The sequence below is a fragment of the Phyllopteryx taeniolatus genome, chromosome 16 (assembly GCF_024500385.1).
Source record: "Phyllopteryx taeniolatus isolate TA_2022b chromosome 16, UOR_Ptae_1.2, whole genome shotgun sequence".
NCBI lineage: Eukaryota > Metazoa > Chordata > Actinopteri > Syngnathiformes > Syngnathidae > Phyllopteryx > Phyllopteryx taeniolatus.
In genome coordinates this window covers 1,231,689-1,520,046 of record NC_084517.1, presented here as the reverse complement: position 1 = coordinate 1,520,046, position 288,358 = coordinate 1,231,689, and the positions used below count along the sequence as shown (strand labels likewise).

At 42.2% G+C, this 288,358-nt stretch overlaps 6 protein-coding genes and 2 long non-coding RNA genes across 29 annotated transcripts in view; 3 read left to right on the top strand and 5 right to left on the bottom strand.

Annotated features, from left to right (window-relative positions):
- The window catches only part of LOC133466159 (potassium voltage-gated channel subfamily C member 1-like), a 102,277-nt gene extending 7,806 nt beyond the window's left edge, over window positions 1-94,471 (top strand). The window contains exons 2-6 of one of the 5 annotated variants that reach the window (XR_009784863.1): window positions 43,090-43,221; window positions 48,462-49,323; window positions 53,782-53,994; window positions 71,394-77,992; window positions 78,127-81,116. Coding sequence is in view for 4 of the 5 variants with exons in the window: in XM_061749580.1 (XP_061605564.1) it covers window positions 43,090-43,221; window positions 48,462-49,323; window positions 53,782-53,994; window positions 94,078-94,238 (1,368 nt within the window). In the remaining variant the exon portion in view is untranslated. Of the gene's footprint in view, window positions 1-43,089; window positions 43,222-48,461; window positions 49,324-53,781; window positions 53,995-61,818; window positions 68,146-71,393; window positions 81,117-94,077 lie in introns of those variants that run through there. The other 4 variants (XM_061749580.1, XM_061749582.1, XM_061749583.1 and 1 more) reach the window with 4 other exon arrangements.
- Window positions 94,472-103,164: 8,693 nt separating this feature from the next.
- LOC133465912 (uncharacterized) lies at window positions 103,165-113,302 on the top strand. The gene is made up of 3 exons (XR_009784778.1): window positions 103,165-105,149; window positions 106,940-107,133; window positions 113,188-113,302. It is a non-coding gene; the product is annotated as an uncharacterized LOC133465912 (long non-coding RNA).
- A 2,033-nt stretch (window positions 113,303-115,335) lies between these two features.
- On the bottom strand, window positions 115,336-131,827 carry LOC133466258 (pyruvate dehydrogenase (acetyl-transferring) kinase isozyme 2, mitochondrial-like). 2 transcript variants are annotated; one of them, XM_061749784.1, is made up of 11 exons: window positions 131,598-131,825; window positions 130,329-130,470; window positions 127,106-127,177; window positions 126,834-127,021; window positions 124,824-124,913; window positions 124,289-124,366; window positions 124,130-124,206; window positions 123,461-123,559; window positions 119,979-120,089; window positions 119,767-119,880; window positions 115,336-116,089 (listed from the first exon to the last, which is right to left on the bottom strand). In XM_061749784.1, exons 1-11 carry the CDS (start codon window positions 131,725-131,727, stop codon window positions 115,946-115,948), a joined length of 1,245 nt encoding a protein of 414 aa, XP_061605768.1. In that variant the 5' UTR covers window positions 131,728-131,825; the 3' UTR covers window positions 115,336-115,945. The 2 variants fall into 2 exon arrangements, with proteins under 2 accessions (XP_061605768.1, XP_061605769.1); XM_061749785.1 differs by lacking the exon at window positions 119,979-120,089 and having other exon boundaries at window positions 131,598-131,827.
- A 3,056-nt stretch (window positions 131,828-134,883) lies between these two features.
- On the top strand, window positions 134,884-177,614 carry LOC133466256 (TANK-binding kinase 1-binding protein 1-like). 5 transcript variants are annotated; one of them, XM_061749779.1, is made up of 13 exons: window positions 134,884-134,989; window positions 150,754-150,994; window positions 151,142-151,264; window positions 169,574-169,678; window positions 169,765-169,915; window positions 170,167-170,366; window positions 171,987-172,048; window positions 172,121-172,227; window positions 174,272-174,456; window positions 174,539-174,814; window positions 174,912-174,989; window positions 175,071-175,283; window positions 175,667-177,614. In XM_061749779.1, the coding sequence occupies exons 2-13, from the start codon at window positions 150,761-150,763 to the stop codon at window positions 175,793-175,795; spliced, it is 1,863 nt and encodes a 620-aa protein (XP_061605763.1). In that variant the 5' UTR covers window positions 134,884-134,989; window positions 150,754-150,760; the 3' UTR covers window positions 175,796-177,614. The 5 variants fall into 5 exon arrangements, with proteins under 5 accessions (XP_061605763.1, XP_061605764.1, XP_061605761.1 ...); XM_061749780.1 differs by having other exon boundaries at window positions 172,103-172,227; window positions 174,539-174,784; XM_061749777.1 differs by having other exon boundaries at window positions 172,103-172,227.
- Window positions 135,570-167,168, bottom strand: LOC133466259 (uncharacterized). The gene is made up of 4 exons (XR_009784904.1): window positions 166,882-167,168; window positions 154,574-154,644; window positions 144,031-144,159; window positions 135,570-143,689 (listed from the first exon to the last, which is right to left on the bottom strand). It is a non-coding gene; the product is annotated as an uncharacterized LOC133466259 (long non-coding RNA).
- Window positions 177,615-178,282: 668 nt separating the features above from the next.
- Window positions 178,283-213,820, bottom strand: LOC133466255 (oxysterol-binding protein-related protein 6-like). 10 transcript variants are annotated; one of them, XM_061749770.1, is made up of 24 exons: window positions 213,671-213,749; window positions 210,516-210,687; window positions 201,588-201,790; window positions 200,937-201,080; window positions 200,771-200,824; window positions 199,345-199,458; window positions 199,077-199,244; window positions 197,237-197,378; window positions 195,583-195,701; window positions 195,256-195,345; window positions 194,845-194,986; window positions 193,225-193,358; window positions 189,193-189,285; window positions 185,406-185,583; window positions 184,808-184,879; window positions 184,252-184,466; window positions 184,041-184,178; window positions 183,891-183,954; window positions 183,733-183,811; window positions 182,991-183,135; window positions 182,768-182,918; window positions 182,554-182,680; window positions 179,405-179,527; window positions 178,283-179,272 (listed from the first exon to the last, which is right to left on the bottom strand). In XM_061749770.1, exons 3-24 carry the CDS (start codon window positions 201,741-201,743, stop codon window positions 179,164-179,166), a joined length of 2,757 nt encoding a protein of 918 aa, XP_061605754.1. In that variant the 5' UTR covers window positions 201,744-201,790; window positions 210,516-210,687; window positions 213,671-213,749; the 3' UTR covers window positions 178,283-179,163. The 10 variants fall into 10 exon arrangements, 9 of the variants coding, with proteins under 9 accessions (XP_061605754.1, XP_061605753.1, XP_061605755.1 ...); XM_061749769.1 differs by lacking the exon at window positions 210,516-210,687 and having other exon boundaries at window positions 213,671-213,820; XM_061749771.1 differs by lacking the exons at window positions 210,516-210,687; window positions 213,671-213,749 and adding an exon at window positions 205,078-205,266 and having other exon boundaries at window positions 195,583-195,680.
- A 5,654-nt stretch (window positions 213,821-219,474) lies between these two features.
- ube2z (ubiquitin-conjugating enzyme E2Z) lies at window positions 219,475-247,895 on the bottom strand. 2 transcript variants are annotated; one of them, XM_061749009.1, is made up of 7 exons: window positions 247,027-247,895; window positions 246,722-246,794; window positions 242,899-243,086; window positions 229,047-229,158; window positions 223,434-223,546; window positions 223,255-223,345; window positions 219,475-220,096 (listed from the first exon to the last, which is right to left on the bottom strand). In XM_061749009.1, exons 1-7 carry the CDS (start codon window positions 247,446-247,448, stop codon window positions 219,920-219,922), a joined length of 1,176 nt encoding a protein of 391 aa, XP_061604993.1. In that variant the 5' UTR covers window positions 247,449-247,895; the 3' UTR covers window positions 219,475-219,919. The 2 variants fall into 2 exon arrangements, with proteins under 2 accessions (XP_061604993.1, XP_061604994.1); XM_061749010.1 differs by lacking the exons at window positions 223,255-223,345; window positions 223,434-223,546.
- Window positions 247,896-256,406: 8,511 nt separating this feature from the next.
- LOC133465639 (ATP synthase F(0) complex subunit C2, mitochondrial-like) lies at window positions 256,407-283,499 on the bottom strand. Of its 3 annotated transcripts, none has more exons than XM_061748648.1 (5): window positions 283,364-283,499; window positions 279,637-279,685; window positions 276,403-276,486; window positions 271,619-271,797; window positions 256,407-256,779 (listed from the first exon to the last, which is right to left on the bottom strand). In XM_061748648.1, exons 2-5 carry the CDS (start codon window positions 279,673-279,675, stop codon window positions 256,665-256,667), a joined length of 417 nt encoding a protein of 138 aa, XP_061604632.1. In that variant the 5' UTR covers window positions 279,676-279,685; window positions 283,364-283,499; the 3' UTR covers window positions 256,407-256,664. The 3 variants fall into 3 exon arrangements, with proteins under 3 accessions (XP_061604632.1, XP_061604631.1, XP_061604633.1); XM_061748647.1 differs by having other exon boundaries at window positions 283,453-283,475; XM_061748649.1 differs by lacking the exon at window positions 256,407-256,779 and adding an exon at window positions 269,704-270,066 and having other exon boundaries at window positions 283,453-283,475.
- Between the last annotated feature and the right edge of the window lie 4,859 nt (window positions 283,500-288,358).

The following is a 288,358-nucleotide window of genomic DNA, read 5'->3' as shown; positions in this document are numbered from 1 at the left end:
CAGGCCAATATTAAATATTCGGCCAACTTTCTCTCGCTCAATATCAGCACAATCGGCCCGATATTTTTGATATTTTATTGATGTATTGAGATTTTTCTGTCCAGTATAGTGAGCATGTGGCGAGGAAAATGTCCCAAAAATTCTAAATATTGGGGCATCATTGTAATAATTTCAAAGGTTGAAGGTGTCATTAGTAGAGATATCCATGTAAATTTTGGTGTTGACTGGTGACAGTTTTGGGACATTAAGCTAGGTACAGTATGTGATTGCTTGGGTTCATGAGACTTACAAAGATGTGGCACTCGCCCGTGATGTTTGTATTATTTTACTTGTTGACCCCCTAATAAATTTGCGATTTTTAAGCATATCAAATTATTGATTCAATATACTTTTGGGATGCTAGCTGTAGTTCATGTGAGATTGCTGGTGTTCATATGAGAGTGCAATGATATACAGTATGAGAGCAATATAAGGTATAATACCAACTTGAGCAAAGCTGTGTTTGGAAGCTAAGCAAGCTGTCTTTTTTTATTTTCTAAAAAGTTGTTATTTTGGAGATGAGGGGATTCCAACCGACATCTACGATATATAAAATGAGTTAATACTGCCACTTTTTAGTACTGTACATTCCTTTGTCCACACCGGCTATGCACCGTCTCTCGTCGTTTTTTTTCTTTTTTTCCTAAAGTTGTCACTTTGGATGTGTGTGTGTGTCATACAATATGACTAAATACAACCACTTTATTGTATAGGACATTCCGTTTTCCACTCCGGCTATGCAGTTAATTTGGTATCCACTTCTGCCACTGATGTCACACCAAGACAGGAGGCATTTCGATTTTGGCGATAACAAAAGAGGCATTCCAAAGGTAATTAATTATTTACAAATTGCTCCAAAATGGATTGATATTATTGGAAATGACATCCAGTTTAATTTTGTTGAAAAAAAAAATATAAAATCAACTTGTTAGTGAAATATGGACCATTAAGACCCTATCCCTCCTTTGATCAGCTAAATCCTGCCTTTACACTTTTGATATAAAAAAAATCACCAAGTTAAAAACTCAAATTACAGCTTAATTAGTGATGGAAAACCAAAGGGATGACAGTAAAAAAAAGTAATTGCATGGCAGGTGAAGGGTAGCGTCAACATAAAAGCAGAGGTGACTTTGAAAGTAGTGCAGTCTGTATTTTGATTGCCAATACAGTAGCAAAAAGATAGCTTGGGAAGATGGAAGGGGGGAGGGGGTGCCAGTGCAGCATCTGCAGTAACAGCCGCAGCACTTCAGGTCTGGTAGCACCTCAGATTTACCCGCTTAGCTCAATTCATGGCCAAGGAAATGTTGAATGAGGATATGAGAAAACCAAGGATCATGGCATCGCTTGTTCAGTGCATTCATCAGTCTAACAGAGGGATTTTAATAACCTAATTTTAGATATATTTATATGCTTTTTTATTTTGCTTGCCACTCAGTCAATTTTGAGTCATCACCACTGACGGCACTGGTTGTTTTAGAAACAAGATTTGTTAGTCGTGTACAGCATGATTGCAGAACTCACCCCCATCTAGACTTACCCCATCCATTCTCTTCTACCCCCCACTTCATTAGTGGATGTTATCCAGCTGACTGGTTGTGCTATAGTAGAACACTGCAGTGCCAGTAGTAGCTGACTGCGCTTTACTCTGCAGCACAGGACAGAGCCACACACTGAAAAAAGGCGTGTTTTTGGTCTGCCGGGGCGGGGGGGGTATGCAACGGCACAAAGAGTAAGGAGCAGGAGTAGAAGATGAGGGACAGGCTGGGGGTCATTTTCCCTCCCCCCAGTCCCCATTTTTTGCTGAGCTTCACATGCTGGATTGCTTGTACCCTTTTATCGATCCAGTTGTACCTCTCAGCTCGTCTTATTCAGGCAGATGTCTCAGCTGAATGGTGTTCCTTTGTCGGCAAAACCTTCAAACACACATTCCCCCTCTTTCTCTGCCTCCAACCTCACCTTCAAATAATGTGGATGGGAAGGGAATAACCAGTACTGAAAAGGAAAATTAGGTTAGTATGCGCAAGTTACCAAAGTGTCCGATATTAGTGAAGTGGTATTCATATAGAGAGCAGTGAAAATGTATTTGCCCCCTTCTCAGATTTTTGTTTTTTGTACAGTTTCCTCACTTTATTTTTTTAAGATAATAAAAGAAATGTAAATATCAGATAAAGATTACTCAGTAAACATATAATGGTGTTATTTAATTGGTGATTTTATTTATTAAGGAAAAAAATAATATTCAAAGCTACCTGGCCCTGTGTGCAAAGGTAATTGCTGCCCTTGTTAAATCATGAAAATGATCTGTGGCTAATCAAATTTTTGGGAAAGCTGATTTCATCTTCACTGACCGCACCCGACTGAGGAGACGAAAATTGAACTTTTTGGAAGGTGTGTGTCTTGCCTTAAATGTAACACAGCACTTCAGAAAAAGAACATCATACCAACAGTCAAACATGGTTGTATGGTGGTCTGGGGTTGCTTTGGTCCTTCAAGGCCTGGGTGACATGCTGTGATTGATGGAACCATTAATTCTCTTCTTTACCAGAAAATCCTGAAGGAGAACATTTGACCAGCAGTTTGTGACCTCAAGCTTGAAGCGCACTTGAGTTCTGTTGCAGGACAACGATCCAAAACACAGCAGCAAGTCAACTTCTGAATGGCTTAAAAATACAAATCAAGAGGAATGTTTTGAAGTGGCCTAGTCAAAGTCCAGACTTGAATCAGAATCATCAGATCAGAATCAGAATCATCTTTATTTGCCAAGTATGTCCAAAACACACAAGGAATTTGTCTCCGGTAGTTGGAGCCGCTCTAGTAAAACAGACAGTCAATTTACAGAACACTTTGGAGACATAAAGACATTGACAAAAAACAATTGTGCAAAAAGGATGCAGAGTCCTCTAGCACTTAGAGCAGTTCGAATGACTAATATTGCAATAGTCCGGTGCAATGACCATTGTGCATTGTGAATCTGATTGAAATGCTGTGGAATGACGTGAAAAAGGCCATTCATGCTCAAAAACATTCCGGTATTGCTGAATCCAAACAATTCTGCAAGGAAGAGTTGGCCAAATAGCTCCACAGAGATGTGAAAGGCTCATTGCCAGTTATAGAAAATGCTTGATTTCAATTGTTATAAGGTTTAGGGGGCAATTACTTTTTCATACTAGGCCAGGTAGCTTTGAATAACATTATTTTAAAAACTTTAGGTTTACTTGGCTTGTCTTTGTCCAATTTTTACATTTGTTTGATCATCTTTACCATACAAACACATGACCAATACCCTTGTTTGCACTCAGGGTCACTTAAATCCAAATGAATCACATCCTGAAGTTGGTAGTTCAAATTTTCACCAACCCAGAAGTTTTCTGAATTTCCCTGGGTGCCGTAGCACCTAAACACTATTGTCCACTGTACATTATAAAATTTAGTTAATATTCAGTGACAAATTTTGCCAAAATAAGGGATACACTGCCATCTTCAATGACTGCTTGTTTGTGGGTTATGCTGCTTCAATTTTGTCTTCAGTAAAAGTCCCTTAACACTTCACTGTACAGTTTGCAGCAGCTGGATTTGGCTCGACCCACCTAATTTGGCGGTGACCGAGTTGAGGTACTGCCTCAGTTGCAGGAAACTGCTTTAATGTCAGTTGTTTGAAGCCTCATTAAATGTACCAATTGGTAAAATAACAATGGAGGACAATTATGGTTTTTCATAATATGTAGTACCTGTAGGTACAATATACTGCAATTTGCAAAAGTTCCTTAATATCACAATACACCACGCTGCACTTCTACAATTCATTCACAAGCACAGCAACAGTACAAACCTACTTACACAACTATTCAGGGTTTCAATTAATCTGCACCCCGACAGGAAACGTGGCATACTGCATTTGCCTGTGAGGGGAAATAACAAAAACAAGAAAGCAGCCAGGACCTTTACACTGTGAAGTCGGTTTTTACATCAATCTGTTTTTTTCTACCAAATTTTTGGGAAAACCCAGTTATGTCATCATGACATCATTTAAACTGCACATTACAAACAATTTGGGGAAATTGCCCTACTGTAGTCTCTCCAACGTGACCTGGGTCGTCCCCGGGGCCTCTTCCCGGTGGGATGTGCCTGGAACACCTCACCAGGGAGCTGTCCAGGGGGCATCCTGATCAGATGCCCGAGCCACCTCATCTGGTTCCTCTCAATGCAGAGGAGCAGCAGCTCGAGTCCGAGTCCCTCAAGGATGTGCGAGCTTCTCACCCTATCTCTAAGGGAGAGCCCTGACACCCAGTGGAGGAAGCTCTTTTCGGCCACTTGTATCCGCGATGTTGTTCTTTCGGTCACGACCCACAACTCGTGACGATAGGTGAGGGTAGGAACGTAGATCTACCGGTAAATTGATTGCTTTGCCTTTCGGCTCAGCTCCTTCTTCAACACAACAGACCGTTACAGAGTCCTCATCATTGCAAATGCTACACCGATCCGCCTGTCAGTCTCCTGCTCCATTCTTCCCTTCCTCATGATGAAGACCCCAAGATATTTGAACTCCTCCACTTGGGCCAGGATCTCTTCCTCGACCCGGAGAGGGCACTTCAACCTTTTACGACTAAGGACCATGGCCTCAGATTTGGAGGCGCTGATTTTAATCCCAACCACTTCACACTCAGCTGCGAACTGCTCCAGCGACAGTTGAAGATCACAGTTTTAATGAAGCCATCAGAACCACATCATCTGCAAAAAGCAGAGATGCAATGCTGAGGCAGTGTTGCCGCAGATACCTTGAAAAAGTAACTTAGTTACTTTACTGATGACTTGAGCTTAAAAGTAACTTAGTTACTTTCCTGATTACTTGATTTCAAAAGTAAAAGGAACTTTTTAGTTACTTTCAGCAGCTGTCAAGTGGCAGGAATATCACTTATCCACATTACAAAAAAAGCATTATCTTAACCGTACCCATTACTTGGTAATCAACATGAAAAAATTAATTAAATGAGTGTAGTTGAAGCCACATTAAATGAGCAACTTAGAGCAGACTTGACATGCCAAATAGCCACCTAAATATAAACAAGCACACCATTCTCAGTACACTTCTTTCAAGACTCTTAACGGATAGATAGATAGATAGATAGATAGATAAATAGATAGATAGATAGATAGATAGATAGATAGATGGATAGATAGATAGATAGATAGATAGATAGATAGATAGATAGATAGATAGATAGATAGATAGATAGATAGATAGATAGATAGATAGATAGATAGATAGATAGATAGATAGATAGATAGATAGATAGATAGATAGATAGATAGATAGATAGGCAGACAGACAGACAGACAGGCAGAGACAGACTGTAGCAACACTGCCGATTGTGTGGGGGTCCATGAAGGCAACTGTGTGTGTGTGTGTGCGCATAGTGTACAACGAACCTTAGTATTGTCCTCTTTCGAGAAACTCGAAGTAGTGACTGTATTTCCAGTTTAAGTATGCCAATCCCTCATCAGCGTCCATTATGTTTGCGCCGGTGGGTGCTTGGGTACACGTGAGTTGACTATGTGCGGAAAACTTACAACACATCACATGACGTCATTGCCCCAGACGGCTCCATTTCTAAATATTTTGCCTTTTTTCGATATTGCAGTGAGTTGTTGTGTGCATTTTAGTTGTGGATAGTTAAGAATATAGTGTGTTTCGTCTGTTTTATTAGTCATTAGTAAAAGAAAGGCTGAAAATTGGTCTACACTTAGACATGCACCGTGACTGAATCAAGTGTCTTGGTTATTAACTTGCCTCATGTTCCCAAGCACTGTAGTCTGTTAAGAACAAATATCTGTTGCTTAAGCAAAGGTAGCGTATTTTAATATCAAAAGTGTATTAAACTCTGGTTCTCTTGAACACAAAAGTAACTATTGGCAGATAAATCAAAGTAACTGTAATCTGACTACTGTAATATAAAAAGTAACGTGTTAGATTACTTATGACGTCACCAGACCGCATTTTTTGAGTAACGTGTTATGTGTGCAATGCGCTACCGGCATCACTGTGCTGAGGTCACCAAACCAGACCCCTTCAACATGTTGGCTACAGCAAGAAATTATGTCCATAAAGGTAATGAACAGAATTGGTGACAAATGGAAACTGGAAATGAATCTGAGTTACTGCCGGCAATGCAAACCTGACTGACTCCGGTTGTACAGGGACTGAACAAGGGTTCCGGTACTCCATACTCCCGGCGCACCCCCCACAGGACCCCTTGAGTGACATGGTCAAACGCATTCTCCAAGTCCACAAAGCACATGTAGACTGGTTGGGCGAAATCCCATGAACCCTCGAGGATCCTGCTGAGGGTGTAGAGCTGGCCCGCTGTTCCATGGCCAGTATGAAAACCACACTGGTCCTCTTGAATCTGATGTTGTCTGACTTCCAGACGGAACGTCCTCTCCAGAACCCCTGAATAGACCTTATCAGGGAGGCTGAGGTCCGTCAATTCAGAGGCACTGTCCCCGATGTCCGTGCAATGTTGCAGAGGGGGGTCAGCCAAGACAGCCCCAAAACATCCAGAGCCTTTCGGAACTCTGGACGTATTTGCCACCGGCCACCGAGGAGCTTTTTAACCACCTCAGTGACTTCAAGCCCAGAGAGGGGAGATTCTGCCTCAGATTCCCCAGACTTTCTTATAGGAAGGCATGTCAATGGAATTGAGGAGGTCTTCCAAGTATTCGTCCCACCGACTCACAACGTCGCGAGTTTAGGTCAGGCACCCCGTCCTCACTATACAGTGTTGACGGTGCCCTGCTTCCCCCTCCTGAGACACGGATGGTGGACCAAAGTTTTCTTAAAGCCATCCGGAAGTTATTCTCCATGGCCTCACTGAACTCCTCCTATACCCGAGTTATTGCCTCTGTGACCACCAAAGCTGCATTCCGCTTGGCCCGACGGTACCCAGCAGCTGCCGGTGAATTGCATGGGGAATGAACCTGTTATAAAAGTTCATCATGCCAAAAAACAGGGCCTTCACAGTGCAGGTGTGTGGGAACGGGAATGGCTCCCTGTGGCTTGACACGGTGCCCAAGGAAGGTAATGGACGACACACCGAACTGGCACTTCAAGATGAGTCCATGCTCGCTGAGCCGCTCGAACAGCAGCCTTAGGTGTGTCAGATGATGCTCCGCACCTGCACTGGCCACCAGGATGTCGTCCAAGTCGACAAACAAGAACGGCATGTCACGCAGCACGAAGTCCATCAGGCGCTGAAATGTCTGTGCCACGCCCTTAATAGAAGGGTGTGATAACGCTGTCTTGGGCACATCCTGTGGTTGTACCGGTAGTTGATGGTAAAAGCGCCACAGGTCAACCTTGGAAAAAAAGGTGGTGGCCACCAGGTGGGCGGAGAGGTCCTGTATGTGTGGGAAGGGATACCGGTCGGGGTATGTTCAGGTGGCGGAAATCGCTACAGGAGCGCCAACCACGGTTAGCCTTGGTCACCATGTGCAGTGGGGAAGCCCACAGGCTGTTCGAGCGGTGTACGATGCCGAGGCATTCCATGGTGGCAAAGTCCCCCTTGGAGATTGCAAGTTTTGCTGCGTCAAGGTGCCGAGCACGTGCATAGACTGGGGGGCCTGCAGTCGTGATATGGTGCACACGTCATGCTTAGCCACAGCTGCAGAGAACGTGGGTGTGGTTAGGCTGGGGAACTCGGTGACAGGCATTGATACGGATCCCCGGTGGCGAGCGTTTTTGACAGGCATAGTGCTCCAACCCATCCAAGCGTGCAGGGGTACGTAGAAAAAGTGATTGTATCAATAAGTAACATCCACGACGGCACAGAGAAAGTCCGCCCCCAGCAGTGGCGTAGATACAGTGGCCATGACAAAGTCCCAGCTGAAACGCGGTCCACCAAAACACATTTCCACATACCTGGTGCTGTCGGTACGTATGGGTGTGCCATTAGCGCCATCTATCCAGGAGGCAGTTTGCCAGCTGTCCACTGCCTGTGCTGCCAGGATGCTGCGCTGAGCACCAGAGTCTATCAGCAGACGTTGCCTGGATATATATATATATATATAATATATATATATATAGTCTTGCATCGCCAGCCAGCACCCATAGCTGTGAATGTGCGCCGGCCCTAGCGTTTCCCTGGCCTCCCAAACTTGCAGGGCTTGCGACACTGCTTTTCCTTGGCCCCGAACCAAGCGTAGTAGAAACACAACCCATTGTCGCATTAGCAGCGGCCCATCACCACGGCTGCTTTGTCTGTAGTGTCCTATGGGGGTGGTGGGAACCTGTCCACCTCCGCAGCAAGCGCACAGTGGTTTTTGGAGGAGGAGAGGAGTGTGGCGTGTGTTGTGCACACCGGTGCTGGAAACTGCCACAGGAAAATGTGAGTAAACAGCAAAGCAGTTCTGGCAGTGTGCAAGTCCTCAAGGGTGGGTAGGGGGGTACCGACAATCCTTTCAGCAGTTTTGATTGTCCATTGAAGTCGGAGTTTGTCCTTTTTTTTTAGCAGCACCAAACCAGACTATGATGGAAGAACACAGGACTGATTCGATGACCGCTGTGTAGAACTGCCTCAGCAGCTCGTGTGGCAGGCCGTGCTTTCTCAGAAGCCGCAGGAAGTACATCCTCTGCTGGGCCTTTTTGAGGACGGAGTTGATGTTGGTCGCCCACTTCAGGTCCTAGGAGACTGTAATTCCCAGGAACTCTAAGGTCTCAACGGTTGACACAAGGCAGCTGGACAACATGAGGGGCAGCTGTGGCGAAGGATGCCTCCTGAAGTCCACGATCGTCTCTACAGTTTTGAGCGTGTTCAGCTCCAGGTTGTGTCGGCCGCACCACAGCTCCAGCCGCTCCACTTCCTGTCGATATGCAAACTCGTCACCGTCCTTGATGAGGGGTTTGACAGCCGGGTGTGCTGAGGTGCAGTCGTTCGTGTAGAGAGATGGAGCTCTGGCTGTTGTCGAAGTGTCCAATACCGCTACCACATGGAAATATTTGGTAACATCCTAGGTATTCCTCTCAGCTGGAACTGGGCATCGATGTGCTGGAACCACATTCTGCCCCTAAAGTCGGGCAACTTGACCATAGATGCTGGTATTAGCTGCCTCATTCACGGTACTCTGCATAGGCACCACAAGTCCATTGTTGTCACCGTCGTATTCTGACATTCTTGATGCATCGGGGTCACCAGATGTGGCGATGCGGTAAATAAGACGAGGAGACAAGAACCAGTGATGTCACTTTACTGTTTCACATCAAACAGCCGACCTGACCCGACCAGAGGGGACACACGGGCTGGCTTGAGCATGCTGACGTGAAAAGCAGGGTGGACCCACATCGACCTTGGGAGCCTAAGATTCACAGTGACAGGGTTGATGATCTTTGTGATGGGGAAGGGATTTGGCCTTGGACTTGGAAAAAATATCTTTAATGTCCTGGTAACAGGAGGGCACTTGAGATAAGTCAGGATCCCCAGATGGGGTCTGTGGATTGTCATTTGAAACATAGCCCTGAACATCACATGGAGGCTTGAAACAGTTCTGGGCGCAATTGCTGCCCCATGACATAACCTGCCCAGAGGACCAGTCAATGTGGGGGCTATGTAATTTCAACCAATAAGGTCATGATTCATGGCGTCAAAAACATGAAAACTAATGCGTTCCGAGTGAGAATCAGGAAATGTCAATGTGAGTGTTTGGGTGCGGTGACTGATCTTGCCCATAAAACTGCCATCTGCAGCATAGGTGTTGCTGTGGCATTTTATTTGAAAGGTTCTAAGGTGCATACGTCTAAGGAGGAGCGAGTTGAGTAAGTTTGCGTCAGAACTAGAGTCAATTAATAGAGGTGTATGAATTTCTTGATCAGGAGAGCATAGTGTCACTTTAGGAAGAACCCGGGCAGGGTCTTCCTTTATGAAATTTAGACTCACCTCTCCCATGCCCTTGCTACCGGCACCGGCAGCCTCGACGTGACAGTTGCACACGGAATGACCCAACTGCCGAAGAAGAAGCACCGCCCTTCCCTCAGCCGGCGTTGATGTTCCTCAGGGGAGAGACGGAACCTGCCCAGTTGCATGGGTTCATCCGTGGTGACGCTAGCCAGTGGGTTGAGACCGGAAACAGGGGATCTGCTTGGTTTGGCTGTTCACCGAGGCTCGTCCTCCAAGTGCGGGGTGACGCAGCCCTCTGGCTCGCGATCCAAAAGCCTCTTGTCAATCTTTACGGCGAGAGCGATGAGAGTGTCCAAGTCAGTCGGCAGGTCTAGCGGGACCAAATGATCCTTGACGGCGGGGGATAGTCCTTGAAAAAATGCATCGAGTAGTGCCCTATTATTCCACTGACTCTCAGCTGCTAGAATGCAAAACTCAATTGCGTAATCTGACACCCTGCGCTTGCCTTGTTGTAAGGTGATAAGGGAGCGAGCTGCCTCACGATCTGGTGTGGAAAACTGAAAACTTTGCTCCATCGTCTTTACAAACAAAGACCACGAATGACACGCAGCGGAATTGCGGTTCCATTCAGCAGTAGCCCATGCCTCCGCACGACCAGTCAGGTGGGAAATGACGAAAGCGATTTTTGCCCGCTCGGTGGGGAAGGCAGCTGCCTGCAACTCAAAGTGGAGTTTGCACTGAGTGATGAATGGCTTAATAGTCCCAGAATCTCCAGATAACCTCTCCGGTCGAGAGAGCTGTGGGCAGACAGCAGCGGAGGTGGCAGGTGGGTGCATGGTGACTGCTTCACCTGGAAACGATGGTACAGTGGCGGTATTGGGTGCTGCACCAGCTGGTTCCTTCTTCTGAAGCATATTCATTAGCACTTCAAACTGTGAGGCCACCTATCTAATCATATTGTCCTGATGCCTTGACAGTCCCTCTAGATGAAGGTGGAGTGCAGCAAGCTGTTCAGCTTGCTTCGAGAGGCGTTGACCCTGCGCTTGAAGGGCTTTGCGCACCGGGTTGGAGTCTGCTGGGTCCATGTTATGGCCAGTTCGTTCTGTCATGAACGGAACAGAGGATAGGACTCAAAAATGCACGACTCCAAAACAAATGGACAGTTTCAAAAAGAGAGGTTTAATATACGGGTAGAGGTCGGTACACAGGCATGCAATCCAAAAAAGGCAACGGTATCCAAAAACGTGAGGCAGAAAAAGCAAGGTCGATAATCGGAACAGGGTCTCGTCTTACTGTGAGTCGGTGACGTGGAAACAAGGAATGTTGGAACACGACGACAAGGTACAACGAACTGGCGACGAGAAAGAATGAGACACGAGGTTAAGTGCAAGGTGTAATTAGGGTGAACGAGGCACAGGTGGAGAAGATGCTCTCAGGAGCAGGTGTGTATGAAACAGGGGGAAGACAAAAACCGGAACACACACCCATGACAGCAGGACTGTGAGTGCACTACATTTAAAGGGAATGAGAGGAGCGGCTTTGATTGGCGGCAAATTAAGTCGGCTGTAGACACACCCACAGTGGTGTAGCCCACCCACCAGCAATCCGCTGGACTGAGCTGGTCTACGAAATGACCCATACCGATCTAAGCCACCCCTGATGCACAGTTGCACAGCTTGCCACGTCTGATTTAAGCCGGTCATGAAAATAGGACCCTAATATTCAAAATCTTCGCAGTATACCGATGTGAAGGGTCCCATGACTGGGTTTGGCTGGCCTTGGGCCCCCAAATAAAAAAATACGCCCCTGACAGTAACAAATACCCATTGTGAAATTGTCAAACGTGAACATGTAGCATCAACATGTAATTGCAATGAATACTATTGATAGATGATAGATCTCATGTTAATTTTTTCATAATTTTCTATTCTTCTGTTACAAGCAAATATTACAATCTTGTTCCTCTTTTCTGTTTCTTCTTTACTGCACTGACATTTTTAATGATTCCACATGTTTAAAAAAAAAATCCCTCTAGCTCCTCCCCCTCCCTATCTGCTGGTTTGTTGCGCTATTGGCAATATATCAACCAGGATCCCTCTTCCCCCTCTGTGCTTTTCAGGATAATGCTGCGACAGGGCTTTCGTTCCCTCTGTGTCACCCGTCACAGGAAAGAGAGAGAGAGAGAGAGAGAGAGAGAGGAGAGAGAGAGAGAGAGAGAGAGAGAGAGAGAGAGAGAGAGAGAGAGAGTACTGTATTTGATGACACGTCAAGAACTAGTATTTCACCTCTGCATGATCTTTACTGTCATCACATCACACCGGGGTCCTTTACACAGTCAACATCAAGCTCCAAAGCACTCAAACAAGCATAGCCAATAGCTTGTGAGGATAACCTCATTCTTGGTTTAACAAGTCGGCGCACACGCACATATGCAGTGGCTTACTGCAGAATGATCTGCTGTTATGTACTATGCAGCATTTGCGTGGGGTAGGGATGTGTAGTTAATTATTCTCAGATATCATATACTATATTATGATCATACTAGCTGCAATTTGACACCCTTACTGTACCAGCTTTTATTTGTTAATAAATCATCTAACATATTAGTCTCTTCGTTTCTTTGAATCTCATGTTATTTTGGTACCATTTTAAAATAAGGGCATGGTTACAAAACAATGCTAAATCGTTTACATATTTAGGACTGGGGCAAAGTACCGACATTGCAATATACTGCATCCTTATCTGTCATGGTCCAGTATCAATACACAAAGTTCAGATATTGACACTGTCACTGTGTGATTCCCAAGAATATGCAGTTGCACAGTTATGGCCAAGTTTTAATTTCTATTGCCGCGTGTAATATACTGTATGTACTGTTAAATCGCTCCTTAAATGTAATTAATGCCTTTTAAGTCACAGCAACCAACAACGTATTTGGAAAGAACAAGAGTTAAATGTGGGCTAACTTTAAAGAGGGATGCTACTCTCGCTCTGCTTATCTTGAAAGAGGTCAGAGCATATTACTCCCATTCTAAAGTCTCTACACTGGCTCCTAATCAGCTTTAGAATAGATTTTAAAGTTCTGTTACTGGTCTAAAAATCACAAAATGGTTTAGGCCTGAATACTTTAAAGAAATGCTTATAGAATATAAACCCAGTAGGGCTCTGAGATCTACAGACTCGGGTCAAACAGGCCAAAGCAAACATGGTGAAGCAGCATTTAGCTGTTATGCCGCGCACAAATGGAATAAGTTGCCAACAGAAGTGACGTCAGCCCTAAGTGTGAATGTTTATAAGTCCAGGTTAAAATGCTTATTGTGTGTTAAAAATTGTTCATGCTTTTTAAGAGCATTTCCACTTCTTTCACTGTACGCTGTTTTAATTGTACTTTTATTTTTCTTTGTTTTAAATGTTTAGAAGCTGTTGTTGTTTTTTCTTTGTTTTTAAATGCTTTTAATCATGTAAAGCACATTGAGTTACCTTGTGTATGAAATGCGCTATATTTGCTTTGTTTTGCTTTGCTAATGCAGTCTTAATAACCCTATTAACAAGCTCATTAATAATTAATGTACAAACGATTTGTTGAGTGAGGTTACTGTAATGTGTTTTTTTCTATTTTTGACTGAAATTTTTTATAAAGAGAAAATAAAATTTTATTTAACATTGGCTGGCCACTTGGGGGAATTAGCAAAGTATTCATAATGACTGAAATTGAAAATAGTCATAGAACAAATATCATACTCTCAGTTTGTTCATCTTCAGTAGAGCCTCTGAGGTTGAAAACAATCATTTCTGTGATGCTGGTCAAAAACCAATTAGTTTGAATTTCAAATTCTTCCCATAAGAAATAAATGTAAATGAAAGACTGGGCGGCAGACTATCGCCCAAAGTCAGCTGGGATAGAGTCCATTTCCCCTCTGACCCAGAACAGGATAAGCGTTAAAAAAAAGGTGTGGATGTTCCAGAGTCAATATGTGCCTATTATAAAAGCTTTATTACAAGACAGAATAGACCTAGTCAATGTTTTAAGTAATATTTTCAAACTTTTGGTGGCTATTCAAGAGGACAAAAAACCCAAACACTGTTACTAGCAGACAAAGCAGGGCTCACTAAAAGACCCCCTATGAGAAGTAAAAATTATTGAACCACATACTATTTCCCGGTGGCACGGTGGGCGACTGGTTAGCACATCTGCCTCACAGTTCTGAGGACCATGGTTCAAATCCCGGCCCGGCATGTGTGGAGTTTGCATGTTCTCCCCGTGCCTGCGTGAGTTTTCTCCGGGTACTCCAGTTTCCTCCCACATCCCAAAAACATGCAGGGTAGCTTAATTGAAGACTCTAAAATGCCCGTAAGTGTGAATGTAAGTGTGAATGGTTGTTTGTTTCTATGTGCCCTGCGATTGGCTGGCGACCAGTTCAGATTCGACAGAACGGCGGCATTTTTACGTACAACCGTTAGTGCTAGCACTAGTTTGCTTGGCTGTAAAACATTTTTGGTGCCTGCTTGCGAGCCGTATTGTTTTAAAAATACGTGAACATACCTCAAGCAATCCTTGAAAGAACGTCCTCTCCCAAGCACCGGTGATGACCACCACACGGTTTTCCTCATTTTGTTCTTTTTTTCACCCGACACAATACATTGGTGCGGCACATTGTTGTTGTCGTCCCCATGGTAACGAGTGCATCCGGTCGCGTTGAGCGGTCACACGTTTTCTGGTTCCGCCTCTCCGACAGCGTTTGATTTGACAAGATAAAACCCCATGATCGGAATGCATGTCGTGTAGTGTTCCCACTGTCTGACCGAGATACGGCAAGATTTTATGCCAGTAGTCTGACATAGTGCAATCAGGAAATACCAAATTTGTCTTGTAGTCCGATCCAGGCATTATGGTTGGCTTGCAAACTGAAGGGGTGCAGTCTAGTTAATTTGCGCGCCGTTCGTAACCACGAAACCTCATAGGGTCAAGACCGTCCTGAACTGAGGACCCCTAGTAAAAAATTTAAACAAATGTGAAAGGAATGTAAAAAACCCAAATTATAAAAGTGAAAAATATGAGGTAAAACATAACCCAAGACTTAATATACTGTACATAAAACATAAAACCCAGGAGAACAAGGATAATCCAATTGTTAAATAGGCAAAATTGTCATTGTGGAGATACAGCTTTCATTGGACAGCAGCAATAAATATGATTAAAGCTAAATCCACCACACGTTCAAACTTTTTGGAGACATAATTTTGAAACAGTTGTGTCTTTAAAAAATGTTTTAACTGAACACACTGCAAAATTGTATAATCACATTATCATTTACAGTGATTGTGAATGGGGGTCCTTACACAGTAGCAAACATTTCACATATTAGTAGCACGCTCAGTCACTCCAAATAAAGTCTGACGCTGGAGGTAACACGCAATCTCAAATGTACCATGAAAACATAACACAGGCAATGTATGTTCATGTATCCACCCACACACAAACACAAGTGTGCATGCATGCGCGCACTCACACACGCACTGTGGTATGATTTTATATATTTATGACAGGCGTGACATTTGAAGAGCTGTCTTCTGGGAGGTATTGACCCAAGGAAACCTTTCATAGTTTGACCAAAGCAACAGGGTAATTTCAACATCCAATACAAAGCCCCTGGCTGTACCAAATCACAGAATTAAAAACGAAGAAACTATTTCTAATTCCAGTCATTCTGTAAATTAATTTAACTCATGACAAATATTACTGTTGGTTTTTATGTTAACAAACAGCAAGTAGAATTTAATAATTTAACAGTGTTTTTGCAAATGTTGGGGAGTGAAACATTTTAGAGTAGAAATAGTTGTGATCATGAGTTTAAAAAAACTCAACATAATTTTCAGAGGCAGACAGAAAAAAATTTCTGCAAGTGCTTCACTTTACTTGTACGCGCACCTACGATTGACCCAGGGCTGAAGTACGAAAATGTATTTATTTGTGTCTCATTTTTTTGTAAGACAAAATACTTTTTTTCAAACGTATTTAAATCCATCCATCCATCGATTTCGTTTATCTGAGGTCGGGTCGCGGGGGCAGCGGGTTAAGCAGGGAAGCCCAGACTTCCGTGCTTCCTCCTCACCCACTTTGTCCAGTTCTTCCAGGGAGATCCTGAGGCTTCTCAGGCCAGCCGGGAGACATATTATCTCCAGCGTCGTCCCCTGAGCCTTCTCCCAGTGGGATGTGTCCGGAACACCGCACCAGGGAGGTGTCTGGAGGGCATCCTACCAGATGGCCAAGCCACCTCATCTGGCTCTTCTCAATGCGGAGGAGCAGTCACTCTGAGCCATCACCCTATCTCTAAGGGAGCGCTCAGACACCCTACGAAGGAAGCTCATTTTGGCCGTTTCTATCCACAATCTTGTTCTTTCGTCACCACCCACAGCTCGTGACCATAGATGAGGGTAGGAACGTACACTGAACAAAAATATAAACGCAGGACTTTTGTTTTTGCACACATTTTTCGTGAGCTGGACTCAAAAGCCCATTTTCCTCAAATATTGTTCACAAATCTGTCTAAATCTGTGTTAGTGAGCATTTCTCCTTTGTTGAGATAATCCATCCCACCTCACAGGTGTGGCATATCAAGATGCTGATGAGAGAGCATGATTATTTCACAGGTGTGCCGTAGGCTGGCCACAATAATAGGCCACTCTGAAATGTGCAGTTTTGCTTTATTGTGGGGGTCTGGGAGGGTCAGAAAACCAGTCAGTATCTGGTGTGACCACCATTTGCCTCACACAGAGCAACACATCTCCTTCGTATAGAGTTGTTCAGGTTGTTGATTGTGGCCTGTGGAATGTTGGTCTACTTACTGCCGGCAATGCGGGCCAAACTGACACCGATCGTACAGGGATCGAACAGCCTATATTAGGGGGTCCTGTACCCTTACTCCTGGAGTACCCTCCACAGGAATCCCTGCGTGACACGGTCGAACGCCTTCTACAAGTCCACAAAACACATGTAGCCTGGTTGGGCGAACTCCCATGCGAGGACCCAGGTGAGGGTGTTGAGCTGGTCCACTGTTCTACGGCCAGGATGAAAACCACACTGGTCCTCCTGAATCTGAGATTCGACTTCCTGACAGACCTTTCCAGTATCCCTGAATAGACCTTACCAGGGAGCCTGAGGAGTGTGATCCCCCTGGAGTTGGAACACAGCCCCCAGCCCCCCTTCTTAAAAAGGGGGAACACCACCCCGGTCTGCCAATCCAGAGATATTGTCCCAGATGTCCATGCGATATTGCCGAGGCGTGTCAACCAAGACAGCCCTAGAACAGGCACTGACCACCTTACACCACAGCTCCAGGCGGCCCTCTCTTCACCTGAGTGTCCAAGACATATGGCCGCAAGTCCGATGACACTACCACAGAGTCGATCATAGAACTGAGCCCTAGAGTGTCCTGGTGGTAAGGGCACATGTGGACACCCTTATGTCTGAACATGATGTTCATTATAGACAGTCAGTGATGAGCACAGAAGTCCAATAACAGAACACTGCTCGGGTTCCGATCGGGGGGCCGTTCTTCCCAGTTGCCCTTCCAGGGCCTACGTGAGTGTTGAATTCCCCCAACAGAACAAGGGAGTCCCCAGCGGGAGGGCTCTCCAGCACCCCCTCCAAGGACTCCAAAAAGGGTGGATACTCTAAGCTGCTGTTTGGTGCATAGGCACAAACAACATTCAGGACCTGTTCTTCCCCAAAGGCAGAGGCAGGCTACTCTCTCGTCTATTGGGGTGAACCCCAATGTACATGCACCAAGCTGGGGGCAATCAGTATGCCCACACCTGCTCCGCGCCTCTCACCGTGGACAAGTCCAGGGTGGAAGAGAGTCCAACCCCTCACTAGAAGACTCGTACCGGAGCCCAAGCGGTTTCTTGAGGTGAGGCCGATTATTTCCAGTCAGAATTTCTTGACCTCACACACCAGCTCAGGCTCTTTCCCTGGCAGAGAAATGACATTCCACATCCCTAGAGCCAGCTTCTGTAGCTGGGGATCGGACCACCAAGGCCGCCTTTGGCCGGCGCCCAGCTGACACCCTCCTGGCCCCTCCTACAGATGGTGAGCACATGGGAAGGGGAACCCACGTCGCCTTTTCGGGCTGTGCCCGGCCGGGCTCCATGGTTGCAGGCCCTGCCACCAGGTACTCGGCATCAAGCCACACCTCTTGGCCTGGCTCCAGAGGGGGAAGGGAAAAATTATGTGGTTCAATAATTTTTACTTCTCATAGGGGGTCTTTTAGTGAGCTGTGCTTTGTCTGGTCCCTCACCTACGACCTGTTTGCCAAGAATGATTCCGCCAGAGGCATAAAGCCACAGACAACTTAGCTTCTAGGTCATCGGGACACGTGAACCCCTCCACCACGATATTAAAATAATATAAATAATAATATATGAATATTTATTCATAGACAGGTAGCACAAGTTCAGTTCAGTTCGGTTCAGTATCATACTTTTATTATACCTACAGTTTTGTGGCCCAGCCTCAGAATGTGGTTAGGAATCCTTACTATCCTTTATACCACAGGTGGACAAACTTTTTTACTATGGGGCCACAAAAGAAAAAGGCATTGTAGTGTTAATACTACTTTAATGTTAATACTTCTAATGGGAACAGTGTTGTTTTGTTGATCACCTTTTTTTTTGCCAGTGCATCAAAGTCTGGTGTTAATTTTGTTGTGGCAATTCTCAGGGTTGAAGAAGGGTTCAGAGCAGTAGCAGAGTAAAAAAAGAACAGCCAAAATCCAGTCAATGTATCACTGTACATACTGCGCGGCCTGGTGGAACCACTGGACATTACAGGACAACCTGGTGGAACCACTCGGTATTACAGGAAAACCTGGTGGAACCACTCGGCATTACAGGACAAGGTCAAATGAATGCAGTCATGATTTTGATATGATTTGGCGGGCCGGATGTGGCCCGCGGGCGTAGTTTTCCCACCACTGCTTCATACCATATAGTTGATATCCGATCAAAACCTTGAATTTTTGTACTTTTTAACATAATTAGGTTCTCCGTGTTCTCATGCCTGTCTTGTCAAAAAGTACAAACAACCAATGAAAACATCCCTGTAACAAGCATCTGTACAGAACTGCCCATCAAAACAGGAATCCTGCTTTAGACCACCACTTCCCTATTCACTTTTTATTGTTTGTTTTTCATTGCTCCTAAACAAAGTCAAATCTATGACATACAAAAGTTTCATTGCCCATGGAACATGGCTGTAGCACAGTGGGCCTGCAGTAGCTTAATCTTCATGACAAAGTGACAAAAAAGAAACCTCTTCATTTCTGCAAGCAGTATAATTTACTGTACAGTATGTGGAGCAGACACAACACATAACCTGCCCAATATTTTATACTTGACCTTCTGGAACGTCTTCCTCTACGGTTTCTTGACATGGCATTACCTACAGTATGTAAAAGACCGCTGTGCTCTTTGGAGCATTGAATTTAGTTTAACCTTGAAATGATTTTTCTGTATTTCTACATTATTTTACATATTTGTCTACTGTTATTATCAGACCAAGGAGTTAGTATTTGTGTGTGTGTGTGTGAGTGTGTGTGTGCGAGCGTGTGGGTTGCTGTGTTTTTAAAGGAAACTTCATAAATGTTGGAATATATAAACAATATCAATTTCAGCTCACAAGCTGCATGCGGCTCTTTGCCCACCTTGGTGCGGCTTGTGCCTCGTCTGTCAGACAGACTATTCATTCAGCTTTAAATGTGGCTGGATTAGAAATGTAACATGAAGGATTGCCACACAAAAAATATGTAGTCTAATAGGGTTCAATACAAGAGGTGTATAAAATACGTCTTCCTCTCATGAACCCATGAAAACCTCTTCATATTTGTGTATTTAAGTAAAATACTGTAAAGGGCTATTTTCTTCTCACAAAACACCTTCCATAAATTGTTGTTGGTGTTTTGCCACACCCCCAATGTATGAATTCCATTTGCATTAATTTTCAAAATATCCCCAATGTGCCAGTACCTCAATATGGACAATATGCGAGGGCCCACTCATAGGTGCTCGCAGTTCTATTATCGTGGAATACATTTGCAGTGGTGTGCAAAGGTGTGGTAAAGCGCGGGGCCAACTGTGCTCCATCAATGGTGTGCTGACAAGGGTTATAATACAACCCCAATTCCAATGAAGTTGGGACGTAGTGTTAAACATAAATAAAAACAGAATACAATGATTTGCAAATCATGTTCAACCTATATTTAATTGAATACACTACACTACAAAGACAAGATATTTAAAAATATTCAAACTGATAAACTTTATTGTTTTTAGCAAATAATCATTAACTTAGAATTTAAGGTTCCAAAAGAGCTGGGACAGGTGGTAAAAAAGTTTGGAACATCCCGCAGGTGAACCGCCTAATTGGGAACAGGTGGGTGCCATGATTGGGTATAAAAGGGGTCATTCACAAGCAAAGAGGGGGCGAGGTTCACCTCTTTGTGAACAAGTGTGTGAGAAAATAGTCGAACAGTTTAAGGACAATGTTCCTCAACGTACAATTGCAAGGAATTTAGGGATTTCATCATCTACGGTCCATAATATCATCAAAAGGTTCAGAGAATCTGGAGAAATCACTGCATGTTAGCGGCAAGGCCAGAAACCAACATTGAATTCCCGTGACCTTCGATCCTTCAGGCGGCACTGCATCAAAAACCGACATCAATGTGTAAAGGATATCACCACCTGGGCTCAGGAACACTTGAGAAAACCAATGTCAGTAAATACAGTTCGGTGCTACATCCGTAAGTGCAACTTGAAACTCTACTATGCAAAGCAAAAGCCATTTCTCAACAACACCCAGAAACGCCGCCGGCTTCTCTGGGCCTGAGCTAATCTAAGATTAACTGATGCAAAGTGGAAAAGTGTTTCAAATTGTTTTTGGAAATTGTGGCCGTCGTGTCCTCTGGGCCAAAGAGGAAAAGAATCATCCGGACTGTTGTGGACGCAAAGTTCAAAAGCCAGCATCTGTGATGGTGTGGGGCTGTGTTAGTGCAAATGGCCTGGGTAACTTACACATCTGCGAATGCACCATTAATGCTGAAAGGTACATACATACATACATACAGGTTACATACATACATACGTCTTTTTCATGGACGCCCATTCAGCAAGACAATGCCAAACCACATTCTGCACGTGTTACAACAGCGTGGCCTCGTAGTAAAAGAGTGCAGGTACTAAACTGGCCTGCCTGCAGTCCAGACCTGTCTCCCATTGAAAATGTGTCGCGCATTATGAAGCGTAAAATACGACAACGGAGACCCCGGACTGTTGAACAGCTGAAGCTGTACATCAAGCAAGAATGGGAAAGAATTCTTCCTACAAAGCTTCAACAATTAGTGTCCTCAGTTCCCAAACGTTCATTGAATGTTGTTAAAAGAAAAGGTGATGTAACACAGTGGTAAACATGACCCTGTCCCAGCTTTTTTGGAACGTGTTGCCGCCATAAAATTCCAAGTTAATGATTATTTGCTAAAAACAATAAAGTTTATCAGTTTGAACATTAAATATCTTGTCTTTGTAGTGTATTCAATTAAATATAGGTTGAACATGATTTGCCAATCATTGTATTCTGTTTTTATTTATGTTTAACACAACATCCCAACTTGATTGGAATTGGGGTTGTACTTGAAACTGATTTTCTTAAAATAAAATATGGAATTCATGTTCTACAAGTGGTTTATGCAAATGCAGAGCTAAGAAATAATGTTGACATATTCCAACTGGGACATGTAACAAACAGATACCACAGTGATACATAGACCTTGTTAAATACATTTTTCAGGAACCCCTACGGCCGGATTTTATGAATACTACTGTATTTGTACTTTCTGATTAAAGGAAATGCAATAAAGGATAGATACACATATCACAGCAGTCAACACCTCCTCAGTGTTGATTTTTCAGTAAATACACTGGTTAGATGCACATTCGCTCCATTTTGTAGCTGAAGTAGGCCATAACAATTTCCTTCTGAATGTACAGTATATTTCACTAAAACAGCCTTGTTTGTGATATGGGAGAGAGGGGCTGAAGAAAGGAGGGAAAGACAGTCAATTTTATTCCATTCTAAGCAGGTCTTTTATCGTTATTGCAGAGTGTGCTGTTTTTGTCTTGCATGCACTAGACATGCACACATACCCAGACATACACAAACACGCATGCTAGAAACCTGGTTGTTTGTCTTCCTGCTCTGCATTGATAATGCAGTGATTTCCTTTCAGCCTTACTCTGTGCTTATTCATTTCCAGTCTGTCAAAGCACAAAGTGTATCGATTATGTATATGTGCTTATGTGTGTGTGTGTGTGTGTGCATGTGTGTGTGCGTGTGCACGCGCACGTGTGTTTGCGTTCAGGTATGTGTAGCTGTGTGCTTGCACTTGACATAGTGATAAAGGGAGAGCTGTTCCTGCCCCCCCCAGTTATGATAATTTAACCTGTTCTACACTTAAGGTCAGAGGACAAAGATGTTAAAAATGTTCTTGATAACTCTAGAACCTCTTTAAAAACCACATCTGCCATTTCGAAGTGATTATATAGCAGATATACAACAGTTAAAACGATAAATATGATGCAGAATGCGCCTTCTGCTTTTTGCATCTAGCGGCTTCCGGTCTTCGGCTCCATCCGGCGGCTGTGACGTCACACGAGCCAAACAGCCTGTTCATTCGGCGTTGTGCAGGATTACTGCATGCTGTTGTTCCCGTCCTTGTATATCGTATGATTGACCGGTTTCAAATTGGTTTATTGTGTGGCATTTCGTTGTACAAATGGTTCAGGCAGTGGCAAGAGTTTATTTGGCTTTCCAAGAGAAAAAGGAATATGTGACCGGTGGTTAGGAAAAGTCAATCGACAGGGGAAGAAACGTAGTCAGCTATTGGTGCCGAGCAAGCATTCTAAACTCTGTGCTGATCACTTCAAACAGGCGTGTTTTGAGAAAGACTTAACAGAAAGCATTGAATACACAGGTGTAGTTAGGCACAGGCTGAAACCAGCTGAGGTGCCATATTTCCTACGGCCATTGGGATCTCAACCGCCAGCAAGAGAACTAAATCTCACAGCCGCTTTGGTGCAGCGGCGAAGCAGCGCAGACAAGAGGTGATGATTTCCTTGTATATACCTATGACTCTATTATGGTTATGATGCACTAGGCAGTAGGAAAAAAAGACCCATGCAGTACTTTTCAGTTCTGTCATCTGTATTTTTGCCTATATGACAAGCCAACAGACACGGCAAAGACTTTCTCTGGCGGCGCGTTATAAAGCTACTCGAGCGAGTGGCACACAATATATAGGAATACTACATACTATGTAAAAGCTTGTGCCGTGTCACTGAAACATATACTCCTGTACGTCGAAATCCACCTCCTCCTCATATTCCAACACATTGCTCACCATTGCGTATTGAGTGTAGCACGCTGTGTTTGGGTATTGCAACGTCACTTCTGGTAGTCCTTGCGGTGGATAGAGTAACTACACCCCGGCGTCTCGATCTTCGGGTATGTTCGGGGAGTTCTCAGTACGCATAATAAACACCTCATTTCTAGTTAAACTATCGATAACTTGCTGGAAGTGACGTGCATGTATTACATAACATATAAACAATGCAAATACTAATATTAACTGACCCCATAACATCTTTGTCCTCTGACCTTTAAGTCTTACTATAGTTATTAATTATACTCCTGATGCAAATATAGTTTTAATAATTCATGAAACTATTATCACTCAAGCACTGAATCGACACTACAGTCATTTAGCCATGTGACCCATTCACACCGGGCTTGCTGTGGCAACCACAAGACTCACCACTCTATCCATCCATCTATCCATCCATCCATTTCTTTACCGCTTATCCCCACTAGGGTCGCGGGCTGCTGGAGCCTATCCAGGCTATCTTCGGGCGGGAGGCGGGGTACACCCTGAACTGGTCGCCAGCCAATCACAGGGCACATAGAAACAACTCATCAGGATAATTATTTTATACCTTAAACCTTTAATTTCTGCATTACAAGTATACCATTATGTATGAATTGTGACTATTTTCATCTCCTTTTGTGCTTTCTATTCTCTCTGAATCCAATCAGATATATACATGCATATACTCTTGTGCGTACACGCACACATACTCTCTCTCACTCCCACATGCCCACACATGCACATTCATACACCCTTATTGGGCAGAGAGAGTCAGCAAGAAGCAAAGAAAGACAACAGACGACAGAAAGTTAAAGCACCTTCAGGAAATTTCTTTACTTCAGTGTTTGATGCTCAACATTTTTCGGAGACACTGTCCCATAAAAATGCAAACACGAAAGCCATTTCATTAATTTCCTATACGCACACAAATGGATGTCCCCTTAGTCCTTCATAAACTACAGAACATCCATCCATCCATTTTCTCTGCCCCTTATCCTCACTAGGGTTGTGTGTGAGGGAGGCTATCCTCTCGTCCACCGAGGTGAACCCCAACGTACAGCCACCCAGCCGGGGGCAATACGTATGCCCACACCTGCTCGGCGCCTCTCACTGTGGGCAACGCCAGAGTGGAAGACACTCCAACCCCTCTCAAGAGCACTGGCACACTTGTGTGCCATGAGAAATCATCAGGGGTGCCAGAGGGAATCATCCACTTTCACTTAATTTATTCAAAAAGTGTTATTAATTTCGTCAGTGATGGCACATTCGCCTGACTTGCTGTGGGTTCAGTTCCAACTCAGTGACGGTGTGAATGTGAGTGCGAATGGTTGTCCGTGTCTATATGTGCCCTGCGACTGACTGGCGACCAGTTCAGGGTGTAGTCCGCCTTTCGCCCTAAGTCAGCTGGGATAGGCTCCAGCGCCCCGCGACCCTGAACAGGATAAGTGGTGTTGAGGATGGATGGATATTATTAATTTCAAATATATCTTTGTTTGTCTATCTTTGCCAGCGACATATAGTGACAGGAAGAACAATTAAATGCTCTTCCAGAAGGTAAAATTAACCTGTTCGAATTCATACAACAGAATAAGTCAAACAGGTACTTTCTGTGGTTAAATCAGCTTTATGTTTAACTAAACAGGCCCAGATTGCACACTAAAAAAATTTAAGCAAATTCAGAGGAGTGCATAAATATTTACCTTTTCATAGTTTTTGGGACATTTTTATTATGTGTTTTTTTGTGAGATTTTTCTAATGTAAACTGGATGATTGAATTTCTTGTTCTGAATTATTTTAAAGTTGTATTTCAAACTCAGTTTAACTCAAATTTATTTATGAACAAACTCTGCTGTGTACTTAGTCGTGACAGCCTTGTAACTCCTACGGTTCTTAAGAGAGCACCTTCAAACAAAAGACAAATATAATTAGATGTGTACCTAATGGGGTAATGGAGAATGAAAGATTTGTAATTCAGGGAATAATACATGACATAAAAATGTTGCCATTCTTAAAAAAAAAGTAATGTGAACAAGATCTGCATTCCTCCTGTGTCCACTAATTAATTAAATCACTTAATCGGGTTTATTCATTTAGAACAGTGGTTCTTAACTTGGGTTCGATCGAACCCCAGGGTTTGGGTGAGGCAGTCGCTGGGGTTCGACGGAGGACTCGACACACACCGCGTGTGCGTGCTTTAGCCGTAAAAGCCTTTTTACACTGCATTTTGAATGCCTTGTTCATGTTCAAAACGCAAGGGAGCGTCAAAATTGGCATTTACCATTGTGGTGCTGCGCCTCGAGTTGAAATGCTTTGTTCTTTTTTAAACTATCTTTATTTAACAACATTTCAACGATACAGTTGACTTGACTAGCATTGCTGTGCCATCAGACAGCGCATCAAATAATAAAAAAACAGCCCAAAAAATGTACTCTTACAAATGAACCCTTTTTGAGGATTGTAGAAATAACAAAGAAAAGAAACAGACTTTGTTGGGAATTTTAACAACGAAGTCCGTTTCTCTGATATGAGAGTGGCACTTACCAAGGGGAATGGCAACAGCAAAATTCACATTCGTGAATTTGAAATAAACTATGTTTTATTTTTCAAATTAGGAAGGGTTCCGTGCACTCCGTATGAAACTTGCGGGGTTCCGTCCCTCCAACAAGGTTAAGAACCATTGATTTAGAAGCACTGACTCTGGACAATTGACAACTGTCATTAGAGTAAAGGTTGTTTCATATATTGTGGTCTCAATTTTAAACACAGTGCAGACAGCATTATCACAGAACCGACACAACAGATGACATTTTGACGGTGACGCTTCAATAAACATGTTCAGTAGTATGAAAATTATATTCACACGTAGTTACTCACAATTTGTAGTATACTCACTAATGGTGGCACGCACTTTTGTCAACGACGTTTTTTTTTTATCGCTGTTATCGTAATGCAAAGTGATCCGATACAGCAGACCTGTAAGAGATCTGGCACCTTGTAGTGCCCGCAATGGTCTGCACACCTATTTTTTTTTTCAATCCACACAATGGACCGTGAGCAACAACACGTCTTACGCATTCATCGACATAATCCTTGAATCCAAATTTTATTATCCTTGGCACTCCTTGCATTGTTGTACATGCGGGTGGCTGCTTCACACTGGCAAGTGTGCAGCAATGCAAACTGTGTTGCCAGGTTGGCGCGCATGAGCGCCCGAAAAGTTTCTTTCTTTCTTTGTTTCATTAAAAAAAGGCAAACTGTCTTAATTAAAATGCAGATTTCCAACTCTAAATGAGATGACTTGTCAATCAAATCATGTAGTTCAAGTCAAAGTCAACGACCAAGTCTAAAGTCTTAAGTCTTCTTGGGAAGCTAGTTGCAAGTCATAAAAGTGGCAACTCGAGTTGACATGAGATTTTTTACGTGATGTAGGTTTGACGTGTCAATGGTCAATATGTCCTGCAATTCACATTATTTATCGCAGCTAGCTAACTGGCTTCTTCACACAAGCTGCTACTCCCACTTTGGTTGTCAGCACTGGCTCGAACCAGTTCAGACCACATCCCCACCCCACTGATGTAATTTCGACCACTTGGTCCTGCTTTTGAAATCTCTTACAATTATCTGACAACTAAAGTTAGCCTACTAATTACCGCCAAAGATTTGGAATATTAAGGTTTATCTTCAACTAAAAAGTTTGAATATAAGAAAATTCTATGTAAAGTCCTAAAGATTCTTCTTGAGATTATCAAATAAGTGATTCAATTTAACACTTTTACTGTAATTGATAAGAACTTGAATCAACATTTAATATCCATCCATCCATCCATTTTCTGTACCGCTTATCCTCACAAGGGTGGTGGGCGTGCTGGAGCCTAACGCAGCTATCTTCAGGCGAGAGGCGGGTACACCCTGAACTGGTCGCCAGCCAATCGCAGGGCACATATAAACAAACAACCATTCCGAATCAGAATCATCTTTATTTGCCAAGTATGTCAAAAACACACAAGGAATTTGTCTCTGGTAGTTGGAGCTGCTCTCGTATGACAACAGACAGTCAATTGACAGAGAATAGATTTGAGACATAAAGATATAAAAAACACAGTCACTGAGCAATAAAAGGTTACCAGTAATGTGGTAATGCCGGTACAATTATTATTTTTTCCTAATCTTGACAATTTAGCAAAAAGATGTAGCAATTAGAGCAGTTTGAAATGACTAATTGAACAATAGTCCGGTGCAATGACCATTGTGCAAAGGCAGAGACTTCAAGAAATGTATGCAGTTTAAAGTGACTAGTAGTACGCGCCAAAGCCAACAGAACCACATCATCTGCAAAAAACAGAGATGCAATACTGAGGCCACCAAACCCGAACCCCTCTACGCCTCAGCTGCGCCTAGAAATTCTGTCCATAAAAGTTATGAGCAGAATCGGTGAAAAAGGGCAGCCTTGGCGGAGTCCAACCCTCACCGGAAACGAGTCCGACTTACTCCCGGCAATGCGGACCAAACTCTGACACTGGTCATACAGGGACCGACCAGCCCGTATCAGGGGGTTCGGCACCCCATACTCCCGAAGGACCCCCACAGAACTCCCCGAGGGACACGGTCGAATGCCTTCTCCAAGTCCACAAAACACATGTAAACTGGTTGGGCGAACTCTCATGCACCCTCAAGGACACTGCCGTGGGTGAAGAACGGTTCACTGTTCCACGGCCAGGAAGAAAACCACATTGCTCCTCCTGAATCTGAGATCTGGGATCGACACCACACCAGTCTGCCAATCTAGAGGCACTGTCCCCGATGTCCACGCGATGTTGCAGAGGCGTGTCAACTAGGACAGCCCCACAACATCCAGAGCCTTTAGGAACTCTGGGCGAATCTCATCCACCCCCGGGGCCTTGCCACCGAGGTGGTTAAAAAGCTCCTCGGTGACCTCAACCCTAGAGATAGGAAAAGCCTGCCTCACAGACCACAGACTCTGCTTCCTCATGGGAAGGCGTGTCGGTGGAATTGAGGAGGTCTTCGAAGTATTCTCCCCACCGACTCACAATGTCCCGAGTCGAGGTCAGCAGTGCCCCATCCCCACTATACACCGTGTTGATGGTGCACTGCTTCCCCCTGGTCCTCAGAACTTTGAGGCAGCTGTGCTAACCAGTCGTCCACCGTTCCGCCACATTTAATATAATAATAATAATAATAATAATAATATAATATTTCAAACACTTTTTTACATCTTGGTGATGTAAAGTATCACTTATATCACTCTCCACTTTATCTCTATACTTGGCTGACACTGATCGCAGTGCTACTGCTACTGGCATATATTATACAGTATTTCATTTTCACAAGGCATGAAGTTAAATCGATAAGTCAATATTCTGCTGTGATTGCAAGTTGTTCTTTTTAAAATTAAATAGTAAAAAAAAAAGATTTGTTATTCATATCAATTCATAATAACATTTAGGACTGGCCTACAGGAAAGAGTTGTTTATTTGTTGGCTGTATCCATTGTTTTGGTCATAGTAAAGAATAATCCTCCTTCGCAACGGCATCCTTCTAGCTGATAAAGTTCTGGTCAGGTGGCCGTGGAAGTAGTGTCTCCTCCAGTACCGCAACAGTGGTACGGATTTGTGGTCTCGTCATGAGTTGAGCTTGGCTTGCCCTAGTCGTGGCAATCCGTGTAGCGCGATAACACATCAAGGCAAGGCAGGAGTCAGGCTGTTTTAGAATTAGTTTGGCAGTTTGAACAGCTCTCTCGGCGGCAAGTTTCATAACTTGAAGACATGAAAAGTTAAAGTCTCAAGATGATTACCTGATAGCTTGAGGGAAACAGGAGCAGTCTCTTGCTGGATATGGGTGATCAGCTCCCCATCAAGGGCAGCGGCATTCTTGGGATTGGTCAGAGCCTGTAGATGAATTTTCAGCTGCTTAACTAGGCGGTGGTCAATGAGATTGACGTCAGCTCCAGTCTACTAGCGCTAAAACGAGCAGAGACACATCATTCCAGCAGATGGTAGCAGAGATCTGAAAACAGACAGAAGAGGAGGAACTTGCATTCTGACTCACCAGTCTGCCAGTTTGATGGACATATGGGACAATTTGCAATGTAGTGGCCCGCCTTGCCACAAACCAAGCACAAATTAGAGGTTCTCCAGCGTGTTTTCTCCAAATCTGAGAGTTTTGTTTGTCCAAGTTGCATGGGTTCACCGATCTCTGGAAGTGGGGCTGGTGACGAAGTCTGCGGCTCAAAGGAGGATTTGAGAGTGGAGTGCTGTGGAGAAGGAAGTCCGTGACCTCGAGTTGCGTTCCCTCCGCCGCTCACGGAGACGACAATCCAGTCTGATAGAAAGATCAATCAGCTGATGTAGGGAGCTTGGCTCATCCCTGGAGGCCAACTCGTCTTTAAGAGACTCATTTAGGGCCCCCGAAAACGGCCCTCACTTTCATTGCGACTCAGGTGTCGTCAACCAACCCTCCGACTTGGTCCGTGTTTCAAGATGGGTCAGGTAGGCTGCCGACATCGCTGCAGACCCCTGATGCCTGGTTGTGGGCCGGTACCCGCCAAGGTCGAGGACTCACTGAGCCCTGGTGGACAGCCGCACCTGGGGCAGGGGGGGCCCTTCCTCGTGGAAGAGGAGGGCGCAGCGAGCACTTGTTCCATGGCCCCGGGGGAAGCGGCGAGGTCCGGGCGGGGGAGCGCTGTAGACGGAGCGGGTCGCGGAGGAGCTAAGGGGGGGAGGAGGATAAGCTGGTGGCACCACAGCGGGGGAAGTGCGCCCGGCGGCCTGGGCTGCCGAGAGTTGGGCTCTCCTCCGCCAAAACCCCTGCCCCACCTCAGGGAAGGGGCGGGGACGGGAGAGGGAAGGGGATGCTCATGCTCTGCGGACGCCCGGGCGGACCGCCGGGTTGAATACCCCGCACGAACTGCACAGACCCCAACCGTTTACCTCTCAACGGTTTCAAGCCCTGTTGAACTCTCTGTTCAAAGTTCAAAGCCAGCCGAGACAGCCATCCCACCCAGCCGGAGACAGCCATCCATCCAGCTGTCCATCCAGCCGTTCATCCAGCCGTCCATCCAGCCGTCTGTCCATCCATCCGACCGTCCTGCCTCCCCCACCGCAAGCGAGCACGCAACGACCCTGCTTCAGACCAAGTGGGTCTAGCCTCGGGGGCTGCAGGGCATGCTGCACAGGGTGGTGGTGGTGGGCAACCCAGCTGAGACAGCCACCCAGCCAGCCGGAGCCGGCCGTCCATTCAGCCGTCCGTTCATCTGACCGTCCGTCCTGCCTCCTCCCAATGCAAGCGCACCCCGACCCCGGGTCCAATTAAGCCGTAGGCTCCACTCCTGGTGGTGCCCTTCCGTTAATTCCTTTAAGTTTCAGCTTTGCAACCGGACGCTGCCCGGCGGGTCATGGGACTAACGCTAGTCAGCATCGTCTCTGGTCAGAACTACGACGGTATCTGATCGTCTTCGAACTTCCGACTTTTGTTCTTGATTCAAGTCAAACTCCGGTTGTGGCACATCCACCGCGGAAGAGCAGGAAACACAAACGAGGCATATATAAGCTCAGCTTCGCTCCCCATTGAATAATTACTTGCACTTCGCCGCTCTCCTGGTCGGGTTTCAACGCGACTCGAAAGCTGGAAAACTGCCACTCTGCTGGTATGGCAAAATCAAATGACTCCAGGGAACCAAATTTGTCATCCTTTTGTCACTGTTAGTGTGTTGTCCCCAACTCTCACACCATAAGATGAGAAAGGAGTGAGGCTTCGGTTGTGTTGGCACGAATCTTTTTATTTTACAAACCTTCAGTCCAGTAAGAAACATCTTTTAACTCTCTCTTGCTGGTAAGATACTTCCGAATAAGTCAACACTTTCCTGGATGACCTAGGGCATTCTTGGATGGACATAAGGCAAATCTCACAACAGGTACCAACAATTTGTTCCATGTGTGTATGATAATTATGGCCTTGTGAAAACAACATTCTAATGGTAGCCTAAAACCTTTGGACAGTGCTGTAAAAACACACAAAGTTCTATTTATATCATGCCTAATTATACAGAAGTATATCAGTTACTGTATATGAAAGAAAAACAATGATATGGTAAATTATCAATCAAGCAATCATCCCCTTCACTCCAGGCCCCCACCTGTAAACTAAACTGTTTGCCTTATACTAAATTCATCCATCCACAGAATCCTCGAGTGCAAAGATGAGGAGATGAAGTGCAATTAAAGGTTATTGGGATGGAGTCTTAGGACAAATGAATAAATAGGGTGAACCCAAATATTCACTCCCCATGTATGTGCAATATTTGGGTTCTGGCAGCGGATACTTCTGGCCTAACACTCATACTAGTGGCAATATTTGGCAGATCTTTGACTGCTTAATGTAGTACAGCTACCTCTTCACTGAGCAGAGCAATGCAGCATTCTGTAGCCTGTAGTACCGCAGCACAAGGTGTAAGGAGGGAAACTCGTCTCCTGCTGTTCTTAATATTTTCTTTCTGGACACAATTTTTGCTGTCTAGAACATGAATCCTACTGATTCTTATCTTGCAAGCGCTCAAACATGGTTTCTCACATACTTTTGTGGCAAATGTTGAAAAAAAATCAAATCAGTGTAGCTGCATAAAACATGGAGAAGTGTCTCTCGCAACAGGAGAAGCACCTCGTCCAATTTCCAATCTCATTTTTGTATTTTAGATATGCATTGGATGGGTGGTCACGGATTGCATTAGCTTTTCTTTTGAAACTTGAAGGTGTCTTCCACAATAGCACTGGGAATTTTTGACCTACATCATCTTGTTATGCACCCAGCAACTGGAAATACTGCAACTCATGGAGATGAATAGTGATGATGTTTTCTATAGATTTATAATGAAAAGACAATGCTTTTTTATTTTTCATCCTATTGATCTCCTTTCGTTGCACCAGCAACCTGTTGTAGGTTTGTCAATCATGGCTGAAAAAAACTGGAAGAGCTGGAGGCATAAAAACATAGTTTTACATTCGGAGGGGCAACTAAAAAGTGATATATTTACGTCTTTTTGTTGGACCGTTGTAAACATACTACAAAATTACACAATACCTTCGAGGGTTAAACATGAAATAATTAATGGGATATCCACAGAGGCATTGTAACCATGTTAGAGTGGAAGAACAACAACTAATGGACACACAGTAGCTACTAGAAGCAAGCTACATATACTGGAGATTTCCTCTCACTTTATAACTCCTCTACTGTGTGTGTAATTAAACAGACTGCTGTAGTCTGGGGGTAAACACCATTACAACTGTTCAACCAGACAATTTGTTGTAAAGTCACCTTTACCCAGGAGATTGTCTGCATTTGTGTAAATGTGTGTGTGTATGCGTGTGTGTGCGCGCTGGTGTGCGTGCGTGTGTACGTGTGTGTCCGTGCTGCAGTCTAAAAAAGGACGTCCTGGGTGCTGCACCACTGCTACGAAAGAAGTGACATCATTAAAACAAAAAAAACTGCTGTTCAACTGCTGTCACATGATGGATTGTAAGACTGTAAGATTGTGTGTCTGATTTTGACATTTGATTTTGTCTGAGTTATGTAATTACAATAGTGATTTGTTTTTCTTTTTCAAAAAGGTATTTTCCTTTTTAAGTATCACGAACTATGGCAGTTTCTCAAGGTCAGTTTTGTAATGTCTTGTCCTTAGTCATTGTCCAAACACAGAAAGAAAATGTTCCCAGTGAATATTTGAGGACAGTGACGGACGGGACCCAGGTTCAATTCCATCAAGTGCTTTTGCGATATTGGCAGGGGGAGTAAATGAGCAGCATTACACACTTCACCAGTGACATTTCCAATGCATCACTATAGACTGAGAGCCAGGTCCGCTCCGCAGGATGTTTCTTGCTGCCCTTCTTTCACTATTATTTTCTGTTATCTTATACCTTGGGCCATCACAAGTTGATAACGACCACCCCCAACTCAGCCCCGTTTGGTTTTAGACGCCCAAAAAAACAACCTTTTTGGGAAGCGCTTCCGATGAAATTATGTAATTGTAAATATTAAGGTACTTCAATTTCATAAATGGTCATATAACCCCAACATTTTGCTTGGTGTATCCTGATATATAGGAGAAACTTTCCAAGATTCTTGGGTTTGCTGCCTTTTTGCTGTCAAATATCCCCCTCAACATACCCCAAAATACAAAAACAAAAATCTCTCTCTGCCTGATAAATTGTCATCAAAGGTGATCACTTTTCAGCATTTTATTATCCAACCCCAATTCCAATGAAGTTGGGACGTTGTGTTAAACATAAATAAAAACAGAATACAATGATTTGCAAATCATGTTCAACATATATTTAATTGAATACACTACAAAGACATTTAATGTTCAAAATGATAAACTTTTGTTATTTATTTAGCAAATAATCATTAACTTAGAATTTTATGGCTGCAACACATTCCAAAAAAGCTGAGACAGGGTCATGCCATCACCTTTTCTTTTAACAACATTCAATAAACGTTTGGGAACTGAGGACACTAATTGTTGAAGCTTTGTAGGTGGAATTCTTTCCCATTCTTGCTTGATGTACAGCTTCAGCTGTTCAACAGTCCGGGGTCTCCGCTTCATAATGCGCCACACATTTTCAATGGAAGATAGGTCTGGACTCCAGACAGGCCAGTCTAGTACCTGCACTCTTTTACTACAAAGCCACGCTGTTGTAACACGTGCAGAATGTGGTTTGGCATTGTCTTGCTGAAATGAGCAGGGGCGTCCATGAAAAAAGACGTTGCTTGGATGGCATCATATGTTTCTCCAAAACCTGTATGTAACTTTCAGCATTAATGGTGCCTTTGCAGATGTGGAAGTTACCCATGCCATTGGCACGAACACGGCCCCACACCACCACAGATGCTGGCTTTTGAACTTTGCGTCCATAACAGTCCGGATGGTTCTTTTCCTCTTTGGCCCGGAGGACACGACGTCCACAATTTCCAAAAACAATTTGAAATGTGGACTCGTCGGATCACAGAACAATTTTTCCACTTTGCATTGGTCCATCTTAGATGAGCTTGGGCCCAGAGAAGCCGGCAGCGTTTCTGGGTGTTGTTGATAAATGGCTCTTGGTTTGCATAGTAGAGTTTCAAGTTGCACTTACGTATGTTGCGCCGAACTGTATTTACTGACATTGGTTTTCTGAAGTGTTCCTGAGCCCATGTGGTGGTATCCTTTACACATTGATGTCGGTTTTTGATGCAGTTCCGCCTGAGGGATCAAAGGTCCATTCAATGTTGGTTTTCTACCTTGCCGTTTACATGCAGTGAGTTCTCCAGATTCTCTGAACCTTTTAATGATATTATGGACCGTAGATGATGAAATCCCTAAATTCCTTGCAATTGTACGTTGAGGAACATTGTCCTTAAACTGTTCGACTATTTTCTCACGTACTTGTTCACAAAGAGGTGAACCCATCTTTGCTTGTGAATGACTGAGCAATACAGGGAAGCTCCTTTTATACCCAAACATGGCACCCACCTGTTCCCAATTAGCCTGTTCACCTGTGGGAAGTTCCAAACAGGTGTTTGATGAGCATTCCTCAACTGTCTTTTTTGCCACCTGTCCCAGCTTTTGTGGAACGTGTTGCAGCCATAAAATTCCAAATTAATGATTATTTGCTAAAAAACAATACAGTTTATCAGTTTGAACATTAAATATCTTGTCATTGTACTGTATTCAATTAAATATAGCTTGAACATGATTTTCAAATCATTGTATTCTTTTTTTATTTATGTTTAACACAATGACCCAACTTCATTGGAATTTGGGTTGTACATATTACTACCTCAAATATACAATAAAAAACTTCCCAGGTTTATCAGCTTCAATTTAAGTCCAAGATAACTTTTCTATCTAGAGGATTACAGCTGGTATAACCTCCCAGTTCTCCAGTATACCTCAAAGCGGAGAAAACTGAACTTTCGAGCATTACCATTTTTTGCATACAAACAATATTTTTAAGAAGAGTTTACTTGACTAATCTACAGCTACCTGTATTATATGAAGTGAATGACCTTGCAAGTGAATAGCCTTGCTGGCCCTGAAAGTCCATCACTGGAGGATTCCTATCGATGTTAGGAAGACACAAACACAAACAAATGAATAGTGTAAAAAGAAAAAGTGACAGAAAGGAATTAGGAAATAGAGACAGGAGAAAAAAAGAGCAGTCAAAGATGAGGAAGATAATGACAGAAAGCTTGAAAAAGATACAGTAGACAGTTGCTCAGGGAAGGAGGTAAAGCAAAGAGATTTAGGTTATAATGTATGAATGACAGGAGTGAGGGAATGGGATGATGAAGAGAAGAACCACTGAGGAAAGTGGGGAAGCAAAAAGCATGTTCTCTTCTGTGACGTGTCATATAGGTTTAATAACTGCAAGTACAGTAGCCGGATTAGGAGGTTGAGGTTGAGGAGCTTCCATTAGCAAGTATCAAAATCCACACTCACTGAAATCAGACTGTTCTTGCCTACAGAGCACATCAACTAAATCACCACACTCAAATTTGATAGGATATAAAATACTATTATACGTATGTCCAGAACTTTGTAAATGAGATTTTTTCAAAGAGCATTTTACAAATACTGCATCCTTACAAACGTATTCGTGAATCAAGCCCATTGTGAGGATGACGACAAAATACTGTGTATACGTTTTGTACTCTCTCTATCTATAGACATCTATTTGTCCTAACTGTAGACTGATGAATATTAATACTTTTGAGGTACTTTGCTAACTTTTTCCAGCTTTATACAAGTCAACAATTCTTAATTTTATGTCTTCTAGGAGATCTTTTTAGCGAGGCATGGTATACATCAGGCAATGCTTCTTGACAAGAGACAATTCTGAACTGGTGTGTGTGTTCAAGTGGCCAGAGCAGCTTTAAGCCACACCTCCAAGCCTGTCTCATTGATGGGACTCCAGGTTGGATCACAACTGAGTCTAATTAGCTCTTGGAGAATCAGTAGTCTAGAGGTTCCTTATTTAAATACGTGTTCTGGAGTGGCGCAGTCTTAAGTCCTGATCTCAACCTGATTGAGATCCTGCGGCATGACCTCAAGAGAGCTATACACACCAGAAATCCCAGGAATATTGCTGAACTGCTGTCATATAATGCCCTGCAGTTCCATTATTGGAGCCTGGAGGGCACTTTGCGTCCTCTTTCTCTCCCACCTCCCCTCTCTGTTTTCAACACCTGTCTCCAATCAGCCTCATCACCACCGGTATATAAGCCTGCCTGTTCCCGGAAATCCTCGCCAAAGTATTGCAGCTACCTCAAGCGGTACCACGGCCCACTGGCTTCTAGTAAGCCACTTTATTTCTCATTCCCCTTTTGAGTCCTGTGTCTCTCCTAGTTCCCAGTGTACTCCCTGTGTTCTGGATCATTCCTGCCGCCAAGCCAGCCGCCTGTCCTATCCACTGCCTTCTATCGTTCCATGCCACTGCCTGCCAACCCACCTAGGACCAAATCCATAACCTTTCCTTAATAAACTGTTCATCATATCACATCTGCCTCCGCCTCCTCTTGCGTCCAGCTCCTCTCTATACGTGACAACTGCAACAGTTTTTTCAAGAGGAATGGTCCGAAATTCATTTGATTGTTATGCACTCGTTATGTCTGATGAGCAACTACAGGAAGTGTTTGGTTGAAGTTGATCCTGCCAGAGGAGGATGAACCAGTTATTAAATCTAAGGGTATGCCATAGCATATTTCCTCCCCGTGCTGTGAGTGCTTATGTTATTTTCAATAAAAATATAAGAACATGTAGTTAATTGTGTGGCATTAGTTCATACAGACTGTTGGTTTATTCTTGTGATTTAGGTAAATATCAGGCCACATTTTATGACCAATTTATGGAGAAATTTAAGAAATTCCAAAGGGTTCACATATGGTTTCCTCCCACCAATAAATAATAGCAAAAGAATGAACAATATAGTTGCACTAAGACATTGTTGACTGCAATTTTATTGGTGTAAGACCTCCCATTTGGAAGGAGATTCAAAGAAAAACCTTGGTCTGTAGCTTCTCTTTAATATTTTTCAGCCCTACTAATCGGTGTGTGTTTGGGAGTGTGCGTGAGAGAGAGAAGGTTTGTGTAACCAGGACAGCTCTAGATAGGGCTGTTAAATTAGACCATGGTTAATAAGCTGTGGGACTCAATGTGCTCTCTTTGGATTAGACGAAGACTTCATCTGTCTGTCTTCATCATTGACCTGACACATACCCACATAGCGCACCTCACACACACACACACACACCATTTGTGCACCAATACGGTATACGTATACAATGACAACAAAATGGTTCTTCAGACAAAGAAAGATTGATGAGCAAGAAAACAATATTGCAACCCTTTACACTGACAGAAAGTGTACAGGACAAGTTTACTTGGCACACGTTACTTGTACATCTCCTTAACTGTTTGTATTTGCAAATTATGAGGGTTTTTTTCTTCTTCCCTCAAGATGGCAGCACGTGCATATGCAGCACTGCTCTCTGTCCCAAACGGTGTTTTCGTGTTTTTCGTCTTATACGTCAGTGTTTTAGTCCGTCTTCGTCATGTCTACATGTTCCAAGTGCAGATACAGTCTAAGCTTCTGTTCGACATCAGCAGAACTACTTTTACGCAGTTAAAGTCTACTCTCACTGAGGAGCTACGGAACTACGGTCTGCTCCGGGTGCCTACAACAGCTGCAACCCCCACTCCTGCATCGCGCCCAGAGTGGTGGAAGCAGAAGAAATAGGGCAAGCGCGGAGGTATCTGAGCTAGGCTAGCGGCTAAACCACACAAGCCAGCTATTCCCTTCACCGTGTTAGCCAACGTATGATCTCTGGACAACTAGCTGGATTACATTTGACTACTCCGCTCTACCCGTAAGACTGTGAGTGTTGTGTTTTTGTGTTTGTGGAACATGGCTTAACAGCAGTGTTCCAGACAGCCCCATTCCGTTCCAGCAGTTAGCTACTGAGCAGACAGAACTCTCGCGGGAGGTAGACTGTGTGTTTACATCAATGTTGCCTGGTGCCGGGACGCTATCTTGGTCAGTCTTTGTCGGTCAGCACTGCTCACCGCTACTGGAGTTTATGGCTCTGAAGTGCCGGCCGTGTTTTATTTACCGAGGGAATTCACTGCCATACTGCTTGTGGCCTTCTCCAAACTCCAGCAATAACAGGAGTGAGGCGCTAAATGAGCTATACCATCATATCAGTGAACAGCTGACAGCCCACCCAGATGCTTTCCTCATCCTAGCTGGGGACTTCAACAATGCTGACCCCAAGGCTGTGTTTCCAAAACTCTACTCAAACATTAACTTTCCAACATGGGGAAATAACACTGGAAGATATCTTTACCCCCCTGAGAGGGCCTACAAGGCCCTTCCCCTCCCCACTTCGGCACCTCAGACCAGCTCACTGTTATGCTAATGCAAGCTCACAGACCACTGGTTAAATTCTCCCAACCAGTTAGGAAACAGGTACGAGTGTTGCCAGAAGGGTCCCTTGAGGCACTTCAAGACTGTTTCGCCACCGCAGACTGGACCATGTTCAGACAGGCTGAAACCTACACAGAGACTGTGACTGCCTACATCAACAAATGCATGGATGATGTTACCAGCACTAAGTCCATCACTGTCCGTGCTAATCAGAAGCCATGGCTGTCGGGGCAGGTCTACAGACTACTGAAGGTCCGCAACACAGCTTTTAGATCTAGGGATGAGGAGGGCTTGAGGATAGCCAGGGCCAATCTGTCCCATGGCATCAGGGAGGCCAAGACGGAGTACTCCAGGAAGATCGCCCACCGCTTCAGTGACAGCAGTGACACCAGGAGTCTGTGGCATGTTATTCTGACCATTACAGACTATAAACCCTCACCACAGACTAGCAACAGCTTCACCTCCCTGCTAAATGAGCTAAATTACTTCTTTGCTCGCTTTGAGGCACACAACAGCAACCCCTGCACAGAAGACTCCACCTCCTCCTGGTGACCAAGGGCTGACACTGACCCGGGACAGCGTGAAATGATCAACACACGAAAAGCCCCGGGCCCAGACAACATACCTGGACGTGTTCTGAGGGACTGTGCAGCTGCACTCACAGATGTCTTCACGGACATCTTCAACACCTCCTTGAGTTAGGGTGTTGTCCCCACGTGCTTCAAAGCCACCACCATCATCCTGGTCCCGAAGAAGTTGTCTCCCTCCTGTCTCAATGACTACCGTCCGACAGCGCTCACTCCCATCCTGATAAAGTGCTTCGAGCGGCTAGTCATGGACCACATCAAGTCCTCCCTCTCCCCCTACTTGGACCCCTTCCAGTTTGCATATCGGTCCAACCGGTCAACCGATGACACTGTCTCCGTCGCCTACCACTCTGCCCTAACACACCTGGACTCTAAGGACTCATATGTCAGACTGCTGTTCATAGACTTCAGCTCAGCATTCAATACCATCATCCCTAAACAATTGAGCTACAAATTGCACCAGCTGGAGCTCAACACTTCGATGTGCATCTGGCTGCTGGACTTTCTGATAGGGAGGGTAGTACGGGTCGGCAGAAACACATCCAGCACCATCACTCTGAACACGTGGGCTCCTCAAGGTTGTGTGTTGAGCCCCCTCCTCTTCACCCTGCTGACCTATGACTGCACATCGACATACAGCTCCAACCTCTTCATCAAGTTTGCAGACGACACAACTGTGGTGGGTCTCATCAGCAACGGCGAAGAGACAGACAGCAGGAGTGAGGTGAGCCGCCTGGCCGGGTGGTGCACGGACAACAATCTCTCCCTAAATGTGGAGAAAACCAAGGAGATTGTTGTGGACTTCAGGAGAGCGCACTCCCAGAGAGAGAGTGCGCAGCACCAAGTTCCTTGGAATGCACATCACCAAGGAAATCTCCTGGACCAGCAACACCTCATCACTGGCCAAGAAAGCTTACCAGTGTCTCTACTTCCTGCGCATGCTGAGAAGAGCCAGAGCCCGACCCCCATCATGTGCTCGTTCTACAGAGGGACCATAGAGAGCATACAGAACAACTGCACCACTGTGTAGCACGGAGCCTGCACCGCATCCTGCCGAAAGACTCTCCATCGCATAGTGAGGGCAGCTGAGAAGATCATCGGAACCTCTCTTCCCTCCCTGCAGGACATTTACAGCATCCGCCTCACCTGCAAAGCCCTCCGCATAGCGTGGAATGCCACCCATCCATCATACAGCCTCTTCAGTCTGCTGCCATCAGGGAGGAGACTGCAGAGTCTTTTGTTTTGTGGAAATGACACAAGCACATGGCAAAAGACTAGAAGACATTGTGTTAAAATATACATCTTATTTTATAAATTGGTTCTTCATTAAACTTGGACACTTTTGACACCTAAATAAGTAGTTGGTTTTTTTTACTTGTGTATAAGTGCTCTGATCCATACTCAATTGCTGTACACTTCCCACCCATGGTACATTGCTCATGCACAGTCGCACGCATTACCACCCAACCTGAGCAGAGATGTTGCAGTCGGGACTCTCATTGCGCCACATTTAAGGTATTTTCGCACTGCACTCTCCTAGTGTGAAAGGTCCGTACGGCAGCACGCAAGGACAGCACTGGAGGGGAAACTATGCCCATATTTGGAAGTGCTGACATAGCAGCTCTACTACAAGGATGTAATGGTGGCTTTCCCTGCTGGTAGACAAGTATACCGCACCTCAGAAATATGTATTTGTCATTCTTGCAAAAGAAAGCCCTTGATCTTCATATTGTAAGGAGGAGGAGGTGATGAACAGTAGTAGCAAAAAAAAAAAAAAAGGGAATGGGTGCATAACATTAATGGCACGGCAGGATCTGAGAGAGTTTAAGCTTGTTCATGAGCTACAGTTCTACAAAGAGCATTTCAAGGTGTTTTTGAGGCTGAGCAGGGAGCAGTTTGAAAGCCTACTGCAGAGACATCTCAGTACTTTACGTCAGTTTTATATTTTTCCAAAGCTCAGGACACTTGGACACCGCATTTCTTATGACTTCCTCCATTTTCCCCTTGCTGTTTATAGTACAAGTTTGCCAAACACTCAGAAATCACTCCGCCAGCCCCTCTCCGATTGGAGGTGCTTTCTGACGTCACCACGATGCCGCTCTTGAAAAGAAAATTGTTCTATTCGAGGGCGTGTCGCGTTAACTGCTGCGACACGGCATTCCATATTCCTGTCCCATTAGCACATATGCAAGGAACTAGAAATCCGACGGTGCCCTTTGCGTTGTCAAGTGCAGTGTGGAAAGACCTTTAAAGGGAATGAGAGGAGCCGCTTTGACTGGTGGCGAATTAAGTCTGCTATAAACACATCCATAGTGGCACATCCAGTCCACTGTCTGAGCCGCCAGTGACCTAACCAACACCATTCTTACCCGCCGCTGGCGCACAGTTGTGCCACCCTAAGAGTGAGTGCTCTATCGGCTTGATTTTAAAGCATACTGTATTATCTGGATTCAGGATGTTGCACACAACAATTATGTAAACTGTTTGTAATAACTACAATAGTGCTTTGTTATGCGATACTACTGCAGCAACGCATTACAGTTCCATATTAGTGCCCCTTGGAGTTTGACAAGTGTCAAGTAAAAAACTGTATTGAGCCTGTCCTTGGCCAGAGATGACAACAAACAAGTGCCTGATGATGAATATGTTTGAGGAGCATATTTTTACATCGTACAGACAAATACTTTGTGATGACTGTTTCAGGTGTTATTATAATCTATTTTGCAAAGACGAAAATACACGTAGACATTTATCTCAGCCGTTAAGGGGGAAATATCACTCACACACACATGCGCACACAATGGAGCATCTTACTGCAGCATATAAAAAGTGGTGTAAGGAGGGAGCGAGGGAGGGAGGGAGAGCGAGAGAGAGAGAGCAAAAGAGAGAGACAGAGAGAGCGAGAGAGAGAGAGAGAGAGAGAGATATGGGGGAATGAATGGCAGGCAGCAGGAGAATGCTGCAGCAAAAACAGAATAGAATTGCAAACTCAGAAAAAAAGCTTCCTGAAATACATGGGTGATTAACAAAACTGCAATACTTTAGTTAAACGGTGTATACAGGATATAGTGAGTGGTCGATGTTTGCTCAATGATAAATATACACTATATGTTTAATAGTCTTACAACATTTAAGAGTGCTCTGCATACATGTGGATCGATTGAAAAGCTATGGCATACCTGACATAATATGCCTAATCATCCCACTATTGTTTTGATATTCACTTATTTTTCTTCATTGCTTTTTCTCTATATCACACAGTGAGCTTATGCTTTATATGTTTTACTACTTTTCTCGCTGCGTGTGCTGTAATGGATGAGTTTGCAGCATTGAGGACATTTGCACTAACATCATTGCTCCACTCTCCACCGTGTTAGCGATACCCCCTAATGGCAATTTCTTGCATAACAGCTTCATATGGTGCAATGCCTCAAACCTCGTCTTGCACAAAGAACAAAATATTGAACAAATGAATGCAGGGTTAAGGCTGGAATTAGCCAAAGTAACTAGTGTTCACAGACATGACAGGATATTGTTGTCATCTATTGTAAGATTAAGAAGACAAAGATGAGTTTGAATTGGAAACGCATTAACCCCCTCCATTTTCCCCCTTCCTCTGCAGTATGTGGCATTTGGTTCACTCTTCTTCATCCTCCTCTCCATCTCTACGTTCTGCCTGGAGACCCACGAGGCCTTCTACACCATATACAACCTGACTGAGAACGTCACTGGTAGCAATGTGACACACGAGGAGGTACTTGATGTTTTAATGTGTTAATGTGTCTGTTGTGAGCTTAAACATCGAAATTGCATGAATGATCAAAACCCTAACAATGACTGGCGTTTCAGGTTTATGCTGTTCATTGCGAATGATTTCAACATTTACAAAATAACGTTAATTTTACATTCAATCCACAAACACAACCACTTTTCACTGGTTAGTCAGGACAAAATCCTTTGTACCCCTTTGTTAAAAAAAGAAAAACCCACAGTGGTTACTGAAATAACTTGATACTGACAAAAATAAAAAATAAAATTTTATTAAAAATTGACTAGAGGTGCAACAATTTATCAATTAATCGATAATGAGTTTTGATAATCGGTTAATTTTTTAAATCCTCAGAATTTCAGCCTCTATTAATAATTATATTTATTATTATAATAAATCAGGCTGGTTATCTTTGTCCATCCATCCATCCATCCATTTTCTACCGCTTATCCGAGGTCGGATCATGGGGGCAGTAGCTTTAGCAGGGACGCCCAGACTTCCCTCTCCCCAGCCACTTCATCCATCTCTTCCGGGGGGATGCCGAGGCGTTCCCAGGCCAGCCGAAGGATGTAGTCTCTCCAGCGTGTCCTGGGTCGTCCCCGGGGTCCCCGGGAACACCTCACCAGGGAGGCGTCCGGGAGGCATCCGAATCAGATGCCCCAGCCACCTCATCTGGCTCCTCTCGATGTGAAGGAGCAGCGGCTCTACTCTGAGATCCTTCCGGATGACCGAGCTTCTCACCCTATCTCTAAGGGAGAGCCCGGACACCCTGCGGACGAAACTCATTTCGGCCGCTTGTATCCAGGATCTTGTTATTTCGGTCACGACCCACAGCTCGTGACGATAGGTGAGGGTAGGAACGTAGATCTACCGGTAAATTGATTGCTTTGCCTTTCGGCTCAGCTCCTTCTTCAACACAACAGACCGTTACAGAGTCCTCATCATTGCAAATGCTACACCGATCCGCCTGTCAGTCTCCTGCTCCATTCTTCCCTTCCTCATGATGAAGACCCCAAGATATTTGAACTCCTCCACTTGGGGCAGGATCTCATCCCCGACCTGGAGAGGGCACGCCACCCTTTTCCGACTGAGGACCATGGTCTCAGATTTGGAGGTGCTGATTCTCATCCCAGCCGCTTCAAACTTGGCTGCGAACTGCTCCAGTGAGAGTTGGAGGTCACGGCTTGATGAAGCCAACAGAACCACATAATCAGCAAAAAGCAGAGATGCAATACTGAGGCCACGAAACCGGACCCCCTCTACGCCTCGGGTGCGCCTAGAAATTCTGTCCATAAAAGTTATGAACAGAATCGGTGACAAAGGGCAGCCTTGGTGGAGTCCGACCCTCACCGGAAACGAGTCCGACTTACTGCCGGATATGTGGACCAAACTCTGACTCCGGTCGTACAGGGACCGAACAGCCCGTATAAGGGGGTTCGGTACCCCATACTCCCGAAGCACCCCCCCACAGGACGCCCCGAGGGACACGGTCGAACGCCTTCCCCAAGTCCACAAAACACATGTAGACTGATTGCGCGAACTCCCATGCACCCTCGAGGACCCTGCCAAGGGTGTAGAGCTGGTCCAATGTTCCACGGCCAGAACGAAAACCACACTGCTCCTCCTGAATCTGGGATTCAACTTCCCGACGGACCCTCCTCTCCAGCACCCCTGAATACACCTTACCAGGGAGGCTGAGGAGTGTGATGTAGTTGGAACACACCCTCCGGTCCCCCTTCTTAAAAAGGGGGAACACCACCCCAGTCTGCCAATCCAGAGGCACTGTCCCCGATGTCCACGCGATGTTGCAGAGGCGTGTCAACCAGGACAGCCCTACAACATCCAGAGCCTTGAGGAACTCCGGCGAATCTCATCCACCCCGGGGCCTTGCCACCGAGGTGCTTTTTAACCACCTCGGTGACCTCAACCCCAGAGATAGGAGAGCCCGCCTCAGAGAACCCAGACTCTACTCCCTCATGGGAAGGCGTGTCGGTGGTATTGAGGAGGTCTTCGAAGTATTCTCCCCACCGGCTCACAACTTCCTGGGTCGAGGTCAGCAGCGCCCCATCCCCAATATACACAGTGTTGATGGTGCACTGCTTCCCCCACCCGAGACGCCGGATGGTGGACCAGAATTGTCTCGAAGCCGCCCGGAAGTCTTTCTCCATGGCCTCACCGAACTCCACCCATGCCCGAGTTTTTGCCTCAGCGACCACCAAAGCTGCATTCCGCTTGGCCAGCCGGTACCCATCAGCTGCCTCAGGAGTCCCACAGGCCAAAAAGGCCCGATAGGACTCCTTCCTCAGCGTGACGGCATCCCTCACCGTTGGTGTCCACCAACGGGTTCGGGGATTGCCGCCACAACAGGCACCAACCACCTTACGGCCACAGCTCCGGTCGGCCGCCTCAGCAATGAGAAGTTCCGACTAGATATAGTCGGACTCGCCTCCACGCACAGCTTGGGTTCTGGTACCAGTCCTCTCGAGAGGGGTTGGACTCTCTTCCACTCTCGAGTTGCCCACAGTGAGAGGCGCCGAGCAGGTGTGGGTATACTTATTGCTCCCCGGCTCGGCGCCTGTACGTTGGGGTTCACCCAGGTGGACGAGAGGGTAGCCTCGAGTAGCCTACATTGCTGAGGCGGCCAACAGGAGCGGTGATTATCTTGGTGGTTCATCAAAATAAGACATTTGCAAACATACTCTCTTACTTTAGAAAAAAATTATCAATATTTTTGCCTATTTTCTAACATGTTACGGCTCAGTCCTAATCTAAATCAATTTATTTTTGTGCATTTTCTGCACTGTCAGTTTCAAATAATGTCATTTTTTTAAAATAAAGGGCTGGAAATGTTTAAGTTATTTCAGATTCATCGATTAATCATAAAATACAGACAGATTAATCGATTATTAAAATAATTGTGAGTTGTAGCCCTAAAATTAACTACCAGTAATTGAAATCTGGTATTGCTTTTTTGTTTTTTGTGGTCTAAAAGAATAATTTAAAACAAACCTAGGCTCCAGCACGCCCGTGACCCCAGTGAGGATTAGCGGTACAGAAAATGGATGGATGGATGGATAATGAAACTGGCCTAGGGAAATATGATGGTGTGCTTAACTTATGTTTCAGCTCCGTCCACTTCATCTTCATCTAAATCACATGAATGAACAGAGTCTGCTTAAATTAATAACGTACAAACAATTATATGTTTTAATAAATCAGGTTGAAGTCAGGACTTTGACTAGGCCACTCCAGAACATGTACAGGTATTGTGTTCTTCTGAAGCCATTCTGTTGTTGATTTGCGTCTGTATTTTGGATCATTGTCCCGTTGCTACATTCATCCTCTTTTGAGCTTCAACCGTTGGACAGATCGCCTCAAGTTCTTCTGCAAAATATCTTGATATACTTGTGAATTGATGGATAATATCAAGCTGTCCAGCCTCTCAAGGAGTAAAGCATGTGTGTTGGAAATTCCTCTTTTGCAGAATAATTAAGGAAACAGTCTCATCTTTATGGGATTTTTATAACAAAGCGCTATTTACATGATCTGCGATTGGCTGGCAACCAGTTCAGGGTGTACCTGCCCGATGATAGCTGGGATAGGCTTCAGCACGCCCGCGACCCTTGTGAGGAGAAGCGGCTCAGAAAATGGATGGATGGATGGATATTTACATGATATAAACAACAGAGACAGAGGGAGAAAGGAAAGGGAAGGGAGAAAGAAAAAGGAGAAAGAAGAAACCGGAGAGCTCGAGGGGTTGTCCTCCTGCTCCCCACACTCTCTGAAGCCGAAACTCCAAAAAACACATAAAGTCCTTCAGTCAGATTCAGTAAATTTCCATAATCAGGACATTCCCACCAGCTGTGGTAGCCCGCTTGGGCATGTCCTTGGATAAGACAAACAATGGCTTGCTGCTTTTAGCAAGGCTAGAGATCTCAGAGAAGTTACACCAGAGATATGGAACAATAAAAGAATACATTATAAAGGAAACGCATTAATGTGAATATATGTAATTTTGCCAACTCACAGGCCCATGCTCCCTCCACCATGCTTCACAGTTGGAATAAGGTTTTAATGTTAGTCTACTGTGCCATTTTTCCACCACACATGCTCTGGTGTTCCTCCCAAACAATTCAACTTTGGTTTGATCTGTTCACAGAATACTTTGCCAGGAGTGCTGTAGAACATCCAAGTACTCTTTAGCAAACTTAAAATGTGCAGAAATGTTTTTTTTTTGACAGCTACGTCTTCCTCCTTGGTGGTCTCCATGAACCCCATTCTTGTTTAATGTTTTACATATGGTAGATTTGTCAAGAGATGTTGGCATGTGCCACTCTAAGGTTCTTTACCTCACATGCTGCTATGTGCTCTTGCAGTCATCTTTACAGGATGCCCACTCCTAGCAAAAGAAGCACCAGTGCTAAACTTTCTCCATTTATAGACCATTTGTCTAACTGTGGACTTTTAGAGACACTTTTGTAACCATTTCCAGCCCTTTTGCTGCTTTTCCTTCTGTGAGCTCTTTTGAGCGAGGCATGGTACACATCAGAGGCATGGTACACATCAGAGGCAATGGTTCTTGACAAGAGACTGTTCTCAACTGGTGTGTGTTTTTCTTGTGTTTTCTTGTGGCCAGATCAGCTTTAAGCCACACCTCCACACCTCCAATCGGACTCGCCTCCACGCACAGCTGATTCATTGATCCGTTCATTGATTAAACTCCGGGTAGGCTTACACCTGACTCTGATTAGCTCTTGAAGAATCTGTAGCCTAGAAATTCACATACTTTTTCCTCCCTCTTCTGTGAATGTTTACGTTATTTTTAATAAAAATATGAAAACATATAATTCTTAGTTTAAGTAGACTCCTTGTTAATTATTGTGATTTAGATCTTCAATCAGACCACGTTTTATTACCAATTTATGCAGATGTTTAAGAAATTCCCAAGGGTTCGCATACTTTTTCCAACCACTGTATTACCTCTTAGGTTACTCAAGTTATGTACTTGACAAATTTCACTCTCGCAGCATTGTAGTCATTCAAAAAGAATGAAGCTTTGAAAATTGCAAATATTAATCTCTAGTTTTCCATTATTATTTAAATGTTTTCTCTGGCATGCTTGTGTTAATTTCAGATTTATATTGTTGCAATGAAGTAAAACGTGAAGGAGTGAATTAATGATTTTTTTGTTCAATATTATTATCTGTGTTGCTTCCACTTTACAGATAGTGTTTGAAGTGGTCACAGATGGATGGCTGACATATGTTGAGGGTGTCTGCGTCATTTGGTTCACAATTGAGGTGCTGCTGCGCGTTATCTTCTGCCCTGACAAAACAGAGTTCTTCCGCAGCACCCTGAACATCATAGACTTTGTGGCCATTGTGCCCTTTTATCTGGAGGTGGCGCTTAGTGGCCTTTCCTCCAAAACAGCCAAAGATGTGCTCAGCTTCCTGCGTGTGGTGCGCTTTGTTCGAATTCTTCGCATATTCAAGCTCACTCGCCACTTTGTCGGTTTGCGGGTCCTGGGCCATACTCTGAGGGCAAGCACCAATGAGTTCCTCCTGCTCATCATATTCCTGGCACTCGGGGTCCTCATCTTTGCAACTATGATTTACTACGCTGAACGTGTAGGTGCTGACCCGGAGGATCCAACTGCTGGTGTCCACACAGACTTTAAGAACATTCCCATTGGGTTTTGGTGGGCTGTGGTGACCATGACAACACTGGGCTATGGAGATATGTATCCGAAGACGTGGTCAGGAATGTTGGTGGGCGCCCTCTGTGCCTTGGCTGGTGTGTTGACCATCGCTATGCCTGTTCCTGTCATTGTCAACAACTTTGGTATGTACTACTCCCTGGCCATGGCTAAGCAAAAGCTCCCCAAGAAGAGGAACAAGCATATACCCCGACCCCCACAGCCAGGCAGTCCCAACTACTGTAAACCAGACGCTCTCGCCATGGCAACCGCCTCGCCGCACAGGCTAATGGGCAATGTCCTGGGGCCTGGCATGGTGGGATCTGGCAGCATGATGGGTGCTGGAGATTGTCCACTTGCACAGGAGGAGATCATTGAAATCAACAGGGCAGGTATGTTATCAACAGGAAATTAGATCAGTTGTATTTGTTATAGTGGCTAGGCATACTGTTCATATACTCAATTGTCCACATAGCCAATTATAGTGTACAGCAAATACTGTACTGTAATGACATTGTGCAGGGCCCTGACCTCTGCCAAGGCTAAAAACATTAGAATCTGAATCAGCACTACCACAATGGTTCACCAGCTAATCTGTATGAGCCAACATATTGATATTGCAACAACGTCACTAAATAACCAATGTTTTTAGCTTATCCACTACACACTGCCCGGTTCACATTGTTTTGATGAAGAGGAAATAATCATGACATGGTAAAGACTTGAGCAGACTAGTGTTACTTTGTTTGAATAAGTTATTGGATAATGTATGTATTATTTTCGCTTGGTATAGACCAGTGGTTCTCGAACCAGGGTCCATTCCGGTCCTTCTATGATCCGTAAATTGGGGGTTGGCAAAATAATATGCAATAAATTATGTTTTGTCAGTTATTTAAACGTGCATACCTACATATGGGGACTAGAGTGCCACTAAAATAAATACAATATATTTAATGAAATACTCCACCCAATCTTAGCTTTGGGTCAATTAAATAGTCTGATATGATTGCGACATATCACATACTGTACGTCTGACATCCCTACTGTACATGTGTCCGGCATTTCTTTTTCCATGTACAGTTGTACAGGTGAGGCAAGGCGAAATATCTGTGGCTTGGAAACACATACCCCAGCCGGGTCTAAAGGTTCAAACGTCAATAAATCACTGACTTGTCAATGTTCAGCTCAATTGACTCTGAGAATGTTTTCCACCAGGCTCCTTTCTTGTCATACGGAAAGCAATGTGAAAATTATTCAGGTCCTGTATTTCTTAGCTTTTTAAAAACATAGCCATTAGAGCGGTCAGAAAAGTCGCTAAATATAATGACCAAATCACTAAGTTGGCAACACTGACTGTGCTTTTGTAAACTACTGCACTTCCTTTCTGGTCAAAGCCATGGAAACAGTGAACGTCAGCTAGCGATGGTGGATGTACAGTATTACCGTATTTTCGCGACCATAAGGCCCACCGTATTAAAAGGTGCAGTCTCAGTTACGGGGTCTATTTCTGTATTTAACACATACATAAGGAGCACCGTATTACTGGGCGCAGGCATGGTAAACATACGTTAGCTTAAAACATACAGTAACAAGCATGCACGCTAAAACATATGCTAGCATCCATGCTAGCGTACGTTTTTAAAAAGACAGCGGGAGCAAAACTGAATTCGGTTGTACTTTATTGAAGTATTTAACAATGTACTCACGTTATTTTTTGATCAATCCTCATCCACAAATACATCAAAGTCCTCATCTTCTGTATCCTAAATGAACAGCTGGGCAAGTTCTCCATCAAACACGCCAGGTTCCCTCTCGTCATTGTCGGAGTCATTCTCGTTGCCGAGGTTATTCAGCAATGATGCCGGCGTTTTCCTGCTTCCTCCACGTGCGAACCATGGATTGATCTTGAATTCTCTCGCGGCTGCTCAATTCCCATGTTCCTCCGCGTAGCTGATAGCTTGGAGTTTAAACTGTGCTTCGTATGCGTGTCTCTTCGTAGGGGCCATTTTCGGGGGTCCTTAGCCAAACCGATGTTTTGCACAATGCACATACCGGCACTATATACCTACTGGGGGCATGCCTTTAGCGTCCTCTTTCACGCGCACTCTTCCCACTTTCACGTCCGCATGCTGTCCTCAGTCACGTCCGCCTTTCCTCTATATAAGCAGCATGTCAGCAGGAAATGCTCCCAGTCAGTCAAGCGGAGGGCTCATCAAAGTCATACAACAACATTTGCAGATTTTGGAACTCGGTGTACACATAAGGCGCGCCGCATTATAAGGCGCCCCGTCCATTTTGGAGAAAATTTACGACTTTTAAGTGTGCCTTATGGTCGTGAAAATACGGTATCTAATTCAATCAATCAATACCTTTCATGTAGAAGATGTAAAATTTTAAGCTCAGAAGTATTTTGACATTTGGGAAATTGTAAATATGTTTAATGAAAATCCTTTCCAGTCGGTGAAGGCTTTAAATTTAGTTTATTTCTCAGAGCCAGGCCCATTCTTCTTTGCCCGGCCTTTGCTGCAGGTAGCTTCAATTGTTGCTTATTTGTGTGTCTTGCTGCTTTCACCATTGTCTTCAGTAAGTAAAAGGTATACTGCAGGCTTGAGATCAGTCATTGGAGAATATTAAATGTATTTGACATCAAAAAGTATTCAGTTGATTTTTTCATTAGTTTGCAGTAAAAAGACAAGTAGGGTAGATGGGAAAAGTTCCAGGTCAGGTGTAACAAAAGACATATTTCAACCCCGAACTGCAACCTATGTGTTTTCCCCAGTGGAAAACAAAGGGAAGGCGGACGGTGCAGTGGCCCCAGGGGTGGCATCCAAATGGGGTTTTGGCAGCATCGACTGGCATCCACCGATAAGTTTTCCCTGGCAAACGTTGTTAATAGGCACCCAAAAACCTTGCTAACCTCTGTCGTTGATTGCTTTTGGGGGGTATCTAAATTGAATCCGGCCCCGGGCAGCGAGTAAGCTTGTCACGCCAGTGGTTTTCCCCTTGTATATGGGCCAGCACATCTATGAAGAAATCCTGTGGTGTTTGCTTCATTCATGCGAGGGTAGCGGCGCTCATAGCTGCTTCACCATGACAACGTGCCTGCTCACAATGTCCTAAGCGTCCGACAGCTCCCGGCTGAGAAGAACATCGCCGTGCTGGAGCAACCTTTCTACTCACGTGACCTGGCCCCGTGTGATGTTTTTTCCTCTTTTTCAAGCTCAAGGGGCTCTTTAAGGGAACCCATTTTGAAGACGTAGAGGACATCAAGATAGGAAAGAAGGCTCAGGGAAGTGTTTTACACTCCATGGGGATTACTTCTAAGGGGAAAATGTGTAGTTTTTAATTTGGTGTGAAATATGTGGCACTAGTCCTGCAACCTTTCTGACAAACCTTGTAGGTATTTGTGGCTACTAATGTAAATTGCTCACTAGTGTTTATTGATGATGTGACTACAAATTGTGAGAGTGGTAAAGTGTATTGGGCTTTATTCTCGGCTCACATTCAGCAGAAGGCTCCAAAACAGAGAGAATATTTTACAGTGCAGATAATAACTACTTTAAACAGATAATAATGACTCTAAACCAGGGGTGGATCCAGGGGGTGGCCTGTGGTGGCCACGTGTGTTGGGAATGATCTGGAAAATATTTCCGGTCGCAGTTCGATCAGCCACTAAGACGCCCCGCCCTTCCCCTCCCCAATAAAGAGCGGTTTTCAAGGGGGAAAAAGTATGATGAGCACCGCCCGTTGGCGATTGGTTTTCAATGGTCAAAAACTTCGATCAGCACATACCCCCACCCCATTTGTCGACAATTTGATTTCGTGTCCCCCCACTAAAAAATTCCTGACTTTGCCCCTGCTCTATGTGAAATTAGCTAAAATAAATGGTATATTCTTCAATGACTGAGTCAGTAACCTGATTTCAAACAAATAGACTAGAGTACAGCTTTTACTGATGGAAGACATGTAAAAGCAGCAAGACCAACAAAAAGCGAGTGGAGTGTAGTGTGTTTGGCTGCAGTAAAGTGCTGGTAAAATATCTCCAGAGAGGAAATTCAGATCTTGGTGATCACCATGGGCTTGAGTATTCAAGCACTCATTGAATGCAAATGATTTTTATTCAAGTATTACAAACTGCCTCACAGTCTGGAGATTTGGATTCAAATAAATGTTTCAAATTATATGTTTTTGAACCCTCGTAAATTATTGCGGAAAGTCTATACTTTAATCACATCTTGATTGTTTTAGTTCAATTCCCGTATGATTTAGGTTGAGGAATGAAAAATCATACAAACCCTGACACAGTACAAAAACCTATGGATCTAACTACTCTAGGTAGCCTGAACATTGATGCTGCAGTATTTCCTTTCAAGTGTGTTGTAATTTGATCTCTTTAGTCAAAAGAGTGTGGAACTTTGTGTTTGCCCCCTTCTGGCCTGTGACTGCTAAGCTTTTAAATTTCACCAGATAAATGACAGCTGTGTTAAAACCTACACACACTTTTCCCCATTGATCCATGCGCTTGTGTAGTACAGTCTGAATGTTCAAACTTTGTCTGCACCCCACTCTAGAACAGTGTTGGTCATGTGATTAGACCCAACCATCCAGGCTCCCTTACTCCATACCTCTTCTTTCTCTTCTTTGTTTCCCATTATCCTTTTTTTTCTACTTCCAGCACCCTGTTTTTCCTAATCATTTTTGTTTATGTTTTGTCCTGGTGTTTATCTCCTTGTTACACCATCTCATCTGCCACCTTTAATTCCTATCTCATGTTCCCATATTTACTGATTTTGTGCTCTCAATGTTCCTTTTCTCTCTTCTTCTACCTCTTTATTTCTCACCCCCCCCAGACTCCAAGCAAAAGGGAGATGCAGCAGCTAATGCAGCAGCGCTGGCTAATGAAGACTGCCCCACCATTGACCAGGTTTTGGGGGATGACCGCAGCCCAGCCATCAGGGGCCACGGTTCCACCACCAGCCGCGAACGCTACCCGCACGATCGGGCCTGCTTCCTACTGAGTGCTGGGGAATTCCAGCGTACAACAGATGGCAACGTTCGAAAAGGTAGGACCAGCAAATGGCTTTACCTGGAGGTTGACAGCACACTGTTTCTAGACACGTATAGTTTTGGCTGGCATGTACTGACAATGGTGTTTTTCGTTATTTACATCAATGATTGAAATTACATTCCAAACAAACACACGTAAATATAATGTGTTACATAGTAACAATAATAATAATAATTATTATTATTATTATTATTGTTATTCACACACCTTACACAAAGTGTGCAATAAATACTTAAAATTCATCTTCACACACATGCACACACGCATACACACAAATTTAATTCACTTCACTTTTCTGTACTGCAGAGACACTTTGTCGAGGTAGTTTAAATTATAGATCATTTTAAATGACATCAAGACATCTCGTCACCATAGATAATTACTGACGTCAGTTTTTTTTTAATTCCTTCTATCTTGCATGTACTGTACATGTATATACGCTAAAAAATGTCATATAGTTAGAAGATTTTATGTTTTGAAGTTGTTTTAAAGAGGATGTTCATAATGTTTAATTTTGCATTTTTAGCCAAGCTGTCATCATGGCTCAGGTATGGAAAAGCAGAAACAGAAAAGCATTATAAACATAAAACCAGGGTAATAATCAACATGTTTATATGTAAAATTACTAGGACAACATTTTCTATATTTGAGGTATTTTTATTAGTTTTACAATGTCATCTTATTCATTTGGAAAGTGTCATCCCATTCACATCGTGATTACACAATATCAGGAATGACTTCAGCTCCAGTAGCTTTCTCAAGAATACTCTAAAATGGCTGCAAGGGAACTGGGAATTGAGCCTTGAACCTTCAAATGAGAGAGAATAACTGAAGCATCTGAACCGAGACAATTATTCTCCTTCCTGGCATGTATCCCACTTCTGTTAACCTACGTGCATTTAAACCCATTCTAAATTATCTCAGGTCATTAACCAGTCTTACGATCACTGTCCATGCAAGGTGTACTGCTCCACTACTTTTTGGAAAACCATTATTAAATGCAGTTCCCATCTTATAGTATTCAGTGGCAGCAAACACAGCATAGCCTGTCGTGATTTGTAAAATAATTATTTCAAAATACAAATAAGAATGTCTACCAACAGGCTCTATCAGTCAGAGCGTGGTGAAGACCTTAATAACTTGTGAAGTAATACTGAGGATGTGAGTTCAAGCCTCACTTGGTGCAGTGAAGCTTTATCTTAGAGAATGGCACTGAACCCAAGTTAATAGCCCTACAGTTAGTGTGAACAAGAATAAAACAAAGGCACACATCGAAATCATTTGAACACATTTTATCTTTAATACAAAATAATGTTTCCATCTTAAATATGCCCACACCACACTTGTCCCCTCATCATGTTTGTAGGGCTGCCTTCCACCATTTTTGTAGCCTTGTGACATCGGCTTGTGGCTTTTGTCATCTTGCTGTCTGAGTCATGTCATCCACTTCTTCCTGTTCTTTGAGATTTGCATATTCTTTCTCCGCTTGTTTGCTGTTAGACTTGGTTTGCACACAGGATTAGAGAGATCGTAAAACCACTACTCTCAGATACTTTATTTATTAAACTGTAGAAACATTTAATGTCTATTTAGTATTCTGGTATTGTTGTTCGGTTGTTTTCATTAGAAAAAGTTACAGGGTTACAGGACTGTACGGTACACAGTTCAATATTTTAAAAAGTTGATTTCTCTAAATGTCTAAATACTGCATTGCCCAATCTGCTCTGATCTAGGTATAACATTTTAGATAAAGAAACGTTCAGACTTTTACCCAAAACAATGTAATTATTATTATACCTACAGTGAAGTAAAAACAATACTACATGTGAGGAAAATTGTTTTTTGTCACATCTTGTCGAATGACACATCTTCAAGATTTAAGATCGAAGCCATTCATTCTCAGTTGTTTTTTTTTAACCCCCTCATGGTTGCAATCATCTCATAAAAGTGATATTATTTGATGTCAAATTTCCAAATGTTGGACTTTGTACTCAAAACATGAACTATGCTGTGTATTCATACATTACTATTATTGTTCATGATTGATTTCCACATCGTGTTCGGTGGGGCATCTGAAAAAACAGAAATCCATTCATAATCTGTAATTACAAATCCAAGAATTAAATTGTCTGATTCACCTAATTTCAGGCAGATCTCCTCTTTTAAGGCATTTACTACATTGAAAATTAAACCACATGCCGACATTAAACAGACTAATCACGCAGATTCCCGAAATCCGATTATCTATCCCACCACCCCCACCCCCAACCCCTCCCATACACACAATCATCACATTTTTGTGGTTAGGTGTGTACAGGAGTGTTTAGAATGCAGGTTTGTTCATTTGTTAGACTGATCCTACAGTACCTTTATAATGCTGCCTTTAGGTAAGCAGGTCAAGAGGGTATTGCGGGTCAAGGCTTTTAAGGTTCATGATTGCATGTTGTTGTTGTTTGTTGTTGTGTTCCTGTTCACGCTCTAGGTTGTGACAAGTCACGTGTTTGTACAAAGTACGTTGTTTGTTTGTCGTCCCAGTTACATGATCCATCACTCTGTTTTTCAGCCTGTTTTTTTTCTCTATTATTTTCTATGTTGGTCCATCTCTGTATGTCTTTTCCTTTTTTCATCTGTCTTCCCCTCATTCTGCTCTTCCTCCTCCTCCTCAAACCCCCGTCTCTTCTCACTCTGGTACCTACAAATAGGTGGCCCCAAAAACATAAAGAGTTCGGATGATTTTCTCATAGTATACATGAACAAAACATTCTTATTTTATTGTTTTAGTTGCAAATTCTACAGCATAAATTATTTAATTGTTAGAAAATGTTACTATTGAGCAAGATTCAATTGATATGATCATGAGAGAGATATTATTGTTATTACAGGAAAAATAGAATTAAACATTATGATGGGTGCCAAAGTGAAAGTGGCCAATTTGTACTGGTTGGCGCATTGTTGTGCCAGGCCAGTGAGAGCTGGTGGTTGATTGGTTGGTCTTGTCTTCTCTTTCTCCTCTGGAACTGAGCCCAGAACAGTTTTTATATCATAGTCCTCTGAGTGCACTGCCTATTTTACAGAGGACTTCACTCCAAAATTGCATTATAGACTGGCAGGATTTTATTGGGAACCATTTTGATTTATGCCAAAATATAAACAACGTTACATTTTCTACTAATTGATGTCACATGGCGCTTTTCTGCCCTCAAACAGTGATTTCTGATCACTTGGGTAATTCAGTGCTCTGTAGTTGGCCTGTTAAATAAAGGGTGTATTTCAAGTGCTACATTAATCAGGTTTGTTGCAAACTGACACACAGAAGAAAGATAAATACTGCCCCAAAGATTAAAAAAACAAAAAACAAACAAACAAAAACAAAAAACAGTCGTTAGTAAGTACAACAAGCTGTACTGGCTAGCACAGCAATGGATTACTGTATTGATCCTGTACCATCCTCTTCAGCTGTCAGATGTGACTTCAGATTGACTTTTTAATTGTCCTAATCTTTCATTTATTGTTTTTCTTCATGTGACTGAAGAAAAAAACTACCGACATATCTGGCATTATATGTGGTTGCAGGAAAAAAAAGTCTTTACATATTTTATTTGTGCTCTTCGATGACTGGTCAACTGGACAACTGAACTGTATTAAGCCACTGTAACATATGGACAGTTTGGGAATCACTGTGCTAAACTATTTATTGGCTCCAAAGACAGTCCCTTCAGTTTTGTTTTGCAAAATCCAGACATTCATTTAATTCTTTGCAGCCTCAATGCTACTCTTTACACAACAAATTAAGCCAGGCATACACTGTATAATTGAAGTGTTTTTTAAATTCCATCTCACACTACTTATATAGTGACAGTGTAATTGACTGAGAGTCACGACTTCACTGATCACACATCGCGTTCAGGTTGTTGCTGTTCCACCAAGTACACATTTCAAAATGCCAATACTAATTGGCATCCTAATGCTAAAAAAACAGCAACATGTTTGACTGCTGATTAAAACACCTTACAAACTAATAAACATGCTGATTTCTGACTTCTCTCAAATACAATTTCAAATACAATTTGTCAACTTAAGGTGGCCAAATAACTTATGCAGAATTTTTAATTGTACAGTATTGTCATTTAGGTTATGCTATAGAGATGCAAAAGAAAAAAAAAAGAAAGAAAAAGAAATAAGATTGATTTCAGCAGCAGTTTACATGGAAGTTCTGAAATGTAACCAGATCCAGATCATTTGTTTGCCGTATAGCGTTTCACTTTTGAATGGAAGTCCCCACAACTTTATTTGTTAACATTTTATGCACAGCCGAGTGGAGGATATTTATTGGAGAAAAAATAAAAATAAAAATAAGTATGCATCCTCTTTCTCATTTGTTAAATGCATTGCGACACTAGCTATTGTGGAACATTAGCTAGATTCACCCTTTGAAAATTATTTTTCTTTGTATAATATAATATATATATATAATATATATATATACAAATAATATTATTTATGTAATATACACGTCATATGAAAACAAAGTTTTAAATATAGGGATGATTTTCTTGTGAATTACAACACAGGGGAGCATATCGCTGTGATAATATTTTAAGAAAGATAGTTGCGCAGCGCGGCCAGTGCTTATACATTCCCTCCTCCTGAACAGCATTGACAGGCAGTCGGCATACAGCACATGTGATGAGAAACCTAATCAGTAAGTGGCTGGAGCTAAAACAAGAAAATGGGATGCTGCATTAATCACTCACCGAGTTTTATGTTCTCTCTGACTGTCACCCTGTCTCCATAATTCCTTATCTAGACCCATCCTCATCCTCTTCACTGTAGAAACATTATTGATTATCTTCAGTTACCAACAGATTGGTCTGAACTGACTCTTGAGGGTTACTGAAAGGCCCAAAAGCCGCAGCAGCCTCGTTTGGCTAAAACGTAGTGCCAGGTGAGATTTCGAGCATCCCCCCCGTATACAAGTATTGTTAAGTTTAGTCACAGTATCCGTGTCAGGGGGATGGGGCTGCTGTGTCCCAGAGTCTAAAAAGACACTACGTTTTGGCCCACAGTTTACCACGGATGCCAGTGCATTCCCTGCCGGCCCATCATGTTCTGATGGGGTCCCTCGCATTTGTCACATTCTGTCAAGGCTTTATACAGATGAACAGGAACGCTGGGCAGCTTTGACGCACGTTTGTTGTCCCAGCAGAGTTGACTGAAGATCCTCTGCCAGGCCTAGCTCCGGAGTCGACGTAAGCGCAAGGCGGCACATATATACCCTACTGCCAATCAATAAATCCCCGATTGAGTACTGTCAAGTCTAGTTGCGCACACTAGGGGTCGGACAGCTAATTATTTTTCGTAGTCGACTCTAATGTGATGAGAATCAAAGTCGATTGGTCGATAACGTTATTGATATTTCTTCAGTACAGTAGAGTGGTCCCCAATTTTGTTTGCGCCTCAGGCTGGTAGCACCTGAAGACATATCTTTACGGACCGCTACAGGAACAAATAAAAACAAATGACAAAAATAAAACTCTTCATTACGCTTAATGTAGTTGTTGTAATTAGTGGGACTCCTGCGCATGTTTCACTGTTTCTATTTCACTTGGGGTTTTATCGTATTGAGGATAGACTTGGAGAGTTTGCAAGTGACCGTGCTACCGCTCTCATTTTTGGTAAGGTATTTCCACACGCTTGTAGTTTACGGTCAAATGGCATATGCTACACTGACGTTTGTGTCGTACAGCAAGTTTTAAGTGACACGAGTGTCAGGAGGTTGGCGCATGTTGTATCATACAACTTATATGATGAAAAAGTTATTATTAGCACACAGTTGTTGTCTGCATATTATTGGACATAACATTTTGGCGACAAAGATCGAGCTTTACTTCCCGCTGCTGCGCGGATTATCTTTCACTAGCCACGGTTACAAATCAATGAGTCAAAGGTCCACTGTATATTGGCTGCATGGAAGATGAGATGCTAAAAACACATTACTAGCGATTTGTCAACTTTAAGCTTTTAATGTTTATGAAGAGTAGTAAAGCCGACTCATCAGCTAGTCTATATAAACCCAGTTATAACCCCCGCATGTAACCCGTTTTACTCTGGATGACTAAATTTTGCATCTGCACCGTGACCGCCGTGTGAAATGTTTTGACACATTAAACAAACGAGTCATGGCCTGTCACGTTTGCTCAGCCCATTTGTTTTGTTTTTGAAAGAAAAGTATTATTTATAATAAAAACTGAGTTAAAGGTTGTAGATTTAAACACCAAAATGTTCAACCAAACGAAGTAATTTTATCTGATGAAAGCCTGCAAGCTTAATGCTAACATATAATACAAAATGCCATAGCCAGGTAATGGAGATGTCATAGTAACAATTAACCTCTAAACAACTGCTACTGCCTGCACGGTGGTGGACTGGTTAGCACATCTGCCTCACAGTTCTGGGGACCGGGGTTCAAATCCCGGCCCCGCCTGTGTGGAGTTTGGATGTTCTCCCCGTGCCTGCGTGGGTTTTCTCCGGGCTCTCCGTTTTCCTCCCACATCCAAAACATGTGTGGTAGGTTGATTGAAGACTCTAAATTGCCCATAGGTGTGAATGTGAGTGTGAATGCTTGTTTGTTTCTACATGCCCTGCGATTGGCTGGCGACCGGTTGAGGGTCTCCTCCCCGAAGATAGCTGGGATAGGCTCCGGCAGCCCGCGACCCTAGTAAGGATAAGCGGTAAAGAAAATGTATGGATGGATGGACAACTGCTACTTTAACACACGGAGCAGCAGCATACTGTACAACATTACAAACCCATGCATATTTCTATACCGCTTGTCTTCATTTGGGTCGCTGGTGAGTTGGAGCCTATCCCAGTTGATTCTGGCTTGAGGCAGGGTAAATTCAGGACTGCTCGCCAACCAATTGCTGGGAACACATTGACAAATTACCAATCCCACACACATTCATGTGGACAATTTAGAGTCTTCAATGAACCTAACATGCATTTTTGGGGGAAAATGGGAGGAGGCTGGAGTACCCGGAGAAAAGCCACACAAATACGAGGAGAAAATGCAAACTCTACACATAAGAGTCGATATTTAGACCCCAAACCTCAGAACTGCGAGGTAGACATGCTACCCACTCTTGCACCGTTCCATAAATATACTATAAGCAATATACTGTAGACATAAAATTTAGGATTGCAGCGCTGGCAAAGTGAAATCTGTATGAGCTCAGTTCCAGATGACTTACCCATGCATATGTTGCTGGCTACAGTTCTTGTTCTTAAGTGAACAGGTGCCACTAGATACTTTGGGTTAGTGTGTGTTGTCCAGTAGAGATGCACCAAAAAAGGACAACAAATATTGAATTTTCAAAAACAGTAGGAGATTTGTGGATTTGTATTAAACAATTGTATCGTCCCTTGGACACAGTTGTGCCATGCAAATCTATGTGTTCAAGGGATGTTGTGGCAACTGATTTTTGTAACCCATGTTTCTGTTTTGTCCTGTGTCTGTCCGTCCATCTGTTTGTCCCTCTGTCTACCTGTCTGCCTTTTCCAACTTCCTCCTTTGGTCTAAACTATTTAATTTCTTTGGGCTGTTTTTTTTTTTTTTTTTAAACCTGACAAATGCTTGTTCGTTATATTGCTGTTTCTAATGTGTGCTGCTATCATGTATACATACACGTATTTAACTTCTGTTTACTTTGAAATTTACATTTCAATCCCATAACACACATTGCTTACATTACTACTTTTGTCATGAAAATATGAATGTGCATTGTGGTCGACATGTGCATCTCATGTTATGTAACCACAGGTTATGAGAAATCCCGCAGCCTAAATAACATTTCTGGGATGACGGGTGCCCCACTGCGCCTCACCCCTATCACCAACTCCACCTTTGAGCCTTTCGAGACACCTGGCCTTAGGCGATGCCACTCCCCCATCCCTTCCATCTTGTAGTACAGTAAAGCTAACAAGGAAACATCACAATACACAACTATACAGTACATTTACATGTGTGTGGTGAAAAACAAAAACATGGAAGGTGTACCTCATGGACACCTTATCCATCTCAGCTACACTATCATAAAGATAGAAACAATGAATTACAGTTGTTCTGGCTCTATATAAAAATATATATCATTTTAATAAATATTCATGTCCCAAATTACAGTCTCAAAACCCTCCTGAATATATTGAGATAGGTAATTGGATTTACAGATGTATTTTTAAATACTCTAACATACCTGACTGACTAACAAGGACAGAGGCTAGGTTAGTTTAGGTTTATACTGTATAATAGCTAAATAGCTTTCTTGTGCTACTTCTAGCCCCTGTGTCCATTGCACCTGCACTTGCAATGATTTATGCTGTTTTTACATTTTGACTTGTTTAAACAGAACCTGTGGTTAGAGAAGTTCAATCTTGTGTGAACAACACCAACAAAACAATAGACTGAAAACAGCTGGACTGAAATGTACCATTGTTGGAGATTTAGTACAACTAATACAGTCCCTTGGAATGAACATGGCCCTAATTATTGCATTTATTAGATTCCGCCCAATAGAGCAGTGGATTAATGTAGTATAATGATGCAATTGTACAGAGAACAAGTACCTTACATACTGTATGTACAGTATGTGGAGAAGCTCTTTAGGTTCATTTGGATTTTTCTCAGTGCAAAACCAAATTGAACCAAATGCACCATGTTCGCATGCTTATCAACACATTTGCACCAGAGCTACAGAATCTCAAAATTGAAACTTGGATATACTTTACATTGCCATAGAAGCTGTACACTGACTACTCTAAATTATGTCCAAGTTTCATTTTAAAATATTTTCTCTTGAGCAGATATAATAAATTGTTGCTAAAATATGGAGGAAATATTAACTTTTGTGAAATATTATATTTGTTGATTTTGAGAATGCCCTGAGACATGAAATACACCCCAGAAGACACGCACACAGATAAAAACACACACAGACGGAAATCTACAGCATGTGTTTTAATTCCTGAAGTCAATAACATAAAAAAATAATAGTATATATTTACAAGTAGATTGAAAAAAAAAAAAAAAGAAATTACAGGTAAAAAAAACATATCAGAAAAAAATGAAGCTGTGGCACTACCTTCGATATGAAGTCAAATGAAACCCACACTATTAGATGCACGCAGCACAGTTCTTGTTCTCACTTAGTCCAGTGAAGAAGAAGATAGAGAGTCTGAATAGTTGCATTGTGTACCTGCAATATAAAATAAATAATATATATGAGCTTTCTCCTGCTTCCAACTCGGGCCTCACGCTAAAGCGCACTAAACATGCAAGTCATGTCGCAGGAGAACTGGAGAAAAGTATTGGACGCAATGTGTCATTAATTGCGGATGGACCCTGAACTTGGGAACCCAATGGGCTTGGTTTGGAGGTATTGGGAAGAAATAATGTCCTCTAGTTTCATTTTTATCCTCTTTAGTAGGGACAGTAATTCTAGACTCGTTTAGACACACTTTAAACCTCTTAAAGGTGTTTCAATAAACCTAACAGAGAAATACAAATTACTCATTGTCTTTATTTGTCCACCAAGAATAGTATATACATATTCAAGTAAACAGCTTTATAAGAGTTCTCATGCCACACATATTCATATTTGAAGCTAATCTTCGTAGCCTCCCTGTTTTCCGTTTGCTGTTATTGACGTGTCAAATCTCTTTTGTTATTAATACACAAAGCTTCATCAATCAATGCCTGACGATACATCTTACTCATCATCATACTGGGATTGTAACCTTGGGTGAATTGATGTCAAACACAACTCTACAATTGGTAATGCATACAGGAAGGTCGCTACCTTTATTTTAGTGAGTCACACGCCATACATTTTGGCAGTCACGGTCACAGAAAAGTATGGGATGCCTGGGGAGCAAAGTTGCTGAATCACCCCCACATGCTCCCTGTGTGCTCTCACCTGACATCTCAGTAAAAGACTGAGCTGCATAGTTGACATATGAATGAGTTTTTGATTTGTTTAATTTGTGAGTCGGTACTAATCAATAATAATAATGATTACAAAAAAAAGAAAAATCTTACAAAGTGGATTTATCTTATTTCTAGTGAAAACATTGCACTGTACTTATTTAAGACAGTTTTTTCAAAATTTTCAGCAAGGCAAAAAGATCTTATTTTAAGAATTGCATCAAGTCGATTCATACTAGTTCCATTGGCAGATTTATTTATTTTTTAAATAAGTGAAAAAAAATGTTCCTAGAACTAGAATGAATTGATTACTTCTTGTGACAGCTCCATCAGCAAATGAAAGAAAAGGAGGAAGAAAAACATGTTTTCAGGGTTTTGTTTCTGCATTAATAGTCTTGAAAAGAAAAAAGCTGCATGTGCACAACAAAAAGGAGATTTTAATGTGTTACTGAAACAATATAATGCAAATGTTCTCTTGTTTTTATTGGTAAAGCAGTGAAACCATAATTTCCTTTTAAAACAATTAATAAACACTCATTTAGCAATTATTCAATATTTGCCTCCACTTTTTATCTTGAGGTGACAAGTGTAGTAACTCTGCAGCTCAGCCCATATACAAGAATCTCATCTCATCACCCATTACCACAAACAGCGATACAACTTTGCACTGAGTCCAGTGTGATTTGGCTGTGAGTGGCAATATTTTCAGTTTACGCCCTTTTTGGCTTCTCTTTCTTTCCCTGTTGTAACCCTCATTGAACTCCCACCCTGCCCCATCCCCGTCCCTCCTCTTCTGGCCATCCATCTCGTCTTGGCTGTGGCAATTCAGTCAGAGGCACCGTAAACGGCTACTGGAGCGACAGCCCGTGGTAGAGAAGAAATGGACAAAAGCAACACGGCCCGCGGGAAGATGAACTTGAAAAAAAGAGAGACGTCTTTCAACATCCAAATATGCAAGTAGATCAAAGAGACTGCGCTGTGGGATCTGTGAGGTTGTGTTCTGACACAACCAGTGTGCACATGGATGTGTGTGTATGTGTGTGTTCATGTGCACATGCATCTACCTCTATACCTAGATGCACAAATGTCATCTTTTTTGAGAAGAGGAAAGAATACTACAAACTTTGTATTTATTGTTTGCATAATGCACCATCATGTCTTCTTCACAATGGGATGCCTGTTTCTCTGGTTTGGCATATAATGCATCACAATTGAAATTATTTATTTAATACTGATTAATGTATATGGCCTTTGGTTAAACCATTATGTTGTTGTACTCAGACTAACAAGGATTTAAAACTAAAACTATAAATACATCAGTCAGAAATATAACATAATTATTTGACAAAATTAATCCTCAAAAAGTTGGTTTCTGTTAATATTTTATTTATATTTTTATGCTTGGTGTTCTGAGCACTTCAATGAGAAGATTGCCTGACAGGAAAAGGTAACATTTTTTACAGGAACATTAGTTAATGTTCTATCAAATATGCTTATTTTCATTCTGGGCAAGATGGAGTGTTAAGGAGATCAATACTCGTCTTAAGTGCTAAAGTAGAGCCAGAAATTAGAAGTGCTTTTTCATGATCGATTTGCCCTTGATTGTGCACCAATAAGGCAAATGTAGAACAAAGTGTTCATCGGGCAAATTTTCGAACTTTTGATGAGTCAACCTTACATTTCCTTTCAGCGTAATTTACTGTGCAAGATAGGTCCTCTTGTATTTTCTTTTTCTTTCAGAGAGGCTTTAGATTGATTTCTCATTATAATCTTTGAAGGTAAACGAAATAGCTTATTTTGGAAAAATATCTTGCATAGTAGGACTTTCTGATGAAAGGTGCAGGAATATTGTGGTAAGTTGTACATGTACATACCAACGATTTGTACCTGCACAAATGTTGACCTGTGTATGTCAGGGTGACTATGCCCTGATTCAGTCAATTCAAGGCAGCTTTAACATGGACTGATTGAAATGGTATTTGGTCATGCAGGGTTTTATTGTACGTTCGTTGCACAATGTGGGCATGTTGGGCAACAGCTTCCATTTTTCCTGAGAAATCTAATGATTTATTTTATCTTTTTTTATTGTTGTTTGGGTTCCTGACAAATATGTCACTTTTGTATGTAGCATGGACACTGTGCACACACAAAGACACACACATCAAGACCTGTTTCCCCAGTTTATACCTCTCACACCTAAGCCTCCTATCTCCACTTCCTCACAGTGCGTGCCACTTTTGTCATGGTCATGTACATAAAATGTAAAATGTGCATTGTAGTTAACTCTGCATGGGTTTCCATTGCAAGCAATAAGGATTCTGGCATGAACATAATGTGAGGGTGTTTGGTAAGATTTTAGTCTTGAGTTGTTTTTATATAGACTACCAGTTGTGTGTGTGAATGTGTGTTTTGGCATATGCATATGCACTGACAAAAGCATGAAAAAAAATCTCTTTGAATGTAAGAAGAGGCGGGACATGCTGACATTATGCATGCCAATATGCTATGATGCTACTGGTCAGTAAAGACTAAATTAGGTACTGTAACGGGGATGGGCAGGGGTGGGAAAATTTATTTTTGCAGGATGGGATGGGGTTATATTTCTTAAGTATAGCAACTTTCTTATTAATCTTGAGAGACTTGTGATAAGAGAAACATTAACATGTTTAGCTTTTGATTTTTCCCTTTGTTTCTGTGCTTTATTATTATTATTATTATTATTATTATTTTTACAAAATATGCTACTCTGAAAGCCATGTGCTTGTCAGATTTATGCAAAGACATGCAGTAAATATGCACGAATGCAAAGATGTAAAAAAAAATATACATTTTTTTCCATGAATGTTTGAATTTCTGCTCTTCTGCATGAAGACCATTCTCCCATCCAAGAGACTGCCCTACCAAAACTTCCTGTTCTTGTTTTTACTTCTTGTGTTCATTATCTACTTTCTACATTATTTAATATTTCCATCTGTCAACACCTTAAATTGCTGAGGTAAACATCTACAATGTGGTATACAAGAAATGAGGATCAGAAAACCTCAGCCTCTAACTTGGCAACAGAAACCTTTTAAGTTACTTTACACCCTCATAGTTTTTCACTGAGCTTACGACCTGTATTTGATTATTACCAAACAAGTAATAATGTTATCTTTATAGTGAGATACATATACACTCATGGTTGAATTTATTTAATTACAAGTAGGGTCATAATAATCATGTAATCTTTACAATGAGATACAGATACACGCAACGTTGAATTTATTTATTTACAAGTTGTATACAGTTCAAAACTGAGCCAAAAATATGTTTTATTATTATTATTTAAAATGGAAACTCTGAACTAAAAATTCATACAAATGTCATACAATTTGGAGACCGACCAACATTTTTTGGGGAAAATGTCCCAAAAAATCTTGGTGTTTGATGCCACGCCAGACAAAAGTACTGTATATCTCGTTGGACTTCACTCCCATAAGGATTAATTCCATGTTTTGTGTTTTCTTTGGGTATTTTGTGTTTCCTTTGGGATGCCTGAAAAAAAGGGTACTTGTGATAGCATAGAGGAAAAGAAGGATGGTGCCATTAGTTAGCTGTAAGTAGCTGTAGGCTTTACTGTAGCCACGTTCCTACAAGACGTTCTAGTTGGCTTTGGTACGCTACGCATTTTGTAAGCATTTCTACTGCTAATGTGAAGTCACCAGCGAGAAGTAAACAAGAAAAACACTAGATCCGTAGTCTGTTGCATCCCAAATCATTTTCTTCATTTTGTATTGTGCCAAAGTAGCACACATGGTTTTATTTAATTTCCCTTATGAATAAAGGAATAAAGTAACTATCTATCCTTTGCAGTGAACCCCTGCATTTGGCAATCACAAAGTTTGCCCCTTCGCAGATTTTTGGGTTTTGAGTTGATTTGCATTATTTGCTAAAAAAAAAAAAAAAAAGAGACGAAGAAAAAATATCACCTATTTGCTGTTTTTGTGCTTAGGCCAATGCGATAGCACTATTGTTTGGCGCCTCCTCGTGGCATCTTAGTGTCATGAACATATGGTTATGTGAATTGAGGAGTTTCATGTAGACAGACATAGTACTTTGCCACCATCTTGTGGCATCAACAAGTGGTTACAAACTTTTTTTCGAGGGGAGTCAGCTACGGATTTTCGCTGTTCGCAGGAGGACATAGTCCCTATCTTCTGTTAATAGTGGTATTCATTGAATCTTATTCTTTAGACAAACCAAGTTATGAAAACTGAGTTGTAAAGAAGCAAATCACAAAATACACATTGGGGGACACAAGTACTTCCACTACCTCCAGCTTATTATTGAATCAAGAATAAAACAGACATTCATTTTCTACACTGCTTATCCTCACTAGGCATGTTAATAAAAATTGCTGATGTGAGGTAGCTACAGATTCCAATCCTAATTCAACGTGGAAGTGATATTTGTGTCAATCATACCGACAGACTTCAGTATCTTTTTTTTTTTTTTTTGGTCCTGTTCGGCTGTTAGGTCAAGCAGAAAGGAAGAGCTGCATCCCTTTTATGACAGACAGTTTAGCTGTATCCCTTTTATGACAGAAATTTGTTTGTCACAGTGGACTTTTTATGATGCTACTGTGGTTTCTTTGTATTCTGATGGATATTTATGGAGAATTACAGTTGTTCAGTGAAACAGAACACATTTTTTAAAGGGTAGTGAGAGAAAAAACAGAGAATGAAAAGGTAACTAAATAATATCGGAAAAGAAGACAAAGCACTAGCTGTAAACAAGATGAAGAAAGTAAAATGACACATTGGATTCGAGTGTTGTATGGGTCAGTAGTGCTACACCCTATGAGGGAAGGACAGGACAATATAGGACAGGACAGGACTGAACAGGACAGGGACAGGGGTCGTGGACCCGGCTGTACAACTGAAGAGTGGTGGGAGTGACAATGTAAATTATAAACATCTGTTGGACCAGAGCGTAGGTGAGGGTATACCCAAGCAATTTACATAGTGATAAGTTTTTTGTCGCCTTGAGTGAGTGGCCCCACACCCAGCGAATGAGTCCCAGGGGTGTGTGTCTGCAGACACATGCAAGTGAATTGACACCGTTTCGCATGCACAATAACCGTCAGAAGTGTCATGTAATTGCTGTGCCTGCACCGCAGGGGATGAGGACCCCATCCCACCCAATTGAGAAGCGAGGTCGGGCCCAAGAGTCCACCCGAGAGCGGCCTGTTGGACGGGACACCTCCCACACCAAGGGATCCAGGAAGGTCCACCGGCCACACCGAAGCGCCACGAAAAGCGGCTACCTGGAGAAGGCCGCAGGGACCCAGCGCCACCTCCCCAGCCAAACCCCACCCCTACCTGCCAAAAGAGCAAGGCACCTCCCACCAACCCACTAGGCCCAGAATGTAGCCAGTCCCCGCCCAGTCCAAAGGTGAGATGGTGTCCCCTGTTGGGTGGAAAGGAGGAAGGATTTGGGCGCCTGACAACGATAAGGGGGGCGACCAGGAGTGCATCCACGGGGCATGAGAGGGGAGCCCGCACACCAACCAGCCATCCAGCCAGAGGGGCCCAAACCCAGGAGCACTGCCATGAGCCTAGTGACAACACCCACCCACCCCCCACCTCCACCCCCGTTACTATGACTGGCAGGTCCCCGACTTATGCCAATTTAGAGCAGTTGGAAATGACTAATAGAATAGTCTGGTGCAGTGACCATTGTGGTAATGACTTCAAGAAATGTATGCCGTTTTAAGTAACTAGTCAATTGTGCAAATGATGCAGATACTTCTCAAGCGCATGAGTGGCCAGTATTGGTCAACAACAGATATGCAAGTAGTGCAGAGTGGCGAGACTACTACAGTGAGTGTACAAATAATGTACTGTATAATTGGCCCGACAGAGATGTGACGACAATCTCAAGACAAAATTGCCAGCATGTTACAATGGAATTGTAAGTAAATGGCAAGAGGGAAGAAGCTGTTGGAATGTCTGCTTGTTTTAGTTTGCTTTGATCCATAGCGCCGACCTGAGGGAAGGCGCTTGAAGAGGTGGTGACCAGGATGTGGAGGGTCCGAAAGGATTCTGCATGCTCTTGTCCTAGTTCTGGTGGCGTGCAAGTCCTCAAGGGTTGGTAGGGGGGAAACCGACAATTTTTTCAGTAGTTTTGATTGTCCGGTGCAGTCGGAGTTTGTCCTTTTTTGTGGGGGCACCAAAGCAGACTGTGATGGAAGAACACAGGATTCAGGATTCAATGACTGCTGTGTAGAACTGCCTCAACAGCTCCTGTGGCAGGCCGTGCTTCCTCAGAAGCCGCAGGAAGTACATACTCTGCTGGGCCTTTTGAGGATGGAGTTAATGTTGATCTCCCACTTCAGGTCCTGAGAGACTGTAATTCCCAGGAACTTGAAGGTCTTGACGGTGGACACAGGGCAGTTGTACTGCGTGAGGGGCAGCTGTGGTGAAGTATGCTTCCTGAAGTCCATGATCGTCTCTACAGTCTTGAGCGTGTTCAGCTCCAGGTTGTGTCGGCCGCACCACAGCTCCAGCCGCTCCACTTCCTGTCGATATGCAGACTCGTCACCCTCTTTGATGATGCCAATGACTGTGGTGTCGTATGCAAACTTCAGGAGTTTGACAGCTAGGTGTGTTGAGGTGCAGTCGTTCGTGTAGAGAGAGAAGAGCAGCGGAGAGAGGTCACATCCTTGGGGCGCCCCGGTTTCTGGTGGTGCGTGTGGATGAGGTGGTGTCCCCCAGCCTCACCTGCTGTGTCCTGCCCGTCAGGAAGCTGTAGATCCACTGGCAGATGGCAGGCGAGACGCTGAGCTGGAGAAGCTTGGAGGAGAGGAGTTCGAGGATGAACGCAGAGCTGAAGTCCACGAAGAGGATCCTCGCGTAGGTCCCCATGCTGTTGAGGTGTTCCAGGATGAAGTGCAGTCCCATGTTGACTGCATCATCCACAGACCTGTTTGCTCGGTAGGCAAACTGCAGGGGGTCCAGCAGGGGACCTGTGATGCTCTTGAGATGGTCCAGCACGAGGCGTTCAAAGGACTTCATGACCACAGATGGCGACAAGCCTGTAGTCATTCAGACCTGAGATTGCAGGTTTCTTGGGAACTGGGATGATGGTGGAGCGTTTGAAACAGGATGGTACCTCGCACAGTTCAGAGATATAATGAATATCTCTGTGAAGACTGGAGCGAGCTGGTCCACGCAGACTTTGAGGCAGGATGGGGACACAAGGTCTGGGCCTGCCGCTTTGTTGATCTTGTGTTGTTTGAAGATACGTCTCACATCCTGTTCATGGATGATCAACGCAGGACAGGGATTCAGAGGTGAAAAAAAGTGCAAAAAATATTTACAGTGAATGGTGTGAGTGTGTGCTAAGTGAATGATTAAGAGTCATGGCGCCTGCAGGTCGGACCCATTGGGCGGGACAACCACACAGAGAGAGGGCCGCTACACCCAGCCCCGCAGTACCGACACTGGGAGAAAAGGGTATGTAATTATGTAATTGATTGTTTCGTTCCACAGATATTTTTTCTAATGTAATATACTCTATGATGAGATTTAACCAGTGATTAATATTGATAGATTGTTTATTTTTCCAGTTTAATAAAATTGTTTGCTTAGCGGCAGCTAACACAACAAGTATTGATTGTGAATATTTATTTGGGAGGTCGATTATGCTTAAATCACCAAGTATGCACAATCTTGGGGAAAGTGGAATCCTGCAGTTCAAAATATACAAGACTTTCTGCATTACCAAAGTCCCAAAGCGATGAATTGGTGTGCATTCCCATATAAAATAGAGGGTTCTGGGGTATTTTTAGTGCATTGCGTGCATATATTACAACCCCAATTCCAATGAAGTTGGGACGTTGTGTTAACCATAAATAAAAACAGAATACAATGATTTGCAAATCATGTTCAACCTATATTTAATTGAATACAGTACAATGACAAGATATTTAATGTTCAAACTTAAATTGAAGCTGATAAACCTGGGAAGGTTTTTATTGTATATTTGAGCTGGTAATATGTACGACCCCGATTTCATTGAAGTTGAGACGTGTTAAACATAAATAAAAACAGAATACGATTATTTGCAAATCATGTTCAAACTATATTTAATTGAATACAGTACAATGACAGGATATTTAATGTTCAAACTGATAAACTTTATTGTTTTTAGCAAATAATCATTAACTTAGACTTTTATGTCTGCAACACGTTCCAAAAAAACTGGGACAGGTGGCAAAAAAGACAGTTGAGGAATGCTCATCAAACACCTGTTTGGAACTTCCCACAGGTGAACAGGCTAATTGGCAACAGGTGGGTGCCATGATTCCCTGTATTCACAAGCAAAGTTGGGACAAGGTTCACCTTTTTGTGAACAAGTGCGTGAGAAAATAGTCGAACAGTTTAAGGACAATGTTCCTCAACGTTCAATTGCAAAGAATTTATGGATTTCATCATCTACGATCCTTAATATCATCAAAAGGTTCAGAGAATCTGGAGAACTCACTGCATGTAAACGGCAAAGCCGAAAACCAACATTGAATGCCTGTGACCTTCGATCCCTCAGGCGGCACTGCATCAAAAACCGACATCAATGTGTAAAGGATATCACCACATGGGCTCAGGAACACTTGAGAAAAACCAATGTCAGTAAATACAGTTCGGCGCTACGTCCGTAAGTGCAACTTGAAACTCTGTCATGCAAAGCAAAAGCCATTTATCAACAACACCCAGAAACGCTGCCGGCTTCTCTGGATGGACTGATGCAAAGTGGAAAAGTGTTCTGTGGTCCGACGAGTCCACATTTCAAATTGTTTTTGAAAATTGTGGACGTCGTGTCCTCTGAGCGAAAGAGGAAAAGAACCATCCGGACTGGTATGGGCGCAAAGTTCAAAAGCCCGCATCTGTGATGGTGTGGGGCTGTGTTAGTGCAAATGGCATGGGTAACTTACACATCTGCAAACGCACCATTAATGCTGAAAAGACTATGCCGAACCACATTCTGCACCTGTTACAACAGCGTGGCTTCATAGTAAAAGAGTGCGGGTACTAGACTGGCCTGCCTGCAGTCTAGACCAGTCTCCCATTGAAAATGTGTGGCACATTATGAAGCGTAAAATATGACAACGGAGACCCCGGACTGTTGAACAGCTGAATCTGTATATCACGCAAGAATGGGAAAGAATTCCACCTACAAAGCTTCAACAGCTTTATTTGCTAAAAACAATAAATACATATCTTGTCTTTGTAGTGTATTCAATTAAATATAGGTTGAACATGATTTGCAAATCATTGTATTCTGTTTTTATTGATGTTTAACACAATGTGCCAACTTCATTGGAATTGGGGTTGTAGATGAAGTATATTAGATTGAGTAAACTGTGTTATATGGAGCACTTTATATTGTATAAGATGTAAATTAGTATTTTTTGTCATCCTAAACATATTATTACATATCTTAATTCAGTTATTGCGGTCAGCAGACATAGAAAGGTCTTCTTCCCATTTAGTGATTCGTAAGTGCATTGATTTAGTGGATGAGATTAATTTATAAGTTTTTAAGAGATTTTAATTCCTTTGTGGGAGAAGCTTCACTATTGGTGTTGGTATTCTTTTTTTTATTATTGCTGGTTTTAACGTATTGTATTTAAGGAAAATTCCAGCTGTTATTTGAAATACTTGGAACAATTCATTACGTCATAAAAATATTATTGTTAAACAGTTGTTGTAGGTCAATTCCACGTTGTTCCCATATGCTGAAGTAAAGGTGTATGTCATTAATTTTGAAATCAGGTTTGTGCCAGATTGGGGAGAGCATACTGGGAGCTAATTGAGATTCTGCATTTTCAAGACTTTCCCACCAAGCCGTTAAAGTGATTGGGATTATTCGGTTCTTGAAACACGTATGGCGTTTAAGATTTGAAAGTTTGATGTTGTTGCAGTCTATCTGTTCCAATTCTAGCCAAGAATGATGCTCCTCATTGTGGTGCATCCATTTGATGAGGTATTGTAATTGGTTAGCAAATAATGTGTTTAAAGTTGGGAGCATTAAGGCCTCCCCCCTGTTTACTTTTCTGAAGCGTGGATAAACTAATTCTATTTTTCTCATTTTTTGAATAAAAATTTATTATGACAGAATCTCATGTTTGGAACCATTTTCATGTGGGTTTAAATGGAATCATTGAGAATAAATAATTTATTTGAGGTAAGGTTTTCATTTTTATTGTGGCTATTTTTCCAAGTAGTGATATAGTTATTCCAGCATATTAAGTAGTTGAGATTTTTTTCCAGAAGTGGTGTGTAATTTAGATTGGTTATTTCTGTGGGTTTTGGTGACATATTAATACCTAAATACTTTATGTTTCCCATAGGAATGGGGTAATCTGGGATTTGATCTGCAGGATTCCATGAGTTTGCTATTATTGGGAGCATTGTTGATTTTGTCCAGTTGATAAAGTAATCTGATAATTGACAAACTGTTTTAATGAGATTGAAGACTCCCTGAAGAGAAGACTTGGGTTCCTGTAAATAAAGAAGAATATCATCAGCATACAGATTGATTTTGTGTTCTGTCAGTTGCGAGCAGATACCTTTAATATTAGTACTCTGACATATAGCGATAGCAAGTGGTTCGATAAATATTGCAAATAGCATTGGTGAACCTTGTCTGGTTCCTCTTTGTAGAATAAAACTTTGTGATGTGATCCCGTTTGTGGTGACTGTCACTTTTGACGAGTTGGATAATGGTGCTATCCCACATATAAATGAGTCTCCAAAGCCAAATTAGCAAAGTACTCCAACTAGGAAAGACCAGTTAACTTTATCGAAAGCTTTCTCTGCGTCAAGTGACATGATGATTGTTTTTAGATTTTTACGCTGTGACATGTTTAATATATTTAATAGATGTCTGACATTATTTGTGGGACTTTTACCTTTAATGAAACCTGTCTGGTCATACTGGATTATCGACGGGAGTACCTTTAGAAGTCTTGCTGCAAGGGTTTTCGAGATAATCTTCATATCTACATTAATCAGAGATAAGGGCCCATAATTAGCTGGGAGAGTGGGGTCTTTGACTGATTTTAGTAGTAATTTGATTGCAGCTGCGTTCATATGGCTACTAGTTTGACCTTTATCTTTTATCTCCTTGACTGTTCTGAAAAATAGAGGCACTACGATTGGCCAGAAATGTTTAATAAATTTGACCGAAATTCTGTCTGGGCCAGGCGCTCTTCTTGATTGCATATTTTATAATGCATTATGTAATTCTGTGATGGTTAAAGGAGCAACAAGGCTGTCTTTAGTTTTTGTGTTTAATTGAAGAATTTTTAGTTCATTAATTAAAGTTTCAATTTCTTTTTGTCTGTGTTGCTTGAAGATGCGTATAAGCTTTTATGAATCGTACAATATTTAATTTATTTCTAGCGGTGACTGTGTAGAGCTGCCATTTGAATCTTGAATGGCTGTAATTAAAGATTTTTCTTTCTTGCATTGAAGTTGGTTTTCAAGAAATTTGCCTGATTTATTATTGTACTCAAAGTTAGTGTATCTTAACTGTTGTTGGAGACATTGTGTTCTTTTTGATATGATGATGTCTAATTGATGTTTAGCTTTTTGGTTTCTAAGCGTATCTGTTGGATTAATTGCATATTCTTCTGCAAGGTGTTTAATTTTTAGTTCTTGTTTTTTCTTGTATGATATGATTCAACCTCTCATTACAGACTTCCCAGTTTCCCACAGCAGAGATGGGGATATGGTTGGGGAGTCATTGAATTTGAAAAAATCGTCCCATTTTTTTTCTCACAAATGAATCAAAGTCCGGCTTTCCAAAGGGACGTGTTAAAGCGTCATGTTGGTGGCTACCGAATTATTCGAGAGGAAAAAACAATCTATTCTTAAGAAAGCGGTGTGCCAACGAAAAATATGTGCACTCTCTTAGTAGTCCAAAGTCGTCCATATACTGCTCTAATATATTGGGGCATTGTGGTTGATTGCTATGTTTGAGATTTGAGCGATCTGTAAAGGGATTAAGAGTAAGGTTAAAGTCGCCTCCTATGATCATTGTAGAATTGGCTGACAAGTTAAGCAAGTGTGATAAAAGCGAGTGGAAAAAGGCCGGGTCATCTTATTAGGAGCGTATACATTGACAATTGTGTATAATTTGTTAAATATTGTTGCTTGTATAATTATGTATCAGCCTTCTGGGCCAGCTACTGTACTATTTATTGTAAAAAGTAGTCTTTTATTAACTAGGATTGAGACACCTCTTTGTCTGCTGTTATAAAAAGACGAGATAGCCTGAGTAAAATTAATCAATGATTCGGTAAGTGTCCATCCATCCGTCCATTTTCTGTACCGCTTATCCTCACTAGGGTTGAGGGCGTGCTGGAGCCTATCCCAGCTATCTTTGGGCAAAAGGCTGGGTATCCCCTGAGCTGGTCACAAACCAATCGCAAGGGCACATATAAACAAACAACTATTCGCACTCACATTCACACCTACGGGCAATTTAGAGTCTTCAGTTAACCTACCATGAATGTTTTGGGATGTGAGAGGAAACTAGAGTTCCCGGAAAAAACCTACGCAGGCACGGGGAGAACAAACTCCACACAGGCGAGTTCGGGATTTGAACCCCAGTCGTACACCGTGTCGCCTCAGTAAGGTGCGTTTCTTCTAATAGGAGGAGGTTCTGTTTTAAATTTAGTGTTCCATAATCTTAATTCTCTTTTCCTGTGATCGAATGCCAATGACATTCCATGACAGCAAAGTTAAGTGTGACATATAATGGGTGCATGTATCATAATTTTGAATGGATTGGGTTCTATGTATTCTTTGTTGTTTTTGTTTTTGACAGTTTGCAGCACATTTTATGGTATTATGTTGATAGATGTTATTTAAAGAGCGGATAAGGACCATATACTTAAGTTTAGCAAAGCCAAGGTACATAAAAGGGTAGCAAACAAACATAAAACAGTAAACAAACAATAGTGCTGAGGGGATATTATGGTGTATAGTTGTTTGTAGTGGACGGGAAGAGTGTTGTGAGGATTGTGAGTTTGACGTGTGTGAGAAGAGCAGGGAAAGAGACAGAAAGGAGTGAGGATTCATGCTGGTGGGATGCGTGGTTCCGTTCTTTTGTTTGTCTAAGCAAAATGAAAAAAAGGAAACAAAATACAACAAGCTTTTGACAATTGATAACGACAAGTAATCAAGAGAAGTACTTATCTAGAAGAGCCAGGGGGTGACGTTAGCATCACAAAACAGTTGACTATTGACAAACAGCTTGTCAACAAGCAACCACGCTCGTTTGCCTTTCTCACGGTTGTTCTTCATCAACATGTCCAAGATTTTACGCCTCGTATTGATTTCCTTGGGGAATTTGTCATTCATTCCAAAAGATGTGCCTTTGAGCTCACAACCTTTTGTTTTCACGAACATTTTTTCTTGTTCAAACATTGCAATGATGGGACGTGGTCGGTTTCCTGGACGGGGGCCTCCTAATCGATGAACATGGTGAAAGGTAATCTTGTCGACTGTATCTTGCTGTATCTTGAGCGCAGACATCATGAACTTTTTAATCTGCGTCTCGGGGTATACCGGTGCATTTTCTGGAGTGCCCGAGAAAATGAGATTGTTGTGCATGCTTCGTGATTGAATGTCCAGTGTGGTTTCTTTCATGATTTTAGATTCCAATCTGAGAGTTTTAAATTCTGCTGTCATTGGCATCATGTTTGATCGAAGCGCAGCATTATCAAATCTTAGCTCCTTGATCTGTTGCTGTGTAAATTCCAAGCAGCTTTTAAGCTCGGTGATTTCTTGGCGAAGCAAGTCGAGAGTAATTGACAATTTCTTGTCAATTGAGAGGAGGACACAGGCCTGTGTTTCTGGCAAACCGAGTCAAGGTAGCGGAATCTGTCTTCGTCCGCTTCAGCGGCTGCTCAGCGCGGGAGCTGGGATTCTCCATGACAGACGGGACGTCGTTGACATAGCTGTCGGTGAGAATCTCAACTGGCTCTCTGCTATGTATCGCTGTTAGTGAAACTGGCGAAGGAGAAGAGAGAAAAAAACAAAGAGTGAAGCCACCGCTGAAAAAGGAAAAAGACGTGAAAAGAGAATGTTTGTCTTGTAGGAGCTGCTTTTTCCAGGTCTACGCAAGAGGTGCTGTCATCTTTTTGTCTCCAACGCAGTCTCTCACGTTGTCACAGCATGCTCGCCTTGTAACCTGAGTCAGCTGTTCTCAAGGTGGGAGGTGGGCTCCAAGGTGGGAAGTGAGCTCAGTATCAAGCTCAAACCATATAAGATTTCGAACTAATAAAAAGCTCCCTCAAGTGGATGCCTTCTTTTTAAGACACCTGGGGCCTCGTGTACTAAAGGTGCGTACGCACAAAAACGTGGCGTACGTTCTTTTTCACGGCAAAGTTCAGATCAAGTATCAAGAGTGAAATGAGTGTGGAAATGTGCGGTGCCTCACACCAACTTCATGGCTGGCGTATGCACGTTTCTACAGCTGTTGGTGCTTTGGCGACACTTAGAGGTGATGCTGGGAAACTGTTATAATAAATCTGCACATCAGAGACATGTGAACAATGGGCACTGATGAACAATTAATGCCTGGCAACATTTGATTTCAACAATGTAATAGACGCAAGGACTCAGAATTCATTTGTTAACCAGTGTATTTAATGAATCACTGATATTTGTGAGACACCTATTAATTGGTCAAGGTGATCATTTATGCCGCCGATTGTACTCACAATCGCTTCTTGTGACTCCAGCACATGCACTGAAAAAAAAGAGTACTTGAATTTACCTAATTTGAACATGTACATTGGTTGCACATGATTAAAATGTGTTAAAATAACATTTTTTTAGGAGAAGAGCTGTAAATTATGTAATTTTAACACATTTTAATCACGTGCAACCGATGTACATGTTCAAATGAAGTAATTTCAAAGTACTCTTTTTATCAGTCTGCACGGGTACAACAGCTGCCGGTTGTTGGAGCGTAATTGCGTCGGAGACCCTGGGGATGCCGGAGAAGACGACAGGGACGGTGGACGAATCCCTCGAACATGTAGCGTGTGGCTGCGACTGCACTGATAAAAAAGAGTATTTGAATTTACTTAATTTGAACATGTACTTCGGTTGCACATGATTAAAATGTGTTAAAATTACATAATTTACCCCTCCTCCTAAAAAAAACAAACATGATTTTTTTTCAGTGTGTGTCCTCTCCTGTGTATTAAAATAAATTGAGTAATCAGAAAGGAGTCAAAGTTTTTGATATCCTCTTTGATCTGCTGCTGTACTTCTGTTTGAATTCAAATGATTTATTACAAATACCATACATACAACATTTACGCATGAACCTTTATCTCACAGGGTTGAGTGTAGGTTGCTGTATGAACACATTTGTTATGCGTTATAAAAATACATGGTATTAACCTTGTGGGGTGATCAGAGTCATCTGCTCCCACCACCCCTGAGAGGGCAGTGTCACCCATGATCGCTACGACTCTCTCCTTGAATGGGGTGAGGCCCTCCGCGCCGGTTCTTCCGCCTGTAATGGCCACACTTTGGCGGTGGGCAGCTATCCTCTGCTTCACATCCACCTTAATGTCTGACCACTTCTTTTTTAGTTCAGCGTGTGTGCGCTGTTCCAACCCTACAGCATTGACAGCCGCACACACCTTTCCCATTCGCTCCGCTTTCGCATGTTGTTAACACCGGAGGACAGCGTGCCAAAGAGGATTTTCTTGCGCACCTCCACTTCATTGAGCAACTTCACATTCAGAAAGATTATTTCCCGGCCTGTGTGGAGTTTGCATGTTCTCCCCGTGACTGGGTGGGTTTTCTCCGGGCACTCTGGTTTCCTGCCACATCCCAAAAAACATGCATGGTAGGTTAATTGAAGACTCTAAATTACCCGTAGGTATGAATGTGAGTGCGAATGGTTGTTTGTTTATGTGTGCCTTTCGATTGGTTGGTAACCAGTTCAGGGTGTACCCTGCCTCCTGCCCGATGATAGCTGGGATAGGCTCCAGCTCTCCCGCGACCCTTGTGAGGATAAGCAGCTCAGAGAATGGAATGGAATGGAATTCTCTGAGCAAAAAAATAAAACACCCGCATGCACGCACACACATTTTTTTAAATCAATGGTAACTCAGGTAACTCTTTGTACCCTCTTATTATTGTCATGTATTATAAAAGAAAAAAAAACTGACTGCGAAAAATGGATTTATGAGTTTTGCTTTCTTCTATTTTTATGTTAGCGAAATGCCACATCCCTTTTTGTAAACTTTGTTTGCTGTCTTTCTGTGTTTCTCCTTCACCAAATCACTTCCTTCATCATTTATATAAAAGGTCTACACACCCCTGTTCAAAAGCCAGGTTTTAATCCACCATTAACCTGATTTCCATCCTGTCGAACTCTACTGAAAGAAATTTAACATCTTTTCAAGAGGGGAAATGAAATAAGCAGCTGAGATCATGTGGTTCCAGAATTTTGCACACCCTCTTATAACTGGGGATGTGTTCAGGACAATCAATCACATTCAAACTCATGTTAAAGGTCCCATATTTTGCCAAACCAACTTTTTCTAGTATTTTGGATGTAATATTGGCTTTTTGGATGTAATATCAGGTAATTCGAATTTCTTGAGCTTATCTATGTCATTTGCGAAGATCTCCACCAACCTCTCTGGTTATGTTGACAGCCAGTCAACATAACAAACACGTGTGCTCTCACAAGTGGGTATTGCACACAGAGTCAACCAATCAGAGGAAAGGGGGTGGTCTGAGCCAAATATTGCCAAACCGGATACAAAACTGGGTCAAACAGAAGTAGTCAGTGGGGCCTATTCTGGACACTTGTACTTTAGGGCAAAACCAACGAGTTTTTTTTTTTTAATGAAATTGACTTTATACGAATTCCATGTTAGTGCGTTAGAGGTCTAAATAGCCAAAATATCGATCCATCCATCCATCCATTTTCTGAGCCGCTTCTCCTCACTAGGGTCACGGGCGTGCTGGAGCCTATCCCAGCTGTCATCGGGCAGTGGTCGCCAGCCAATTGCAGGGCACATACAAACAAACAACTATTCACACTCACATTCACACCTACGGGCAATTTAGAGTCTCCAATTAATGTGTGTTTTTGGGATGTGGGAGGAAACCGGAGTGCCCGGAGAAAACCCACGCAGGCACGGGGAGAACATGCAAACTCCACACAGGTGGGATTGAACCCGGGTCCTCAGAACTGTGAGGCTGACGCTCTAACCAGTCGTCCACCGTGCCGCCTAGCCAAAATATGGTACCTTTAAATGGGAGCCAGCAAACACTTGCCACAATTTAAGGTGCTTCTGATTTCAGAGCAATTCAGATGTTCGAGTAGACTTTTCCTTTCCAACTTTGGTTTTATAGGATCATAATAGATTTCTCCACATGCGTTTGTTTGTTGTGAGTTTTTGAATAATTTTAAAACCATGGTCGAATTTTTTGGCTATAATTCCAAAAGGCATGTTTGGCGTAAACATAACACTGCTCATTACCAAAAGGACACCAGACCTACAATGGAAGTATGGTAGTGGCAGCATCATGCTTTGTGGCTGTTCTTCTTCAGCTGGAACTGGGGCCTTAGAGAAGGCTGAGGCAAATACGAACAATTAAAAATACCAGTCATTGTTAGCACAAAACGTTCAGGCTTCTGCTAGAAATTAAATAAAAATGTGAGGAAAATTCCTACTTGAAGATCTGAAATTTATTTGGGGTTAATCACAGGCACTCTAAATGGTGGCAAGTGTTTGCTGACTCCCATTTAACATGAGTTTGAATGTGACTGGTTAATTCTTAACAGAGCCACTTAAGAGAGGGTGTGCACACTTGTGCAACCACATTATAACTGTTGTCTATTTTATTTAACCTGTTGAAAATATTTCTTGTTTTTTCCAAATTGGTTGTATAGAGGAGGCCTGGTGAGCGACTGGTTAGGACATCTGCCTCACAGTTCTGTGGACCGCGGTTCAAATCTCGGCCCCACCTGTGTGGAGTTTGCATGTTCTGCCCGTGCCTGCGTGGGTTTTCTCCGGGCACTCCGGTTTCCTCCCACATCCCAAAAACATGCATGGTAGGTTCATTGAAGACTCTAAATAGCCTTTAGGTGTGAATGTGTGCGCGAATGGTTGTTTGTTTAAATGTGCCCTGCAATTGGCTGGCGACCACTTCAGGGTGTACCCCGCCTCTCGCCTGAAGATAGTGGGGATAGGCTTCAGCACACCCGCGACCCTTGTGAGGATAAAGCGGTACAGACAATGGATGGATGGATGGATAGTTGTACAGATTATAGGTCACATTAATCCATCCATCCATTTTCTGAGCCGCTTCTCCTCACTAGGGTCGCGGGCGTGCTGGAGCCTATCCCAGCTGTCATCGGGCAGGAGGCGGGGTACACCCTGAACTGGTTGCCAGCCAATCGCAGGGCACATAGAAACAAACAACCATTCGCACTCACGGTCATGCCTACGGGCAATTTAGAGTTGTCAATTAACCTAGCATGCATGTTTTTGGGATGTGGGAGGAAACCTGAGTGCCCGGAGAAAACCCACGCAGGTACGGGGAGAACATGCAAACTCCACACAGGCGGGGCCGGGGATTGAACCCTCATCCTCAGAACTGTGAGGCTGACGCTCTAACCAGTCGGCCACCGTGGCGCCTAGGTCACATTAATGGTTGAAAATAGTTTTTAAATTATTTATTTTGGTCTCATTTTCTATATTACAAAAACCTGACATTTGACCAGGGGGGTGTAGACTTTTTATAGTTCCAGTAATTCTCCTTCGGTGAGATTTCTTTTTTTCACAATGAAGCATCTGGCAGCAACACATTAAGTACAATTAGATAATTTTGGCACCATTTCATAGAGGAGCAACACAGAAGTAATATCAGAGACCATGAAAGCGAAAAAAGGTTGTGTATTTTGGAATAGACATGTTTGATAAGATATGTTCTAACGGCTCTCTTAACTGAGCAGCATGAGAGGAAGCCGATGAAGGCAGTCAAAACTAGTGGTCATGATGAGGAGGAAAGGAAGAGGGAAGCAAAATAACCTCTCCAAGTAAGCCAAGTATAATGTATTCCTCAATATTGTTTCTTAACATTGTTTATTGCTTATGTTTGTTATACTTGTGTAATGCTTCATCAGCCATTTCACACATTCTTACAAGTTACATTTATTTGAACTATACATAAAGGGTGTGGGGGAGGGGGGGGGGGGGGTTTGGTCATCCAACTCAGAGGGAGGCATCCCATCATGCAATGTCATTACATGTATGTGACATGTGTGTGACATACTGGTTATATACATACATAGTTTCGTCCAGAATCATTTGGACAGTGACAAAGTGAAAGACAAATTTTGCCTTGATACATCACAACATTGTATTGAAGTAAAACAAAAAATATGTGATTGAAGTGTAGACTGAAATGTAGTGCAACAAGTTTTTAAGTATTTTGACATGTTTGTTATTAAATTACACGTGGCTGTCATCTTAAGCTAACCCTCTTGCGAATAAAACATTTCCAGATTGAGCACTCTTTCTGGAGCCAGGGTAGAGTACTGCGTGGCAATGAGTTTTCACTGTATCTTAAGTGTCAAGTGTGTTCAGGCACAGTACACAAAGCTTCACCTAATGCCTAGATGAGACTAACCCTGATATTGGGCTGGATACACCCATTACCATGGCGATGACAACAACAATGGATCGCGCCAATGTATTGTGTGGGGGGGAAAAAAAACAAAATGAGGAAAAACGTGTGGTGCTCGGGAGAGGACGTTCATGCAAGGATTGGTTGAGGCACTTTTAATATGATACTGCTTGCAAGCAGGCGGCACGGTGGCCGACTGGTTAGAGCGTCAGCCTCACAGTTCTGAGGACCCGGGTTCAATCCCTGGCCCCGCCTGCGTGCATGTTCTCCCCGTGCCTGCGTGGGTTTTCTCTGGGCACTCCGGTTTCCTCCCACATCCCAAAAACATGCATGCTAGGTTAATTGACAACTCTAAATTTCCCGTGGGTGTGAATGTGAGTGCGAATGGTTGTTTGTTTATATGTGCCCTGCGATTGGCTGGCAACCAGTTCAGGGTGTACCCCGCCAATATTGGGGCTAAAATCCTGTAGTTTGATCTGTCCATCCATGCATTTTCTGAGTCGCTTCTCCTCACTAGGGTCGCGGGCGTGCTGGAGCCTATCCCAGCTATCATTGGGCAGGAGGCGGGGTACACCCTGAACTGGTTGCCAGCCAATCGCAGGGCACATATAAACAAACAACCATTTGCACTCACATGCACACCTATGGGCAATTTAGAGTTGTCAATTAACCTACCATGCATGTTTTTGGGATGTGGGAGGAAACCGGAGTGCCCGGAGAAAACCCACGCAGGCACGGGGAGAACATGCAAACTCCACACAGGCGGGGCCGGGGATTGAACCCAGGTCCTCAGAACTGTGAGGCAGATGCTCTAACCAGTCCTGCCTACCTTGAAGAAGTAAGAATAAAAAAAAGTATTTCAATAAACAAAAGACGCACGATAAATGTGGATACAAAAAATACAAACGTACAACCAAAAGCAATGACGAAAAAGGTACATGAGGCAGGTCACTCCAACCAATAATAAATTAAGGGCACACTGGTGGACGGACCCGCAGCAGAAAGGAGTGGTCTGACAAACAATAAATCTTACATAAGGATAAAAGCAAACTACAATGCAAACAAATTGCATTCACATAAAAATAACACAGGAGGGACGTACCACTGAACCATGGACAAGGGATTTGAAATTCGGAATACGAGAAATACGAAAATGGCAATGGCAGTAGGCTGAAGCAATGATCTGACAACTCCTTTCCACTGCTGCTGGACTTTAAACTCTACGGATTGCAATAGTTTGCAGGTGCATCTCAGCCAGCTCCGCCCACCAACGATCACCAAGGGAACTGAAAGACAATGACGCCAAATGAACAGTAACACCAACTAGGAACCTCAAGCAATCCTTGAATGAACATCCTCTCCCGAGCACCTTTGATGAGCACTACAAATTTTTCCTCATTTTGTTCTTAATTTCCCCCACACTAAACGTGATCCATTGTTGTTGTTGTCACCATGGTAATGAGTGTATCCGGTCGCGTTGACTGGTGACACGTTTTCTGGCTCCGCCTCTCCGACAGTGTTTGATTTGACAAGATAAAGCCCAGTGATCGTAAAAGACGGGATGTGGTGGTATCGGAATACATGTTGTGCAGTGTTGCCACTGTCTGACCGAGATACGACAAGATTTTATGGCAGTAGTCTGACTAAGTGCAATCGTAAAAGACAAAATTAGTCTTGTAGTCTAATCCAGGCATAAATGTGCCATCGGTCTGTTCTTCTGCAGCTGGCAAAGTGGCCTATGGTGAACCATACCTTTGCAAGATATAAGTTTTGAAAATGGTGTTGTTGGAAATGCCACTGTATATAATATTTGAAAAATATCAGAATGCTTCTATTAACATCTTGTGTCTTTCTTTTGTATTTCTCCTCCTCTTCAAATGTTCAACTTTCTCTTTTTTCTGTCTCTCTCTTAGTGCTGGGTTTCTAAGCATTTTCACCTTGTCTGCCGGAGAAGTAACTCATAAGTGTGGATAAAAAGGGATTTGAAGATGCAGAAATCACTACTGTCAAATATGACACTCTGACTTTCATCAACGTGACCTGAGTATAATTTGACTTATTGATTCTATTTACTTGTGCGAGAGTTCAGGCAGTTCTATTCCTTTCAACCAACTTTGACCTGACCTTGGACTATGTAAATCATGCGAAAAGAGCTGCTATCTATTCAGTGACGCTGAATTCAGAGCAGTATATCCTCGAGATGTCCATTTTAGCATTCAAAGTACCGTACTATGCAAAGTAAGAGGGCTGGGTCAAAGTGCTGGTGGTTGGCCCAAGCTACTCTGTATAACTCTAAAAGTGGATCTCGATTCACATATATCAGAAAAATCAGCCACAGTTGTAATTGACATGATCCTATTCATTGATATCATCATATCTTTCCAGACGACAACCTGGGACTTCAATTGCATCACATTTTATGGTCAGCTCTCCTCTCAAGCTATACAAATAGATATCGTGTGATGAAATTAATCCAACGACATGAGGACGAATCGGGGAATACAAAAAAAAATAGACAACAACAAATGGTCCGATTATTTCTTCTGCTAAAGAAAATATGTTGTCTTGCAACCCTTTGTAATCACCCCTGTCCCCGTCTTTTTATTTTTTACAATGTTAACCTGCTGCGTCTCAGCCTTGCTGTTGCGCCTGTTTAGCTGACCTGCATGGCATGAATGAGAGCAATTACAAAACCGAAAAAAAGACATCAAAACATTGGATGGACTCAAGTTTTAAAAAACGAAAAGTTAATTTCTTAGTGGCAATGAAAAGGTACATCGTCATCATCATTAAAACCAAGACCAATATCATCTGTGCAACACATCATCGCCGACAGTAAATTCTGAAAAAAATGTGACAGAGATAAAGAGCCTTATAGTTGAACACTCCAGACCTCAGGGGAAATGTGTTGAGAAACTAAAACCAAGAAAGTACTGTATGTGTTCAGGCCGGGTCTTTCTTGAATTATCCTGGAGACATAGTGTCAATTGAATATTTCTTTAACATGGTATATAAGCATAGATCTTTTTGCATGACCACTGCAAGCCATTCTGATTATCCCTATGCATAATAGGTCAACAAATTGGGATACAAAATATATAAACACATAGTCAAGATGTTTGCAAATGTAGAAACCAATGACTAAATGGCAGGTTAGTTTTGGAAGTACTATAGAAATTTTATTTTTGCTACTGTAAAAACCAGCCCTCTATGTGCAACTATTTTTATCCTATATACGTTGTATGGCGTACTTCTTTGCTTGTGAATGACTGAGCAATTTAGGGAAGCGCCTTTTATACCCAATCATGACACGCACCTGTTCCCAATTAGCCTGTTCACCTGTGGGATGTTCCAAACAGGTGTTTGATGAGCATTTCTCAACTTTCTCAGTCTTTTTTGCCACCTGTCCCAGCTTTTTTTGGGACGTGTTGCTGCCATAAAATTCTAAGTTAATGATTATTTGCGAAAAACAATAAAGTTTGTCAGTTTGAACAGGTCTTTGTAGTGTATTCAATTAAATATAGGTTGAACATGATTTGCAAATCATTGTATTCTGTTTCCGACTGGTTAGAGCGTCAGCCTCACAGTTCTGAGGACCCGGGTTCAATCCCCGGCCCCGCCTGTGTGGAGTTTGCATGTTGCATGTGCTCCAGCACGCCCGCGACCCTAGTGAGGAGAAGCAGCTCAGAAAATGGATGGATGTATTCTGTTTATATTTATGTTTAACACAACGTCCCAACTTCATTGGAATTGGGGTTGTATAACCACAACTAGTTGTTTATACACTGTAAAGTGAAAATAGGTGCAGGAAAAAAACAAAACAGACCGTATCAATTAATTTTGTTTCTTTCTTTCTGGGGATATGTTCTAAATAGAATTCAAGTTCATTGCTGCATATATAGAATGTATTTGTGTAATAGCAAATAGCCAATTTTTGCCTGACCACTGCGATTACACGTTTTATTTGTTTCTTCTTTAAGTTGTGGCATGACTATTTACTCAAAACCATTCAAAAGTTCCTACAACATCAAATTATGAGTCAATTCTTTCCATCCATCCATTTTCTGAGCCGCTTCTCCTCACTAGGGTCGCGGGGGTGCTGGAGCCTATCCCAGCTGTCATCGGGCAGGAGGCGGGGTACACCCTGAACTGGTTGCAAACAACATTCGCACACACATTCACACCTTCGGAGTTTTGACTTCCAGACGGACCCTCCACTCCAGAAGCCCTGACCAAGGAGGCTGAGGAGTGTGATCCCCCATAGTTGGAACACACCCTCTGATCCCCCTTCTTAAAAAGAGGGACCACCACCCCAGTCTGCCAATCCAGAGTCACTGTCGTCAATGTCCAAGCATTAATGGCAAATGCAGTTACACTTTATTTGAATAAAGTGCAAGTAACATAAACATTTCAAGTTGGATTAAAAGTATATCTACCTTCTACTTCTGATGTTGTTTTTAAGCATAGACATAATGCAAATATTAAGAATAAACACGTACTGTAATTGAACACAAAATATGTAATGTTCATATGGTCTAATCATATTTATTACTACCCACTCACTTGCTGTCTCAGTGTGCACCATAGTGATTACGTAGCTCTGAGTAGCTTGTGATGTACACCTACAGTATCTGTCGTGTTAGCGTTTTGTTGAAGTATGTCCGTGATGAAATTTTGTGTTCACCAATCTTTTAGCTCATATACTGTCATGAGGAAAATCTGCTTGAAATGTCTCACAAATTGATGTTTGTCTTGAGTGCTTCTTCTTGGTTCCTGGTGATTGTACATCAACTTAGTGGCATTAAGTTCTCATCCATCCATCCATTTTCTGAGCCGCTTCTCCTCACTAGGGTCGCGGGCGTGCTGGAGCCTATACCAGCTATCATCGGGCAGGAGGCGGGGTACACCCTGAACTGGTTGCCAGCCAATCGCAGGGCACATGTAAACAAACAACGCAGGCACGGGGAGAACATGCAAACTCCACACAGGTGGGGCCGGGGATTGAACCCCGGTCCTCAGAAATGTGAGGCTGACACTCTAACCAGTCGCCCACCGTGCCGCATCAAGTTGTCATATTACTTGTAATTCCCCGACTTGTTAACGGCCTTGGGCAGCAAACAGTTTTTTGAATGTTTGTCATGTTTCTTCCGTGATCGATTTTAATTACTGCAGAACCAAAATGTGGCCATACCTCTGATTAAGCTTTGCAGGATGTTTGTGAGGCGTTTGTGTTTGTTCTGCGCTGTGCTCCTTTCCTGCACTGCCTTTACCTGCCATTCAGTAGTGCCAGAAAACCACTATACTGTTTGATACAGCCATGATCCCCTGTCGATTGATTGCTTTTTAAAAGAAATTGATATATTTACGTCAAGAAGGCTAACTTGCCAAGCAGAGATCGATCCAGTAGGATCGTAGGAAGTGCAATATAGTCAATATATCGATATGATGAATGACTTGGAAGTGCCGGGAAGGCTTCCGGCTCTCGCTGGCACTCGCTTGCGCTTAGAACCTCTAAATGTATTTTTTTGTGAAAGCTCGTGCATTTTTCATTGGCTGTTACATCTGCGACGCTGTTGACCCAATTAGAATTTTGAATTGCAGCAAAACCAGTGGCTGACTGTAAACCACTCATGAAAAGTAGTTGCAGTCCTGCACACTGTTGAACAGTTCGGTTAGTTTCAGCCACGCTGCTTGGTGTGCAGCGGGCCTAAGGGATTTTGCACAAACTGAGTGGCTATGGATGTGTTGTGGTGAAACCATTTGGTGTGACAACAAGATCAAATTTAGCACCGCAACTGTGAATTGGGTCAATGCACCTCTTTAGTCATAACACCCACAGGTACTTATCTGCATTATCTAAGACATATTTGGTCGCTGACTTCCATAACTGTAGGACCTCATCATATGTTTTAACAAGACCATGCTCATTTAGGTTCTGAACCAGTTCTGAACTACAATGCGTTTGAGAAAATTTTACAGCCAGCTCCAAAGACTAAAGTTGTCTAAATCCAACATTAACTGATGTGCTGCTGGATGACTTGAGTGTGAGTGCTGGTTTGGTCACAGTTTCTTCCCTGGGCACAATACTGGAGACAAGTCTTTGGAGAGTTGGATTTGTATCTTGAATCATCATCAATCATCATCAATCATGAATCATGTCATGCCTAAAACTCCCCATGTCATATATTTATGGCACAAAGCAATATTGTGGACCTCTGCCTACACTTTTCTGATTGTTGTTGACATCATAATTAAAGGCCTCTTTATACTCCTGCGCTCGCGCGAGTGACACCATCCACATTGCATCACGTGACTGACGCATGGGCCCCGCAACCCCTATGCGGCCCCTATGTGTCATTTGACGCACACACAGCACAAATTGTCCCCGCTCGCAGAATGCCGCGGAGAACATCTCTCGTGATTGGTCCGTTTTAAGTCACATGCTGTAATGACGTACTCAGCTTTCCCCTTGGTTGTAAAATACAAGCACCTACACCGCTGCCTTCTTGATCAATTTTACAATATAAGTAAACGCATCATCTGGTCATCTAGGTCTATTTGTTCGAGAAGGCACTGTTCCACGGTCGCCATTGTTGTTGCTTTGTTCCTTGTTCCGGAAAGTAAAAACAGCTCCCGGAATTGGCCATAAAATGCAGAGGAAACTGCACCCTGTTGTGTCCTAGCCAACACCAGCCATAGCGACACCCCCGACTTGGAGGAGAACTTCAAGCACATTTTCGGCTGCAGGCAGGTCCATGATGCCATTCACCCATAGTTTCACAAATTCTGCCCAATTATCCTGCTATTCCTCACATTTAGACAATATCACATCTTTGCAAGATAGAAAGCCTGGGCTATCTTTTTATTAAAAAATATGACCACAGAACAAGCACTATTTTGATTATTCAAAAGAAGCAAGTTGAAAGCAAATCAAACGCTTTCTGGGCTGATTCTGATATGAGTCTGACTTGTGTTTGCTCACATTTCTAGAGCAAGAAGTACCTGTCATTTCTCGTATAATGCACACCCATATATAAAATGCACCCCCAAAGGTGACCTCAAAATTCTGGAAAACCCTTCTACCTATGTATAATGCATTTTTACAATGCATGATTTGCTTCTACCCATATGATCAAAACATGAAGTATTACCTGTATTTTGTTTTTATTTTATATTGTTATTTGTTTTCCAAATAATTATTCTGAAGTTAAAAACTTTATATGAACACGTAATACTTTTTTAAAAATTTACTTGCTCTTATTTTGAAATTCACAGCCCTACTTTTATTTAGTAAATTAGAAAACACACAGTTGTGCTCATATGTTTGATTACACAGGCAGAATTTGTAAGATGGGTACAATTTTTTAAAGAAAACATGACGGACCAGGTGAAACACATTTAATTTTATTTTAATGCGATCCAAATTAAATGGTCAAGCATTTCAGAAAAGCATTATCATTAAACAAAACATAACCATAAATAAATTAATGATGGTTGTTTTTCAGTCATCAATCATATTTAAAAAATAATAATAATAATAATATTTCGCAAATTCTGCCAGGGTATAAAAACTTATGAGCACAACTGTACATACAGTGGGTACATAAAGTATTCAGACCCCCTTAAAATGTTTACTCTTTTTTATATTGCAGCCATTTGCTAAAATCATTTAAGTTAATTTTTTTCCACATTAATGTACACAGAGCACCCCATATTGTATTGACAGAAAAAAAACGGAATTGATTCAATTTTTACAGATTTATTGAAAAAGAAAAACTGAAATATCACACAGCCATAAGTATTCAGACCCTTTGCTCAGTATTTAGTAGAAGAACCCTTTTTAGCTAATACAGCCATGAGTCTTTTTGGGAATGATTCAACAAGTTTTTCACACCTGGATTTGCGGATCATCTGCCATTCCTCCTTGCAGATCCTCTCCAATTATGTCAGGTTGGATGGTGAACGTTGGTGGGCAGCCATTTTCAGGTCTTTCCCGAGATGCTCAATTGGGTTTAAGTCAGGGCTCTGCCTGGGCCATCAAAAACAGTCAGCGAATGGTTGTTTGTTTGTATGTCCCCTGCGATTGGCTGGCAACCAGTTCAGGGTGTACCCCGCCTCCTTCCCGCTGACAGCTGGGATAGGCTCCAGCACGCCCGCGACCCTAGTGAGGAGAAGCGACTCAGAAAGTGGATGGATGGAATATTTTCTATTTGTGTCTTGCGCTTTTATTTCACATACCATTGCACAAGCAGTAGGTCTCTCCTGCAATACCCTCTAGTGGGCTCACATTTGAATGATTTTGTGAATGTAGTCAGAAAAAAATAAATCAATCAAAAAGAAATCCAGCATCTTCATTATCTTAATGTATTTAATCAAATGAATTATATTTTATAGACAGACATACAGCCAGGCAGATAGATAGAGTTGGCTGGAAAATGAAAAATAATTAAACGCTATATTTAAAAAATTCAGTCCCACATTGTTCTCAGCCTTTGCACGTCTTCAGCAATTATTTGAAAATATACAGCCTACACAGGGACTTTCCAAAAAAATGTTATATCATGGAAAAGTTTATTTATTTCCACAATTCCATTCAAAAAATTAAACTTTCATAGATTATAGATTCAGGGCCCACAATGTAAACAATTTCAAGTATTTATTTGTTTATCCTGCGATTGGCTGGCAACCAGTTCAGGGTGAACCCCGCCTCCTGCCCAATGATCGCTGGGATAGGCTCCAGCACGCCCGCGACCCTAGTGAGGAGAAGCGGTTCAGAAAATGGAGGGATGGATATTTGTTTATTTTTACACAAACCGCAATTCCAATTAAGTTGGGATGTTGTGTAAAACGTAAATAAAAACAGAATACAATGATTTGCAAATTCTTTTCAACCTATATTCAATTGAATACACTAGGACAAAGACAATATATTTAATGTTCAAACTGATGAATGTTATTGATTTTTTTATTTTATTTTCATTTTGAATTTGATGCCAGCAACATGTTCCAAAAAAGCTGCGACGGGGGCAACAAAAGACTGAGAAATGTGAGGAATGCTGAGAAAAAAAAGGACAACACCTTTTTGGAACATTTCACAGGTGAACAAGTTAATGGGAAGCAGGAGCATATCATGAATGGGTATAAAAGGAGCATCCCCGAAAGGCTCAGTAAGGATGGTGCGAGGTTTCACCACTTTGTGAACAACTATGTGAGCAAATAGTCCAACAGTTTGAGATCACCATTTATCAATGTACAATTGAGAATCTGGAGAAATCGCTGCATGTAAGCAGCATGGCCGCAAAAACAACATTGAATGCCTGTGACCGATCCCTCAGGCGGCACTGCATTAAAAACTGGCATCATTGTGTAAAGGGTATTGCCACAACAACTATGGAACACAAACCAGAGGCAGTCAAGACAGTTCGTCGCTAAATCTACAGTATGCTGCTTCACGGGTGTGGTCGGCGTTTGTAGTGAGCTTCAAGTTTGTTGGCAAGTTAGCGAGCCTATCAAATTGTGAGAGAAAAATAGTTGGAGGGTAGAGGTGGAGAGCTGTAGGAGAGGAACTTGGCTCAGTTTGTAGAGTGTTGCACTTGTACAAGTAAGCTTGCTCTCACGGGTTTGATTCCCATTAATGTTGACATTTTTAATCACCTATACCTTGCCCGACTCCGTAGTATTGATTGCCTGTCATATGTACATTTGAACACCAGATGGCAGTATTTAGTGTTTCAATGAGGCCTCTAGTAGTGAAGCTTTTGCTGAAGCAATGGGCTGGAAAGCCTCAGTGATTCATCGAGCATCACCTGCCATCACTCGGTGCGGGGTTCTGGCTGACAGGTAACGAGGCATGTCAGGCAGGTGTATTGGCGAGCATACAAGCATGGGAGTTCTGAGTGGGAAAAAAACAGGATTTAGACAACAAATCATACATCTGAGCTGCTGTTTACGAGGACTAGAAAGTTTGATCATGTTAACCCCGGACTGGCTAACTTGCACTGGGTCTTGGTGCGCCTGGTGATTTTAAGGTTTAGTTACTCACTCATGAAATACTACGGTACATTGTTTAGCACCTTCTTATCTGAATAACTTAATAGTATCTTATGTTCCATCCCGAGCCACTCACAACATGCTGGTGTTTTGGTGATTGAGAGCTGAAAAGAAGTCAGCAGGTTCTGGAGAATTATTTATTCAGTTTCCAATACTCTTAAATTCCCTACCCACGGAATTATATTGGCTATCTTTGTAGAAATGTAAAAAATTCCACTTTTTGCCTTATTTCTACACTCACATTTGGTTAAGCCACACTCAGTATGGAAATAATCTTACACCCTGCTTCACCCCCTGACATCTGGATTTTGGCCTATCAAACTGTCAGAGGCGTTGCTGTGGAGGATTCAGCATCAACCCAAGCTCAAGGGGGTCATAAAAGGGGCTTGTGGACGACATCAAAATGACTGTGACGTCGGAGCTGCAGAGGATCCTGGAAGAATCCTTCCAGAAGTTCATGAAAGTGTGGTAGAGATGGCTGGAAAATGAAAAATAATTAAACGCTATATTTCAAAAATTCAGTCCTACATTGTTCTGTCTTTGCACATCTACAGCAATTATTTGAAAAGAAACAGCATACACAGACCCTTTCCAAATAATTAGAATATCATGGAAAAGTTGATTCATTTCCATAACTCCATTCAAAAACCAAAACGTTCATAGATTATAGATTCAGGGCCCACAATTTAAACAATTTCAAATATTTATTTGTTTATTTTTACATAATTAGGGCTTCCAGATCATAAAACCCACAAAATCAGGAATTCAAAAAAATTAGAATAGTGTGAAGAAATCACAATTTACTTCTCAGTTTTTGTAGAAAAAAAGAAAGGAATTAGGGTCACATTAAATCAACCAAAATATAGTACTTTCAAAACGAAATGTTAATCTTCAATACTTGGTTGGGAATCCCTTTGCTTTAATTGCCATTGAGGCAATCACCCTGTGGCATTGCCTGGGAGTTATGCAACCCCAGATTTCTTCTTTGTTTTGGGTCTGTTGCCCCTCATTTTCCTCTTGATAATACCCCATAGATTCTCAATGGGGTTTAGATCTGACGAGTTGGCTGGCCAGTCAAGCACTGTGATGGCATGGGGATCAAACCAGGTTTTGGTGCTTCTGGCGGTATGGGCAGGGGCCAGGTCCTGCTGGAAAATGAACTCAGCATCTCCATACAGATCCTCAGCAAAAGGAATCATGAAGTCCTCTAAAACCTTCTGGTAGACTGTTGCGGTGACCTTGGATTTAAGAAAGCAGAGTTTACCAACACCTGCACTGGACATTGCACCCCAGATCATGACTGACTGTGGATATTTCACACTGGACCTTAAGCAGCTTCGGTTCTGTTCTTCACCAGTCTTCCTCCAAACCCTTGGACCTTGATTCCCGAATGAACGGCACACTTTACTTTCATCGGAAAAGAGGACCTTGGTCCATTGGCCAATACTCGAGTCCTTCTTCTCCATGGCCCAGTTGAGACGCTTCCTACGTTGGCTCAGGCTCCGAAGTGGCTTGACACGAAGAACCTGACAGTTGTAGCCAATCTCCCAGATGCGTCTAAACGTGGGGGTTTTTGAAGCTGTGACTCCCGCCTCATTCGACTCTTTCTGGATCTCTGATAGATTCTTGAATCTTCTCTGTTTGATAATCCGCTGAAGCCCACGGTCATCTCTTTTACTGGTGCATTTTCTCCTGCCACATTTTGTCCTTCCACTAGACTTTCCATTGATATGCTTGGACGCAGCATTCTGTGAACAGCCAGCCTCCTTAGCTATGAACCTTTGTGGCTTACCCATCCTATGAAGTGTATCAATGATGGTCTTCTGGCCAGTTGTCAAGTCTGCAGTCTTCCCCATATTGAACCCAACTGAGACAATTGAACCAAACTGAAGCAATTTAATGACACCTGGTGAAACCTGTGCAGGTGCTTTGAGTTTAGTAAATTATTACTGTGTGTCACCCAGCTTAAAACATTTATGGCCTGCAAAATTTGGGCTGATTTCTTCACACTATTCAATTTTTTTGAATTCCTGACTTCGTGGGTTTTATGAGCTGGAAGCCCAAATTATGTAAAAATAAACAAATAAATACTTGAAATTGTTTAAATAGTGGGCCCTGAATATATAATCTGTGAAAGTTTAACTTTTTGAATGGAATTATGGAAATAAATAAACTTTTCCATGATATACATTTTTTTTGGAAAGGGTCTGTACATTAACATTTAAGTACAAATAATGACATGTATCACAAATGCTTGCTCATAACAATGGTAGAGTGTTGGTGACCTTGATTGACAAGTCCTCTTCACCAATTGCAACTCGAACCTTGATGGGCGGGAGGATCCTGCTTGCCTCATGGTTCTCAATGGTTGCCCTCATGGCATTCTGCAGTGACAACACAAGCTCATTTACTCATATTCAAGAGTTTAAATACTTTATTTGTGCCCTTGCCTTCTCTCCTCTTGACTAAAAAATATGCTGTACTATAGAGCACTTAACAATAATGATAAATGGCAAAAGACACTGTTGTTTTAGTAATCATTCATATATTTATTTTTTATTCAATTATGTGGTCTCAGTCGCTCAGTCTTTAAGGCTTTGGGCTCTGAAACCGGAGATTGCAACTGAGAAACCTGTGCAGGTGCTTTGAGTTTATTAGATGATTAGTGTGTGACACTCAGTTTAAAACATTTATGGCCTGTAAAATTTGGGCTGATTTCTTCACAGTATTAAGTTTTTCGAATTCCTGATTTCGTGGGGTTTATGAGCTGTAAACCCAAATTATGTAAAAATAAACAAATAAGTACTTGAAATTGTTTAAATTGTGGGCCCTGAATCTATAACGTATGAAAGTGTTACTTTTTGAATGGAATTGTGGAAATAAATAAACTTTTCCATTATATTCACATTTTTTGGAAAAGGTCTGTAATATATAGAGAAACAAATCACATTACAGCGTCTTTAAAATACTCAAGGAGCCATTTGGACACTCTCCCAGAGAAAAAAGAAAACACTGGGAGCCACAATACCCTTTTGACATCTAAAGCGAGGACAACACTGCATACCGGTTTTGTTTTGTTTTTTACCTGTATGTATAAACAACTGTATCGCGTTTGTATTCATGAAATCAATTAACTGTTACAGAGAACTCAAAATTAAATTTGTGCGTGTAAAAAAAAAAACATTTTGAACTCTAAAAACATATGTTTGGTTGAAGCTTACTTTCAAAATAATGAATGTCTATTTAAGTCCTTCTCGTTATTTATGAAATTAAAGTCAAACTTAACTTAGTACATCTAGTATATAATGTATGAGGAGTGTGGTTATTGACCTGCTGAAAGTGAAAAGTGCCTTGAGATAATTTCTGCTGTGAACATTACAATACAAATTTATACAATGCCAACATTGTACAAATAAAATTAACTTGACTTTGAAGGGTAAAAATTTGGATTTGAAATTATGTCTTTGACACCAGTCCCACAACTTTTAGGACACACACGAGTAGTTGACTTCAATAATAGTCATAGCAAACACAAATATGATTTGTTTTCTTAAAGTTTTTGAAAAAGTAATGATTGATATGTTATTCACAATGTACCACTTGCTCTAGTAAATCAAATGGGGCTGGTTGTTGCAATTGAACTTAGTGATTGAATAGTAATTAAGTAACGGCCCTGATTATATTGATTTAATTGCACAAAATGACATAATTAGACCAAAATGTTTGCTCATTTACTCAACGTATCTTTTGGTTGAATGGCCATGCTCCTCAGTTATTGTAAATAGTGATGCATTGCAGACTTAAATTACGAGTAGTTAAATTAAGTCATGAAACCTTGATAAAATGTTAGTGACCTAATTAACAACTATACATAAGCGGAAAACACATACACTTAATGTTCGTTATTAATCCTTTGGAGAGACATTAGAATGAACTTGTTTTATAACAATGTGTAAGTATTCACAGAATTATACTGTATACCATGACACTGGACTTTGATAATTAGGCAATTGTGTCATGACATGCATGTGTTTTTCACCCTTTATACACTATCAACCAGAGTGTTCCAATTCAAAGGAATAGATTTGCTGAACACATATAGAACATTTTAGCAGTATAATCCCTGTGTTTATCAAAGTTGTTTCCTCAGAGCAAGATGTGTCTAGATTTGAATCCCCCCCAGTCACCTCTGGTCTTTTCGTGCTTTTGGTTCTGTCCAACTCACCTAAATGGGATTAATATAAAATCCATTGAAAAGTTGCCTTTTGCCCGGAGTCTGCTCGGATAGGCTCCAGGACCCCGCGACCCTGAACAGCATAAGCGGTTGTAGCGTATATTGGTTTGGACAAAAGCGTAATTAATTTTGAAAAAGAATAAGTCGGAAAGTAAATGCCTGCATTTACTTCCGCTGTAAGGTTTAATTGAAGAAGAAGATGCACAAAAAGTAAAAACAAAAGACTCAGGTGACACGTTTGACACTCAAGAAATATCAAGAAGCAACTGTATACCTGAAAGTAGCCGATGTGTTGTTCACATGGGCCCAATTTGGCACAAATCTGTCACCTGGATGTTTTATGACTGCCAACTGAAAGGTGTCCACTAACGCCCACCGGCAGGGCCTGAGTATGAATAAACCAATGGCGCCCCCAAGAGGGAGATGAATGCCATGACCATCTCATGACTCCAGACACCATTAAAAAAAATTAAACACTTACCAAGTTATATTAGAAAACACCAGACACCGTTAAAAACTAAAATACATATAGTGACATTGCATGAATTAGTTATATTCATCCATCCATTTTCTGAGCCGCTTCTCCTCACTAGGGTCGCGGGCGTGCTGGAGCCTATCCCAGCTAACATCGGGCAGGAGGCGGGTACACCCTGACCTGGTTGCCAGCCAATCGCAGGGCACATACAAACAAACAACCATTCGCACTCACATACACACCTACGGGCAATTTAGAGTCTCCAATTAATGCATGTTTTTGGGATGTGGGAGAAAACCGGAGTGCCCGGAGAAGACCCACACAGGCACGGGGAAAACATGCAAACTCCACACAGGCGGGGCCAGGGATTGAACCCGGGTCCTCAGAACCGTGAGGCTGACGCTCTAACCAGTCGGCCACCGTGCCGCCTGCCGCCGAATTAGTTATATTAAAATATAAAATCAATAAAGGATGATGAGACCCAACAGTTTGGGTATATACATATATATATATATATATATATATATATATATATGTATATATATATATGTATATATATATATACATATATACATACATATGTATGTATATACATATGTATATATATATATATATATATATATATACATACATATGTATATATGTAACTCTAACCAGTCTGCACCATGCCTTATATATATATATATATATATATATATATATATATATATATATATATATATATATACATACATATGTATATATGTATGTATATATATATATATATATATATATATATATATATGTATATATATATATATACATATGTATATATATACATACATATATACATATGTATGTATATATATATATATATATATATATATATATATATATATATATATATATATATATATATATATATATATAAGGCATGGTGCAGACTGGTTAGAGTGTCTGCCTCACAGTTCAGAAGACACGGGTTCAATCCCCGGCCCCGCCTGTGTGGAGTTTGTATGTTCTCCCCATGCCTGCGTGGGTTTTCTCCGGGAACTCCGGTTTCCTCCTACATCCCAAAAACATGCGTGGTTGGTTAATTGACAACTCTAAATTGCCCGTAGGTGTGAATGTGAGTGCGAATGGTTGTTTGTTTGTATGTGCCCTGCGATTGGTTGGCAACCAGTTCAGGGTGTACCCCGCCTCCTCCCCGATGATAGCTGGGATAGGCTCCAGCACGCCCGCGACCCTAGTGAGGAGAAGCGGCTCATAAAATGTATGGATAGATGGGTTTATATTTGAAATGTGGACTCGCCGGACCACAGAACACTTTTCCACTTTGCCCAGAGAAGCCGGCGCCGTTTCTGGGTGTTGTTGATAAATGGCTTTTGCTTTGCATAGTAGAGTTTCAAGTTGTACTTACAGATGTAGCGCCAAATTGTATTTACTGACATTGATTTTCTGAAGGCGGCACGGTGAGGGCGACTGGTTAGAGCCTCTGCCTCACAGTTCTGAGGACCGGGGTTCAATCCCCGGCCCCGCCTGTGTAGAGTCTGCATGTTCTCCCCGTGCCTGCATGGGTTTTCTCCGGGCACTTCGGTTTCCTCCCACATCCCAGAAACATGCATGCTAGGTTAATTGACAACTCTAAATTGCCCGTAGGTGTGAATGTGAGTGCGAATGTTGTTTGTTTGTATGTGCCCTGCGATTGGCTGGCAACCAGTTCAGGGTGTACCCCGCCTCCTGCCCGATGACAGCTGGGATAGGCTCCAGCACGCCCGCGACCCTAGTGAGGTGAAGCGGCTCCGAAAATGGATTGATGGATGGATGATTTTCTCAAGTGTTCCTGAGCCCAGGTGGTGATATCCTTTATATATTGATGTCGGTTTTTGATGCAGTGCCGCCTGAGGGATCGAAGGTCCTGGGCATTCAATGTTGGTTTTCAGCCTTACCGCTTACATGCAGTAATTTCTCCAGATTCTCTGAACCTTTTGATGATATTATGCACCGTAGATGATGAAATCCCTAAATTCCTTGCAATTGTACATTGAGGAACATTGTCCTTCAGGGTGTACCCCGCCTCCTGCCCGATGTTAGCTGGGAATAGGCTCCAGCACGCCCGCGACCCTAGTAAGGAGAAGCGGCTCAGAAAATGGATGGATGGATGGATGGATGTTATATGCTGCAACCTGCAGTCATGACTTATGCGCAGCTGTGTGTGTATTTTTTAATATTGTGTTGTTTGTGTGTTTATGCACAGCTGTGTGTCTTATGTGTACATTTCTCTGGCGGAGCAAACTTCAGTGTGATTACAAGAATGTAAGCCTAGCACAACTAATTGGGCACGTTTTTTTTTTAACTCTATCAAAGAACACGGATTTTTCACAACAGGCATACCAGCTTTGCATTGTGTTTTGAACTTCATGCACAATGTTCTTTTCCGCTTGCTGGACATTTCCCAAGTCCCAAGTCAAATCTGACCGTTTGGGCTACCAGCAAATATAGGGTTAATCAGGAACTATCTGCCGATTCAATTGAACCTAAACTGCTCATTCATCAACACTGCCACCATCCACTTCACACGGATGCTGTTGACGATATTTGTCCAGTCTTGAAGTCGATACCCATTGGGCCAAATTCCGTCCGCTATTTGGTTGTCGAGAATGGTTTTTTTAGTTGTTGTTTTTTGTGTTTCGCCAAAATGAGCATGGATGGGATGATGTGTCACTTTATCAAAAGGGGTGGTGGGGGTGATGTTTGGAGTCGTTTGTTTTTGTTTTATTGGTTTCTTTTTTGGTTTTGTCTTGTTTTGTGCTCTGGAGTACAAAGGCAGTAGATTGATTTATTTTTGTGCTTAGTAGCACAAGTCACATCACCCGTTGCATTATTATGTTTGACACATAATTGATTGCCACAAAATCTGAATTTATAGATTCACTTAGAGCCAATTCATTAGGCTGCAAACACAGCACTGATATTGGCATTATTACAGTGATATGATATGATATGACCACATATGATGATTGTTCTACAAACATTTAATGTCTACAATTTTGAACCGATTATGAAGCAATTACCTATTTGGGTTAACATATGAAGCGATATAGACTAAACTGTGCACATTTGTCATAAGGTCAACATGGTATGATATAGTGGGTTTCCACATGCGGTATACATATTACAAATTACAAGACTTGTAGACTAAATGCAGCCCTATGGGGGGCACAAGTCATTGCAAACTGTAGGCCGGTCCCAAGCCCGGATAAATGCAGACGTTTGCGTCAGGAAGGGCATCCGGCTTAAAACTTTGCCAAACAAATATGAGCGTAATAATAATAATAATGGACATGTTGGTGAAGGTAATAGGGGTGATGAAGAAGTGATGAGTAAGTACGGCATCCAGGAAAGGAACTTGGAGGGACAGATGGTGGTAGACTTTGCAACAAGGATGCAAATGGCGGTAGTGAACACCTTTTTCCAGAAGAGGCACGAACATAGGGTGACCTACAAGAGCGGAGGTAGAAGCATGCAGATGGATTACATCTTGTGCAGACAATGTAATCTGAAGGAGGTTACCAACTGTAAGGGGAGAGTGTGACTAGACAGCATAGGATGGTGGTGTGTAAGATGACTCTGGTGGTGGGGAGGAAGATTAGGAAGACAAAGGCAGAGAAGAGAACCATGTGGTGGAAGCTGAGACAGGACGAGTGTTGTGCAGCTTTTCGGGAAGAGGTGAGACAGGCTCTCGGTGGACAGGAGGAGCTTCCAGAAGACTGGACCACTGCAGCCAAGGTGAACAGAAAGGCAGGCAGAAGAGTACTTGGTGTATCTTCTGGCAGGAAAGGAGAGAAGGAGACTTGGTGGTGGAACCTCACAGTACAGGAAATCATACAAGGAAAAAGGTTAGCTAAGAAGAAATGGGACACTGAGAGGACCGAGGAGAGGAGAAAAAGGAATACATTGAGATGTGACACAGGGCAAACGTAGAGGTGGCAAAGGCCAAACAAGAGGCATATGATGACATGTATGGCAGGTTGGACACTAAAGAAGGAGAAAAGGATCTATACAGGCTGGCCAGACAGAGGGATAGAGATGGGAATGATGTGCAGCAGGTTAGGGTGATTAAGGATAGAGATGGAAATATGTTGACTGGTGCCAGCAGTGTGCTAGCTAGATGGAAAGAATACTTCGAGGAGTTGATGAATGAGGAAAATGAGAGAGTAGAAGAGGAAAATTTGGTGGACCAGGAAGTGCCAATGATTAGTAAGGGGGAAGTTAGAAAGGCATTAAACAGGATGAAAAATGGAAAGGCAGTTGGTCCTGATGACATTCCTGTGGAGGTATGGAAGCATCTAGGAGAGGTGGCTGTGGAGTTTTTGACCAGCTTGTTCAATGGAATTCTAGTGCGTGAGAAGATGCCTGAGGAATGGAGGAAAAGTGTACTGGTGCCCATTTTTAAGAACAAAGGTGATGTGCAGAGCTGTGGGAACTATAGAGGAATAAAGTTGATGAGCCACACAATGAAGTTATGGGAAAGAGTAGTGGAGGCTACAATCAGGACAGAAGTGAGTATTTGCGAGCAACAGTGTGGTTTCATGCCTAGAAAGAGTACCACAGATGCATTGTTTGCCTTGAGGATGTTGATGGAAAAGTACAAAGAAGTTCAGAAGGAGCTACATTGTGTCTTTGTAGATCTAGAGAAAGCCTATGACAGAGTACCCAGAGAGGAACTGTGGTACTGCATGCGGAAGTCTGGAGTGGCAGAGAAATATGTTAGAATAATACAGGACATGTACGAGGGCAGCAGAACAGCGGTGAGGTGTGCTGTAGGTGTGACAGATGCAGTCCCACGTCCACCAATTTAAGGTGGACGTGGGTCTGCATCAGGGATCAGCCCTGAGCCCCTTCCTTTTTGCAGTGGTGATGGATAGGCTGACAGATGAGGTTAGACTGGAATCCCCGTGGACCATGATGTTTGCAGATGACATTGTGATCTGCAGTGAAAGCAGGGAGCAGCTGGAGGAACAGTTAGAAAGATGGAGGCATGCACTGGAAAGAAGAGGAATGAAGATTAGCCGACGTAAAACAGAATATATGTGCATGAATGAGAGGGGTGGTGGGGGAAGAGTGAGGCTACAGGGAGAAGAGATAGCAAGGGTGCAGGACTTTAAATACTTGGGGTCAACCGTCCAGAGCAATGGGGAGTGTGGTCAGGAAGTGAAGAAACGGGTCCAAGCAGGTTGGAACGGGTGGAGGAAGGTGTCAGGTGTGTTATGTGACAGAAGAGTCTCTGCCAGGATGAAGGTCAAAGTTTATAAAACAGTGGTGAGGCCAGCCATGATGTACGGATTAGAGACAGTGGGACTGAAGAGACAACAGGAAGCAGACTTGGAGGTGGCAGAAATGAAGATGTTGAGGTTCGCTCTCGGAGTGACCAGGTTGACGCGCTGTGGTGACCCCTACAGGACAAGCCAAAAGGAAAAGAAGAAGACTTGTAGACTAAAAAGGAACACAGGGGCCTTACTGAAATTCTTAGTTGATACGGGCATACAGTCAGCAAAGATATATTTTAACTGTCGTCTGAAAAACTACATATATAAATTCCAAACCCCCCAACCTTCAGACGAAAAACCTAATAATGATACAGATCTTACGTTTGGGAATGACAAATTATAGCAGGTCCTGGATCAGTAGTTATGCTTAACTGACTGTGTCATTGGCATCCCTTGGGCAAAATATGCTGAGGCAGATTTTATCAAATGGAAGAAAGTCCTTCGATTTCCAGACTACCCAAAACCCTTCACTTGTTATTTACATGATCTCGTGTTGACACAGACACAGGTTTTTCGGGGAAAGGAAAAGTACTTAGCTGGAGATTTTATTCCACCCAAATTTTTGTGACGTGTCTTGAGCACTTTTTATGTATTTACATTTAGTAATGTTTTTAATATCGGTCTCAAAGATAATGATAATATGCAAATAATTATGTTAGTATAAAGTTGATAATGGATATTGGGTTGGACCATATTGACACTATCCTGATAATGTATATAATGAAATAACGATCGATGCACTTACAAAATACTGTCTAGATATGGTAGACATGTTTACGTAGGAATTGAAGTAAGTGGTAGTAGCACAATTAACCAAAATTATTCTCAGACTCCTATTATAATTCTTTGAAAGCTTTCCTCTGACAACAGCTTTCTGACAGATTTCAATCTGACCTCAGAACACATGATAGCTACCACCCGCAAATAAATACTGGGAAGTCAATTAAATTAGGTATATATGAGGATGTGTGTGCCCCATATCCTTTTTTTAGATTGTTTTTGCAGGCACTCCATTGGACCGGATCCATTCGGGTCTACCAAAGCCAGATCTGCCGATGGGCGTACAAATCGTTCAGGTATTGCACATTGTCGACTAATCAATTTCAGGAAACAAGTCCAATCAGCAATCCTAACGCTGGCCAACGGACCCCTGCATGACATCAAACCCGGTGAGTACGTGCTGATTAAGAACATCCGACGGAAAATGAAGTGACATCAGCAGTGGCTGGGGCCTTTCCAAGTCCTCCTTGTGACCCACGCTGCAGTGGAAGTTGCTGAAAGAGCTACGTGGGTTCACGCGTCACACTGCAAGAAGGTCCCAGCACATCCTATGGTCCCGACTCCTCCGCTTCCCTCACCTTCTACGACGGATGACCGTAAAGGTTGGCATAATGAGGCTAAGTAACCACCTTTAAGAAAGAGGATTCACGTTTAGCATCACTTTTAGCTACAATCAGTACTAGTAACTGATTGTGCGTTGATAGGTCATAGAGGAGCAGAAGATAGGTCATAAAAGCTGAGCAACGACTAAACATCTGTCTGAACTTATGCGCACACGCACGCTTGTGTAACTCAGCAGAAGAAAAGAAGACGACGATGACATCTTCTAGGAGTCTCCTTTGTGGTTTGGCATTAATCGGCGTGGTTATCATGATTAAATTGTGTATTGATGCTCCCACTTTGACAGTAGACACCATTATGTACCTTATGAGACGTGACAATTATCGCCACTACTTCTGCTAATTGCACCTCCTACAGCATGTTTCTGTATGACTCCCCTTTTTTTCATGTGGCACACTCTCAAAATCGTTCTAACTCCTATATTTGTTTTTTCATGCCGCATGCTGCTGCAAACCCACGTTGTGCCTTCCCCACGTCCTAATGCATCATCACTCTTTCCTCGCACCTTAGTTTCTTTTGTCCACCGTAACCAAACCGTCTTTGCTGAAACAGGTTCTCCTCTCCCCTACATCAACGTGACCCAAAAAAGGTTTTTAACCCACTAATGATTCGGGTATGATGTTTGGCCCAGTTCACATTCACATCGAAGTGACATTTTGCAATGAACAAGACCCTATTTAGCCAGCGTGTGTATGTTGGGAAGGTTCCAAAATCTTATTGCCAATCTATATCTGTACCATGCACAACCTTTCTCTCTAATTCCTCTCTGAACAATTCCGAAACTCTTCTTGATACTGCCTGTCAGGTGCTGACATATAGGGATAAACCTGACATATAGGGATAAATGTGGTTGGGCACGTTACCTTTTGAGGGCGTGTACTGGCTTTGTGGACACAGTGTCTACACCAGACTCGTTCCTGATTGGTCAGGTCGGTGCGCTCCTATTGCTTTAACAGACCACTCATACATTATCTCTGCCACATCTCATTTCCGTCGTCGCAGACAAGCCCAATTCAAGGAACACGATCCAGTTTGGGGTATAGATGTCCCCACCGATCACAAGGTTTGGAGTACAGGTACTAAGATATTATACTCACTATTTCAAATTAGGGTGAGCAAATTGATGTTACAATATGAAACTCTAAGTTATTGTTTTTCTCGTTTTGTTGACACTACTCTGACCATTCTTGAAGCTTCACGTGTGGAAATGAATGCAATTCGTGAAATGGCCCTCCCAAACCGCTTGAGACTTGATCTACTATTGGCTTCTCAGGGCTGTGTTTGTTCTCTCTTGAACCAAAGCTGTTGCACATACGTTCCTGACAACGCTGGTGATACAGGTGTCATAGTCAGTATTCACGATTTCACTATTCAGTCTCTGATGAACGTTTTCCTGACCGTTTCCCTCAATTTGATTCCTTGGGTGACAATGACGACTTAAATGATGACCATGATTCATATTCCTTAGTCTAACTTTCTTGTATGACTGACTTACGACCAGCTTATGAAGGATTTTCTTGAACCTGAGTTGTGAATTTCTGGATGACTGTAGGATCGTTTTATTAATTACCAATTGTATTTATTTACTATTTATTAATTTATTTTAATTATTAATTAATTATTTTTGTTAATACATGTTATACTGTTATATTATTTTGATAAACTTTTAATGTTTTGATTACTTGGTGTTGACTTTTGTAATGCTTCCTGAAAAAATTAAGAGTTTAATTCTCAAATCTGGTCCATTATTTGACCACAATCTTCTGAGAAGAGTGGACCAGGGTGCAGAAGGAGGGCAGGTGGAGGCTGAGGCTGCGACCCACCAGAGGGACATCGCCCGATCCAGAAGCGACCAATCAACAAGTGGCCTGCCTAGCTTTGGAGAGTGATAAGGCCTGGTGGAGGTCTCAACCAGGAGGTGATCAGTGTACTCAGACCCCGAACTAAGGCCACCAAATCCTCAAGGTAAGCAGACCTTTTACTTCTGCATAATTTATGGTGTCTGAGTGCCCGTGAGATCTCGCCCAGATTGGGGCTTCCTGCCAAAATAGGCCTAACCTCTAAAAGAACCTAGATTTAGAGACAGTGGCACTGAGCAGAGCTGATCACAACTGCATGTTTGTATGTCCTGTATGCAATACGTAAAACTCACATTTCTCTATGCGGAAAGCTTGAATGAAGTATGAATGACTGAAAGTTGCTAACCCTTATGTAACCTATCAATGTTAAAGAAACTAAAGGAAGATCGCTTTATTTGCCTGTATGGCTGAAGGAAGTCCACTAATGGTATTTTGTTTATAAGAGGTCGTTTGCCTGTGTGGCTGAAGGAAGTCCATTAATGGTATTTTGTTTAAAAGAGGTAATTTGCCTGTGTGGCTGAAGGAAGTCCACTAATGGTATTTAGTTTATAAGAGTTAATTACCTAGGTGGCTGATGATGTTTTGTTCTGGTTAGAATAAAGTGGCTGAAGGAAGACGGGAAGGCGGGAAGGTCCTTACAAAGTTGCGTTAGCCACCCAGACAGCCCTCAAAGTAAAAGGTAAAGTTTTTTGGTTCCATCTCAACCACTGCACCCAAGCACAAGACCCGGCCAGGGGCGGTAATGCCACCCCGCAGGGAGAAGCCGAGTCTTGAAGTACCAGTCAACCAAGAACTAGCAAGGCCCCGCGTGAGGTCTCGCCAAGGCGCTGATTCCAGAGGATAAGAGAGAAGAGGAACGCCAAAACTGTTCAGCAGCGGTTCCTTAGGCCCGGAGTTTAGTCCTTGTAGCCCTGGTCCTGGTAGCCCTCAGAATCTAAGTGACTCAGATGAAGCCGAAGAAGGGCACCAAGATGGGAGAAGAGTTGGAAATGATTCCCCTGCAGACTCCTCAGGGAGGGTGGGAACTAAAATTTCTGCCATCCCCATGGGAGAAACAGGGGATCAACCTCCTAGCATCGCTACAGAGGGAACAGGAGCGGGTGCTACAATGCCCGACGCAGCTGGAGCAGGCACTCCAGGTCCTAACCCAGCGGAAGCTGATGCAACAGGAGCAGAAGATACAAGCGTGCCCGGCACCGAAGGCCAAGCCATGGTCCCCGATCTCCTCGACAGCAACTTATTTGACAGTGATCAGTTCCCCACCATTGACTATAGTGTGCTCTGGTGGTCATAATAAATTGGACAGAGCGCTCTTTGTAAAAATAGCTCTTGTACTGGCTGCCCTGTTAATAGTAGGTTGGTTGGTCATTCGTGGACTAACTCAGCAACAAGACCTAGAAAGAAAACAGTTGGAAGAATGCGCTATAGCTACGGTAATGATGTTTGCCTTCAAAGGGGTGATAGGGAATGACAGTAGAGGAAGACTAATGTACTTCAGCATCCCCACAGACATACCAACATTGACAGTAGAGCCAACAAACACAAAGGTAAAATTGTTATCTGTGCATGAGCAATGTAAGGTCAAAGGTGTAATCACGCTAGACAGAACGTGCATTGAAAAACAGTGTGATCTGGCCGGAGCAGCCAGGGCCATGACCATGGACAAAGTGCAACAATTGGTAAGAATGGCCAAAACGTGTGAAAAGTGAGGGGCGAAACCAATATCATTTCCTGAAAAAAGATTAAAAATTTTGGGGCAAGAGGATAATATGTTTTATCAATGGATGAAATACTCTGCCAGGCAGGTGAGTGACCAGGCGTGCATTACCTGTTATAACCGTAAGCGACGCCCAATGATAAAACCTCCTCCTGGATTTAACTCTAATGAATGCGAAGTTGGTATGTGTCTCCATCAATGCATGTGTATGTAGCCGCCGGAGTATTACCACCCAGCTTAGGTAGAAGACTCAAGTGCCCTGTAGAGGCTTCCCGGAACATGACCTTGACTCACAGGGACTGACAGACAAGCTATACATCCTATGTGTGTGGCCAAAGGATCTCCATTGGTAGAGCAAGGCTGGGCTTGAACAAAATGAAGGCTTTATCTGCAGACCCACAAGTCCAATTTACAGATCGTAAATATGGGGGAGGATCCCCCAGTCTCACTATGAAACAAAAGACAGGTAAAGGCATTAAAAAACCGTGATCAGGTTTACATTGCCTGGAATCAAGAACCAGCTGGGGTACCTGATGAACACCTAGCCATCAGTGAGGACTGGGTTAAGAGTGGACAAGGTACGAGTTGGGAAGGAAATCAATAATGGGGATTTAGAGATCTCATTGCGCGTAATAGTAGGTTGGTTAACTACTTAATCAACATCGTTTTATTAATTGAACGATTTCTGCCATGGAGGAGGTTCATGGGCAACTCCATGCCACCACACTGATGACCCTGAAAAACACCTTACTAGCAACTGACATGGGGGTGTGTAGCCTCATAGGTGATGAATGCTGTACAGCAGGGGTGTCAAACTCTTTTTTTCTCGGGCCGCATTGTAGTAGATTGATTTCCCTCAGAGGGCCATTAGAACAGTGAAACCATATAAATGTTTAATCATCACCAAAACATATTACCATTACACAACAAATTGAGGGATAACTACAACCCCAATTCCAATGAAGTTGGGATGTAAACATAAATAAAAACAGAATACAATGATGTTCAACCTATATTTAATTGAATACATTACAAAGAACAGATATTTAATGTTCAAACTGATAAACATGATTGTTTTTAGCCAATAATCATTAACTTAGAATTTTATGGCTGCAACACGTTCCAAAAAAGCTGGGACAGGTGGCAAAAAATACTGAGAAAGTTGAGGAATGCTCATCAAACACCTGTTTGGAACATCCCACAGGTTGAACAGGCTAATTGGGAACAGGTGGGTGCCATGATTGGGTATAAAAGGAGCTTCCCTGAATTGCTCAGTCATTCACAAGCAAAGATGGGGCGAGGTTCACCTCTTTGTGAACAAGTGCGTGAGAAAACAGTCGAACAGTTTAAGGACAATGTTCCTCAACGTAGAATTGCAAGGAATTTATGGATTTCATCATCTATAGCCGGCAAGGCCGAAAACCAACATTGAATGCCCGTGACCTTCAATCCCTCACTGCATCAAAAACTGACATCAATGTGTAAAGGATATCAGGAACACTTCAGAAAAACCAATGTCAGTAAATACAGTTTGGCGCTACATCCGTAAGTGCAACTTGAAACTCTACTATGCAAAGCAAAAGACATTCATCAACAACACCCAGAAACGCCGCCGGCTTCTCTGGGCCCGAGCTCATCTAAGATGGACTGATGCAAAGTAGAAAAGTGTTCTGTTGTCCGACGAGTCCACATTCCACATTGTTTTGCGAAATTGTGGACGTCGTGTCATCCGGGCCATCCGGACTGTTATGGATGCAAAGTTCAAAAGCTAGCATCTGTGATGGTATGGGGCTATGTTAGTGCCAATGGCATGGGTAACTTACACATCTGTCAAGGCACCATTAATGCTGAAAAGTACATACAGGTTTTGGAGAAACATATGCTGCCATCCAAGCAACGTCTTTTTCATGGACGCCCATGTTTATTTCAGCAAGACAATGCCAAACCACATTTTGCATGTGTTACAACAGCGTGGCTTCGTAGTAAAAGAGTGCGGGTACTCGACTGGCCTGCATGCAGTCCAGACCTGTCTCCCATTGAAAATGTGTGGCGCATTATGAAGCGTAAAATACGACAACGGAGACCCCAGACTGTTGAACAGCTGAAACTGTACATCAAGCAAGAATGGGAAAGAATTCCACCTACAAAGCTTCAACAATTAGTGTCCTCAGTTCCCAAACCTTTATTGAATGTTGTTGAAGAAAGGGTGATGTAACACAGTGGTAAACATGACCCTGTCTCACCTTTTTTGGAACATGTTGCAGCCATAAAATTCTAAGTTAATGATTGTTTGTTAAAAACAATAAAGTTTATCAGTTTGAACATTAAATGTCTTGTCTTTGTAGTGTATTCAATTAAATATAGGTTAAACATAATTTCCAAATCATTGTATTCTGTTTTTCCATCCATCCATCCATTATCTGAGCCGCTTATCCTCACAAGGGTCGCAGGAGCGCTGGAGCATATCCCTGCTATCTTCGGGCACAAAAATACAATGCAAAGGACAAACAAAGAAGGTGCCCATTTCCACACACACACACACACACACACACACACACACACACACACACACAGTTCATGCACTAAGTTCATGTATCATCAATGAAAATACAGTGGTATTTTTGCAATAAACTGTTATTTTGCAGTCAATGAATTGCATCGTTTCACAAAAAGCTATTTTTCTCAGTTTTTCTTTGAAACGGGTATTTTCAAGAAACTTACTAATGTTCAACTGCTGTTGACTGAAGAATGGTAAAAGGTAGAAATTTACTTTTTTTCTGATGAAAGAAGAAGGTTAAATCTTTGTTTTGGTAGGTTCCATGTTTCTATAGCTACAGAGCAGAATTTTCTGTAGGCCTTCAAATCTTCTTTTCCTTTCGGCTTGTCCCGTTAGGGGTCACCACAGCGCGTCATCCTTTTCCATGTAAGCCTATCTTCTGCATCCTCCTCTCGAACACCAACTCCCATCATGTCTTCCCTCACGACATCCATCTTTGGTCTTCCTCTAAATCTCTTGCCTGGCAGCTCCATCCTCATCAATCTTCTACCAATATACTCACTATTTCTCCTCTGGACGTGTCCAAACCATCGAAGTCTGCACTCTCTAACTTTGTCTCCAAAACATCGAACCTTGGCTGTCCCTCTGATGAGCTCATTTCTAAATTTTTCCAAACTGGTCACTCCGAGAGCGAACCTCAACATCTCCATTTCTGCCACCTCCAGCTCTGCTTCTTGTTGTCTCTTCAGTGCCACTGTCTCTAATGTGTACATCATGGCTGGCCTCACCACTGTTTTATAAACTTTGCCCTTCATCCTACCAGAGACTCTTCTGTCACATAACACACCTGACACCTTCCTCCACCCGTTCCAACCTGCTTGGACCCGTTTCTTCACTTCCTGACCACACTCCCCGTTGTTCTGGACGGTTGACCCCAAGTATTTAAAGTCCTCCACCCTTGCTATCTCTTCTCCCTGTAGCCTCACTCTTCCCCCACCACCCCTCTCATTCATGCACATATATTCTGTCTTACTTCGGCTAATCTTCATTCCTCTTCCTTCCAGTGCATGCCTCCATCTTTCTAACTGTTCCTCCAGCTGCTCCCTGCTTTCACTGCAGATCACAATGTCATCTGAAAACATCATGGTCCACGGGGATTCCAGTCTAACCTCATCTGTCAGCCTATCCATCACCACTGCAAAAAGGAAGGGGCTCAGGGCTGATCCCTAATGCAGTCGCAGCTCCACCTTAAATTCGTCTGTCACACCTACAGCACACCTCACCGCTGTTCTGCTGCCCTCGTACATGTCCTGTATTATTCTAACATACTTCTCTGCCACGCCAGACTTCCGCATGCAGTACCACAGTTCCTCTCTGGGTACTCTGTCATAGCCTTTCTCTAGATCTACGAAGACACAATGTAGCTCCTTCTGACCTTCTCTGTACTTTTCCATCAACATCCTCAAGGCAAATAATGCATCTGTGGTACTTAGGCATGAAACCATACTGTTGCTCGCAAATACTCACTTCTGTCCTGAGTCTCACCTCCACTACTCTTTCCCATAACTTCATTGTGTGGCTCATCAACTTTATTCCTCTATAGTTCCCACAGCTCTGCACATCACCTTTGTTCTTAAAAATGGGCACCAGTACACTTTTCCTCCATTCCTCAGGCATCTTCTCACGCACTAGAATTCTATTGATCAAGCTGATCAAGCCTGTATAGATCCTTTTCTCCTTCTTTAGTGTCCAACCTGCCATACATGTCATCATATGCCTCGTTTGGCCTTTGCCACCTCTACCTTTGCCCTGTGTCGCATCTCAATGTATTCCTTTCGCCTCTCCTCGGTCCTCTCAGTGTCCCACTTCTTCTTAGCTAACCTTTTTCCTTGTATGATTTCCTGTGTGGTTCCACCACCAAGTCTCCTTCTCTCCTTTCCTGCCAGAAGATACACCAAGTACTCTCCTGCCTGCCTCTCTGATCACCTTGGCTGCAGTGGTCCAGTCTTCTGGAAGCTCCTCCCGTCCACGAGAGCCTGTCTCACCTCTTCCTGAAAAGAGGTAGGCCTTCAAATATCAGTCAAAATTGTCAAAAAAGGCTGGCACCCAGCTCTCCCAATTTTTGAAAAACAGCTTGCATTAAATTAGTTAAGGTGGATAAGAAAAGGAATGAAAATGTATCAATAAAAAAAAGGAACACGATAAGAAGCAATGGCATAATGTGTTACTTTAGCTAGTACTGATGTTCTGATCATCATAGTCAAGTGTATTACTTATTGTTTGAATCTAGCAGTTATGAACATTATGTCTTAGTGTTTTACCTTATGTTTTCTTTATTGTGTTCTCACATAAGTCAGTCGTTACGTAAGGTAATGCCATAGCTGCTGGAGTCTTACACTGCTAGCTACGTACCCTTGACATGAATGAGGTGTTAAATTCCTAAAGAAATCACACATGCACACATGGATCAATGCAAGGTTTACGGTTGATGCTTACTGTTAAGGTTTGCTTGTTTAACGAACCAGTGTTTCCGTGATGCTTTGGCATCTCTGAAAGGGGGAATTGTGGAATGTTAGCATTGTAAGTAATGAATATTATGTTTTGTTCTTCATGAGTAATCATCTTCTAACCGAATAGTGATATATGCTGACCTCTCACAGGCTACTATTGGCAAGTAAAAATGCCTCTTTGGTCTTGTCAACTTGGGTGACACGGACACTCAAGAAAGGTCACGAAGCAACTGTGTAGGTGAAAGTAGCCGACGGGTTGTTTCCGTGGGCCCAATTTGGCACAAGCCTGTCACCCGGATGTTTTACGACTGCCAACCGGAAGGTGTCCACTAATGCCCACCAGCAGGGCCTTAGTCTGAATAAATCAGGGGCGCCACCAAGAGGGAGATGAATGCCAGAAACCATTTAAAAAAATAAAAATAAATAAAATACTTAGTACCTAGTTATATTAGAAAACACCAGACACCATTGAAAACTAAAATACATATATTGGATGACTTAAAGATGCTGAAGCATGATTATAAAACAACAGTTTGGGTAACATATGATACCAAACTTGCTGTGACACAATAAGAACCCATGTAATTTTAGGAAATCTTGGTTAACCAATCAGGACCGAGAGGTGGATTCAGAACAAGGTGAGCGAGCCCAGAAGACTATCTAAAGAGATGTTTCTCATCTTGGCGAATGACTCTGTTTGTTCGAGGCTTTGAATAAACATTCAGTGATTAGCTCCAGCTTTTGCCTTTTGGTTTATTGGGCCATCCAAGTCTTCGTCTAAGTTTGCTTCCTGAAAATGTTAGAGTTTAAAACTCAAATCCAGTCCATTATTTGACCACAATCTTCTGAGGAGCGTGGAGCAGGGTGCAGAAGGAGGACGGACGGAGGTGATGCCCATCAGAGGGGCATCGCCCGATCCAGAAGCGACCAATCAAGACACAACAGAAGTACAACAGGAAGAAAAAACTGTAAACTAAAAAGAAAGTGAGAAAATACAGATACAGACAAGATAAAACATACATACATACCATTTACACTCACATTCACACCTACGGACAATTTAGTCTTCAACTAAACCACCATGCAAGTTATTGGACTGTGGGAGGAAACCCGCCCAGGCACGGGGAGAACATGCAAACATTACACAGGGAGGCCAGATTTGAACTCAGGACCTCTGAATTTGTGAGGCGGATGTGCTAACCAGTCAACCACCGTGCCGCCCGCAAAACATCTTCAGGGTTGCAAATGCACACTGCTTATATAAAGCGTAAGCAATGAATTTCAGCTAATAAAACATCATGACAGCCCAACAAACAACCTGCATGGAGGTCAAAGTCTACTTGAGGTCATCTACTGTATAACAAGAAATGTACTCATCTTTTTGTTATACAACATTGTGATAAGTTTGTTTGCTTCCCCCTCCGTAGTTCATGGCCAAACACGTACATACCACACATCCCACACCCCCACGTCTAGGATTGTGGTCTGCCACAAGCTCTTAATCAGCCAAACTATAACAATGAAGAACAGTCAGTACAAAATACCTGACGAACCATATTTGATTTGTAAAAATCAATATACACATAGAGTACACATATGTCTTTTATTTTTTTTACAAAAATAAGTCATTTGATGTTACAAAATCTTCAGAAATACAATACAAAAAAAACACTTCAAATTTAAATGAAATAATGAAACCAAGCAGAAACCTCATTCATATAACCTGTCACTACTCACAGTGACTCAAATCCCAATATACTGTATAACAGAACATGGGATTTTGAACTATTGACACAACTGTAACAATATCAACAAATAAAGGCTCCAGGTACAACTGTTGAATCATTTGAAGCAAATCTTTTAATGCTTGAATTCCAGATCCGTTTTCAATAAGTTTCTTGCTCTCTTCAGGCTTTTTACCACTTCACCACTGAATTCTCTTCCTCTATTTCTTCACAGAGAGGACGTGGAGAAAAAGGAGAAAAAGGAGAAAAAGGAAAAAAAAAAACATTGTGGCAACTTGTGTATCCGGATCTGCCAAAGTACCAGAAAATCAGAATGAAAAATTTTAAAAAACAAAAAAAATTTACGTGGCCATCTTGTTCTCTTTTGATCCCCTCAGCTCCTGGTCAACCAATGCCCTGTCCTTTCAAGGTAAAGCATAGTAATATATTTGTGTCTTTTGTTGGCTGAATCACTTGGCCATTCGAAAAACTGTGAGATCTAGTGGCTCCTTGGAGGGAACACACCAATCCTCTGCTTCCAAACTCAGTTTGTAGTGGCGCAGAGCAGTTTTGTTAAAAACTGGCAGCCTCTCCACTGAATCTGTCGACAGTGCCTGGAAAGACAGAAAACCGCGACAATGGGGTGATGGTAATAAACATACAGTACATAGCACAACAAATAATTGCCTAACATATTGAATTGATATCCAGACAAAATCCTAGAAAATGTTTTCTGTGTAAGAAAGGGTAGACATAATTAAATGATGGTGATGCAAATTAGAATGGATGACTTGCCTGTGACCAATACCATCTCTGTTGATTCAGTTTCAGTTAGTTTAGTTAGCATTCTAAAGAAGAACAGGGCCTCAGCTATGGGAAGTTCCAAACATGCCAAGAGCGATTCTCCAATCGCCTTATATATAACATAAGTTTTAAAAATTAACAGTTGATCATTAATTTTCTCCATAGTTTCACAGAAGAAAATCCAATTAGTCCAAATAATATATTTACAATGAAACAATATGATCAGCAGAATACTTTATTAATGGCCACTGTAATGGTATAATCTTGCTTAGTTGTACATAAATAGTCCATTTAAAGGTCCCATATTTTACCAAATCACCTTTTTTCTACTATTTTGGAGTTTTATTGGCTCTATAGTGCCTCAGTAAACATGTGAAATATGAATTAAAATTGTCCACGTTTTCCTGAGTTCCAGATGTTTTTCTGCCGAGAGACCTGAAATCAGGTCATTTGAATTTCTCGAGCTTATCGACATCACTAGCAAAAATCTCTGCCTATCTCTTCGCTCCTGCGCCAGCGCTGTCAACATAGCAAACACGTGTGCTCACACAAATGGGTCTTCTACACGGAGGCAACCAATCAGAGGAAAGGGGGCAGTCTGAGCCAAATATGGACAAAGCGGGTCAAACAGAAGTATCTGTCAGAGGGGCCTTTTCTGGACACTCGTATGACAAAACCAAGGTGTTTTTTTTAAATGAAATTGACACACTATACTAAGTCCATGTTAGAGAGTCACTCTACGTAGGTAAAAATAGTCAAAATGTGGGACCTTTAATATATTTTAATAGACGTCATACCCGAGCTACATTTTCAGTTAAGGTAAATTGGTATATGATGAATGTTTTTTTTTAAAAGCTGGAAATGATACAAGGACGTGTAAGGCAAAATTATATCATGCTGTAATAACCTCCCTAAGAGAGATATAGAATTCAGGAAATAACAAATTCAATGGGTGATGATGCCGTAAGTGTTGACGTCATCGGAAGTGATGTCTCCGGAAACCGGACCCAAAATCTGCACTGGTGTCACAGTATTTGAACATATTTATCTTCATGTTCATTTTACGGGTGATGCTTTTGTTACTTTCAATGTATATCTACACAATTCACTTCATATACATTACTCCTGATGCAATTATTTCGCCCACTTTACGACTGTATGACATTCCATCCATCCATTTTCCATACCGATTATCCTCACTAGGGTCGCGGGCATGCTGGAGCCTTTCTCAGCGATCTTTGGGGGAGAAGTGGGGTACATCCTTAATTGGTCACCAGCTAATCACAGTGCACATATAAACAAACAACCATTCGCACTCACATTCATACCTACGGGAAATTTAGTCTTCAGTTAACCTACCACGCATGTTTTTGGGATGTGGGAGGAAACCGGAGTACCCGGAGAAAACCTACGCAGGCACGGGGATAACATGCAAACTCCACACAGGCGAGGCCGGATTTGAACCCGGGTCTTCAGAACTGTGAGGCAGATGTGCAATCTGTTGTCCACCGTGCCACCCTGTACGATATTACACTACACTATTTAAACATAACAGACGAATGAAGTGTGAGTTTCTTTACCACTGCAGCATTTAATCAATTTGTTTACTTGATATAATAATATTTAAACATATTTTCATGTTCATCAACCAACTAGTGTTGGTACTTTTGTTAGTTTCAATTATTTTCTTCACATTTCACTTCATAGTGCATCACTTTCAACTCAAATCAATATATTTACATTATATAGTCAGATTCTCTTAATTACTGTTAGAGGTTAAATTATGATGTAATAAAAAATACTTAATTACTTTTAAATGTTTGTATTTCTGTACTTTTTCTTGTCATATTTTGACTTTAGTAACATTCAATCATGAGTTTCTTTGGATCAATTAATTGCTACAATATGAGATTATCATCAAAATATTGCTACGATATTGTATGCACACAACTTCTCCTCTTTTGTCCTCCCTGTATGATTGTACTTGTATCAAGCTCTTGCTTTAACAAAAGTGTTAAAAAACATCAACATGGTGTGATGGTACCATTCATATAAAACTGATAAAAGACCATATTCTTTAATTTTTTTTAAATACCCCACTTGCTTGTAAATCCATAGCATATTGTTTGTATTTCGAAAATTCATATGGCTAACCATCATGTTAACAGGCTGTCTCCAGGTGTGTGACAACAGAGTGACTTTTCATCCTTGTACTCTGTGTTCTTACAAATATTTATAATATAGTTTTGTACTTGACTATGCTTACCTGTAGTTGTAGCAGCACATGGTTTCAAGTCACACTGTTGCTCAGCACAGACAAGGTCTAGCCACATGCTTGACTTAGGCTAAGGGATCCAATGAGTTCATTCTGGACTTAAGTTTGGGACAAGGCTGTACCTCTCTGAGGCTGAGCTGGACAACACTGCAAATCATATGAATCCCTTTTCGTAGAATGTAAAATGTACATAGGTATTCTTCTTGTCAGACTACTGTAGAGAGTTATTAGCAGAGGCGGAAGTAAGTCCAAGTCATAAGTACTGTAAATTTCAAGTTTAGGATGAAAGTATGTAATAGTGCACGTGTGTGTGTGTGTGTGTGTGTGTTTGTGTTTGAATAGAGAGAAAGAGTGGTCATGAGATTTTACACACTCATACATAAGCTTCCTGAATTCTAAGGCTTGTACCCTTCGCCCACATACATTTATCTGACACAGTTGAACAGTTTGGGTCTATGTTATCATTCTATCGACAAGGGTCTTTGGGGCATGGCTGAGACTGTGTGTTGGGGTGAGGTGTGAGGACGTAACTGGAAGTCCCCGGCAGTGGGGGGGGCCGGTTGGGGACTTGTTCACTCCCAAAGGTCATAAATCTATTGACAAGAGTGTTATCAAGCTATCAACAGGTGTTTGGATAGGTGACCGGATGTGAGGGACCACTGAGGGGGTCGCTTGGGGACCTGTCTATTCTCTAAGGTCGTAAATCTGGGGATTTCCGGTGCGGGATTTCTGGTACAATTTCCGGCCATGCCGTTTCCGGCTTCTGATGATACCGTTTCCGGTATGACTTCTGGTTGAGGGGATTTCCGGTGGGGGATTTCTGCACTTACGGCATCATCACCCATTGAATTTGTCATTTCCTGAATTCTATATCTCTCTTACGGAGATTATTACAGCATGACATAATTTTGCTTTACACGTCCTTGTATCATTTCCAGCGAATTATACAACATTCGAAAATTGTAGTTGAGAATGCTCTAGATTGTGCTAGAACTAGAATCCTTATAATGAAATTGCTGGATATTTTTGCCCCTTTTGCATGTTTTTTTCAGTCAGAAGATAAATAAACAACTAAAAACAAAAAGGAGGAGCCCAGTTTTATTTACCGTAACGTAACAAAGATAGCAGGGAATAACTGGAAGCAAACTGGCAAATTTAAGCTTTCAAACAAATCATACACCTTTAGTGTAAGCTGTTTTTTTTTAATGTTACCTTGAGGTGTATAACTGCATCAGTGCTATAACCCTCCATGGAATAAAGCTGTAAGTCTCCTTGAAAGTAGCGAGCATAGAGACGAGAAATGGGCAGCCCATAGCCAAAACCAGCCTATAAATACACATAATACATGAATGTTAGCATTCTTCTTACACTCACTACCTTCTCTTACACTAAGTAATGTAGTATTTTGTGTTCAAAATGCTCACCAGAGGGGCTCTATGTTTCTCCCCTATATTGGGTTTGGGAGCCGTGGAGTACATGTAGCTGAATAGACGCTCTGTCTTCCTAAATGGAACTCCACCCCCTCTATCACTTATCTGTTGGGAGAAAGAGATCAGATTATAGCGACTTTGTCTAAAATTTAAGGGTGTAACAGCAGCAATGGCTAAATACAGTACATACGTACAGTACACCTTCAATTATTATATAATGATGTTTTAATACTAAATTCGCTAATCTAACTAAAGTAGCCCCTGCTTGAGCCGTCACCTTATCGTGGTGGAGGGGTTTGTGTGTCCCAATGATCCTAGGAGCTAAGTTGTCTGGGGCTTTATGTCAGGGTTACCCATGACAAAAATGTCCTAGGTGAGGGACCAGACAAAGCACGGCTCTAAATACCCCTATGATGATTCAACACAGAGGAATACGTTTTCCCTTGCCCGGACGTGGGTCGCCAGGGCCCCCCGCTGGAGCCAGGCCTGGAGGTGGGGCTCGAAGGGGAGTGCCTGGTGGCCGTGCACCCATGGGGCCCGGCCGGGCACAGCCCAAAACGGTAACGTGATTCCCCCTTCCCATGGGCCCAACAACTGGGGGAAGGGGCATAGGGGTCGGGTGCATTGTGAGCTGGGTGGTGACCGAAGGTAGGGACCTTGGCAATCCGATCCCCGGCTACAGAAGCTGGCTCTAGGGACATGGAACGTCACTTTTATGGCAGGGAATGAGCTGGTGAGCGAGGTCGAGAAGTTCCGACTAGATATAGTCGGACTCGCCTCCACACACAGCTTGGGCTCTGGTACCAGTCCTCTCGAGAGGGGTTGGACTCTCTTCCACTCTGGAGTTGCCCACGATGAGAGGCGCGGGTATACTTATCGCCCCCCAGCTCGGCGCCTGTACATTGGGATTCACCCCGGTGGACGAGAGGGTAGCCTCCCTCCGCCTTCGGGTGGGGGGACGGGTCCTGATTATTGTTTGTGTCTATGCACCAAACAACAGTTCAGAGTACACACCCTTTTTGGAGTCCTTGGAGGGGGTGCTACAGAGCACTCCCGCTGGGGACTCCATCGTTCTGCTGGGTGACTTCAATGCTAATGTGGGCAATGACAGTGAGATTCATGCGCACGCACAGATTCATACATCTCGATATTTTTGTGCGTCCGACGTTTTTTGGATTTGAGGGTATGCCATGTTTCAGTAGTAAATCCACGCTAGTTGTTATACATGAGGCCCCAGGTGAGCAAAATTCTGATTTCTTTCTCCCTGACACTCTCGCATTATTTTTAGCAGAAGAGTAAATATTTCCCAAATTTTAATGGTGTTAAGTCTATTAATCAGCAAGACCTAGATAGCATTACTCCATAAAGAACACATTTTAATATATAATGACTGAATACAGAACACATTTTAAAATATTTTGAATACCAGTATGATAAAAAAGGTACACAGCTATACAGTAAATGCACCCTAATTACAATTGTCCATTTATCAATTTTTATCCATTACATTTAACATATTCTTTTGTTTTTCTTCTACTAATGACAACAAGCTAACATGTATTTTAGATCCAGTATATACTGTATCAGCAGATTTCACATACACTAACATTTAATTCCACATACAGACCCTTTCAAAAAAAAAAATTGAATATCATGGAAAAGTTTATTTATTTCCATAATTCTATTCAAAGTTAAACGTTCATAGATTATAGATTTAGGGCCCACAATTTAAATAATTTCAAGTATTTATTTGTTTACTGCAATTGGCTGGCAACCAGTTCAGGGTGTACCCCGCCTCCTGCCCGATGACAGCTGGGATAGGCTCCAGCATGCCCGCGACCCTAGTGAGGAGAAGCGGCTCAGAAAATGGATGGATGGATGGATTTATTTATTTATAGTTACATAATTTGGGTTTCCAGCTCATAAAACCCACAAAATCAGGAATTCAAAAATTTGAATACTGTGAAGAAATCACCATTTACTTTTCAGTTTTTGAAGAAAAAAAAGAAAGAAATTTGGGTCACATTAAATCAATCAAAATATGGTACTTTCAAAACGATATGTTAATCTTCAATACTTGGTTGGGAATCCCTTTGCTTTAATCACTACCTCGATGTGCCGTGGTATTGAGACAATCAGCCTGTGGCATTGCCTGCGAGTTATGGAAGCCCAGATTTCCTTGATGCTTGCTGTCAGTTCTTCTTTGTTTTTGGGTCTGCTGCCCCTCATTTTCCTTTAGATAATACCCCATAGATTCTCAATGGGGTTTAGATCTGACGAGTTGGCTGGCCAGTCAAGCACTGTGATGGCATGGGGATCAAACCAGGTTTTGGTGCTTCCGGCGGTATGGGCAGGGGCCAGGTCCTGCTGGAAAATGAACTCTGCATCTCCATACAGATCCTCAGCAAAATGAATCATGAAGTCCTCTAAAACATTCTGGTAGACTGTTGCGGTTTACCAACACCTGCACTGGACATTGCACCCCAAATCATGACAGACTGTGGATATTTCACACTGGACCTCAAGCAGCTTGGGTTCTGTTCTTCACCAGTCTTCCTCCAAACTCTTGGACCTTGATTCCCGAATGAACGGCGCACTTTACTTTCATCGGAAAAAGGACCTTGGTCCATTGGCCAATACTCCAGTCCTTCTTCTCCATGGCCCAGTTGAGACGCTTCCTACGTTGGCTCAGGCTCCGAAGTGGCTTGACACGAAGAACCTGACAGTTGTAGCCCATCTCCCGGATGCGTCTAAATGTGGTGGTTTTTGAAGCTGTGACTCCCGCCTCATTCGACTCTTTCTGGATCTCTGATAGATTCTTAAATTTTCTCTGTTTGATAATCCGCTGAAGCCCACGGTCATCTCTTTTACTGGTGCATCTTCTCCTGCCACATTTTGTCCTTCCACTAGACTTTCCATTGATATGCTTGGACGCAGCATTCTGTGAACAGCCAGCCTCCTTAGCTATGAACCTTTGTGGCTTACCCATCCTATGAAGTGTATCAATGATGGTCTTCTGGCCAGTTGTCAAGTCTGCAGTCTTCCCCATATTGAACCCAACTGAGACAATTGAAACAAACTGAAGCAATTTAATGACACCTGGTGAAACCTGTGCAGGTGCTTTGAGTTTAGTAGATGAATACTGTGTCACCCATCTTAAAACATTTATGGCCTCCAAAATTTGGGCTGATTTCTTCACACTATTCTAATTTTTTGAATTCCTGACTTTGTGGGTTTTATGAGCTGGAAGCCCAAATTATGTAAAAATAAACAAATAAATACTTGAAATTGTTTAAATAGTGGGCCCTGAATCTATAATCTATGAAAGTTAAACTTTTTGAATGGAATTATGGAAATAAATAAACTTTTCTATGATATTGAAATTTTTTGGAAAGGGTCTGTACATTAACATTTAAGTACAAATAATGCCATGTATCACAAATGCTTGCTCATAACAATGGTAGAGTGTTGGTGACCTTGATTGACAAGTCCTCTTCACCAACTGCAACTCGAACCTTGATGGGCGGGAGGATCCTGCTTGCCTCATGGTTCTCAATGGTTGCCCTCATGGCATTCTGCAGTGACAACACAGGCTCATTTACTCATATTCAAGAGTTTAAATACTTTATTTGTGCCCTTGCCTTCTCTCCTCTTGACTAAAAAATATGCTGTACTATAGAGCACTTAACAATAATGATAAATGGCAAAAGACACAGTTGTTTTAGTAATCATTCATATATTTATTTTTTATTCAATTATGGGGTCTCAGTCGCTCAGTCTTTAAAGCTTTGGGATCTGAAACCGGAGTTTGCAACTTCCCGCAGCAGACAAAAATAAATTGCAAAGAGTTGCTGGAGAGATACTAGCCTGCTTCCTGACTCCAGTCAAGGTGTACTTGAGCAAGGCACCAAACAAATAAAATGTTAGATAATATCGCAACAATTTCAACCCTCTTTAAAGTAGTACTAATTGTCCAGCATCAATGTAAAACTATTTTGAATGATTTCTGTATGGTATATAGTTGTCAGAATGAACCCTTATCATCTCGTTTACTTTCAACTTCCAATTGATATTCATCAAGAGATGAGGGATTATTTATCCTTTTCTCTTCAATGCAAATTATTGGTTGCTTTGATCGTAATTACCTTAAAGAGCTCAAAGAGAATGTGGTACAGGTGAGATGGGATGTAAGAGATCTGAATGGGCTGTCTGATACTGTTAGCTATGGGAGAGAAACGACAGTCAAGGCTTTATATTCACATGTATCAAACAACCAGTATAGTTGAGTCACCAATGTTTCCCACCATTCATCTGTCTCAGCTCCAGTTCAGGTGCTCCCAGGTAATATTGTTCACACATTAACTTAGCACTCTCATAAGCATCTAGGGAAACAAAACCAACTAAATTTAACATCATTGTACATGATATGACAAAGGTTAGCAGCTGTTATAATTCATTGTGGTTGTACAGTATGTATAAATGTTATTTCTGATAACTGAGCTGGATCAAAACCAGAATTTTTTAGTCACATACTGAAACTGGCTTAAACTGGAGAAGTGGCCGCCCCGTCTCTTTGAATATACAGGACTGCATTTCAATGTTACATCATGACAGACCACTGAGCTTTGCTTTGATGCCACACCCTAGTGTTAAAAAATGTCACCTATAGAGTATTTGTATATTTATCTGGTCACTGTCAGATTGATTGAAAATATATGTAGAGCTGACAAAGGCTGATGCAAAGTCACAGACTTGGTTGGTTGGAAAACATAGTTCATATGTTAACCAGTTAACCAGCACATAATATCACAGTAAAGTGCCATACAAATAAGGACTTACCTCGTACAACCTCAGGCACATCACACATTGAGTCAATGCAACCAATGGTGTCAGGGTGAGTGCGGTTTGTGTTTCCATTGAAGATGAGCGCTGCAGACAAAAAAGGAAAACTACTTATTGGTTTCATGAGCACCAAAAAGGTGTATCAGGTTAATGGATTATGAAATTAATATTGACCCAAGGCTCGAATTAAATGGTCTCGCATCGCAGTTTGCGAATTAGAATTAGCATTTTGCGCCTCAAAAAACATGGAAAAGCAAAACTTCGAAATACGGTTTTACCACAGAGACGGACACATGCAGGGCCATATGCGACGCAACGCACTTAGGTCACTGATGCATGGGAAGTAGAATGTGAAAGTGAAGCTATTCAGTTTAAGGAGCGGGAACACAGCAGGAAGATGCAATGCAATGCTGAATTGAGAAGAGAAAAAAAGACAGAAAATGGAAAAAGTGTGCGAGCATTTCATAGTGGCAAGGCGAGCGCCCGTTTATTGTACAACCCCAATTCCAATGAAGTTGGGACGTTGTGTTAAACAAATAAAAACAGAATACAATGATTTGCATATCATGTTCAACCTATATTTAATTGACTACACTACAAAGACAAGATATTTAATGTTCAAACTGATAAACTTTATTGTTTTTAGCAAACAATCATTAACTTAGAATTTTATGGCTGCAACATGTTCCACGGGTGTTGTTGATAAATGACTTTTGCTTTGTTGACAAATGGCTTTTGCTTTGCATCGTAGAGTTTAAAGTTGCACTTACGGCTGTAGCGCCGAACTGTATTTACTGACATTGGTTTTCTGAGCCCATGTGGTGATATTGATATTGATATTACACATTGATGTCGGTTTTTGATGCAGTGCCGCCTGAGGGGTCGAAGGTCACGGGCATTCAATGTTGGTTTTCGGCCTTGCCGGTTATCGATGATGAAATCCATAAATTCCTTGCAATTCTACGTTGAGGAACATTGTCCTTAAACTGTTTGAATATTTTCTCACGCACTTGTTCACAAAGAGCCGAACCTCGCCCCATCTTTGCTTGTGAATGAATGCAATGCAATTCAGTGAAGCTCCTTTTATACCCAATCATGGCACCCACCTGTTCCCAATTAGCCTGTTCACCTGTGGGATGTTCCAAACAGGTGTTTGATGAGCATTCCTCAACTTTCTCAGTCTGTTTTGCTACCTGTCCCTGATTTTTTGGAACGTGTTGCAGCCATCAAATTCTAAGTTAATGATTATTTGCTAAAAACAATAAAGTTTATCAGTTTGAACATTAAATATCTTGTCTTTGTAGTGTACTCAATTAAATATAGGTTGAGCATGATTTGCAAATAATTGTATTCTATTTTTATTTATGTTTAACAGAACGTGCCAACTCCATTGGAATTGGGGTTGTAACACATCCCACTCTCTCCATTGAAGACGCGGAGTATGATGTCGCATCGTGGGACCCAAGGGACAAAATTGAAATTAAAATAGCGCAAATCAGTGAGATTAACATTCGTCTACCTTACTCACACAACGTTAGCCCTGTGGAGCATCTGTTAAGTACGAGTACTGTCGAATGTGTGGCTTTGTTTACTTCAAAGGTGACAAGTACATTACGCAACCATAAAACATTACTTCCAGGTGTTTTTGCTCAGTGTAGTCACTGAAAGAATAATTGTCTTATTCCTAGTCAGCTGTTATACGATCATAAATGCACAGCCATTAACCTAATGTATTAATACGTCACAAAATGCTTAAATGCGAGCTGCTTCATTAATTGCTCCTGAAATTTAGAAAGTTCCTCCTGAAATGAAGAAATGATTCGTAAAACTGCTCCTCAACGGAAAAAAAACAATTCTGAGCCTTGTTGACCTAGGCTCATCAAGTGTTTGGTGATGTGAGTCATACTGTCAGAAACAGTCTCGTAATAGATACTGCATACAGTTCAGAGTGTGTGTTTACTTGTTGTTGAGTGTTAGTATTTTCACACTGTGTGTGAGGCCACTCACTGTGTTGGTTGATGAGCATGCGGATGGAGATTCGGCTAGTGTAGAAGCGGTCCAGGAAGTACTGCATGTTGTGTTCAGTAACAGTATCCTGCTGGCCAAAGGCGTCCTTGTACTCAATGACTCCCTGGGCCATGGTGGGGACCACGTCATTGTGCCTGTTTCTGATCGTCTCCAATACTTCCACAAACCTAGGATGATGGAAAGAAGAACAGCACAGGGTATCCTGTTGACTTCTGTCCTATTATTTATTTCTTGAATAATGCTTTCCTTACGTCACAAGAGTTCTCTGATCATCTGGGCTCTTGTCCAGAAAATCCAAGATCTCCATCAGGCTTTGGATATACCTTGGGGATGTGCAAGCATAGGTGTGACAAAGAAACACATACGTAAGACACCCATATCCTCCTTGTTGCGTCAGTATCAATGGTACAGTTTACCGGGCGACGTCAATAACATTAACAGAGAGTGGTGCAGAATGAAGCTGTGTGTCCTAAAATGTGGTGGGCCTCTGTGGCAATTCCAAGAATATAATAGCAACGCGACACTACAGTAAGCCACCCCCATATCAACCCCCTATGTCACTTTTTCTGCACATGGTAGTGACGTTATTCTGAACGTGATGTTCCCTTCAGCTCCAATAACACGATGAGGAAAAACAAGGGGAAGAAAGGCCTTTGCCTTGAGTCGGAACTGGGACAAAGTTCATACACTTGCTGCTCCCCCACCCCTTTGCTCTGTGAAGGAATCTGTTGGACTGCAATTTATAGTTGATGGATTAATGATAAAACTATCAAATATAAGGCATTCTCAACAGAAGGGTGCGTGAAATTTGTAATGGAAAAATTACTTGCACGTATACCTATACTTACCGTAATTTCTCGTGTATAATGCACATTTTTTCCCCAACTAATTGTCAAAAGTAAATAGTGCGCATTAGACATGGGTATAGGAGAAAATGAAAAAAAAAACGTTCACATTTTATATATGAATCCCGCCATCTAGTGGTTATGAAAAAAGCTGAACACTTTCATTCCAATATTCCATCGCCACCTAGAGGTTATGAAAAAGGTGTAGACTTTCATTCTAGTATGCCAACGCCAGCTAGAGGTTATGAAAAAGGTGTAGCCTACACTTTCATTCCAATATGACAGGGGTACAAATGCCTGCATATTTGTACAGTTGTATTCATAAGCTTACATACCCAGGCAGAATTTGTGAAATATTGTTTTGTTTTTTTAAGTACGACTGATGACTGAACAACAACCATCATAAATTTCTTTATGGTTATGTTTTGGTGACTGATAATGCTTTTCTCAAATGCTTGACAGCACAAGTTTTAATTCAAATAAAATTAAATGTGTTTTTCCTGGGCCTTCATGTTTTCTTTAAAGAATTGTATCCATTTCTACCTGGGTAATCAAACATATGAGCACAACTGTGTGTTTTCTCATTTACTAAATGAAAGTGGGGCTGTGAATTTCAAACTAAGAGCAAGTAAATAAAAAGAAAGTATTACGTGTTCAAATAAAGTGCTTAACTTCAGAATAATTATTTGAAAAAACTAGCAAAATACAGATAATACTTCATATTTTGATCATATGGGTAGAAGCAAAACCATGCATTGTAAAAATGCATGGTCACATTTAAATTTACTTCTGTTTGACCATGTGTCCGCTGCATTAGCCACATGCAGGGATTTGCACAGTAATAGTAGTAGTAGTCGTGGTAGTAGTGTAATTTGGCGGCTTTGTGATGAAGTACCCCATTCACAAGTGAAAATAAAAACAAATTACTGTCTTTACGGTAGGCTTAGCACGATTAGGATTTTTGGAGCCGATCACCGGTCAGCGAGTTTATAAAAACGCTAACCTATCAGATCACAAGATGGAGCAATCTGTCTATTTAAATGACTTGTTCAATTACTGGATATACTTTTGTACTTAATTGCTCAAAAAATATATTTACAATTAGACTTCTCACCTAGCTGATTGGCCTGATCGGTCTCGGCCGATAATTAGCATTTTATGCTGATCGGCTGATCGGCTTTAATGACATAATTCGCCGATCAACACACAAAGATACATTATTTATTTATTACTTGGGAGTGCCGGAGCCTATCCTAGCTGTCTTCGGGCAGGCGGCGGGGTACACCCTGAACTGGTCGCCACCCAATCGCAGGGCACACAAAAACAAACAACCATTCGCACTCACAATTACACCTACGGGCAATTTAGAGTCTTCAATCAACCTACCACGCATGTTTTTGGGATGTGGGAGGAAACCGGAGTGCCCGGAGAAAACCCACCCAGGCACGGGGAGAACATGCAAACTCCACACAGGCGGGGCCGGGGATTGAACCCCAGACCTCAGAACTGTGAGGCAGACGCTCTAACCAGTTGGTCGCCGTGCCGCCACCTTTAAACCTATTATGCGTTTTTTTTCACAGTTCAAAACATATCTCTGGTGTCTTAACATATATCTATGTGCATGCTATTGTCAAAGTAGCCCTGGGATCAAGAATCATATCAAATTATTTACACCATCATTTATTCATTGATCTTTATAAGCAGTAGCACCTTGCCAAATCCCCCCCATTGTTGGTGGGGACCAACAATGTTATTATAGTAAATGAAAACAAACATTACAACATGACAGAAATAATTGGTGCTAACTTACTGCACTTAATTACTTTATTGTAATTAAATTACTTCACACAGACCAAAACCTTAGTGCATGAGACAGAACGTCAGGCATGTTTGCTTACAACCGTTAGTGCTAGCACTAGCTTGCTAGGCTACATAACGTTTTGTTGCCTGCTTGCGAGGCGTATCGTATTCAAAGTACGTGAACATACCTCAAAAGCAAGCCTTAAACGAACGTCCTCTCCCAAGCACCGGTGACCACCAACACACGTTTTCCCCCATTTTGTTCTAATAAACACACGGCGCGATCCATTATTGTTGTCATTGCAACAGTAACGAGTGTATCCGGTCGCGTTTGAGTTGATAAAGCCCAGTGATCGTAAAAAATGTGATGCAGTGGTATCGGAATACAAGATTGTATTGCAGTAGTCTGACATAGTGCAATCGTGAAAGACCAAATTTGTCTTGCAGTCTGATCCAAGCATTACATGCTGTCTGTCTCACACCGCAGACATGTTTTTTTTTTTTAAATAACTTTATTGGTGGTCAGATATTTACAGTACTACGTAAAAGGCTAAAAATAAACTAGCTTTTGGATTCAAATCTACTCTACACTACGGCGACGTGGAGTAAATGTCTTTTGCAGAGCCGATCGATAACATCATTGATCGGATCAGCGAATTAAGACATTAAAGCCAATCAGCATAAAATGCTAATTATCGGCCAATACCGATCAGGCCGGTGTAAAGTCTACTTTACGGGGCCTGCTTTTTTCTTTGCATATGGAACTGACTCACTGTTAAGATAAACATTGAATGAGTCGTCGTCAAAATATACAGTAGCGGTCACTTACCAGCTCTGGACCAGTTGCACAGAGGGCGTGGCCAGAAGTCTTGCCGGCAGCAGGTTGATTTCCTTCATGATGTTAGACAGACGCACAGGAAGTTCTTGCCGAAGGAAGCCGAATGATGTGCGCTCACATGCATTGGTTGAACCTGAAGAGTACAAGAAAATAAATCCAAACATCCATCCATCCATTTTCTGAAACGCTGAACCTCACTAGGGTTGTGGGCGTGCTGGAGCCTATCCCAGCTATCTTAGGGCGAGAAGCAGGGTATACCCTGAATTGGTCACCAGCCAATCGCAGGGCACATATAAACAAACAAGCATTCGCACTCACATTCAAACCTACGGGCAATTTAGAGTCTTCAATTAGCCTACCATGCATGTTTTTGGGATGTGGGAGGAAACCGGAGTGCCTTGAGAAAAGCCACGCAGGCATGGGGAGAACATGCAAACTCCACACAGGCGAGGCCGGATTTGAACCTGGGTCCTCAGAACTGTGAGGCAGACGTCGTCCACCGTGCCGCAAGTCCAAACATATAACATCTTATTCAAACAACACCATTATGGTAAACATCACACAGCGGGACAGTTGGAAATACTGGAAATACAGTACTACTCTTTTCTTTTTACAAGGTCCAGGTGTTTCTGTAAGTATGTTCCAGTGACATGAACTGTACAACTAAAGCATACAACATAAACCTATTTGAAATTACTGGGGGGGAAAACATTCATAAAACTATGAATAAAATTCCTTACAACCTAATTACAACACCTTGTCTTCACCTATTTTTCTGCCGTCATTGAAGAACAGTAAAGTGGCCAAAACTTGATCGCTCCAATGAAAGTGAGGGCGTTATATGTCACAATTAAGTTCCTACTCATTGCCGGATGATGAAGTATGATGATGGTGTTTGTTAATAAGAAACAATAAGGTTGTAATTAGAATGTGGACAGTATTTTCACACACACGCACGCACATGCATAGGTGTTCATGTGGTCAGTAACGTTTGCTGTCAATGTCATCATTACTTTATGATCAGCAACGATCTTGAAAACTCTGCGTGTAACTGTACGGGCTTAATTGATGTCAACGTTGGCAATGCTGTAGACGCCAAATTTAAATAACCTACAAGGGGTGCATTGGATGTGGCATTTGCGTCGTGAAAACAAACAATACCACACGTTATCGTCTAGACACTGCACGACAAACCAATTCAAGCCATAGTTTCATTCATTATAGAGCCTAAAATGTGACGTGAACTAAAGCGCCACTTACCAAAATCCAAGAACTGCTTCATGGAGAGCGGCGATGGGGAAAATTTGGAGAAATGGTCAACGTGTTTGGGAACGTTGGCCATAGCCGCCCCCTTTACCATGGACCTAACAAATCTTATTCTACTAGTCATCCTTAGAAAATTAATACATAAGCGTTGCTATAATTGAATTCGGCGATGTGGACATTAACAACAGAGCTGCTCCAGTTTACATTCTGCAGTAATGCTCGTGAAGTCCACATTTATTACAGCGTTGTTTACTGCCTCTCGGCCAATGGAAGGCGAGGTGGGCGGCACCGAGCCAGTCATATTCCAAGAAATGCGGAGTTGTACTGTAGGGCGAGTGTAAACAAGGCACGCTCCGCTCCTGTATGAATGACCTGGTCATGTACACAGTTACATAACGTTCTCTCTCCCTAGAAAACAACCGGGATGGAAAATTGTTGCATTCTGTTGTCATAATATTAACCTTGCAGTGACAGGCCAACAGTGCTTCATCATAATTAGACTTGTAATATCTTTTAAATCCGACAGCAGCCATAAAGCCAGTACTGAGTGGTGTAAATGTACAAGCACAACCCGGGATCCAGTTGTGGCCCACCTTCCATTTTTTTTAATGGCCCAGTTTACCAAAGATTGATCTGGTTTTGTTTCTGAATGTGGCGCTGGTCTCAGTACAGGTGCAAATCTGTTTTAGTGAGATACAGGGCCCTGGGCCACCCCAAAATCCAGAAAAATCCTACAACTAGTTGCCTTATCACCTATAACAGAAAGCTGTGATGTACAGTGGATATATAAAGTCTATACACCCCTCTTCGAAGGCCAGATTTTTTTGATATAAAAAGTGAGACTAACATGAATCCTTTCAAAACTTTTTCACCATTAAGGTGACCTATAAACTGTACAACTCTATTGGGGGGAGCGGGCAGTTACTGTATAAGAGGGTGTGCACACATGTGCTACCACATTTTATCAGTTGTTTCTTTTTACTTCCCAAATATTGTTTTATTATTATTATTGAGTTAGAGAAGTTGTAGGTAACATGGTGGGAAAAGTTTTGAAATAATTAATCTTGGTTACATTTTTTTTAATCACAAAAATCTGGCATTTAAACAGGGGTGCTTAGACTTTTTACATTTTTTTTTATTATCTTCAACTCGTGTTTATTGAACATATAACAAAAACAAAACAATCAACACAAAATAAATGTGAGAAATGGAGGGAAGAAACAAGGCAAATTTAAAAACTAGGAAATAATAATCAAAGGAATGTACAATTTATATGTTCAAAAGGAGTAGGAGGAAGTCAGAAAATTAACAGGTCCTCCCTGTAATTCTGAAAACATAAATGACTAGTGACTAATAAAATAATAATGATTTAGGCCAGTCCGTGTAAAGTAGTAATGACATAATAAAGTACTAAATTAATATATGCAGTTTATACTAAGTATCCACCCATCCATTTTCTTCCGCTTATCGGAGGTCGGGTCGCAGGGGTAGTACCTTTAGCAGGATCACGCAGACTTCCCTCTCCCCAGCCACTTCACCTACCTCTTCCGGGGGGATCCCGAGGCATTTCCAGGCCAGCCGGGAGACTTAGTCTCTCCAGCGTGTCCTGGGTCATCGCCAGGGTGTCCTCCCGGTGGGACGTGCACGGAACACCTCACCAGGAGGCGTCCGGGAGGCATCCTAATCAGATGCCCGAGTCACCTCATCTGGCTCCTCTCAATGTGGAGGAGCAGCAGCTCTAGTCTGAGCCCTTCCCAGGTGTCAGAGCTTCTCACCCTATCTCTAAAGGAGAGCCCGGACATCCTGTGGAGGAAACACAGCTCGTGAACATAGGTGAGGGTATATATGTAGATCGACAGGTAAATTGAGAGCTTCGCCTTTGAGCTTAGCTCCTTCTTCTACGGACCGATACAAAGTCCGCATCACTGCAGACGCTACACCGATCCGCCTGTCGATCTCCCGTTCCATTCTTCCCTCACTCGTGAACAAGACCTCAAGATACTTACAGATTACAGATTTGAAGGTGCTGATTCTCATCCCAGCCGCTTCACACTCTGCTGCGAACCGCTCCAGTGAGAGTTGGAGATCACGGCTTGATGAAGCCAATAGAACCACATCAACTGCAAAAAGCAGAGATGCAATATTGAGACCACCTAACCAGACCCCCTCTATGCCTCGGCTGCGCCCAGAAATTCTGTCCATAAAAGTAATGAAGCGAATCGGTAACAAAGCATTACATGAATCTCCTCAATGCACTTCAACTTGATTCATTGGCACCAGGCTCCCATAAGATGGCAGCAAAGCTCTACATGAAGGTCCTCAACTCTCGTCAACAGAGTTACTTCGCACCAAAATGCCACAAGATGGTGTCAAAGCAATACTATTAACCAGGACTTTGGCATGAGGACAAAAACAGCAAACAGGTGGGGCTTTTTTCAGTGAGAACGAAAGAGAGGTCCCCCACAAAAAAATGTATATGAATATGTGAATTTGCAAGAAACAAATCACAGATATGCGGGGAAAATGTATTATACTGAGGCACAGACACTGTAAATCCTCAGCGTGACTTGGTGAGCCTACTGTTAAATGACTGCAGTGGAACGTGCGACGTGCAACTGCACAGGGTGGCATTGCTGGGGGCGGCAATGCAACCACCACCCCAAAATAATATTTGCTGCTTGAAATAGTTTTCTACCACGTGAAGGCATGACATGATACACCTTGGTGTTTATATGGGAAACTTGCGCCCACCTGCCATATGAAGTTACAGACTTCCCTACCTGCCTTCAGCTATTATTTTACAAACGACACAGATATTTATTCACATGCCATTATTATTTTATGAGTAGCCTACTGAAAATGTTTAAGTAATAAAATACATTTGTGATAATGACTTGCCATCTGTATTGTAATTTCACACATGCAACATAACTATACAAAGGGTGATCGACATATGTGTAAATGTGTACATATTTTCAAATAATAATAATAGCTACTGGTATAAGGCATCTCACAAAATTACTGTCTCTACTCTTTAGGAAACAAATCACTACATTAGCTTCCTGATGATGTTTGAATTTGAAAAATGGAGGGGAAAAGAAAATTGACAAAAGCATTTCAAAGGAAAAACTGAAACTGAAAGACTGTCTTAAAGTTGCACTAGTGTAGTGTCAATATTTACATAGGATATACCTCTTTTATAAACAGAATGGTAAAAACTGGACAATTCTGTTGAAAAGACTCCTAGTGCACCTCCCCATCTCGCCGAGAGAGGGTAGGGGGCGGTTCACTCACATCAGCATCCACTGCTGATGTCACACACAAGTCATGTCGACCCTTTCTCAGCACAATCAGTACCACCACCTCCACTGCTTTTGTCACGATACGTAAGTAAACAGGCTCTATTACCTGTGCGTCCTTGATCGAATTTTCCTTTCAGTGTCTGTGTCCACCGTCATAATTTATTGGATGTTTCAATCATAACCCCGTTTGTGGTGTAGCGGGCCGGGTTGACGTAATATTGTTGCGCAGAACGTCCATGGCATGAAATCCATCTCTCTCGGAGGCGAGACAAGTAGCAACGCTGGAGTGAAAATGCGAAGAAAAAGAAAAAAGACATTTGGGTTTATTAGAAATAATCGGCGGATTTGATGCTATTTGGCCATAAATATCTGAGTGAAGTGGCATTATTTGTGCAATCTGGATAACATTGTCAACAAATGTGTATGATTGTGTTCGTTATTCATTTGACTCAATTCAGGGCGTGATGCGTTCACGTGTCGTCGGGGATTTGCGAGATCACACCAGAGATCTGGTTGTGTTTTGCAAGCACTGCAACAAACTGACCTCTATTGATGCACAAGCGCACGTTTCAAATAGTTTGGTGGTTGTTGTTGCCTCTCAGAACACAGGTGTGGTGTTGCGATTTATCTAAAACTGAGGAATAATTACCCAAACACGAATTAATGTTAATGTAAATATAAAATTTAATTTGAAATTTCTATTTTAAAAAAAACATGTGATTCTTCAAGTCTAGTGAGGAAAAACAAGAAAAAAAGATTGGAGCTGAAAAGTAATGTATCTCAAATTCTAAATATGTTACATGCAGATTGGCTGGCAACCAGTTCTTGGTGTATCCCTCCTCTCGCCCAAAGATAGCTGGGATAGCCTCAAGCACGCCCGCGACCCTAGTGAGGATAAGCAGTAAAGAAAATGGATTGGTGGATGGATGTTACATGCATGTCTTGAGTTTAAACACCATCACAGTTAATTCTCTGAATATTTGGCGGAAATGGAAAGTATCAAGCCTATCCTCTTTAATACAGAAAACCCTCTGCACATAATTCATATAGAAGTACAGTCAGTCTGTTTAGAAAAGTTAAACTCCACGCAGTTTGGACAGAAATGAACCAGACATGGATTATTATTCCACTTGTACAAGCAGTTAAACCGATTACATTGCCATGCATTTAACATAAAAGTCAAGTGTCAAAAGGTACAAAAATATATATAAGAATGCACTTAGACTAACCAAAGCTGTCAGAATGGTTACAAGGAATGTTTTATGTACAGCTGTATCATTATGGAGAGACACAGTAGTATTGATTTTTATTTGTAATAGTTAAGAGGTACAAGGTACTTTTATTATCAATTCTTCAATATGCGTAACACATACAGAGGATTGAAATTACGGTACTCAAGGGGTCGCGGTGCTACAAAAGACAAAAGCTAAATTTCTCCGGGCACTCCGGTTTCCTCCCACATCCCAAAAACATGCATTAATTGGAGACTCTAAATTGCCGGTAGGCATGACTGTGAGTGCGAATGGTTGTTTGTTTCTATGTGCCCTGCGATTGGCTGGCAACCAGTTCAGGGTGTACCCCGCCTCCTACCCAATGACAGCTGGGATATGCTCCAGCACGCCCGCGACCCTATTGAGGAGAAGCGCCTCAGAAAATGGATGGATATTAGATGACAAAACCCTAATGTGGCAGGTGCGACCCTGAGTCTGGTGTGTGTGTGTGCGTGCGTGTGCATCTACATGTTTTTTTTTGGGGGGGGGGGGCAGAGTTCAGGTGGGCAGAGGACAGAAGAGGTAGAGGGGGCAGAGCGGGCAGAGAGTTCAGAGTCCTGACAGCCTGATGAATAAAACTGGGTCGGCTAGTCTCAGTCTCCTGCCTAATGGGAGCAGACTGAAGAGGCTGTGTGATGGATGGGTAGCATCCCCCGCTATGCTGAGGCCTTTGAGGGTGAGGCGGGTGCTGTAAATGTCCTGCAGGGAGGGAAGAGAGGTTCCGATGATCTTCTCAGCTGCCCTCACTATGCGATGGAGAGTCTTGAGGCAGGATGCAGTGCAGGCTCCATACCGCACAGTGGAACGAGCACATGATGGGGGTTGGGGCTCTGGCTCTTCCCAACTTGCGCAGGAAGTAGAGACGGTGGTGAGCTTTCTTGGCCAGTGATGAGGTGTTGCTGGTCCAAGAGAGGTCCTCAGTGATGTGCACTGCCAGGAACTTGGTGCTGCCCACCCTCTCCACCACAGCACCGTTGAGGTTCAGGGGAGCATGCTGGGTGTGCTCTCCTGAAGTCCACAACAACCTCCTTGTTTTTTTCCACATTCAGGGAGCGACTGTTGTCCAAGCACCACCCGGCCAGGCGGCTCACCACACTCCTGTAGTTTGTCTCGTCCCCGTTGCTGATGAGACCCACCACAGTTGTGTCGTCTGCAAACTTGATGAAGAGGTTGGCGCTGTACGTCGGTGTGCAGTCATAAGTCAGCAGGGTGAAGGGGGCTCAACACACAACCTTGAGGGGCCCCCATGTTCAGAGTGATGGTGCTGGTGCTGCCGGGTCAGTGTCAGCACTTGGTCACCAGGAGGAGGTGGAGTCTTGTGTGCCTCAAAGCGAGCAAAGAAGTCATTCAGCTCATTTAGCAGTGTAGGGAAGATTACTTTGAAAATGTAATTGTTACAATTACAAGTTACCCTGTTGAAAATGAAATAGTGGTGTAACTATTTCAATTGCTTTCTCAGAGTAACATATTTAATTATACTTGATTACATTTCTATTACTTTACTTTTTACACAAATAAACGTGATTTTAAAAAACAATGAAATGTAAATACATCAATACAGAGGACTGTATTCCTAAAAAAGTGCATTTATTAATGTACACCACTGTAACATTATGCAATTTGACTTAAAAGCGTTTAAATACAGGGGTATTTTTAAAAAACGGTATTTGAATAATTATTTAAAAAATATTTTTTTATTATTAAAAATGTATTCAAAATAAAAAGTAAAAATTTTACCTAAATGTTAAAAAAGAGTTCTTAAAGATTAAATGCAAATGCATTGTACTTCAACACATTCAGTGCCACTGACTGCTTTAGAAGTCAAATATCCATGTTAACTGGGAGGGCTGTCACTGAATGAGTTAAAGTTAAATAGGACTGAACTGTCCTTAAAAAAATGCAGTGTACATGGAAAGTAAAACATTCACTGGATTAAAAAAAAGTTTAAACGACAGTAACTTTATGCACGTCTGAACATTAACACTGCACTTCGTCCATTCGTCCGTTTTCCGTACCGCTTAGCATCACTAGGGTCGCAGGCGTACTGGAGCCTATCTTTGAGCAAGAAGCGGGGTACACCCTGTACTGGTCGCCAGCCTGTCAGGGCACATATAAACAAACAACCATTCACACCTACGTGCAATTTAGATTCTTCAATTAACCTACCATGCATGTTTTTGGGATGTGGGAGGAAACCGGAGTGCCCAGAGAAAACCCACGCAGGCACAGGGAGAACATGCAAACTCCACACAGGCAGGGCCGGGGATTGAACCCCGTTCCTCAGAACTGTGAGGTAGACGCTCTAACCAGTCGCTCACCGTGCCGCCACATTTTAAATCATCACAAATATTTTCCAGTAGAGGTACATGATTTAAATTAAGTTTTGCTGAGATATTATTGCCTTGATATTTGATATTCTCTGTTGGAATAGGAAAGATTGGAATTTGGTCCGCAGGATTCCAGGAGCTAGTCGTTATAGGTAGTATTGTTGATTTTGATCAATTGATATCATATTCTGATAATTGGGAAAACAATCTCAATGAGGTTAAAAATGTTTGAAGTGATGGCTATGGTTCTTGTAAATAAAGGATATAATCTGCAAAAAGATTGATTTTGTGTTCTGACACAGGAGTACAGATACCTTTAATATTAGTGTTTTGCCGTATTGCTATTGCCAGTGGTTCGATAAATAGTGCGAATAGCAGGGGCGAGAGTGGGCATCCTTGTCTCGTTCCTTTTTGTAAAGTGAAACTGTGATGTGACCCACTTTGTGGTGACGGTTGCTTTGGGTGAGTTGTATAACGATCCAGTGAATATATTAATCACCGAAACCAAATTTGTGAAGTACAGCAAAAAGAAAAGCCCAGTTATCTTTGTCAAAAGTGGCAAGACAATTGATTTTAGATTATTACGCTGAGACATACTTATTGGGTTTATCAGTCGCCTGACATTGTTGGTGGCGCTCATTCTTTTTGTAAAACCTGTTTGGTCTGTTTTGTCAATGTCTCTGTACATTTGACCATTCATCTTTTCTTCAATTATGTGAAGTTTACCAGTACCATTTGCTGAAAAGCAGCCACACACCATCATGCTCTCACCTCCGAACTTCACTATTGGTATGGTGTTTTTAGGGTGATATGCAGTGCCATTTCTCCTCCAAACGTGGTGTGCATTATGGGATCGAAAGAGTTCAATTTTGCTCTCATCCGACCAGACTATAATCTCCAAGTATTTAACTAGCTTGTCCAACTGTTGTTCAGCAAACTTTAAATGAGCTTTGACATGCTTTTTGTCCAGCAATGGGGTCTTGTGTGGTGAGCGTGCATACAGGCCATGGCGGCGGAGTACATTTCTCACGGTTTTCCTTGTGACAACAGTACCTGCTAATTCCAGGTCTTTTTGAAGCTCTCCACAGGTGGCCCTTGGCTCTTGGAAAACTCTTCTGATTATTCTTTACACTCCTCTGTCAGAAATCTTGCGAGGAGTACGTGATCGAAGCAAATTTGCCCTTCCAATACTTTTGAAGGGAACTGTGTGTGTGTGTGTGTGTGTGCGCACGCAGGTACCAGAATAGGGCACCAAACAGATATACGTTACCTGAAAAACAGGTTAAAATGTGAGGAAAGACGGCGACACTGACATAGTTGCCTGTCGTTCACTAATCCTCCTTGCTAAATTTATTTACAATTTCACAATTTACACAAATGCCTAACTGAATACTTTTGTTCCATTTCCTTAATTTACCCACTATAAACAGTACTGCATTATCATTGTCCATCTCGACATTTAAATTCACACTCTCTTTTGGTCATAGATCTTACATTACACATTTCTTTGTCATCTCAGTCTTCACTACATTCAAAATAAACATTGTAATCTCTGTTATTTTCATTGACTTCCCAAAACACAATTTTGGATGAATATTGAAATATGCATTAAAAGTGCATTTCTGTATAAATGTCAAAAGACCTTTATGGGACTCACAAATAGTCATATTATTGAAAGAATGGACATTATGTAGAGTGGCACACTTGGTGAAATTTCCTATTAACTTCTGTAACTATTTAAGAACACTGCTTAAGAGCATAACATAAATGAAGCCAGTCAGTCAGTTGACTAGACTCTAGCTACAAATAGGACAAATAATACATAGACACGCTACACTCAACACAACACTCTCTTCTCTACACTTATCTTATACCATTAGAACACCAAAGTAAAATACAAAGTAGGTACACAAGTGGTTTTTAAGTCTTTACCCACCTGAAAAATGGGTTAAAATGTGAGGAAAAACAGAGACACTGACACAGTTGTCTGTCGTTAACCAATCCTCCTTGGCTATGAAGAAATGACCTCGCGCATGCGCAATAGACTACAGCGTCAGGTAACTCTGGCATAACTGATTGTGGTATATTTCCACCGACTGACCAAAATTAGTATTGTGTGTGTTATACAATAAAACCAGAATATGTGACACCAATTGGATTTTAAAAAGGGAAAATAAATTACAAACACTCAAAACCTTGCCAAAAATAAATAAAACATTTCACTAATGTGATCTGACTGAGTGAGCATCACATGCTCCCTAACAAATAAAAAATGGCTCCTGACATTTCGAAACTTCTATAAATACAAATGAACTCTTAAACCCTTTCGATTTCATTTTAAATCTCTTAAAACGCAAGCAGGGTTGGTGGAATGTGTGTAGTGGGTGCCTGGTACGTATATTGAGTGTAGCGTATATTGTTTGGATAAAAACTTAATTTAGGAGAAAAGAATAAACCGGAAGCGACAACTGCGTCACTTCCGGTTTAGCGTGATTTTAAGTTTCAGCGTTAAAATCAAATTATTTTTCATCACGTAAAGGGGCACCAAATCTCTTTTTAGACGTGTAAAACGTCAGGACAAAGTGACGAAAAACCTCAATGTCTCGTAATCTGAAGGTTGCCACAGGAATTAGATAAGAGTTCTCGATAACCAGGTCTTTTGTTGCACCCAAACGCACACAAATGATACAGGTAGTGACTTTTTATAGAAAATTTAAGATCTAACGGGTGAATCTACCATCTCCAGCCAAACATTGACAAAGGAGACTGACTTGTGAAATGACCGTGTAGTGACAATGCATATAGCTGGGTGTTCCTGTTCTTGTTAATTTAAACCCAAATACGCACTAATCTCTACTTTAGTAGACTGCAAATTGGATTTACGTGCATGGAACACAATTTAGGCAGGCTGGTCTATCTCCCGAATGTTTGGCCAGTCCGGTCCACACGGGGAACAGGTGGATTTGGATGAAAAAAGGAGGAAGGAAAAAGGGGGGAAAAAAAACAAGATTTCCAAGGCAGCTGGAGCCGGGGTGTCGTCGTTCGCAAGAATCTTGGCGCAGGCGTGCGCTGCCCGCTTCCTTCCCAATGGAGCTTGTCCAGGCACCCAAAAGGGTAGCTCGGGGTGCGATCGCAGGGTGCCCTGCAGCGGGTAACGCTCCGATGTGTCCTCGCCCACCTCATGGTGAGAGGTGGTGCTTCCTGGCTGAGCCAGCCTTCGGCAAGTTGGTTGATCGAGCTTGCTCAACAAAAGGGGCCTCCGGCCTTTATGCCCAGCTGAAAAGTGGGTGCTTCCCCCCGCTCCGGGGCCAAAGGGAAGATAGACCACCTCTTCATGTTAGTTTTCCATCCTAGGATTATTTTGTAGTTTACAACCGGTGGGATAAAATAATTGTTGGATTTAAGATAACGCCACCATTTTCCAGCTTTGCATTGTCACGCGCAAATCCTCTTTACACCCTGTAATGAATGTTTCAATTGTATGTGGTTGTTGGGAACACTGTAATATTTCCAATGTGACATTTGTTTTGTGTGGGGTGAAACATCTCATCCGGTTTAGTTGACAAACAGATTTGATATCAGACATTCAAATTTGCAGAAATACAATCAGTAGTGACGCTGTTGTGATGGTAACACTGGCAGCGTTCATGCAAAGTTTCTAAAATATCATATAACATTCAAATCCAGTGAAGATTGTGATTAGTTCCTCCGGAGTTTCAGTAGTTTTCAGCTGCCTGAGGGTGTCGCTAGTGCTCCATCTATTGTCCCAGACAGATAGAACAAATTGCCTTTTGAACTTTATCTTGACATGCGGGATGAGTGGATTTTCAAGCTTTTTGATTGGTATCTTGAGCCCTGCACACCCAGGGGGTCTCCTGATGACAGGAGGGCAGGTTTCTGAGGTAACTGCTAATTAACTTAACGTCTGGGGTGAGGAGTCAGGATTCCTCATTTCCACTTTGATGAGCTCCTTCGGACTGGCTGGTAATTCCTTTAGCATCCGTGTGAGATGAACCAGGCATCCTTGTGGTTGCCTGTCACGGCGGGGGACCGGAGACAGTGATGCAAGCTCAGTCCGGGGTTGAGGGTCATGGTGCCATCTGGTGAGAGCATGTCCATTTCATATCCCCCCTTTGTCGACTTGATCCAGCTCGATGGTGGATCTAGGCGACGTCTCTTTGGAAGATGGGACAGGTTGGCAGGAAGACGCACACAAATGCAGTTACCAAAGTCCAACATTAGTGCATATCACCCCACTTATGGCTATAACAGTTGTCCATGACAACGCGTTCGGTTTCACCTTTGTCTTGGTTGAGCATCTGTGTCGGCGGACCTAGTGAAGCAAGGACACTGTCACGGAGGTTTGACCTGCTTGACTGGTCCGGTCTCACTGTGTTGACCAACCTTCGTTTTGTGCATGGTGCATCGTGGGCGGATGCTTGTGTGACCCCCTTTCGCTACGTGATGCCACGAATGGCTGTGAAGTGCGCTTCACGGAGGCGCAATAACAAAAGTCCACGATAATGCAAATGAGCAGGTGCAAAGCCAAGGACAACCCAGAGTTAAGCTAGAGCAGTGTGCACGAAGGGAGAATTGAATGAGTGGCAGCCAAGGCGAGACACAGAAAGATCAAATGAAAAGCAGACACCTTCGACATCAGGAATAACGCAAAGGAGAAGAGGAAATCTGGGAGCCAGCACAAAAGGAATTCAGGAACTGAGGTGCGCTTTGCAAGCTGTCGGGAACAAGTGCACGGGACGTCCGAGGTCTCTGACAACGCCCACGTCGTATGTGAAAATCACAAAAGCAGCACAATGACTTAGCGGCCACTGAAAGTGACAACCAGCTAATCAAGGAAGACACAATCGAGGTTAGCTTGACAGCTGAATAGGTGGACCAATGATTAGAGACGGGGCCCATAATATGCGACTCAGAGGGCCCAATTTCGCATCTCATCAAGGGGTCCTGTGGTGGCAAAAACTTGAAAGAGTGGTCAGTGAGAGCGACCACTGGTGGACTTCGTCAGCGTTACCGGTGTGCACCCCCTTTTTGTCACAATGTCATCTGGCTGCGATTTTAGTAGAGGCGACGCATCCAGGAGGCTCAGAGTGTAGCACTGGGAGGATTCTCTAGTGGGTTCTGGCCTTCTTAGGGGTCTCTGCATCTGTGCAAAAATCTCGTGCCTCCTATAGTCAATTAACGGCATGAAACGACTTAGCAGATCTTGTCCAACGAGCAAAGTACCAATTTCACCGGTGACACAAAGACAGGATGAATTATGGAATGTGACCCTATCCAATGTAACCTAAGTCTAATTGGGTGTTCACTAAGGCAAAGGGGCGAATTTTTCATTTTGCAGTGTTGGAGATTGAGTGTACGGCCCTCCTGCCGTAATTTGTCACGCAGTAACTCAAATGTCCTCGGACATGACCGTGATGTCTGTTGCAGTATCCATGTCATATTGGAACGTATGTTCAAGTGTGGTTGTGTCAAGTCAAATTTTTAGTGTGATTAACGGTGCGCTTACCTAGAAGGCGCCGAAATGGCTGCTTGCACTCCCTCAATGGAAAGCTCCTCGGTACAGGTCCTTTTATATCATTCCACATCCAGGGGGAGGCGCGATAGAGTGTCTGCGTCTATATTTGACTCTCCAGGCCTGTATTGGACATCAAACCTAAAATCAGCGAGTTCCCCAACCCACCGATGACCAACAGCATTGAGCTTGTCTGTACTTATAGTGTAGATCAACAGGTTGTTGTCAGTGTAAACCATGAAGTGGGGACACATAGTACAGATAGTCACATACATTTTCACACACAGGCCACTTCGATAAGAGAAACTCTAATTTTCCACTATGCAGATGGTAATTACGTTCGGCTGGTGACAGTGTGCTTGATTCGTCTCCAATGACTCAGTTTTCCATTTTGACCCTGATACAGTACAGCTCCTAGGCCCTGGTCTGAAGAGTCAGAATGCAGTGTGAAGGGCTGGTTAAAATCAGGCTACGGCAAGAGACGGGAGTTTGTGACAAGGTCCACCAGTTGTTCACGGGCTCTCTGGTGTTCAACTCCCCATACTAGGGGCTTTGTGGAGGGCAACTGGGGGCATTTAAGATTTTTACCACGTAATGGGATCTGAACTTGTCCTGGTTTTATTTGGAGCAGCTCATAAATTGGTCTGTCGATTCTGGCAAAATCCTGAACGTATGACCGGAAATATCCCAGGAATCCAGTCAATTTCCTCACGTCAGTTACTGTTTTTGGTGTCTTACTGGTCAAGGTCTGCACAGGTTCAAGGTCTCGGGGGTCTAGTTTGACTCCTTCTGTAGACGACCCACGTATCAGACTTCTTGTACGCACTTCTCGGGTCTCAACATCACGCCGTGACATTGAAGGGCCTGGAGAACCATGCAAATGGTCTCAACATTTTCAAATGTTTTTGCATAACAGGGCACGTAGTCAAGGTATGGGATGCAGCACTCATCCGTGAGGGGTCCTAGCATCTCCTCCATTTGCCGTTGGAATGCTGCAGGAACATATAGAAAATCTACATCAGGCAGCACGGCGAAAGACCGGTTACCACTGCTGCCTCACAGTTTTGAGGACACTGGTACAAATATGGCCTCACCTGTGAGAGCAGCTTGCATGTTCTCCCCGTGCCTGTGTGGGTTTTCTCGAGTACTCCGGTGTCCTCCCACATCCCAAAAACATGCATGGTAGGTTGACTCTAAATTGCCCGTAGGTATGAATGTGAGTGTGAATGTGCCCTGCGATTGGGTGCCGACCAGCTCAGGGTATACCCCGCCTCTGGGCCAGTATCAGCTAGGAAAGGCTCCAGCACGCTCGCGACCCTATTGAGGATAAGTGATACGGAAAATGGATGAATATCTACGTCACTAGCAACGATCCTACCGTTCCGCTCCCGAGCCAGTATTGTCACCATAACGTGTTCTCACAAGTGGGTCTTTTACACTGAGACAACCAATCAGAGAAAAGGGACTTAGGGTCTTCGTCAAATTTGGACAAAGCGGGTACCAAACAGGGTCAAACAGAAGTATCTGTATGATAGAAGATTGTCGTATGACAAAACCAAAGTGTGTGTGTTTTTTTGTTTGTTTTTTTAATGAAATTGACAATTTTATACTAAGTCCATGTTAGAGAGTAAATTCCAAAAATATGGGACCTTTAAGGACTTTAGCCACTGGCTGCACATTGTAAAAAAAATTAGGTGGTCAAAGTTAAAGGAAGGGTCCATTTCCACACATAGTCTGAAGTTATTTCAATTCAGCTAGTGTTGTGTACATGCCACAAGACATATAGCTAAGTAGAGATAGTTACAAATATCTGATATCTTCCCAAATCAAATATCTTTGTGTTAAGCGGAGCACTCATGTCAGAACCAGTGTGAAACTGTGGGTCACATGGCCCCCCACCTTTTACCAAATGTGCCCGTGTGTGTGATGTGGCCCTTTTCAGGAATGGAAAATTTTGGCCGTCCCCTCTCCCGCGACAATTAATTTTTCTGTTGAAATAGTTCGATGACCACCGCCCCGTCAATGATTGGTTTTCGTGATGGAAGAGTTAGAATAGCACCCAGCAATCCCCCCTAGCCCGGTTGGTTTTCGAAAAAAAGGAGCACTAAAAAGTGCCCCCGAAGTACTGTGTCCACCCATGCTAAAAGTTGTTCCAGCACCATTGCCTCATGGTTTACAGTCTGGGTAGTGAGACTCTTGACGCAATGCAGTGACTGTAGCTACAATTTCCACTGAGAGTCGGAATTTATAAAACTTGCGACGTGTAAGGAGTTGTGTGCACCCTGCGCTTCACAGCCTTACAAACATACAACAAAACATGTAACTAGACAGGTAGTGTTTTACGTGAAAAGCAGATAGCATGAGTTCAATGTCGGGTTTGTAAGATTCTTTGAGATGGAGATCCAATTTCAAGTGATTATAAAAAGTGGAGGCGACTAAACGATGTCATTATGAATCGGATTAGGTACACCAGCACTATCTGCGCCCTTGCTGATGGCACCTCCTGGCCAGACGGCAGAGTGAAAATGCAGTCACATAAGCGACCATTTTGGTCGCAGTCTCGAGCACTGCCTCACAATACGTTTGGGTCTGCCAGGTCGGACTGGAATCATCCCGTACCATCGGAGCAAACACACCAAAAGGTGTTCATTGGTTGACAGCACTTCACCAGAGTGTCCATGAGGCCACAAGTCAGATGACAAGACAAAGTCGATCATCGAACTGCGGCCTGGGTGTCCTGGTCCCAAATGGCTGATGTTTGAACATGATGTTCATTTTGGACTATCCGTGATGAGAACAGAAGTCCAATAAGTTGGTAGGGCCATTCCTTCCAGTCACGCCCTTCCAAGTCTCACTTTCTTTGCCCACATAAGCATTAAAGTTCCACAGTAGAATGATGCCCCCAGCAGGTGTACTCTCCAGCACCTCCTTAAAGGGTGGGTACTCTGAGCTGCTGTTTGGTGCAACGGCACAGTCAGACTATACTCTTGGCCCGACGACGGAGGGGACCACTCCGCCACACGAGGCTATCTTTCTCCCCCTGTCCCCCCCCCCCCCGCCCTCTCTCTCTCTCTCTCTCTCTCTCTCTCTCTCTCTCTCTCTCTCTCTCCCCCCTCAAAGTTAGAGGGAGGTTACTCGCTCGTCCAACAGGGTGACCAGCAATGTACTGTACAGGCATCGAGCCGGGGGTGGGTTGGTGGGAGCAATAAGTATGCCCACACTTGCAAGGCACCTCTCGTCGGGGAGAACTCCAGAGTGGAAGAGAGTCCGACCTCTCTCAAAAAGTCTGGTACCACAGCCCAAGTTGTGTGTTGTGGGGAGCCCCTAGTTTGAACTTCTCAACCGCTGACACCAGGTCAGGCTCCTTCCAGGCCAGAGACACTCCATGACCTTAGAACCAACTTCTGTAGCCAGGGATTGGACTGCCAAGGTCCCTGCCTTCGGCTACTGCCCAACTCTTAAAGCGTCCGGCTCCCTTTCCCACAGGTGGTGATCCCCTATGAAAGTGAACCCACTTTACCTTTTCAGGGTATGCCATGGATACTGGGCCTGGCCACGGTGACCCTGCCAGGGGCAAAAAGCCCCAGACAACTTAGATCCTAACATCATTGGGATGCACAAACCCCTCCATCACGATGAGGTGACAGGTCAGGGTGGAATTCCACAATCTATTGAGAACCAGTAAAAGAGCTGTATAAGTGTTTTTCCTTTAGAAAGAAACAAATGTTCAGTTTTGATTGACACCGTCACAAAGTATTAATTTAACAATATATTTATTACTGTTATAGTTTACTGTAGAACTGCGCTCAGCTGACAGAGCTGAGTCTAATATTTGCACTCTCCTGGTAACTAAATGAGTTCAGATGGATTAAGCTTTGATTATTCTTCCCTCTAAATCATTTTCTGTACCGCTTTTCCTCATTGGGGTCAAGGGTGAGCAAATGAATCTTAAAAGCATGTTTTTGGAATGTGGGAGGAAGCCAGAGTACCCAAAGAAAACCTAGGCAAGCATGGAATGGACTCCACACAGGAAGGCCAGAGCCAAGATTTGAGCCCCAAACTACAGAACTGTGAGGCAAATGTGCTAATCACGACTTCACCATACTGCTGTTTACAGTCATTCTTGTTGTATTATTTTTCTTGATGATAGCATAGATATTAACTTGATTTTAACTATGTATGAAAAGTAATCTATAGTTTGATTTGATTTCCATTCTAAACGTACAAAATCTAAATTTAAAAAAATTACAGTTCTGATATTTTCAAATGTTACAATATAAATTCCTTTTGGTTTTTCCTGGTACAAGCATACTGCTTTCTACTAATCAGTGTAAGAAACACCCACTGATTATTTGGATGCTATAACAGGCAACGCTTGAGGTTTTGTGCTTGACTGCAGGGAGTTATGTTCAACATAATATGTTGGCCCATTAATAAATAAAAAAACGTGAGGAAAACATATGGCCGTGTTCGGATCTGCCCTTGGCTTGCACAGAGTATGTGTAATGCAACGATGCTGACTGAAAATGGAGCAGGAGATTTAGAGGAGGGAAGGAAGCAATACATGTTTGCAGTGTGTGGGCTGAAAGTGGATTTGTAAGAGAAAGACAGCATGGGCTGTGGGAGTTATGCACATGCCACATGCATGGTTTGACCTCGTTCCTCTATGGTTATTACTGTTTTAGGCAGCACACACACACACACACACACACACACACACACACACACACGCAAAGGGTAGCATAGATATTTGAGAAGTTATATTACAGTGCCGGCGGCACGGTGCCCACCTGGTTAGCAAATCTGCCTCACATTTCTGAGGACCTGGGTTCAAATCCAGCCTCGCCTGGGTGACGTTTGCATGTTATTCCTATGCCTGTGTGGGGTTTCTCCAGGTACACCGGTTTCCTCTCACATCCCAAAAACATGCATGGTAGGTTGATTGGAAACTCTAAATTGCCCATAGGTGTGAATGTGAGTGTGAATGGTTGCGTGTTTCTGTGTGCCCTGCGATTGGCTGGTGACCATTTCGGGGTGTTCGCCTGAAGTTGGTTGGTGAGGATAAGCAGTGTGGAAAATGGATGGATGGATATTACAGTGCCCTGAAAAGTATTTTTTCTTTTAAAACTTATTTTGTTACATTACAACCTCTAATTTAAATTACTTTTTAGTATGAATTTTATTGAATGGATCTGCAGAAAATGTTTAATTTTGGACCCCTTGTGTGCAATATAAGTGTTCCATGATGTTTCACTGTATACACACCCTTTTCTGATAAGCCCCAGAGGCCGCAACACCAAAGGAAGAGATGCCGCTAACTGAACACAGCCGTGAAGACCTAGGGGTTCTTTAAACAAGTCAGGATTGGGTTAAAAAAAACATCCACATCGTTGATGCTCCCCAAGAGCAGTATCATATCCATCATTATCAAATGGAAATAATATGGCACCACAACATACCCGCCAAGAGAGGGATGCCCACCAAAACTGACATTCCAGCCAAGGAGGGCATTAATCAGAAAGGCAGCACAGAGATCGAAGTTAACACTGGAGGAGTTCCACAGCAAAGGCTGAAGTATCCATCCATAGAACCACATCATCAATGCAAAACCTGTACTAGTCTGTGATCATCAAACTTGGCTGAATATAAGCAGATATTGCCTGAAACACTTAAGAATTCATCCTGCTGCTTTTGTCAGCAAAAGAAGCAGTTCCATTGGCAGCCATAAATGGCCACACCACGGCACTACCACCACAATGCTTCACGGATGTGGTACAGCCAAGTCCATAAATATTGGGACATATAATTGGGACATTGTTTTGTGGGGGCTTTAAACACCACAGTAGATTGGAAACAAAACTAGATTTGCTTTAACTGCAGACTTTAAGATTTAGTTTGAGGGTATTTAGAGTACATACAAATCAAGTGAACGGTTTAGGAATTATAAGTCTATATAATGTGCCTCACATTTTTTAAGGGACCAAAAGTGATGGCACAATTGACTAGTCAGCATGTATGGCTGCCAATGGAACTGGTTCTTTTGTTTAGGGTTGGTTTGGAGCCAAAAAGATGAGAATTGTGTCGATTTCCCAATATCTATGGACCTGACTATAGTTATAAATTCCATTTCTTTCATTTTAAAACATTTTTTATATATAAATTTCTCATTTGAACTTCAAGTTTGGAAAGTTGGAACTTTTTTGTGGTGTGTGTACGTGTGTTTTTGGGTGTGTTTGTGCACTTTCCCACAGTACAAAAACATAAGGGTAAGGTGAGCGTTTAAATGATCATTTGTCTCTGTGTTCCCTGTGATTCGAATGGTGATCTGCCGAGGGTGTGGGCCACCTCTCACTCAAAGTCAAACAGGCGGTATTGGCTCTTGCGCACCTGTGAATCTTAAACAGCAAAAGTGTTAGAACGAGAATAGTTTTTGAAGATGATTCAGATTCCAAGTTTAAAGAAATAATCTTTTGTACCATTCTAAAGGATTCTTGCAACTTCTAGCACAATATATAACAATATAATAAAGAGTATGAATAATTTTGGACTGAACATTGTTTTCAAAATATAAACATCTCAATCTATTTTCTATAACCGCGTTTAGTCTTCAGGGTCGCAGTCAAATTTCTAGTCAATCATATAGCACATAGTGTACATGCTGAAGCATCTTCCTGAATGTGTTCTCTTGACCAAAACTATTATTTCCCTCTCCAACAGATAACTGATGATGGAGGTATTTGGCTCAGCAGAGCTTGGGCTATTGGGAGGTGGCGAAGGGCTGCGAGATGACATAGACATGTCGGCGATCAGCTGGTCAGTTGATCATCTCCAAGATGATATGTACCCAGCGCCAGGATTGGCTGTAGCTGCAGCTTATCATGACATTAAGACCCGTCTTGCCAGTTTGGAGAGGGAGAACAGCAGCATCAAAAGAAAACTCAAACACTACGAGGTCAAGGTGCAGAATATAATACACACACTGTACACACAAAGACACTGAAACATTGAATATGTTAACTGTCTATATAACTGTATATCTTAACTGTCATGCCAATTCAGTCAATGTTTTCTCTCCTCTCTTTTAACATGCTCTAATTGCGTACAGTTTCCGATCAGTACATTTGGAGAGGAGAGAGTATACTTTTCTTGTCAGCCAATTATTAAAGACAACATCATCCAATCAGAGACATCCAACCTGCAACACAGGATCAACTCTCTCACCCAAGAGGTAAGGTTCGCTTATGTTATTACAATCAGCTAATACAATTTGAAATTTAATTTGAATTACACTGAAAACATTCTACCAGGAGTAGTATTGTATAGTTCTGCTTGTTGCTTTCATTTCCCCATGTACTTTTTGTTGCTCTGCATATGTATTAAAAGTAAATAGGGAATTTCAGCAAATTTCTATCTGCATTTATTTGCTTGGAAAGTATTAAAATTATTAATGTTTTAATGAAATCAAGTATCATCCTCTACACCAGGGGTGGGCAAACCTTTTGGCTTAGGAGCCACATTGACTTGACTGGCGGCCCAAGCCAGAACCAGATGCTTACATAAGAAAAATAAAAGGCATTGTAGTGTTAATACTTTGTTCCCATTAAAAATAAATCTGTGTAGTTTTTTTGATTACCTTTTTTTTTGCCAGTGCATCAAAGTCTGGTGTTTGTTTTGTTGTTGAAATTCTCATAACACATCTGAGGTGTTCATCACTCAGCTGGGATCTGTATGATGTTTTGTTGGTGTTCATCACACTAAAAGTCTGTTCACACATATGTAGACCCAAACACCACCAGCATCCTCTGTGCTATTTTCCGGATTTTGGGAAATTTGTCTGCGCTTAATGAAGCATAATACTCATCCAGTTTGAGAGTTGAACTTCTCTTTTAAGACAGTATCACATTGGAGATCATTCAGTTCCATCTGCAGCTCCTGTGGCACTGTTTCAGGGTCTTGTGTGAGGGGACATGACACCAGCTTAAGTGACTTGTAAATTTTTCCCAAATTAGAGAACCAATGGCAGAATTCTCCATGCAGGTCATCTAATGAGTTCCTGAAATTCCCCCCCAAATCCCCCTCGCCCCACATGTCGAGGTGGATTATACATTGTTCGAAAATTACCTCCTGCTCAGGCTCTTTTTAGCAGCCCAATTGTTTTTCCAGTCAGATTTGGCGATCCATCTGTCCATCCATTCTCAACACGGCTTATCCAGTTCAGGCTCACGGACTGACTTTGGGCGAAAGGCGGACTACACCCTGGACTGGTTGCCAGTCAGTCGCAGGGTACATATAGACACAGAAAACCATTCGCAATCACAGTCACACCGTCACTGAGTCGGAACTGTACCCATGCTGCCCGCACCAAAGTGAGGCAAGTACACCACTACACCATCAGTGACAAATTTGGCAATCCATCTGTGGTAATGTTGGCAAGTGTACTGCAAGGTAGCTTCTGCCTCTTAATGACACCCAACACGCTGTCATACAAATACTTTCCTCACGTTTTTCTCTCCACGGATTCCCTGGCCAAAAACTCAGTTATCTCGAAATTGTCAATCCCTCTGATAAAAATTAAAAGCTGAGCGGTATCCTTTATGTCATTACTTTCATCCAGTACCAAGCAATACAATGTAACTGACAGCTAACAAGCTTAAAAAAAAAAAAGCAAAGTCTTCACTAATTACCTCAACACGGCGAGTCACGGCGTGATAAGCTGATGTTTTCAAATTTTTTCGTGCTCTCAGAACACAAGATACTTGCTGTCTCTAGCATGCATTCTTTCAGAAACTCTCTTTGGGAAAGAGGCTTGCTGGTCTTTGCTAGTTTGAATGCCAGAAAAAAAAACTAGCCTTGGTGACAATCTTGAATTGTCAGATAACGGTGTTTTGCTGAGCCTGCAAGCTTGATTTTAACCGTTGAGCCGTAGCCATTAGTTCCTGCGTTGATTGGTTGTTAGCTTAGTCAGCATGCGTGGTAGAAAAGTGACGGCTGATGTTCTATTCCTCTAAAACGACAAATCTTTAACAAATAAGACATACAGCCTTTGACCGGACTTCAGTGAAAAGGTATTTAGTAGTCCATTCTGTATTAAACACTCAGCCCTGCCTGTCGACTTTTCTTTTCTTTGGCCTCATGGTTGAAGAAGGGTTCAGAGCAGTAACAGAGTAAAAACAGAACAGCCAAAATCAAGTCAATGTATCACTGTACCTACTGCACTACCTGGTGAAACCACTAGGCATTACAGCGCAACCTGGTGGAACCACTGGGCATTACAGCACATCCTGGTGGAACCACTGGGCCTTACAGCACAAACTGGTGGAACCACTGGGCATTACAGCACAAACTGGTGGAACCACTGGGCATTACAGCACAAACTGGTGGAACCACTGGGCATTACAGCACAAGGTCAAATTAATGTAGTCAGGATTTTTATATGATTTGGGCAATTCTGTAACAATCTTTGGCTGGCCAGATTGAAATGATCAACGGGCTGGATAGTTTGCCCACCCCTGCTCTATACTGTGGATAGGTTTTTGGTTCAAATAGTGACACTGGGCTTCCTATGTGGAATTTGTATGTTCTTCCTGTGCTTGCATGGGCTGTCTGCGGGTAGGCCTACTCCCGTTTCCTCACACATTGCAAATCATGCGTGTTAGGTTTTCCGAAGACTATAAATTGTCTATAGGTGTGAATATGAGTGAATAGTTGTCTATATGTGCCCTGTGATTGACTGGCAACGGGTTCACCTTATAAATGCAATACATTTTAATTGAATTAAGTACTTTGTTTTATATATATATATATATATATATATATATATATATATATAAGCGAAGTGTTAATGTTCAAATCATACATAATGTTACGGTGGCTTGGAGAACCAAGTATTATTGAGGTGGTACTTGGTGTAAAGAGTTTGAAAGCCAGTGTATTAGAGCACAAGATCTTGACTGCTGTTGTGTTATGATATCAACAGGAAATAAATCCTCTGTGCTCAGTTTGCTTGCTGCTGGAATAGCCAGGAAAGGTTTGCTCAATTTATCCATCCATCCATCCATTTTCTGAGCCGCTTCTCCTCACTAGGGTCGCAGGCGTGCTGGAGCCTATCCCAGCTGTCATCGGGCAGGAGGCGGGGTACACCCTGAACTGGTTGCCAGCCAATCGCAGGGCACATAGAAACAAACAACCATTCACACTCACAGTCATGCCTATGGGCAATTTAGAGTCTCCATTTAATGCATGTTTTTGGGATGTGGGAGGAAACCGGAGTGCCCGGAGAAAACCCACGTAGGCACGGGGAGAACATGCAAACTCCACACAGGCGGGGCCGGGGATTGAACCCAGGTCCTCAGAACTGTGAGGCTGACGCTCTAACCAGTCGTCCACCGTGCCGCCTTGCTCAATTTAGTCAAATGGAAAAACCTGTCCTCGTTCCGGGCCACCACAGCAGTGGATTCTCTATGGTGGGAATTTGTAGTGTTTGCAAATAATCACTGACATCTTCGTGTACAGTGAAATACTATAATTCCCTGCTCACCTTCGTCTTCGATAGTACAGACCAATAAGGTTCTTCAAAATCCTGCTTGAGCCTGGGCCTTTCCACCAGAGCTATGAATTCAGAAATAGAAGACAATTTAAATCAATTAAAGTAATGGACTAATGTCATAACATGCAATCACCTGTTGCTGCAAGCGGTCTATGTTTTTAATGCCAAAAACACATTAGCGACTAGTTGACGTCACGCTTTAAACGTCGTCATTGTGGACTAGTTGACAAATTGACCAGTCAAGCCAATAACTCATCACTACCTTAGCTATAGGCTAAATAAAAGCGCTGATATGATTGTGATGTATTACATGTAGCTGACATTACTGCACGTGTGCAGCATTTCTAGCGCTCATGCTCTTTTCTCGTTTAAAGTTGCACAGGTGAGGCAAGCGACCACGTCAAAATATTTGCAGTTTGGAAGCTTCTACCTTGGGTAAAACAAACAGCTTTTGCAATGTTTTAATGGTCACCCTATCTTTGTTCATGTTCATTATGATTGACTCTGTAAATCTATTCTACTGGGCTCCTTTATTGTCATATGCAAGAAACAATGTTCAGCTAATGTCGGTTTATCAATAGGAATTTAACTATAAATTCACTCGACGATTCGGAAAAGTGGTTTAATTCATTATATTAAACGACTTTTCCGAATCCGAAACAACAGTTTAATGAACGAAAGTTCTTGAACTACTTATTTTGGCCCAACGTGAACTCATCTTAGTTCATTTCTACCTGATGAACGTTATATACATTCTGTGGCGTCTGAACGGTTTTCGAACAAAAGTTAATTTTCCATTCAAGAGTGCCAGGTTTTGTTAGAGACTTCCGGGACAAACCCCGTCTGAACACATTATATCCTGCTGAGAACCAAGGGGGAAAAAAAGTTTCTTTCAATTTATATATTTCTGTGATTTCCTGCCTCCTTGGAACTAAAAACAACTCACAATTCAGAGTTTTAAAAAAATATTTTTAATTTAGATTTTACAGCATGTCTACTGTAGTTGACAGCAGAACGATTTTACCATAACACAACAAAGTTATAACAGGCTGACATGGAAAAAAAAAAAAAAAAAAAAAAAAACTCTTAATAAAACGGAACATTTGGCCATTGTTTCTGTTAAACTGCTAAACAAAAATGCTATTATATCAAAGACCTGAGCTTTAACATGTTTGTCCTCTCAAGTCAGAACGCCTATGTAGCACAGGTTTCAATGTGTTAGCTTCTCCTCAGCTTCTTCTTTTCTTCATTAATAAATTCTTAGCTATAAGACTCCAGGAAGCAGTTTCTCTTTTTTGTAAGGCAGAGGAAGATCTTGCAACTGATGCATCGCATGTATGTTTTGCCCTTGCAACCTTGGTTTCGGCACCTCTCTGGCATGGTTGCAGTCTACCATTTCTGGCATGTGCCTGGACCCATATTTTCTAAACGATGCTTCTGGTTGTGGAATTCTCTTTTTGATAGGTAGCTCTTACTCTTCTTCACTAACATCAATCTCCTCTACCCTGTTGTCAGTGTCGTCAAGATCTAGGTAGTTCAGCAGGTCATTTTCCAAATGCAGTTTGAAGTCCAGGAACTGTTCAGAGTTTTTTGCTGATCGGTTAAGCACTTTGCTGTCAGACTTGTACTGGATCCAGGAATTTGTGATGTCAACATCAAAGAAATGAGTAATCACACGCGTGGTCCATTTCTTGGTTCTGCTTACCATATAATAAAAGCTCAGCATTCAGTCACAGAGGTCCACACCACCCATGATGTCATTATACTCCCTAATGACTGTGGGTCTTCTCATCTGGGCCTCGATCTGGACTTTTGTCTTTATTCGACCATCTGGTGCAGACATCACTAGAAGCCATCAAAACTGGCCTGATGTCATACCATTTTGTGATTGCAAACTCTGGAGTTCTCCTGACTATAATCACTGACGATCCCCTCCCTTCTCTTTTCAATTCTTTGTAATCAGGCAACCGACATGGCTTTGGGACACACTTTTTTGTTATGGTCCCAGTTGCTGGAAGGCCCTTCGCCAGCAATTCATCCATGAGGTTAATTGAGGGGAAGTAGCGGTCGAAGTACAGCAGACTTACAGTTTCAACCATGCTTAGGACTGCTGCTGCCCCAATTCCCAACCGTTGACCAGCAAATGCATCCTTCCCTTGTTATACGGTACTGCACAGTCCTGCATCAGACCATCTGGAGAAGCAAGGACACATACATTTAAGTCTGTAGGGTATGGCTTGCATGTAACAAATTGCCTGATGGGAGAGGAGCCCATACAAGGGATCATTTACTCATCGATCCAAACTTTTCCTGGTTTCGTGAGGCTAAGGCAACCTTGCCTTACTCTGTCCAGCAGAGGCCTGACTCTCCAAAGAATGTCTTCTTTGTTTCCATCCAGGTCAGTGACAATCTTCAGTGAGTTTCTCAACTTGAAGAACGTGTTCCTTGTTATTTTTTGGCGCATTATTACTTCTTATTACTTACTATTCTTCTTCTTCTTTTCCTTTCGGCTTGTCCCCTTAGGGGTCGCCACAGCGCGTCATCCTTTTCCATGAGAGCCTATCTCCTGCATCCTGCTCTCGAACACCAACTGCCAACATGTCTTCCCTCACGACATCCATCAACCTTCTCTTTGGTCTTCCTCTAGCTCTCTTGCCTGGCAGCTCCATCCTCATCATCCTTCTACCAATATACTCACTCTCTCTCCTCTGGACGTGTCCAAACCATTGAAGTCTGCTCTCTCTAACTTTGTCTCCAAAACATCGAACCTTGGCTGTCCCTCTGATGAGCTCATTTCTAATTTTATCCAACCTGGTCACTCCGAGAGCGAACCTCAACATCTTCATTTCCGCCACCTCCAGCTCTGCTTCCTGTTTTCTCTTCAGTGCCACTGTCTCTAATCCATACATCATGGCTGGCCTCACCACTGTTTTATAAACTTTGCCCTTAATCCTAGCAGAGACTCTTCTGTCACATAACACACCTGACACCTTCCTCCACCCGTTCCAACCTGCTTGGACCCGTTTCTTCACTTCCTGACCACACTCACCATTGCTCTGGACGGTTGACCCCAAGTATTTAAAGTCCTCTACCCTTGCCATCTCTTCTCCCTGTAGCCTCATTCTTCCCCCACCACCCCTCTCATTCATGCACATATATTCTGTTTTACTTCAGCTAATCTTCATTCCTCTTCTTTCCAGTGCATGCCTCCATCTTTCTAACTGTTCCTCCAGCTGCTCCCTGCTTTCACTGCAGATCACAATGTCATCTGCAAACATCATGGTCCACGGGGATTCCAGTCTAACCTCATCTGTCAGCCTATCCATCACCACTGCAAAAAGGAAGGGGCTCAGGGCTGATCCCTGATGCAGTCCCACGTCCACCTTAAATTCTTCTGTCACACCGACAGCACACCTCACCGCTGTTCTGCTGCCCTCGTACATGTCCTGTATTATTCTAACATACTTCTCTGCCACTCCAGACTTCCGCATGCAGTACCACAGTTCCTCTCTGGGTACTCTGTCATAGGCTTTCTCTAGATCTACAAAGACACAATGTAGCTCCTTCTGACCTTCTCTGTACTTTTCCATCAACATCCTCAAGGCAAATAATGCATCTGTGGTACTCTTTCTAGGCATGAAACCATACTGTTGCTCGCAAATACTCACTTCTGTCCTGAGTCTAGCCTCCACTACTCTTTCCCATAACTTCATTGTGTGGCTCATCAACTTTATTCCTCTATAGTTGCCACAGCTCTGCACATCACCTTTGTTCTTAAAAATGGGCAGCAGTACACTTTTCCTCCATTCCTCAGGCATCTTCTCACGCACTAGAATTCTATTGAACAAGCTGGTCAAAAACTCCACAGCCACCTCTCCTAGATGCTTCCATACCTCCACAGGAATGTCATCAGGACCAACTGCCTTTCCATTTTTCATTCTCTTTAATGCCTTTCTAACTTCCCCCTTACTAATCATTGCCACTTCCTGGTCCACCACACTTGCCTCTTCTACTCTCCCTTCTCTATCATTTTCCTCATTCATCAACTCCTCGAAGTATTCTTTCCATCTACCTAGCACACTGCTGGCACCAGTCAACATATTTCCATCTCTATCCTTAATCACCCTAACCTGCTGCACATCCTTCCCATCTCTATCCCTCTGTCTGGCCAGCCTGTATAGATCCTTTTCTCCTTCTTTAGTGTCCAACCTGCCATACATGTCATCATATGCCTCTTGTTTTGCCTTTGCCACCTCTACCTCTGTGTCGCATCTCAATGTATTCCTTTCGCCTCTCCTTGGTCCTCTCAGTGTCCCACTTCTTCTTAGCTAACCGTTTTCCTTGTATGATTTCCTGTACTGTGAGGTTCCACCACCAAGTCTCCTTCTTTCCTTTCCTGCCAGAAGATACACCAAGTACTCTCCTGCCTGCTTCTCTGATCACCTTGGCTGCAGTGGTCCAGTCTTCTGGAAGCTCTTCCCATCCACCGAGAGCCTGTATCACCTCTTCCCGAAAAGCTGCACAACACTCGTCCTGTCTCAGCTTCCACCACATGGTTCTCTTCTCTGCCTTTGTCTTCCTAATTTTCCTCCCCACCACCAGAGTCATCTTACACACCACCATCCTATGCTGCCTAGCCACACTCTCCTCTACCACTACCTTACAGTTGGTAACCTCCTTCAGATTACATCGTCTGCACAAGATGTAATCCACCTGTGTGCTTCTACCTCCGCTCTTGTAGGTCACCCTATGTTCGTGCCTCTTCTGGAAAAAAGTGTTCACTACAGCCATTTGCATCCTTGTTGCAAAGTCTACCACCATCTGTCCCTCCAAGTTCCTTTCCTGGATACCGTACTTACCCATCACTTCTTCATCACCCTTATTACCTTCACCAACATGTCCATTACAATCTGCACCAATTACGACTCTCTCTCTGTCTGGGATGCTCAGAACTACATCATCTAGCTCCTTCCAGAATTTCTCTTTCACCTCTAGGTCACATCCTACCTGTGGGGCATAGCCACTAATCACATTACACATAACACCCTCAATTTCAAATTTCAGCCTCATCACTCGATCTGATACTCTTTTCACCTCCAAGACATTCTTAGCCAACTCTTCTTTTAAAATAACCCCGACTCCATTTCTCTTCCCATCTACACCATGGTAAAATAATTTAAACCCTGCCCCTAAACTTCTAGCCTTACTGCCTTTCCACCTGGTCTCCTGGACACACAATATATCAACCTTTCTCCTAATCATCATGTCAACCAACTCCCGAGATTTTCCTGTCATAGTCCCAACATTCAAAGTCCCCACATTCAGTTCTAGGCTCTGTGTTTTCCTCTTCTCTTTCTGCCGAAGAACCCGCTTTCCACCTCTTCTTCTTCTTCTTCTTCTTCTTTGACTCCGACTTCGACCCACAGTAGCTGAATTTCCAACAGCGCCCTGCAGGTTGACGGCGCCGGTGGCGGACGTTGTTAACCCGGGCCACGACCGATCCGGTATGGAATTCTTTGGATGAACGCTCATATTTGTTTGGCAAGGTTTTAAGCCGGATGCCCTTCCTGACGCAACCCTCTGCATTTATCCGGGCTTGGGACCGGCCTACAGTTTGCACTGACTTGTGCCCCCCATAGGGCTGCATTTTCTTATTACTTACTATTACTTATCTTAAATATCCATCTATCGAGTTATCATACGTGCTGGTCTTGGCCCACAGAGGACGACGGTTTTGCTGTTCATGTGTGTCTCTCCGATCAACGGATAAGTCTCCTGCCTCTTCTGAGCTTTCTCTCTCTTTTCCATCATAAGCAAGCTCATTGTTGGCATTTTCTTTATTTGACAATTCCAGATCTCAATTTCCTTCAATTATTTGGTAAAAATTTTTCTCTGCATCCTACAACAGTGTCACAACTATCCATCCATCCATCCATTTTCTGAGCCGCTTCTCCTCACTAGGGTTGCAGCCTATCCCAGCTATCATCGGGCAGGAGGCGGGGTACACCCTGAACTGGTTGCCAGCCAATCGCAGGGCACATAGAAACAAACAACCATTCGCACACAGATTCACACCTACGGGCAATTTAGAGTCTTCAATTAAGCTAGCATGCATGATTTTGGGATGTGGGAGGAAACCGGAGTGCCCGGAGAAAACCCACGCAGGCACGGAGAGAACATGCAAACTCCACATAGGCGGATCCGGGGATTGAACCCCAGTCCTCTGAACTGTGAGGCGGACGCTCTAACCAGTCGACCACCATGCCGCAGTCAAAGAATCATTTTCTTCATTTGAACTGACAGCAGCTAAAAGGTTGGGGATCCTCTCTCCGAGAAGACCAAGCTGGGACAGTTCGATAATAGAACGCAAATACAGCAATGAACCATTTGCTTAATATTTAAACATGCACGCAGGGCGCCACCCATTGGCGTTTGAGAGTACTGCAACCCATGGATTTCCATTCAGGGTTGTTTTTTAACTTAAGATACAATGTCCGTTTTGATATTTCACAAACTCTGCAGAAATATTCCAAATGTATGCCTTGATGTCTGTCAGTGTGTCAACTTTAAGGTGCAGCTGTGAGACTTTGAGAACCATTTGTCTTAAGTTGAAGCCCAAACAGCATGAAATGTGATTGAACCATAAGCAGTTGATTTGCCAAGACTAAAGTTGAAGCAATCATTCTATATGCTTGACCTATGCGCAAGAGTACAAAGTTGGGAGTATTTTATAAAAATATGATTTTTACACCATTCTAATGGCTAAATTGCAGTCTGAAATTCAAGTAAATGTACGTGGTCTTCTCCAACCTTCTCCGTCCCTTAGACACATCCCCTGGGTATTTGACCCTTGAATCCCGCCCCTCTCCTCTCTTTCGCATCTGGCTCTTGTTTTTCCTCGAGCTGGCTCTGGGTGACCTTGGCACGGCTCGGCCGTTTAGATCAATGAAACCGGCCAGTATCTGGCTTAAATTTTTCTTTTTCTAGCAGTGATCGGTCGGCGGAGCCATAACAAGCAACTACTGGCATCCCGTACCGGTCATGCACGTAGCTGTGAGCAAGAGTTGGGCTCGCCACAAGGCCAATCAGCAGGAAAGTTATGGGCGCAACAATTTTTCTTCTTCCTCCTCTTTTGTTTTTGTTTTATTTTTCGCCACATTTTTCTCCAACTAAACCTACTTCGTTTTCCTCCTGAGATGTCCGGAGAAAGACCATCCCCACCGACCAACTGATCAACGGTCGTGAGTACAGCACAGCAAGCGTTGCTAGAATGTACAATATTAGTGCCTAATAATGTTGGGGAAATTACTAGCTTCACACAAACTCCCAACTTTGCTCTCGCTCTCGCTCTCTCTCTCTCTCTCTCTCCCTCTCTCTCTCTCTCTCTCTCTGGTTCGGACTGAACGCATTAAATGCTCACGTTTTCAACTTTAGTCTAGCAACACACGGTATTCTATTTCCCTTTTCGTGTGCCTATTTTTCTTTCACCATTATTAGTGTTATTTTATTTTAAAGTTAGACCCGTTTGTGTGTTTCCCTATAGATCTCTTGTAGATGTCATTAAATCTATAAAATTCCACTTCTTGTTGTGTTTTGAGTTTAATAAGGAAACTTTTGTCATCTAGGACTCGTATTTCATAAATTGTAGCAAGCTTTAGATGAGATAAAATGTTTGTCATCGCTTTTTCCTAAATTGTGTACATATAAAAAGCAACGGTGCCCTCTACGAGATAAAATAGCTTGATTTATAACGCGTCAAAGCACGCTAAACCAGAAGCAACGCAAGGCATCGCGGCTTCGACAAATGTATTTCTTAAATGAATTACGTTTTATCCAAACACCAATATACGCTACATATGCATAGTCAATTTATTTTTCACAATGACTGTGTGGCGCAACGCCCAGCAAATAAGTCCCAGGGGTCTCTGTCTGCGGACACATGCAAGTGAATTGACATCATTTCTCATGCACAATGACCGTCAGAAGTGTCCTGTAATTGCTGTGCCTGCACCACGGGGTCTGAGGACTCCACCTACCCAATCTTGGGGGGCAGGCAAGGTGGAGGTGCAAGGCGCCTAGACCAGGAAACAGCACTGACGTACTGAAACCCAGTCTGACACCCAGACTCCCCCGACTCCACATCAGCACCCCAAGAAACCCTGAATATGTGTATGTGCCCGAATGTGACTAGTAAAAAAACGAAAAAACAAAGAAAAAAAGAAAATGCACAACGAAAACCCCACAGCCCGCAGGGGACCCTCCATGAGAAGAGGAGGTGGTGACTGCAGCGGAACGCAAGGAATGGAGAAAAGAGAAGGAAGCAGGGCTGAGGAGCGATAGTGGGGACCAAACGCCCCCCACCTGCAGCCGGAACAGGGGACCAAGGCGGACACTAGTTAGCACTGCTCCAGTACCCGCGGAACACGGCCGAGCCCACCACCAATGCCCGCCGGAAGGCCGCTACCCCCCAGATTTTTGTGTAAGTTTAAAGTCGTCCCCCATGAATTGGTTAACAAGCAAGCGTGAAAATAGCATGTGAAAAACGGCTGGGTCATCTTTATTAGGAGCGTATACATTGACAATTATGTGTAGTTTGTTAACTATTGTAGCCTTCATTGGAAAAAGTAGTCTTATGAACTAGTATTGAGACTCCTATTAGTCTACTGTTATAAAAAGCAGAGATAGCCATAGAACAGATAAACAGTAATAAGAGGATAATATGGTGTGTGGTAGTTGTTTGTAGTGCACAAATCAGAATCATCTTTATTTGCCAAGTATGTCCAAAAAACACAAGGAATTTGTCTCCGGTAGTTGGAGCTGCTCTAGTACGACAAAAGACACTCAATTGTCAAAGAACCCTTTTGAGACAAAGACATTGAGAAAAACAGTCACTGAGCATTAAATGGTTGCTAGTTATCTGGTAATGCTGGTATAATTTGTTTTTTGGGACAATTGTGCAAAAAGGTGCAGAGTCCTCTCACAATTAGAGCAGTTTGAATGACTGATACAGCAATAGTCCGGTGCAAAGACCATTGTGCAAAGGGCACCTAGACTTCAAGGGGTGTATGCAGTTTAAAGTGAATAGTAGCGGGATAATCTGGGACAATGTTGATTGTGCAAATGTTGCAGATACTCCTCAGTCAGTGTGCAAGTGGTGCAGATGCTACTCTGGCGTGAGTGGCCAGTATTGGTCAACAACAGATATGCAAACATTGCAGCTTGGTGAGAAGACCACAGTGAGTGCACGAGTAATATATAATTGGCCTGACAGAACTTTGACAACAAACTGAAGACAAAAAAATAATTTGCAGCATGTTGCAATGGAATTGTAGGTTAGCTGTTTAAGAAGTTGATGGCAAGGGGTAAGAAGGTGTTGGAATGTCTGCTAGTTCTAGTTTGCATTGATCGGTAGCACCTACCTGAGGTAAGGAGCTGGAAGAGCTGGTGACCGGGATGTGGAAGGTCCAACAGGATTTTGCACGCTCTTGTCTGAGTTCTGGCAGTCCAAACCAGACTGTGATGGAAGAACACAGGACTGACTCGATGACTGCTGTGTAGAACTGCCTCAGCAGCTCCTGTGGCAGGCCGTGCTTCCTCAGAAGCCGCAGGAAGTACATCCTCTGCTGGGACTTTTTGAGGACGGGGTTGATGTTGATTGCCCACTTCAGGTCCTGCGAGACTAATTCCCAGGAACTTGAAGGTCTCGACAGTTGACGAGGCAGCTGGACAGGGTGAGGGGCAGCTGTGGCGAAGGATGCCTCCTGAAGTCCACGATCATCTCTACAGTCTTGAGCGTGTTCAGCTCCAGGTTGTGTCGGCCGCACCGGAGCTCCAGCCGCTCCAGCCACTCCACTTCCTGTCGATACACAGACTCGTCACAGTCTTTGATGAGGCTGATGACAATGGTGTCATCTGCAAACTTCAGGAGTTTGACAGCCGGGTGCGTTGAGGTGCAGTCGTTCATGTAGAGGAGCGGAGAAAGGACACAAGGTTGGGGTGCCCCAGTGCTGATGCTGCTTGTGGATGCGGTGGCCTTCCCCAGTCTCACCTGCTGTGTCCTGCCCGTCAGAAAGCTGTAAATCTACTGGCAGATGGCATGTGAGACGCTGAGTTGGAGAAGCTTGAAAGAAAGGAGTTCAGGGATGATGGTGTTGAACACTGAGCTGAACTCCACGAACAGGATCCTCGCGTAGGTCCCTGCACTGTCGAGGTGTTCTAGGATGAAGCGCAGTCCCATGTTGACTGCATCATCCGCAGACCTGTTTGCTCGGTAGGCAAACTGCAGGGGGTCCAGCAGGGGACCTGTGACGCTCTTGAGGTGTTCCAGCACGAGACGTTCAAAGGACTTCATGACCACAGATGTCAAGGCGACAGGCCTGTAGTCATTTAGACCCGAGATTGTAGGTTTCTTGGGGACTGTGTGAAAGTGTCCTTTTGATATCTGCAGTAGAAGGTATTCAAGTCATTGGCTAGTGTGCTATTGTTCTAAGCTTGGGGTGAGCATCGCTTGTAATTGGTCAGCGATTGGAATGCATGCCAGACTGATTTAGAGTCCATCCATCCATCCATTTTCTACCGCTTATCCGAGGTCGGGTCGCAGGGGCAGTAGCTTTAGCAGGGACGCCCAGACTTCCCTCTCCCTAGCCACTTCATCCAGCTCTTCCGGGGGAATGCCGAGGCGTTCCCAGGCCAGCCGAAGGATGTAGTCTCTCCAACGTGTCCACCTCACCAGGGAGGCGTCCGGGAGGCATCCGAATCAGATGCCCCAGCCACCTCATCTGGCTCCTCTCAATGTGGAGGAGCAGCGGCTCTACTCTGAGATCCTCCCGGATGACCGAGCTTCTCACCCTCTCTCTAAGGGAGAGCCCGGACACCCTGTGGAGGAAACTCATTTCGGCCGCTTGTATCCGGGATCTCGTTCTTTCGGTCACGACCCACAACTTGTGACCATAGGTGAGGGTAGGAACGTAGATCGACCGGTAAATCGAGAGCTTCGCTTTCCGGCTTAGCTCCTTCTTTACCACAACGGATCGATACAAAGTCCGCATCACTGCAGACGCTGTGCCGATCCGCCTGTCGATCTCCCGTTCCATTCTTCCCTCACTCGTGAACAAGACCTCAAGATACTTGAACTCCTCCACTTGGGGCAAGATCTCATCCCCGACCTGGAGAGGGCACGCCACCCTTTTCCGACTGAGGACCATGGTCTCAGATTTGGAGGTGCTGATTCTCATCCGATTTAGAGTCGTTAGCACTAAACTGTTTTTCCAACTTTGATGCATTGTTTCTCTTTGCAATGTTAATTTCTTTTGTCAGCTGGTTTCTAGTGCGTTTATACAGGGTCCTGTCCCCGCTCTGATATGCACCATCCTTAGCTTGGCGAAGTTGCTTAAGTTTGGCAGTGAACCACGGCTTGTTGTTATTGAATGCGCGAAATGACTTTGTTGGTACACACACATCTTCACAGAAACTAATATAGGATGTATATTCATCTAGACTGCCAACTGAATTTTCAAAGACACTCCAGTCTGTGCAGTCGAAACAGCTTCATTGGTCCACTTTTTCACTGTAGGCTTCACGCATTTAAGTTCTTCCCTGTATGTTGGCATTAAGTGAATTAAGCAGTGATCAGACGAGCCCAGTGCTACACGAGGCATGGCAAGATACGTGTTATTTAGAATAGTATAGCAGTGGTCTAAAATGTTATTTTCCCTGGTTGGACAGTCTATGTGCTGCTTGTATTTAGGGAGTTTGTGGTTGAGTTTAGCTTTGTTAAAGTCCCAGAGAATAATGAGGAGTGAGTCGGGGTGTTTTTTTTTTTCCCCCCTAATTTAGTTTACTTGTTCGGCGAGCATTAGCAGTGCGGCGTTCGTGTTAGATTGAAGCGGAATTTAAACACCAGCGAGAATGAATGATGCGAACTCACAAGGCGAGGAGAATGGCTTACAGGTCAAACACAGCGACTCTAAATGCGGGCTGCAGTATGTGCTGAGCCCCGTGACGTCCGTACACCATTTTCCATTGCTATAGAAGCATATCCCGCCGCCTTTTGATTTCCCCAATGATTCCACGTCGCGGTCTGCCCGGTGAAGATGGAATCCGGGAAGTAGAGTTTTGCGAGAATTGTGTGTTTAGCGTGGGTGGGAACAAGCAGAGCAAGAAAACAGACGGAAAGGAGTGAGAATTCATGCTGGTGGCATGCGTGAATTCGTTCTGTTTTTCTAAGCAAAAAATGGAAAGAATGAAACAAAATACAAGGTTTTGACAATTGACGACAACAGATCAGAAGTAGTACTTACCTAGAAGAGCCAGGGCGTGACGTTGGCATCATGGAACAGTTGCCCGTCGACGTATATAGTTTGTCGACAACCAGCCACACTCGTTTGCCTTTCTCACGGTGGTTCTTCAATAAGAACAAGATTACTAGATTAGACCAGATTGAAGATTGACTACAAGATTTTACGCCTCTTGATTTCCTTGGGGAACTGGTTGTTCATTCCAAACAATGTCCCTTTGAGCTCACGACCTTTTGATTTCATTAACATTTTTTTGTTGGAAGTGTTCAAACTTTGCAATGATGGGGTGTGGTCGCTTTCCTGGGGGCGGGGGCCTCCTAATCGATGAACACGGTGAAAGGTCATCTTATTGACTGTATCTTGAGCAAGGACATCATGAAATTTTGAATTTGCACCTCGGGATCTTCCGGTGCGTTTTCTGTAATGCCCGAGAAAATTAGATCGTCGCGCATGCCTCGTGATTGAATGTCCAGCTTGGTTTATGTTCCAATCTGAGAGTTTGTAATTCCGCTGACGTTGACATGTTTGTTCGGAGCGCAGCATTATCTAATCTTAGCTCCTTGAACCGTTACTGTGTGAACTCCAAGCTGTTTTTGAGTTCGGTGATCTGTTGGCGAAGCAAGTCAAGTGTAATTGACAATTTCTTGCCGATTGAGGAGGACACTGGCCTGTGTCTCTGTTGAGTCAAGTAAATAGTCTTTTGAAGTCGACAAATGTGCCTTTTTTTCCTTCAGCAGCTGCTCAGCGCGAGAGCTCGGGTTCTCCATGACAGATGAGTTGGCGTTGACGTAGCTGTGAGAATCTCAAATAGCTCCGTGCGAGGTAAATTACCGCTGTTAGCGAAGGAGAAGAAAAAAACAAGTGACAAACCACCGCTGAAAAAGGAAAAAGACTGAAGAGAAAATTTGTCTTGCAGCTGGACAGTCTGCTTTTTCCAGGTCTATGCAAGAGGCGCCACCATGTTTTTGTCTTCGGAAATCACGCAATCACTCACGTTGTCACCCTTAAATTCCTTTCTATTAAACAGATCATGAATATGTGTCCAAAAATATACATAGAACCCCAATTCCAATGAAGTTGGGACCTTGTGTTAAAAAAATAAAAACATAATACAATGATTTGCAAATGATGTTCAACCTATATTTAATTGAATACACTACAAAGACAAGATATTTAATGTTCAAACTGATACTTTGTTTTTAGCAAATAATCATTAACTTAGAATTTTATGGCTGCAACATGTTCCAAAAAAGCTGGGATAGGGTCATGTTTACCACTGTGTTACATCATCTTTTCTTTTAACAACATTCAATAAACATTTGAGAACCGAGGACACTAATTGCTGACGGTTTGTAGGTGGAATTCTTTCCCATTCTGGCTTGAAGTACAGCTTCAGCTGTTCAACAGTCCGGGGTCTCCGTTGTCGTATTTTACGCTTCATAATGCGCCACACATTTTCAAATGGGAGACAGGTCTGAACTGCAGGCAGGCCAAGGCCAGTCTAGTACCCATACTCATTTAGTACGAAGCCACGCTGTTGTAATGTGAATATGGTTTGGCATTGTCTTGCTGAAATAAGCAGGGGCCTCCGTGAAAAAGACGTTGCTTGGATGGCAGCATATCTTTCTCCAAAACCTGTGTGTACCGTTCAGCATAAATGGTGCCTTCACAGATGTGTAAGTTACCCATGCCATTGGCACGAACACAGCCCCATACCATCACAGAGGCTGGCTTTTGAACTTTGCGTCCATAACAGTCCGGATGGTTCTTTTCCTCTTTGGCCCAGAGGACACGACGTCCACAATTTCCAAAAACAATTCAAAATGTGGACTCGTCGGATCACAGAACACTTTTCCCACTTTGCAGCAGTCCATTTTAGATGGGTGGTTGTGTTAAATGGATTTTGCTTTGCATAGTAGAGTATAAAGTTGCACTTACGGATGTAGCGCCGAACTATATTTACTGACATTGGTTTTCTGAAGTGTTCATGCCATATCCTTTACACATTGATGTCAGTTTTTGATGCAGTGCTGCCTGAGGGGTCGAAGGTCACGGGCATTCAATGTTGGTTTTCGGCCTTGCCGCTTACATTCCGTGATTTCTCCAGATTCTCTGAACGTTTTGATAATGATATGGACCGTACATGATGAAATCCCTAAATTCCTTGCAATTGTACGTTGAGGACCATTAAACTGTCAGTCTATTTTTTCACGCATTTGTTCACAAAGAGATGAACCTCGCCACATCTTTGCTAGTGAATGACTGAGCAATTCAGGGAACCTCCTTTTATACCCAATCATGGCACCCACCTGTTGCCAATTTGCCTGGTCACCTGTGGGATCTTCCAAACAAGTGTTTGATGAGCATTCTTCAACTTTCTCAGTCTTTTTTGCCACGTGTCCCAGCTTTTTTGGAACGTGTTGCAGCCATAAAATTCTAAGTTAATAATTATTTGCTAAGAATAATAAAATTTATCAGTTTGAACATTAAATATATTGTCTTTGTAGTGTATTAAATTAAATATAGGTTGAACATGATTTGAAAATAATTGTATTCTGTTTTTATTTATGTTTAACACAATGTCCCAACTTCATTTGAATTGGGGTTGTATATATAATTATCCCTGGATCCCAAAAATTTGAGAACCACTAATATATTCTCTCTCTCTCTCTCTCTCTCTCTCTCTCTCTCTCAGCTCCAGAAGAGCAAGGACAGAGAGGAGCAGTTAGAGGACATAATTCAAGACTATAACAAGATTCACTTAGAGAAAAGCAATGTCCAAAGAGATCTTGACAAGATGGTTAACAAATCCATAATGTATCCTCTTTTTTTTGTGGCTCTTATCAGTCTGGGTACTACTTCAACATCCTCTATTTTATATTTTAGACCACTGTAGCAGAGCAAAATATGGAGCGAATCTGCAGTCTGGAGTCAGCTCTCAGACAAAAAGAAACTTCCTTTCAAAAACTCAACACTCAACGCTGTAACAAAGATGCACATCAAGGTCAAGCACATGCCAGCCTGGTTGTGCCCAGAGGTAAGTTAGTAGCAAGAGCATACAGCGACTCAATGAGCTCTCAATATTGCATGCAGCATTGATGCTAGATACATAGTACCTATTGTACCATGGGTGGCGTGGGCCAAAGTTTATCATCAATTTAAACTGCAGGTGCTTAAACAATTATTAAATCATGTCTGGCCATATGACAAAAACGTTTCCACTGATTATTATTACCATAGGAGGAGATGTAATCCATACTTACCGTTTTATCTGTGTGATGTTGAAAGAGGGCCGCTTGCCAACGCTGCAGAGCTCCCGCAGTCTGGATGCTCTCTCAGACATAAAGCTGCAGCGTCTAGAAGCAGAGTTGGAGGGAGCACTGCAGCAGGCGGAGGGAGCATGTCAGAGAGAGAAGGCGCTGAGAGCTGAGCTTCAGAGACTGCAGAAGGAAGTAGCCCAGCTCCAAGAGGTGCAGAGACGCAAAGAGGTAGGCCTGAGGATGAAGACAGGCTGCAAGAAACTTTTAGAACTGGTCAGGCTTTTTTTAAATATTTATATATATATATATATATATATATATATATATATATATATATATAAATATATTTATATATTATATATATATATAAATATATTTATTTATATATATAAATATATTTATTTATATATATATATATATAAATATATTTATAAATATATATATATATATATATATATATATTTATAAATATATATATATATATATATATATATATATATAAATATATTTATAAATATATATATATATATATATATATATATCCAGTTATATATATCCAAATCCAGTTTACCCCACCAAATGTCAGTCGAGGATGACTGTGCTATAATACATACAATATATATATTTATATATATATATTTATATATATATATATATATATATATTTATATTTATATAGGTACCCTGAGGAGTGATATTCACAGCAATGTGAATAAAAGGTTTGTAATACAGTGAATTACATGTAATTTACAAATGAATTAAATATTCATATGACAGCAGTTGCTTATCAGGGATTCTGGTTATAGGGTGCTCAGGTGTAGAGACTTAAAAAGGCTGCCGCACACTGAGCGATGCGGCCGAAACCAACTGAACTGTCACAGTGTGCGCAGTTTGGCATGAGTACAGTCAGTACAATACATTGCATGTGCAGCATCAAACACCTACAGAGGGTCACTGTTCAGGGTGTCCATACTGTATAGGCTATATAATCGCTCAAAGTACGAGGGTGTGTCGCCAACTGTCTTTTTTTTTTTTTTTTTTAATAAATACAATGGTCTTGTCCAAGTTTAAGAGAATAGTGCAGAGTGCTGCAGGCCTAACTGTTGTCTTCCATATTAAAAACAAAATGTACAAATAATTGTGGCTGTCATTACTTTTATTACATTTAAATGCGCAGAATGTAATGTTGCAGACCTCAGAGCTCCTCTACCATCTCCAAAGAGCATTAAAGAACTGAATAAGTTCCCTCGGCTTTCTGTGATCCTTGATTTGTGTTCTGGGGGCTCACCACATTTGGAGATAGTATGCTGTGCAGCCTCTGTTCATTCCTGAGGGAGCACCTTTTTGGACTGGAGAAAATTCAACTGCATGATCCTAGCCCAGTACATCAGCAAGCACTGGGACACAATCATTCATTCATTTTCTGTACCGCTTATCCTCACTATGGTCGCGGGCATGCTGGAACCTATCCCAGCTATCTTTAGGAGAGAGGCGGGGTACACCCTGAACTGGTCGCCAGCCAATTGCAGGGCACATATAAACAACCACTCACTCACATGCACACCTCCATGCAATTTAGGGTCTCCATTTAGTATAGACCCCCCCCCCCCCCAAAAAAAAAACCTAAATTAAATCTCACTGTTCCCCTTCAAATTATGAATTATTGGTTTTACGCCATCATCTATAGGTTACAAAGTGGTTTATTAACCTAAAATTACAGTATTTCTCATAATAAGGAGACCATCAAATCCAGTTTACCCCACCAAATGTCAGTCGAGGATGACTGTGCTATAATACATACAAAGTGATGAAGAATTATACAGTACTCTTGTTCTCTCTCTGAAACAGGAGTTGGCCCCACACTGTGAGCACTGTGATGTAGAATGGATCAAGAAAGCTGGTGATGAACAGTAAGTTCTGGATTTGTCACCTTACCATCGGAATGCCTGAGTATTTTGGGTCAGTATCTTGTTCTGTTTCAGAGTTAACCTTGCATTGGCCTACACTGAGCTCACAGAAGAGTTGGGTCAAATCCGAAAATTGGCTGTGAAACAAAGCAACCTTCTGCGTCAAATCCCACAGGAGCCCAGTAGGTGCCTATACCACTGCAATCCACAAAAGTACACCGTTGATTATCAGTGATATCTAAAACCAGATGCCTGAAAAAGGGTTTAGATTGGCAGAAATCAAAGATAAAAATCAGTACACGTATGAATGAGTACATTAAGCCTTTGTACCAATCCCCATTTTCCAGTAATATTACAGATTGGGTTTTTACACTGAACAAAAATATATACGCAACACTTTTGTTTTTGCTCCCATTTTTTGTGAGCTGGACTCCAAGATCTAAAACTTTTTCTACATACACAAAAGGCCATTTCCCTCAAATATTGTTCACAAATCTGTCTAAATCTGTGTTAGTGAGCATTTCTCTTTTGTCGAGATAATCCATCCCACCTCACAGGTGTGGCATATCAAGATGCTGATTAGACAGCATGATTATTGCACAGGTGTGCCATTGGCTGGCCAAAATCAAAGGCTACTCTGAAATGTACAGTTTTATCACACAGCAGTCGCAAGTTCTGAGGGAGCGTGCATTTGCAAGCTGACTGCAGGAATGTCCACCAGAGCTGTTGCCCATGTTCATTTCTCTATCATAAGCCGTCTCCAAAGGAGTTTCATACAATCTGGCAGTACATCCAACCGGCCTCACAACCGCAGACCACGTTTAACCACACCAGCCCAGGACCGCCACATCCAGCATGTTCACCAAATAATTTCTGCAAACTGTCAGAAACTGTCTGAGGGAAGCTCATCTGCATGCTCGTCGTCCTCATCGGTGTCTCGATCTGACTGCAGTTCGCCGTTGTAACCGACTTGAGTGGGCGAATGATCACAGTCGATGGCATCTGGCACGTTGGAAAGGTGTTCTCTACACTGATGAATCCCGGTTTTCACTGTTCAGGGCAGATGGCAGACAGTGTGTGTGGCGTCGTGTGGGTGAGCGGCTGATGTCAACATTGTGGATCGAGTGGCCCATGGCGGCGGTGGGGTTATGGTATGGGCAATGAACACAGGTGCGTTTTATTGATGGCATTTTGAATCCACAGAGATACCGTGACGAGATCTTGAGGCCCATTGTTGTGCCATTCATCCACGACCATCACCTCATGTTGCAGCATGACAATGCACGGCCCCATGTTGCAAGGATCTGTACACAATTCCTGGAGCTGAAAACATTCCAGTTCTTGCATGGCCAGCATACTCCCTGGACATGTCACCCATTGAGCATGTTTGGGATGCTCTGGATCTGCATATACGGCAGCGTATTCCAATTCCTGCCAATATCCATTAACTTCGCACAGTCATTGAAGAAGAGTGGACCAACATTCCACATGCCACAATCAACAACCTGATCAACCCTATGAGAAGATGTGTTGCACTGAGTGAGTCAAATGGTGGTCACACTAGATACTGAAAACTGACTGTTTTCTGATACCTTAGTCCCCCACAATAAAGCAAAACTGCACATACCAGAAAGGCCTTTTATTGTGGCCAGCCTAAGGCACACCCGTGCAATAATCATGCTGTCTAATCAGCATCTTGATATGCCACACCTGTGAGGTGGGATGGATTCTCAACAAAGGAGAAATGCTCACTAACAGATTTAGTCAGATTTGTGAACAATATTTGCGGGAAATGGCCTTTTGTGTATGTAGAAAAAGTTTTAGATCTTAGAGTCCAGCTCACGAAAAACGTGAGCAAAAACAAAAGTGTATATATTTTTGTTCAGTGTAAAAACTCAATCTGTATTATTACTGGAAAATGGGGATTGCTACAAAGGCTTAAGAATGTACTCATTCATACGTGTACTGATTTTTATCTTTGAAAAAGTTTTAGATCTTTGAGTCGATTGCACGAAAAATGGGAGCAAAAACAAGTGTTGCGTTTATATTTTTGTTCAGTATATATAATCAGATGCTTTGGTCATTTTCCGTTGGTCATCAATCTAAGGTTAATCTTTTTTAACCACTGAGCCCCACAAAGCAGTTCTATTCGATGTATTTTTCTTGACCAACACATGATAAAGCATTGTTTTGTTTATTGCCTGTGTATATTCTCCCACTTTCCAGTTTGTCATCCTCCCTCTGCTCCTCAGTGTCTCTCCCCCACCCCACCCCAGTGTTCTTCCATAATCCCTGAGAGGCTGCTGCCCTCTCCCCCACTTCCCCTGCAGAATGGCCCTGCCTCTTACTCTCATCAGCAAACCAGCAGCAACCTTCGAGCAAAGTTCCAGGGTCGCCGTAGTTACTCTGAGGTAAATTAGCACCTAGTATTACTGGATGTTATGGAACATAAGGTAGTTTCACTTTTTGAGTGTTTAAAATTGTCTGTCCTAGGTTTCTGACCCATCAGCTATCCAGATACAACCACCTCGCCTCATGAGAGATCCAGTATCCACCCTGCCCAAGCCCAGGTCCTTTTATGGGGAGACGCACACCTACGGGCAATCCAAATCCCATCTCCGGACCCCTTTGGTGGGACTGGTCAGACCCGCATCGGCTCATGGAGCTGGTGGGGAACGAAGAGTGAGATCAGAGAGAAATGGGGGCAGCAGTCTGAGCAGTAGTCCTCGTCATCGTGTGGTAGATCTGGGCTTCCCTTTGACTACTGAGGTGTAGCTGAGAGTTTTAACTGAAGTGCAGGGCAGTTAACCTATACTTGATTCATAGTGTTCATTGTTAATTCTTCTGTGATGCCCGTTTTGTCTAGGTACATCATTTCTGTCACCTGGATGATCGACCAGAGCCCTCTCCGCTGGTGACACCCCCACACTCAGACGATGAAGAGGTGATGGCCACTGAAAGTGAAGCTTTGTGGCTCCCTATTGTTTTTAAAGCATGGAAGAATTAACAGTGGTGACTTTTGCAGGATGTAGGGACTTATCTCTCAGCAGCCACCAGTCCTCCTCGAACACTTGGATCCTTATCACTTAGGGAAAAGACACTCCACCCCTTGTTCTTGTCTCAGAGTAAACCTGGCCAAATTCCCTCTTTCTCAGCCCCTGAGGGTCCCACCACACTCTCCTGCCATCTGCCTGCCTACATGAGCACTGAACATGCTCAGTCATGGCCCTCCATCAATGTGAGTACAAACCAGTATCTCTCCCCTTTTCTCTCTCTCTCAAACGAAGCCTCAAGGAAATAATAGAGATGGTAATTCCCAAGTTTTGGTTGAGTAGAGATACTGAAAACATATTTCAATTAAATAATTTTTATTTGAATCAACTATATGATATAGTCACAATTGCTAACAGTCATGAAATTTGGCCGAACATTTTTGGTGCGAGGAAAGAACCTTGTAAAAAGGAATTGGTAACACTTCCAGTCACAATTTAATGAAGCTGTAAAATGGGTTATGGCATGCATTAGGTTTATGTTCAAGTTTTAATTGAACTTTGATCTAATTTTGTTATTTTGGGGTTGAAGTTCAATATTTTTGAAGTTGTCATCTTCCTCTACCTGCAGTTATGGATGGAGTCAGACGAGAGTGCTGTTCGAAGCTGTCCTCTATGTCAGCTGACCTTCCCAACTGGTTACCCGGATGATGCCCTCATTAGACATATCGACTCGCACTTGGAGAACAGCAAGATCTGACTCTCCTAATGAACACCATTTCCAATTAGACCTTTTTTTGTTTGGCAAGTTTACAGACTTACAGCAATAGTGCATAGTCTTTGAGTTTACATACTTTGAACAGGTATTTTTATCCAGACTCTAAAATCAAACCAGCAACCTTTTTACAGCAAATTCTACACAGGCTTCTTCATAGGTTTTATTTTCTGATTGAAAATCTCTCCTTTTGATTTCTTTAGTTTTGTTCACCAAGGTCACACATACATTTTATACTGTATGCCACCAAAAACAACTTCACTCTCTTGCCTTTATGGGTGAACAGCGAAGCTCCACTAGTGTTTTTCCAAGTGGAGTATGAAGATAGTAGCTTTTTGTCTTTATAAACAGAATTTTTATTGGGGGGGGGGGGGGTGAGAAACTGGTTCGGGCAATATTAACCAGTACACGGGGCCATCCAAATGGCACCAAAGCAAATTAGCTATAAATACAAATACATATGTGGAATGAGTCTGCCAATATCTGTTTGAAAGGAAGAAGAAAAAATAAATAAAAATTCCACTTTCTGGTGTTAATGGAAGTGCCTTGGTTAAAACTAAATTTACCTATTTTGGCAGAAGTAGAGGTCATTTCACAGTGGTATTTGTGGCCATATCCTATTACTAAACATATACTATTATTCTTAATGCAATACCTGTATAGTTAGATTTAATTTTGAACATGACCAACTTGTCTTTGTGCTGCGTTTAGTTAAATGTTCACAATAATACAAATCATTGGCTTCAAGTCTTTAGGTTAGTATTTAGCAAATTGTAAAGAAATGCGGTCGATACGGTTAGAATAGAGAAACCTGAGTGACTTCATTTTCAAATTGACTGATGCCATCACAATTATATAAACATTACAGTGTGCAATTATGTACTTTGTCACAACAATGAATAAATGTGTGCTAAAACTCAACAAATCATCTTTGTTTCATTAGCATTGCATTTTATGAAGCTACCCTTTATAAAATACTAAAGAATTCCCAAAACATTATGGGAAGTAGGGCCGGCAGATCCTGCTGCCTCCCAGAATTCTTTGCAATGATGCTTTTAACTACAGTACTATAGTTATAGAAAATCAAGCTACACATTCTTTACTTGCATTTGTTCCTTTGTGAATTTATTTCATAAAACACTGACTGTAGCTTGTGTTAAATATTTGCATTCGGTCATGTTCTTTGTATACTTGAGCAATTCGCTGATTTACAGTGTCCCTCTCCTCCTGTAACAAGTTCAAGCTGCTGATAACTGTGCCCTTAAATTAAGCAATACTCGTGCAAGGTCTCTTTGAACACCTTGGCTTCACTTGCAGAATTCAAAATCTGAAAGAGTGGCACATTAGCTTACAGTAAGGAACTTAAATATAGTTGGAAACATTTGGGTCAAAAAAAAAAAAACTATTGCTGGATAAAACCACCAAATTAAAAGATGTGGAAAAAATGTAATTGCTTGTACAGTAATATCCAGCCATAAAGTATGAATTTCGCAGTCCCCGCTACTTGTAGCTTTTTAATTGAAACATTTTTATTTACAAATTCACTTGCTATAATGTGACATCTGAAGCCTACCACTTATTTTTAATTGAGTTTTAATTCTTAAAAAGCGCTGCAAGTATTCTGCTTTGCAATACAGGGATAGAAATCTCTCCTATGATCCTGGAAATGCACAGCATCAGTCACCACCGGCGTAGGTAACAGAATGCAGCAGTAACCCAAAGCCTGTATGCGGGAATCATTGCAAATGTTTTAGGATTGTTTTGTTGTTGCTAAATAAAATTGTTTGGGAGTTCTGCTCACAAATACTGTAGGATGTGTCCTTATAAAACAATGCAAATTCTTCCATACGAGTGTTTCAATTGTGCCAAATTTCCAGTCAGTTTCTGATTATCGTGATCATCACCTGTACATTGTTATGGAGAGTGTCTCTTTATTACTGAACTATTATTTACCAAATTCCAAAACAAAAATTCTCACAGAAAGTTTCCAAAAATGTTAACTGTGGTTTTGTGTCCCTTTGCAACCCCAGGCTTCCATATTAACATATGTCCAATATGTACTAAGAGTATTTAGCAATCTGATTCACATGTAGTAAACAAGAACCCTCCATTAGTCTCATCTTCTTACTGGGCATTTCCTTTGACCTTTTGTACATTTTAATAAATCAAAAGAATGACTTTTTAAAAATAGCCACAAATTAAAAAGTCACTGTGTAAAATTAAGCAAAAAAATTAAAACAAATTTCACTTCTAGCTACTTTATATTTCTTTTTCACCTCCAAAAATTCAGTTTGTCTGCATTAAAAAAAAAATTAATTCTGATGTATACATAAATTCCCACCTTTATCAATTAAGATTCCAAGACTTTAAAAAGCCTATAAATGGAAAATTTTACTTGTTGAAACTGACGAGTTCATCTAAAAACCAGAGTAACAATAATGAGCCTAAATGAATCAATTGTTGAGCTTGAGATGGAATAGAGATTCATTTAATTCATTAAAATCAAGAAGTAAAATACAGCTGAAGATCAAACATTTCATTACAAGCTAAAGAGTCAGAAGAAAATGTGACTGCGTTTAACAGTATTGTCCTTTACGAGCTATGACTGAAACGTAATTTAAAAATACAAGTGAAAATCTGAAGGTCTAAGAGATTATATTCTCACATCTCAAATCATAAATTTGGATATTAATCTTTGGAGTGAGTGAGAACAGCAAGGAATAGTGCTACATTTACAAGGGACCTTTGTGACAATGTTAAAATCGAATGTGCAACTAGTATTTAACAAATCCAGTATGACCCACTGGAAGTAAGACAGCCCTAGTGCACGTGTAAAACTTCCCACACACCTAGCCCAAAAATAAAAATGACAGGAAATAGGATTTTAATATTTAGGACTTGATTCGACAAAAGATGTTAAATGAAATATACTGGTAAATAATTTTGGCTAGACATCTTAATTCAAACATTTATAGAAAATAACTTTTACCCACAATTTTTTTTTACCTAAAATACTAAAATGGTATGAAACGTAAACTTTGGAATCAAGGAAATTTCAGTGCTCTAAGGATTATCTAAGGAGGTAGGCAACAAGGTGGGGTTTAAACATCAGACTTCATTAAAAATGTCTTCATTTGTTCTACAGATGGCACTTCATCCCTTGTGGTCAAAAACAAAAACCAAAAACAGAGGTTCATGTATGCTTTCAAACTTCCTCAGCCTCTCCGTCCTGACAGTAGCAGCGTTCTATAGTATATTCATGTATACTTTAGGTGGGTGTAAAGCTATTTTTACAAAAAGAGTTGTGAATTTCATCCAGTTCATAAAGCTGAGAACTAAGCCCAATGTATGTTCTACCACAGGTCTAGATTCTCAGTATGAGCAAACCCTGGTTCTTTACGGAGATTCCAGTAATTTCCATTGTATAGCCACTTCTCTTGGCCAGCCTCATCGATTTCTTTCCTGAAAACAGAAAAGTACTACTAGTCAGCAACCACGCAATTCTAACATTAACTGCATTATACAGAGGAAAGACCATAGACTGAAGTGAAAAGTTTAAAGTAGCAGTTTGCTAGATCAAAAAGGTCTTCTCACCTGAAGAACCTTACGATGTGCTCCTTCCCTTGCTTGGCCATCTCCTTCCTCCTCTCCCTCTGTTTCTCCTCTACCTCATCCTTCTTTTTATCCGCCTCTGCTACCTTTCCCTCCTCTAAGAGCCTGATAGAAAGATTGACAAAATTATACTTGCATTTTAATACAAATACTTACAAGCATGGGCCAATGGAGAACCTATTACACCCATTTCCCCCCCGTTTCTGCCGTTACTGTTGCATGAGGGGCAAATGGGGCATTTAGCAACCATATCCAACAGTTGGAGCAGTGATGGAAAAAAAGCTTGCAGAATTTGGAATCTTGTCATGCACATTACCACTTACACGTAAAGTAGAACTGTATCATGTGGAACGTGTTTTCATTCCAATTTGAGTTTTTATTTTAATTTAAAAAGGTTTCACACACAGATAACATTGGATTGTTTGATCCCCTTTAAAACAGACCTCCAAAAACAATTGAAAAACACTAAGTAGATGAGGTACGGGACTCGTGTCACACAAGTCACCAATTTTAGGACTTGTGACTTGGCTAAAATTTATGAAAGACTGGACTGAGTTGGTATTGAGAGTGAGACCGGCTTGAAACGCATGACCTGACAAGTTTTTCCTGTTTACAGGTGAAAATCAGCATTTCATAGTGCCATTTTTTGTTTTTGAAAGAAATTACATAAAAAAACAGAACTGTGCGCTATAACCATCTGTTGCATTCCATTAGACAGACTCACCGCTCTAGTTATAGTCACACCACCCTGGCTATCATCCAATCACAAATCAGGACTCAGCCTTTACACATTCAACGCCCTACGGATTCTTGAAACTTTTCGAATGCTTAACACCCTTTCACACACCACACAACTGTGGGGTCATTACAGTAGAAGGGGTTTTAAAGGCGCATTTGTAGCGTCAAGTTCGGTAAACTTTTATAACAGGCACTTTGACGTAACTTGCTCACAAGTTACACAGCTCAGTCATTTTTTTGCAATACAATAATACATACAGGTTTTTAAACATGGTCACAGCATATGAAATATAACCCTTAATACAGTTCTTAACCTTTTTGGAGGTACTCAACCTCAAAATTTTTTTACGTGCATTCACCAAACCCTTCGTAATTGTTATTTGGCTCTCTGTAAATGTGGTCAGTAGTTGGTTCTAAATGAGCTCTTTATCTTCAGTGGCACACAAGCAACAGCAGCCCTTTATTCCACCATTGTCATCTGGAATGTGACTTCCGTCCTCGACTACAGAATCAGTTTTCAGTGTTTAAAAAAGTGTGGTCCTCGAGCACATGCACATGGAATGTGGGAATTAACCAATGACTGGATCAGACTTCAAGAAAAACTTGGTATTTCACGATTGCACTATGTCAGACAATTGCCATAAAATCTTGCCATATCTCGACATATGGGGGGGCATTGGGTCCCTACGGCCCCCACTGGGTGGCCAGTTGTTGGGGCGCCTCGGTGAGGGATGTGTCCCGTCCACCGGGCTGCTCTCGGGTGGACCCCTGGGCCCGATCCCGCCCTTCGATTGATTGTGTGGGGTCCTCAACCTCTGCGGTGCGGCCACAGCAATTACACTTCTGTCAGTCTTTGTACATGTAAAACGGTGTCAATTCCCTTGCATGTAACCGCAGGCACACACCCCAAGGACACTTTCACTGGGTGTGGGGTCACACACTTCCATCCATCCATCCATTTTCTACCGCTTATCCGAGGTCGGGTCACCGGGACAGTAGCTTTTAACCCTAACCCGGTGACCCACGTCCGGGCAAGGGAAACCTGAGTCCATTTTTTGTCGTCATCATAAGAGGTCTTTGAGCCGTGGTTTGTCTGGTCCCTTACCTAGGACCTGTTTGCCATGGGTGACCCTGCCAGGGGCATAAAGCCCCAGACAACTTAGCTCCTAGGATCATTGGGACACACAAACCCCTCCACCACGATGAGGGGGTCACTGACTTACTGCGACAAATAACTCATGCATATGCAAATCGCTTGTGTATCCCCTCACTTATACTCTCATCCTGTAGACTTTTATAATTTACATAATCCCACCACACTTCAGTTGTACAGCCGGGTTCACGACCATTGTCCTGCAATGCTGCTTCTCCTGTCCTTGTCCTGTCCTTCCCTCACAAGGTGTAGCACTACAGCCCCATGCAACACTAATTTAATGTTTCATTGTTGTAGATAATGTAATGATTTCTCTAATCCTGTTTACAATTAATGCTTTGTCTTTGTTTATCTCTCCCTTCTCGAAACTTTGTTCTGTTCGAGTAGTCAAGTCTGATTCTTAATAAACCTCAATTATAATACTAAGAAACGACAGCGGAAGCTTAAAAACTCCACTGTGACACAGTAAAACTGTTCGGGCATAAGAGGGCTACAGATTTTCCATTCTGCTTGACCTAACAGTCAAACAGGACAAAAAAAAAAAAAAAAAAAAAAAAAAAAAGACGTATACTGCCGTATCCCATCTTTTACAATTACTGGGCTTTATCTTGTCAAATCACAGACTGTTGGGCAGGCATGACCAGAAAACGTGTCACCTTTCATCGCAACCGGATACAACCGATACCATGGCGACAAGTTGTCAAACAATGGATCGCCGCGGGAATGTTGGGGAAAGAATGTGCGGCACCACGAGGTGCTCGTGAGAGGATGTTTTGGGCTGTCCATTAAAGGATTGGTTGAGCTATGTTCACATAATACAATACGGCTCGCAAGCAGGCAACAAAAACGTTACGTAGCCTAGCAAGCTACTGCTAGCACTAACATTTTTACGTAAACATGCCGACGTTCTGTCGCATCATGCGCTCAAGCTTCGGTAAACATTGGTTTGTGTGTGTGTGAATAAATGCTGAGAACGGCGACCAAGTAGCCTTTGTTGACAACGGGAAGCACAGGAGGCAATCTGCCAATCAAAATACACAATCCTACTGGTCGACATCAATGTGCGCTGTCATTTTGGCTATCGTAGGGCCAAATCGTTGGTTGTGGATGTCGTCACACTACATTTTGTTGTTCTCCACAAAATATGTCAGAATCGATCTGAAAAATCGCCCGCGATAGCAAATGGGGAAAATATCAGGGCTAAAATCCTGTAGTCTGCTCTAGTCATAAAGTACTTCACCTCTGGTCTGGTCTAAAACGTGTGTCTGTTGGTGGAAGGGCAGCTTTCAATTCAGGTTTAAGTTCATTTAGCTCCCTGGCATAGCGTGAGAATCCATAGTACTGGAAATGGTCATCAGGCTGCACATCTGAAAAAGCAAATTTAAATCAAGATTTCAGAGCAAAGGACAACAAGATGAATCCTTTTTGCACGTTAGACGCAGATTAGAGCCTACTTGGCTTCCAAATGCACTTGGGAGTCGGCAGTGTGTCACAGAAGATGCCTTCGTGCCAGAACCCTCCAAAACGATGGACAACCTCTCCAGCCTGGTCCAAAACCACACCCTGAACCCCATTTTTACTGCTGTCGGAGGTCCAGTACCGAGACTGTGCAACCAAAAAGAAAAGGTACTGTACATTTAAAAAATACAGGACAATGGTTTGCATTCTTTTTCTGACCTTGACAAACGTTATCTTGCAGGTGCAAACATTGTTCTCTTTGTTTCTGATGACCACCTCCCCATAGTGCTCCAACCAGCGTTGCTGACTCAGCACATTGTGAATGCAAGTAACTGCCTTGTTCCATTCGTAGTGATCGCCATACCTACATGCAATTGGTTCAGTTAAGTAATACACTTGGAGATGATTGACCATTCACAACATCAGTGTTGGGTATTTCCTTTTCGGGTTCCAAGTGGCTCCTCAAGACTGGACACTGGGCTTGATCTATTCAAAATGTGTCCAAATTTTCATTGTTTTAATGTTCATTTCTTTTCCACCTTAAGCTACGTGCATTTTCTAAATATATAGCAATGCTCTCTTGCACTCATGTCTCTCCCTCACTCCAGTTTGTGTGCTCACTGTGCTATCTGTCAGTAACCTCCACCTTCCCCCTTCTGCTTAGTGTGGAGAGACAGACACCACCACACATCTTGACCAATTTGACATGTAGCTTTAACAGAAATAAAGGCGATAAAAAAAAACAACAAATGGAGCCAGTTCCCGTCAAAGAGAATTGGATCGTCCACGGCTGAAACATCACTACACAACATAACGGCATTTGCATTGTGAATGTTAATTTTATAACAACAAGGCACAGTGAATTACAACTTCGTGTGGGTGTTATCTAACTGGCTGGTTGTGAAGAAATCTGATCTTTTCCTGATTTTTGGCATGCATGTCCAAGAAAGCACAATCTCACCTGGGTAAGGTAACATGGACCGGTCCACTCGAGAGGATCTCCACTGACTTCCCCCAAAACTTGTTCTTCCATCTTTGATCTAGAGAAAACAAATGCAAACAGATTGTTATATACCCTTACAGCCAAGAGAGAAACTGGCACTGATCACAGTTCATTACCTTGCCAGAAGGTGAAGTTTGTAGACTCTGCATGGCAGGCAGAAATGGGTGGATGATGACTAACCTGAAGACATCAGAGCATTAAATAGTTTCAAAAAAACAATCAAAATCAGTGCTATATAATCTCATCTATTACAGTAGGAAGGGTACCTGCTCGCTCATATAGCGGAAGCCTCTGTCTTCTCTGTGACTCTCATATGTTTCTCCAAGAACAGGATTGAAGGGTTTGTAGCGATACCTCCAGGATGCCCACGCATATCCAGAAATCGAGAACGCCGCAACAAATACCTAATAGCCCAGGGGTAAGAGACAACTTTGAAAATAAAAGTGTTACATTTAGATTTATGGGATCCAGACTCACCATTCTCTCGTATGGATCATCGGTATGATTAGCAATGTCAAGCAGCTCAGAGTACTCTAGCTCTTCTGACATTCTTTGCAGCAAAGACAGAGGTTCATTGAGTGCAACAGGCATAGAGACCCTCGAAAGATCCTTGCCAATGTTGTTATACAGGATGTTCATGATGCCAATGTGGCTGTTGTCTGTTCCTGGGGCAGGGATACGAGTGCGACGACCTGGATCACAGTAACGTAGACTTCAGTGTTTTTTTTGGTTTTTTTTTCTTTTAAATCAAAAGATTTGCATAACAATATACTCAGTGAGTCCATTGTAGCCTCTATACTGTAGAACTACCACAGTGTCAACAGACACCAAGTCCTGTAATGGACGGTCCAATCTTTTGCAAGCATAACTTAAAAACAAATTAATTTTAAACAGTAGATACTTGTAAACAGACAACTAACAGTTAATGGCAATGATAGAGTTTTGTCCTGCTTTAGCTCCATCAAACAGCTATTTAAAATGACTCAGATCCAAGGTTCAAGCAACTACACTTCATATTAACGACGAGTGGTACCTGTGTCAGACACCGGTCTGGGTTTGTCAGTTGCACTCTTTAGACTGGCTCGGTATTTGAGGGCGGCAGTGGCTGAAGAAGAAAAAAGTGAAAGTCTAAGTCTTAAGAATTTTGTTCATTAAAATGTTCTGGATTTTCTGACTGCTGTCTTGAGGGATGGCTCTCATTGTCCATTGTGATGAGCAAAAGTCAAGAGAAGAAACATTAACAATGATAATTTCATGCCAAATAACTTCATTAACAATTTTCATGAACTACATTCCTTGAAGAATTTTTCAGATTGTAATAGTTTGGTTTGGTCTTTGTCTCAATACATGTTAGTTCCTGCTCATGAGGAGCTCAGTCATGACTGCAATCTTAAGGAATTTAGTAACCTTAAACCCCACTATGATTTGTTCACTACATTTCATTTAATAATATTCAAGTACTGCTACTTTTTGTACAAGGTAACATAACTAGTACTCATTTATGTGTATGACCGTTCCTCTTTGTCCAAAGCAACATTTTCTCTGCTATGAGTAACATTCATACATTCATAAGAGTGAAAACATCAGGTATAGTAGGTGTTATTCCCTTGGGAAGGATAGGAAACACTAACCATGTCCTTCATCAGGCTCTGATGTGCTTGTGGTGGTGATGTCACTCAGACCGGACTCATCTGAACAGTCTGCTTCAGAGGAGCTCTCGCATATGATCACTTCACTGGCATCAAAATACTCTGCCATGGAATCAGCCACAGAGGGTGCACGTTGACTGTGACTCAAAGACGGTGTCCCCTGCCCCGAAGAGAAAAGCAAAGGTGATTTTGAGAACTGTAGTATCAAATATCCCAAAACAGTATGCTGTACAACTGTATAACAGTCAAAATACCAAGGAAGAAACCAACACAAACAACAATTGTAGGACATCAAACAAATCTAAACAAATGCAAACAAAATACAGTTGAGTTTATTTATTAAGGGAAAAAAATAGTCAACGCAACCTGGCCCTGTGTGAAAAAGTAATGGCCCCCCTTATTAAAATCATGATAAAGCTATAATCCACAACTATTTAAAAAATAAATATTTGATTAAGCCGATCAGCTTCTGACATCTTGCTATATTTTTCATATTTTGTGACTATCCTATACATTTCCGCGCTGGATCACTTGGTGGTGCTCTAAAATGAAATGACGCACTTTACAGAGGAACTGGCAGGCCCGTTATGGACAGCGCGCAGGTCGAACGAGTCATCGAGAAAGGAGAACGCAATTGAAGCAATGTTGGAGGAGAACCCCAAAAAAACCATCAGAGATATAATGCAGAAGTGGATCCTACCACAAAGAAAAAGCCTACTTGTCGTTCAGCTGAAGGATTATTACCAAAGAAGTGACCAACATTTTAGACAAACACAGATTTCTCAGTGTATAGAACTGAAGAAAAAAAAAATTTCGGCTGAAAGGGTTGTCGCCTTGCTGCTTGGATCACCAAGTAACCCGCTTTATAAGATATTTCAAGTAGGATGTATTGCATGTACCAGATTTAGTAGTTTATATTCTAAGAAATGGTGCTATAAATGTGTGTGTGTGTGTGTGTGTGTTGGGGGGGGGGGGGGGGGGGGGGGGGCAGGCAAGCATTTAGCCTACGTCGTGACGAAGGCTTTGTTGTAATGCTGAATTCCAGCATCAGGGGACGCCAGAAATGGCAGAGTATAGCTTTAACTGTTCCTAATGACATTTTTTGACTCATTTTCCACTGACCACACCGAAGGTTGATTACCCCTGTCCAATCACTTAAGCTCCAACAAAACACCAAGAGCCAAAGAAATACAAAACAGACGAGAAAAAGTAATTGACATCCATCAGTCTGGAAAGGGTTACAAAGACATTTTTAAAGCTTTATGATTCCAGCAAACCACAGTGAGAACCATTTACCACAAATAGAGAAAACATGGAATAGTGGTGGACCTTCCCAAGAGTGGCTGGCCTACAAAAATTAAGGGCACAGCAATGACTCATCCAGGAGGTAACAGAAGAACCCAGGACAACATCTAAAGAACTAGGAGGCGGCCTCCAGTTCTTGCCTCAGTTAAGGTCAGTGTTCATGACAACAATAAGGAAGAGACTCGGCAAAAATGGCATCCATGGCAGAGTTCCAAGGCCAAAACAACTGCTGACCAAAAAGAACAAAAGGCTCATTTTACTTTTGCAAAATGCAAAAACAGAACAACAAAGACTATTATATGGACTGAAAACAAAATTACTTTTTTGAAGGTGTGAGTAAAGTCCAATGTCCAACAATTAAGATGACATCCCCAACCCTAATTAAATATTTGAAAACCATATAGACAGGTTTGTGACTACAGCACACACTGGCATACAAATTTGGCTGGAACACTGCAGATAAAAATGTAGTGGATGGCGATGTTTAGGTCTTGCCAACATATATTTGTTTTTGTCATATAGTACTTGTTTGCTAAATGACTCAGTGAGGGTTTTTTGTGTGTTTTGCAGATTTTCTCCTCTTTAGCAGAAATCGTGGATGGATGGATACTTTATTCATCCCGTGAGGGCAATTAGAGTTACTAGCTTTATAAAGTTTTAAAATCTTTCCACATGACTAGGTGTTCCTTATGAAGAGTGAAATAGAAAATAGCTTTACACCCTCAAATCAAAGTTGTCCCTTACCCCTGGGCTATTATGCATTTGTTGCGGCGTTCTCTATTTCTGGATATGCGTGTGCATCGTTGAGGTATCGCTACAAACCCTTCAATCCTGTTCTTGGAGAAAGACAGAGGCGTCCGCTATATCAACGATCAGCAAGCTTTACACTCACTGGGCGCACGTAATTTTGAAATATGACCACGGAATCCTTTTTTTTTTTTTTTTTTTTTTTTTTTTAATTCAGTTTAGCAGCTGATATTGGTACAGGGTTCAAATAAGTAAAGCAGTGGGTGATCAGTGATAGTGAAATACAGTATTTACAAACAGCTGTGGCAGGAGTAGGGCAATGCTAGCTACTGTAGCTCCTCCAATAGCCTCACCAGCAGTCAGGATGACTATGAGAGTGCACAGTTCTTTTAAAATGTAACAGCGCCATCCATTCTCTTCGTTTCGCTTTTAAACTGGCTGCGTTTGGGAAGCCAGCACGTATATTGATTGGACCGTGTCATTTTCTTGTTGGCCAACAAAAAAAATGTACATGCGTTCTATTGTTTCAATTCACCCACTTGTTAAACTGCCAAACTCCTGAAAAGGTTGGTCCGCAAGTATGAGAGTCAGTTTATTTTGCTTGCCACTAAGTCATGTGAGTGAATCATGCTTGCTGATTTGGCAAATTAGGACTTTCATGCACTTCCACCTCTCTCTCCTCCTCATATGCCATATCCCGTCCAGTTGTTTTCTTTTAGAGACCGTATAAATACTCAATAACGTAAAATTGCTCATCGTTAAAGCAACGTCACGATTATATCGAAGGTGAAATATATAATCACCCACCCCTATGATTGATTGATTTCAGTAAAACTTTCAGTCAAACATGGTGGTGGTAGTGTGATGGCATGGGGCTGTTTTCTCCTCAAGGACCTGGACGACTTGCTGTGATTGATGGAACCATGATTTCTGCTCTTTACAAGAAAATCGTTGCGAATGTTCGGCCATCAGATCGTGATTTAAAGCCAATGCACACTTGGGTTCTGCAGCAGGACAATGATCCAAAACACACCACCAAGTCAACTTCTGAATGGTTTCACTAAATGAAGGTTTTGGAGTGGCCTAGTCAAAGTCTGGACTTGAAGCAGATTGAAATGCTGTGGCATGACCTTAAAAAGGCCAATCATGCTAAAAAAACCTTCCAATGTTGCTCAATTAAAACAATTCTACAAGGGAGAGTGGGCCAAAATATCTTCACAGCTATGTGAAAGACTCATTGCTAGTTATAGAAAATACTTTTTCAGTTGCTGCTGCTGAGGTTGGCTCAACTAGGGCCAATTACCTTTTTACACAGGGCTAGGTAGCTTTGAATAGTTTTTCTTTTTCCTCAATGAATAAAATAATTTAAACAATTTTATGTTTACTTTGGTTATCTTTGTCCATTTACATTTCTTTTATGATCTTATTAAATTAGGAGAACTACAACAAAACAAAATGAGAATGGAGCCAATATTTTTTCATGGCACTGTATATAACTGCATATACTGTACATAACCAACCAATTGTTAGAGAGCTGAGTATTTAACACTAAACTACATGGGGGGGGGAAATGGTTGAAAGGTTGGATTCTTCTTTGTCCATGAAAAGCTTGAAAGTCAACTAAATGTTTCACTTTGTAAAGAATAGAATAAAATGGAGCATTCACACGAGTATATTAAAATACCTAACTGACTAACAACTCTGGAAGAGTACACACCTGGTCTGCTTGGACAGTGCAGAAGGATTCCTCAGTAGATTCCGAGGACAGGGAGAATGAATGGATTTTGGTCAGATGAGACTGTATGTCAAGCTAACATCCAAGCACAGTCCCGACATGAGAAATAGAGAGGATGAGAAGGGGAAGAAAAATGTAGGGATGAAAAAATATATTGCTGCTTGCAACTCATCAACTATCATTAATGTATGTAAAGTATGTCATGAGTGTCCTAATATTTTTCCCTATTCATTCAATTTCTGAGCCATTCCAAACCCATGTAGTAAATTTAAGGAACTAAAAACATTGAATCGTATACTGTACCATTAGGATCAACATTTGTCAACAGCCACTCATAAGCTGAATTTATGAGTGGTTATAAGTAGAACACACTTTCACAATTGCCAAGCATTCAATTTGGATCTTTGTCCTTGTTCACCAAAGGAGCTGTTGGCTGTGCAGCATGTTGCTCACAGAAAGATTGCAGGATGATACCATGAGATTAAGGAATTGAAGGTTGAACAAACAAACCAGAGGTTATGCTTGACTATTTTCTTATTTTTCCCCTGACAGCTGATTGAGCTGGCAATCTTCATTGCTGCAAGGTACACTTCCTTGCTGCCAGTCACATGACAAGCAGCATCACAACTCTGTGCAATAATCAATTTACAATCATGGAACGAATGCCTGTTTCTGGTCCCAAAAAAAAAAAAAAACAACTACGCATAAACTCTAGCAACTGGTGCTTCCCCGCTAAAAAAACAAAAACAAAAAAAACAGGCCAAACCTGATTAACAGTTTCACACTACCTCAACAGCTCAGACCAGCTGATGGAAGAGATGTGCACTTTTTAGTGTGCATGCAGATAGTGATGTGTATCAACTGTAGATGAATAAGGATATTAGCTTTAATTTATTTAACATTCTGGGGCCCCGCACACATGTATGCACCGTTTCGTGGGACAATAAAGAAATGACACTTTGCTACATAATCAGTGTACAGCTAGTACCAACTTTCGCAAATCCGCTCAGTTTCCCCCCAACAGTGAAGAAGTGGATCAATGACGCAAAGATAGAACTTCAAAGCTGTTTCGACTGCACAGACTGGAGTGTCTTTGAAAATTCAGCTGGCAGCCTGGATGGATATACGGACAATGTCACATCCTATACTAGTTTCTATGAAGATGTGTGTGTACCCACAAAGTCATTTCGCGCATTCAATAACAACAAGCCGTGGTTCACTGCCAAACTTAAGCAACTTCGCCAAGCTAAGGAGGACGCATATTGAAGCAGGGACAGGGACCTATATAAATCGCACTAGAAACCAGCCGACCAAAGAAATTAACATTGCAAAGAGAAACTATGCTGCAAAGTTGGAAAAACAATTTAGCGCTAACGACTCTAAATCAGTCTGGCATGCATTACCATCGCTGACCAATTACAAGCGACGATCCCCCCAAGCTGAGATCAATAGTAGACGAGCCAACGACTTGAACCCCTTCTACTGCAGATTTGAAAAGGACACTTTCACATCCCACACCATCACACCTCTGACATCTGCGTTGACCATCCACGAACAGGATGGGATACACATCTTCAAACAACAAAAGACTAACAAAGCAGCAGGCCCAGACCATGTGTCCCATCCTGCTTCAAAGTCTGCGCGGACCAGCTCGCTCCAGTCTTCACACTGATCTTCAATTGCTCTCTGGAACTGTGCGAAGTACCCTCCTGTTTCAAACGCTCCACCATCATCCCAGTCCCCAAGAAACCTACAATCTCTGGTCTGAATGACTACAGGTCTGTCGACTTGACATCTGTTGTCATGAAGTCCTTTGAATGCCTCGTGCTGGACCACCTCAGGATTGTCACAGGTTCCCTGCTTGACCCCCTGCAGTTTGCCTCCCGAGCCAACATGTCTGGCGATGATGCAGTCAACATGGGACTGCACTTCATCCTAGAACACCTTGACAGTGCAGGGACCTACGCAAGGATCCTGTTCATGGACTTCAGCTCTGCCTTCAACACCATCATCCCTGAACTCCTTTCCTCCAAGCTTCTACAACTCAGCGTCTCGCCTGCCATCTGTCAGTGGATTTACAGCTTTCTGACGGGCAGGACACAGCAGGGGAGGCTGGGGGAGGCCACCTCATCCACACGCAGCATCAGCACTGGGGTTGTGTCCTCTCTCCACTGCTCTTCTCTTTCTACACAAACGACTGCACCTCAACGCAAGTTCCTGAAGTTTGCAGATGACACCACTGTCATCTGCCTCATCAAAGACTGTGACGAGTCTGCATATCAACATGAAATGGAGCGGCTGGAGCTGTGGTGCAGCCGACAACCTGGCGCTGAACACGCTCAAGACTGTAGAGATGATTGTGGACTTCAGGAGGCATCCTTCGCAACAGCTGCCCCTCATGCTGTCCAGCTGCCTTGCGTCAAACGTTGAGACCTTCAAGTGCCTGGGAATTACAGTTTCTCAGGACGTGAAGTGGGCGAACAACATCAACTCCGTCCTCAAAAAGGCACAGCAGAGGATGTACTTCCTGCGGCTTCTGAGGAAGCACGGCCTGCCACAGAAGCTGTTGAGGCAGTTCTACACAGCGGTCATCGAATCAGTCCTGTGTTCTTCCATCACAGTCTGGTTTGGTGCTGCTACTAAAAAGGACAAACTCCGACTGCAATGGACAATCAAAACTGCGGAAAAGATTGTCGGTACCCTCCTACCAACCCTTGAGGACTTGCACGCTGCCAGAACTAAGACAAGAGCGTGCAAAATCCTCTTGGACCCTCCACATCCCGGTTACCAGCTCTTCCAGCTCCTTCCCTCAGGTAGGCGCTACCGATCAATGCGAACTAGCAGACATTCCAACACCTTCTTCCCTCTTGCCATCAACTTCTTAAACAGCTAACTTACAATTCCATTGCAACATGCTGCCAATTTTTTTGTCTTTAGTTTGTTGTCTCATTTCTGTCGGGCCAATTACACATTACTCGTACACTCACTGTGGTAGTCTCGCCATGCTGCGTTATTTGCATATTTGTTGTTGACCAATACTGGCCTCTCATGCCAGAGTAGCATCTGCACCACTTGCACACTGACTGAGGAGTACCTGCAACATTTGCACAATCGACATTGTCCCAGACTACTAGTCACTTTAAACTGCATACATTCCTTGAGGTCTTGGCATCCTTTGCACAATGGTCACATTCTTGCTATTTTAGTCACTCAAAATGCTCTAAGTGCTAGAGGACTGCATCTTTTTGCACAGTTATCCCCAAAAAATAAATAAATAAAATTGTACCGGCATTACCAGAAAACTACAATCCCTTTATTGCTCAGTGACTGTTTTTCCTCAATGTCTTTGTCTCAAAAGTGTTCTCTGTCAATTGACGGTCTGTTGTCGTACTTGAGCGGCTCCAACTACCGAAGACAAATTCCTTTTTTGGACATACTTGGCAAAATAAAGATGATTCGGATTCTGATAACAGTGTAAATGTACTGCCCTCTCAAAATAACATCCATTAATGTCTAAACCGTTGGCAAAAAAAAGTGAGTACAGCCCTAAATGAAAATATCCAAATTTTCCCCATGTCAAAACTATGGCCATTTATTTCTTTAGTATCGTAAAGTAAGCTATAATAAAATATTCACAAAAATGTGAGGGTGTACTCATTTTTGTGAAATACTTTATATATTAGGGGTGTCAAACCTAATCGCACAAGGGGCCAAAACTCAAAGCACACTTTTGGTCCGTGACCAAACAAACATTTATTGAACAGACAAAAACTAAACATTTTTAACTTAAATGTGAATCAAACCAGAAAGGATACATTTCAAAATAAATCAACTTAAAATATTTTGCTTTGCATGAAAATATGTCAAACATATTGGTTCCGCACCATAAAGTAGTACACACATACACACACACACACACACACACACACACACACACACACACGCACGCACACACACACACACCATACTTGAAACAACATTTAACTGGCTATGGCTTGTGTGGGTGACCATTACCTCTGACAGTGTGCTGCACAGGGTAGCGAGCTGTTCTGAGGCGTCCTGCCTCAGATCAGGGTCAGTCCAGGCCTGTCTAAGTCGTTCTCTCTCCAAGGTCAAAACTTCATGAACAGACTTGAGCGAGGTAAAAACTGCAACATAGAAAGCGTCTTAATCAAAAAAGAGCAAGAGCTTAAGAGTAGAAATAGGAGATGCTGACAAAACATGTTAAATTTGGAACTGCTTATTTAAAATGTTAAATGAACCAGAGAAACCCGTGTCAACAATGAGGACTGTTGTATTTGCTGCATGAAACTATAGATCACTAAAAGGGCTGTTAATCAAATTATCCTTCACTTCTCAGTTGGTTGGTGACAGAGCACCTTACATTTAAATAATAGAAAAAAGTCAGGTGAGCTGGTGGCGATATATTTTGAAGCAAAGGATCATTTGTCCGTCCCCCCCCCCCCCCCCCTCTTGAGCAGTCACGTTATCGTGGTGGAGGGGTTTGTGTGTTCCTGTGATCCTAGGAGCTAAGTTGTCTTCACGGCTAAAAGACCCCCTATGGTGAGTGAAATGATTGAATCACGTTTTCCCTTGCCCGGACACGGGTCACTGGGGCTCCCCTCTAGATCCAGGGACCCTGGCGGTGCCTCTGGATTGGCAGACTGGGGTTGTGGTCCCCCTTTTTAAAGATGGCGAATCACAATCCTCAGCCTACCTGGTAAGGTCTATTCAGAGGGGCTGGAGACGAGGGTACGTCAGGAAGCTGAATCTCTGATTCAGGAGCAGTAGTGTGTTTTTTAGTCACGGCCGTGGAACAGTGGACCAGCTCTATACCCTCAGCAGGGTCCTCGAGGTGGCATGGGTGTTCGCCCAACAGGTCTACATGAGTTTTGTGGACTTGTAGAAGGCGTTCGACTGTGCCCCTCGGGGAGTCCTGTGGGCGGGTGCTTTGGGAGTACGGGGTACTGAACCTACTGATACGGGCTGTTAGTTTCCGCTGCAGGGTGTGTAGGCTCTCCCTTAGAGATAGGTTGAGAAGCTCTGTCATCTGGGAGGGGCTCAGAGTAGAGCTGCTGCTCCTCCACATTGAGAAGAGCCAGATGAGGTGGCGAGGGCATCTGTTTAGGATGCCTCCTGGACACCTCCCTGGTGAGGTGTTCTGGGCATGTCCCACCAGGCGGAGACCCCAGGAATGACCCAGGACACGCAGGTGAGACTGTCTCGAGGTTGGCCTGGGAATGCCTCGGGATCCCCCCCTGGAAGAGCTGGATGAAGTGGCTGGGGATAGGGTAGTCTGGGTTTCCCCTGCTAAAGCTACTGCCCCGGCAACACGACCTCGGATAAGCGGAAGATAATGGATGGATCATTGCTCACCGACTGTCTGGTTTTAGACATAGTAATTAGAAAGGACACCATACAGTTTAATGTAGTCAGTTAAAGACTAGACAGGCTATAATCAGTCATGTTTGGTTCAAATAATGAATAATACAGTGACATTTGATTACTTAGCAAGTAAGTTTATAAAAAGTAAAGGTGTCATGGTTTTTAATATTTTTGTCCCCCCAATTATTATTTTTTTTTAAATTAAAAAAATAGAAAAGTCACAGAAATTCAACAAGATCAGACACACACCCTTCTGCGAAACTATGCAGATGTCCTGTTGGAGTTTCTTAGCCTCTGGTGAGGTGACTTGAGGATTAGACAGCTGCGAGTAGACATAGTCCGGGATAGATTGAACAGACCTAAAATTGTTACTAAAGTGGCTGGAAGGGAACTGGAGGAGACAGACAGACAGAGTCTGAGACAGCAGTAACGCATTACAACCATGTTCATGTCTTCAAATGTCACCAATTGCTTGTCCATTTCCGTTACATTTTTTTTGTAGAATTTATTCCACTTAAGAACAGATTTTTGTTTCCCATAACCATGTTAAGGGAATGATCTCATCAGTTGTGGGGGTTAATAATATGTCTCTCATAGTTCAACCTACCATAGGCAAAAGATACAGCAGATAAAAAATACATTTCAAGTCATAAAACTTACAACTCCTCCCATAGCTTCCACACGGGACAACGTTCTGGAGTGACCAAACATTTTTCCAGTCTTCTTCTTGGGTTTCTCCAAGAAAAGATTCTGGGTGGATAAAAAAAAACATTTGGTTCAAAATTTTTAAGTATTTTAAGAATTCAACAACTTTTTCACCTTTTAAGTTCTGCAGTGCAGTAAGTACAACTGTATATAGTTGCGTAAATACTTTATATAACTCGTTCACCATATACATTACAACTGTAAAATAGGAGACAAATACATAATATCCATGTATTTAAATGTATAAAGTACTGTATGCAAGTAAGGGAAAACAGGACTCACCTGCATGCTGATGCGCATCTCCAGGTCTGTGTCAGTGATTGGGAAGCCTCCTTCCAGCCAATGGAGTCGCTGAATGAGATGGGCCAGTTCTGTCAGGTCTGTCTGACAACGAGACAAGTCTGATGACAAAGAATACATTTTTTTAAGTTGAAGTTCTAAATTTGTTTGCAGAGTATGAACAAATTCAAGTAAGATAGTATATTTTATGAATCACGTTTGTGCGTCAAATGTGCGTAGTGTCTGCGTACACATGATTTATGCACAAATTTAGTGAATGAGGCCCATTGACATTACTTTGGGGCTTTTTGATATTTAAAACTCTCTTTTTCAAGGGTGTAATGATTTTAAAACATACAACAATGATTTGTAAACATTTTCTGTAATCTAAACAGGGTCAAAATTATACATGGTCTCAAATATGCAGTACACAAACAATCCCACTGATATTTAGTTCACGTCAGGCACACTTCTGTAGAAATCAACAAGCTTTGGCCACTATTCGAGCCTGAAATGCATTTATTGCCAGAATGTGGTGAGGTAATTTTGTTTGTTTTTTTTGCCCCTGGCACTGACCCATGCCTATAAGTATTGTATAGTCCACAAATATTAAATGAAGCTTAAGGTTAGTCTGCTTTATCCATTCCCAAAAAAAACTGTGTGTTTGGAAACTTTGGGACATCCAACTGAGTCAAAGTTTCATTTATTCAGCCGACTGTTAATTTGAATTGAATTTGAAGAATTTGTAGTAGTAATCCTCTTTCATTATTCCATCCACTTTGTTCTCCACTAGCACTGGCAACAAAACAGCCCCAGTTCAATTGAGTTTGAAGTTGTTGATTTCAGAACAAGGGTCTCTTTCTTTGTCGGCAAATTGTCACCCCACGGTAATGTAAAACTGTTCACTGATAGGTATTCCAGCAGTTTACTTTTTTTTTTTAGGCATTTACTATAACCTTTAAAGGGAAAATCAACTAGCACTTCATTGTATATTTTGTGTTGCACATCCCATAGAACAAGATCACACACACAGTCCTGCAAGGTGAGAGGAGACAAAAATGCTTCTCCTTTCATGGCAGGCTTATTCCTGGGTTGTTCTTGAACATCCCCATCATCATCTGAGGGTGAAAGTTTAAAACCTTACTCCAAACCACAGACAGGTGGTGACAAAGCCTAATAACCTTTACTTCCATTTGTTTTAACTGATGATTTTGGAACCCGTTTTTTTTTTTTTTTTTTAAACAAGTTCTTCAATCTAAAATAATACATTTAATTCTCCTGTTTAGATCTTCAGTCAGTTCCTTAGACTTTTCCTTTGTTCTGACTATTGGTTTATCGAATGAGTGCTAGCAAAAATCAGTTTTATGTTGGCAAAGAGAAACTACCTTCTGCAGTCAATCACGATCAATTAGTAAACAGGGCTGGGTGTTTCAAATTAAAATATATTATAGAAACTTCAGCAGAGCTTACTAATCAGGTTTGATGTACTGTATGTACCTGTATATATTTGAGGCTCGATGAATAATTATGGCCTGTGGGGAATAGAGAAAGTTACGCCATGAATGCCCATTAAGAGTTAAAGATCTAAATTTCTGACCACAACTGTACATACTCTAGGTGCATCATCTTGGATATAAAGATTCCAGCTGTTTCTCACCATTGGAAGTTGCATCAATGTCATTTGTCTGCTGCAGCCAGGCTGACACCTTGTTGGTCACCGCTGGATGGGAGGTAATAGGAAGGGATGGGCTTCCCATCTCAGTTTGGAACACTGATGCTGAGCTGGCATAGAAGGGCAGCTAGAGAATATCACCATCACAGTTGTGAGCACATATAATGTTTGGTAAAACAAGCTAGTAAAAATGTATTGAAACGTGACTGACAGGCGTGATTTGTTCCCAATAAGCGGACTTCTATTGAGTCATCCAGTGCTTGTATGTTTGGGATAATGAAACAATCCTTTATTTCGGAAAGTTTAATCTGGATTTTACACCAATTTTATCGGCCTTATCGGTATCGGCCGGTAATTAGCATTTTATGCTGATCGGCTTTAATGTCATAATTCACCGATCCGATCACTGACGTCATTGATCGGCTCCACAGATGACATTTAATCCGCGTTTCCATCGTGCACAGTATATTTGAATCCAAAAGCTAGTTTATTCTTAGCCTTGTCGCGTGTCTTTTGGCGTAGTCTTGTAAATATCTGACGGCCAATAAAGTTATTTAAAAAAAAAACAAAAACATGTAGGTGGTGTGGAACAGACAACACGTAATACCCGGATCAGACTACAAGACAAATTTGCTCTTTCAAGATTGCACTATGTCAGACTACTGCAATAAAATCTTGTATTCCGATACCACCGCATCCCGTTTTTTACGATCATTGGGCTTTATCTTGTCAACGCAAACACGGCCGGATACACATTACCGTGGCGACGACAATAAGAGTGGATCGTGCCGACTATATTTTGAGGACAAAATGGGGGGAAAACGTGTTGGTGGTCACTGGTGCTCAGGACAGGAGAGGACATTCATTTAAGGCTTGCTTGAGGTATGTTCACATACCTTTAATACGATATGGCTCGCAAGCAGGGAACAAAAATGTTATGTAGCCTAGCAAGCGAGCGGTAGCATGAACGGTTGGATGTAAACATGCCGCCGTTCTGTCGAATCATGCTCTAAAGTTTCAGTGTGGGTCAAGTAATTTAATTACAGTAAGTTAGCACCCATTATTTCTGTCATGTAATGTTGGTTTGACCTGACTGATTAGAATACACAATCTGACTAGAGCAGTTATTTCCAACATTTATGGAGCCAAGGAACATCTTTTATAAATGAAAAATCTCACAGCACACCAACAAACAAAAATGTCACAAAAAGTGGATGCAAGTTACTGTATTTACTTCCTGCCATTTAAAAGAGGACTATTCATTTGTTCTGTCTGTCACTGTCTCACAGGCATAAATAGAGGAACATACAAATACATTTATTGTAAATGTAATTTTTTGAGCAATTAAGTACACAAGTATATACAGTAAATGAACAGGTCATTTAAATAGACACATTCCTCCATCTTGTGATCGTTTTTTTTTATTTTTTTTTTAATAAACTCGCTGATCGGTGATCGGCCCCAAAACTCCTGATCGTGTAAAGACTAGTTTAATCTTTGTTTCATCAGTCCATAAAACATTGTAAAATTGAGGTTCATCTCTGTACGTTTTACTAAACGGTAAAAGACCAGAAGAAGACTTAATCACTGACATGTCATGCTGCAAAACCTTTAATTTGATTCACCACTTTTTTACCATTAAGTCAGCCCAGTGCATTAGTTTTCACCCCAATACAATTTCTTCTTTCTGTGGTCAGTTAGCGTAAAAAAAAAAGGATGAACAAAGAACTTATCCGGTGAAAAAGTTTATGGTCATTCAGTTTGTGATTACATATTTTAAAAAAAAAACATTTAAAAATACAATTTGTGCAAAATTTCTACTCACAGAAGTTCTTTTTTTCTGGGCCAGATTGGTCATAGCTGGCAGAGAACTGTGGCCGAGAGAGATGGCGTGAAGCACTCCACGTTGGACGCTCATAGCCTCGTTTTTGCGAAATACACGATGGGCACACAGCTTGGTCAACCAAATGTAATACAATTCATGGCTCTTGGCCTTACAAAAAGAAAGAAAACAGACAACTCAGAAAAAAAGAAAATTTGTGCAAAAGAACTTGATTTGAATAAATGCATTACAGCTGCTCTGTGTCAATTACCATAAGGTGGTAGAGATTGTCTCCAGCATCCAAGTCGATACGTTTAGAGTTTTTATTAACAGACATAACGGCCAGACTAACATCCAACGAGCCACGAACTTTTCCTCTTTGGATCTATAAAATAGAATGAGAAACAGAATTCATCATCCCACTACCCACTGAACAAAACAATTTGCTGCTTCATCAGAGATGCTTTCTGACTAATGGAGCTGCACATGGATCATCTTGACAATTGTCATTAGTAATCATCTGAAACATTTGATCCCAAGGTGGTCTCAGTTCAGATTCGCAAAGTGATTTGCTTCAACATGTGCAGCATTAACATCAAGTCTCTTTTACCTAGTTTTAAATTGTACTGTACAGCATAAAGGGAGCCAGCCAGCTCATATAACCAGGGCCATTGCCAACGCCTCACTAAAGTCACCCCCCCTCCTCACTAGGGTCGCGAGCTTGCTGGAGCCTATCCCAGCCATCATCGGGCAGGAGGCGGGGTACACCCTGAACTGGTTGCCAGCCAATCGCAGGGCACATACAAACAAACAACCATTCGCACTCACAGTCACACTTACGGGCAATTTAGAGTCTCCAATTAATGCATGTTTTTGGGATGTGGGAGGAAACCGGAGTGCCCGGAGAAAACCCACGCAGGCACGGGGAGAACATGCAAACTCCACACAGGCGGGGCCGGGGATTAAACCCCGGTCCTGAGAACTGTGAGGCTGACGCTCTAACCAGTCGTCCACCGTGCCGCCTTAACGTTTACATTACCAATTAATTTGCCAAATTGTCTACCTTATCAAAGTGTAACAGTCTGACTCAATTTACATGACTCGTTTGTTGAAGATTAGATCAGCTCTGCTGCCAAGACCAGCGTTATCGTGTACACTCAAGCCCCTGCTTGTGTGCGTACCATTGGTGATGCACTAAAGAACAGGTCGGAAATGTGTAGAACGGCATTTTAAAAGGGGATTTAATTAATTTTTTGGCAGAGTTAACATTTTAGAGTTGAAAGGCCACAGACAGGTTTTCAAAAAGGCACTTTGGGCATCAAGGGGAAAAGGGGCAGGTGCCAGAGCGCACACACAGCACGCAAACCCCCCCCCACATCCATGTTGTGACTTCTGCCCAGAGAAAACGGTGCCCCCTTCGACACACACCACACCAATGCGCATGACTTAGTTACTGTCCATCGGTGCTTTTATTAATCATTCAAAAGCAAGCAGGTCATAGTGTCACATAAATCATCTTTTCTTCAACTTTTGTACATCCAGGACAGGTTAGTAGGCTACTTTTCCCTCATGAGTCATTTCAGTGAGTGAATACCTCAAGAATGGGCATACCTGTTTGATTATTTTTTGTTTTATATTTAATGACATATTTACAAGATAAATATTTAGAGTGAAGTTGCATATACTTAATTACTTACATCCTGCTGTGTCTTTGAATACTTTAGAATTCCCTTCTCTAACATGAAGTATCTCTGAAATATAAAAGACATCATTTACAAAACAAATCTGTTCAATTTCAGCAAATGTTGAAGTGGGCTTAGAGCTTCCCCAAAAAATTCAAACATTTTTTAGAGCTGTACATACCTTGTGCCAGCCCTTTAGTGGGTATTTCCTCCTCTTCATCAAAAAGCCCTCACATATCCCAGGAATACTTAAATCCAGGGAGGTGCCAGGAACAGAATTCTGTTCCAGATTCTGCAAGTCCTCCATCACTTCCCAGTTACGAGACTGCATCAAGTACATAATGTAACCAAATTACTCAATCACAGAGTAAAATAAGATCCAGCAAGTTAATGTCTCCACACAAATGTACAAGTAGGTTTGTCTGTCTGTTGGAAAGGTTATGAGAAAAACAAAACAAAAAAACAAAAAAACACTGCCCATATTTACTGTTTGCAAAGGATCGTGATGGAACGTCAAATACTTAGAATAGTTTCGATTTTAAAAATTTTTGGTAAAACATTTGACATTTTACTACCCCAGTATATAAGCTAACCGTTTTAGTTTGAAAATAATTGAAAATGCACCTGAATTGAGGTCTAATCTCTCAAAGAACAAACTAGATTAAAAACTACATTTAAAAACCCATAATTTTTTTTAAATAAATAAAAATTTTAAAAAAACAACAACAAAAAGTCTGGGGAAAAAGAAAAAAGAAAAAGATACTTCAGGCAAGCGACAAAGGGGTCTTAAACATTTACAAAAATTGGTAACCAGATTTTGCAGTTGAGTTACCTGCTTTGAATGTTTGGAGGAGCCAGTGCTGCTGCTCCTGGAGTGGCCAGGTTTGTATGCGCTGGCTGGGGATTTGTCAAGGCATGATATCAATGACTGGTTGCTACTAAGCGGGGGCGGGCACACCTGAGGGTCCATGGATGTCATGCCTAGCATGACAGGACTAAGACGACTGGGTGTGTGTCACGACACAGTAAAAGGCACTGTGGAGGGTAGAAAGAAGCAACAGACGAGGGTTACAACTGAGCAAAAATCACAGATTTTCATTACATTTACTGGATACATGAAACAAATATCCCTTATGTAAACTTGAAAAATTTAAATAAACAACTCCACACAATGAATGCATAAATTATCATCTTTAACCCCTAAATAAATAACTACAATAATTGTAATAAACAGAACAGTAATTTTAGAATCAGGAATTTTAACTAGGGCCCGTCAAGGCAATAGTCTGGCCGATTTAATAGCCTTTTTCAAAATGGGGGGGGGAAAAAAAAAAAAAAAAAAAAAAAAAAGCCCATTTTTTGCCGATTTTTATTTTAATGTATTAAATTGTAACAAGACAAAGATAATGACAAAACAAAACAAAAATCAACCCATTTTGTTGCGTATTTTTGTCTTAGTTGTAAAGTTAAACAAATACCGGAATTTCTCATGTATAATGCGCACCCATGTATAATACGCATGTGCAAAGTGGACCTCAAAATTCTGGAAAACCCTTCTACCCATGTATAATGCATTTTTACAAGGCATGATTTTGCTTCTACCAATATGGTCAAAACATGAAGTATTATATGTATTTTGTTAGTTTTTTCAAAGAATTATTCTGAAGAACTTTATTTGAACATGTAATTCTTATTTACTCTTATTTAGAAATTCACAGCCCTACTTTTATTTAGTAACTAAGAAAACACAAAGTTGTGCTCATATGTTTGATTACCCAGGCAGAATAAAATGGCTACAATTCTTTAAAGAAAACATGAAGGGCCAGGCGAAATGTTTTTCATTTTAATGGGATTCAAATTAAACTCAAGCATTTCAGAAAAGCTTGAGCATTTAACATAACATAACCCTAAAGAAATTAATGACGGTTGTTGCTCAGTCAGTCGTATTTAAAAAAACAATATTTCACAAATTCTGCTAGGGTATGTAAACTTATGAGCACAACTGTACATGTACGCAGTCACACGTACCCCTGTCATATTGAAGTGAAAGTGTAGGGTAACACCTTTTTCATAACCTCTAGGTGGCATATTGGAATGAAAGTGTACAGCTTTTTCATAAACTCTAGATGGTGGCATACATCTATAAAATGTGAAAGTTTCTCCCCCCCATCCCATTCTCCCCTATACCCATGTATAATGCACACTATTGACTTGACATTAAAGGGGGGGGGGGGGGGATGTGCATTTATACACGAGAAATCCCGAAGGAGGACACTAGGTTGTGTAACGGACATGCTCTCGCCAGATGGCCTGTCTCCGCTCCTACGCCAAGACAGACGGTCACGGGGATGCCTGGTTTATCTCACACGAACGCTAAATGAATTACCAGCCAGTCTGAAGGAGCTCATCAAAGCAGAGACCAGAAAACCTGGCTTCTCACCCGGACTTTAAATCAATCAACAGTTACCCAAGAAACATGGGTTCCCATTCAACAGAAGACCCCCTGTTTGTGCAGGGCTCAAGATACCAACCCAAAAAGCCGCTGGTCCCGCCTGCCAAGATAAAAGTTCAAAGGACCATTTGCCCTGTGAAATGCAACTCAAGACCTCTGGGACAATGGATACCACACCAGTGACACCGACTGGCGGTGGAGGGTTACTGCCAACGGCGACAACACTCGGGACCAGCTTCACCGAATTTGAATGTTGTGTGAAATTTTAAGAACTTTGCATGAATGCTCCCAGTGTCTACCACTACACCAATGTCACTCGTGATTGCATTTCTCCGAATTTGAATCTGCTTGTTAAATTTGTTTTCCAACCGAATATGCTTGTGTTTATCTCAAAACAAACACAAATGTTATACAAACAAACAGTAAGTGTTATTAGCCACTACATAAGGTTGAAACACTCATTGCATAGATTAAACGGTGTGTAAATGGTGCATTAGTTGGGAATTAATGTTATTTTATTCCACTGGTTTTAAACCACAAATCATCCTAAAATGAAATTCTAAAAGGTGCGTCTGCCTTACGTTTGGTCAAAGGGGCCCGGCCTCACTCTCTGAGGCGCATAAAAGGCCGAAGATCCTGGCCCAAGTGGCTACAAAATTTAGGAAATGTCTCTTTCCTGAGTGCAATTCCTTATTCTTAGGCATAGTGGACTTGTAGAACTTTTACTCTGAGAATTTCCACAGGTACCCTAATTTTCTGCAAAATCACTAGACTAGTGAGTCTCAACTGGTGGATCGGGACCAAAAAGTGGGTTGCTGATCCATTTTGGGTGGGTTGCATATAGTTAGTAAAAAAATTCCCACAAGAAACATAACAGGAAAGTGACAAGAAATGTTACACTAGCACTAGCCACTTTTCTACTCTAAACAAATATAGTGCAGCTCAGCCTTTGGTTTGCAGACATCATGGCAAGCAATATGCCTTTGGCAGTACAGCAAACTAATTTCAAACAGCATTTAGAAATATACTGCATGTATTTTCAGAGGCTATTTATAAACCAAAGAGTCTTTGTTTTTCTTAACTTCTATGAAACTGGGTAGCAACTTTGCAACAATAGGAAAGGACGTGTCCCAGGGTGACAAGTTGAGAACCACTACACACTTGTACAGCAGCTATATTGTTTGTACACACACACACACACTATTACTATAAATTATGAGTTTAAACCTTAAACAGAAAAAATAGGATACCAAAACACTAATTTCAAACTTCTCACAACATTACATTTAAAAATAAATGAGCTGTTGAACAGCCACTCAGCAGAGCAAAAACAAACGCCACGAAGACTCGCCATAATTTCTACTCACCCTAACATGTGGATTTTAAACAGTAGAGCTGTATCACTCAAAATGCACTTCCTTGACGCCAATTACAGGTACTACTTTCATACTAGTCAGGGCTTTTGCCTTAAGAGTACAAAATACACCCAAGGGTGACTATATACATATACATAAATCCATTAATTAAAAAGGCATGTTTTCCATCTTATGATTAGTTCTGTTCAAAAAAAAAAAAAAAACATTTTTAAATATTCCATACACACAATTGTAAAAATGCTAGTATTCAATCACTCAAATATATCCTTTCCTGAAATATTGCTGATTTAGAAACCTGTATCCAAAATTTGGGTGATTCTTTAAATCATCCTGAAATTATAGTTCAAAGTACTATAAATATTACTTAATATAAGACATTACTTAATATAAGACCTTCACACAAACTGTTAAAATATGTTTAGCAAGTGCTCAATGATCAAACTGAGGCACATTTAAAATTAAGTCACAAACCGAATTATTTAATTGAAACACACCTGTCAGTCTGTCTGATTATCTGGGCGTCAAACAGTCCAAACAAGATGCCTTCAGCTTTTCCCAAGTGTAATCGCAGCGCAGAAAAACAAAAACAAAAATCCATGAACTTTTCTACAGCATAAAATTACGCTCTGACAACTCAATTCAACATGAAGAGCAAGGGCACACCTGAGTGGGTATGTGCTTGCCTGACAGGTGCATATCAAAGAGGAGCAAGTATCTGGGTGGGGCTGAAAGTGGACAAGTTCTTTACCTTACCCAACAGGCCTGCCAGGTCTGTCATCAGGAGAACAAAATAAGATTGCACCACAAGATCCAACTATATTATAAAAGGATTACTCACTAGACTGAAGCAAAACTGGGTACAAGAAAAAGAGCAGCATTACAGTATGCAACAACTATAATTTATAATCAAATACATATCTTTGTGACATTCCCATTTACACGAAACTGTTGCTCAAACAGTAGTATATACATAATTATAGATCATTTTATCTGGTCCAAATCAGTTGATGAATGGAAACAATGTTACTCAACTCAAAACTATCCGGAAGAATTTACAAAGTGTCAGTACACCAGCAAATAGCTGGGTAATTTTTTAGTGGATGTCTTGAGCAAAATAAAATGAGCAAAAATGCTAGGTTAGCTTACCTGTAAACTACATTGCTGTGGCAAGTTTGCAGGAACTGTTGTAATTTCTACACTGTAAAAAATTATTTTGGAGTGTGGTAAAGAATCCATGAAAATCCTCTAAAACTTACATTATTTTAGCTAGGTAAAGTACCCTAAGAATTTTAGCACATTTCACCTACACTACCTATTTGACAACAGTAAAAAGTATTACCAAGAAAAATTTAGTAAAATCCACCTAAAAGCCATTGGGACTACAATATGCATCACGTGGCACATGCATGCCGCACTAATTGGCTGACGTGTCATCAACTCACCAGCACAAAATGGCGTTGCCCATCAGTGACAACTAATCACTCTGATTCGTTGTTAAATAGCGAATCAGCACAAAAGCAAAACGACAAAGAAAAAGGCACCGTATGAGAAAACAAGCTTAGCTAAATGATTATTACTTAGATATGTTCCTGCTTGTATCATGAGTGTCAGGTTAGGTTAGTAGGCTATATGTGCATTTCATTTCCTCAGCCATGCTCACAATAATGTGGAAGATGTCTGTGTAGGCATCTCACTGATTGGCCAGCTGAGTCTTTCTATAAGTTAATTGGCACCACACTTGCATTGAAAGACTTGATTCTGCCAAAATAGGCAGTAGGCAGACCTGCATTAGTGAAATGTACTGAGAACATGGATGTTGAGGAACACAAAGTATACTAGCCCCCACCTCAACTCAGGTGCTGTGGTTGAAATGTAATCAGAAAGATGTGGTCAACTTTATCCAAGTTTTTTAAGCATTTTATCGCTATTGAATTAAGGTATTCAACCAAAATATGTGGTTTAAATTTACCCAATTAAAGTGGCTGCAAATTGTTACCCTAAATTTATTGGGTAAATACTATAGGTTTTTTTTTTTTTTAGTGTATTGTGGTAACTGAGTGAGAACAGATTGACCAAAGTATCAATACGCTATATAAACAAACCAAAAACATGGGATAGCTGACTTCCAATGTATACTAAACTAACGAGCATGACTACGGTTTGATTATATGATTGTTTGAAGCCAAACTTGCTAAAATGTTTCCTTTATGGCTTCAGACAAAAGTTAAGTACATATTCGTTTATACAAATATGATACATGGAAACACAAATGAAGCCTAAACACTGAATATTTGCATCTTTTAATGGCTCTGTGGCGACAGTTTGTTTTTAAAAAGACTGCAGACCTTTAAAAGGTGCCACTATGTCGCCATTCGCCCGAACAGGGAGGAAGTGCTTAGACATGTTTTGCCAAACACGGGAGTAGGTTGCACATACACTGGATTCAACCAGTTGGTCATTCAAGGCTTACCCACACAGCAGGAACTTTACCCCTTACCTTACAAACATGCAAAATGCTTCATTCCACCTGGTAGGAGTGAATGATAAAGTAGTTGGTGTGTGTGTGCGTGCTGCAAGAAGCAGCAAACATTGGACTACACTGGAGTTTGCGCTCTGCTTTCAAGACAGCATCTATCTGAATCAGATCAATAACATGTTATTCAATGAATGTTTCACAGCAGTTATGTTTAACAACACAACTTAATCATATACCATTTTCCAAATCTGTCCCCAAATATGCCTGATCTGCTGGTCATAGCAGCAAACAAGCTATTTGAGTAAAGGGAAGTTTGCAATTTAAAAACAAACACTTTGTCATTTTTGTTAAAACTGTCAGTATGACCTGACAGTAGGCCATCACTAAAATTATCTGTTTATAAGAAGATCAGCCCTCTCTGAACTCATCTTGTACCTCTAATTTAATCTTTAAGAAACCAATGCACCCAAGGAAAAACAAACAATCAGAGACAGAGGGCTTGTCCAACGAGGGTGTCAATTGCTTGCCATGCAATCGCGGGCACACAGTGGACACATCTCTGCAGCCTTACACTTTCCTTTGTTTTCAGGAGCTTTGATGAAACTATGGCAAAATATCCACCCTTTTGTTGGGGGGGGGGGTGAAAAGACTAGCAAACAGAAAGCGACGAAAGTAGGAAATGGACAGATCCCAAGACGAAACAAGGGTAAACATATGAGCTGGCTTTCTTGTGGTGGAGGGAACTCAAGCGTCAGAAATGACAGATTTAGCAGCATTTCTGCTCGACAGGTAGTTTACCACCTTTTTTATTTTTAATTCCTTGTCCAATATGGAAAAAATAAAAGTTAGCTAAACAGCTACTGCTATTGCACTATATAGCTAAACAGACTTAACTGCTATTTTTAACTATTATCCTAATAATTTTGAAACAAACTTTTGTTATTGATTACATTGATGCTCATAAATGAGTAAAACAATTTAAGGACAGAATACAGTGTGTGTTTGTGTGCGAGTGGGTGTTGGGGGGGTTGTTTTGGCGTGGGCCCCAGAATTTGGTAGTTCACCCCTGTTCTTACATCACAGGAACTCCTCCAAAAATAAAGTTTGATCATTTTTCACAGCCAAATGGAGACCCTGCTCGGGGATAGGGCTTTAGAGATGGCCCAGGAACCTATTCCTTAGGGGTGGGGTCTGCTATTGCGAACAACCTTTCAACCTTGGATAACTTCTTGCCACATTTATTTTGTTCCAACATTTTTGTATTGTGCTACAAGAAGGACTCCCCCCAGAGAAAAAGCGACCACAGTTGGTGATGGAGAAGGACCCTCATAAATTGTGATCAGCCTGTTCTCACACAGACAGTACAGCCAACTGAGTAGCTACTATAAACAAAACACTGCAGCTCCCATACAATAGTAGTATGGTTGACAGACAAGGGAAATACCATGTAGAACTTAAATGCGGTAACGGTTAATGTTTATCATGGCATTGTTACCTTGACTAAGTGTTAAGTTACTTGGCCTGTTAGCTAACTAGCTGCTATAAGTTATTTTATAATCCCAATATTATTTTGGTCACAATCGCGATATGAAATGTTCATATTGTTTCATCTCTAATTTACATTTGTATTGCACAAATTAATGTCGATAAACTGTGTACCGTCTATTCCACTGTGGATTTATCATAACTCATTATATTCACCATAGCTCATATGTGCAATGCTACCTTTTACCATTTCTAATGTATTTGTTGTAGAGCAGGCATCTTTAACATGTCGCTAATGAGATAGCGTACCGTTAACTCACCAAGGAGTCAAAAATACTACAGCACACAGCTACATGCATACAGTACATGCCATTATTTACAGACGCCTTCATACAAATACACACAGGCACGTGCAAAGACAATTTTGGGGGCAGGTGCTCAAGCCAAACAAAAAGCACACCCACTGGCAAAATTCACAAAACAGTAGATGTATTTAACTTCCTGAGAACACAATCAACAGTCAAACTTACAAAGGTGTTGAAGGGAAGCTAAAACGGATATAAAAAGTCCATACAACACCGATCAAATGGCAGTGGTTTGTGAGGACTGGGGATCAGCGAGGGGTACAATTCTCATAAGAACTCAAATAAATACCCATCAAAACACTTGAGGTGAAATGATAGAGGGAGAATTTTTAAAATGTTTCAATATTTTTGAATGAAAAAGAAAAAAAAGGGGGGGCTCCAGGCGAAGGGCACTTTCCTAAACCAGGGGAAATTGGGCTGATGCTTGAGCACTACTAAGGGTCTATTTGTGCACGTGCCTGAGTACACACACACACACAAACATACACTAGAAAATTATCATGCTCAGTATTCTGATATTGCTAAAAGAAATTTGAACAAAAAACTAACATACATGCACCTAAAGTATAACAAGATTTACTTTGAATAGAAATATAAAAATCAGCCCTATACACTTATTGCAAATATATGCTCAAAAACTATAAAAAGTAGGAACCAAAAAGAATTTATATACATGCAAGGCACCAAGAAAATTGGTTGCTTACTCGTAGAGTTTTTCTATTCACCCAGAATCCGTGGATTGTCTCGTAAACAATGTCCCGACCGGTTTGGTTTGTGTTCAGTAAAGATTCATCACAACAAATCATGTCACATCACTCACTTCTTATCAGTTGCAAGAGCATAAACTGGATGACTTCAGTGCTACATGTTAAAATCCTGTTGACTTACATTTTATCACAGTGATTGCAACGTGCAAGTGCACATAGAACAAAACAAGGCTGATACTGTATGTAATCTAGGCATCTGGCATTCAACTTTATTCACGTATTTTGTTGTGACATCATTAGACAATGAAATGAGTCCCAGTGAGTTCATGTTTCAAAGATCCAATTGACAGAATTTAATGTTTTTTGTTTGTCAATGGTTCAAATATCTTGAAGATATGCTATGTGGGTCATTTTCATAAAATTTGATCGATAACTATAAAGACGTGGCCTAATGAATTTCCTTTTGAAAATCTATTCATTTTACCGATATGAGTGTTTGAATTATTGGTGCACATAGAACAAAACAAGGCTGATACTGTATGTAATCTAGGCATCTGGCATTCAACTTTATTCACGTATTTTGTTGTGACATCATTAGACAATGAAATGAGTCCCAGTGAGTTCATGTTTCAAAGATCCAATTGACAGAATTTAATGTTTTTTGTTTTGTCAATGGTTCAAATATCTTGAAGATATGCTATGTGGGTCATTTTCATAAAATTTGATCTATAACTATAAAGACGTGGCCTAATGAATTTCCTTTTGAAAATCTATTCATTTTACCGATATGAGTGTTTGAATTATTGGCAGTTATCTATCATAAGCTCATAATTGTTTGAGAGAAAAAAAAATATTGTAAAGTAGTATTTTTCAAACTTTTAATGCCAAAATGTATTTACCGTTAGGTGTCCAAAATGTAGTAGCGGACAGCAAAATAAATGGTGTTATTGGTGTTATCATCATCCATCCATCCATCCATCCATTTTCTGAGCCGCTTCTCCTCACTAGGGTCACGGGCGTGCTGGAGCCTATCCCAGCTGTCATCGGGCAGGAGGCGGGGTACACCCTGAACTGGTTGCCAGCCAATCACAGGGCACATAGAAACAAACAACCATTAGCACTCACAGTCATGCCTACAGGCAATTTAGAGTCTTCAATTAATGCATGTTTTTGGGATGTGGGAGGAAACCGGAGTGCCCGGAGAAAACCCACGCAGGCACGGGGAGAACATGCAAACTCCACACAGGCGGGGCCGGGGATTGGACCCGGGTCCTCAGAACTGTGAGGCTGACGTTCTAACCAGTCATCCACCGTGCCGGTGTTATCATCATGTTAAATATATTGATTTTTGGACCTGAGAGCGGTCCTTATGGCTCACCTGTTATATTTAGGAGGTGAGCTTGTTAACTAACCCTAACCCTAACCCTCTGTTATATTTCATCCCAAAGGTGTTTGTTGGGGTTGAAGTTAGGGTTCAGTTTAGGTTCTTCCACATTAGACACATCACATGCCTTTTTGGACCTTGCTTTGTGCACAGTGGCACAGTCAAGCTGGAGCTTGGCCTTCCCCAAACTTTTTCCATGATGATTAAAGCATACAATTGTCAAAAAGGTGCTTAGAAGAAGAATTCAAATTCAGAAGAAATAAGGGATCTAGTATAACTCCAGACTGATTAATAATTGATTAAGTAGTGTGTCAGGATACTTTCCCCCATAGTGTTTGTCAGGGCATTTGCCAATGTCAGGTCCAGGAACCAATTGTGGAGCGCATCTAGTTTTGGGTCATGTCATAGTCTGAAAATAATATTAGTCAGCCCATATCAAAACATTACAGAGCATTAGAACCACACTGAAAAGGAAAAAAGTAAAGTTTAAGAGTCAGTGTAAAGTGATAGTCCTCTAAATTTGACACACCATAGAGAAGCCAGCCAAATGTGATTTATATAAAAAAAAATAAAAAAATAAAAAAAAGAAGATTCTAAATGAGGCTTAAGAATTGCGAACAATCAAGCCATTCTCTCCACTCTACATTATGGGCGTGTCCGCTGAAACCACGCCCCATTCAACTTTCAACCAAATACCAGTACTACGACCTGGAAAAATGGATGCTTTATCATCATCGAGCATTTTCGCGATTGGTCAGTCGAGTCTAAATCTATACTGTCCGCCAAATTCGTACCATCTACCTAAATTACCGTCTATACCGTGCACCCCTAGGTGTAGGCATAGCTACCTAGCTAATTGCACATCACAATTACACCTAACTGTTGATTCTAACAAAGGCGCTAACATTTTTATATTGTTGGAAAGGGACAACTCACTCATATGGCGATGTTTTAGCCACGCCTCCATCCAAAATTATTAAAAACTTAAATGGTGAAAAACAGTTTAACCACTATTGAGTACTACACAGTTCTCAATCAGTCCTCCATTTACAGCATATATATACAAACATGTACAATGTATTTTGAAACAAATCTCTTAATACACTTTACAGGATCTTGAATGTTAAATTTTCCAAAAATAATCACAGTATACTAATAATTTACATTATCACCTACAATACAAAGCAAACTTTTTTTCTTTAAATATGTTTAACTGCTTGGTGTATGTTAACCTACCTTGATTAGTTTTAAGTATGTTCAAGAAAAGACAAAGCCGATTTTTAAAATGCCCCCTTGGACAAAGCTGTATTAGATATCCTAATTTGACTTTAAAAGCAATACAGCTGATGAAAAACATGTTCAAAGCATGATACCACCACTATGTTACGCTGAGAGTATGATCGGTTTTATGTCTATGAGTATAGGTTTTTTATGAGTTGTTCCGCATATATTGTTTGGTTTTGGGCCCCAAAAAAAATTTAAACCTCGTTTTCAACAGCCCACAAAACAGTTCCTTAAATTTTGGGGGAGGTGCACCGGTACTAAAATTCTGTCTGACTTAACATTACTTCATATACTATACTTGGTATGACACTACAGAATTTGTAGACAGTAAGTCTTGAAGACAGTAACACTATCCATGATAAGTATGTGGTCTGGCGAGTCAAGTGAAGAGAACTTTTACAAATACATCCAACATTGCCACAAACAGAGTTTAAAATGATCATTCATTTGGGAGAGTCTCGCAAACTAGAGTATTAATGCCAAATAATACTAACACAAGTTTATCTTTGTTTGAAGTGAAGCTTTAAGGCACAATCCAGTCTCACTTATCAGAGCCACAGGGAAGATGAGAGCCTATCCCTAACCTATCAAGTCAACGAGTGTGCGTTTGTAAAATAAATAAAAGTTTTCTAATGTAAGCACAGAGTTTATAGTACAACTTAAAAGCCTATACCGTAGCCTACATCTATTTTTGTGTGTATATATGGAGAGCTTAATAAAAAAAAAAAATCATAAATAAGCTACCAATGCCATTATGAATTTGGATACACCTGAAATCTAAAATGAAACATTCCTGACATCTTGTACGTCTGACGTCACCTCGGACAAGCAGTGAGTGATCCGAACAGACCGGTTCCCTCATAGGGCTCAGAAACTACCTCCCTTTTTAAAGAACACAATGAAAATCTTTCAAGCAACAAGTTGAGGACTACTTGTAATATTTAGGACAGCCGGAACGGGGCAGCATTACAATGACAACAAAATTGAACGAATTCATTAAAAATGCATTAATGTAGAATTTTCATACAGCCACTTTAACGATCCCCTTAGGTTGCTTTCCGAAAAAGGACAGATAAAAACGCAGCTGCGTGCCGATGGAGAAGTTAAACAGTTAATTACAGCAAAGAAACACGTGAAACACATTTTGTATGAAAATCTTCCCACTTAAAAAGTACTAATTCCACACAGACAAGAGTAAAAGTATTTACTCTTGTCTGTGTGGAATTACTACTTTAGGGCGGTGTGATTAAACGTTGAAGAGTGGAGTGACGAAAAGAATTGGTGCTTAAAGGCATGTACCAGCTAAGAGCACGCAAGGCGTCAGGAGTCCTGACGAAAATACCAATCCTTTCTAAAGTGGCTTAAAAGTCTGAGACAATGATTTACCTGGAAAGCAGCAGCCGACTGACGCAATTTGATCCCCAACACGTCCGAGCGGTTGTTTGAGACCGTGGAGGAGATTGAATTTGAGTTTACCACCAGGTGCACCATGGGATCAGGAGGGGAGTGGCTATTCTCGTATGTACAAATCACTCAGACAATACAGACATAATCTAATGAATAATAATGATTTTAAAAAACAAAGTACCTTAGACTTTCTTTTAATTGAAATATTCAGAAAAATAACCACATGATTATGAACGTCTCTGTAAGACATTTTAATTGGTCATCTCAAATATTTCTTATAGGCTACGTCTATGTACATAGTACATAGCCTATATTTAAATAGATGTATTAACATATAATGCGTTTTTTTAAAAAAATATATGGTTTAAACTCGTATTTCTCCACATTGTTTTGGTTTGTAGCTATTTTGATATTTAGACAAATTTTAATCCATAAAATATACATATTTTTTACATTTTAAAAACACCAAGAATTGCAAATTTCTCTGGAGCAGAAAGAGACCATGCATTGTTTATAGCTCATTCTACTGTATTTCCAAGTCAACATTTTCCACAAGTTAACGTAGGTTATGTTGCAATCATCCTCTGATCGCTCTTTTGAGTACAGAAAAATGGCTATAGTTTTTATTCTAAACACATATTAGCCTATAATCATCCATCCATCCATCCATCCATCCATTTTCTGTACCGCTTATCCTCACTAGGGTCGCGAACATGCTGGAGCCAATCCCAGCTGACTCTGGGCGAGAGGCGGGGTACACCCTGAACTGGTAGCTAGCCAATCGCAGGGCACACAGAAACAAACAACCATTCACACTCACAATTACACCTACGGGCAATTTAGAGTCACCAATTAACCAACCGTGCATGTTCTTGGTATGTGTGTAATGAAACCGGAGTACTCGGAGAAAACCCACGCAGGCACGGGGGGAACATGCAAACTCCACACAGGCGAGGCCGGACTTGAACCCGGGTTCCTCAGAACTGAACTGGGTTCTGACCGGTACCTGTACATAGCAATACAAAAAGAAAGAAATGCTGTCGTGGTGTAAGTACACGGTTTAAACCAGGATATGTAGCACATTTACTTCAACCACTCAATACCAACACACTACTACCAATCCTCATTTTTGCTGCATTTAATCGTAGGAAACTGTTTATGTTGTTACAGGTAAGAGAATTGGAATGAGAAAAGTTAGTTGTTGTCATTTACATGTTATATAAAGCCAAGGTGCTACTGAATAGCTTACTGACTGGAAAACCATTAACATTACTTCTATGAGGACACAGAGGATTTTACATTAGTTTGTACATAGCATATATTAGTATTCAAAGTATTCACAAAACTACATTTCTGTTGTTTTACATGTGTCGGCACGGTTAGCACATCCGCCTCTTAAAATAAAATAGACGCATCTAATTAGGACTAAACCAATATTGTTGAATGGTTGGTCTTAGTACAACAGCATACAGTATTATGTTTTGTCGGTCTATATATCGGTTTAGTGTGCTAATGGTTTGACTTAGTTGAACGCAATGTTCATGGGGTTTAATGTCACAATTCTGAGCTGTATATAAATTATATGTCATGGTTTGTATCAAACGGTTTTTGGACTGGACTCAATAGCAGGTGGAGGAAGTAGATGAGAATGGTTTATTAATTAGCAACTCAGGGGGTAGGATATCCAAGGAGTGATGATGGTCCTTCGGAACAAGGAAGGTGCGGGAGCGCGGGCAGGTGGAAGAGTTTGACGGCATGGCTGGAGCGGGGAGCGAAGCAGGAGATACGGAAGGAGCACTGGGGACAGAGGACGACACAAGAGGAGGAGTAGAATTGCAGTTCGCCAAGGAATCAATCTGAACGTACGAGAAGGAATCATGAGAGTAGGCCTGTGTACCACAAACGAGCGTAAATACTCCAGCACTGGATTCCTGGATCTGGCAGGCTTATATGCAGGCAGTGATGAGTGCTGATGGAGGACAGGTGCGTGGGTGAGAAGTGATAATTGCTGGGGAGAGAGTGAGTGAAAGGCGAGGCACAAAGCGCCACCCAAATTCCCAAAAAGGAACTGGAGGGCACAGACCATGACAATATGACTTTTTTAAATATATTTTTGAGTTAGACCTCTAACGGGATGTTCTCGCGAATATACTTCTGGCCCTTTATCCATCCATCCATTTTCTGTACCGCTTATCACCACACTCGTAGGTATGCTGGCGCCTATCACAGCTAACTCTGGGCAAGAGGCAGGGTACAGCCTGAACTGGTCGCCAGCCACTTGCAGGGCACCTACAATCATACACACTCACATTCACAACTAACAATTTAGAGTCTTCAATTAACCTACCATGCATGTTTGAATAATGCTGGCGGAAACCTAAATACCCGGAGAAAACCCACGCACGGGGAGAACATGCAAACTCCACACAGGCGAGGCCGGATTTGAAGTTCGGTCCTCAGAACTGTTAGCCAGATGTGCTAACCGGTCGCCCACCGGAGTTTGCATGTTCTCCCTGTGCCTGTGTGGATTTTCTCCGGGTGCTCCGGTTTCTTCCCACATCCCAAAAACATCCATGGTAGGTTAATTGAGGACTCAAAATTGTCTGTAGGTGTGAATGTGAGTGCAAATGGTTGTTTATCTGCCCTGTGATTGGCTGGCGACCAGTTCAGGGTGTACCCCACCTCTCGCCCGAAGATAACTGGGATAGGCCCCAGAACAGAAGATGGATGGATATACAGACCCTTTCCAAAAAATTTTAGTATCATGGAAAAGTTTATTCATTCAACCATTCAAAAAGTTAATTTACATCAATTATAGTTTAAACAATTTCAAGTATTTGTTTATTTTTACATAATTCATTGTTTTATTTTTCACTATTACCAACTTCAAAGGATAATCCCAAACGCATCCTCCAGGAAAAAATTAAGTACAGTATTTTTCTTTTTATTGGCCATTTCTGAATTTGAAGTTACAGATTATGTCACAAAATAGAATGAACTAACATCGCTCCGTCGCTTAATACATTTACCATTAACATCCGTACACTAATTAGATAATTGTAGGCGTGTTTCCTAATTAAAACAAGATGTACTAGCGGATCAGCTCGTCGCCGATGTTATGTGTGATTTGCGGTTCCGCTGGCACCACAACCAGGGCCACGACCCACACTACCTTAAAGCGAAAATACAAGTGCAACAAAAACGACACTGGCTCATCTGATGAGCAAAAATGTTGCGTAAATGTAAGAGTAGCAATAGAGGATGTCCGCTCCAGAGGTGGGTATATAGTCAAATATTGTACTCAAGTAAGAGTACTGTTACTTGACAATAATGTGACTCAATTAAAAAGTAGCCCTCCGAAAAATACTTGAGTAAAAAGTACACAGTGAAATAAGTACTAAGTAAATAGCACACACACAAAAAAAAAACATTTACAATTTACTACACTGTGTTTTCTCAAGCTACAAGTGATCTGAAATATCCACCTTTGGGCAGACAGTGCCAGACAAATACATTACAGCTGTTGCTTTTGTTCGTCTAAATGAAACACGAGTGGCGCGCCGTTGCCTTTATGGCAGGGGTGTCCAAACTTTTTGCAAAGAGGGCCAGATTTGGTCAGATGAAAATGTATGGGGGCCGACCATTCGGGCTGACATTCCTCGAACCATTACCATTGTAAATTAACATGTAAATATGTAACTACGGCGGCACGGTGGCCGACTGGTTAGAGCGTCAGCCTCACAGTTCTGAGGTGCGGGGTTCAATCCCCGTCCCTGCCTGTGTGGAGTTTGCATGTTCTCCCCGTGCCTGCGTGGGTTTTCTCCGGGTGCTCCGGTTTCCTCCCACATCCCAAAAAAAAAACATGCATTAATTGGAGACTCTAAATTGCCCGTAGGCATGACTGTGAGCAAATGGTTGTTAGTTTCTATGTGCCCTGCGATTGGCTGGCAACCAATTCAGGGTGTACCCTGCCTCCTGCCCGATGACAGCTGGGATAGGCTCCAGCACGCCCGCGACCCTAGTGAGGAGAAGCGGCTCAGAAAATGGATGGATGGATATGTAACTACATCACTTTGCTGTCTGCAGCTAGGTCGATATTGCAAATGAGAATCTGTTTTAAATTGCATTACCAGGATAGTTAAAGGTTAAAATAATAATAAATTAAATACAAATTAACTATTTTATGAAAGTTAACGGAATGTTTTTAGAAACATTTATTCATTTTGTTTTAACAGATCACATCCCAGTGCATTTTGACAAAGAATAATATAGTGACTATATTAAAATTGAAATTTGACAAAACTGGTTTGATCATCACAAAAAAATCATTTCACTGAGACTCGTAGCTCGCCTTTGTAGAATTTTCATTTGAGTCAGGGGCTCTTGTGAAAAAGCGCTGCTGTGCTATCAAAGCAGCTTCAGTTTTTCGGCACGTTTCTTCGCCGTTAGCTTGTCATAGCATGTTTCGTCTGGTAGTGCCTCTTAATATTAAATTCCTTGAAAACAGCCATAGTCTCTTGGCAAATTAGGCAGACACAGTTGTTTCGTCCATCCATCCATTTTCTGAGCTACTTCTCCTCACTAGGGTCGCGGGCGTGCTGAAGCCTATCCCAGCTGTCATCGGGCAGGAGGCGGGGTACACCCCGAACTCGTTGCAGTTCTTTCGTATGTCAGTGAAAAAATCCACTTGTCCTGGACACGGCGGCCCTCGTTGTCAACTTTCCTCTTTTTAGTTTCAGTTGCCATTTTAGAAATGGGCTAAAAACATACCACATGGGTAAAAGTTCACACAAGGGTCACGCGACGAGTGCGGCCACGGGTCTACTGCCACCCTCTGGTGAAATACAAAATGGCTTTTTTGTGTGTGTGTGTATTGTTTATTGTGGTAAACTGTGCTGGCGGGCCACGCATTATTGGTTTTTTGACATGATGCTTCGGGCCGGAGAAAATTTGGACGCGTCCGGACTTTGGGCATGCCTGCTTTATGGCAACGACGACCTTCCCAACATGTCCACCACGTAGGCACAACAATCAGCCGACAGCAACCAGTGGGGCCGTCTTATCGAATGTTAATACCTATGCACGGGAAGCCCAATTGACGTCCATCCATCCATCCATTTTCTGAGCCGCTTCCTCCGGGAGGAAACCGGAGTGCCCGGAGAAAACCCACGCAGGCACGGGGAGAACATGCAAACTCCATAGGCTGGGTCGGGGATTGAACCCGGGTCCTCAGAACTGTGAGGCTGACGCTCTAACCAGTCGACCACCGTGCCGCCGCCCAATTGACGTGTGAGGTCATTTGACTTTCATGTCGTTTGATTGAACTAAAATTTGATTGGCGTAAACAGCGCCCAATGCGGAAGTCGAAGTCTCGCGCCCAAAATAGTTAAGCAATAAATAAAATTGAAAAATAAAAGTAGCGAGCGACAGATCATTGTAACAGAGTAACAGTACTGTTACTTCTTAACATAACGGAGTATAAGTACCATTACTTTTTAACAGCAGAAGCAGCGAGTGTTTTTCTCCTCTTAAACTCCTGTGATTTATCTCGCCCTCCACAGGAAAAACTCGATCGGATCGATACGATTCACGTAAATGGCCTATTTTGAGTTGAAAACTGAAAATTTTGCCGAAAGGTGACCGATTTGCATGGATGATACACGTGTGTGTGTGTGTGTATCTGTATAAATATGTCTGTAGTAATCAAGATTAAATACCTAATGCCCCAGATTCCCCCCCCCCCCCCAGTGTGGGTTTAAAATAAAAACAGATTAGGGACATCATCAAAAGACAACGTGCTATTTATTTGACCAATTTCTTTTTAAATGGAAATGGTAAAAACAGATGAGGGACATCATCAAAAGACAATGTGCTACTTGTTTGACCAATTTCTTTTTAAATGGCAATGTCATTTAATGTACTTTTTCATAAGCACAAGGGAATGTTTAAACTATGTATAATACACCTGCACAGCCTCTTCCAGTCCAAACATGAATTTAAAATAACAGCTGGTAAGCTACAAAAGTAGCACAAGGGGTAAATTTGCCAGTGTTTGACTCCTGAATAGTGTTGAGTTCTTTTGCTGCAGTATGTTCACTTTGTGGAGAGCAACCCCATCGCTTTTTTTCCCCCAAAAACCATACAACATGGAAATATTTTATTAAACATTCTTTTTGTTTTATCTTGAAGCAAAAAAGGTGTCCGCTCTTAGTGGCCCGTGTTTTACAGTCATGGCTGGATGCTGCCCTGGCTGTCAGGGTCCGTCTCAGAGGAACTGGTTTCAGAGTCAGAATCATCATTGGGATCGCTCATCACACGTTTCTCCCGTATTCGTCTATGAATGGCGCTGAGTCGAGCCTGCAGGCGCTGATAGTCAAATCGACCACGCTTTTCTCCAAATGGGTCCTGTACAGGGTTTGCAGAGGACATTCTATGTGGATGTTTTTAATCAGCAAACAAAATTCTTGAGTTGCGCCCCATGTATGATGGAAACAATTCAAACGCTAATAATTGTCATGGCAATACTGTCTATCAAGTGTTTTTTCCACCGGTTCTTTCAGATGTACAACCCCACTCCAATGAACATACTTTTTGGACATACTTGGCAAATAAAGATGATTCTGATAAAGTTGGGACGTTGTGTTAAACATAAATAAAAACAGAATACAATGATTTGCAAATCATGTTCAACCTATATTTAATTGAATACACAATATTCATGATATATATTTCATGAAGATATTTCATGTTCAAACTTATTTAAAAAACTATTGTTTTTAGCAAATAATCATTAACTTCGAATTTTATGGCTGCAACACATTTGAAAAAAGTTGGGACACATGGCAAAAAAGTGAGAAAGTTGAGGAATGCTCATCAAACACCTGTTTGGAATATCCCACAGGTGAACAGTCTAATTGGGAACAGGTGGGTGCCATGATTGGGTATAAAAGGAGCTTCCCTGGATTGCTCAGTCAGATGGGGCATGGTTCACCTCTTTGTGAACAAGTGCGTGAGAAAATAGTCCAACGGTTTAAGGACAATGTTCCTCAACGTACAATTGCAAGGAATTTAGGGTTCATCATCATCTACGATCCATATCATAATCAAAAGGTTCAGAGAATCTGTAAAACTTACTGCTTGTAAGTGGCAATGACTGTAAAAGACATGTTTTACAGTCACAACAAAGTTTATGAGTTTGAAGATTAAATATCTTGTCTTTGTAGTGTATTCAATTAAATATAGGTTGAACATGATTTGCAAATAATTGTATTCTGTTTTTATTTATGTTTAGTGGAAAAAAAAAAATATATATATATATTATTTTTTTGCCCATGTTTGAAAGGGTCAACAACATGCCTTTTGTCTGTTTTGCTGCATGGAGAACTGCGATTGAATCATCACCACATTTAAAGGCCTGAATCTAATTTTCAAGTTTTCAGCAACAGAAAAAAACTGCATCAAACACAGGACATATATTTAATAATTTTCATGCAAAATGAAAAATACTTTTGACATACAAAAAATGCCAGCTGTCAGTTCGTAACAAGGAGGTTAATATGGTGACAGAGCCCTGTACAATCGCGCGAGAATTCAAAGAAATTAACAACGCAAAGAGAAATTATGCAGGAAAACAGTTTACTGCCAACAACTCTCAAGGCTTCTTTATACTCGGCGCTGCGCTGACGTTACTGTGGCTATCCCGCGCGCAGTTTGCCTTTATACTCTAGCACAACCCACACGCGCCATTTTGAAAATGTGCTGCAGTTCTCAAAGTCTGAGTCGGGGATGTCGCTACGGCTGATATTGGCTAGGACACCACAGGGTGGAGTTTCCTCTACATTTTCTGGCCAATTCCGGTAGCCGTTTTAGCTTTCCGGAACAAGGAACAAAGCAACAACATTGGCGACCGTGGAACAGTGCCTGCTAGAACAAATGGACCTAGATGACGAGATGATGCATTTAATTATATTGCAAAATCGATCAAGAAGGCAGCGGCGTAGATGGTATGTGGAAACCATGGGGAAAGCTGAGTACGTCATCACAGCATGTGACTAAAACGGACCAATAACGAGAGATGATCTCCACGGCATTCTGCACGCGGCGATAATTTGTGCCGTGTGCGTGTCGAGTGTCACATAGGGGCCAGGCGGCCCAGTCCGTCGCTCACATGATGCAATGAGAGTACTGTCGCGAGCGCGGGAGTATAAAGAGGCCTTAAATCAGTCTGCCGAGGATTAAAATCTCGAATCAACTGCAAGCGACCATCCCCCCCCCAAGCGGAGAACAAAAGAGGACTAGCTGACGACTAGAATACCTTCAACTGCAGATTTGAAAAGGACACTTTCACACCCACCCAGCCTTACCACCGACCACAATCGCACCTCTGACTTCTGCGTTGACCATTCATGAACAGGATGCGACATGCATCTTCAAACTACAAAAGATCAACAAAGCGGCGGGCCCAGACCTTGTGTCCCCATCCTGCCTCAAAGTCTGCAGGGACCAGCTCGCTCCAGTCTTCACACAGCTCAACAACTCTCAAGAACTGTGTGAAGTACCCTCCTGTTTCAACACATCCTGCCTCAAAGTCTGCGTGGACCAGCTCGCTCCAGTCTTCATACAGATCAACAGATCTCTGGAACTGTGTGAAGTACCCTCCAGTTTCCAACGCTCCATCATCATCCCAGTCCCCAAGAAACCTGCAATCTTGGGTCTGAATGACTACAGGCACCCGGCTGTCAAACATTTGAAGTTTGCAGACCACACCACAGTCATCAGTCTCATCAAAGACGGTGACGAGTATGCGTATCGACAGGAGGTGGAGCAGCTGGAGCTTTGGTGCAGCCGACACTACCTATAGAGCTGAAGACGCTCAAGACGGCAGGGATGATCGTGGACTTCAGGAAGCAGGCTGTCCTACTGCCCTGTGTCAACGGTTGAAACCTTCGAGTTCCTGGGAATTACAGTCTCTCAGGACCTGAAGTGGGAGACCAACATCAACTCCATCTTACTTCCTGCGGCTTCTGATGAAGCATGCCTGCCAAAAGGAACTGTTGAGGCAGTTCTACAAAGCAGTCATCAAATCAGTCCTGTGTTCATCCATCACAGTCTGGTTTGGTGCTGCCACAAAACAGGACAAACGCCGACTGCAACGGACAATCAGGACTACCGTCGTCACTACACCCCTACCCACCTTGCACGCTTCCAGAACTAAGACAAGAACATAGAAAATCCTCCTGGACATTCCACATCCTGGTCACCGCCTCTTCCACCTCCTTTCCTCAGGTAGGCGCTGTTTATCAATGCAAACTAAAACAAGCAGACATTCCAACAGCTTCTTCCCTCTTGCCATTAAATTGCTAGAGGCTAAGTGACGCTCCGAAGTGTGTTTTTATGTCTTAAAAGTATTTGTCAAAATGGCTGTCTATTGTCGTACTAGAGCAGCTCCAAGTACCGGAGACAATTTTGTTTTAGATACTTGGCAAATAAAGATGATTCTGATGATATAACTGGTCATTGTTAACACACCGTTTATCGGTAATAAGTGAAATATAAGTAGTCACCTTCATGTTCTGTCCCTGAAGATGCAGCCTCTCTTTGCAAACTCCCTCATAGAAATCATAGTATTCTAGGAAGGACTTCTCCATCACACTCCTTAAAATAAACACAAATGATATGCAGGGGTCAGAGGTGAACGTGTGGAAAGGAAGTACTAAAGAGATGGGAATGTAAATAGTCTTGCCACAAAGCTTCAGGACATGGAACTTTGCCCTCCAGCATGTCACACACAGCAACCCTCATGGTTTCATGACGGATACAATCGTTATAGGTCTTACTGTCCCCTGGATGTCGCTCCTGAAAAGTCACACAGACATACGGTCAAGTCAATGTGTTACATACAGTATGTGCAAAGTTTCTAGAATCTGACCTTTTGTGCAACACAACATGGTAGTCGAGATACTGTATACTTGGAGCCCCTTTCACACTTCCCATCAAAGGCTGTTTTGTCCAGGGTTGTTGTATTGTGAGAAGTAGAGCCCAACTGCTATGGGATTTTTGGGTCCTATTCTGATATTTGATGCTAAAAAAGCTGATAACCAATATATAAACCAATATAATAAACCAATATATTGGTCGATTTTCAATGTATATTGGCCCATAAGTATAAACAAAAATGACTGGCTGTTCCATAAATTTTTTGAGGAGAGCGCCATTGGTTCCAAATTTTCTCTTCCTTTATCTGTCATTTTCTTAACTTTCTCCAGCTTTACTCAAATTACTTCCACAAAATCTTTTGTTCTCTTCCTCCCCTACTCTCCATTTTTTCTGTCTGGTCTGCACGCAGTCAGTCTCTTCTTTCAACGCGTCATCCTTTTCCATGTAAGCCACAGCGCATCATCCTTTTCCATGTAAGCCTATCTCCTGCATACTCCTCTCGAACACCAACTGCCCTCATGTCTTCCCTCACGACATCCATCAATCTTCTCTTTGGTCTTCCTCTAGCTCTCTTGCCTGGCAGCTCCATCCTCATCATCCTTCTACCAATATACTCACTATTTTCTCCTCTGGATGTGTCCAAACCATCGAAGTCGGCTCTCTCTAACTTTGTCTCAAAAACATTAAACCTTGGCTGACTCTCTGATGAGCTCATTTCTAATTTTATCCAACCTGGTCACTCTGAGAGCGAACCTCAACATCTTAATTTCCGCCACCTACAGCTCTGCTTCTTGTTGTCTCTTCAGTGCCACTGTTTCTAATCCGTACATCATGGCTGGCCTCGCCACTGTTCATCCTAGCAGAGACTCTTCTGTCACATAACAAACCTGACACCTTCCTCCACCCGTTCCAACCTGCTTGGACCAGTTTCTTCACTTCCTGGCCACACTCACCATTGCTCTGGACGGTTGACCCCAAGTATTTAAAGTCCTCCACCCTTGCTATCTCGTCTCTCTGTAGCCTCACTCTTCCCCCACCACCCCGCTCATTCATGCACGTATAATCTCTTTTACTTCGGCTAATCTTCATTCTTCTGCTTTCCGTGCATGTCTCCATCTTTCTAACTGTTCCTCCACCTGCTCCCTGCTTTCACTGCAGATAACAATGTCATCTGCAAACATTATGGTCCACGGGGATTGTAAGTCTAACCTCATCTGTCAGCCTATCCATCACCACTGCAAACAGGAAGGGGCTCTGGGCTGATCCCTGATGCAGTCTCACCTCCACCTTAAATTCGTCTGTCACACCTACAGGACACCTCACCGCTGTTCTGCTGCCTTTGTACGTCCTCTATTATTCTAACATACTTCTCTGCCACTCCAGACTTCCGCATGAAGTACCACAGTTCTTCTCTGGGTACTCTGTCATAGGCTTTCTCTAGCTCTACAAAGACACAATGTAGCTCCTTCTGACCTTCTCTGTACTTTTCCATCAACATCCTCAAGGCAAATAATGCATATGTGGTACTCTTTCTAGGCATGCAACCATACTGTTGCTCGCAAATACTCACTTCTGTCCTGATTCTAGCCTCCACTACTCTTTCCCATAACTTCATTGTGTGGCTCATCAACTTTATTCCTCTATAGTTGCCACAGGTCTGCACATCACCCTTGTTCTTAAAAATGTGCACCAGCACACTTTTCCTCCATTCCTCAGACATCTTCTCACCTGCTAGAATTCTATTGAACAAGCTGGTCAAAAACTCCACAGCCACCTCTCCTTGATGCTTCCATACCTCCACAGGAATGTCATCCGGACCAACTGCCTTTCCATTTTTCATTCTCTTTAATGCCTTTCTAACTTCCCCCTTACTAATCATTGCCACTTCCTGGTCCACCACACTTGCCTCTTCTACTCTCCCTTCTCTCATTTTCCTCATTCATCAACTCCTCGAAGAATTCTTTCCATCTAGCTAGCACACTGCTGGCAGCAGTCAACATATTTCCATCTCTATCCTTAATCACCCTAACCCGCTGCACATCATTCCCATCTCTATCCCTCTGTCTGGCCAGCCTGTATAGATCCTTTTCTCCTTCTTTAGTGTCCAACCTGCCCTACATGTCATCATATGCCTCGTTTGGCCTTTGCCACCGCTACCGTTGCTCTGTGTCGCATCTCAATGTATTCCTTTGGCCTCTCCTCGGACCTCTCAAGTGCCCCCCTTCTTCTTAGCAACCTTTTTCCTTGTATGATTTCCTGTACTGTGAGGTTCCACCACCAAGTCTCCTTCTCTCCTTTGCTGCCAGAAGATACACCAAGTACTCACCTGTCTGCCTCTCTGCTGTCTAACCACACTCTCCCTTACAACTACCCTACAGTCGGTAACCTCCTTCAGATTACATCGTCTGCACAAGATGTAATCCACCTGCGTGCTTCCACCTCCGCTCTTGTAGGTCACCCTATGTTCGTCCCTCTTCTGGAAAAAAGTGCTCACTCCAGCCATTTGCACCCTTTTTGCAAAGTCTACCACCATCTGTCCCTCCAAGTTTCTTTCCTGGATGCCGTACTTACCCAGCACTTCTTCATCACCCTTATTTCCTTCACCAACATGTCCATTACAATCTGCACCAATCACGACTCTCATCACATTATACATAACACCCTCAATTTCAAGTTTCACCCTCATCACTCGATCTGATACTCTTTTCACCTCCAAGACATTCTTAGCCAACTCTTCTTTTAAAATAACCCCGACTCCATTTCTCTTCCCATCTACACCATGGTAAAATAATTTAAACTCTGCCCCTAAACTTCTAGCCTTACAGCCTTTCCACCTGGTCTCCTGGACACACAATATATCAACCTTTCTCCTAATCATCATGTTAGTCAACTCCCGAGATTTTCCTCATAGTCTCAACATTCAAAGTCCCCACATTCAGTTCTAGGCTCTGTGCTTTCCTCTTCTCTTTCTGCCGAAGAACCCGCTTTCCACCTCTTCGTCGACTTCGACCCACAGTAGCTGAATTTCCAAAGGCGCCCTGCAGGTTGACTGCGGCGGTGGCGGACGTTGTTAACCCGGGCCACGACCAATCCACTATGGAATTCTTTGGATGAACGCTCATATTTGTTTGGCAAAGTTTTAAGACGGATGTCTTTCCTGACGCAACCCTCTGCATTTATCCGGGCTTTGGACCGGCCTACAGTTTGCACTGGCTTGTGCCCCCCATAGGGCTGCATTCGGTCTGCACACAGTCAGTGATTACCGTTTAAGATGCAGTCTTGACTGACTGAGTAAGGTCACGTAGGATGGCTGCTGATTGGTCTATATGTTTCGTCACTTCCATACATCCTGCAAAGCTGCGCTGCTAAAAAAAAAAAAAAAAAAGCGCCTCGTATGTCTCGAATCATAACCTTGTATTTTTTGGCTATACGGGTGGATCCATACGAGACTGCTTCCGCCAGTTAGTGGCCTCTGCTATAGGGTCGCATGACAGACGTTTTTACAAAATTCCACAAATCATATCATAGTATGATCGCAAAGCACTACACGGGCAGGAGCTAGCCATGCCTCTCATGCCCGATGCTGAAGTAGGGCAAGATGGCTCGCCTCCCATTGACAAATATCTTAATTTTATTGAGTTAGAAACGATATCAGGGAGCTACATGGTGCAAAATAACATTCCTATAACCTTAAAAAAAATTAAATACATTTGAATAATTTCTCTCACACAGTTAACGGAACCATTAAGTGTGTAGCTTATCAATACGTCTTTAATAATGTTCCTACTTATAACAGTGGGTCTGACACAACAATACTAAAGTGTGGAATTGCACAATACTTAATTTTCTCTTAACAGTTGCTGTTGAGAATGATGCTAAAGAAAGTGCTGCAAGTCAAAGACACAAAAAGCCAACAGTTTCTGACATTGGCTGTGGCTCGACAGCCTTGTGCCACTATGGCATTGTGTGGCCCGACCTGGCCAGTGCAAATTTAATAAATAAATGACGAAATTAACACATTCTTGCTTTTAATCCCAAATTAGGGTTGCACTAAAACCGTGTCATGGCACCTGGCCAGCAAAAGCTATGCAGTATTACCATTTTTGAGTACCAATATTAAAAAATAATAATTTAAATGCCGCGATAGCGGTCTCCTAGTCTGTGTGAAAAAAAGAGGGTGGTGCCCAGCGCATGTGCAGGTCGGAGAAATATACAGAAAAAAAGTGGCTGCTAACTGCAGGTCGGAGAAATATACAGAAAGAAAGTGGCTGCTAACTCTAGGCACACTTGCGGCCATTCAATTCCTTGCTCAGAAAAGAAGTTAATGATTATTTTCTAAAAACAATAAAATTTATCAGTTTGAACATTAAATAGCTTGTCTTTGTAGTGTATTCAATTAAATATAGGTTGAACATGATTTGCAAATCATTGTATTCTGTTTTTATTTATGTTTAACACACCATCCCAACTTCATTGGAATTGGGGTTGTATTTTATAAGCAATCAGTTGTAATGAGTACAGCAAACAGCCCCCAGCTAGGAAGTTGCATTGGGTCATTAGTGATTAAATGGTGATTTTTTTTTCCCTTTGCAGCAATTAAAAGTTCATATTTCTATTGTAATGAATTTTAAATATGGTGACTTCTCATGCACATTTAGTAACTTTAAAAACATTTTAAATATTGTCGTGTCGTTTCAAACAAACATGACCAAGGCCTCCAGACTGATATCGTCCTTTGGATAAGGAAGCTGCAGTGTCACATGTAGGGTTTCCAGGCACAAAAGACGACTTCGGTCAGGCCATCCACCACAACGATCATACTATGCATTACGGTAACACGCTGCGAGGGCCAACTTCAAAATAAAAGCCGAACAAATACCACATGGACAATGCTTTGTTAGGCTTTTTAACTAGATCAATCCCAAAACACTTAAGAGATGGTTTGATTTTAAAAAAAAATAATAATTAAAAAAAACAACGCACCAGAATGTTGTCGCTTTCCAACCTGTAAACATACAAATTACTACTTGAATATTAGTATTTTTTTGTTTTTCACTCAGTAATGCATGGTTCCTTTTTTTAATACATCTCAAGCAAACAACTCAATGTAGTTTGGCGCGTACTGCTGTACCATACGTTGAGCTGCTAGCCGTTACCAGCTAATCAGCTAATATCTGCTCACATCGTGCCATAAAAGCAGCAGGGTGTTTGAGCAGGATCTTGGGTGTTACAGAAAGCAAACAAAAATACATAGGTCGGGGCAAATTGCATTTTTTCAGCAAATGGTTTTAGTACGTTCTAGAGAAAAATTCACAAGTAGGTGAATTTGCAAATGGCAATTCGGGAATCGGTGAGGGTTTACTGTACAATGGGGGTGGGGGGGGAATTTCACAAAAGAAAATCAGGCAGACTGGTGTACCTGTTCAAATCCAGGTTCGTTGTGATAAGGTTTCTCTGTCATCAGAGACTGGATGGAAATGAGGACAGAGGAGATACTCTGCGCTGGACTCCATGCTGGACCTGTCCATGTTCTACACAACAATGCACATACATACAATTAAGAGTAAGAATAACACTGTCATTGTAACAGCAAGAACAAAATTGAAGATGCAGTCACCTCATGTGTAAATAGTTTCTCAGACTGTAGAAGGTGAATACGAATACGATAAATGTAAAATTATTTGTAAATGGACAGTAGGTTTTGGCAATTTGTAGTAATCAGAGCAATTATATTTTAAAAATTAGAATCTATAAGGCCAACAACAATATTTATAACAATAACACTGGTTACAATTGGGTTTTTTTTGACCATTTTGACCAGGTCTGGAAAGACTTTTTAAGAACAATTAACTCAAAGAATATATTGAACATTGGCATTGTAATGTAGTACAATAAGTAAAACATCTAATATAGATAAATATAAATAAAACATTCAGGCTCTGGTCACAAAAACTGCACTTAAATATGAAACATTTGGCACAGAGGTATAAACAGTCAATGGGCAATATACTGCTAATCAAGTTTCCAGTTGGTTAAGAAAAAGTGCAAAGTATAGCAACGTTAACAGCACAAGTAGATCAAAGCAACCTGTTTTGATTCAGGATTTGTACTATTAAAAGTCTGCAGCCTTTCTTTAGAATGCTGCTTTGTCAATATGTCCACTGCCTACATCTCTTTACAATAGAGAGTATGCTATACTGTATATTATGTGAGCATAAGCGCACCATATATACGCTGTCACGTTTGTATTTGCATTGTTGCGCAAAGGGTTGCATAATTGCAAGACGAAAGGAAACGGGAAATGTACCACCGTGTTATCTGTTCCCAGCTGAAGAAATTGGGTGGGGTGGTTGTGTTTAAAATGGATTTTGTCACTTGGAAGTTTCAAGTCGTCTTTGTTGCTACGTCATACAAATTCAACATGCCAGCTTGTTGGTGTTGGCGGGATTGCCGCATTCATCTGGCTTGAATCCAAAATGTTCCCACATTGTCGCGGTGCCATTAGCCTTGGGACTAAATCCATTTATGACGCGCAACTTTCTGTAACAGTGTCGTCAGAAAACATAGCTTTGAGGGCCAGTATTTGAAAAGCACGCTTACGACCAATCAGAGGGAACCCGCCCTTCACTATCTTTGATTGGTGTGGAGACCAGATGGGTTTTCTCTCTGCTTTCAAGTTGCATTTCTTCCTCAAATGGCTGGGGCGTACAGGTGGGCCCTCTTCTTTTTTTTTTTTTCTTTTTTTATCTTTTTTTTTTGGCCGCACCATTCTGAAATTAGGGCACATATGCGACCAAATTAGTCACACTAGAGCCCTGTCTTGTAAAAAAAATAAAAAATTAATGCGCCAGATTTCCAGCACCACACCAGACACACATTCATCTTAGTTTATGCGTCCCTGCTCATTTTTGTGCGTCTCAGACGTGGGACACACATCAAACGAGATCCATCCATTTTCTTTACCGCTTATCCTCACTAGGGTCACTGGCTGCTGGAGCCCAGTAGTATATTAGTGTATTCAACTAAAACTTTGCAGCTTTTACTACCATTCCTGACAGAGTTATGAGTTATGATAGCGCAAATTAAAATGATGGCGGTACCCTGGCTTTTAACATTAACTGTTCAGTTAAGTTTAGTTAGTTGTTTCGTGTTTTAGTTTTGTTTAGTGTTCATGTATAATCACATCTAGGAATAACCTTTCATAGGCAAATTTTTCATAAATTGTTCTGCATAATAGCACATGCTTTGATGTTGACAAACGAATCTTATGAAATTCGGTTGAGAAATTAGCAAGTTCTGATTCATTTTCAACGTACATACATTGCCTTTGAAAGGAACGTTGCCCCCCGCTAACATGGCTGCCATCTAGTCACCTCGCTCAGGTAGCCTACTAGAGTATCAATCTTCGAGTAATAAAGTCCCCTCCAAGAGTATTGGAACTGCGAGGTCAATTCCTTTGTTGTTGTTGTATACTGAAGACATTTGGGTTTCAGATCAAAAGATAACGAGACAAAAGATCAGAATTCCAGCTTTTATTTCATGGTATTTACATCTAGATGTGTTAACTCATGAGAAAGCACCATTTGTTCAAACTCTACCATTTTTCAAGTGAGCGAAAGTACTGGAACGTGACTGATGGGTGTTTCTAGTTCCTCAGGTGTTGCCATTTAGATTGCTTAAACAGACGGTGCTTGTTTTTGGCTTTGGGTTTCACCTGTGAAAACCATTTTGAAGCTGAGATCAGAGGGAAAATCGATCGGATCTATTGCACAAACATTGGGCATAGCCAATAGAACAATTTGGAAGGTCACGAAAAAGAAAAACTGGTGTACTGAGCAACAGACATCGAACAGGTTGGCCAAGGGTATCAACAGAAGTTGATGACAGAAACATTGAGAGCTGTGAAGAAACACCCAAAGTCAGTGACATAACTGCCAACCTCCACAGGGCAGGGGTGAAGGTATCACAATCCACTGTTCGAAAAAGACTTTGAGAGAAGAAATATACTGGCCATACCACAAGATGCAAACCACTCATCAGCAAAAAGAATCGGAAGGCCAGATTGGATTTTGCAAAATAGTACAGAGATGAGCCACAAACGTTTTGGAACAAAGTTTTGTGGACTGATGGGAACAAGAATAACCTCAACCTAAGTAATGGAAAGGCCAAAGTATGGAGAAAGAAAATCTGCTTATGATCCAATACACGCAAGCTCATCTGTGAAGCATGTGGAGGTAATGTCATGGGATGGCTTCCATGGCTGCTTCTGGAACGGGTTGACTAGTCTTTATTGATGATGTAACTCATGCTGGTAGCAGAATGAATTGTGAAGTCAACAAAACCATTTTGTCTGGCAATTAACAAAAAAAAAAATGCATCCAAACTAATCGGGAGACAATGACCCAAAACACACTGCCAACACAATAAAGGACTTCATCAGGGGGGAAAAGTGGAAGGTCTGAGACTGGCCAATCACCGGACCTTAAGCCAATAGAGCATGCATTTTACCTCCTGACAAAGGGGAGAAACAAACAAGAACTGAAAGACTGCAGTAGAGGCCTGGAAGAGCATTTCAAATGGAGAATGCAACAGTCTGGTGAAGTGAATGGGTCGCAGGCTTGATGCAGTTATTGCAAGTAATGGTTATGCTACCAAATATTAAATGGTATTCACTTTAAGTTAATTTAATGTCTGTTTCAATACTTTTTCTCACTTGGAAGGTGGGTGGCTTCAAACAAAAGGTGCTCTGTCCTGAGTTGTGCAACACATCTAGATGTAAATACCATGATATAAAAGCTGGAATTTTGTCTCATTCATCTTTTGAGCTGAAGTAATTGACCTTGCCGTTCCAATACTTTTGGAGGGGACTGTATATGTGGTTATAACATATCAAACACATAACCTGTGTGCTAAGGCTAAAGAAATTGTCATTGTTCGTCTTAAACTAACATTTACAGCATTAAGCAATTAGCTTAAAGCCATTGACGCTACTATTAGCAGCTAACAGCTTACCAAAATGACTGTCCCTCTTCGTCAGAAATGGAATCAGCCCCAATGTACTTCCTTTTTAGATTCTCATGGATCACTCTCGTGCTGCCATAAATGCAGCCCTATGGGGGGCACAAGCCAGTGCAAACTGTAGGCCGGTCCCAAGCCCGGATAAATGCAGAGGGTTGCGTCAGGGAGGGCATCCGGCTGAAAACTTGGCCAAACAAATGAGCCTTCATCCAAAGAATTCCATAACGGATCGGTCGTGGCCCGGGTTAACAATGTCCGCCACCGGCGGCGTCAACCTGCAGGGCGCCGTTGGAAATTCAGCGACTGTGGGTCGAAGTCGTAGAAGAGGTGGAAAGCGGGTTCTTCGGCAGAAAGAGAAGAGGAAAGCACAGAGCCTACAACTGAATGTGGGGACTATGACAGGAAAATCTCAGGAGTGGGTTGATATGATGATGAGGAGAAAGGTTGATATATTGTGTGTCCATCGTCTGCACAAGATGTATCTGACGGAGGTTACCGACTGTAAGGTAGGGGTAGGGGAGAGTGTGGCTAGACAGCATAGGATGGTGGTGTGTAAGATGACTCTGGTGGTGGGGAGGAAGATTAGGAAGACAAAGGCAGAGCAGAGAACCATGTGGTGGAAGCTGGGACAGGACGAGTGTTGTGGAGCTTTTCTGGAAGAGGTGAGACAGGCTCCTGGTGGACAGGAGGAGCTTCCAAAAGACTGGACCACTGCAGTCAAGGTGATCAGAGAGGCAGGCAGGAGAGTACTTTGTGTATCTTCTGGCAGGAAAGGAGAGAAGGAGACTTGTTGGTGGTACCTCACAGTACAGGAAATCATACAAGGAAAAAGGTTAGCTAAGAAGAAGTGGGCCTCTGAGGAGAGGCGAAAGGAATACATTGAGATGCAACACAGGGCAAAGGTAGAGGTGGCAAAGGCCAAACAAGAGGCATATGATGACATGTATGGCAGGTTGGACACTAAAGAAGGAGAAAAGGATCTATACAGGCTGGCCAGACAGAGGGATAGAGATGGGAAGGATGTCCAGCAGGTTAGGGTGATTAAGGATAGAGATGGAAATATGTTGACTGGTGCCAGCAATGTGCTAACTAGATGGAAAGAATACTCGAGGAGTTGATAAATGAGGAAAATGAGAGTGAAGGGAGAGTACAAGAGGCAAGTGTGGTGGACCAGGAAGTGGCAATGACTAGTAAGAGGGAAGTTAGAAAGGCATTAAAGAGGATGAAAAATGGAAAGGCAGTTAGTCCGGATGACATTCCTGTGGAGGTATGGAAGCATCAAGGAGAGGTGGCTGTGGAGTTTTTGACCAGCTTGTTCAATAGAATTCTAGCGGGTGAGAAGATGCCTGAGGAATGGAGGAAAAGTGTGCTGGTGCCCATTTTTAAGAACAAGGGTGATGTGCATAGCTGTGGCAACTATAGAGGAATAAAGTTGATGAGCCACACAATGAAGTTATGGGAAAGAGTAGAAGACTCAGGACAGAAGTGAGTATTTGCGAGCAACAGTATAGTTTAATGCCTAGAAAGAGTACCAGAGATGCATTATTTGCCTTGAGGATGTTGATGGCAAAGTACAGAGAAGGTCAGAAGGAGCTACATTGTGTCTTTGTAGATCTAGAGAAAGCCTATGACAGAGTACCCAGAGAGGAACTGTGGTACTGCATGCGGAATTCTGGAGTGGCAGAGAAGTATGTTAGAATAATACAGGACGTACGAGGGCAGCAGAACAGCGGTGAGGTGTGCTGTAGGTGTGACAGACGAATTTAAGGTGGAGGTGGGACTGCATAAGGGATCAGCCCTGAGCCCCTTCCTGTTTGCAGTGATGGATAGGCTGACAGATGAGGTTTGACTGGAATCCCTGTGGACCATGATGTTTGCTGATGATATTGTGATCTGCAGTGAAAGCAGGGAGCAGGTGGAGGAACAGTTAGAAAGATGGAGGCATGCACTGGAAAGCAGAGGAATGAAGATTAGCTCAAGTAAAACAGAATATATGTGCATGAATGAGAGGTGTGGTGGGGGAAGAGTGAGGCTACAGGGAGACGAGATAGCAAGGGTGGAGGACTTTCAATACTTGGGGTCAACCGTCCAGAGCAATGGTGAGTGTGGTCAGGAAGTGAAGAAACGGGTGCAAGCAGATTGGAACGGGTGGAGGAAGGTGTCAGGTGTGTTATGTGACAGTAGAGTCTGCTAGGATGAAGGGCAAAGTTTATAAAACAGTGGTGAAGCAAGCCATGATGTACAGATGAGAGACAGTGGCACTGAGGAGACAACAGGAAGCAGAGCTGGAGGTGGCGGAAATGAAGATGTTGAGGTTTGCTCTCGGAGTGACCAGGTTGGATAAAATTAGAAATGAGCTCATCAGAGGGACAGCCGAGGTTCGATGTTTTGGAGACAAAGTTAGAGAGAGCAGACTTCGATGGTTTGGACACGTCCAGAGGAGAAATAGTGAGTATATTGGTAGAAGGATGATGAGGATGGATCTGCCACGCAAGAGAGCTAGAGGAAGACCAAAGATAAGGTTGATGGATGTCGTGAGGGAAGACATGGGGGCAGTTGGTGTTCGAGAGGAGGATGCAGGAGATAGATTACATGGAAAAGGATGACGCGCTGTGGCGACCCCTAAAGGGACAAGCTGAAAGGAAAAAAAAGAAGACTGTCGTGCTGCCATGTTCGGTCTCCCAAGTTTTGAATTGCATTCCTCTTCAGTATTGGGGCTTTAATGCTTAAAGTGCTTTTGCTAACAGCAAGGCTGACCCGGAAGACCACTACTGCACAGGTGCGTCATCACAAAAGTCCCCGGACAATCACTATTGTGCATGTGCGTCACGCCACAGGCAGACAACAGGTAGTGCGGCGAGCATTGGTAGGATTCAAGCGCTTTAGTGAGAAAAACAACCATCCAGCCATCATCTATTTTCAACACCGCTTATCCTGGTTAGGATCGCGGGGCGCTGGAACCCCCCTCAGCAGACTTCGGCCGAAAGGCGGACTACACCCTGAACTGAACACCAGTCAGTCACTGGGCACATATAGACACGGACAACCATTCACACTCACATTTACACTGAGTGGGAACAGAACCCATGCTGCGTGCACCAAAGTCAGGCGAGTGTACCACTACACCGTCAGTGACAGAAAAACAAATCTTAAAAATAAAGGACAGCATTGATGAATAAATTGTCGACAATTTTGATCACAAAATAGATGGCAGCATGAGGAAAGAACTACCGTATTTTCCGGACTATAAGTCACTCCAATACCGAATAAAAGTCGCAACAACCAAAAAATGCATAATAAAGAAGGACAAAACATAAGTCGCATTGGCGTATAAGTCGCATTATTGGGGGAAATTTATTTGATAAAATCCAACACCAAGAACAGACATTTCATCTTGAAAGGCAATTTAAAATAAAAATAGAACAGAGAACAACAGGCTGAATAGGTGTATGGTATGCTAACGTAAAACATTCAGCTGTTACATGATGCATAAAACAACGAACTGAGTACGTGCCTGGTATGTTAACTTAACATATTAACAGTTATTCAGATAATTATAGCATAAAGAACATGCTAACAAGTTTACTAAACCATCAGTGTCACTCCAAATCACTAAATCCAATGAAATCTTCATTGGATTCTGTGTCACTTCTAAACTACTCCACCAACTCCGGAGGTAGACGATGCGCCGCTTCCTCTTCTATGTCGCTTTTGTCAGACTCATCGTCCGTTGCAGGTACAGATACGCAGGCCTAGATCGCCCTCTTGTGGTTGTCAGTGTGAAAATAACGTGACATTATGTAATAATATGTTAATAATTTCGCATAGAAATCGCTCCGGCCAAACTATGAAAAAAACTGCGAGTTATAGTCCGAAAAATACGTTAAGTGGAAATACTGGAGCAACTTCTCAAGATATCAGCCAAGAAGTTAAAGCTTGGGCAGAAATTGGTCTTCCAAATGAACAATGACCTGAAGAATACTGCCAAACTGGTTAGAAAAGTGGCTTAAGGATAAGTCAATGTTTCGGAGTTGCCATTGCAGAGCCCTGAACTCAATCCTATTGACACTTTATGGGCAGACCTGAAAAGCCTTGTGCTAGCAAGGTGGACTACAACTTCATTCCGTTACACAAGTTCCGTCAGGTGGAATGGGCCAAAATTCCTCCCTACTACTGTGAGAAACTTGCGTAAGGATATCCAAAACATTTGACCCAAATCATAGTTGTATGAAAATGGTACTAAAATACTAATGAAATGTATATAAACCTCTGACTTGGAAGAAAGTAATACAAATTCATCAACAAATGTAAAAAATGTACCGGCATTACCAGATAACTAGCAACCCTTTATTGCTCAGTGACTGTTTTTTTTGTCAATGTCTTTATGTCTCAAAAGTGTTCTCTGTCAATTGACTGTCTGTTGTCGTACTAGAATGGCTCCAACTACCGGAGACAAATTCCTTGTGTGTTTTTTGGACATACTTGGCAAATAAAGATGATTCTGATTCTGATATATATATATATATATAATTACTCTGGCATTTAGCAAAGAGAAATAATTTTGGTAATCCTAATTGACCTAAGACATGAAAAGTTCTGTCTGATTTCATGTCAGGCAGTGAGAAAAAAACATCTTTTTATATATGTAAACTTCTGGTTTCAAACTTCTGGTTATATGTATTACATAAATGTACATAATGAGAGGGGAATTAAGGTTTAAGATTGTCTTAATTGGACATGGCTCAAGCCTACTGATTGGGAGTGACTGCATATGTTTGTGAACATTATAACCACCTCATCGGCACATAAACCTCCAATTGAAGTAAGGATCTGATTTTTAAAAAAAATAACTAGAGCTGCGACCTGGCCCTGCGACTTGGTCCTGTTGGGGTACTGGCAGTTTGAGGTCCTGGCAGGTTGGGGCATTGGAATAATGAAGTTAGGGCCACAAATGGCCCAGGGCTGTAGTTTGGACAACACACTGTAGGACAAGTGCAAAAGTATGACCCATGCAAATGTTGGAAAAAGGTCCGGCTGCACAAAAAGAGAAGACGGGCTGCAAATGGCCCCTGGGTCGTAGGTTGGACACCACTGCTGAGAGAAGTACAAAACCATGTCAAAGGCTATATTGAGAAAATGCTGGCCGCACAAAAATGGGGGATTGGCCGCAAATGGCCCCCAGCCTGTAGGTTGAGGTCCTCGGAGGTTGGGGTATTGGCATGATAAAGTAAGGGCCGCAAATGGCCACCGGGCGGTAGTTTGGACACCACTGCTGTACGACAAGTGCAAAGGTATGGCCCATATTGAGTAAATGTGGGCCAAACAAAAAAGGAGGATGACCCGCAAATGGCCCCCAGGCCTTACGTTCGACACCACTGCTGCAAGACAAATGCAAAATTATGACCCATGCAAATGTTGGAAAAGGTAATCAACTCCTAGGCCTCCTACACTACTGTATCTATTGTGGGTCATTGTTGTAGATCATTTTCTGTTATGTTTACGATATAGGTTGTAATTACAATTTTGTTTGTGTCGGGGTGCTACACGCGTGTAGGAATTTCCGTAGGTGTAGGTGCAACATAGCGGAAATAGGTCTTTGATTAACTGTCACCGTCCTGTTTTGTGGCAACATGAAAAAAGATAAAGAGCCTCCATCGTCATATAGTATGTCGGTGGGGGGAGGGGGGGAGCTTTTGATAACTTATGTCCCATGTGTTGAGATGAAACTGACCAAGTTTGAAGTCAATTGGGTGAAACCTGTAGAACAAATTCTCAAAAGTGACACCTGTAAATTTTCCAAACGTATACCTTGAAAAAGGTCATAAGGTCAGTTTGTGTTGAGTTTAGGATATGGGTTGTAATTACAATTTTGTTGGTGTCGGGGTAATACACGTACCACTCAAGGTTGGTAGGTGTACGTGTGATGTACCACGTATAGCTCTTTGATGAACTGTAAGTGTGGCATCCGCAAGCGTGCGAAAAAGGTCGAACCTTACAATTACGAAGTCGCAGGTCACTTCCTGTTGGATTTAGGGGATGCGTATCTTTGAAGTTTTTCTAAGTCTGGGGTCGATACAGATCTGAGTCGATTTTTGTAGCTCTAGGTAAAACATAACACGAACGACACTTTCATGAGGTTTAGGCATTTTCGGTTTTGTGGCGAAATCCATCCATCCATTTTCTGAGCCGCTTCTCCTCACTAGGGTTGCGGGCGTGCTGGAGCCTATCCCAGCTATCATCGGGCAGGAGGCGGGGTATTGTGGCGAAATGTGGAATGAAATGTTTGAAGCCTCGCTCCCGTTACACAGTTCATCAGATTAAAAAACATTTGATAACTTTTAATGTCCTATGTCTAGAGATGTTATAGACCAAGTTTGAAGCGAATCGGATGAAAGCTGTAGGAGGAGTTCGCAAAAGTATAAAACCTTTTTTTCCTTCAGGAGGTCATAGGTGACTTCCTGTTGGGAGTTACAATATCGCTCACCACTCTATATGCATACCAATTTTCAGAGCTGTAGGTCAAACGTATCACCGAATTGTCCTTTGATATACTTTCAGCATTGTTCTAAGGGGCGCTGTTGAGCCATTTTTTTGGGAAATCGCGCCCAAAAACGTGAAATTACTCAATTTTTCACCAGGCCCGATGTGCATGCAAAACTTTGTGAGTTTTTGTGCACGTTCAGTGCCTCAAAAATGGCCTTATTTGGATTGCCTAAAATAATAATAATTTCTACAAAAACAATAGGGACCTCGCAGCAGTCGCTGCTCGTGCCCTAACTAGAGCTACGAGCAGCTATAATCGGCCCCCACGCCCCTGCCGTACTGGCAGTTTGGGGTCCTGGCAGGTTGGGGTATGGCACAATGAAGGGCCGCAAATTGCCACCTTGCGGTAGGTTGGACACCACGCCGTAGAACATATGCAAAGTTATGGCCCATATTGAGTACATGTGGGCCAGACAGAAATTGAGTATGTCCCGCAAATGGCCCCCAGGCCATAGGTTGACACCACTGCTGGAGGGCAAGTTCAAAAGTATGACCCATGCAAATGCTGCAAATAGGTCCGGCCACACAAAATGGGAGGACCGGTTGGAAATAACCCCTGGGCCATAGGCTGAACACCACTGCTGTCAGAAGCGCAAAGCCGTGTGAAAGGTTATATAGAGATGCGGACCACACAAAAAAATGGGGGATGGACCCCAAACCATAGGTTGGACACCACTGCTGTTGGAAAAGTGCAAAGCCTTTTCAAAGGTTGTATTGAGTGAATGCGGGTGTTGAAAAAGGTAATGGACTCTTAGGCCTAATACGCTACTGTATGTGTTGTCAGTAATGATGATCGGACTTTTAACTACTGTGAATGTTACATTTACAAGACCGTAGATGATTTTCTGATGAGTTTAGGACATGGTTTGTAATTACAATTTTGTTCACGTGTGGGTGCTACACGGGTATAGGAATTTTCATAGGCATAGGTGCAACGTAGCGCAAATAGGTCTTTGATGAACTGCCACCATGTTCCGTTTTCGGCGACCTCAGAAAAGCTACGGTTCAAGAGAAAAAAAAGCTTTCGATAACTTTTGATGTCCCAGGTGTTGAGATGGTACTGATCAAGTGTGAAGTAAATTGGATGAAATCTGTAGGACAAGTTCACAAAAGTGTACCTTTAAAAGGTCAAAGGTCAGTTTCTGTTGAGTTTAGGATATAGGTTGTAATTACAATTTTGTCGGGGTAATACAGGTACCTTCCAAGTTTGGTAGGTGTGACGTACCACAAATAGCGCTTTGATGAACTGTATGGCATCAGCAACCATGCGAAAAAGGTCAAACCTTATGATTACAAAGTCGCAGATCACTTCCTGTTGGGTTTAGGGTATGCGTGACTTTGAAGTTCTTGTACATCTGGGGTCGATGCAGTTGTCAAGCCGATTTTTGTAGCTCTCGGTGAAGCATACCACGAACGAGACTTTTGATTAAATTTAGGCATTTTCGGTTTTGTGGCGAAGTGTGGAATGAAAAGTTTGAAGGCCCACCCCCGTCATATAGTTCCTTGGATTAAAAAGCTTTTGATAATTTTTAATGTCCCATGTCTTGAATTGATACACACCAAGTTTGAAGCGAATCCGATGAAAGCTGTAGGAGTTCGCAAAAGTATAAACCCTGATCACTTCCTGTAGGAGTTACGATATCGCACGCACTGACTTTTTGTGTGTCTGGGTCCCCTCTATATGCGTACCAATTTTCAGAGCCGTAGGTCATACAGATCACAGAGTTGTCCTTTGATGTACTTTCGGCATGGTTCTAGGGGGCGCTGGCGAGCCATGTTTTGAAAATCGCATCCGAAAACGTGAATTTATCAAATTTTTCACCAGGCCCGACGTGCGTGCAAAATTTGAGTTTTCATGTACGTTTAGTGCCTCAAAAATGGCTCCGTTTGTGATGACTAAAATAATAAGAATAATAATTTCTACAAAAACAATAGGGAGCTCGCAGGTCACTGCTCGGGCCCATCCATCCATCCATCCATCCATCCATCCATCCATCCATGCATTTTCTGAGCCGCTTCTCCTCACTAGGGTCGCGGGCGTGCTGGAGCCTATTGCAGCTATCATCGGGCAGGAGGCGGGGTACACCCTGAACTGGTTACCAGCCAATCGCAGGGCACATACAAACAAACAACCATTTGCACTCACATTCACACCTACGGGCAATTTAGGGTCTCCAATTAATGCATGTTTTTGGGATGTGGGAGGAAACCGGAATGCCCGGAGAAAACCGACGCCGGCACGGGGAGAACATGCAAACTCCACACAGGCGGGTCCGGGGATTGAACCCCGGTCCTCAGAACTGTGAGGCTGACTTTCTAACCAGTCGTCCACCGTGCCGCCCTGCTCGGGCCTTAATAATGATAATTTCTACAAATACAACAGGGACCTCGCAGCTCACCTGCTCAGGCCCTAATAAAATAAAATACAAATCACTTGTCACTACCACTTGAGTCATGAGTAGATACACAGTTAAATTAGACTGCATATTATTGTTAGACTTCACACAGATTTTATCGGCCTGATCGGTATCGTCCAATAATTAGCATTTCATGCTGATCGGCTTTAATGTCATAATTCGCCGATCCGATCAAATACTCCGCAAAAGACATTTACTCCGCGTTGCCATCATATACAATATATTTGAAACCAAAAGCTAGTGTATTTTTAGCCTTGTTGGGTGTCTTTTGACGTAGTACTGTAAATATCTGACGGCCAATAGTTATTAAAAAAATAAATTTAAAAAACATGTCAGCGGTGTGGCACACACAACACGTCAGAGACAGACAACAAGTAATGCCCGGATCAGACTACAAGACAAATTTGCTCTATGTCAGACTACTGCAATAAAATCTTGTATTCCGATACCACCGCATCCCGTTTTTTACGATCATTGGGCTTTATCTTGTCAACGCAAACACGACCAGATACACTCATTACCGTGGCGACGACAATAAGAGTGCATCGTGCAGACTATATTTTGAGGACAAAAAACGTGTGTTGGTGGTCACCGGTGCTCAGGACAGGAGAGGACATTCATTTAAGGCTTGCTTGAGGTATGTTCACATACTTTTAATACGATATGGCTCGCAAGCAGGCAACAAAAATGTTATGTAGCCTAGCAAGCGAGCGGTAGCATGAACAGTTGGACGTAAACATGCCGCCGTTCTGTCGAATCATGCTCTAAAGTTTCAGTGTGGGTGAAGTAATTTAATTACAATAAAGTAATTTAATTAGAGTAAGTTAGCACCCATTATTTCTGTCATGTAATGTTGGTTTGACCTGACTAATTAGAATACACGATCTGACTAGATCAGTGATTACCAACCTTTATGGAGCCAAGGAACATATTTTACAATTAGAATAATCTCACAGCACACCAAGAAAACAAAAATGTCACAACTGCCATCTAATAGAAGACCATTCATTTGTTCTGTCTGTCACTATGCCTCACTGGCATAAATAGATGAACAAAGATACATTTTTTGAGCAATTAAGTACACAAGTATATACAGTAAATGAACAGGTCATTTAAATAGACACAATGCTCCATCTTGTGATCGGATCGGTGATCGGTTATCAGTTTTTTAAACTCGCTGAGCGGTCATCGGCCCCAAAAATCCTGATCGTGTAAAGCCTAATTATTGTTAATATTGTTAATATTAACTGAATGCTAAAACAAATAATTTAAAAAAAGTAATTTGCTACTTACCCGAGGATGCTGAGGCAGACTTTGCCATTGCGGTAAAAGTTGGGATTGAACCGGACAGTGTTCTGACCGGTGGTGATGAGCTTGACCCGTGGCGGATGGATGGGGTAGTCAGGAGGGCATCGAAACAGGAAGAGGAAGAAACCACCCTCATATGGTGTGTCAAATGGCCCCGTGATCAGAGCATGGATCTTAGAAAGAAAATAAACCGCATACTCTGTTACAAATTATTATACATATATCATTTAAGTTAAAATGAACAATTTAATTTTCATTTTCTGGGGAAGCTTTTTCATGGATAATATCTCCATGGAAAATATTTAGATTACTCCAAACTGGTTCCTTCAAATAAATTCCTTCAGGTTTCTGTCAGGAAAATGCACCGTAATAAGAATGCAACCTTTAAAAAAAAAAAAAAAAAAAAAATGTAAAAAAACCCTGATGACCAACAAGCAGGTAGTCAGAAGAACCTCATGATGCAGGATCCTCCAAAGGTCTGCAGTCTCCCATTAAACTTGCAATAAGTTGATTTCGGCCCCCTCATACCAACGCTCACAAGGACCAACATTTATAGTAGCCTCAGAAGTACACTTGAATAATTTTACAGCTGGTTTATTCACTGATTAATGCTGTGATAATTTTAATGGAGTTCCGGATGGGTTGTTGATGGCCACGTTCCAACAAGGCTGCGAAGTTAGCAAGGAGTTGGTAGAGATATTCTAAGCTATATTAGGGAGTCCAATGGTACACCACTCTAGAGGTTTACTAAAGGTCTCAAAATTAACATTGCAAAATATATCTTTTGATTAAAACTAACAGTATTAAAAACTAGTTCATGAATGGTATAAAAATAATAATAATAATCCACAGTAAAATAATTTAAATTCAAGAAAACACACCATTTCATGCTGCAAAAATGACCAATGAAGCTCTGGCTGCGGTGCGTGTAAAGGGAGAAAAACTCAGTGTGGCCACTATCTTCTCCTGACCTCAACTCTATTGTGGCCCTGTGCAGCCTCTTTAAAGACCCAGTTACGTCATTTTTGTGTTTTCCAAATACATTAAATATGCTTTAAAAATATTTTTTTAAATTATTCTGTTGAATCACAATTTCAAAGCAGTCTGATTTTCATTGTTTAATAATAACCCATTCACAAATGCTTTCCTGATAATTTTTACACTGAAGCTTCTATCGCAATATATACCGTTATCGTAAATGGATTCAATTTGTACTGTGATATGAATTATACAATCCCAGGCCCCGCCTGTGTGGAGTTTGCATGTTCTCCCCGTGCCTGCGTGGGTTTTCTCCGGGCACTCCGGTTTCCTCCCACATCCCAAAAACATGCATTAATTGGAGACTCTAAATTGCCCGCAGGCATGACTGTGAGTGCGAATGGTTGTTTGTTTCTATGTGCCCTGCGATTGGCTGGCAACCAGTTCAGGGTGTACCCCGCCTCCTGCCTGATGATAGCTGGGATAAGCTCCAGCACGCCCGCGACCCTAGTGAGGAGAAGCGGCTCAGAAAATGGATGGATGGATGGATGGATGGATGAATTATACATCATATTGCCCAACTGCTATCATTCCCACACCGTTTACCTGATTGGGATGAAAATACCCTCAAATTAAAACTGTAAGTCTCCAGTTAAAGCAGATCTTGTTCATATAAATTTAAATCTATTGTGGTGGTGTTCAGAGCCAAAAGATGAGAATAGTGTCCATGTCCAATGTATGAAGAGATGAAAATGTATGGCGTGAATGTTATGCATGAGCTGAGGTCATTCATGTAGGATTGTCATCAGTTAGATAATATAATCACTCCTCTACCCCTATTGGCTATGAGTTATGAAACATGTCAATCTATATGCATCATAAGACTTATTTAATAACGAGCTTTTATTTATAAAAGTAATGATGAGATCAGTGTTAGCAAACCTTTGTTGAGCCAAGGCACCTATTACATTACAAAAACCTCACGGTTTTAAAAAGTATCGAAGTTGTTTACCGTATTTTCACGACCATAAGGCGCACTTAAAAGTCTTAAATATTCTCCAAAATAGACGGGGCGCCTTATAAAGCGGTGCACCTTATGTGTGCACAGAAATCCAAAATCTCTAAATGTTGTTGTGTGATGACTGCGCCGCTTGACTGACTGGGAGCATTTCCTGCCGACACGCTGCTTATACAGAGGAAAAGCGGACGTGGCTGAGGACAATATGCGGCCATTAAAGGGGGAAGGGTGCACGTGAAGGAGGACGGTAAAGGCACGCCCCCAGTAGTTATATAGCGCCGGAATGTGCATTGTGCAAAACAACATCGGTTTGGATAAGGACCCCCGAAAATGGCACCTACGAAGAGACGCGCTTACAAAGCACAGTTAAAACTGCAAGCTATCAGTTACGCAGAGGAACATGGGGGAATCGAGCAGCCGCGAGAGAAGTCAACATCAACGAATCCATGGTTCGCAAGTGGAGGAAGCAGGAAAACGAGCTTTGCCAAGTCAAGAAGACGAAGCTGTGTTTCCGCAGAGACAAGGCGAGGTGGCCCGAGTTGGAAGACTAACTCGAGCAATGGATTAATGAGCAAAGAACAGCCGGGAGAAGCGTCTCTACAGTCCCCATTCAACTGAGTGCAAAAACTCAGAGCTTGCAATCATTCCGGGAGGCTTGACGAAGGAACTCCAACCGCTGGACATCGGTGTAAACAGGGCGTTCAAAGTGAAGTTGCGAGTGGCGTGGGAGCGATGGATGACAGATGGCGAACACAGCTTTACTAAAACTCGGAGGCAGCACCGGGCGGGTTACGCCACAATTTGTGAATGGATTGCGGATGCTTGGACTAACGTGTCTGCTTGCACTGTTGTTCGAGCTTTCGTAAAAGCCGGCATCATTTCTGAGGAGCCGCACGACAAGACTGACTCCGACAATGACGAGAGGGAACCTGGCGTGTTTGATGGAGCTGTTCATTTCGTATACAGAACATGATTGATCAAGAAAATAACATGAGTACATTGTTAAATACTTCAATAACGTACAACTGAACTCAGTTTTGTTCCTGCTGCCTTTTTAAAAACATTGTTTTAGCGTGCATGCATGCTACCGTATGTTTTACCATGCCTGCGCCCAATAATACGATGCGCCTTGTGCATGTTAAATACAGAAATAGACCCTGTAGCTGAGACTGCGCCTTTTAATGCGGTGCACCCTATGGTCATGAAAATACGGTAATTGAACACAAACCTTATATATTTGCAGGAAGCCATGACTTATTCTGTTGTATGACTGGGGAGAGGTGAATACAGTTTTATTGTACCTTTTTGCTATCCAAGGGAAGAGCATTTAATTGATTTCCCTAAGAGTCAACGTGTACCTAACAGAAAACCATGACCACAAAACCGAGATACGAACTGAACCATGGATTTTAGTAACAGTTGCATCCCTAATATATTCTGATCAGATCTGCGATTGGGTATGCCATCCCTAATATATTTTGATCGGATCAGTGATTGGGTGTCAGTTAATTTCAATTTGCTAATCTGTGATTGGCTCCAAAAATACACACTTGAACTCTCCCTAATGCCTCTGGGATAATGCGGTAGGGTCCAATGAAACCAAGATTGAACTTTTTGTCCATAAATTTAAGGGTGCTTGGCGCAACCACAACACTGCTCATCATCGGCTACGTTCACACTGCAGCGCATGTCCAACATTTTTTTTTTTTATCAGGAAGTCAGACTTATTTCAAAAGCTAAGTCACAGGTCTATTTTGAAAAGCAGTAACAATCATTTAAAAGCTGAATCTCTGGTGCTAGCAGGTGCTTTACCTTGGTCATATCTTGAGGATCAGGGACAACAAACATGCCTGGAGGAGGCTCCTTGTAGATAGACATGATATCCCTGCAACACAAAATAACAGGTCACTCGTTCAACAAGTGGTTTTCAAGGGGTCTACATATTTAAAATTAAAATAAAGTATGATTACCATTTTTGTAACAATTCACATTACCGAACGTCTACATAAAGTTGATATACTCTGTTCTAACTTATCCCATAGTTTAAAAAAAAAGGGGGGGGGGGGTAAATGTTCATGCAAGTTCAGTTTTGATTTCATTGTTGAAAAGTAGATTACCTCTTTATCCTTAAAATTGCAGGCTGTGAAGTCTTTTCATTGTCCCAGTCCGTACTACGGGTCGGGTCCCAGGAAGCAGCGTATACCTGTGTTAAGGGGTCCGGTTCGGCCACCCCGGCGACCCCTTGCCCCGCACCCTGAGGTGGTGAAGAGGTGTGTACGTTTGTTGATACCGACACGACCGGTGGAGATACGCCAAAAGCGTTCCAAAAGTTCGTCTGAGTAGCCGCAAGGCCATCCATTGGGGACCCTTCAGGGCTTAGGCCACTCTGGTCACCCTCCGAAGCCGAAACTGTATTGGGGCTGAGGGGTGCACCCATCAGAGAGTTAGCCAAAGTCTGTGGCAAGGATCCACCGCTTTGTCCGGTAACGCCAGAGCCAAGTGTATCACCGGTTGACGCATCTCCAATGCTGTCCGCCATAGCTCGCAAGCTACCAAGCTGGAGCTAAAATGCTGGTGTTAAACAATTTATACAAATTGTCAGAAGCATTGACAGCTAAGCGACAAGTCTGAAGTCTCTCCGCTTGTGTCGTAGTTCTGTGGTATCAACGAAACAACGACCCTTGACGAAAGGAGGCCAGAAAAGGAGAGATTTCTTCCCCTGGCATAGTAGCTTTTCTCGTTAGCTTCACTGTGGTTTCTGCAGGCCTAAAAAGTAGAAAAACGCCAGCAAACTCACGTCTTCCGCATTGTTAGTCTCTGAGACAACGTACGAGCAGGTTATGTTGACTTAAAAGAATATAGGTCCCAAATAAAAATTATTCTTACAACCGGTACCCAGGTCAGACCCTAAAGAAGGCTCAATTTCGACATCAGATGTCGTCCCAAGTCAAGATACAAACGTATGGTAATTGGGAACTTCCGGTAAGTCTTCAGAGTAAGTACGATTTAAAGTAAACGTATTTGTCGTAGTTATACTACGTATTGACTCACTTTAAACACTTGTGCCCTCGTCATAAAGACTGCATAAATTAATATTAATTATTATAATCAATAATAATAGAAGTAGAGCGGTAATTATGAAAACAATTCTAAACCTGAGTGCTCGTTTTCCAAGCACATATTTAACCCACAAATATTAACCAAATACTGTACTGTTATACAAATCTATTCTGCACTGCTCAGCCAGAACATTAGGTACACAGTACGATAGACCAGTACAAGAGCTTTGCCGCTTTAATCAACACTATGAGAGGTGTTCATGGTTGTAGCGTGCAGTGACGTAACTGTGATTTATCACACTGTAAGGTGTTTCGAATATTTTGGTTACCATCTTGGAGACATGGGATCAAGTCACACTTGTAAATCTTGAGTCTCAAGACTTAACCTTTTAGTCTCTAGCAAGTCCCAGAGTCATTTTTCCTTGGGCAAGTAAACTCATATGTTATTTCAAGTCATTGTAAAATGTAACTCTTGAGTGTGTGCTAGGACGGAAAATGAATGAATGAATTAATGTTCATTGGCGGTTGTGATGTCTACAAAGATGAAAGCGCAAAGGAAGAAAGATATATTTCAGATGATAGAGCAAAGTGACTTTTAAGCTTTAACGTTGGCTCAAATCAGGGAGTGTGTGTGTGTGTGTGTGTGTGTGTGTGTGTGTGTGTGTGTGTGTGTGTGTGTGTGTGTGTGTGTGTGGGAGTCTGGGTGTGGTGTGCTTTGGCGTGAGTTGTTGCGGATAGAAGCTCTTGTATGAATGTGCTTTCTGTTTCCGCGTGTGGGAATAATTACATTATTAATGCATGCAATTTAACACCACTTCATAACTAGGGCTGCAGTCATCAAATATTTTTAGACTTGATTATTCCATCGAGTAATCGGGTAAAATTTTATTTTTCATAAAAATGTTTTGCAAAATCATTTCTTCCTATTATTGTTGTTTATCTGGTAGTTTAATGACTAAATTTAAAACTAAAGTAATATCACAAGTGAGGGACTGATGTACTCACCAACCTTTTTAAAACTGAGAGCTACTTCTTGGGTACTGATTAATGTGAAGGGCTACTAGTTTTGTAAAGACTTCTAAGGCTGGTTAAGGTTCAACTGGGGCGATTCTAGGATAAAAGGTTGCTGGGATTCATTTTAGAGGTGCTTAGGCACCCCCAAAAATGGGTTGCAAATGACTTGCAGACAATAAGCTATTAAGTACCACCAATTGTCTTTAATATTATCACATGTACATGACAATTAACTTCTCTCAATCCAATTCAAACAGAGGACAGCGGTAGATTCTGGCCTTACTTATGATTAAATGCAGCAAAAATTAGGACTGGTCTGTTGGTATTGAGTGGTTGAAGTTAAGAAATGTGCCACAATGTGCCTGGTTTAAGCCAGGCATTTACACTATATCATTGGAAGACAGCGTATTGCTCTGCGTAGGTCGAGCGATCAGAGCCCAGTCAGGGAGGGGTGAAAGTATTGTGTTATAACCAAATACTGAGGTTATAAACTTCCCAAGGTTTGTCAAAAACATACAATTTCAATTTTTTGTTTTGTTTTGTTTTAATCTCTCAAATTTTAGGTGTACTGGGATTTATTAGGCATTCCCCAAAATGGGCGAGAAACACCTGAGTTCAGCTAAATGTCAATTACAGGTGATTCATACACGGATGTAAATAATTATTTTTATAGTATTTAACAGACTATTATTTTTTTCCATAAATTAATCATGATTCAGTTACTGGTTTGGTCCATGGCATATCAGAAAGAGGCAAAAAATAATAATCTCTTTTTTTCCATGAAAATGCTACGGAGCCCCCCTGGTGCCAAGGTATGAGAAAAATAAAATTCATTGATAATCTGTTCCCTCAGTTTCATAATCCATTCCCTCAGTTTAGTAAACTGTACCCTCAGTTTAATAAACTGTACCCTCAGTTTAGTAATCCGTTCCCTCAGTTTAGCAAATGTTTGGGGCTCCATATACCTACGTATATCTGTAAAGTGAAGTAAATTCTATTTGTATGTTATATTCTTACTCGTGTGAATTCTGTGTATAAATTGTCATGTCGTGATATATCCTACATCCCATTTTTTCAACTGAAAGGCAATATTGCTGTAGTTCGAGGAGGTTGATCATTATATAGCAGTACTAGCAGGACTGGCTACAATTAGCCTGCGTGTTTCCTAAACACAGTACTAAACTGAGGGTACGTATTACTAAATTGAGGGTACAGTTTACTAAACTGAGGGTACAGATTACTAAACTGAGGGTACAGTTTACTAAACTGAGTGTTGGATTTATCTTACCCAACATTATAAAAAATAGACACAAAAGGAATGAAGACGCTGGTTTCTTTTTCTCATGAGGAGGGCGTATGGGAGATTGTTCAGATCACAGCCTCTCAACACGCTCTAAACAATCCCCCCCCTCGCTCCTGCTTTTATTTGAAATAGGAGGGATTTACAAATCATAATGTTCTAAGCAATAAGACACAACACAAAATATTTGATAATAAGAGGGTTTTTTCCAGACATAGTATTCTAAGTAATAAGACACAACACATAATATTGAACCAACACCTGTCACGACCCGACCACATCCGATCACGTCCTTGGTCCAGGCGCCCTTCCATCGGATGATGCTGAGTCTTCTTTTTGAAGGCGAGACATCTAAAATTGTCCATTATACTAATGCAAGCTAAGCAAATAAATGATAACTTCTACAATTTATCTAACATTTCCCTCCTGTTTATCATGTATTTGCACAAATTCTCATATCATTTTACAGTCACTTCATTTCGATTTTTAACTGTAGAATCATTTTTATGAAACAAATACATTTACACTCAGAGTAACTTGTCATATATGAATGTTGTAGTTTAAACATTGTAATCATCTGTATCAGGTAACAAATCAGGTAAAGCAAAATCATCATTATCATCATAATCATCATTATCATCATACAGTATACATCAGCTCCATACGATTTCTCCATCGGGGTTATGGCTGTGGTGATTAATTTACTGATTAATGCCAGAATGCATGGGATACAACAACATCCACATAATGTCAGAATGGCTGCAAAAACAGCAATTGATATCAATATTGGTGTAATTAGGGTTTTATATTTACCAAAAACGTCCATTCGAGCTGTCCCACAAGGAGTGTTGATTGAGGGTCCGCAGACCATCGATGGCTCTGGTCAAGCTGCCATCTGAAGCAGTATTGTTTGTTCTCCAAACATACCGCAAACACCTCCCTCTCTTGCGAGGAGCATGTCGACAGTTATGCGGTCTTTGGAACGTCCTTGAGCTGCTCGTGCACAGCTTCCAACCCACTCTGAGTCCAATTTCCTAATCTCTGTACATTGAAGTGGATGTAGTTTATCCCATCAACATTTTTATTAATCGTACACGACCAGCATATGAAAGACTCAAATCCTCCTGCAACCTGGTCACCCAATTTGTATTGATTAGGAACCCCCACGAGGAACACCTGGCGTTGATGTATGTTGGATTATTTTGCCCCTGCCATGACAAATCTCTTTTTTGTATATGTTTTTAGATTGGACAAAAACATTGGTGCCCTTTCCATTAAATCTTGAACAGGCATAGGGTATACTGACACATGCAATATCAAAGTGATAATAGCGCATAATCTAGATATATCTTTAGGTAATCTATCAAACAGTCTATCATCTCCGCACCACCACCAGATGTCGCTCCGTGACACTGGCACAAAATTTGGTTTGACTTTTAAGATTACTTTAACTGTGTGTCGTTCAGTGGTCCTAATTTTTTTTTCCCCTTTATTAATCATGTTTATACAAGTGAAATTATTTGGTGCTACCAAAGTAGAAAACATCGGTTTGTGTTTATCTGCTTCTTTTACGGGATATATAGGATCCCATGATTTACAAGGAACCAATCATCAGTAGTTATGTTGTTAAAATTAAATTAAAATTTGTCCACCTTTCTTTGAAGTTTTCAATGGCATTTTTGGTTTAACACTGTTCCTATAACACAGTACACAATATACAATACACAATATAACACAAGCCGTTTTGCTTAGGATAAACTTCTTTCTATGTTCTCTTGCTGTTTTTTTATTTTTTTATTATTTTTTTTGACCAACTGGACCAATCATAACTTGTTTCACCAATGAGGTGTTTCCATTCAAAACCAATAGTTGCATACCAGTCATATCCAAATCCCCAATTCTGCGCATTCTCTTGAGCATCATTGGTGAGAGCCGCATATGGAATTATGATTAAAGCAGCTTGATTTGGGGGGGCACAAAATATTAAACCTTTTTGCCGCGTTTGGAGGCCATGTCCACAATTTTGATCATCAGCTGTACTCCTTTTGATACGAGTTAATGATTTGAAATTTATTTATTTATTTATTTTTAATTATTATTGGGTTTGTCATATTGGTCCAGTTGGTAGGTGATTTTCTATCTAAAAATGGGTTTTATCATTTAGGGTGGGACGTCCCATGTACCACAAAAACAAAACCAACACCATAGTAGCCGAAATTACTACGTATCCACTTATCAAATGTCGTAACCAATGTGGGTGTGCCATTCTGCTGAGTTCTCACTAAACGGGTTGGTGTCTTTTTTCTTCACTGACCAGCAAGCGTTTTCAGAATCTACACATCTGCTCCCGCTCCGTTATCAGACTTTAGCTCACCTTCCTTATTTGAGTACTCAGCTGAAATGACTCTTTTACAGTGTGTTAAATGAACCCACGTATTTCTTTCTGCTATTTTTTAGGGCTGTAAAGTGTCAATCTATCTGTGCCACCATCCCTCCGGTTGAGACGTGACACAGCATGTCTCAATATAGCAGCCCATTTGAATAGTTTTTTTTTTTTTTTTTTTTTTTTCCTGTGCTAATGTAAATTTCATTTTGTAGTTTTGCACTTTGTTTTTCCCAATAATTGCGTTCTTGTTGTGGAATACTCATATTGGCTATCAGTATAGATTGTACCATCTTTATTTATCATTAGTTTGCATGCCTCGATTAATGCTACTAATTCAGCAGCTTGTTCAGCCAATTCCTGTCAATCATGCTGCGTGCCTTTGTCATTAAGGGTGTTAGTGTGGCTGGATTTAAGGTTGTGCATCGCTCAACAGTCAAATGTGGTTCTGATAGCAAGATGGCAATGCAAGATAAATGTCTTGCAGGTGATTTGCAATAGGAGAGCAGACACTGTATGTGGGACCTTTAGGGTGAACTGCTCTCTAGTTGAAAAATAAGCTATTGGTCTTAGCTTATCACCGTATTGTTGTGTAAGTACGGAGGTCATGCAATAGCTTTTACAATCTACCATTTGAATGAATGTTTTATCATTAAATTTGGAAGGCCTAGCGCAGCACTGGAGACCAAATGTTGTTTAATGTCACAGAAGGCCTTTTCTGCCTCTGTACTCCATTAAACAGGTGATGTAATTTTAAGGTTGTTTTCATGTATTAATTTTGACAATGTTGCAACAATTTCTGCATAGTTTGGAATCCATGTTCTACAATAATTTGTCAAACCTAAAAATGATTATTATGTTTCTTCGTCTGTGGTTTAGGATTTTAGACTATAGCTCTCCTGTCTTCTAATATAGTCTTTCCTCCTATACTTAAATTATGGCCTAGATATTTAACTTGTCTTTTACATCATTGCAATTTATTTTTGTTAACTTTATGTCCCTCTTCTGTTAGATGATGCAGTAAGGTAAATGAATCTTTGCATGTGTCTTCATCTGTAGATGCCAGAAGACATGCGTGTTGTCATAACTTGTGAATAATTAGTTAGACTTTCACAGTAACCTTGCGGTAATCTAGTAAATGTATATATATATATATTTTTTTTTTCTCAAATGTGAATGCAAACCAATATAATAAAAAAAAAGGTTAAGTATTTAAGGGAGTCTAAATACTTTCCGTACCCACTGTATATACACACACACATATACATATATATATATATATATATATATATATACAACCCCAATTCCAATGAAGTTGGGATGTTGTGTTAAACAAATAAAAACAGAATACAATGATTTGCAAATCATGTTCAACCTATATTTAATTGAATACACTACAAAGACAAGATATTTAATGTTCAAACTGATAAACTTTACTGTTTTTAGCAAATAATCATTAACTTAGAATTTTATGGCTGCAACACGTTCCAAAAGAGCTGGGACAGGTGGCAAAAAAGTTTGAGAAAGTTGAGGAATGCTCATCAAACACCTGTTTGGAACATCCCACAGGTGAAAAGGCTAATTGGGAACAGGTGGGTGCCATGATTGGGTATAAAAGGACCTTCCCTGAATTGCTCAGTCATTCACAAGCAAAGATGGGGCGAGGTTCACCTCTTTGAGAACAAGTGCGTGAGAAAATAGTCGAACAGTTTAAGGACAATGTTCCTCAACCTACAATTGCAAGGAATGTAGGGATTTCATCATCTACGGTCCATCATATCATCAAAATGTTCAGAGAATCTGGAGAAATCACTGCATGGAAGCGGCAAGGCCGAAAACCAACATTGAATGCCCGTGACCTTCGATCCCTCAGGCGGCACTGCATCAAAAACTGACATCAATGTGTAAAGGATATCACCACATGGGCTCAGGAACACTTCAGAAAACCAATGTCAGTAAATACAGTTCGGCGCTACATCCGTAAGTGCAAATTGAAACTCTGCTATACAAAGCAAAAGCCATTTATCAATAATACCGAGAAACGCCGCCGGCTTCTCTGGGCCTGAGCTCATCTAAGAGGGACTGATGCAAATTGGAAAAGGGTAATGTGGGCCGACGAGTCCACATTTCAAATTGTTTTTGGAAATTGTGGACGTTGTGTCCTCTAGGGCAAAGAGGAAAAGAATCATCCGGACTGTTTTGGACACAAAGTTCAAAAGCCAGCATCTGTGATGGTATGGGGCTGTGTTTGTGCCAATGGCATGGGTAACTTACACATGTGTGAAGGCACCATTAATGCTTAAAAGCTACATACAGGTTTTGGAGAAACATGCTGCAATCAAAGCAACATCTTTTTCATGGACGCCCCTGCTTATTTCAGCAAGACAATGCCAAACCACATTCTGCATGTTACAACAGTGTGGCTTCGTAGTAAAAGAGTGCGGGTACTAGACTGGCCTGCCTGCACTCCATACCTGTCTCCCATTGAAAATGTGTGGCGCATTATGAAGCGTAAAATACGACAATGGAGACCCCGGACTGTTGAACAGCTGAAGCTGTACATCAACCAAGAATGGGAAAGAATTCCACCTACAAAGCTTCAACAATTAGTGTCCTCAGTTCCAAAACATTTATTGAATGTTGCTAAAAGAAAAGGTGATGTAACAGTAGTAAACATGACCCTGTCCCAGCTTTTTTGGAAAGTGTTGCAGCCTGTTAGTTCAAGAATTGTCTGCTGTTTACTGGCACTGTGGCACAATGCAGGCAGAGAATGGGACTGATGTATGATGAGTACTGTATGTCAACAATGTCACCATGACAAGCACACCAGTGTGGTAAGTTTGGATACAATTTAAAACTTCTCAAATGCAAGCTTTTTTATATTTACAATAACTGTACTGTACTTGGTGTTTTAGGCCATGGAAAAAAACTACATTTTGTACTGTACAGTAATATGGGTGCATATGGCCACAAAAACAAACCAAAAAAAAGCTTCGTCACGTACAATTGGCTATAACAGACAACACCCCGCCCCTATTAGTCATTATATCGAGGTTCCGTTGTATATATAAATCCCAAACACACCTAAAAGATGACCATTGCCTCGCTAAAGAAGCTGTAGGTAAAGGTGATTGACTGGCCAAGCATATTTACAGAGTAGACCTAAACCCTATTGAGTGTGCTCTAAATGGAAGGTGGGGGAGGAATAAAGGGTCTAATATCCACCAGCTCTATGATGTCATGTTGGTATGGAAGAGAAGTTCTGTTGAACTTAATGGTCAAGAGGGTTTAGGCAGTGCTGGAAAAGAACATTTTTTTCATTTGGGGTTGTACTCACTTTTGGTTGCCAGCATTGTTGTTTTGAAAGGGACAGTAAATTTACACTTTTTCAAGCTGTACACTGACTACATTGCAGCAAAGTGTCATTTCTTCTCTGTTGTCCCATAACATACAAAATGTTTACAAAAAAAATTCGAGTTGTGCACTGATTTTTGTGTGATACTATATATCCTTGCATACATGCATGTGTGCAATCTGGCGGTCTGTGGTTTGCAAGCTAAATTTCCCCTTAAGTATTACAAAAATGTATATCAAGCTATTAGACCAAGGACTCATAGGTGCATCCACACCAAGAACATTACTGTTCGATTATGAGACAACACAGACCCCTTCTAAATTAACACATTAAGATAAGAAAACATTACAAAGTTTCTCAGCAAAAGTTAAATGGAAACGAAAGAATGTGTTTTTACCAACCATTTATTTGAGATATTTTTCCAACAAATAGTTTTCCAGTAAAACATGTATGAAACAAAAATGTATATTAAGGTTTTCAGCCTCAATTTAATTTTCTTCTGTCGATTGGAATGGCCCATCAGCGCTTTTAGAGTTCCTGTTCTGGAACATCCCCACTCCCTCCGTCGGCTAGAGGGAAGGTAACTTGGAAGGAGAGGATTGGGTAAGGGTGTAAAAGGAACCAAGGTATGAGTGTCTCCAGATTTACATGGCAAACAGAATAAGGAATGCCACCATCAGACAGAAGAGCCCCATAGCCTCAGATAGAGCAAAGCCCAGGATGGCGTAGGAGAAGAGTTGCTGCTTTAAGGAGGGGTTCCTGCAGAGAACAGAGGAGATTTGTGTCAGGTTTACATTAACAAAATTATGTTTATGCTAATATTCATATACTGTATAAGGGTTTGGCCTCCATCTTCAAACCATTTTCTTGCATCTTCAGTCACCTTTAATATGAAGCATTTGAAAATGTTGGCCAAACTGGTTAATAATTCAGGTGGGGGGGTCCACAATTTTACCTGATTTCTCATTTAGTAACTTAGGTGTACATTTTGTGAAAGAGGGATGGCAATAAAAAACAAACTGTTCAGTCACATCAATTTAAAACCATTGTACAGATGATGTGGCTGATGTGACAAGAGTTGAAGACGAGTTAAATCAAATGTTTACTCTTCACACAAAAAAAATAAAAAAACGGGCTCAATCAGTCTATATCAGGGGTCACCAACCATTATGAAACCAGGAGCTACTTTTGGGTACTGATTAATGCAAAGGGATTCTGTTTCATACACTTTAGAAATAAATTTCCTCAAATTACAATTTATGTTAGGGATGCACAATAACTGTTTTTTGCCACCAAGAACTTGCTGCTTCTCCAAATCGATACCAATAATTTTTTTTAATGGTTTAGATTAGGGATCTTCAACGATTTCCAGGCCAAGGACCCCCTAAATTGATGGAAAGCTAGAGCGGGGACCCCCCACTTTTGTATATGTATAAAATTGTGTTTTATATCAAACTGGTCACATAATAGAATGCCTTTATTCATATAAAAGTATAGTAATACTAGGGGTGCATGGGCCAATTTGAAGAATAACATCATATTGATAAATATAACAAAAATAGCTCAATTAAAAAAATTAAAATCCAAGAATGAACAGGAAAATCCAATGAAGCAAGATCCGTACTTCGCTGTGGTGCAGTGAACAAATCAAGCACTCTATTGAAAACACCCAATTGTAAACATACATTGAGCTGAGACATCTGGGTGCACAAATCCCTCCTTGCTCCTTTCTGTGAAATACAACCGATCGTAAACATGCATTGAGCTGAGAGGGAGCACACTGTAAACATGGCATCGAAGGTGTGGGATTTCTTAGTTTCAAAGGGAAGACATTTCCTTGCATTTGCAGCAAATGTTCTGCAAACATTCCACGAGGAGGGAAAAAATTATCTAGCTTCAACACATCAAATCTTATCAGCCACATAAAGGTGCCATATTTTGGCTATTTTAGACATCCATCCATCCATTTTCTGAGCCGCTTTCTCCTCACTAGGGTCGCGGGCGTGCTGGAGCCTATCCCAGCTGTCATCGGGCAGGAGCCGGGGTACACCCTGAACTGGTTGCCAGCCAATCGCAGGGCACATACAAACAAACAACCATTCACACTCACAGTCACACCTAAGGGCAATTTAGAGTCTCCAATTAATGCATGTTTTTGGGATGCGGGAGGAAACCGGAGTGCCCGGAGAAAACCCACGCATGCAAACTCCACACAGGCGGGACCGGGGATTGAACCCGGGTCCTCAGAACTGTGAGGCTGACGCTCTAAACAGTCGTCCACCGTGCCGCTTATTTTAGACATTTACACACAAACTCTCCAACATCTACTTTAATTTATTAAAATTTGTTTTTTTAAAAAAGGTACTTTTTGTTTTAAGAACATCTTGGTTTTGTCTCCACTCCACAGTATCCACTCCTGGGGAAGAGGGCTATGGGCATTCTGCTTCCTTTTGCAACTTTGTACCTATGTGAGACTGGCTTCTCTGCTGTTGCTGCACTGAAGACCAAGTACAGGTCCCAGCTAAACATTGAGCAGTAGTTGAGAGTTGCAGTATCATGCTTCAAACCCCACTTTGAAAAGCTGTGCACTGCAAAACGTACTCATTGTAGCCATTAATTGTGACATTTTTTGATAGGGGAAAAAAAAGAAGGAACAGAAAAATAATAATTTTATTCATTTTTCTTTTTTTGTAAGAGTTTTCGATATATATAAATTGGGAAAAAGTTATATATTCATTATTTTGTAATTTTTTTCTATATCATGGAAATTGATGCACTTTATTTTCTGTTACAGACTGAAAACAACTAATAAATGTATTCTTTATTGTAAATTGCCCTATACTCCTTTCTTTTGTACTTCAATGTTTATCAGGATTAGATGAGATTATCATTTATATAGAGGTGTATAGAGGGGCGCGGGTGGGGGTCCGCAAATTATTTTCTTCTTCTTCCTGGGGGGGTCGTAACAGACAACAATTGAGAAGGACTGCTCTACACGAACGACTGCACCTCACGCATCCGGCTGTCAAACTCCCGAAGTTTGCAGACGACACCACAGTCATCAACCTCATCAAAGACGGTGACGAGTCTGCGTATCGACAGGAAGTGGAGCGGCTGGAGCTCTGGTGCGGCAGACACAACCTGGAGCTGAACACGCTCAAGACTGTCGAGATGATCGTGGACTTCAGGAGGCATCCTTCACCACAGCTGCCCCTCACGCTGTCCAACTGCCCTGTGTCAACTGTCGAGACCTTCAAGTTCCTGGGAATTACAGTCTCTCAGGACCTGAAGTGGGAGATCAACATGAACTCCATCCTCAAAAAGGCCCAGCAGGGGATGCGCTTTCTGTGGCTTCTGAGGAAGCACAGCCTGCCACAGGAGCTGTTGAGGCAGTCCTACACAGCAGTCATCGACTCAGTCCTGTGTTCTTCCATCACAGTTTGGTTTGGTGCTGCTACAAAAAAGGAGAAACTCAGACTGAAACGGACAATCACAACTGCTGAAAAGATTGTCGGTACCCCTCAACCCACCCTTGAGGACTTGCACGCTGCCAGAACTAAGACAAGAGCATGCAAAAATCCTCTTGGGCCCTCCACATCCTGGTCACTGCCTCTTCCAGCTCCTTCCCTCAGGTAGGCGCTACCGATCAATGCAAATTAAAACAAGCAGACATTCATACAGCTTCCTCCCCCTTGCCATTAACGTCTTCAACAGTGAACTACCAATTCCATTGCAACATGCTGCCAATTTTGTCACATCTCTGTCGGGCCAATTATATATTACTCGGGCACTCACTGGAATAGTCTCACCACGCTGCACTATTTTCATATCTGTTGTTGACCACTCATGTGCCCGAGTAGCATCTGCAACATTTGCACAATCAACATTGTCCCAGATTATCACACTACCAGTCACTTTAAACTGCACATTACCTGAAGTATGCGCCCTTTGCACAATGGTCGTTACACCAGACCAATGTTCTATTAGTAATTTCAAACTGCATCTTTTTGCACATTGTCATAAAAAATATTGTACCGGCATTACCACACTACTAGTAACCTTTTATTGCGCAGTGACTCTTTTTTTATGTCTCAAAAGTATTCTCTGTCAATTGACTGTCTGTTGTCGTACTAGAGCGGCTCCAACTACCGGAGACAAATTCCTTGTGTGTTTTTGACATACTTGGCAAATAAAGATTCTAATAAACCACTTGGAGCCACGGTTTGTACTTCTGACTCACCTATATTTTTCAGATGTATATTTGGCAGCAAAATATGTGATAACCACACTCTTGCGTACACTGATAGATGGAGATAAAGATAAGCTTGACTACTGATTTACAAACGTGCTGTTAGCTTGCTCGGTCTGATCGTGGTACATCTAGAACGGGATCAATGCTATTGTCAATTTCAAGCACCTGCGTGTTCAGTCATAGGTCTATGTCTCTTGTGTGCTCATTTGTATGTACACACTGTTTGACATTCATGTTATATTATGCACTTAACTCTGGCTGAAGTTTACATTTGATAAGGCATTGAAAACGAAGTATTTCCTTTAAAAAAATAAAAGGGAGTTGGAGATGAAAAAATAATATGCAATGAAGCCGACAGACCTACTGAGGAACCAAGTTTATAATCTTAAACAACTTGATTGCATATAAAAAAAGAACGGAGTTCCTACAACAACAGCTAAGATGCAAAAATTTTGAGCAGAATCAGGATAATTTCTCACAAACCAACTTCAATGTAACAAAAAAAAAAACTAATCAACCATACAAGAATGAAATGGCAAATTTAATAAATCCCCACGTGATATTGATATATTCTACAACTACTACAGGAGTTTATATTCATCCCACAATAAGTCGAATAAAAAACTTTTTTCAATAACCTAAACATCCTTCAAATAACTTCAGAAAGTACAGAGTTTTTAGAGGCCCCATTAACCCTCACAGAGTTAGTTACATAAGGCCTTAACAGACTTGAGTGGACGAATGCTCACATTTGATGGCTACATTGGAGAGGTGTTCCCTTTACGGATGAATCCCAGTTTTCACTGTTCATGAAAACATGGCAGACAGCATGTGTGGTGTCGTGTCGGTGAGCGGTTTTTTGATGTCAACGTTGTGGATCGAGTGGCCCATGGTGGCGGTGGGGTTATGGTATGGGCAGCCGTATGTTATGGGCAACGACCACTGGCAAATTTTATTGATGGCATTTAGAATGCACAGAGACACTGACGAGATCTTGAGGCCTTTTGTTGTGCCATTCATCCACGACCATCAGCTCATGTTGCAGCATGATAATGCAAGGCCCCACGTTGCAAGGAGCTGTACACAATTCCTGGAAACTGAAAACATCCCAGCTCTTGTCACCCATTGAGCATGTTTGGGATGCGCTGGATCGGCATATAAGACAGCATGTTCCAGTTCCTGCCAATATCCAGCAACTTCGCACAGCCATTGAAGAGTGGACCAATATTCCACAGCCATTGAGGAGTTGACCAACATTCCACAATCAACAACCTGATCAACTCTATGCGAAGAAGATGTGTTGCACTGCGTGAGGCAAATGGTGGTCACACCAGATACTGACTGGTTTTCTGACCCCTCCTGAAGACCACCACAATAAAGCAAAACTGCACATTTCATTGGACTTTTATTGTGGCCAGCCTAAGGCACACCTATGCAATAATCAAAACCATCTAATCAGAATCTTGATATGCCATACCTGTGAGGTGGGATAGATTATCTCAAAGAACTGCTCACTAACAGATTTAGAATTTTTTTTTAACAATATTTGAGGGAAATGGCCTTTTGTGCATGTCTAAAAAGTTTGAACTCTGAGTCCAGTTCAAGAAAAACAGGTGCAAAAACAAGTGTTGCGTTTATATTTTTGTTCAGTGTTATTCAAAATACTTACCAATCGCAAAGTGGGAACAAGCCCTCTCAGTGTCTGACAATGATTATAAATCTCTAGAAATACATTCTCAATGACAAAAAAAAAACAAAAACAAAAAAACGTAATTTACAGCAAATCCAGTTTAAAGGACCCCATAGATCATACGTTACACAATATAGTTTGCATAAAATGGGCTATTCAAAATCAAACACATGCACTCATTGCACTGAAAACGCTCCAGACACTTATTTTCATGCTCTTTGGCATTGTACATCCGTACAGCGCTTCTGGTCACTAGTTGCACAAACTGTCCTCAGTTTTGAACTGTAGGATTCCAATCTCACCTTATGTTTGTCTGCTGGGTGATTTAAAAGGTATAGATCTTCCAAATAAACATGCTCAACCAATACTTTTAATTCCAGCAATCGCTAAAAAAAACATTGCTAAACTGGAAAGCTAAACAAGCCATCAACATTAACTAATGGCAAAATCTTGTCAGAGTACATAACTAGAAAATATCTCTGCCAGACGTAATAAGCAAATGGATAACTACGAAAAAATGGTCACCTTTCATTAAAATGGTGAACCTTGAAGCTTGAGTCTGTTTCCCTGGGAAACAGTGTCATACAGAAATGTAATGTGATCAAATCAAATCTCATTTTAGACCCCTGTGCACACCATAGGGTCACTTGCATGCACTTGAACCCCTTATCCTTCTAGATCTGCGATGTGGGCCTCTGGAGATGCTGGGCCTGTTTCGCCCCCTCCTCCTCCTCCCCTTGGGTCTGGTTGTGTCAGTGTTGCCTTCCTGGGTCGTGCAGGTCCGGGGCTGTTCTCCATCCCTGGGTGCCCGTTGACCCCACTCCGGGGGCCTGGTCCCTGGGTGGAGGCTTAGGGGCTGTGCTGCTGCGTACCGGGCCTGTGTCCTCCTCTTCCCTCTCCCCGGGGCACTCTGCTGTGGTCGCCGCCCCTCTCTCCCTCAGGATTTGTGGGGTCCCCGGCTGACTTGGGGCTTCAGTGTCAAGCACCTCCTGCCTTGGACGGACGCAGCTTCTGGGCCCTGTTCTTGTCGCTGGTTGTTTTGGGAGGCTGTAGCCGCTCAAGGGTGGGGAGGGTCTGCCCCCATTTTCTCTGTGGTCTTCCAGTCAGTTGGGCCCACAGGAGTCTAGCCTCTTACTTCACACACTGCACATTTTTTTTTTAGTACTCACACTGTACATACTCCGCACACTCACATCTCATTTAGGGTCCCCTGGGGTACTGGCACGAGGAATGATGGTGCAGGCGCTAGGGCGGGTACCGGCACATCTGTGCTGGTTTGCAGTCTGGTCACCCCCCTTTCTCTGCCCTGCCGGTACTCAAGTTTGAATTAATCATACAAAACGCATACCATGCTATACCTCGTGCAGCCCTGGGCTCGTCTGATCACTGCTTAATTCACTTAATACAGACGTACAGGCAAGAACTTAAATGTGCGAAGCCTACAGTGAAAACAGTCAAAAAGTGGACAAATGAAGCCAAGATGGAACTTCAAAGCTGTTTAGACTGCACAGACTGGAGTGTCTTTGAAAATTCAGCTGGCAGCCTGGATGAATATACGGACACTGTGACATCCTATATCAGTTTCTGTGAAGAGGTTTGTGTACCAACAAAATCATTTCGCACATTCAACAACAATAAGCCGTGGTTCACTGCTAAACTTAAGCAGCTTCGCCAAGCTAAGGAGGACACATATCAGAGCGGGGACAGGGCCCTGTATAATCGAGCTAGAAAGCAGCTGACTAAAGAAATTAACATTGCAAAGAGGATCTATACAGCAAAGTTGGAAAATAAGTTTAGCGCAAACAACTCTGAATCAGTCTGGCATGCATTCCAATCGCTGACTAATTACAAGCGACGATCCCCCAAGCTGAGAACAATAGCACACTAGCCAACGACTTTAATACCTTCTACTGCAGATTTGAAAAGGACAGTTTCACACCACACACCCACCCGGCCGCACCCGCGACCACAATCACACCTCTGACCTCTGCTTTAACCATCCATGAACAGGATGTGAGACGCATCTTCAAACAACAAAAGATTAACAAAGCGGCAGGCCCGGACCACGTGTCCCCATCCTGCCTCAAAGTCTGCGCGGACCAGCGCGCTCCAGTCTTCACTCAGATCTTCAACAGATCTGTGGAAATGTGCGAAGTTCCATCCTGTTTCAAACGCTCCACCATCATTCCAGTCCCCAAGAAACCTGCAATCTCGGGTCTGAATGACTACAGGCCTGTAGCTTTGACATCTGTGGTCATGAAGTCCTTTGAACGTCTCGTGCTGGACCACCTCAAGAGTGTCACAGGTCCCCTGCTGGACCCCCTGCAGTTTGCCTACCAAGTGGACAGATCTGCAGATGATGCAGTCAACATGGGACTGCACTTCATCCTAGAACACCTCGACAGTGCAGGGACCTACGCGAGGATCCTGTTCGTGGACTTCAGCTCAGCGTTCAACACCATCATCCCTGAACTCCTTTCATCCAAGCTTCTCCAGCTCAGCGTCTCACCTGCCATCTGCCAGTGGATTTACAGCTTTCTGACAGGCAGGACACAGCAGGTCAGCCTGGGGGAGGCCACCTCATCCACACGCAGCATCAGCACTGGGGCGCCCCAAGGTTGTGTCCGCTCTCCGCTGCTCTTCTCTCTCTACACGAACGACTGCACCTCAGCGAACCAGACTGTCAAACTCCTGAAGTTTGCAGATGACACCACTCTCATCGGCCTCATCAAGGACGGTGATGAGTCTGCATATCGACAGGAAGCGGAGCGGCTGGAGCTGTGGTGCGGCCGACACAACCTGGAGCTGAACACGCTCAAGACTGTAGAGATAATCGTGGACTTTAGGAGGCATCCTTCACCACAGCTGCCCCTCACGTTGTCCAGCTGCCTTGTGTCAACCGTCAAGACCTTCAAGTTCCTGGGAATTACAATCTCCCAGGACCTGAAGTTGTCGACCAACATCAACTCCGTCCTCAAAAAGGCCCAGCAGAGGATGTACTTCCTGCGGCTTCTGAGAAAGCACGGCCTGCCACCGGAGCTGCTGAGACAGTTCTACACAGCGGTCATCGAATCAGTTCTGTGTTCTTCAATCACAGTCTGGTTTGGTGCTGCTACAAAAAAGGACAAACTCCGACTGCAAAGGACAATCAAAACTGCTGAAAGGATTGTCGGTAGCCCCCTACCCACCCTTGAGGACTTGCACGCTGCCAGAACTAAGACAAGGGCGTGCAAAATCCTCTCGGACTCTCCCCACCCCGGTCACCAGCTCCTTCCCTCAGGTAGGCGTTACCGATCAATGCAAACTAGAACTAGTAGACATTCCAACAGCTTCTTCCCTCTTGCAATCAACTTCTTAAACAGCTAACCTATAATTCCATTACAACAAGCTGGCAATTTTTTGACTTGAGTTCGTTGTCACATTTCTGTGGGGCCAATTATGTATTACTCGTGCACTCGCTGTAGTTGTCTCGCCATGCTGCACTATTTGCATATACTGGCCACTCATGCCAGAGTAGCATCTGCTCCATTTGCACACTGATTGAGGAGTATCTGTAACATTTGCACAACCATTGTCCCAGATTATCGCACTACTCGTCACTTTAAACCGCATACACTCCTTGAAGTCTCAGCGCCCTTTGCACAATGGTCATTGCACCAGACTATTGCGATATTAGTCATTCGAACTGCTCTAAGTGCTGGAGGACTCTGCATCTTTTTGCACAATTGTTTTTTGTCAATGTCTTTATGTCTCCAAAGTGTTCTATAAATTGACTGTCTGTTGTACTAGAGCGGCTCCAACTACCGGAGAAAAATTCCTTGTGTGTTTTGGACATACTTGGCAAATAAAGATGATTCTGATTCTGATAAAATCCATAAAAATCCACATCTGATTTTGAAAGAATTTATTAGCGAATTATGGTGGAAAATAAGTATTTGGTCACTGACAAACAAGCAAGCTTTCTGGGTCTCACAGACCTGTAACTTCTTTAAAACGCTGCTCTTTCCTCAACTCGTTAACCTGTATTAAGGGCACCTGTTTGAATGTCTCAGTACTATAAAAGACACCTGTCCACAACCAAAAACAGTCACACTCCAAACTCCACTATGGCCAAGACCAAAGAGCTGTCAAAGGACACCAGAAACAAAATTGTAGACCTACACCAGGCTGGGAAGACTGAATCTGCAATAGGTAAGCAGCTTGGTGTGACGAAATCAGAGAGAAATGAGAAAATGGAAGACATACAAGACCACTGATAATCTCCCTCGATCTTGGGGTACACGCAAGATCTCACCCCTCTCCCTTTCTCTGAGAGGTATACCCATGATGAAAATTACAGGCCTCTCTCATCTTTTTAAGTGGGAGAACAATTGGTGGCTGACTAATTACTATTTTGCCCCACTGTACATTCGCACATCCTTTGGGGAGTTGGTTGCCCTGGGAGGGGGTGACGGTGCACCCCCTTTCAGTTTTTGGGCTGCGGATTCACATTTCTCTTGGTTTAACTTGACCCCACCTTCCTCTCCCCTCTCTTGGCGCTTAACATGGGCTCGCTTTTGGCAGGCTATGACTGTTTTCGGGTGGCGGCTGCCTCCTGTGTTGGGCCCCGTTGGTGGCTGGGACCCCCATGCTCTCTGGGGTTGGTGGGGGCGGTGGCGGCAGTGGGGCAACGCTGGTTGTCGGGTGGTCCGGTGCCCGTGCCCCTTCCTTTGAAACTGGTTGGGCGCTTTGGTTGGGCTGCGGCCCTCCATGGGTCCTGGGGGGTGGGTGGTGTCCCCCTTGTGGGTGGAGGAGGCCACGCCCACGGTTCCTCAATGTGCTTGCTCAGCAACTCCGTTCACCAGTTGACTAACATGCATGTGATATGGTGTTCATTCACATAAGTTCAATGGACACGCTATAGGCTTCCATTGCTTGCGCTGAGACCACTAATAAGAACACAGGTAAGACTAACATTTCAACTCACAGGTTCGTTGCTCATTTCCCACATCTTGTCCTGCCCTTTTCGGTCCTCTCTCATCGTGTACTCCTGGTTAGTTATTGCATGTCCTCACCAGGTGTCCCTCCCCCCCACAAATAAGAACACGATTTGACTTGTAATGTTACTTGTGCTCAAATATCTAAACTGTCTAACTATTCTTCTGCCGTGGTTTGCACCCCTATTTCCATTGTCCACTCTGTCCGTCCCCTAAAACACTTTTCAGTCTGGCTGCGTTATCAATAAACAGAATTTAAAAAAATAAATAAGCAGAGGGAGTATTTCAAACTCCCCTGTTGGACAGCGAAACTGCTCCAGCACAAAAGGCATACAGATCCACCATTCTGCAAGGCCATGCAGCTGAAACGGGTAAAAAAAAAAAAATTCTAGAAACTGATGTTTTTGACGTTTTAACAGTGATGTCATATTTAGAACAAATCAGTTTTTTTCCCATCCAGGTGCACAAACTACAGTTAACTATTTAAAAATAAATAAATGAATAAAAAAAGCGGCACGGTGGGCAACTGTTAGCACATCTACCTCACAGTTCAAGAGTTCAAATCCTGGCCCCGCCTGTGTGGAGTTTGCATGTTCTCCCCGTGCCTGCGTGGATTGCCGCCACGACAGGCACCGACCACAGCTACGGTCGGCTGTCTCAGCAATGGCGGCGCGGAACATGGTCCACTCGGACTCTATGTCCCCCGCCTCCCACGGAACATGAGCAAAGTTCTATCGGAGGTGGGAGTTGAAACTCCTTCTGACAGGGGATTCTGACAGACCCAGACCCTCACAATACGTTTGGGCCTGCCACGTCGGACCGGCATCTTCCCCCACCATCGGAGCCAACTCACCACCAGGTGGTGATCAGTTGACAGCTCCGCCCCTCTTGTCACCCGAGTGTCCAAGGCATGCGGCCGCAAGTCCGATGACACGACCACAAAGTCGATCATCGAACTGCGACCTACTAGCGTGTACTGGTGCCAAGTGCACGTGTGGACACCCTTATGCTTGAACATGGTGTTTGTTATGGACAATCTGTGATGAGCACAGAAGTCCAATCACAGAACACCGCTCGGGTTCTGATCGGGGGGGGCCGTTCCTCCCAATGACGCCCTTCCAGGTCTCGCTGTCATTGCCCACGTGAGCATTGAAGTCCCCCAGCAGGCTCTCAAGCACCCCCTCCAAGGACTCCAAAAAGGGTGGGTACTCTGAACTGCTGTTTGGTGCATAGGCACAAACAACAGTCAGGTGCCGTCCCCCGCACCCGAAGGCGGAGGGAGGATACCCGCTCATCCACCGGGGTGAACCCCAACGTACAGGCACCAAGCCAGGGGGGGGGGGCAAGAAGTATACCCACAACTGCTCTTCGCCTCTCACCATGGGCAACTCCAGAGTGGAAGAGTCCAACCCCTCTCGAGAGGACTGGTACCAGAGCCCAAACTGTGTGTGGAGGAGAGTCCGACTATATCTAGTCGGAACTTCTCGACCTCACACACCAGCTTGGCCTCCTTCCCTGCCAGAGAGGTGACATTCCACATCCCTAGAGCCAGCTTCTGCAGCCGGGGGTCGGATTCCCAAGGTCCCCGCCTTCGGCCACCGCCCAGCTCACACTGCACCCGACCCCATGGGAAGGGGGACCCACGTTACCCTTTCGGGCTGTGCCCGGCCGGGCCCCATGGGTGGTGGTCCCCCTTTTTAAGAAGGCGGACCAGAGGGTGTGTTCCAACTACAGGGAGGATCACACTCCTCAGCCTCCCTGGTAAGTTCTATTCAGGGGTGCTACTTTTTCCCCTTCTCAAACTTGAATAAAACAAATGTCCATCCATCCATTTTTTCCTCACTAGGGTCACAGGTGGGCTGGCACCCATCCCAACTGACTTTGGGCAAGAGGCAGGGCACACCCTGAACTGGTTGCTCGCCAATCGCAGGGCACATGCAGACAAACAACCTATGGGCAATTTAGAGTCTTCCATAAACCTACCATGCATGTATTTATTTTTATTTTTTTTAATGTGGGAGGAAACCCAGAGGAAACCCACACAGGCACGGTGAGAACATGCAAACTCCACACAGTCGCACCCAGGTCTTTTGAACTGTGAGGCAGATGTGCTAACCAGTCGATCACCGTGCCACCCGAATATTTATTATTTTTTTTCCCAACAGTATAAGGGGTAATCATTCATGTTAATAAATAAAATAAATTTTTGGCTCAGCGAAAAGTGCCAGGGATGGAGTGGAGTGTTGGTGCCGAGCGATTAGCCGCCCGACGCGCTTCATTCGTGGATGCCCGGTCGCATTGGCCCCACCTAACGAAAGAGGGTTGTTGTGCGTTTTTAAATTAGTTCCATTTGTAGATGATCCAATGTATTGTCTAGTCAGCGAACATCATAACACACTTTCTATAAATATCTGCAAGAGTTTACATTTTTCAAATGATCACCACAACAATATTCTAAGGAAATCACAATGTCTCATCACTGGTAAGATATTTTCAAAAGAGGTCCTGGTCTTATGTGGTCCCCCGGGGCTACCTGGTGCCTGCGGGCACCATGTTAGTGGCAACCAGTCACTCCAGCTAACCCAGAACCGAAAGTCAGTCCTCAAGGCATAGCTCCTTGGTAAATGTTTAACTCCTGGATCACAACACCATACAGTCTTGTGAAAGAAAAAAAGAAAGAAAAAAAATCATGTATTTTTGCATAGTTTCCCCACTTTAAGCTCAAACACATTTTTCAGATAAACAACCCAAGTGAACTTACAACGCTGTTTATAAATGATTTTATTTCAGGGGGGGGAATAAATAAAAAAAATTCAAAGCCCTGTGTGAAAAAGTAATTACCCCCCACGTTAAGTCATGAATTAGTTCCTTTTTGGAATGTGTGTGTGTGTTTTTTTTTTTTTTTTTTTTTTTTTTTTTTTTTACACATCTGGGGTAAATGTAGCACAGCATTTCAGAAAAAGAAACATCACACCAACAGTCAAACATGGTGGTGGTAATCTTGGGCTGCTTTTCCCCACAATTTGCTGTTATTGATGGAACCATGAATTATGTTCTTTAAGAGAAAATCCTGAAGGAGAATGTTCAGCCATCAGGTTTGTGACCTCAAGCTGCAGTGCACTCCAGTTCTGCAGCAGGATAACAATCAAAAACACACCAGCAAGTCAACTTCTGAATGGCTTAAAAAAATAAAACACCCAGGTTTTGGAGTGGCCCAGTCAAAGCCCAGACTTTATTCCGATTGAAATAGTCGAATGACCTTAAAAAGGCCGTTCATTCTCAAAAAACCCTCTATTTTTGCTGAATTCAAAATTCTTCCTTGCAGATTTGTCAAATGGGTCAAAATATCTCCACATAAATGTGAAAGACTCATTGCCTGTTATAGAAAACTCTTGATTTCAGTCATTGCTCCTGAGGATGGCCCAACCAGTTATTAGGTTTAGGGGGGGCCATTACTTTTTCCATACAGAGAAAGGTAAAGTTTTTTTTTCCCCTAATAAATGAAATCGCCATTTAAAAACAGCCTTTTAAGTTTACCTGGGTTATATTTGTTTGAGGATCTTAAAGTGGGGAAACTGATATTTGATAATTGATATGGCCGTATTTCCCATTAATATTCGATATGTAAATAAGATTTGCTCTGATTGGATCGCTGTTATTAATTTAAATGTGGAAAACAGCTTTGCGCCGATTGGTCCTTAGTGAGATCATAACACTGTGGCAGTGAAGCGTTCATATCGACGTCGCTTTTGGGTCCTTCCATTGTGGGTGGGGTCTCACTACCACTGTGAAGCACAATTCACCAAGCATTGGATTATTGGCCCACTAATAGGGAACGTGATCTGAAAGGGAACATGGGTGAAAATAAAAGGCTATTTTAAGAGGCTGGTCCTGCGGTCCTGTTAACTTGAAAATAACTAGTGTGCAATGTTCTTCACTCACGCACAGTTTGGCAACAGTGACTGGAAGTTTAGCCATTTCATCCACAGTTATATCATGAATTGTAAACATTGTCAAGTATAATTGAAAAACAACATACAGTATGTATATTTATAGATTGTATTTCTAAGGCTTGGCGGTAGCAGAAACCCGCTCGTTTAAAACCATGAAATGCCATGTTCCTGTTCAGCTGAGATGAGTGGGCGGTAACTAACAATGAAGTGGGCAGGTACTTGATTATTAGTAACTACCCAATTCACAAACACAAATCTAATCTGGTTGTTTTGAAAGCCGTATGCAGTTTATTGCCTTTTGCATTCAATCAACAAACCGCATCGTTGTCAAACACACCATGTCACAGACTCATTTTGACTTATGTTTTGTCTCAAACTAGGAGGAGAGGGGGGTGGGGAGATTTTGATGGCATGGGACCTTTAAAAATGTTACTTTATGATTTAGATGCAATTTATTTCCTTGACAATCCAAAACACCACCTGGTTGTGTCTTTGAGAATTAAATATGTTAGGTATGTGCACAAAGCTAGCTCGCATGCTAGGACTTTTTAAAAAGTTGGACAAACACGCACCTAACTAAGGTTAAGGTGGTTGGTTACATGCATTTAAAAACTTTGATGCAGTGGATATAAACATACCAAGTTTAATTTCATTAGAGGACCAGGAATAGAACTAAGAATGTAAAATGTTGACGTGAGAAAAAAATAATAAAAAAATAAAAAATTACCTGGCATAGCCAATGATGAGGCTACCAAAAACTGTTCCAATACCAGCTCCGGAACCAGCAACTCCCACTGTGGCAGCACCAGCACCAATGAACTTCGCAGCAGTGTCAATGTCACGAGAGAGCGCACTGGTGTGGAACGAGTGGGTCAGGACTGCTGAGTGACTTTTTGGCAACAAGGCCTGGGAAAAAGGAAAAATAAAAAAACAAAAAATATATATACACATATACACACACACAGTGTACAGAAAGTATTCAGACCCCCTTAAACATTTTACAGAGCCCAGAAGAGACTTTGTGAAAGAGGTAAAGAAGAACCCAAAGATTACTGTGGCTGAGCTCCAGAGATGCAGTCCAGAGACACGAGAAAGTTCTAGAAAGTCAACAATCACTGCAGCCATCCACCAGTTGGGGCTTTATGGCAGAGTGGCCCGAGGAAAAGCCTCTCTTCAGTGCAAGACACATGAAAGCCCACATGGAGTTTGCTTTAAAAAAAAAAAAAAAAACCTGAAGGACTCCAAGATGGTGAGAAATAAGACCCAGATTATCGCACTACTCGTCACTTTAAACCGCATACACTCCTTGAAGTCTCAGCGCCCTTTGCACAATGTTCATTATACCGGACTATTGCAATATTAGTCATTCGAACTGCTCTAAGTGCTAGAGGACTCTGCATCTTTTTGCACAATTGTCAAAAAATAAATAAATAAAATAATGTACTGTCATTACCAGATAACTAGCAACCCTTTACTGCTCAGTGACCTTTTTTTGTTTTTTTGTCAATGTCTTTCTGTCTCCAAAGTGTTCTGTAAATTGACTGTCTGTTGTCGTACTAGAGCGGCTCCAACTACCGGAGACAAATTCATTGTGTGTTTTTGGACATACTTGGCAAATAAAGATGATTCTGATTCTCTGGTCTGATGAGACTAAGGCTTTTTGGCCTTAATTTTAATCAGTATGTGTGTTGAAAACCATGAACTGCGCATCACCTGTCCAATACAGTCCCAACAGTGGTGGCAGAATCATGCTGTGGGGGTGTTTTTCAGCTGCAGGGACAGGACGACTGGTTGCAATTGAAGGAAAGATGAATGCGGCCAAGTATAGGAACATCCTAGACGAAAACCTTCTCCAGTGCTCAGGACCTCAGACTGGGCCAAAGGTTCACCTTCCAACAAGACAATGACCCTAAGAACACAGCTAATACAACGAAGGAGTGGCTTAAAAAAAATAAAAAAATGTAAACAAAAATTTAAAAAAAAAAGGCTTTGACTGTTCTAGAATGGCCCAGCCTGAGCCCCAACTTAAACCCAATTGAGCATCTCTGGAGACCTGAAAATGGCTGTCCATCAATGTTCACCTGACAGAACTGGAGAGGATCTGCAAAGAGGAATGGCAGAGGATCCCCAAATCCAGTTGTGAAAAACTTTCATTCCCAAAAAGATGCATGGCTGTATTAGCTCAAAAGGGTGCTTCTACTAAATCCTAAGCAAAGGGTCTGAATACTTATGGATGTGTGAGATTTCAGTTTTTTAATAAATCTGCAAAGGTTTCAACAATTCTGTTTGTTTCCCCGTCAATATGGGGTACTGTGTGTACATTAATGAAGGGGGGAAAAAAGAAAATTTTTGCAAATGGCTGCAATAAAAGCGAAAAATTTAAGGGGGTCTGAATACTTTCCGTACCCACTGTATAAAATACAAATCTTAATTACCAACTTAAACTAGAAATAAAACCACAATTTTCACCTTTAGAAAAACTCAACTACAGACCCTTTCCAAAAAATTTAAATATTGAAAAGTTTTTCCATAATTCAATTCAAAGTTAGAATTTCATAGATTCAGGGCCCACAATTTAAACAATTTCACGTTTGTTTCTTTTTGCATAATTTGGGCTTCCAGCTCATGAAACCCACAAAAATCAAGAATTCAAAAAAAATTTAAATACTGTGAAGAAATCAACCCAGATTTTGCCTGCCATAAATGTTTTAAACCGAGTGTCACACACTAATGAGCTACTAAATTCAAAGCACCTGCACAAGTTTCCCCAGGTGTCATTAAATTGCTTCAGTTTGGTTTAATTGTCTCAGTTGGGTTCAATAAGACTGCAGACTTGACAACTGGCCAGAAGACCATCATAGATACCCTCCATTCGATGGGTAAGCCACAAATGTTCATAGCAAAGCAGGCTGGCTGTTTACAGAGTGCTGCGTCCAAGCATATCAATGGAAAGTCTAGTGGAAGGACAAAATGTGGCAGGAGAAGATGCACCAGCAAAAGAGATGACCGTGGGCATCAGCGGATTATCAAACAGCGAAGATTCAAGAATCTAGCAGAGATCCAGAAAGAGTAGAAGAAGGTGGGAGTCACAGCTTCCAAAACAACCACATTCAGACGCATCCAGGAGATGGTCTACAACTGTCGGGATCCTCAGGTCAAGCCAGTTCTGAGCCAACGTAGGAAGAGTCTCAGGTGGTCCAAGGAGAAGGACTGGACTGTCGGCCAGTGGTCCAAGGTCCTCTTTACAGATGAAAGTAAAGTCTGGCTTTCATTCAGGAATCAAGGTCCAAGGGTTTGGAGGAAGACGGGTGAAGAACAGAACCCCAAGCTGCTTGAGGTCCAGTGTGAAATATCCAGTCAGTCATGATTTCAGGTACAATGTCCAGTGCAGGTTTTGGTCAACGGAACATGCATCCATCCATCCATCCATCCATCCATTTTCTGAGCCGCTTCTCCTCACTAGGGTCGCGGGGCGTGCTGGAGCCTATCCCAGCTATCATCGGGCAGGAGGCGGTACACCCTGAACTGGTTGCCAGCCAATCGCAGGGCACATACAAACAAACAACCAGTCGCACTCACATGCACACCTACGGGCAATTTAGAGTCTCCAATTCATGCAGGTTTTTGGGATGTGGGAGGAAACCGGATTGCCCGGAGAAAACTCACGCAGGCACGGGGAGAACATGCAAACTCCACACAGGCAGGGCCGGGGATTGAACCCCGCTCCTCAGAACTGTGAGGCTGACGCTCTAACCAGTCGGCCACCGTGCTGCCGTCAACGGAACAGTCTACCATAATGTTTTAGAGGACTTCATGATTCCTTCTGTTGATCTGTATGGAGATGCAGATTTCATCTTCTAGGAGGACCTGGCCCCTGCCCATACTGCCAGAAACACCAAAACTTGGTTTGATGCCCATGCCAGCTTGACTGGCCAGCCAACCCACCGGATCTAAACCCCAATGAGTAGCTATGGGGTATTATCAAGAGGAAAATGAGGGGCACCCAACCCAAAAATAAAGAACTGCCAGCAAGCCTCAATGCCACGGCGCATCAAGGTAGTGATTAAAGCAAAAGGATTCCCAACCAAGTAATGAAGCTTAACATTGTTTTGAAAGTACCATATTTTGATTCATTTAATGTGACCCTAATTTCTCTTTTTTTTCCGACAAAAACTGAGAAGTAAATGGTGATTTCTTTACAGTATTCAGATTTTTTGAAATCTTGATTTCATGGGTTATGTGATCTGAAAGCCCAAATTATGTAAAAAATAAATACTTGAAATTGTTTAAATTTCTGAATCTATAATCTATTAAAGTTAAACTTTTTGAATGGAATCATGGAAAGAAAAACTTCCATGATATTCCAATTTTTTTGGAAAGCATCTGCATAGTTTGCTTTAATAAAATACTGTCATTCTTACAAACGCTGGATTCGGCATTGCCCCAGCAATACAATACGTAGAGTGGTATGTGGGCTGGCACATTGCATCAAAGCAACCCCTAAAACGAGGCAATTTCACCATGGCAAGAAATATGATTTAAAATAACAAATTATTGATTCTTTGGTATTTTGATGAAAGCAACACATTATTATACACATATGAACAGTTATAAATTGTAGGGGTGGTTGGACATAACATTTTTAAAAAACTTTAAATGGGTCAGCCAGGATTTCCCCACAGTGCTCATCAAGTATACTGTATGTCAGCTGTGCTAGTGATAGAAATTACTGGCTGACAACACTGCATTACAGATAAACACCCAGATCTTCTTTTAAACATATCGTTGAATCACACTTAGTCACACAGACACAACAAACACAAAATATCAACACAGAGTACATTGGGGAAATTCACTATGGGCGCACTGCACTCTGCACCGCGGAACCGTCGGAAACTCGGGGCATTGTTGGAGTGTGCCATACGATACAAGCAGAACTGACACATTTGATATGGCAGATGTACTGACACGTCCCTGCTAATAGCCAACACGTTCATTAGAAAAGTTATAGAAAAATGGATGCGCGGTACTCTGTCTCTGAGTACCGCAATCGCAGAGCGCGGTGAGAGCTGAATTTCCGAACGTACCCAGACACCAGGCAAAGCTAGGATTGGTTAGAGACTGCACGACATCACGACAGGAAGCAGTCTTTGGCCAGAAAAGACTGAGGAAAGCTTCCATAGGCTCTTCTTCACAAATGTCATTCTGAGCTACGTGTGGAAGAGCCTCGCGCTGAACCTTCAACCTTATTGTTTGACTCTGCATTTACGAATAAATTGTTAAACTTTTCATTCGGCCTAATCATTGAAGAATCACCTCAACCAGAATTAAAGAACCGGGTAATAGATGTTTGAACAGTCAGCAGGCTAAACCGGGCCGCAACTTTTTTGTGTTTTTTATTTTTTTTTTATTATTATTATTTTTTTTTTTTAAAAACACCTAACACTGGCATGCCATATAAAACTGGTAAATTAAGATTTAGTAAATGGGTGCACGATTCCTAGTTCTTACCTGCTGCTGTTCCACTGTTGCTTCAGGTCTGTTAAAAATGGAGACGGACACTGGCCGGGCAAGGACTCTGGACCCCACACGGAGCTACAACACATTTAATACAGACAGAATTCACATAGCATAGCCATTTTATTAACATTCAAATGCAACACTCTTTTGATAAAGTTCCCAAATCATTTGAAATAATCCCTTGCATTACCACTGATTAGTGACAAAATTAAGCTTTAAGTGGCTATAAAATTCTCAATGTTGAGTCACTAAGATGTTAGATATCTTCTTTTATTATTATTTTTTTTTTTTAAATAATAATTTAGGTAGGATGTAAAAACTACTGCATCTGTGAGAGACCAGGTGGTGGCACTATTATTTTGGGTCCAAAAAGTTTACAGTCTTGAAATGTTCCAAAATAGGAATAAAGCAAACATGAAAATAGCAGGGTTAAGTTTAATATGGGACCATTTTACACTTTAGACTATTTTCAAGTTGGCCTGACTGTCCTTCCCACTGAGAAGGTTGAAATGCTCGTGCATCAAAATAGTCTGCATTTAAATGAGGAAGTTTAGCTAGGACCCTTTACAAGTGATGAGCCAAGTGTCCTTACAGCCTGTGGAAAATGATCAATGAATCAAAGTAAATGGGAGCATTATTATAAGTGTTATTCACTTCTGTTTCAATATCATAACCAGAATAATCCTGCCTGGAGGAGAAGCAATTGCTTGGAAGAAGCTCATCTTCCCATCGCGAATGTCACACTATGCTTCTTTAGACAGCAAACTAGTAGAGAATTTGAGATTAAATCAACAGCGCCTCTCCTTGTTGCAGCCAAGTAGTGCACTTCATTTGTCCTCTAAAGCTACAAGGAGGAATCAAATATTTTTGTTCAACAATCCATTAAATGATTGGACCCATTGATACTGTATTTAATATTTTACACCGATCTGATCGGTATCGGCGGATATTTAGCATTTTATGCTGATTGGCTTCAATGTCATAATTCCCCGATCCGATCAATGACCGCAAAAGCCATTTACTCCGCATTGCCATCGTGGACAGGATATTTGAATCCAATAGCTAGTTTACTTTTAGCCTTGTCACGTGTCTTTTGACGGCCAATAAAGTTATTTATAAAAAAATTAAAAAAATCAGCGGTGTGGGACAGACAACACGTCAGACAGAGAAAATTTGTCTTGTCTTTCACAATTGCACTGTTAGATTACTGCAATAAAATCTTGTATACAGATACCACCGCATCCTGTTTTTTTACAATCATTGGGCTTTATCTTGTCAACTAAAATGCGACCAGACACACTCGTTAACATGGCGACGACAACAAGAATGGATCGCGCCAACTGTATAATAAGAACGAAATGGGGAAAAAGTGGTCACCGGTGCTCAGGAGAGGACGGTCGTATAAGGCTTGCTTGAGGTATATTCCCGTACTTTTAATACAATACAGCTCGCAAGCAGGCAACAAAACGTTAGCTTGCTAGGCTACATAACAATTGTGCGTAAACATGCTGGCGTTCTGTCGAAACGTGCTCGCAAGTTTCGGTGTGGGTGAAGTAATTTAATTACAGTAAGTTAGCACCCATTATTTCTGTCGTGTAATGTTGGTTTGACCTGACTGATTCGAATACATAACCTGACTAGAGCAGTGATTACCTTAATGGAGCCAAGCAACATCATTTACTATTGAAAAATCTCACGGCACACCAACGAACAAAAGTCACAAAAAGTGGATACATTAATTACTGTATTTATTTCCTGCCATCTAATAAAAAAACATTTGTTCTGTCTGTCACTATGCCTCACTGGCATAAATAGATGACCAAAGATACATTTATTGTAAATATAATTTTTTGAGCAATTACGTACACAAGTATATACAGTAAATGAACAGGTAATTTAAGTAGACATATTACTCCATCTTGTGATCGGTTATTTAAACTCGCTGATCGGTCCCAAAGATCCTGATCGTGTAAAGCAAATCTAGTATTTAAGTGTCATGATTTATTTTGTTTGTTTAAACATAGCAGTTAGGAGGATTGTAGGAATTTAATTTCTCAATGGAAGAAATATTTCATTGAAGAAACCTTTTCAATTCCATTTTTTCTGTCAAATGAAATTTTAATACTTTCTCAATTACTTGAATAGAATGATCATTTAGGGGAAAGGTCATCAACGCAACAATTTTTTTACTGAAAATGACTATAAGCCAATTTGCCATGACATATGGAAAACAAATTCAGCAATCATACATTAACTCAGACGGCAGTCTACACGTTTAAATACACTTAAAAAAGTATTAATGTTGTGCCTCATTGTGTTAAACTATTAAAGCCTGAGTGAAATTTATACATCATGTAAATATGAAACTTTGTCAACAACAATGCCTCCATGACCGAGATGCCCAACATGCTGATAGATCAACTGATGTTGAAACGTCACTAGCTATACAACAGTCATTCTGACACCAGGCCAAAGAGCTGCAATTCACTCACACCACTACAAAAGTTAAAGCTACTTTGTCCTTTCAGAGGAAAAGGGAAAAAAACATTGAATGAGCATTTCAAATGCCTCTAAAAATCATCCATAACAAATACCTGTAAATTCACAAAAAAATTAAATTAAAAATATTATTAAAGTACATGACCTATTCTACTGCCCACATGAAAAAAAATCTATTTGTGCTATTGAAGTGAAATTTTTAAGGCAATTGACGTCATTTGAAACGTGTCAGTAATTTTGACGCAATATACTTGGAAAACCCCTCGGCGTTTCAGCCCGTAGGAGCTTATTTGTGTTTATTTTTAACTGAAACATGTCAGCCAATCAAAGAAGGGGATCCCCAAGTAGCAGACAAAATGAAAGGGTCGAGGATCTATTTTGGGAAGTAATGAAGTTTGACTTTACCCCAATTCGAAGGCAATTTTTGACCAGATTTTTTATATATCATCATCATACAAAAACATTGCCCAAAAAGGACATTTTTTTCCACCGCGCACACAAAAAACAAACTACATACACACACACACAAAATAAATACAAATAAAATACATTTCTCCAGAATCTATCATTCAATTTTGAAAGTTCCTGGTGTGTTGGACTCGGGTTGAAGTGGCCATTCCAACAAGACTCAGCATTTGACAGACTCATTCTTGGGAAATCTTGGTACGTTGCTACTACTCAAAAGGCTACGAGAAACATTCAGCAAAATTATTCATGTCTACATACCACAGCAGGAGAAGTGACAAACTTGGCGCAGGAATACATGGCTGGGAACCTAAGCAAATGAGACATGAAATTGCAGTTTTAGTCAGTTTTACATGCAGGATTCTAGCATGGAATTTCAAAATGATAAAGCATTGTTTTATGTTCAACGGGAAGTTTATTTTATTTTTTTAGCATGGCTAATTGGCTATATGAACATAAATTAGTTTGTGATTGCCGTTAATCATACATGCAAACACCAAAGGCATGAAAAAGGTGACCTTAAATTTTTTTTTTTTAAAAACCTTGTAGGGGGGTTCTGGGGGGGGGGATTTCCTGAGTCACCGCAGAATTTTTAGAATTAACATAAATTAAGCAATCTGGAAGATTGCGAAGAAGAGTACAATAAGGGAAAATAAACACTTTCTTCCCACAGAAAAACTTATTTACACCGCTCAAGTACATGTTATTGTACAAATTTAAGATTAAAATTACATCTGCCTCATTCCTATTTTGTTTTGGCCTCCAACTTGAACCAGTCCCATCTCCACCTGCACCTAATGCCAGGTTCAAGCTGCTCTTTAAGCACTATCATTCTGGAAAAGAATTGACTAAAATAATTGTCTGTTTCACTTAATTTTTCACTATTACCAACTTCAAGGCTAATCCCAAATGGATCCCCCAGGTAAATATTTAGTACAATATTTTTCTGTTTTTCTGAATTTTAAGTTAGTTCATTCTGTGTTGTGACATAATCCCTAACATCGCTCTGTCGCTTAATACATTTAACATCTGCAAACTAATTAGATAATTGTAGGCATGTTTCCTAATTAATACAAGATGTACTAGCGGATCAACTCGTCACCAATGTTACACGTGGTTTGTGGTTCTGCTGGGACCACAACCAGGGCCACGACCCCCAGCACCTCAACACGAAAATACAAAAGACCAGTGCAAAAAATACTGCACTGGCTGATCTGATGAGCAAAAATGTTGCTTAAACAAGAGTAGCAATAGAGGATGTGTGTGCGTGTGTGTATGCACAGTGAAAACTACAAAAAAAAAAAAACATCTGCAATTTATTGCAAGGTGTTTTCTGAAGTTATAAGTGAGCTGAAATATCCACGTTTGGGCAAACATGCCAAACAAATACTACAATACATGAAAGCTCGTTTGTCTAAATGTAAATAAGAGTAGTGTGCCGTTGCCCTCATGGTAATGAAGACCTTCCCAACATGGCTGCCCCATCAGCACGACGATCAGCAGGGCTGGCTTATCTAGTGTTAATACCCATGTACGGGGAGCCCAATGGAAGACGTGAGGTCATGTGACATTCTTGTGTCGTTTGATTGGTGAACTGGACAAACGATAGGCGCAAACAGCACCCAATGCAGAAGTCGAAGTCGTAGTCTCGCGCACGAAATAGTTAAGCAATAATAGATAAATAAAAGTAGAGAGCGACATTTAGATCATTGTAACAGAGTAAAAGTACTGTTATTTCTTAACAGCAGAGGAAGTGTTTTTTTCTGGTCTTGTCAACTCCTGTGACTTATCCAAAGCAATTACCGAATGCACAGGCGGAACACCTCAGACCAATGCATATCAGTCCGCCGCGGCGTACTAATCACAATTACATCCGTGTATGGAATGGATCGAGCTGCCAGCGTTCAAGGAGTACGAAACAGCCTGACGTCAGCGACACCCCCCGCCCCTCCCACACCCCAGAAAAAACATCGGATCTATACGATTCAGAATGCCGAATTTCACCAAAAGGAGAGTGATTTGCATGTATGGTTAATAGCTAGGCTTGCAACTTCATGGCCATACTGATAAAATACCTTAATAGGGAGAGTCTAAAACTCTTAATGGAAGCGTAAAAAAGCTTAACGTCACCTAATGTCAGAGAAACGAGCAATCGTCAACAAAATGTATGGGGACAGCTCTTTTTATGCTCACTTCCACCTCTGAAAATAGAACAAATTGGCCTAATATTTTGGACTTTATGGACGTTTAGCGGTTTCCCTCTACATAGGCGCTCACGATACAGAAAGCTGCATTTGCCCACGTTTTCCTCAAACAACAAGCTTTTTTTTGTATTGTGATCGCCTATGGAAGGGAAAACACTAACATCCATAAAATCCAAAATACTAGGGTGATTGTTCTAATATTTTCAGAGGTTGAAGTGGGCATAAGGAGAGCTGTTTACATACATTTTGGTCACGAGTGACGATAGTTTTGGAAAATGAAGCTACATTAAGCATTTGCTCTATAGTGAGCGCCTTACGGAGAGGGAAAGGTATAACATCCATCCATCCATCCATCCATCCTCTGAGCCACTTCTCCTCACTAGGGTCACGGGCATGCTGGAGCCTATCCCAGCTGTCATCGGGCAGGAGGTGGGGTACACCCTGAACTGGTTGTCAGCCAATCGCAGGGCACATAGAAACAAACAACCATTCACACTCACAGTCATGCCTACGGGCAATTTAGAGTCTCCAATTAATGCATGTTTTTGGGATGTGGGAGGAAACCGGAGTGCCCGGAGAAAACCCACACAGGCACGGGGAGAACATGCAAACGCCACGCAGGAGGGGCCGGGGATTGAACCCGGGTCCTCAGAACTGTGAGGCTGACGCTCTAACCAGTCGTCCACCGTGCCGCCGTATAACATCCATTAAATCCTAAATATGGAGCCAGTCGATCGACATAAATTTTGGTGATTGATTGTAGTTTTCAGACATTAACGTGAAGCTTTTTCATATTACGACGAGTTTTGGACTGTCCCCCTAATGTCATTTGAGGAAAACCACAAAACTAATGATGCCAAAAATGCAACCTGGACGACTAAATTACATTTTGAGAACAGTATGAACATGCTGCAATCAAATCCAGTTAAGTGTTGCACGTTGGTGTCTGGTTCGTCCGGGCGACTAATCCAATTCAACAGATGACGGCTAGGCTCAAGTAGAGATTTAACAATGAATGTAATGAATAATGGTAAAAGAGGTACAGCTCCCCTTGCTCAGAGGCGCCATTTCTTGAAGCCTGGAGGACATTTGAGCGCAAGAGGTCACCTGGCTACCTGATTGAAATACAATCCGTAAAATATTAGTACCCTATTCAAAACACCGATCAGGACACTGATCACATTGCTGGACTGCTCCAAGAGATCACTTCGTCGTCCTGGCACAAGAGTGGGACACACCGGAGCTAGCCAATACTAAACTCTAGTTGCTAAGCTAACCACTGTACCTGAAGGTCAAAATCAATACTAATGAACAGACGCGTCCTCGAAATCAGGCACAGCGCAAACACATCAAAAGTACATCTTCCGCGCAATGCAATGTTAGCAAAGCTCATGGTGAAAGGGTAGTCTTCAATTTGTAACAGCGGGATCTTTGCAGGAGGTGCCTGAATGAGCTCACGGAAGGCCCGCGGAGTCGTGACTTTTACACTGAAGTGACAGTCACTGCAAATAAATCGTTAGCCGCGCAGTGTGACACGATAAGACACAATAAACCAATTTTCCATGCATGCACAGCAGGGGACTCTTATTCCGACTTTTTACATATTCATACAAACAACTGACAAGCCTCTGAATGGCCGACATAGCTTTGGCGCTACACAGTCAGTGTAGTTCAGATCCGTTTCCTGACAAGTCACGCACAAGTCATACTGCTATAAACACATACATTAACAAACTGACTATTGTTAATGCATACACGGAAGAGCAATACAGAGCACATAATACCGGTTAGTTACGTCTTCGGGAGGGTCCGGGACTAGCTGCTCTGGCACTCAGTGGTAATCTATAAACGTTAGGACGTGAAAGACTGTCACCTTGTCATTTATAAGAAATGTGTGTACGTCCTCATCGCCCATTGGACAGAGAATCTCTCAACCGGACATGTGTAATTACGTCATCATTTAACTTCCGTTATTGTAGCCTATTAGAGAGTCGTTTGTGGATTTAGTTAGTACTTTATTGGTCAACCCCTGTGTAGGTGGAACAAGTATAACCACCGTGAGCTTGAACTCCGTAATGTTATTGGATAGTCTTGCCGGGTGACGAGGCACGACCTTTCAAACACATCCAGTGTCCTATACGGCTATTGGATAATCTATGGGAAATCCTGCATACAAAATACATATTTAAATAAACCCCGCCATGAGCGATAAGAACGTACGTCAACGTTGCCTCCATGTTGGATGTGGAAAACTGGAGTGTTCGGTAAAGATGCCACAATTATTTGCCGCAATTGTTTTACACGCAAAGCCAGCCCTCATGGGATCAAGACTGAACAATAACTTTTGATCGTGTGAATACAATTTGCTGACTTTTTATGCAAATACCAAGAAGTCCCATAAAAATCTGAAGCTTTCTTGATTTGAACACGATTAAACACACACAGGCGGCACGGTGGCCGACTGGTTAGAGCGTCTGCCTCACAGTTCTGAGGACCGGGGTTCAATCCCCAGCCCCGCCTGTGTGGAGTTTGCATGTTCTCCCCGTGCCTGCGTGGGATTTCTCTGGGCACTCCGGTTTCCTCCCGCATCGCAAAAACATGCATGGTAGGTTAATTGACGACTCTAAATTGTGAGTGCAAATGGTTGTTTGTTTATACGTGCCCTGCGATTGACTGGCAACCAGTTCAGGGTGTACCCCGCCTCCTGCCCGATGATAGCTGGGATAGGCTCAAGCACTCCCGCAACCCTTGTGAGGATAAGCGGCTCAGAAAATGGATGGATGTTTGAAACAGAACAAAATACTGTCAGTTTTACTCATTCTTTGATTTTCGTTTTTTGCACAGTCACATCTTTTGGGTGATGTAAATTGTTTAAGTATGCTTGTGTGTGTGATGGATGGATGTGTTTGTTCAGCTGCTATGTTAGACTAGAAATGTATCAATAGGACATCTACGCCTCCCTGCAGACAGCTTTGTAATGAACTTTCAGCTTCTATTAAGCATTGAATGAAAACTGAATCAGTGTATTAATATTGCTGGATTTTGTTTGTATGTGTGTACGTACATGGATTTGTGGTGTAAGCTTTTCCAGTTCCTTTGCCTGTGCATGGGTAGTAGCCATGATAATTTCACAAGCAATCTCATAATTGCTTTCTGTAGTGCACCAACTTTTGCAAGCCTTCCACAGTAGGAAAGGATCAGAATACACTTAGACATACAGCTCCAGTGAGGCCCGTTAAATTACATGAGTGGAGTATTGTATTTTCTATGGATCACTTTATGAGGGAACAACATTGAAGGGATTGGTCAAGAGGAAAAGCGATTTTTGATTGATTGTAGTCAGGTTCAAGTCATATGTCAAATGACGACTCTTAGATACTTTGTGCAAAACATCCTTACCGTATAGCATCAGTAATGGTGGCATTAAAATGGGATAGTGAATTATCCATCCATGCATCCATGAATCCATCCATTTTCTTTTGCGCTTATCGTCACTAGGGTTGCGGGTGTGCTGGCACCTATCTCAGCTGACTGCGTGTGAGAGGCAGGGTACACCTGTAACTAGTTGCCAGCCATAGCAGGGTGTTTGAATTAGGTCGATTCTAATGGCTCACATTATACAGTAAATTAGTGTCCCATACAACTGACTACATTAATTTCCTGAACCTAACCAAGACTTCATGTTAGCCTCACAAGAATAAGTGCAAAAAAATGCTTGTCTCATAAAGTGATCATAAATGTAGTAGAGCTCATAGTACTTGATGGTAAAATCCCTTGAATAATCAGAATGGATTATCATCTGGCGGCACGGTTGACGGGATGTCTCATAGTTCTGAGGACCGGGGTTAAAATCTGGCCTCCCCTGTGTGGAGTTTGCATGTTCTCCCTGTGCCTACGTGGGTTTTATCTGGGTGTTTCCTCCCACATTAAAAAAATATGCATCTTGGGTTAATTGAAGACTCTAAATTGTCCGTAGGTGTGAATGTGAATGCGCATGGTTGCTTGTCTCTATGTGCCCTGCGATTAGCTGGTTACCAGTTCAGGATGTACCTGCCCCTCAGCTGAGATAGGCGCCAGCAGACCCGTGAACCTAGTGAGAATAAGCGGTTCAGAAAATGGATGGTGGATTGTCATCCATAATCCATCCATCATCTTTGAAAGGAAGTGCGGTAACTAATGAATTGTGTCGAGAAGTGCACCCTCCCTTCACAATGGTTAGATGAGAGACCCACAACCCCTCCAGAGGGCACAAAGGCCACATCTATTTTACATCCTAAATGCGCCCCTCAGTGGTTATCTTGCAGCCCAGTTGGAGACCTTCTTCTTAATCCACAGCCAGTTGTCATGAACGGAACAGAGGATAGGAACCAAAAATGCACGACTCCAAAACAAATGGACAGTTTAAAAAATAGAGGTTTAATATACAGGCAGAGGTCGGTACACAGGCAGGCAATCTAAAAAAGGCAACAGTATCCAAAAACGTGAGGCAAAAAGGCGAGGTCGATAATCGGAACAGGGTCTAGTCTTACTGTGAGTCTGTGATATGGAAACATGGAATGTTAAAATGCGACGACAAGGTACAACGAACTGGCGACGAGAAAGAATGAGACGCGAGGTTAAAAGCAAGGGGTAATTAGGGTGAACCAGGCACAGGTGGTGAAGATGCTCTCAGGAGCAGGTGTTTATGAAACAGGGGGTAGACAAAAAACGGAACACACACCTATGACAGTACCCCCGTCCCCCCCCCCCCCCCAATTAACGGCCGTCCACAGACGGCCCCGGAGCCCCAGGATGCGCAACGCGGAAGTCCCGAATGAGTGAGTCATCCACAATAAACGCAGATGGCTCCCATGAACGTAGCCCTCCCAGTCCACCAGATATTGAAACCCCCTCCCCCTCCGACGAGACAACAACCCGCCTCACAGTGAAGACAGGGCCCCCATCCACAAACCGGGGGGGAGGAGGGGGCCTGGATGACGGGACCAGAGGGGACTCCCAGGCGGGCTTGAGCAGGCTGAGGTGAAAAGCAGGGTGGACCCGCATCGACCTTTGAAGCCTAAGCTTCACGGTGACAGGGTTGATGATCTTTATGATGGGAAGGGCCCAACGAACCTGGGAGCGAGCTTCCGGGACTCCACCCGGAGTGGAATATGCTTGGTGGAGAGCCAAACTCGCTGACCCACTTTGTAGTTCGGGGCCGGTGTCCTCCTACAGTCAGCTGTGTCCCTGGCACAGCAGCATCTGGCGGGCTCACTCCCAGGTCCTCCTGCAGCGTCTCACCAAGGTCAATGGCGCTGGAACTGTGCACTCTGAGGCTATGGCAGGAAATAGAGATGGTCGGTAACCATGCACAACGTGAAAAGGTGATAGACCAGTGGATGCAGAGGGGAGGGAATTGTGAGAGAACTCGACCCAAACCAGCTTCTGAGACCAGAATTGTGGCTCCTGTGAAGCGAGACATCGGAGCCCTGTCTCCAGGTCCTGGTTCAGCCTCTCGGTTTGTCTGTTGGTTTCAGGATGAAACCTAGATGACAGATTGACGGTAGAACCTATTAGACTGCAAAACTCCTTCCAAAATCGTGAAATGAATTGGGGGCCCCTATCAGATACCACATTCTTGGGAAAACCATGAAACTTGAATACCTGGTTAATCATCAGCTCGGCAATGTCTGTAGCTGAGGAGAATTTCGAAGTGCAATGAAGTGTGCCATCTTTGAGAACCTGTCAACAAGTGTGACAATGGTGGTATTACCTATAGAGGCCGGTAATCCTGTCACAAAGTCTACGGAAATGTCTGACCAAGGACGTTGTGGTATTGGCAGGGGTCGAAACTCCCCAGAAGGACGTTGACGAGAGGGATGGTTAGCAGCACATACCTGGCAAGCATTGACGTAATCGATAACATCCCTCCTAACATTAGGCCACCAAAAGTGCTGTTCGACCACAGATTGCGTTTTGGCAATGCCTGGGTGACATACGGTCCGGTTAGTGTGAGCCCAGTGGATGACTCTTCCCCTTAAGGTCAGAACCACATAAAGCCTGTTTTCAGGGCAATCTTCAGGGCTAAGAGTTTTCTTCAGAGCCTCTTTAACCGCAGTTTTAACATCCCAAACAAAAGCAGAAATTATACATGACTTGGGCAAAATAGTCTTAGGGTTGCACAAAGAATTATCTTCGCAGAAAATACGTGATAAAGCATTTGGCTTACCATTTTTAGAACCAGGTCGGTAGGATAACATGAAATTAAATCTAGTGAAGAACAGAGCCCATCTAGGCTGCCTCGCATTTAATCTTTTATCAGATTTAATGTATTCTGTCCATACTAAAAACGGAGTCTGTGCCCCCTCTAGCCAGTGCCTCCACTCCACCAAAGCCACCTTGACCGCCAGCAGTTCACGGGCACCAATGTCATAATTTCTCTCGGCTGGAGTCAGTTTTTTTGAGAGATAAGCACAAGGATGTAACTTACCATCCTTGAGACATTTCTGGGAGAGCACTGCTCCTATACCGGCATCGGACGCATCAAACTGCTGTTTGAGATCTGGCAAAGTGAGGATGGGAGCAGAGGTAAAGCTCGATTTTAGTTTCTGTAAAGCTGATTGACAAACCGGGTTCCACACAAAGGGTCTGTGTGGCGAGGTAAGATCATGCAAAGGCGAGGCTATTGAACTGAAATTTCTGATGAATTTTCTGTAGAAGTTTGCGAAACCTAAGAACCTTTGTACATCTTTGCGTGACGTGGGAGTTGGCCAATTAATCACGGCATCGACTTTGCAAGG

Bases quoted from the DNA above. Each gene is read 5' to 3' on its own strand.
- ube2z (XM_061749009.1), bottom strand. From the start codon at position 247,448: ATGGCGGACAGCATTGGAGATGCGTCAACCGGTGATACACTTGGCTCT. The intron at 246,795-247,026 runs GTAATCTACTTT...TTTGTGTTGCAG, and splicing joins GCAATTTTAAGGATAAAGAG to GGATATCATGTCTATCTACA. The intron at 223,346-223,433 runs GCAAGACTATTT...GTTTATTTTAAG, and splicing joins CCATGTCCTGAAGCTTTGTG to GAGTGTGATGGAGAAGTCCT.
- LOC133465639 (XM_061748647.1), bottom strand. The intron at 276,487-279,636 runs GTATGTAGACAT...AATGTGTTGTAG, and splicing joins TTGTCACTTCTCCTGCTGTG to CTCCGTGTGGGGTCCAGAGT. The intron at 256,780-271,618 runs GTAATTTTTTAT...TGTTCTCTGCAG, and splicing joins CTCATCATTGGCTATGCCAG to GAACCCCTCCTTAAAGCAGC.
- LOC133466256 (XM_061749777.1), top strand. From the start codon at position 150,761: ATGATGGAGGTATTTGGCTCAGCAGAGCTTGGGCTATTGGGAGGTGGC. The intron at 174,815-174,911 runs GTGTAGCTGAGA...CGTTTTGTCTAG, and splicing joins GCTTCCCTTTGACTACTGAG to GTACATCATTTCTGTCACCT. The intron at 174,990-175,070 runs GTGATGGCCACT...TGACTTTTGCAG, and splicing joins CACACTCAGACGATGAAGAG to GATGTAGGGACTTATCTCTC.
- LOC133466255 (XM_061749769.1), bottom strand. From the start codon at position 201,743: ATGCTAGGCATGACATCCATGGACCCTCAGGTGTGCCCGCCCCCGCTT. The intron at 195,702-197,236 runs GTGAGAAACAGC...CTTTGTCATCAG, and splicing joins CATTGATGCAACTTCCAATG to ACTTGTCTCGTTGTCAGACA. The intron at 183,136-183,732 runs GTGAGATTGTGC...AATTGCATGTAG, and splicing joins GTCCATGTTACCTTACCCAG to GTATGGCGATCACTACGAAT.
- LOC133466258 (XM_061749784.1), bottom strand. From the start codon at position 131,727: ATGACTAGTAGAATAAGATTTGTTAGGTCCATGGTAAAGGGGGCGGCT. The intron at 127,022-127,105 runs GTAAGGAAAGCA...CCATCATCCTAG, and splicing joins GATCAGAGAACTCTTGTGAC to GTTTGTGGAAGTATTGGAGA. The intron at 123,560-124,129 runs GTAATTACGATC...TTGTCACTGCAG, and splicing joins TTCTCTTTGAGCTCTTTAAG to AATGCCATGAGGGCAACCAT.